The sequence below is a fragment of the Myxine glutinosa genome, chromosome 9 (assembly GCF_964187855.1).
Source record: "Myxine glutinosa chromosome 9, kmMyxGlut1.1, whole genome shotgun sequence".
NCBI lineage: Eukaryota > Metazoa > Chordata > Myxini > Myxiniformes > Myxinidae > Myxine > Myxine glutinosa.
Genome location: NC_136269.1, coordinates 58,570,953 through 58,859,310, shown reverse-complemented (window position 1 = coordinate 58,859,310; position 288,358 = coordinate 58,570,953). Strand labels below are relative to the sequence as shown.

At 46.2% G+C, this 288,358-nt stretch overlaps 4 protein-coding genes and 2 long non-coding RNA genes across 15 annotated transcripts in view; 2 read left to right on the top strand and 4 right to left on the bottom strand.

The window, feature by feature from the left end:
• Nucleotides 1–27,240, bottom strand: part of WARS1 (tryptophanyl-tRNA synthetase 1) — a 57,102-nt gene extending 29,862 nt beyond the window's left edge. Inside the window, exons 1-7 of one of the 3 annotated variants that reach the window (XM_078784387.1) lie at nt 27,063–27,202; nt 26,753–26,832; nt 26,143–26,350; nt 22,039–22,180; nt 21,310–21,418; nt 17,673–17,792; nt 10,806–10,988 (exon numbers count right to left, since the gene is read on the bottom strand). In XM_078784387.1, coding sequence (XP_078640513.1) covers nt 10,806–10,988; nt 17,673–17,792; nt 21,310–21,418; nt 22,039–22,180; nt 26,143–26,235 — 647 coding nt within the window. In that variant the 5' untranslated portion in view covers nt 26,236–26,350; nt 26,753–26,832; nt 27,063–27,202. Of the gene's footprint in view, nt 1–10,805; nt 10,989–17,672; nt 17,793–21,309; nt 21,419–22,038; nt 22,181–26,142; nt 26,351–26,752; nt 26,833–27,062 lie in introns of all 3 variants that reach the window. The other 2 variants (XM_068101526.2, XM_068101525.2) reach the window with 2 other exon arrangements.
• A 563-nt stretch (nt 27,241–27,803) lies between these two features.
• Nucleotides 27,804–44,620, top strand: LOC137415989 (uncharacterized). The gene is made up of 3 exons (XR_010982175.2): nt 27,804–27,857; nt 44,070–44,177; nt 44,346–44,620. It is a non-coding gene; the product is annotated as an uncharacterized LOC137415989 (long non-coding RNA).
• Nucleotides 44,621–46,515: 1,895 nt separating this feature from the next.
• On the bottom strand, nt 46,516–76,418 carry LOC137415997 (tight junction-associated protein 1). 3 transcript variants are annotated; one of them, XM_068101524.2, is made up of 9 exons: nt 76,193–76,391; nt 75,845–75,983; nt 73,076–73,198; nt 70,970–70,998; nt 51,168–51,329; nt 50,397–50,463; nt 49,742–49,849; nt 49,439–49,522; nt 46,516–49,335 (listed from the first exon to the last, which is right to left on the bottom strand). In XM_068101524.2, exons 3-9 carry the CDS (start codon nt 73,184–73,186, stop codon nt 47,695–47,697), a joined length of 2,202 nt encoding a protein of 733 aa, XP_067957625.2. In that variant the 5' UTR covers nt 73,187–73,198; nt 75,845–75,983; nt 76,193–76,391; the 3' UTR covers nt 46,516–47,694. The 3 variants fall into 3 exon arrangements, with proteins under 3 accessions (XP_067957625.2, XP_067957623.2, XP_067957622.2); XM_068101522.2 differs by having other exon boundaries at nt 75,838–75,983; nt 76,193–76,382; XM_068101521.2 differs by lacking the exon at nt 75,845–75,983 and having other exon boundaries at nt 76,193–76,418.
• LOC144893619 (uncharacterized) lies at nt 54,771–65,773 on the bottom strand. The gene is made up of 2 exons (XM_078784386.1): nt 65,529–65,773; nt 54,771–58,952 (listed from the first exon to the last, which is right to left on the bottom strand). The coding sequence occupies exon 2, from the start codon at nt 58,657–58,659 to the stop codon at nt 56,005–56,007; it is 2,655 nt and encodes an 884-aa protein (XP_078640512.1). The 5' UTR covers nt 58,660–58,952; nt 65,529–65,773; the 3' UTR covers nt 54,771–56,004.
• Nucleotides 76,419–106,434: 30,016 nt separating the features above from the next.
• LOC137415996 (uncharacterized) lies at nt 106,435–162,230 on the bottom strand. Of its 2 annotated transcripts, none has more exons than XR_013624533.1 (4): nt 162,112–162,230; nt 160,436–160,524; nt 108,163–108,383; nt 106,435–107,442 (listed from the first exon to the last, which is right to left on the bottom strand). It is a non-coding gene; the product is annotated as an uncharacterized LOC137415996 (long non-coding RNA). The 2 variants fall into 2 exon arrangements; XR_010982179.2 differs by having other exon boundaries at nt 106,436–106,913.
• LOC137415994 (uncharacterized) lies at nt 160,400–280,563 on the top strand. 5 transcript variants are annotated; one of them, XM_078784382.1, is made up of 14 exons: nt 160,400–160,527; nt 162,391–162,484; nt 167,076–167,241; nt 172,275–172,452; nt 188,550–188,646; nt 201,033–201,856; nt 202,291–202,814; nt 203,959–204,083; nt 228,134–228,194; nt 232,864–232,921; nt 243,020–243,083; nt 244,921–244,999; nt 247,139–247,196; nt 279,587–280,563. In XM_078784382.1, exons 2-14 carry the CDS (start codon nt 162,480–162,482, stop codon nt 279,622–279,624), a joined length of 2,277 nt encoding a protein of 758 aa, XP_078640508.1. In that variant the 5' UTR covers nt 160,400–160,527; nt 162,391–162,479; the 3' UTR covers nt 279,625–280,563. The 5 variants fall into 5 exon arrangements, with proteins under 5 accessions (XP_078640508.1, XP_078640510.1, XP_078640507.1 ...); XM_078784384.1 differs by having other exon boundaries at nt 160,518–160,677; XM_078784381.1 differs by having other exon boundaries at nt 160,522–160,766.
• The last annotated feature ends 7,795 nt before the right edge of the window (nt 280,564–288,358 follow it).

The following is a 288,358-nucleotide window of genomic DNA, read 5'->3' as shown; positions in this document are numbered from 1 at the left end:
AATTCCCGCAACCACATTGCCATTTTCCTCCTCCCTTTCTTCCCCGAAGTCCTGGGTTACTTCTAACCCCTCTATCTCTCCCACCGGCATCCCGTCGCCTTGGACAGCCATGGCGCGATTTCAAAATTCGGGCTTTTCCTTTAAAACAAAACAAATTTCGGTATTTTATAATTTTGAGCGCGTGAAGCGCGCTCCGGGTCGATCTCACTCCCCGACACCAATTGTTACTGATCGCGGTTAGGATGTTATAGACCGAGCGGTGGTTTAAAACCGCGACCTAACAAAACTCACCCGATTCCACCCGAACGTTGGTTGTATCGCACCCTAGCTGCTCAATGAGGGAAAAGACAAAAGCGACGCAATGCAAGAGGAAAACGGAGACAAAAAAAGGTTTGAAATACTACTACATTTATTCCTACTATTTACACACAAGCAAAAAGACAGATGTCACGTTTATTTACAAGCACAAGACGCAGGTGACACAGTGCAAATTTAGCTTACCTACAGACTTAACTTATATCCCAGGACAGAACAAACAGAACGCTGACTCACGCGGGGAATGCCAGGGATGGCAGAAGGTGGATGGCTGGAGGGAGAGGAAAGGTCCAAGGGGGGTCTTGCAGCTCAATCGTGCGTTTGGCAGCCGCCGTTCCTTTTTTGTTGGCCCTGCTCCAAACCGCCGTTCAGGCCCCCTTTGGCGGTTGCCGGGTGTCGCTGCTGCGGCGGCCTCCGTCCGCTGCGTTCCCAGGACTTGTCTCACTGGTCTGGTCCCTCAACCCTCAACCCTCAACTCTTTCTTGCTTCTCTCACTTCTCACCACCGACTCCTCTCTCTGGCAACCGACTGTGACCAACTCCTTGCAACCAACTCCTCCTCTCTTCACAACCCTTCTTTTTCCAACCCAGAGTGCATCTCTCTTTCTTCTTCTTTTTCTGTCACTTCCGGTTGCGCCCTTTTATAGCGCCCCCAGCGATCACGCCCCCGGCGCTTTGGACACGCCCATCGGGGCGCTCACCTCGGCCCTGGCTGGTCGCACGACCCTCGGGCTCCGCCCCGGACGACGACGGGCGGGCGCGCCCCTCCCCTCCTCTGACGAGGTGGAGACACGCCTTTCTTCCCTGACTCGAGCCTCGTGGTCAATGGCGGTTATTGGAGGGGAGGTGATTGGGAATCGAGGGCTCAGCAATGACGAGAGGGGATGTAATATGGCAATCGAGGGTCGGCAATCACGAAAGGGGGATGTGAAGGAAATGGGGATTTTTGGGGATGGGAATGAAAGGGGGTCTATTCTCTTTCACTGGTGCAATGGAGTACTTCAATTAATGGGAGACACAGCCTTATCCTAAAACGCAGAATAAGATATAACTGTCAAAAGAAAAGATATATCGTGTCCTGCATGTATGTTTTTTTATGGACTAACTACGGGAACGCCCTTTGACCTTTATACAACCACAACGGAGGGAGGAGGGGTGAGTTTTACAACAACCTTTTACAACAACCTTTTACAACATTTTACCACCACCACAAAATAAAAAAAACATTCTCATATTCACAACACTGCACCCTCCTCCCCTTAGGCACGTCCCGGGCCTATTATTTTTACCTTAGTGTGGCATGTAGGTGTAGTTCCCTCTACTTTTAACCTGACCCTGAGTGCGACAGTTTTAAAACATAAATAAATGTGTCCCGCTGCTCCATTGCACCCTGCCTAACAGACTTACGCCCACAGTTAACCGAATTGCGGAATGGTCTTCAAACTATACACTGACGGTGGGGAGCATTATTTACACTGACGCTAATTTTATTTACAAAACTAACCCAGGACCTGTAATTGTTCTTTCTGGGGGGAGGACAGTCTGCTCTGCATCAATGCACCATTAAAGCACCCAAAAACGCACCAATACACACCCAAGCACCAATCGGTGCAGTCACCATTGTTCAATGAATAAAATAAAACCAACAAACCCAACCCTGCAGGTGTCTCTTGCTCTTCGGCTCCCTCTGCTGGTTATTATTATTTCTTCCAGTTGTTGTCATTTTCATTTGCTTTGCTTACTGGCGGCCTATTTGCAATAAAGCTTGCCCAAACGTGTCCATTTTATTTATCTTTATTTATGGCCCACAGGGCCGACTACGTGTGGTTCACCTGTGGGGCATCGGTGCCCTGTGGCCAAGGTCCGCCAGCAAGATTTCGGGCCCTCATGGCCGGTTCCAGCAGAGGGGCCATGCCCCAACCCATGGGGTCCATAAGTGGTGCTCGGCCACTGACATGTGGTCCATAATGTGGTGCATCGATGCAGACAGCTGGTTCTGGGAATTTCGGGCGCACAATGGCCGACCCACGCACGCTCCCCTCGGCGCCCAACGGCGCTCAGGTCCTCATGTGGGAGACAAAAAGGGGGGACAAGACAGATGAGCGAGGGGTAAGGTCTCAAGGGTACACATCAAAAAGGCAATGCAAGGCGAAATGCGTACGGAGGGCGAAGTGAGAAAGCTCGTCCCTACCGTACGTCACCCCCCTGTTACCTAGCCCACCCTTGCCCTTACCCCATATGTACAAAACCTACACATTACCAATTCGTCACTACTGTCACGTCTTCCCCATATTTCCCCTATATCAAATTCGTCACCACAATCCCTCTACTTCAAAAATTTGCCATCATCAATTCATCATCAATCCTCATAAGGAGGCAGAGATGGAACATCAAAGCACAATGTCACACCCACGTCATGATGCGTCTCACATTCCAAACATTTGCACAATAAAAAATAATAAAACATGGCATGGTGTGGAGTTACCTGTCACCTCCGGTGAGTGGGTGCAGATGGTGCGAGGAGATCCTTCCTCCTAACTATCCTCTAAATGACTTTAACACACTTTACACTACCCGGGGTCTTTCTCCGGCCAAACCATTGGCCCTCTTACACTATGGGTTCTAAAAACCAATTCCCATTGGCCAAACTGTGGTGCTTTTCAATTTGGGGTCTCACTCCCCCGATTCATCTCCCGGTGCCCTCGCACAATTTCTGGGCTGTGGCGTGTACCTCTCCCAGTGGGTCTACCCACCTGCACACCTCCACCACTGCAGTTGCCTCCGAGCTTACCTGCTCCTCACCCTAACCTATCTAACTGGGGGCAGCCCCTCTCCTGGCTCTGTCACCCCATGGTGCCCTCTGGCACTGGGCTACCCGGGTCCGTCCTCCGGATCCTCGGGCCCCATCCACAACAACTACTACCGGCTCCCAGAGCCCACCTGCGGCCTCGCCTGGCCGACATCCTTACAGTGGTGGAGTGCCCAAACCAACTACACACACTAACAGGCTACACGCCCAGCCATTTCCACAACACTAATGCACCCATCCAAATACCATTCTTTCACCTCGCACCACAGATGCCAATATCCAACCACAATTTACCTATACCCTCTACCTAACACTTAAACTACCTTCCCCGGGTATCCGTGATGGGGGTCCACTCTTCCCCCATTCACTCCTTCGCACCATCCACTCCACTCCACAATTTCCACCATACCCACTCCACGACCATCCATTCCAATACTCCATACCATTTATTCCATACACCTGTCCTCCATTCACCTGTCGTTGCACACCTGTGCAATCTCACCTGGTGCCACCTGCACCCTCCTCCTCTTTCTGGACCAGTTGGTCCACGCAACACACATCACCATCACTCACTCATACACTGCTCCACACACCTGTTCAGTTGCACACCTGTGCAATCACACCTGTTCCATTCTCACCTGTTCAATCCTCACACGCACGGCATCATCTCAGCTAACTACTCCCCTCTGAAACTTGCGCTTCCCAGTCGTCCCTTTAAACTATTGCGCTCCCACGTCATTATCATCCACACTAAACTACCTGCGTCCCCACTACAGGTATCAATCACTAACTAAACTTAACGTTACCTAAGGTCATCTTCGCTAGATCCCTACAATATAACCTAACCCACCCGGGATAGTTTTCACTGCCATCACCCCATAAGCTATTGCTCCTTTGCCCCCACGTCTGTGAGGGATGGTGGATTTGCCATCCCACCACATCGGGGGTCTCTCACTATCAATTTTGCTCGTCCAAATCCACAATTCAAAAATTTTCCATTTACTGCCAATTCTATTCACTTTTCTAAATTTCGTTTCAAATCACTACCATCATCATCCGTCTACTTATTACATCCTCTCGGTGCGCCAATTCACATCTACAGCCCGGCTTCGTACAGCCGAGCAATGAACGCGAATTCTTTTGTGCTGGCGGCTGGATGCGTCCCGCATTCGGGGCATGGGCGGGGGCTTACCCGGGCCGAGATCCCACGCATCACCTCGGCGTGGGGCCATCCAATGTCCCGATCTCGACCTGCCGGCACGTCTCAACAAAACGTGGTCGCCATAACGACCCTTCCTATCCAGCTGCCCGCTCCGCCTAGTGGAGCCCGGCCGCGGCCGTTCCAAGCGAGGCATAGCGTGGATCGCGTACGGCGGTTCTTTCGAAACCGCCGTGGTTCGGATCCCCGCTGATCCTCGCGGCACGCGAAGCTGCCCGACGCGCACCGAGGGCCTGATTCGGCTATAAGTCGTTCTAAACTCTACCCCGTCTAACGTCGATGCTTCACCTGGACGCTTACACCCCGCAGCCCGTTCCTTGCTCACACATCCAGCTGTGCCCATGCTCCTCGTACCTTTCCTTACACACCCAGGTACACCCATTCCACTCACAGCCTTGGTCACACACCTGACCACCGAACACTTTGGCACACATTCGTTGCTCGCACACCTCACCAATACACCGCTTCGCACCCCCTCTCGGTCACCTCCTCTGTGACAATCACAGGTGTGCTCTCATTCGCACACCCAACCACGTGCCTCACTACCAACTCAAATGTGCCTTCCCACACACGCTCTACCATTCCAGGTGTGCATCCTTCCATCCCAGGTGTACATCCTCGCTCCCCTGTCATAACCAACTCACGCTCCGTTTCACTCTCACTACTCTCACCTCCACTCTCGGTCGCGCACTCACCCTTACTCTCGACCGCACACTCTTTCCTCATGCACCCGTCCGTTACACACCTTTCTCGCGCACACCCTCCCGTTACATCCTCTGTAACACTCACCACAGGTGTACACTCTCTCGTTACTTCCTCCGTAACACTCACCACAGGTGTACACTCTCTCGTTACTTCCTCCGTAACACTCACCACAGGTGTACACTCTCTCGTTACTTCCTCCGTAACACTCACCACACCGCGCTTCCATGTACCCCCTCGCACACGCGCTTCGACCGGCTCACTCCTGACGGCACACTCACTCCTCGGCGTGCACTTTTTCCTCACACACCCCATGGTCGGACATTCTCGCACACCTCTTTTTTCGCACACCTGTCCTGTCACACACTTCACCAACGGCCTTTCACGAACACCCGGATCCAAACCAATCCCCAAGCCGACTGAATCTCCCCTCACATCATGTACATTGCCACTCACCTCCGTACCTCGTCGCACCTCCTCTGCCACCTGCAAACTTTTTATTTGGTTAGTGAGCACCGCATCATGATTTGAACACAGACCTTGTACATATTCCATGACTTCCTCCTTTATCTCCCTCTTAGTTTCCCTCCGTCTCTTCTTAATTTCACTCACCCCTTCTTCCACTTCCTCTACTTTTTGTTTAACCTCTTTTATTTCTCGGTGCGTCTCCTCAAGTTCGTCCTCTAAGGCTACCTTAACCGTTTCGATGTGCGTTCTCACCTGCCGGTCCTTTGTCTCCATTATCTCTGTCACCTCCTCCACCCTCATTGTCAGTTCCTCCCGTACCATCTGACATTGCCTCTGTGTCGCTATCAAGTCATTTTTTATGTCCTTTTGTGTTGCTTTTAAACCCCCGATGATTGCTGTGTTCTTTTCCACTTGGTCCGCTAGTTCCTTTTGTCCGACTGTCAGCTGTTCTACTCCTTTCGTCAGATCTTCTATTCCCCCCTGTAACTTTGCCGTATTATTTCTCACCTCTTTCTCTATACGCTTTTTGCCTCGCTTTACCTCCTCGCGTAGCCCCGAGACCTCCTCACTCACCCCTCGTCGTATTTCCTCCATCTGGTTCCCCATCTGTTCGATTTCCCGGGCGGATTGTTCCCCTATTTCCCGCAATTTGTCCTCCATCCTATTTTCTAACCCCATTAACCCATTTTTCACCCCCTCTAACTGATTCTCCTGGGCAGCCATTCTATTTTCCACCCCCGTTAACCCATGTTTCACCCCTTCTATCCCATTGTCTAACCCCTCAAATTTCTTGTCTAACTCCTTAAAATTATTGTCTAACCCCTCAACGGTACCCCTCGCTTCGTCCCTCATTACCCCCATTTGGTTTCCCATTACCCCCATTTCGTTTCCCATTACCCCCAATTGCTTATTCTGAGCCTCCATCCGGTTCCCCATTACCCCCAATTGCTCACTCTGAGCATCCATCCGGTTCCCCATTACCCCCATTTGGCCCTCCAATCGCTCACTATTCTGGGCCATAAGGGCCTTCATTTGCATAAAAAACAAGTTCAAATCCATTGGCATCTCCGGTTCGACTACCGCGACCATGGGCGTGGCTAAATTTGGCGCCGCTGTAATCACGTGCGCTAGAGCGCCATTTTGTGCACCTGAAATTCCCGCAACCACATTGCCATTTTCCTCCTCCCTTTCTTCCCCGAAGTCCTGGGTTACTTCTAACCCCTCTATCTCTCCCACCGGCATCCCGTCGCCTTGGACAGCCATGGCGCGATTTCAAAATTCGGGCTTTTCCTTTAAAACAAAACAAATTTCGGTATTTTATAATTTTGAGCGCGTGAAGCGCGCTCCGGGTCGATCTCACTCCCCGACACCAATTGTTACTGATCGCGGTTAGGATGTTATAGACCGAGCGGTGGTTTAAAACCGCGACCTAACAAAACTCACCCGATTCCACCCGAACGTTGGTTGTATCGCACCCTAGCTGCTCAATGAGGGAAAAGACAAAAGCGACGCAATGCAAGAGGAAAACGGAGACAAAAAAAGGTTTGAAATACTACTACATTTATTCCTACTATTTACACACAAGCAAAAAGACAGATGTCACGTTTATTTACAAGCACAAGACGCAGGTGACACAGTGCAAATTTAGCTTACCTACAGACTTAACTTATATCCCAGGACAGAACAAACAGAACGCTGACTCACGCGGGGAATGCCAGGGATGGCAGAAGGTGGATGGCTGGAGGGAGAGGAAAGGTCCAAGGGGGGTCTTGCAGCTCAATCGTGCGTTTGGCAGCCGCCGTTCCTTTTTTGTTGGCCCTGCTCCAAACCGCCGTTCAGGCCCCCTTTGGCGGTTGCCGGGTGTCGCTGCTGCGGCGGCCTCCGTCCGCTGCGTTCCCAGGACTTGTCTCACTGGTCTGGTCCCTCAACCCTCAACCCTCAACTCTTTCTTGCTTCTCTCACTTCTCACCACCGACTCCTCTCTCTGGCAACCGACTGTGACCAACTCCTTGCAACCAACTCCTCCTCTCTTCACAACCCTTCTTTTTCCAACCCAGAGTGCATCTCTCTTTCTTCTTCTTTTTCTGTCACTTCCGGTTGCGCCCTTTTATAGCGCCCCCAGCGATCACGCCCCCGGCTTTGGACACGCCCATCGGGGCGCTCACCTCGGCCCTGGCTGGTCGCACGACCCTCGGGCTCCGCCCCGGACGACGACGGGCGGGCGCGCCCCTCCCCTCCTCTGACGAGGTGGAGACACGCCTTTCTTCCCTGACTCGAGCCTCGTGGTCAATGGCGGTTATTGAAGGGGAGGTGATTGGGAATCGAGGGCTCAGCAATGACGAGAGGGGATGTAATATGGCAATCGAGGGTCGGCAATCACGAAAGGGGGATGTGAAGGAAATGGGGATTTTTGGGGATGGGAATGAAAGGGGGTCTATTCTCTTTCACTGGTGCAATGGAGTACTTCAATTAATGGGAGACACAGCCTTATCCTAAAACGCAGAATAAGATATAACTGTCAAAAGAAAAGATATATCGTGTCCTGCATGTATGTTTTTTTATGGACTAACTACGGGAACGCCCTTTGACCTTTATACAACCACAACGGAGGGAGGAGGGGTGAGTTTTACAACAACCTTTTACAACAACCTTTTACAACATTTTACCACCACCACAAAATAAAAAAAACATTCTCATATTCACAACAATATTTTTGATACCAATATACTGGTATGAGCCCACCAATATATCAATATCAAGGGGGGGAAAAAAAACCAAAAAAAAAACGATAACAGAGCTGAGGTCCAGGTTTAATAAAACAATGGCGAGGGGATAAAATAAAACAATGGCAAGGAGACAAAATAAAACAATGGCGAGGGGACAAAATAAAACAATGGCGAGGGGACAAAACAAAACAATGGCGAGGAGATAAAACAAAACAATGGCGAGGGGACAAAATAAAACAATGGCGAGGGGACAAAATAAAACAATGGCGAGGGGACAAAACAAAACAATGGCGAGGGGGCGAAGCAAAACAATGGTGAGGGGACAAAACAAAACAATACAATGGCAAGGAGACAAAATAAAACAATGGCGAGGAAGACAAAACAAAACAATGGCGAGGGGACAAAATAAAACAATGGCGAGGGCACAAAATAAAACAATGGCGAGGGGACAAAATAAAACAATGAGGGGACAAAATAGAAATGGTGAGGAGACACAATAAAACAATGACAAAATAAAACAATGGTGATAGGACAAAATAAAAATGCTGAGACAAAATAAAACAATGATGAGCGAACAAAATAAAAGTGGCGAGGAGACAAAATAAAACAATGGTGAGGGGACAAAATATAAATGGTGAGGAGACAAAATAAAACAATGGCGAGGGGAAAAAAACAAAACAATGGCGAAGGGATAAAACAAAACAATGGTGAGGGGAAAAAACAAAACAATGGCGAAGGGATAAAATAAAACAATGGTGAGGGGAACAAATGCCCTTTCTGAATGGCATGAACTCCCCACTGGAATGATGCAACAGTGCACCTTCACAGCGAATTTATTAACCCTGGCCATGATGTCACGACTGCCAGTTCATTGGCTGCACTGTTGGCCAAGTGGTCTCTCCACAATGTCACTGCCCGATTCTCCACCTTCATTACCTCCAGCGTCATTACCTCTGACCACGAAGTGAGGCATTAAACAAGGAGGGTGGGAGGGGGGGGGGTAAAGTAACAGGGAAAGGACACAATGGCGAAAAGTACATGGAGGTCTGGTAGGAAGACAAAGGGGCTATCTACTAAACTATCTTGACAGCACTAATTGGCGTAATTACAGGACGAGTTATTCCTACATTAATTACAAACTAACTGATGAACACCTTTTATAACCCCCAAGGCATTTTAATTACATTATATACTTAGATCATGGAAATTCACGAAAGCATCTCCCTCTCCAAACTAAACATAATTACTACCGTATATGGTTCTATAATAAGTGCCACATCACACTGACAAAACAGCCTAGAAATCACTTGTATAGAACTTGTGACAAACGTGAATAATCTTATATATTGTGAACCATGGTGTAATTGGTGTATGGTATGTTTGTCTGTCTCCAGTTTATGGCAACCCCTTCCCGCAATGTGTTTTAAAAGCTCAACATTCATTTTTGAATTGATGGGAGAGCAGGCATGAATAATGTTGATTAATGTATATTTAAGCCTGGTGTTGGCTTAGCGGTTAGGGTGCTGGCTTGGGATCCTAGGATCCTGAGTTTGAATCCCGGTCGATCGCTGAATTAACGCCAGGGGGGTTGACTCAACCTGTCATCCTTCCGAGGTCGGCAAATTGAGTACCAGCTTGCTGGGATGAATGATCCCGGTGTGTACCCCGATTTAGAATAGGTACACCGTATACCTGCACATCGTAAGAGGCGACTTAGGGTTGGCATCAGGAAGGGCATCCGGCCATAAAAACATTGCCTCAAACAGGGAACCATGATTGTCATGGGGCCCGCAAGGCTAACCCCCACTCTAGAGGGGAAAAATGGCCTTAAAAAACGATCATTCATTCATTCAATGTATATTTAATACAGCTATTCATGGAGTTGGAATAACAATTAAAAATAGATATGTTTTGCCCTCTTTTTAAACAAATCCAACCTCCGCCTCCCGATGTTGCATCAACATTTAACGGTGGGTGGTATAAGCATCTCAGAGCTTTGGCTCTGAGTGAAACCAAGAGTGCAACACAATTACCCTTTTTTAAAGTCCACAAAATAGTTTAAACTTTTCCCATCACATCACTGGACTTTTGCTCGGAGTAAATAGTATGGTTTCCAATCAACTGGTGACAGTAACTAAATCTCTGACACCGAGTACCATATTATCCATTATTTTTAAATTCCAAAATTACTCGAAATAGTTTTGTTGCATTTTATTTACACCATTAATTATTTTTATCACCAGATGTTCTTATTCTTTGAATTGTCATACTGGGATCAGCTGATTGCGATTCCCTCTTCTTCATAATATGAAGAGAAACATATCAGTAAACAAATACTTCACCACAAAGAAAATGCATACCAAAAACATAATGAATAATTCATAATGAACAAAGGGCCTCACCTACCAAAGAACAACAAAGAAGGGCAACAATATGGGAAAACGTAATAAAGGAAGCAGGAATTGGAAGTATAGAAGTCGTGATAGTTATTTCAGAGATCTCATATTGGTCTTACATCATCACCTTTTGAAAAGAGAATGTCTTTACAAAGCACCTCGCCTGCTCACCCCATGTACTCAAAGTCAGAGAAGATGAAAGTGCTCTCAGGGTTGAAGCCACAAGCGATGATGTCTTTTGCATTTTCAAGTGCCAGGTGTTGGGTTTCCTCCACACTCAAGTCCTTCCACAAAAACTTTTCGTCATCAGTAAGCTGGATAACCAGTGGCACACAAAATATGTCCTGCAACCACCTAAGAGAGGCATATGAATGTGGAGGTAAGCTTTTCCACTGGATTAATTAGCATTTATGTGAGGAAAAGATAGAAAGATAGCCATGAAAAAACAGGAGCTAATGCATCCCTTAAAACACTCAAGTTAATACAGCCAAATTCAAATTAAAAAATGAAGCAAATATGCCAGTAGGAATTGAAAAAGATTTGCAATAATTCCACATGCTTGCACATGCAAAAAAACGAAACACAGTGGTCTCTCTGCAATTTGAGTAAATGCCAATTCAAATAGGACCTTATGCAGTGCACCTCTTCTCCAATTTGAATACCGCTCGGCCAATTCAAATAGGACCTTATGCAGTGCACCTCTTCTACAATTTGAATACTGCTCTGCCAATTCAAATAGGACCTTAAGGAGTGCACCTCTTCTCAAATTTGAATACTGCACTGCCAATTCAAATAGAACCTTGTATGTAGTGCACCTCTTCCCCAATTTTAATACTGTGCTGCCAATTCAAATAGGACCTTATATTGTACACCTCTTCTCCAATTTCAATACTGTGCTGCCAATTCAAATAGGACCTTATGTAGTACACCTCTTCTCCAATTTGACTACTGCGCTGCCAATTGGAAGAATGGTGAAGGTGATGGAAGGGAAGTGGTGTGAGAATGGTGAAGGGCAGGCAGGGACAGAAATACAAGTTTGTGTGGCAAGGGTGCCTGGAGGGCGTGAATGGTGTTGCTGTCCTGTTTTCTGAGGAGTTTGTAGACAGTGTGGTGAGTGACGAGAGTGAGTGATAGGTTGATGATGGTGAAAATGATGATTGGAAAGCTCTTGGTGAACGACATCTCGGGATATGCTCCGCAGGTTGGTCGGAGCGATGAAGAGAAGGACAAGTTCTGGTGTGCGATAGAGAAGCTGATGGAAAACATGAAAGATGAGGAAGTTGTTGTGGTAGGAGGAGACCTAAATGGACATGTGGGAAGGAGTATGGATGGTTTTGAGGGAGTTCATGGGGGTTACGGATATGGTGTGAGAAATGGAGAAGGTGAAATGATTTTGGAGTTTGCTGATGGAGCTGATTTGTTGATTTGTAATACTCAGTTCCAGAAAGAGGCTAATAAGCTTGTTACATACACGTCAGGTGGGTCGACGACAACCGTTGACTACCTGATGGTGCGTAGGCGAGATAGGGGGCACCTCCGGGACACAAAGGTGATCCCGGGGGAGGAGGCTGTTTCACAGCACCACTTGGTTGTCTGCGACAAAAGGATGAAAGGTGCGAGGAGAGCTCGGCGGGTGAAGTACCAACCGAGAATGAAGGTGTGGAGGTTGAAAGAGGTCACAGTAAGGGAGGCATTAAAAGAGAGACTGAGTAGGGTAGAGGATGATGTGATTGAACTTGAAAGTGGTTGGATGTCAATGAAAGCTAGTCTGTTGGGAGCCGTTGGTGAGGTATGTGGATGGACAAAAGGACCACCGAGGCACTCGGAAACATGGTGGTGGGATGATGAAGTTGGAAAGAGGATTGACGAGAAGAGGAAGAAGTTCAAGGAGTGGCAGAAGGCGAAGGGTACGGGAGCAGAAACAGCAGAGCATGAAAGTTATAAGGCAGCCAAGAAGGCTGCAAAGAAAGAGGTAGCAAAGGTGCAGGAGGCATGTAGGAAAATGTTTGGAGAACGCTTGGATTCGGAAGAGGGTCAGAGAGCGGTATTCAGGATTGCAAAGCAGATAGCGAAAGAGAGGTGTGATGTGATGGGGGTGAGTTGCTTGAAGGATGAAGTGGGACAAATCATTGTGGACCCAGATGGAATTAAAGGAAGATGGAAAAGATATATGGAAATGCTGTTGAATACAGAGAATGAATGGGATGGCAACATAGAGAGTAACCCAGTTTTAGGACCGGCAGAGAACATAACTGAGAAGGAAGTTGAGGAAGCGATAAAAGCAATGAAGAGTAGAAAAGCGGAAGGGCCGATGGGAGTTGTGAAAGATATGTTGAAGGCAGCAGGAAGTTGGGGTGTGAAGAGAATGACAGAGATCTGTAATCTGGCGGTGAAAGAAGGCCGCATTCCAGTGCATTGGGAACTGAGTACCCTCGTCCCTCTATACAAGGGGAAAGGTGACCCTCTAGAGTGTGGCTAGAACTGAGTGATAAAGTTATTGGACCATGGAATGAAGGTATTGGAAAGGGTGTTGGCAAGGAGGATAAGGAAGAAAGTGAAGATCGACGAAATGCAGTTTGGATTTATGCCAGGAAGAGGAATGACAGACGCGCTTTTTATTGTGAGGCAGTTGCAGGAGAAGTACATGGAGAAGAGGAAGAAGTTGTTTCTTGGGTTTGTTGATCTGGAGAAAGCATTCAATAGGGTTCCACGCAAAGTATTGACATGGGCAATGAGGAAGTTAGGAGTGGAGGAATGGTTGATCAGAGTAGTGATGGCAATGTACAAAAGAGCGCGCACAGCTGTAAGGACGAAGGACGGGAACAGTGGTGAGTTTGAGGTGAAGGTGGGAGTGCATCAGGGGTTGGTACTAAGTCCACTACTATTTGTAGCCGTGATGGAGGTGCTGGCTCAGAACGTAAAGGAGGGTTTACCGTGGGAGTTGTTGTATGCAGATGATCTGGTGTTGATTGCGGAAAGTATGGATGGACTGAAGGAAAAGATGAAGTGGAAGGAATGTATGGAGACAAAAGGTCTGAAGGTGAATATCGGAAAGACGAAGGTGATGGCAAGTGGTAAAGCATGTGGTGAGGTGGAAAGAACTGGGAAGTGGCCCTGTGCTGTGTGCATGAAGGGTGTCGGAGTGAACTCCATTCAATGTACAATGTGCACTGAGTGGGTTCATCAAAAATGTAGTGGTTTGAGAGGGTCATTAAACAGTGTGGCAGCTAAATTCAAATGTAAGGTGTGCACAGAGGGAGCTGCAGATGGAGGAAATGTTGAGTTGGATCTTGGAGACGGCGTGAAGCTGGAAGGTGTGAAAACATTTTGCTACCTCGGAGACATGCTGAATGGAGAAGGTGGATCAGACTCGGCAACGGTTGCTCGAGTGAGATGTGCATGGAATAAGTTTCAGGAACTGAGTGGCGGGCTGATGAGGAGGGGAGTGTCGTTGAAGCTGAAGGGAAAGGTGTATGCTGCATGTGTGAGAAGTGTTATGATTTATGGGAGCAAGACATGGGTAATGAATGTAGAGCAGCAACGAAGGTTGGAAAGGGTGGAAATGCGAATGGTTCGATGGATGTGCAGAGTATCGTTGAAGAGGGGAAGACAAATGATGAATTGCGAAAAATGATGGGAATAGAGCCTGTGATTGATGTTGTGAAGAGGAACAGGTTGAGATGGTTTGGTCATGTGTTGAGGAAGGATGAAAGTGACTGGTTGAGAAGAGTGATGGAAATGAATGTAGAAGGAAGTAGAGGACGGGGAAGACCGAGAAAGACTTGGCCAAAGATGGTGGAAGAAGAAATGCGGGCATGGGGTTGTTTTTTTTTGTATACTGAATCGAGGCTCGTGAAAGAGCTGACATTTACTTCACAAACAAATCAACCAGACAAACAAAATATATAAAAAGAGGGAGCAGAAGACAAGAGAATGGGAAGCACACAAACACTTGAGAGCACACAACATTTAAGAGCAGGAAGATGTGTGGGAGGGAGAGGGCTTGGGGGGAGTAGGCGTGGGAAGGGGGGGGGGGTGGGAGAAGTATAAAACACAAGGACACCAAGGACTTCCAGGACAGAAGTTGGTATTTTAAAAAGTGGAATTGGGGTGAAATTATCGGGGATAGAAAAGATCAAGGTTTTGGATGGGGGAAGATAAGAGATGGTGGTGAACAGCTATTTTAAAGACCTGGAGGGTGGAATGGGATTGAAGAGAGTGAGGGAGTTTGTTCCAGAGGTGGGAGAAAAGAGGAATGAAGGAGTGAAGGTGAGCAGAGAGTCTTGATTTTGGCAGTTTAACCATAAGAGGGTTGCAGGCAGATCTTGTGCGACCTGTAGGAATATTTGCGGGACAGAGCCCAGAGAGAGCTGGGGGGGCAAGGCCAGAGAGGAGACGGTAGAAGACGGAAAGACCACCAACCTGCCTGCGGTGAGTGAGTGAGAGGCCCTTGGAGTTAGCTTCATCGCGGGAGATTCCAATGATTCTGAATGCTTTGCTTTCAACAGCGTGAAGACGAGCTGGGTGTGAGGCAGGAGCACCAGCCCAGAGGGGAGAGCAGTATTCCATTGAGCTGCGGATGAAAGCCTTGTACGTGGTGAGGAGCTCAGGTGTGCCAAGGAAGGACTTCGCACGACGGAGGATGCCCAGTCGGCGACTGGCTTTGGAGGCCAGATTTGAAATGTGGTTTTCCCAGGAAAGATCATGGCAGATAGTGAGACCCAAAAGTTTGAGTGACAGAACTTCTTGGAGAGGATTATTCAGAAAGTAGATGGGAGGGTTGTCCAGTCGGTCTTTTCGGAGAGACATCGTAAGAGTGTGAGATTTGTCAGGATTGAAAGACATGTTCCACTTGTTTGCCCAGTCTGTGATTTTGTCCAGGTCTGCAGAGAGTGAGGAGGCTGCAGACTGCCGATCTGAGGGACGAAGAATGGAGCGACAGAGAGTAGAGTCATCAGCAAAGAGATAGAGAGGATTTTCAAGAGAGTCGGAGAGATCATTGATGAAGACCAGAAAAAGCACAGGGCCCAGAACACTGCCTTGGGGAACTCCAGCCTGAACAGGAAGAGGAGATGAGAGAAACCCATTCAGGGCCACACGTTGACTACGACTAGAGAGGAAGTCCGCCAACCATGCGTGGAGATTTCCATGGATACCAACAGAGGAGAGTTTGGTGAGCAGAGCGGGGTGCCAGACCGTATCGAAGGCACGTGATATGTCAAGGGAGACAGCTCTAATTTCCTATTTGGCATTGAGGACCTACATCCATTGCTGAGAAAGCAGTAGCAGCATGTCCAGAGTAGAGTGACCAGGTCTGAAACCAAATTGATGATCAGTTAACAAGGAGAGATGCAGAAAATAGGGCAAAATGGAGAAGATCGTCATGGGGACCGCAAGGCTAACCCCCGCTCCAGCAGGGAAAATGGCCTTAAAATGCATGTTGTTTGTTGTTGTTGCTGCCAATTCAAATAGGACCTTATGTCGTGCACCTCTTCTCTGATTTGACTACTGCGCTGCCAATTCAAATAGGACCTTATGTAGTGCACCTCTTCTCTGATTTGACTACTGTGCTGCCAATTCAAATAGGACCTAATGTTGTACACCTCCTCTCCAATTTGACTACTGCGCTGCAAATTCAAATGTCAACAATTTTGAATAGGTCGTGCGTTCTTTTGTTTTTTTTTGTTGAAGCTATCACTTATAGTGTATTGCATCTTGTAATTAAACCTGCATCCCGATTCCCTCATGATACTATATTTATTGTGCATTCAAATTGGCAAGTGTTAACTTGAGTAACTCACAGCTATGACATACACAAGGACACAAAAATGAACACAATAAGATGAAAAAAAATTGTTACTGACAAAACTATTCAAAACTTTCTCTAATGACCCAAGTTCACATTATTTCTTTGAACAGATTCCTAAGGGCTGCAGTCTGCAATAACGGGATGTGTTGAAAAAGTAAAAACCTAATCGACAATCTTGGTCAATGGATAAGAGCAAACTATGGTACAGGCCTCCATATTGGCTGTGAAAATCTATATCCATTGCCATCCTCCTACAAGGTTTATTTATTTTCTTTCGTTTTTTTTTTTTTTACAGAAGCGAGGCTAATCGAAGAGCAAGGTAGAACGAACTACAGTGGGACGTGGGACCAACATCAAATGAATGAATGAGCACGAAAAGAGGAGAGTGAGGAGGGGAGCAAACAAACTAGCAAGTAAAATGGTTGAGCTAGGAAAGGTTAATGGGGGTAATAAAGGTAATGAATCATTAGGAAAGGTTAATGGGGGTAATAAAGGTAATGAATCATAATTGGGAACGGTGGTGCACTGCTTGCTTGAAGTCTTGGAGGAAAGAGTCAGAACAGCTTCTGGAAGGTGGTTCCATAGAGAGTAGAAGTGAGGAATAAAAGAGTCGGTGTGCAATCAGCCTGGATTTTGGAAATTTAACCAGAAGGGGGTTTACTGGAAGAATATGTGCAACTTAGAGTTGCTGGGGAAGGTCGGAGGTCTGAGAAAACAGTCAGAGAGAGCAATTCTGAAGAACGGTGCGTTTAATAAAACAACAGAACGGTGGGTTGGGATGGGCCTTCCTTGCCCTTATACCACTCCAGCGTTCCTGCATAAATTTGTGAGACAAAAAAGCAGAGATCTAATTGGCATAAATCTGTCAAATTTGATCAACACATCTTCTTCTTTAACAGCCACAATTAATCCCACATTATTGTGGGGTTGGCCAGGAGAAGTGTGGCCCAAGTCTTTCACGAACCGGCTGGCCAGGCTTGATGTTTGATTAAGGTTAGGGCAGGAATTTGGGATTTGGCCAGGGTGACAGCGTGAGCTCGCCTGCACTTCAGGAAGCACACCATGGGATCTTTAACACATCCACCAACTGATGCCAGCAGACAGGACACCTGTTTAACGTCCACATTTGACAAACATGTAAAAAAGAATGTGTCAGATCCCCTACAATGGTGAGAAATTATAGTAAACAATAACCTGCACAACATAATGAAGGGGAACAAGTGCTGTACTTGGTAAAAATGAATGGTACAAGATGTCCAAGATGCATGGCCTCGGAGGAAGGACCACGTCCAGTGTAGAGATAGAATGGTCGTCCAGCCTCATGTGCATCCAAGATCTGCTCTAAATCCCTGCAATAATAAACATCAGACTCGGGGAGCAAAATCAGGTGCTCAAGTCAAAATCAGAAGGATTATCCAGAGGAGGCAAACCTGTAATGAAATTGTGTCCAAGTTAAACCCAGGTGCTATGCTGTCTCCAACCACTGAGGGGCTTCCATAAGAACTCAGACGGACATCGCTCCGATTCATTCCTGTGACATTTATTCTGTGTGGTAGTGCATACTCGAATGGTGCGTATTGCTAGATGTTCCAGGCTTGCTTTCACCAATTGCCAATCTATTATTACTTCTATGATTACGGTATACTGATATTATGCTTGTTGATTTTTTACAGGTGTTGCTAGAGATCGATACCGAATTAAACCTACTATTGGGACAATGTTGTAGATCTGATTTTTACAACAATTCCGGATGTTTCCGGATGTGCATTTAATGGTCTTACCAGCATTATGTGCAGAAGTTTTGCTAGGACACGATTTTCTCCGGCGACATGAGCGTTTGGAAATGGAATTTGGTGGTGCTGATACTCTTGCTGTGTGTGCTCTTGCAGGTATGGAAATTGAGCCACTGTCGCTGTTTCCCAATATGACTACTGACTGTACACCGGTTGCTGTTAAATTGCGACGCTACTCACGGGCTGACACACAATTCATTGCTGAAGAGACTGCACAGCTATTAAAGGAAGGTATTATAGAACCTAGTCGGTCGCCTTGGCGGGCCCGAGTTTTGGTGGTACGAACGGAATCGCACCGCAAATGCATGGTAATTGACTATTCGCAGACGATTAATCGGTTTACCAAATTGGACGCCTACCCACTCCCAGGAATGGATTCTCTGGTACGACAGGTGGCACAGTACTCGGTATATAGCACTCTCGATCTACGTAGCGCGTATCATCAGATTCCCATCTCCGAGGCAGATCGCATCTACACTGGGTTTGAATCCGGACAGAGGTTGTACCAGTTCACCCGGCTACCTTTCGGGGTCACGGATGGGGTTACTTGCTTCCAAAGGGCCATGGATGACCTCATTGCTAAGGAGAATTTAACCGATGTCTTTGTTTATCTGGATAATCTCACGGTTTGCGGGTACGACAAGGAACATCATGATGCCAACCTGAAGCACTTCCTAGAGGTTGCGCACAAGTATCGACTGACTATGAACGAGGCTAAATGTCGCTATTCTGCTCGAACGATAGATCTCCTGGGGTACACCGTGACCCACAGCTCTATCGCTCCGGATAAGGAGCGTCTGCATCCCTTGCTCGACATGGCCCCGCCCCACGATCGTGCTTCTTTGAAGCGCGCTCTAGGGCTGTTTGCTCATTATTCTAAGTGGGTTCAGATTTTTCCGAGAAACTTCGTCCCCTTGTGGATTGCAATGCGTTCCCCATGAGTCACGCTGCTAAGGCCGCTTTCCATGGCCTGAAGTCCGACATAGCTGGCGCCGCTGTGTCGACAATTGACGAAAACAAGCCCTTTGTTTTGGAAAGTGATGCGTTGGACCACGCGATAGCTGCTACACTCTCTCAAGGGGGGCGACCTGTGGCCTTCTTTTCAAGGACTCTCTCCTCCGCGGAACGAAGACACTCGTCTGTCGAAAAGGAGGCGTATGCCATTATTGAGTCGATTAGGCGTTGGCGTCCATATTTGCTTGGTCGATGTTTTCAAATCATCACAGATCAACAGAGTGTTGCCTTTATGTACGACACGCAACATGCTCAAAGCATTAAGAATGAGAAAATCACTCGCTGGTGGATTGAGCTAGCCGATTTCTGTTACAAAATCAAATATCGCCCAGGGCGGGATAACCTCGTTGCCGATGCTTTATCACGGCCTGCAGTGTGTGCGAGTCTCATCTCCTTTGAGGATCTGCACGTCCTTCATGCCAACTTGTGCCATCCCGGTGTGACGCGTTTCGCTCATTATGTGAGCAGTCGTAACTTGCCCTATTCCGTTGAGGATATTCAGCGGCTCTGTCGCACTTGTTCTGTTTGCGCTGAACTCAAACCTCGCTTCTACAACCAACCCTCCGATGGGTACGCTGGTCCAGGCCACTCGGCCGTGGGAGAGATTAGCAATAGACTTCAAAGGACCCCTGCCGGCTTCACCGGCGTCGAGTAATTCTCGTTATCTACTCACGATAGTTGATGAGTTCTCCAGATTCGCTTTTGCTTTCCCGTGCGGCGATATGTCTGCTGCTACGGTTAGCCGGTGTCTGCAGAACTTGTTTCTATGTTTGGGAATCCGGCCTATGTGCACACCGATCGAGGCACAGTGTTCTTGTCCCAGAATGTGAGGAACTTCTTGCTCCAGCATAATATCGCTTCTAGCTATACTACTCCGTATAGGCCACAGGTGAATGGACAGGTGGAACGCTTTAATGGCATTATATGGAGAGCCGTTACTCTGAGCCTTAAGTCCCGCGGACTAGGACTGGACCGATGGGCTTGGTCGCTACCCAGGGCGTTAAGCTCGATCAGGACTCTATTGTGCACCGCTGCAAATCAAACTCCCCACGACCGTATGTTTCGTTACCCGCGGCATTCGGGCAGTACCCGTCCTCTGCCGGGCTGGCTTGCTGAGCCCGGACCGGCTTTTCTCAAACGCGCGGTTCGCACGAGTAAATATGACCCGCTCGTAGACAAGGTGCGCATTCTCCAAGCAAATCCTGAGCACGCTCGTGTGCTGTTGCCCAATGGACGGGAGTCTACGGTCTCGGTGCGCCATCTGGCCCCATGCGGGGATATTGACGAGCCGGCTTACGGCACAGTTGACCCGACAATGGAGAATCTACCGGCTACCCCATTGCCACATGCACCCGATCCGGATGGCTTTGTGGGGGCCACTGCCGTCACCCGATTTAGGTGGGTATTCCGATGCGGGGGATTCTGGCCTCGGGGATGTGGCATCCGGTGCCTATCGGGCCCGCGCCGGGAGAGAAATTCGCTGCCCCGACCGCTATGGTTGGACTGACTGACATGGGCCGTTGCTATCTAATTACTCTGCTGCTATGCTTTGCTAGCTTGATTTCCGCCTCGGGGTGGTGTAGTTTTAATGGAGGGGAGAATGTAATGAAATTGTGTCTAAGTTGAACCCAAGTGCTATGCTGTCTCTGACCACTGAGGGGTTTCCATAACAACTCGGACGGACATCGCTCCGATTCATTCCTGTGACATTTATTCTGTGTGGTAGTGCATACTCGAATGGTGCGTATCGCTAGATGTTCCAGGCTTGCTTGTACCAATTGCCAATCTATTATTACTTCTATGATTACGGTATACTGATATTATGCTTGTTGATTTCTTACAGGTTTTGCTAGAGATCGATACCGAATTAAACCTACTATTGGGACAATGTTGTAGATCTGATTTTTACAACAAAACCAACATATTTGAAGAAGAAAAAAAGCTGCATAGACAAAGCCAAACTCCGAAAATGCGCAACTATAATGGCCATGAGATACAGGACATAATGCATACCTTACAACCAGCTGATGGGGGAAAACAAACAACCCCAAGCACCCACCTGTGAGAAAAGAATATTCCACGGCGAAGGAATGGATGCGCTTGTTGTCCTGTTACTCTCTCAACTCTTGCTATCAGCTCTGGAGTTATCTTTGTGCTACCAAAACGCACTGCATTGCAGGGTTTGGAAGAGAGGAGAAAAAGACTGGTGGAGGAGTGACAATTAACCACACATCATCTTAAATGGTGATAACTTGAAATGAAAATAATGACCAGATAGAGTCTCCAGCATCTCAAACATAAAATACTCAGGAGCTTCAGGGCTCAGTCCAGCTTAAGCATTCAATATTGTCACGTCAAATGCAGACCATTTAAGCCGCAGGTCTGATAAGAACTTTGCGAATGCCAAAACAATAAAATTTGCTATGTTCTTTTTTACCAATTTACAATCCCCTAAGCCCAAAGGATTGCTCAGATCAAAACCGAAACTGGCAGTTGTTAGTGTGCGGAAAGGCAAAAGGTGGGAAGACGTTTCTTAGCAAATAATAGCTTATTAGAAAAACAATACGCAGTATAAGAAAGACCAGGACAATCAATGAATACGGAACAGATGTGGCTGTGGACAGACAGACAGGGATAGAGGAAGGGTGGGGGTGGGTGGACAACACACACATGTATAAAAGAAGAATTATTTCCCACTATGACACCAAAATACCCGATTCAAACAAACAATGGGGATCACAGGCGAGAACTTTAGGAAGGCATAAGCTCGTCTCTGCTGTGCTACGACCTGTGGTCGTGAACGTTCTGCAGGCTGGTGATGGTGCCAGCAGGGTGAGGTGCGGCTCAGGGAGCGAAGGCGATGAGGCCAGGAGACGATGGAGGTCGCCAAGCAGAGATAAGAAGTCTTCTCCTCTTTCAACAATTGTAACCTGCCACGTGCATGCATGGACATGGCCTTTATCACTTCTGGGGTCAGCTTCCCAGCATGTAGCTGGTCCCATTAATTGGCCACCCACCGTCTGTGGGTGGCCCTATCTTCCGGGCTAGCAGGGCAGCCCCCTGGTGAAGGTGTTCCGCCCCTCTACAAGGCCTGATAACTCACTTCACCGCTGCGTCCTGCTGTCTCCTGGTCAAATGGCCCATAATGATTACTTTTAAAGCAGCGCAGCACATTCCCGTGCCTTTGTGCCAAAGTCCTTCACCTGGCCTCACCTGTACGGAAGGTTGAATACAAAACAACCTTACTTGAAACTCTTCTAGGATTACGATCACGGTCTTCTCAGTGCACATCTATCTATCTATAATTCCAGTAATCTCTGTGTGTCTGTGTGTCTGTGTGTTTGTTTGTTTGTCTGTGACCGCTGTTTCTCGACAACCACGGGTCCGATATACTTGAAACTTGCCAGGTATATTGCTGGGGACCCGAGGATGTGCCTTTTCAAGGTTTCATATTAATCGGAGAAGTAGTTACCGAGCTATGTCCAAAAAACGATTCAACCAATCAGAGAGCAGCGAGCTATCACGTGTGCCGAACGTGTCGAACAGACTCTGCCTCGGACGGCACATTTGAGAGCGTATTCATTTATTTCACGTTGGCAAACTATGTTGCCGCTATGTTGGCGTTAAACTATGTTTTAAAACTAATTAAAACTAATTTGCGATTCTTTCGCTTTCCTGCGCGTTTGTGCACGCTATGGCGATTTCTTTACCAAACTCCGCAAGCCGTTCGCTTTGGACCAAACCATTTCATGTAAATAGAGGGGGGGGATTGTCACCGTACTCGCAAGCCGTTCGCTTTGGACCAAACCATTTCATGTAAATAGAGGGGGGGGGGGGGGGGATTGTCACCGTACTCGCAAGCCGTTCGCTTTGGACCAAACCATTTCATGTAAATAGAGGGGGGGGATTGTCACCGTACTCGCAAGCCGTTCGCTTTGGCTTTGCGAATGGACCAAACCATTTCATGTAAATAGAGGGGGGGGGGGATATAATTTTAGATATATATATAGTACGGGCATGCCCTAGTATAAATAAAAGTGTGTGTGTGTGTGTGTGTGTGTGTGTGTGTGTGTGTGTGTGTGTGTGTGTGTGTGTGTTACCGATAGACCCCTAAACGGAGAGGCTCACGTGCTTGATATTTGGCATAGACATGGCCATTGAGCCTGGGAAGGACATGGCCTACCTAAAAATATTTGACGAGATCCATATTTTTTATTCATATTTATCTCAGCACATTTCAGCGAGGAACATTATACACGGAATCTCAGCCGGTGCCAGAGCAGCTCGCTGATTTGCTCAGAGCGGTCACGTGATGTTCCATCCTCGCTGCCAGACCACTGAACGGAAAATATATAGAATGACCATTGCCATTCACACCACATAGGTAGAGATGCAGCTACCGGGCACCATCTTGGTTGGCACTCGATGCTGGGCGATGGTGATTTCCGTCACGCGTTTGCACGTAATTCAGAGCGAAAAGCGATTGCGTTTTTTCACCTTTTGTGCGATCGTGTTTTGTGTCGATTTTGTGCGATATGAATTAAACGTCTTTGAAACAGCTGTAAAACGTCTTTCCACAACCCTTCCTTAACCGATTAGAGCAGTTTATTGCCGCACAAAATGGCATTTTAACAGTTGTCTGGCTTTTAAAATCTGGGACACGTTCAAAACAAACGACATCCGCAAAGCGAGTTGGTCAAGTCGTGCTAACCAAGATGGCGACACGGCGGCTACACTTTTCACGGAGTATGAGCGTTCTATATATTTTCAATTCAGTGCGGCAGATTCGCTCACATACTTGATTTGTGGCATAGACATGGCCATTGGGCCTTCACGGTGTAATTTGTGCGAGGCTTTTGTCCGAGTGAGCTTGAGTCGAGAGGGCGAATGTACGGGTTGGGAATGTAAGGGTCTCCCTTCCCCCGCCCGGCAACGCCGGTACTGGAGGGCGTCACAGGATCGGTGAGTCTCCAAAATCCGCTTCGTGCTGTTGTTGCGAAGCTGCAGGACGATGTCGCAATTGTTGTGCTGCTCTCCTCCCATGAGAACTGCAACGTCATTGTTGACTGGCCCTCCCCTTCCTCCCCTTTCCCTCCCCCCTCTACCTCCCCTCCCCTCTCCGCCCTCCCCTTCCTCCCCTTCCCCTCCCCCTCCATCCTACCCTCTCCCCCTCCCACTCCCCCTTCACCTCCGCTTCCCCCGCACACACCCTCCACACACCCATATCACACACCCCGTTCGGTTCGGGGTCGGGCAGGGTCGACCCCACACCCCATCACTCTCACTTTCTGTCTATCCTTTTGCTCGCATTCCTTTTCCTGGAATGATAGTGATGCCTGTGTTATTTGTGCTAAGTTAACTAACAGGCTTATTTCTATAGACAAGGCTTTTCTATTGCACAACTGCTCTACCTGCAAATACAGTATGTGCCTCTGTGAAATAATAATCCCTTCCAAACTGTTCGGTTGTCAGATTCCATTGGTTATATTTTAGTATGCTGCAGACAGGGAGTTCTCCCAAACCTTTCTGCTGACTAGTCAGTAGCCAGTCAGTCAGCGTCCAATGCGTTAGCATACGGTAAAGCCCAGCCATATACTTGAATCAATTACGCGTCGAGAAGCACTGTTCCACATCTGGGGTGTTTAATTTGTCGGGACGGTAAAGCGGGATTTGGACGCTGGAACGTCCCAGACGGTGTCTGTGGTTGCTTAGCAAGCCGCTGTACCACAGTGTTATCTGTGGGGCGGTGGCTTCAGGATTGCTATCTGAGAAGTTCATTGCAAGAGTTCCCCTTGAATTCTACCCTAAAGGTGAATCCATAACAATATATGTATATAAAACAAAAACACCAAAAACACCAAAAAAACACACACACACACACACACACACACACACACACACACACACACACACACACACACACACACACACACACACACACACACACACACACACACACAATTAAGAGTAACCAAAGATATATCAAGAAGGATAGACTAAAAAGAGCAGAAGCATCTCCATGAAAGAAATCAATTCATTTTAAAACTAGAACGGCACTCAGCAGAGAGCATACCTCCGCCTGGTTGGCCATATCACTCAATGGTGAAGAATCATTTTTAAAATTATACTAGCTGGATCCGGATCCAGATCTTCACCAAAATTGAATCGATTCTTCCTTGTCACACACACAACCTGTCCACCAAGTTTCGTCCAAATCCATCCATAACTTTGAAATATCCTGCTATGTATCGTTTTTGGCCCTATCTCCCACACACAGAGACACACAGTTTGGCCTTCACCATAAGGTGAAGAATCACTTAAAATTTTTATAATTCTCATATCCGAATCCATATTCAGATCTTCACCAAAATCCAATCGAACAGTCCTTGTCAGACACCCAATCTCTCCACCAAGTTTCGTCCACATCCGTCCACAACTTTTAAAGATATCCTGCTATGTATCGTTTTTAGCCATATCTCTCAATGGTGAAGAATCACTTTAAAAATTCTAATAGCCGGATCCGAATCCGGATCTTCACCAAAATCGAATCATTTTGTCCTCGTCACACCTGCTACATCTCTGCCAAATTTCGTCCGAATCCGTGCACAACATTTTAAGATATTTTGTTCACAAACAAACGGACAGACAAACAGACAGATATACAGGGGTGAAAACATAACCTCCATCCACCTTTGGTGGCGGAGGTAATAAACACGTCTCATGTTTAAGTGTCAACTTCGCCCCTTCTGTAACCTAAGTTACAAACCCAACCACTGGCATATAAATCAGCTTCCTCGGTCTTTATGTGAGAAATTTAAAGAAGAGACCTGAACATGTATACACAATGCAAGTATGACTTGAACTAGTGTGGATAAAATAAAAACAAACGAACCAATGAGTTTATCATAATCCACTCCTTTTGCACTCGATGTCTGTACCGTCCAGGGGTCGACAACGTCAACAGAATCATCGGGATCCACATCATTGGTTTCAGAATCCTGTTCTGCTGGAGGCTTGCCAGCCTGGTATGGCTGTCCTGTTAGTTGTTGGAACTCCAATTTGAGATGTAGTAATTTCTGCACAGCAGAGTCCAGCTCTGCCTAGGGCAGAAGAAAGCAAGGGAGGGTGCACACAGAACTGATCAAGGCAGAACTCCTGTGACTGCATTGACCTAATAAAAGCTGATCAGCCACAATTAACACATAGTTGTTAAGAGTATTGTTAAAATGTTTTCATAATTGGCATATTTATCATTTTTAATGAAAATGTGGAATCTTTAACATCTGAAAACTAATGCTAGCAGACACCTGGCTTAACATCCATGCAAGGGATGGTGCACCTTGCAATACAACCTCCTACCTGCGAAGTACCAACCGGCCAAATGATAGACAGGTGGGGGATTGAACCCATGGACTGACTACATTAGACGGTTCAAAGGTAAGTGCACCAACTCTGCCCCATTCTGTAATAGAGAATAGTTTTATTTAATTTATTGTTATTACCTTGTCAGCTTTTCTCGCCTTGAGTTCTCGCACATTCTCACCCTGCTCGGTCACCCTCGCATAAGCTTGTGCATTCATTTCTGCAGATACAAAGGGTTGCTCATTGCTTGACGGAGGCTCAACGAAAATAAAGGGGATGGAGCATTGACAAACAACCATATGTTGGTAACAGCGCAGGTTTCCATGGGCCTAATCACTTTCCTCATGCGTCGAAGTTCCTTGTAAGGAACACGTACCGTATGACAAATGAAGTGAAGCAACAAATGAAGAGACTCATGGCGTTAGGAAAATCTCTTATCCATATTCTTACCTAAAAAAACCAGTCTCGGTGAAGAGAAAGATATCACTGCAGAATGCAATAAAAAGTGAATGAAGGAACGTCCAAATGAATGACCGTGAGAACAGAAACACACAACATCCCGCCGTTGATGACATGACGTCACGTCCCGTACATCAGAGTTCAGACCCATTCAGACCTGAAGAGGAACATTCATTTTCACCGTCCTTAGTTATTCGTTATAGTTCTTACTTTCAAAACTAGTACTATTCACATGATATGTTTATATTTAAAATTTAATAAAGAGTTACTAGCAGAATAAAAAATAGGTAAGAAAGACGAAATACAGGAGGACCACCTGTGCTAACGATGCATCGCTATACACCACAAAGTGCTAAATGTGCAATACACTATTATACACCATAAATTTCGAAATAAGGTTATAATAAAGTGCTAAAATAATAATAGTATTATTATAATAAAATATAACTAAGTGCATTTCTGTCCGATTCTAAACAATCTGAATCTGCCACCACCTGGAGCCCCAGCCCCATTCGTACGTTTTCTGTGGAAGGAGCCCAAATCTATTATAAGCAAGAAAAATACGTAAAGCATCCCTCGACAATCTATACAATGTAGCAAAACTTACATTGTCATTCACTGATATTATTAATATTATTATTATGTATATCAACTTCGATAAATGTAAAATTTTGGAAGGCATTTAATTTTCACCTCAGAAACCGTCATTAATTCCGCCAAAGATGATGGATGCGCGGAGGTTATGTCTGTCTGTGAACACTGAACAGGGGGCATATGGACTAAGAGGTAAGAGCTCGGACGAATCTTGGTGGACAGGTTGGGGGTGTGACGAGGACGAATCGATTTTGGTGAGAGCTCGCCACGCCACGTGGCTAAAGCAAAAGCACTCAAGCGAGCACTGAATTCGAAACTGTTGGTAAGGAACGGCTGGCTCGGCAAGCGCTAGCAAGCTGATTGGTAACTGAACACCACGCACACATCACTACTGAGATCAGAATTCTTTCTTTGAGAGACGATCCTTTCAATTCATCCACCATATGACCCGACCTGCCGCAATTAGCCGGCGAAGCCAAAGCCTCTATTGAACTTTTCGCAATTGTTATGCATACTTCCGCATCCGCAAGATGGCGGCCTCCATGGAGCGATTTGGTGCGTCAAAGCTTCGAAATCCTCAAAGGATCCAGCAAAATCTGGCTTTTCAACATAATACGTACGCGTTCATTCACAACACCGGCTTTGCCGGCTACTAGTACCCGACTGCGAAGCCGCAATGAGCCGGCGAAGCCAAAGCCTCTTGCCACTATTTTACCCATCACTATGGCATCAGTAGGTTAGGTAGTTGTTGGTAGGTAGGTGTAGTAGGTACCGTACCTAGTTCAAAATGACACCATTTGCATTCTGGATGAGATTAAAATTTATAAAATTTCCTTCTTGATTAATTAGGTGAATTCCATCTCAACTTCAGATATTTCCGGCCGTGAAAAACTATCCCCTACAACCGCGAGATTTCTAAAAAATAATTCTTCGTCAATTTTAGAATATTTGACGCCGTTTTCAGCGTCCGAAATGTGGTAAAAAGCTTTTGAAATATTTTTTCAAATGCTCGAATCTCATTGGTTCCGGTAATTGGTGACGATTTTTGTTGAAGATAACCAGGGCCCTTGCAGGCCTTGGGAACGAGGTTGGTTTTAAAGTATTTTAATTACAAATTAGAGGTGCATAAGATTGTGAATCAAACAAAGACGGGTGAAACAAACTCCTATTGAACTTTTTCGCAATTTTTGTATGCATACTTCCGCATCCAGAAGATGGAGGCCTCCATGGAGCGATTTGGTTTTTGAAATATTTTTTCAAATGCTCGAATCTCATTGGTTCTGGTGTTTGGTGACGATTTTCGTTGAAGATAACCAGGCCCATGCCGGCCGAGGTTGGTCTTAAAGTATTTTAATTACAAATTAGAGGTGCATAAGATTGTGAATCAAAAAAGACCGGTGAAACAAACTCCTATTGAACTTTTTTCAATTTGTTATGCATACTTCCGCATCCGCAAGATGGCGGCCTCCATTGAGCGATTTGGTGCGTCAAAGCTTCGAAATTCTCAAGGGATCCAGCAAAATCAGGCTTTTCAACATAATACGTACGCGTTCATTCACAACACCAGCTTGGCCGGCTACTAGTAGCCGACTGCAAAGCCGCAATGAGCCGGCGAAGCCAAAGTGAGCATCCAGTTGTTTGAGCCTCATGATGTGAGCATTCTGTTTCCGAACCATTCCTATTTTTAGAAAATGATCACCTGACATTAAGGTCGTGTTTTGGTCAAGGGATTATGTCCGAGAGACGTGTGCACCTGAAGGTGAACCTTATAAACAGGAGACCAAGATCATTCCCACAAATGAGCAATTGACACACTCAATGAACATCCATATTTGATTTCATGAATGATTTCATTTCCAGGAGAATCCTGGTTGTGCAAACAAACATACCTGGCTCTGCTCCCTGATACTCGTGTTCCATGTATCGAGGAGGGAAAGTGAAGGTGTTTCCACCATCATTTGCTCAACCCCTCAGGCGAGCCACGGTACTTGGCAGGTCTTTGTCGAGCTCAATCCCACGAGGGATTGAAAAAACTTATCTTATCTCTTATCTTCCCCCATCCAAAACCTTGATCTTTTCTACCCCCGCTAATTTCACCCCAATTCCACTTTTTTGAAATACCAACTTCTGTCCAGGAAGTCCTTGGTGTCCTTGTGTTTTATACTTCTCCCTCCCCCCCCCCCCCCCTTCCCATGCCTCCTCCCCCCGGGCCCTCTCCCTTCCACACATCTCCCTGCTCTCGGATGTTGTGTTTGTGTGCTTCCCCTTCTCTCCCCATATTGTCTTCCGCTCCCTCTTTTTGGGTATTTTCTTTGTCTGGTTGATTTGTTTGTGAAGTAAATGTTAGCTCTTTCACGAGCCTCGATTCAGTATACAAGAAAAAAAAAAAGGAAAAAAAGCCCCTTGCCACTATTTTACCCATCACTATGGCATCAGTAGGTTAGGTAGTTGGTAGTAGGTAGGTGTAGTAGGTACCGTACCTAGTTCAAAATGACACCATTTGCATTCTGGATGAGATTAAAATTTATAAAATTTCCTTCTTGATTAATTCGGTGAATTCCGTCTCAACTTCGGATATTTCCGGCCGTGAAAAACTATCCCCTACGGCCGCGAGGTTTCTAAAAAATAATTCTTCGTCAATTTTAGAATATTTGATGCCGTTTTCAGCCTCCGAAAAGCGGTAATAAGCTTTTTTGAAATATTTTTTCAAATGCTCGAATCTCATTGGTTGTGGTGTTCGGTGACGATTTTCGTTGAAGATAACCAGACCCCATGCGGGCCCGGGGAACGAGGTTGGTCTTAAAGTATTTTAATTACAAATTAGAGGTGCATAATCAAACAAATCAAATTTGAATGTGAATTTGAAATTTGAAATTTTGAAATTTCAATGAAAATTTGAAAATGAATTTGAAATTTGAAATTTGAATTTGAATTTGAATCAAACAAATGTGAATCAAACAAAGACGGGTGAAACAAACTCCTATTGAACTTTTTCGCAATTTTTTATGCATACTTCCGCATCCGGAAGATGGCGGCCTCCATTGAGTGATTTGGTTTTTGAAATATTTTTTCAAATGTTCGAATTTCATTGGTTCCGGTGTTTGGTGACGATTTTCGTTGAAGATAACCAAGCCCCTGCGGGCCGAGGTTGGTCTTAAAGTATTTTAATTACAAATTAGAGGTGCATAAGATTGTGAATCAAAAAAGACCGGTGAAACAAACTCCTATTGAACTTTTTTCAATTTGTTATGCATACTTCCGCATCCGCAAGATGGCGGCCTCCATTGAGCGATTTGGTGCGTCAAAGCTTCGAAATTCTCAAGGGATCCAGCAAAATCTGGCTTTTCAACATAATACGTACGCGTTCATTCACAACACCGGCTTCGCCGGCTATTGTTCTCATCTCTGGACGTTAAACGTGCGTCCCCTCTATCACCATTCATTGGTGGACGTTAAAGATCCCATGGTCCCACAGTACCCCGCAACCTTGTTATGCATACGAATGAAGAAGAAGATTTTCATCCCTCTTCATTCCATTATTTTTAGCTCACCTGGAACGAAGTTCAGTGGTGCTTATGCGTTGGTGCGTTGTCCGTCCGTCCGCCCGTAAACACTTGAAACTTCTCCGAAACTGATGGTGGGATTGCCACCAAATTTGGCACAAATGATATTTGTTGTGTTGTGGCTCGTTTGTTCACAGCATTGAAAAAAAATCGGGGTCTAAGGGGGCTTACCTGAGGCGCGTGCGATTTGGTCTCTTCCGAAGACAGAAGCCTCTTCCGGAAGATTGCTTTGCGCCGAACAGGCAGGAGAGAAGCAAGATGGCGGCCAAACATGTATTACTCGCGCTCATGATGGAAGAATTAGACAAAGATGACATTACATCACAAGTTGATGCAAATATCTAGATTGTGTTTTCACTTGCAAGTTTCGCTGCGTAAGTATAACCAGCAGCGTTTCTCAGTGACTGAAATTATGGGTGAAAACGGCATATATATCACTCCCATATCACTCACTAATTACCAAGAAAACAACAAATAAGTAAAATAGAACTCGTGATTAAGTGAGTTAAGCCTGTTAAGCAAACTTGCCATACAGCTGTAATATCAACGTGTCATATATGACAAAGTTATTTCAAAGTAATCGGCGAGGCCATTTTGTTTTCGAAGAGCCAGCGCCTCTTCTGCTGGATAACGGGAAGAGGCAGAAGAGCTTCCGAGAAGAGAAGAGTCCCAATCGAACGACCGGAAGAGGGCTCTTCTTCTTCCAGAAGTGCAAATCGCACGTACCTCGGGGTCAAAGTGGATCCAGGTTTGACCCCCAAAATAGGAATTTGCTTTTTTCTCTGAAACTACACTATTTTGATGAAACTTAACCACAACCTTCATCACCCATGATGTACCAATGTTTGTTCACGGCATTAGAAAAATTGGGGTATGAGCAGGTATATGGGTTTGGGGGAGGGGGGTTGCTCCCCAAAATAGGTATTTTTTGTTTGTTTGTTTAAAGTATTATGATTGTGTTAGTATGATTCTACATGCTACCCTGTCTTCCAGCAACCATTGAAATTGGTTTAAAATACTCTTAGTCGGTGCAGTATACTGTTTATTCCACCAGGTGAGCGCCAGGGGTATTGCCCCTATGTTTACATCTTCTTGAAGCACAAGCCGCCCTCTGAGATCCCACTCAACAACTGCTCTTGGTTCTAGTTCATGCCTTCTGTAGGTCAGCGGTTCCAAAACCCAGGGTCGTGACCTGAACTTGGGTCGCGAGGGCCTTCCGATAGCTCGTGGATGACTTCCAAAGGTTTGGGTCACGAGGCGAATGTGATTTCAAATTTTGTGTCGTGGAGAAACAAGTTTAGGAGCCTATGCTCTCCGTAAACGAACACATGGCTTCCTTTTTTGTCAAGATTAGTTATGTTATACACTCGTTTGTGGCACTGAAATGGCTTTTGAGCTGATGACAGTTAAGATCATTTTTTGGATGGAAATTTGAATCAGTGTTCATCTCCCTATCCAAGTGCAGTGTTGCAGAGGGTTTGGTCTTGTAGAAAAGCCAGGCAATATCAAAAAGCTGTTTTAAAAAATCGAAATATTCCATCTCCTTCTACTGATTGGTAAATCCAGTTTGAGGTCAATGATGATGGTAATATGTAAATGAGCTATTTGAGAAAATACTCTTGTTATGTGGTGTCCAACATTATCCAGACATGGCCAAAAATCTGTCATGCTGATGATGCCTTAAGATAAGAGCAGCTCATCTGACCATGCACATCGACCCGAAGTACCAGGACACATGTGTATTCATGTGGAGATTTGTATAAAAATGTGTATTGTGGCGGTCACAAAAGCCCACTGGCGTGGTGACATCATTCCGCGCACCAAGTGGGCGGTGGCCACGCCCGAGGGGTAGGCGTGGCCTCATGATATACACCGGGCGCGCAGCCCGGAGCACGCCAGTGTTACAGTGAGCTCCTGAAATAAAGACGCTTATAAGTTACCGCTTGTCCGCTTCCTCCTTGCTCGCAAGCAGCGCGCGTAACGCCGCGCTTTACTGGTGACCCCCTCGACGTTGGATCTGCCGGAGCGATCCTTCCACACGCGACGCCATTGCCATGGCCAACTTCATCAAACTTCCCGAATTTTGGGAGGCTTAGGCCGAAGTCTGGTTCATCCAGGCCGAAGCCCAATTTCAGCTTCGGCGCCTCACCGGCGATGACACGCGCTATTGCCACGTCGTCGCCTCCCTCGGGCCCGGCACGGCCGCTCGAGTTGTGTCCGTCCTTCGCCACCCACCGGACGGCCACAAGTACGAGGCACTCAAGCGGCTACTCCTAGCCACGTTCGGCCTCACGGACGACGCACGGGCCGACCGCCTCCTGGATCTCCCCGAGCTCGGTGACATGCGTCCGTCGGTCCGAATGGACCATATGCTGTCACTGTTGGGTGACGAAGCCCCCGGTTCTCTATTCCGGGTGCTTTTCCGTCGCCAACTTCCAGCCCAGGTTCGCCTCGCGTTGGCCGGGACCGGGCTAACGGAACCCCGAGCATTGGCAGCCAAGGCGGACAGGTACTTCGCCGCTTCGGACACGCGGGCGAGAGTCGGCGTGGCCGTCACGGCCCTCGAGGCTGATGCTGCTGATGCTGCTGATGCTGCTGTTCCACAGCATCAGCTTATACAGCATACGCAGCATGCTGATACGCACCTCGTGACCGCCGCCACTCCCCGCCCACCGCCGCGGCGAAAACCGCCACCGCGGGGAAACCCGCCAACTCCACCGGCCTGGCGGAGCCAGCCGCGCTCCTCCAGCCCCACCACCTGGTGCTGGTTCCACGCCAAGTTCGGCCACGAAGCTCGGCAGTGTCATCCGCCATGCTCCTTCAACAGGTCGGGAAACGCCCGGGCCGGCGCTCAATAGTGGCGATGAGCGCCGGCCGTTCGAGCAGCCTGCTGTTCATAACGGACACCTTCTCCGGGCGCCGTTACCTGTGCGACACGGGAGCGCAGGTGAGTGTCGTTCCCGCCGGCACGTCAGACAAGCACGCCGCGGGTGGGGGCCCCGCGCTGCTTGCCGCGAACGGTACGCCCATCCGTACGTACGGAAAACGCTGCCTCTCTCTGCGGTTCGGAGGGCAGGTTTTCCGATGGACGTTCATCACCGCCGACGTGCCCATGGCACTGCTTGGCGCGGACTTCCTGTGCGCTAATGGGCTACTGGTCGACGTCAAGCGCAGACGTCTTGTCCAGGCCGAGATGTTCAGCTCGATCGCTTGTGCGTTGCCCAGCTCAACGAGCGGCTTGCCAAGCGGCTTGCCGAACGGTTCGGTTCCGGCCACGTTGGTCTGTACGCTTCCGGCAGTGGACGCATTCACCCGCCTCGCCGGCTTCCCGGCCCTCACGCGGCCCACCTTCTCGGCGGGGGCCGTCAAGCACGGGGTGGCCCATCACATCCCCACCGTCGGGCCACCGGTCTACGCCCGGGCACGCCGCCTCGAGCCGACGAAGCTGGCAGTGGCAAAAGCGGCGTTCGCTACCCTGGAGCGACTCGGCATCGTTCGGCACTCAGAGAGCGCATGGGCGTCGCCGCTGCACATCGTGCCGAAGCCCGGCGGGGGATGGCGACCGTGCGGGGACTATCGCCGTCTCAATGACGCCACGACTCCCGACCGCTACCCCGTCCCCCACATTCAGGACTTTTCCGCCCGTTTGGCGGGCAGGTCGTTCTTCTCGAAGGTGGACCTCATACGCGGCTACCATCAGGTCCCCGTCAGGCCGGAGGACGTCCCGAAGACGGCGGTCATCACGCCATTCGGACTCTTCGAGTTCCTGCGCATGCCCTTCGGTCTGAAGAATGCGGCTCAGGCGTTCCAGCGACTGATGGACAGCGTCCTGCGCGACTTGGATTTTGTCTACGTCTACCTGGACGATATCCTCATTGCCAGCGCGTCCCGCGAAGAGCACCTACGCCACCTCCGCACGCTCTTCGAACGCCTGGGCCAGCATGGCCTGATTGTGAACCCCACAAAGTGCCGGTTCGGCGCCGCCATAATCAATTTTCTGGGGCACCGTGTCACCAGGCACGGAGCCGTCCCCCTGCCGGCCAAGGTGGAGGCGGTGAAGGGGTTTCCGCGCCCCCGCACGATCAGAGGGCTGCAGGAGTTCCTGGGCATGGTGAACTTTTACCATCGGTTCCTGCCCCGTATCGCCCAGCTCCTGCGCCCCCTGCACGAAGCTCTCCGAGGTAAGCCGGGCAAAGGCGACGTTACCTGGACCGAGCAGATGGACACGGCGTTCACGGGTGCGAAGCTCGCCTTGGCTAACGCCACCATGCTCGCGCACCCGGCGCCCGATGCACCGATCGCCCTCACCACCGATGCCTCGGACTACACGGTGGGCGCGGTGCACGAGCAATGAGTGCGTGGAGCTTGGCAACCGCTGGCGTTCTTTAGCCGGCAGCTTCGCCCGCCCGAACGCCGTTACAGTACCTTCGACCGCGAGTTGCTCGGGCTTCACTTGGCGGTCAGGCACGTCCGCCATCTGCTCGAGGGCCGTGCGTTCACTGCCTTCATCGACCACAAGCCGCTGATCTTCGCGATGGGCAAGGTCACCGAGCCGTGGTCGGCCCGGCAGCAGCGTCACCTCTCGGCCGTGTCCGAGTACACGACGGACATCCAGCACGTCGCGGGGAAGGACAACCCGGTGGCGGATTGCCTTTCCCGGGCCGTCGCCCACGCAGTCCACCTCGGCATCGACTATGCCCGGATGGCAGCGGACCAGGCCGCTGACCCTGACGTCCAGGCCTTGCGGACCGCCGTCACGGGCCTCCGCGTCGACGAGGTGCCGTTCGACGGCGCGGGCATGGCCCTCTTGTGCGACGTCTCCCTCGGGCGTCCTCGCCCCATCGTGCCCGCGGGCTGGCAGCGCCAGGTGTTTGACGCCATCCACGGCCTGTCCCACCCGGGCGCGAGGGCCTCCCAAAGGCTGACCGCCGACAAGTTCGTCTGGCATGGCCTCCGGAAGGCCGTCCACGGCTGGGCCAGGACGTGCCTCGCGTGCCAGCGCGCCAAGGTGCACCGGCACACCCAGGCCCCGTTGGCCCCGTTCACGGTGCCGTAACGCCGGTTTGACCACGTCCACATGGACCTGGTGGGACCTCTGCCCCCTTCGCGGGGTTTCACCTACGTCCTCACCATGGTGGACCGCACCACCCCGTGGCCGGAGGCCGTGCCCTTGGCGTCGACAACGGCGGCCGATGTCGCGCAGGCTTTCATCGCCACCTGGGTCGCCCGGTTCGGCGCCCCCTCAGACATCTCGTCCGACCGCGGCCCCCAGTTCACCTCGGAGCTCTGGGGGGCGGTCGCACAGGGGCTCGGGGTCCGGCTGCACCGAACCACGGCCTACCACCCCCAGGCTAACGGCCTGTGTGAGCGATTTCACCGCTCATTGAAGGCCGCGCTCCGGGCCACCCTCCGCGACGGCGGCTGGGTCGACAGGCTCCCCTGGGTCCTGCTGGGCCTCCGGACGGCGCCCAAGGAGGACCTGCGCGCATCCGCGGCGGAGTTGGTCTTCGGGCAACTGCTGCGGGTGCCGGGCGAGTTCCTCCCCGACTCCACGGCACCATGGTCCGCGGCACAGCAGCGCTCCGCTCTGCAAGAGACCGCCCAGAGGTGCCCGGTGCCAACGGCATGCCACGGGCACCCACCGACGCACGTCGCCCCGGAGCTTCGCACGGCGGAGTACGTCTTCGTCCGCCACGATGCCCACCGGACACCACTGCGGCCCCCGTACGACGGGCCTTTCCACATGCTGGAGACCGGGGCGAAGCACTTCACCCTGGACATCGGCGGTACTCCTGACCGCGTTTCGGTAGACCGCCTCAAGCCGGTCCACCTCGACGTGGACCATCCACCGCCAGTGGCCCGACCCCCACGTCGGGGCCGCCCCCCTGCGGGCGGACCCCGGCACCGCCCAGCCCCGCCGCCACGCCGCCCCCCCGGTCCTGCACCCATCCCAGGGGCAGCCAGGGGCATCCCACCTGGCATCCCTGCACCCCGGACGCCGCCGATCGCCAGGGGGCGCTTCGGCCGGGTCATTCGTCTGCCCCACAAACTGGCCCTCCAGGTGCGTGGGAATTCTGGGGGGGGCACGTGTGGCGGACACAAAAGCCCACTGGCGTGGTGACATCATTCCGCGCACCAAGTGGGCGGTGGCCACGCCCGAGGGGTAGGCGTGGCCTCATGATATACACCGGGCGCGCAGCCCGGAGCGCGCCAGTGTTACAGTGAGCTCCTGAAATAAAGATGCTTATAAGTTACCGCTTGTCCGCTTCGTCCTTGCTCGCAAGCAGCGCGCGTAACGCCACGCTTTAGTATAAGCAAAGAAGCCGAATGATAGCTTAACAGCTCTGGTGGTTGGCTAAAGATCTTAGTCTTGCGTTTGAGCCACTATCTCATGAATTGAATTTAAAACCAGGTGGGTTGACTCAGCCTGTCATCCTTCCGAGGTTGGCAAAGTGAGTTTTGTTTTGTTTTGTTTTGTTTTGTTTTGTTTTGTATAGAAGATCGAGGCTCGTGAAAGAGCTAACATTAATCACACAAAAAGACAAACCGACACAAAACACAAAAAACAAGGGGAGCGGCAGACAAGATGGGGAGAGAGGGGGAAGGACACAAAAGAGAGGGGGAAGAGGGGGAAGGACACAAACACAACATTTGAGAGCAGGGACATCGGGAGGACTTGGGGGGAGGTGGGAGAGGATTAAAACATATGAACACTGCAAGGACTCTGGGGTGAATTACCGGGGGTAGAAAAGATCAAGGTTTTCGATGGGGGAAGATAAGAGATGGTGGTGAACAGCTGTTTTAAAGACCTGGAGGGAGGAGTGGGATTGAAGGGAGTGGGGGAGTTTGTTCCAGAGGCGGGAGAAAAGGGGAATGAAAGAGTGAAGGTGAGCAGAGAGCCTAGACTTTGGCAGTTTAACCATAAGAGGGTTGCAGGCAGATCTTGTGCGACCTGAAGGAATATTGGGGGGGACAGAGCACAGAGAGAGCTGGGGGAGCAAGGCCGGAGAGGAGTCGGTAGAAGACAGAAAGACCACCAACCTGCCTGCGGTGAGTGAGTGAAAGGCCCTCGGCGTTGACTACATCGCAGGAGATTCCAATGATTCTGAAAGCTTTGGCCTCAACAGCGTGAAGCCGAGCAAGGTGTGAGGCAGGAGCACCAGCCCAGAGGGGGGAACAGTATTCCATTGAGCTGCGGATGAAAGCCTTGTATGTGGAGAGGAGCTCAGGTGTGCCAAGGAAGGACTTCGCACGACGGAGGATGCCCAGTCGGCGACTGGCTTTGGAGGCCAGCTTGGAAATGTGGTTTTCCCAAGAAAGATCATGGCAGATAGTGAGACCCAAAAGCTTGAGCGACAGAACTTCTTGGAGAGGATTGTTGAGAAAGTAGATGGGAGGGTTGTCCAGTCGGTCCTTTCGGAGAGACATTGTAAGAGTGTGAGATTTGTCAAGATTGAAAGACATGTTCCACTTGTTTGACCAGTCTGTGATTTTGTCCAGGTCTGCAGAGAGTGAGGAGGCTGCAGACTGCCGATCTGAGGGATGAGGAATGGAGCGACAGAGAGTAGAGTCGTCAGCAAAGAGATAGAGAGGATTTTCAAGAGAGTCAGAGAGATCATTGATGAAGACCAGAAAAAGCACAGGGCCCAGAACACTACCTTGGGGAACTCCAGCCTGAACAGGAAGAGGAGATGAGAGAAACCCATTCAGGGCCACACGTTGACTACGACCAGAGAGGAAGTCCGCCAGCCATGCGTGGAGATTTCCATGGATACCAAAGGAGGAGAGTTTGGAGAGCAGAGCAGGGTGCCAGACCGTATCGAAGGCACGTGAAATGTCAAGGGAGACAGCTCTAATTTCCTGTTTGGCGTTGAGGACCTCCATCCATTGTTGAGAAAGCAGAAGCAGCATGTCCAGAGTAGAGTGACCAGGTCTGAAACCAAATTGATGATCAGAGATTAAGCCATTGGCGAAGAGGAAAGATTTAATATCTGAAGCAATGATGGATTCCATGACTTTGCTGATAATTGGGAGAAGGCTGATTGGTCTGTAGTTGCTGGGATCTGTTTTTGCACCTTTTTTGTGCAAAGCGGTGATGTTGGCTGATTTCCAAGCAGATGGCAGATGACCTTGAGCAAAAGAGAGGGTGAAGAGAACAGAAAGAGGGAGTGAAAGAGCAGAAGAACATGATTTTAGGACCCGTGGGCTGATGCCGTCAGGACCAGTTGCAGAATCAGAGTCGAGGGTTGACAGAAACTTTTCCACCTTGTCAGGAGGAAAGGACACAGAGTCCAGGAGCAGCTGGGTACGACTGGGTACGGTGGGTACAGAGAGGGATGGGTTTGGGACACAAGATTTAGAGGCAAACACAGAGTTGAGGCATTCAGCTTTTTCACGTGCGGAGTCAGCCGTTAAGCCGTTTGAGGTGAGGGAGGGGATGGAGGGGGAACAAACACCAGAAACAGATTTGACCAGACGCCACCAGGATTTGGAAGAGGGAGACAGATAAGAGAGTTCGGTCTTGAGAATGGTGAGATATTGTTTCCTGGCTCTCCTGAGGGTGGACACACACTTGTTTCGGGCTTTGTGAAAGGAAATGAGATTTCCTTCCGTTGGATTTGCTTTCCAGGAGACGAAAGCAAGTTGTTTCAGGGCAACAGCCTCACTACAAGATTCCGTGTACCATGGACGGGAGGAAGGGTATGACAACTGAAGACGAGATGGTATAAATCTGTGCATGAGAGAGCGCAATTTACTTTGAAAGAATTCCCAGGATGAGTTGATGTCAGAGGCGGTAGAGATGGGAGACCAGTCCAGATGATTGATGGCTGCTTGAAGACCGTGCCAGTTGGCCTGAGTGAAATGCCAGACTTGTCGACGCTGAGGAGGCTCTCTGAGAATGGTCAGAGAGATGTCCACTTTGACAAGCACATGATCAGATGAGCCGATTGGAGCAGAAGAAGAGCAGCAGACATTTTCAGGGAAGTTTGTCATAACCAAATCCAGAAGAGAAGATGCTCCGTTGACTGAGATCCGGGTCGGGAAATTGACAGATTGTGTCAGTCCCAGTGAGTCGCAGAAGTCCTTTGCTGAAGAGCCATGGCTGGTGAGAGAGGTACCCACACCCAGCCAACTGGCATGGTGACAATTGAAATCACCACATATGAGGAAGAGAGAGTTGGGATGAGTAGATAGAAGTTGGTCCATATCATCAGACAGCGAGATGTAGATGGAGTCATCGCTGATTGGTGGACGGTACAACACACATATGAACAAAAGGTGGGAGCGAAGGAGAAGCCGTAGCCAAAGGTATTCCTGGGGGTGAGGTGGAGAGAGGGCAGTGGAGGGCGAGTGAGGAAGAGAGTTTTTTATACAGCTTACTGGGATTAATGAGCCATTCGAGCATTTGTGTCAGTGGCGACACGTCCAGGATTGTGCTCAATAGCCGAGGAAACTGCTTCAGCAGCCATATGTATCTGAAGATACAAAAGGAGTGGTCTTCTTATTCTTCTTTAGGCTGAGGTACATATTCTTGGTTTTACATTTGGATGATTGTTCCCATTTTTTAAAGGGTTTCTCAGAGAAATGGAAGCTCTTTGTATAACCATGCATTTTTGCCAGAATGTACCAGTTATGCTTTGGTAGGCACTAACATGTACGTTGGTCTTCAGAAAAGTACACGAGTTTAGCTTTATCACAATATTTTGATTTATTGTATTGACCTCCATCCACCTTTGGTGTGTGTTTTCACCCCTATCTGTCTGTCCGGTTTTTTTTGGATTTTTTTAGTGATTTTTCACCATTGGGAGATTGGGCCAAAAAAGAATATCTCAAAAAGTAGTGGATGGATTTGGACGAAACTTGGTGGAGAGGCTGTGTGTGTGACAAGGAAGAATCTATTCGATTTTAGTGAAGATCTGAATATGGATTCGGATATGAGAATTACTTAATTTTGAAGTGATTCTTCACCATCGAGTACAACACAACAACAACAGGCATTTTAAGGCCATTTTCCCTGCTAGAGCGGGGGTTAGCCTTGCGGGCCCCATGACAATCTTCTCCATTTTGCCATATTTTCTGCATCTCCCCTTGTCCACATTTCTTCTTCCACCACCTTTAGCTAAGTCTTTCTCGGTCTTCCCCGTCCTCCACCTCCTACATTCATTTCCATCACTCTTCTCAACCAGTCACTTTCAATCTTCCTCAACACGTGACCAAACCATCTCAACCTGTTTCTCTTCACAGCATCCATCACAGACTCTATTCCCATCATCTTTCGCAATTCATCATTTGTCTTCCTCTCTCTCAACGATACTCCACACATCCACCGAACCATTCGCATTTCCACCCTTTCGAGCCTTCATTGCTGCTCTACGTTCATTACCCAGGTCTCGCTCCCATAAATCATAAGACTTCTCACACATGTGGCATACACCTTTCCCTTCAGCTTCAACGACACTCCTCTCCTCGTCAGCACGCCACTCAGATCCTGAAACTTCTTCCATGCACATCTCACTAACAACCGATGCCGAGTCTGATCCACCTTCTCCATTCAGCATGTCTCCTAGGTAGCAAAATGTTTTCACACCTTCCAGCTTCACGCCGTCTCCAAGATCCAACTCAACATTTCCTCCATCTGCAGCTCCCTCTGTGCACACCTTACACTTGAATGTAGCTGCCACACTGGTTAATGACCCTCTCAGACCACTACATTTTTGATGAACCCACTCAGCGCACATTGTACATTGAATGGAGTTCACTCCGACACGCTTCCTGCACACAGCACACGGCCACTTCCCAGTTCTTTCCACCTCACCACATGCTTTACCACTTGCTATCACCTTCGTTTTTCCGATATTCACCTTCAGACCTTTTGTCTCCATACATTCCTGCCACTTGTTCATCTTCTCCTTCAGTACATCCATACTTTCAACAATCAACACCATATCATCTGCATACAACTCCCACGGTAAACCCTCCTTTACATTCCGAGCCAGCACCTCCATCACAGCTACAAATAGTAGTGTACTTTGTACCGACCCCTGATGCACTCCCACCTTCACCTCAAACTCACCAATGTTCCCGTCCTTCGTCCTTACAGCTGTGCGCGCTCTCTCGTACATTGCCACCACTACTCTGATCAACCATTCCTCCACTCCTAACTTCCTCAATGCCCATGTCACTACTTCACGTGGAACCCTATCAAATGCTTTCTCCAGATCAACAAACCCAAGAAACAACTTCTTCCTCTTCTCCATGTACTTCTCCTGCCACTGCCTTGCAATAAGAAGCGCGTCTGTCGTTCCTCTTCCTGGCATAAATCCAAACTGCATTTCATCGATCTTCACTTTCTTCCTTATCCTCCTCTCCAACACCTTCATTCCATGCTCCAATAACTTTATCGAATACGAGCCACACTCCAGAGGGTCACCTTTCCCCTTGTATAGAGGAACGAGGGTACTCAGTTCCCAATCCACTGGAATGCGACCTTCTTTCACCACCAGCTTACAGATATCTGTCATTCTCTTCACACCCCAATTTCCCGCTGCCTTCAACATATCTCCCACAACTCCCGTCGGCCCTCCCTCTTTTCTACTCTTAATTGCTTTTATCGCTTCCTCAACTTCCTTCTCAGTTATCTTCTCTGCCGGGTTCTAAATATTATTAGTTATTAGTCTTAGTTCTTATTAGTCTAAGTTATTCTTCACCATTGAGTGATAGGGCTAAAACCAACATATAGCAGGATATCTCAAAATGTCAGATGGATTTGGATGAAACTTGTTAGACAGGTTGTGTGTGTGACAAGGAAGAATCGATTCAATTTTGGTGAAGATCTGAATATGGATTCGGATATGAGAATTATTTAAGTGATTCTTCACCATTGGGAGATAGGGCCAAAATGATACATAGCAGGATATCTCAAAAAGTTGTGGACGGATGATTTATGCGATTCTGCATTGTGATTTTCTGGTCTACTCGAGGATACAAAACGTAAACTGTTCACCTGGTGGAGGTATGCTCTCTACTGAGTGCCGTTATTATAATTATAAATAATTATATCCAAGTCTCCAATAATGACAAAATACTGAATTGCACAATTCCCCTTTATGTTTGTAACTTCCCCAATCCCCATCATGCCATGGGTATACCAAAGCATCAAGCCATTTGGCTTCTTGTTGGATAATATTGCTCACTTGGGTGCATCCAATATGCTTCGTGAGACGTTCAGCTCTTCGATAAATCAATGATGCAACTATTCCATTACACCCAAACCTGCTCTGATAGTAGCTCACCAAATTGGTTCCTCAATCAGTACATACAGTTAGTTATGGCCAAAAAATATTGGTAACCTTGCACTTTTTTCAAATAACTCACAATTTTGTCTAAAAATAAGTTGAAATTGACAAAAGTATTTGGTCTCCATAATTATTTTTCACTGTTAATATTACAGAACCTTTGTTTTTGATTCAGAACTTAATATATCCTTTTAAATCAGAAAATAAAAATTAACGGCATTGACAAAATTATTGACACCCGAGACTTAATATTTGGTAGCACAGCCTTTGGACAAAATAACTGCAGTAAAGCGCTTCCGATATCCATGAATGAGCTTCCTCACCTCTCTACTGGCAGTTTGGCCCACTCTTCTTGTGCAAACTGCTCCAGTTCTTCCAGATTTGAAGTTTGCTTTCTCACAACTGCTGTTTTCAGATCTCCCCACAGGTGTTCAATGGGATTTATATCTGGACTCATTGCTGGCCACTTCAGAACAGTCCAACGTTTTTGTCTTGAACCATTCCTGGGTCCTTTTTGAAGTGTGTTTGGGGTCATTGTGCTGCAGGACCCATGACCTTCAACGGAGATGCAGCTTTCTGACACTGGGTTGAACATTGTGCTCCAAAATGCCCTGGTAATCTCCTGATTTCATGATGCCATGCACACATTCAAGGTACCCAGTGCCAGAGGCAGCACAGCAACCCCAAAACATCACTGAACCTCCTCCATGTTTGACTGTCAGGAAGGTGTTCTTTTCTTTGAAGGCTTCATTTTGTTTTCTGTAAAGATAGAGTTGACGTGCTTCACTAAAAAGCTCTCATTTGGTTTCATCTGTCCACAGGACATTCTCCCAGAAGGATTTTGGCTTGTTCAGGTGTGTTTTGGCAAACTCCAGGCGGGCTTTCTTCGGTCTCTCTCTCAGCAGTGGGGTCCTCCTGGGTCTCCTACCACAGAACCCCCTTTTATTGAGTTGGCGACGGATGGCGCGAGTTGAAACTGTCATACCTTTTGTCTGAAGGTCAGCTTGAATCTGTTTGGCAGTTGATCGAGGTGCTTTCTCCACCATTTGAACAATCCCTCGCTGCAATCTTCGATCAACTTTTCTCTTGCGGCCACGTCCAGGGAGGTTGGCTACAGTGCCATGGGCCTTAAACTTCCTGTTAACATTGTGTACGGTGGACACAGGAACGTCAAGGTCTCTGGAGATGGACTTGTAGCCTTGACATTGTCCATGCTTGTCTACAATGTTGTGTCTGACCTCCTCAGACAATTCCGTTTTCTTTCTTTTCTCCATGCTCATTGCGGTACACACAGTGACACAAAACAGCAGAATGACTCCTTTTCTCTATTCAAACTTGTTGAATGAGTGATTTTTTTTATATTGCAGGTACCTGCAACTCACCACAGGTGAGTTCAATTCCAAAGTCAAGAAGAATCACCTGCTTGAAATCCAATTATTTCTAACAACTTCTAAAAGGTGCCAATAATATTGACCAGACCATTTTAGAATTTCTGTGTGGAATAAGCTAAGATTTAGTAATTTTTTCAGCTTTTTTTTGTTTTGTTCCACTGCAAACCAAAGAAATACATGTGGGGATACCAAAGGATTTTTACAATTTCAACAATTTTCTGGAAGAAATGGTGCATTATTTGAAAAAAGTACAAGGGTGCCAATATTTTTGGCCACGACTGCACATGTTTCAACCTGCTACACAACCTTTACAATGATTTTTGGTTCTGCTATTATACTGTCTGTGTATCTTGTGTTTGGACCAAATATTTAATCCGCTCTGTCCAGCATAAAGGCAAAGCACTGCATAAGGTCACAGGTCTTCAAGAGCTTTGTGCTGCTGTTGTAGTTGTTGCGCTTCTTGTTAAGGGTCGATATTTGAAATGTGCACCCATTGGTCAGGCAGCTGCCGGACCACACCAACATCTGTCACTTGACTCCACCCATCATAGCACCAAGCCAAAACATATATGGCCACCATCTTTTTTTCTGGTGGGTCTACCACATTAGGCATGTAGGCCTCTGCTGATTATACACTGCCCAGGTTTGTTGCATCAGATTTCCATTGGCTTTGTTTGGGTCGAGTGTTATTCACGATTAGGGATCCCAAAAAATCTAATCATATGTCGAATAATAGTAAGGTTTAATCCAGCCCGTCAGAATGCACGGTAATCAAACGTTACGTTACATAATCAAGCATGACATTGTTAACCATTGGATAAGAATTTTAACCACAGGATAGCTCTTATCCAGTGGTTAAGTGATCCGGTTTCTAGCAACTGGGCCCCAGGTCAAGAACAAGCTAGATGATTTGGGTGTGGTTTAATTGTGCCCATTTCCTAAGGGGCACAGTGTGGCCTTCACTGTGCCCCTTGTAGAGTCTCAATTACTGTATGGATGAAATGGCATGTAAGTCAAGAGGTTCCAAACCAAGAGGTTTCAACCATTAAGGTTCAAATTATTATTATTTTACAAATGAGGTTTGTATTATTTGCTTTTGGATTGTCAGGAATTTACTTTGATCAACCTGTCGCGTTCTGGTGTTGGCTTAGCGGCTAGGGTGCCAGCTTAGGATCCTAGGATCCTGGGTTTGAATCCCGGTCGATCGCTGAATTAACGCCAGGGGGGTTGACTCAGCCTGTCATCCTTCCGAGGTCGGCTAATTGAGTACCAGTTCACCGGTAATTCCCTGTTTGTCGTAAAAAAAAAAGAAAAGGCGACAAACAGGGTTGGCGGCAGGAAGGGCATCCGGCTGTAAAACATTGCTTCAAAAAAGGGGGACCAACAAAAACAACAACCACGGTGCCCGAAAAAGGCCAACCCCTGCTTTGCAGGGAAAAATGGCCTCTAAAGGTGGTTTTTTTTTTTTGGTTTTTTTTTTACCTGTCGCGTTCTGCAGTTTCATCAACTCGCAGGTGTGTGGGTGCCATGGATTCAAAGATTGTAACTCATCCGGTTTTTGTTTTTTTTGTCCAATTACATTGTGTTAAAAACAAAAACATTAATGTGAAGAAATAGGTTTATTCGAACTCACCCAAAGGGATGCAGAAGCACCAATACTTAAAACATTCTGCTGAGGTACTCTACTCGACTAAAAAGCCATTTTGCAATCTAAAAAAATATAGCGATTTGATATTACAAAGAAAATTATTCAGCTTTCTGCCCAAGTTATCAGAAGGCGACGTTTCAAAAAAGCACTATGGAGGAAAGAAAATAGCATTTCCCTAGCAATGACAGCATCAATGATGAGGTGGAATCCACTTCATCAGCCTTGCAGCATGGAATGCATATCCTTTTACACAAGTAACTGCATTCAGAAGAACGATAACTCACATGCCTATCATTCACCGATGAGCATGTAGCAAACTCTGCTTTGAGCTTGCATAACAAGTCCCAAGAGCGTCGACAGAGATTTCCATTCCATGAAGATAAACAAAACTAATAATAGTTTCAAGCACAGATTTTCAGAAAAAAACAAACCAATGTTGAAGCAACAGCCAAGGAAATGCTCCAAGGCGGAGGGTCATTTAACCATGACTATTTCATTCTACTTGTACTTGGCCAGGTGGCCTAGTGTTGGGGGAAAAAAGGTGGGTCTGACATTTTTAGGTGGCCTTTGACAAGCATATACCCACGAGAGTGATCCAGCACATTTGTATTAAAAAAAAAAAAAAAAAAAAAAAAAAAAAAAGGCAATATATTATAAGATTTATGAACAAGTTATTATGAAGAATCAGAAGAAAAAAAAAAACTTTGGAAACAATAGTAGTAGTAAATACAATAATACGATATAAATTCAAATCTTTGTTCGATAGCTTTGATTAGCACCGTTTGAGATTTTGGAAGCAGGCAAGATATGGAGAAAATGGAAATGCTATTCAGGAATACAAAAAAAGAAGAAATCAATACAATGGCTGGAGAGACACGTCGTAAACAATTGTTCAGCCAGAGGCACCCAGGTAATACCTCAGCAAAACATCTACTGTGCAAAGTTTCCATTCCAGTCCTTGGCTATCTTTCCCCATTTTTCTCATTAATCCTGAAATTTAGATTTCAAACATGAGGATTTCTGCAAATGACCTCTCTGTTAATCATTGCTTTCACTACATAGACATCCTCATATTTCAGGACTTCGGGTGCAGAGATGCAAAGAAATGAGTGAATATTGTGCGAGACAAGGTCAATCACTGAGGAAGTCTTTGTCAAGCAAAGGCAAAATGCTGCTTTCTTCCTGAGCACGATGTAGGCTGCGCCGTCTTTTGGCGTGGTGGACTCCCATTCGTTTCGGACTACGCACTTTCCGAACCTCACACTGAACTTGCTCACAATTTTGCCCTCCAGGAATGCATCGTGCTGTTTCGCCCTCACTGTATTCTTCTGTGGCTTGTTCTTCGCCTTGTATCCAATTCTCAGCTGGTGTTTCACTACCCTCACTCTCGATAAGCTTTGTAACACAGCATACGTCATCTTCTCGTTCACACTCAGCATCTCTCTCGTCATCAACTGTTTTTTCCTTGCATTGTTCTCTCCTGCTTTGCCTATTCACAATTGCTTTTTCTTGATTTTCGGTTTGTTCACTGCACCATTTTTCTTCTGTGATCGCACCGACACCTTTCACTTCATCTCCACTGTCATATATCTGGCAACTATTTACATGCTCATATTTAACGTCTGGCCCAATTGCCACATCTGATCTTCCTTCTTCACTCTCATCTTCCATTACTCCCTGACTTTTTGTCAAGTAGTCCAATGACGTACCATTTTCTTTTTCATGAAGATTCTCGGCCATCTCTGCTTTACCTGAAAAAATTTCCTTTCTATTCATACTGCATTCCCACCTCAGTAACTTCTCACCCGTATTCTTCAATTCACACTCGTTTGTGCGATTTTTAACTGCTTGGCTTTTCGGCCGAGAACTTTTCATCACCTGATCACTTCCAAAAGCAGTTCGCATATTCAAACATTCCGCTGCATCTGGAGACAGCTTTTCTACAAAGAGCCGTTTCCAGCTTCCCAAGGAATCGTCCATAACATTTGGAGAATCATCCCATATTACTCTTCTCTCTGTTGCTGCCTCATCAGTTTCAATATCATAATCTTGAGGGAACATTTTTTCAGGTGTACAGCTCCCAATTAGCCGTCCAGGAAACTCAGTTCCAGCGAACGCTCGAGTAGGAACAGGACTGGAAATTGAGGTAAATTTTGGGTCTTGGGTGGTCGTGCTTAGCAAAGCATGGCAAGATGGTGGAGAAGGATATGGAGTTCCAGGTGAACCATGTCTGGCTAAGCCAAGTGAGATTGCTTGACGTGTTGCATATGTACAGTTTGGCAGAGGTCCTTTCCCTGCGACTGCCACTTCACTTGGAAAGGAAAATAGTGCTTGGCGCTCAGATAAGAAGGTTGGAGATTGTGGGTTGCTGGGTGGTGTAGGATATGGTGTGAGGCGACCTGGTGAAGGAGAACCCTTTATGCCATCCCTGATACACAATCCATGATGAGCAGGTATTCCATTTGCCACTGGCGTCTTCATTGATGCCACGTCAGCTATCATTATTTCAAGCTGATCTGCTGTCTCCTCTATCGCAGATGTCATGTCTACACGCACAAAGGTATCGTGCCCGACAGGTGGTGGTGGTAAGCTACATGGTGTGTCTGACAGCAGCATTAGAGGCTCTGGTCGTTCATGAACAAGCACACCAGCACGGGCTGTCAACACTGACCCCAATCCAGTGTTTTTGTTAAATTCTGGCCCCGTTTCCACTTCGATCTTGGCCTCAGTGGATTGATACTTTTGTAAAACCTTCTGCATCTGCATTGGAAGCTGAGGGGTTAAAAAGGGACACAAAAATGGTGAAAAGTAAGAAGATGCAAATCGCAGGTTTCCTTCAGTAAGGCCAATGGTCTCAACTTTCGCTTCAAGTTACCTCGGCTAACTTGTGCGCACGGAAGTGAGACTTGTAACAGTGAAGGAGCTGAACGGCTAAACTGCAATCCTGTCTGTTTCGCTCCTGGAGAAAAGGGTAAAAAAAAATATCTATAAGATGATAAAACAACAATTCCAACAAAGCTGATGGGACAACAAAAACTGCATATCACATATATGGTGGCCGTGCAGTTTGTATCACAAAAATATCTGGTGAGTTTTGGGAGACTTGGGTAAAATCCTCACTTATGTAGATTATTCTACATTTCACAATGCTAAGCAAAAACCGATCAAGGAAACTTACATTTTCCTCCTCTAACCGATCAATTGTTGTCTGCGCCTCCACGAGTCTCTCTGTTAGTCCCACAATCTCCTCATTCATTGTCTGTCTCTCCACATCAAAATTATTCACCTAAAAGAGACTCAGGTTTGATATGATGGTATTTGACAGATTTTTACTTTTTTATTTGCCTACACTGATTATGGTTCCTACAGGAGCTGCATGCCAGAGGATACAAAGTCAACAAACTATTAATGGGTAAAGGGAACAAAGGGGACATGATATATGCAAACAACAAAGAATGTAGATGAAACTGCATGTAGACATGGGAGGGGCAGACTTATAATTTTCTTAAATTGCAAAAGGTAATATGGAAGGCAACAATGTAGTGATGGGCTGTAATTATATGTATCTGGAGAGAAAACAATCAGAACACAGGCTAAAGGAGCAATTCCACAGACAAAGGCAAGACAAACAAGTGGCGATGTTCATGAAGCAATTTACCCTTTGAAAGGATAAGATGTTGGATGCAGCCTCATTGGGCTTGAATGGGGAGAAAAGGTCAGATAACAGGCTAAAATCTGGTCAGATAAACTTCAGCTTGATACTTTTGTTTAGATCCTAAAATGCCATAAATTGTGCTTGTGAAAGCAGTTCACATCAACCTCCTGCCACATACCGTGTTGACAAGCTTCTCATCCAGTTCTTCATTATGCCGAAGCACTGTGGTGTAGTTGCACTGTAATCTGCAGATAAGGTTAAAATACTCAAGCTGAGACTCTTGACTCCAAAACACAAAATAAACATCGACGCAAATACTGTACCAGAGGGATACCTCACCGAGCCAAGCAAGCCGAAAAGTGGCCAGAATGCACACCTCAACTATTTTATTCCTCGCTTCTCCCATTTATGGAACCACCTTCCAGAGACTGTTCTGTCTCACTCTTCCCTCAAGGGCTGAAAGCAAGACGTTTACTGCCATCTCTTGTTATCCCCAATTCTCTCCCATGATTTCTATTACCCCTGCTATCCTTTCCTAACCCCAACTATCTTACTTGATAGTTTGTTTCCTCCCTTCCTCCCGTTCCTCTTATCCTGTTCGTTCATTCATTCATTCATTTACTTGACGTTTGTCCCATTGACAGATCTACCGTGCTCTTCCATGAGCCTCGCTCCTGCACAGAAAAAAAAAAAGGAATCAGAGTACTACAGGCCATGCAAATATGCACAAGATTATCATATACCAATAGCAATAATTCAGGCACACAAAGCCACATTCATAGATTTTGATCTTTGCGTTGGGCAGTGAATAAACACTTCATTATAATCAATCAACCACAGTAATCAGCAATCTATCTTCACACACGACTTTATGAATACTCAATTCCAGATTCATGAGACTGTTCATTTCAAACTTTCTTTTTGTAAACATCATGCTCAATTTCTTCACCCGTGCAACTCTTCGTTGAGCAAATGGGCCTCATGGCGGCTCGTCCTCAGCCCCTTCTCCATACGAGCCTGCACCATGGCCAGCTCATCCTGCACTTCTTGCAAGCGCTTCTCACCACAGCGTACCAGATCGTACAGCTCCCTGCGCTGCTCTCGCAGATACCTACATCAGATTCATCAATGTATAAGCTGCAGTCATCATGTCTTGGAAAAGGTGATGAAAAGAAAAATTGTAATTGGTATTATAAAGACAAAAAACGAATTCTCTACATTTCATAATACAAGAAAAATGTCAATGACCATTCACTCCCATTCTCAACTTCATGGTATTTGGGTAAGGGTTTAAACAAGTAGAAGTCTTTTCGTATGAGGTTGGGATAATTAAAGGGAGACAGTCCAAATCTACCATCAATAAGTCATAGTAGGAACAAGTGGAATGGGAGGAAGGAGGAACAGGGTGCAAGGCACAAGTGCCACACGTTTGCTGTGTGGCAGGTACGCATGCTTGTGTTGGGTCACACATGCAGACCTTCCACGTTTGTCCTTGCCCTATTTAATCCACTTACCCCCACTCATTTGCCCTTTATTTTTTATAAGGCCATATCTATGAATTCCAATATACTGTACTCACATTTCACATCATCATGATGCAATTGATGCATTCATAGGTGAAGCTCTGGGAAGGGAGTGATTCAAAATGTCATCCATATAGCCACAAATCAACATGGTGGCCTTTCTTGCATATCTGATTGCTTTGAAATGTTCAACTATAGGCAGCAAGTATCAATTTTGGATCTGAGGAGTGAAGATAACGTGGAAGCTGATGATTAAAGGGAACCTATAAGCCGAGGAGTCAGTTTGGATAAATAAAAAATTGAACCGCTGGTCATGTCATTGCAGCTGCTCGACAAAGAGGCAATCACCATCAACCAGTCTTTTGATCTCTCTTTAACGGCACCCAATCCTTGGCTTCACTTTTCTCTTTTGTCGTGACCGGCTCTTCCGTGTGGATGGAAGCACACTTTGCACCTCATCACCCTAAGAGAACTGAAGCTCGTTGAAAGTAAACAGCAGGCAAGCTGTTTGAATGCTCGTCAAATCGAAGAGCCCAATCAAATCCGCTGCTTGGAGGCGAGACATGAGCTTCAAAAGCTTTAAAAATAGCCGTTCCAAGGGCTGATACTTTGAGCTTAGTCATAATCAGCATAATTATGACAGGAACCTAGTGACATAGACCTTGGGTATGGGTTTCACACAGGAGGCTGCGAGACCTAAGTCCGGGGCAGATTCATGTCAAAAAAGTTAGACAAATTCCTCTGAGCAAGAACAATCTTGCTCCACGAACTTGACGCTTCACGTCAAAGCGTGATGTGTGAATTCCAATCGAACATGGAAACTACATAGAGCTGGACACGAATGTAGTTTTTAAACTGGCTCTTTGTGCAAAATTGTACTTTTCGAACAAAGACTATTTGTCTTCAGGTCCTTTTTATTTCTGATATTGCAGGAGGCGACAGCATTTTGGGGATTGTTTATGAGTGTAAGGAAGCATACATACATTTCTAATCCTACATGTCTGGGGCACCAGAGTTGGTAAATTTAGGTTCCAATTCCAATATGTTCGGTATTTAATCAATTGAGGCCATCTTAAATAGCCAGTTCGCCACCTGCACTGTTCACGCTTCAATCAATGAAAATCGCGATTCTTTTTTTATGCCTCCGGAGATGGCCGGAGGCATTATGTTTTCGGATTGTCCGTCCATCCATAAGGGCAAAACCTCGCTTTTCTCAGCAAGCACATGTCCAATTGAGATGAAACATTCAGCGTAGCAGTGCCACCCATGTAGAATGTTTTTATGATAATTGTGACATAGGCCACGTGGTATGGCAGCCATCTTGGATTAAACGCAAATAATTAAAATATATATTTCTTGGAAACCGATAAATGGAAAAATTTGAAACTTGGCACATAGTCAAGTACTGTCAAGTACATAGTTCCAATGGGGAACAAAAGCATGGAAATGATGATATCATCGGTGAAGTGGTATAAAATAAATAAAAACACCTTTAGAGGCCATTTTTCCCCGCAAGCAGGGGTTGGCCTTTTTCGGGGACCGTGGTTGTTGTTGTTTTTTTTTTGGTCCCCTTTTTGAAGCAATGTTTTACGGCCTGATGCCCTTCCTGCCGCCAACCCTTTTTTTGTCACCTTTTTACAACAAACAGGGAATTACCAGTGAACTGGTACTCAAGGTCAAGGCACTGAACTGGTACATCGGTGAAGTGGTATACCAGCCATAAATGTTTTAATCGAATGCCTTTTCCTAAAAATCTGAAATTGCATGCACATGATCAATAATGACCCATTTGTATTGAAATATTAAATTTATGACATCATAGGTCAAATTGTTTGGCAGCCATATTGGATTTAACCTAAAACCATCTTCTCCCAAACCACGACAGCGATCGACTCAAAACTTTGTGTGCGTCATCGACTAGGAATGGTGATTAAAAGGTGATCACGAAAACGTCAGTCACATGGTGTGAGCAGCCATTTTGGATTGAAGGAAAATATTAAATAATTATATCGCAAACCACTTAACCTAACGATAGGAAACTTTAGAACTGTCATCCAACACCATTGCTGCATATCGTTTGAAAATGATGCCATAGGTCACGTGGTTTGGCAGCCATTTTGGATAGAAAAACAAACCTCACCCGATCAACACGAAACTTCACAAACGTGATCCCCTACCCATACATATGCAGTGTGTACATTTTTGATGTCATATGTTACATCGTTTGGCAGCCATGTTAGGTTAAAAGCCGATATTAAAAAAAACAAAAAAAAAACCCCTTCCCCGAAACTACTTCATTGTTCGATATGAAACCTGTCATGTCTGGTAAAAAAATGCGATATTTGATTGAGAACAGCTGAAGGGATTTACATCAAACCTGTTTATTTTTAGGACAGTCAATGAGGGCATCTACCCATTGTCACAGGCAGGGACTACAGGCATATTGGTGACAGTCACATTGCTCTAGTTTCATTCCAATTCTATTTCCGGTCGCGTTGTCCGCAACCAATAAGTACTTGATTAATCGATAATAATTAAGTAACTAATCAATAAATTCATTAATCAAAAAACAAAAAAATGATGTTGCCAAAGCACTTGCTCACTATTGTGCCGAAATTTCACATTCCTCGCTCAAAGGATGGCTGAGATATCGCCCAGACAAGCAAACAAGAAAACAAACAAGAAAGAAAACAAGGAACCGGAGTGAAAACTGAGTACTCCCTTTCAGCGCGCGTCATTGCCGGATCCCCTTCGGTGCCCGGCAATGACGTCCTGCAGCGCCTGGAGATGGCATAGGAAAGGAGCGGTGTACAATATCGATGATTAGTAAATGACCTCAAAATTAGGTCATGGTCAAAAAAATTGTCAACTTCGCATACTTTATATTCGCATTATTACTGCAAAATTTTATTCCGAAAGTTCGTGCCGGCTCCAAGATATAGCTCGGAAATTGGCAGTGTTGAGAGGGCAGGAAGAAATGTATATGTCGGATTGAGACTTAGGACTTGGGACTCAGAAGAACTCAGAAGAAAGGAGCAACGGATATATTTATTGGAACTCGAGTACTCAAGCTTGAGGACAGCAAAGTTGCATTGAAACTCACAAGGAATGACCAACAGTACAACAAGATGCTCTGAAATAATTCAATTAACATTGCTTTATATAAAGGAAAGTCAGGGGTGGAGTTAGCTCACAAGACACAGAGACAGAATGGGCTCATTGGGTCCCCCACCATAGTCCCATCCTGTTGTTCAGTTAATTAAAGGAAGTTCATCCAAGGCCAGTCATGGGTTAGTTTCTGATAAGGAGATGGTCAGCATTATGTGACAACATGTTTACAACTTTCTGTATAGCAGCGGGCTTGGGAAAGTACAAAGGGGAGTGGTCACTCGTAAAACTGTCAACTTGCAAGATAATGGCAAAAACAGGAAAAAGGCAAAGAGAGATAAGGGCCTGGAAAGGGGAACTAGAGATTGCGCCCACGCAGGCCAGAGCACAAAGGCAGAGAACTCCTTATTAGGATATTACACATCCTCAATGCAGTAGAAAGAACTCAGTATCAAAAAGAGTACAGTAGCAAGTCAAAACAAAACATATAATTGGTTATACTTGGTAATTGGTAAAGCAGCAAGGATATACAAAGGGGGAGGGGCATTACAGCTCCCTACATACCGCCCTTTTGGATCTAAGATACAAAGTTATCTACGAGCCAATCAAAGGCCTTTATTTCAAACAAAAACAGAAAAATCATTCAACATATCACGCGAAGGCAGCCCCGTAAGAATGTCCCGTACCAAAGCACCACACAAACTCAGTAGGATGATTCGCGTCTGTATGTGAGTATGCAATGTAAGGCCGTAAAAGCAGAGTGATCAAATGGCACACAAAATCCACCAAAAGAGGTGGGAGAGAGAGAGAGTGTAACTAAACGTAACGTACCACACGAATGCAGCCCAGTGAGCATGTCCCGTACCCAGTACCGCACAACGAACCCAGCAGGCTGATCCGCGGGTGTGTGGGTGCAAGTGGGTGTAAGTGGATGTATGATGTAAGTCGGGTGTAGATGGGTGTATGAGGTGAGACCGTAGAGACATGAAGATCGAATAGCGCGCCAAATCCACAACGAAGACCTCTGGTTCCACCGGGGTCCACACCCAGGAAGATCTCCGACCCACCCTTGGACCACAGAGGTGCAGCCGGACTCCTCCCCAACTGGAGCTCGCCCAGGCTTCCCCAAGTGAAATCCTTGTCGATCTTCAGCGCTCAATCGATATTCATGTTCATGAGGTCTCTTACGTGCTGGTGATCTGGGGAAGACACAACATCGTCAGTATCAGGTGGCTCAAACCTATGGCCATAAAATAAAGCATAACGATCCAAAGGTGGGAGAGAAACTTCCTTTGGGTCAAAGTCGAGATCGTCCGAGGCGATGCTGCTTGCTTCGCTGTTATTCAAGGGCGAATCTCCAAAACAATCAGACTCGGAACTCAGAGTATTTTCACGATCGAGTTCCTCTCCATCCGGGCTTGGGTTCACAGCTGGGTCCAAATCCCGAACTGGGTCAGTGGCGTTTGACTCACTGTGGGCTTGTGAGACATAAAGGTGAGCTCGTGAAACATGGAGAGGCAGAGCCTGCATTGAAACATAAACATCAGCCGGGGACCCTCGCAAGTGGCCCACATCATCATTGGTAACATCATCAGTAACATTATTTTCAGGTGGCGTAGGCCTGCGGAGTGGACGGCCCATAGTCATAGCCACGGCATGGCATATCGTGAAGAAACGAGAGGAATCCTTCAGGAAATCGTCGATTTCTTCTTCCGACGTGTCGGGGCCCAGTTTAAACGGCCTTCTGGTAGCCTGAAATGCTTCGAGGTCCGCATAAGTGTACTCGACATCATTATCGGTAATATCAGCAATGGAAGAACAATCTTCGGAAGCGAAGATCTCATTGTCGCGGCCCAGGGACTCGTTCAGGTCGTCGTTCCAGGATCCGCGACTGGCAGTTGAGTTGACAGCTGGTGTGTCATCCGGACCCGCGATCCGCTGGTCGATCATCACCATGGCCTTTTCCGGTGTCGTCTTCAGTGTCCATCCTGTGGAAAACTTCCTCACACACGCAAGGACTAAAGCCTTGACTATCACACAACTAACCACGATTCCAAGGACTATTGCCAAAGCGGTTAGTACCCACTTTACAATTGTGCCTGTCCACCCTTTGAACCAGTCGGTAAGCCACTGGTGGGAGGCTTCCCGATCCAAGCGATCCCTTGTCAATGAGTGAGCGCTTTCCCTTAACGTTATAATAGCAGCACTGACACCCTGTGAGGGGTCAGGAATAAAAGTGCAACATTTACCCTCAATTATCCCACATACCCCTCCTCGTTCTGCCAATAGCATATCTAATGCAACCCTATTTTGCATAACCATTGTACGCAGATGGACAACTGTGTCCAACATTTCGTCGTGTGCTGTAGCGGTGGCGTTGGCCACAGTTTCTAAGATTAACGCAATTTTGTCAATGCGGTAACTGTTCATGACCGTCCCAGCCCATGGGAAGAAGAAGCTAACGGCTTTCTCCCAATCAGCGCCGTGTAAAGTAGTGGTGTCGTCGTCGTGCCAATAAGTGCTTCGTTGTGTCCTTATGAGTGCGGTGGTATTATGCAAGTGCTGTCGCATTTCCATCTCAGGGAAAACTGATCCTAAATAGCAAATTCCTCCCCAATTATCAGGTAAATACGGGTAAGCTTTATTCCCGCATACAAACATGGTCCCGTGCGGGGCCACTAAATGGGTGGTCATGCAAGTGAGAAGACCTGGGATAGTGTTTGTCCCGTTTTCCCCTTTCCATGCCAACTGGAGGTGTGTGAGGTTATGCAAGGGCGAGCTTGTAACGTTCACTAGGAGCGTGTGTTTCCCTTTTCTCGGGTCCGCGGGAAGGGTATCTCTACACACGGATTTGCCTACCATTACTTGGCCCTTTCCTTCTAAGCAGAGGGCCCCCCATGCCGGCTTGACCCAAACCGGCGCCGGACGTTCCTCAAAGTGTCGGGACAGGATGGGAGGGGAGTACTGGAAAACTCGTTTACACGCAGTTCCGTCAGAACCTTGGCTTGTCAGGGTTGTACTAATGCATTTGGTATCTAGTGGCTTCGAGCACAAATCATTGAGTGATAGGGGTAACACTACCATTGGTATGCCTGCTGTGCTGGTGCGGGGAAGGTGCATACACATCCAACACTGTGTCCTATTCTGTACTGTGGCCATATGCCGTGCGACCTTCCAGTATGTGTTCTCCTCTGGCTTCCTTCTTACTTCCTGGGCAGGAGGGGGTTTAATGACGTAGGCGGCACAACTAGGCCGGAATTGGTGTTGGGTCTCTCCCCTCTTTTTGTTCCTTCTAATCAGCGTGCGCGGGGGCCATATTCCACATTCAAGTATTATCGTGGTGTGTGGGCCGACGAGGGCATGCGACAGTAGGAGAGTAGTATTGTCGATGCCCGTGCCCCATTGATATCCTGCGGCGGCGTGACTATTCACGGTCCCAGTAAACCTTCCATTTTCCACCTGTCTAACTTTAGTTAAGACTATGCGTGGGGTTGTCATGCGTGCCTGTGGTGTCCCATTATGTACCACCATGGCTTCCATCCATCTTACAGATAACCACTTGAAATGTGTCTCCAACTCACAGCAATGTACTACTATCCCCTGTCCCCGGGGAGCCGTTATGTATTTGACGGAGTAAAGTTTAAATAACGTGTAGTTGTCGTGTCCTGGGTATTTGGGGAGATCCTCTCTCAGTGGGTTAAACTGCAGAAGCCTATCCTTGGCGGGGTTTGTTAGGCAGCTGCCCAGAATTCCCATCATCATGACCGTCATCGCCGCCCTTAGGAGACTGTGGTGCCCTAGACGGTGCATTGTCTTCAGCGGTGTGAGGTGTGGTGTCTGCAGCAATGTGAGGTGCGGTGTCTTGTGTGGCTTGTGGTGCGGGGATGGACAACTTACAATGGGTGGCGTGGATCCACGAAGGTTTACCCTCGCAGAAGACTGCCGTCGGTGTGACCAGTAGCACCTGGAATGGTCCCTTCCACCGTGGCTCCAAAGCAGCCTTGCGGGTGAAGTGCTTCACGAGCACCCAGTCGCCGGCCTGAAAGTTGTGGATGGCGTGGCCTATTGGTTCAGGCAGCGCCTCTCGTACTCGAGCATGGATGCTGCGTGCCACATTCGACAAGCCTATGCAAAATCTCAAAAGCATGTCATCCATTACTGGCAAAGCAAGGGTGGACATGTCTGTTGGTGCTGAAACGGGCAAGCTCATAGGTCGTCCCATTAATATTTCGTGGGGGGAAAGGCCCGTAGTGCGACCCGGGGTGGAACGAATGCTCATCAATGCAAGCGGAAGAGCCTCTGGCCACCTCAAGCCTGTGTCTGCGCAAAGTTTCGCTAGTTTATTCTTTAAAGTCTTGTTCGTTCGTTCCACAAGTCCTGAGGACTGTGGGTGGTAGACGCAATGGAAGGATTGTTTAACGCCCAACGCCTTCAGGATGCCCTTAACCACCTGCGCCGTGAAATGGCCTCCTTGATCTGACGAAATTATCTGGGGAATGCCAAATCTGCACATAAAATCCCGCACGAGGCGCTTCACTACTGTCGGAGCATCGGATTTGACGCATGGGTATGCTTCGACCCATTTGGTGAACGTATCTACGATTACCAACACATAGCGAAACGACATGCTTGGTTCCAATTCTGTAAAATCGAACTCAATAGTTGCGAACGGCCCACTAGGCGGGGGTCGTCCCCCATCATGTGCATGTCTCGGCGGCGCCCCTCTATTGTGTTGCTGGCAGACCACACACGATCGGCACACTTCGGATACAATCCGTGACAGTCCTGGCGCTGCCCAAGTGTAGTCTATCTGTCCCATCACCCCCCTCTGGCACACATGACCATTCTGATGAGCCATGCGTGCCAGCCAGGGCAGTAAAGCCTGGGGTGCTATAGGTTTTTCATCAAGGGTCCACATTTCCCCTGGCCCAGGGCGTATCGCTCCTCGTTTGAGCCAGACCTCGTGTTCGGCCGTCGGTGCAGCATTTTGCAAATTTATGATATCGTCCTTAGTTGGTGTGGCGGGTGGTCCCGCAGTCGGTATGTCAGCAATCTGTGCGGCTGTCTTCTGTGCTCGTGTCACCATCGGCATGTTGCGTTCTATCTGTTGGTTGGCGGCCTTTCCTGCCGCCTCGTCCGCCCTTGCGTTGCCCCGGGCAACGTCAGTGTCCGCCCTTTGGTGGCCACGACACTTAATTACCGCGATAGCGCGGGGAAGTAAAATGCTTCGGAGGAGCCCTTCTACCAACGCGCCATTCTTTATCACTGAACCAGCAGATGTGAGGAAACCTCTCATCTTCCAGATGGCTCCTTTATCGTGGACTACGCCGTGAGCGTAGGCCGAATCTGTGTAAATGTTGACGGCAAGGCCTTCCGCCAAGCTGCACGCTCTGGTCAAGGCGCACAGCTCCGCCTGCTGTGCGGAAAATGTAGGTGGAAGACGCCCGCTCTCTACCGTTTCGCTATCCGAGCACACGGCGTACCCGGACAACAGGGACCCGTCCCATGCGCGCCTAGCTGATCCATCGACATAATATGTACAGTCGGGATATTCTAAGGGATTGTCCTTTAAATCCGATCGCACCGTGGAGACTAGCTGCACAACGTCGGTGCACACATGAGGTTCGCCCTCCTCAGGAGTGGGCATCAGTGAGGCTGGGTTGAGCGTCGTGCAACGTTCGATCGTGATGTTGGCTGCAGTGATCAGTGCGGATTCGTATTGCATTAATCTAGTGTTAGACAAATGCTGTGTGCTTCGCTGTAACAGCAGCAAAGTGACGCAATGTGGTACCCGTAGCGTTACTGGGTGTCCCATAACAATGTCCGCTGTTCTTTCTACTGCGTACCTGGCCGCTGCCACGGCTTGCAAGCACACCGGAAACCCTTGTTCGACCGGGTCTAACTTTTTACTAAAGTAGGCCACCGGCCGCTCCTTATCCCCATGGGTCTGTGTCAAAACTGACTGGGCGAAACCTCCCACGGCGTGAGTGTAAAGGGTAAATGGTTTCGCATAATCCGGGAGTCCTAATGACGGTGCCGTAACCAGCGCCTGTTTCAGCCCGTCAAAACATCGCCTCAATTCATCCGTCCATATCAATAGGTCCGGGGCATTTGATTTGGTCGCCTCGTACAGTGGTTTAGCCAGCAGCGCAAAATCAAGTATCCAAGTGCGGCAATATCCCGTCATACCTAGGAAGCGCAGCATTTGCCGTTGCGAGCGAGGGCGAGGCAGCTCCGTGATAGCGGTCACTCGTCCAGCATCCAATTCTCGTTTTCCGTGCGAAATGGCGTGTCCCAAGTAAGTTACAACCTGCCGCACAAACTGAAGTTTTGGTCTGCCTACTTTGTGGCCTTTGGCCGCCAAGGCCTTTAATAGGGCCAAAGAATCCATTTCGCACGCCTCCTTTGAAGGGGAGCAAATCAACAAATCGTCAACGTATTGCAGCAACACTGACCCTCCCTTCAATTCCACATCCGCCAGGTCGCGGTGCAGCGCCCGGGAAAACAGAGTGGGGCTATCTGAAAACCCCTGAGGTAGTACTGTCCAAGTATACTGGCGCCCCCTATGGGTGAAAGCGAACAAGTATTGTGACTCAGGCGCGATGGGCACAGAGAAAAACGCAGAACAAAGGTCGATGACCGTGAAGTATGTTGCGTCCGGCGGAATTGACATCATGAGGGTTTCTCCGTTTGGAACTAGTGGGTGTATGCCCTGTATCACCTTGTTCACCTCCCTTAAATCCTGTACAAATCTCCATTTGTCCTTTGACGGCTTTTTAACTGGCAAAATTGGTGTATTACATGGGCTGTTAGTTTCTACGATAATCTTCTGTTCCACTAGGGATTGAATCACTGGTGCTATGCCTACGTCGGCCTCAGGTCGTAGCTTATACTGTTTTACGTTTGGCAAGCGCATCCCCGGCTGCACTGCTATCACTAGAGGTTTGGCGTCTCGCATCCGTCCAACCTCGCCGTCGCTTTTGGGCCATAAATTGTCTGGCACCTCCGCTAGGAGGTAATCCGACTCACCCGGGTCCGTCAGCACTGCCCTCATGGCATAGGTGCCTTTGGGGGGCAACTCTGCCTCTTCGAACTTTCCGTCCCTCCGTTCTGCCTTAATGTCAATTGAGAACCCTTCACCGTTTTCGAGCTGTTTCAAAGTCCAGCGGCCCCTCTTACACCGATAACCATGTAAGGGAACTTCTCGTAACCTCCCTACCATCCAACCTACACTTTCCGGCGGCCACCCTTTGGCAGTAGTGAGGGTAACATGGGCGACCGCTCCTTCGGGGTATTGGGTCAGCGCATGCTGACTCGGGGTTAGGACTACCTCAATTCCTATTCCCTCACGCCCGATCCATACCCGTGACAAGTGTAGAGGCATCCATTCGCCCAGCTTTTCCTTAACCCTTTCCCGGTAGTTCTCGTCCTCACCCGTTGCATCATAGTACGCAGTGCAATGGGGTGGATTATCCTTTAAGTCCTTTATCGAAATTTGGTGCTGTTGCATCCAATCTCGCAGCACTGAACTGTCCAAACACACATTATCTATGATATATGTCCAAGCAGACAAAGCCCCTGGATCCAAGCGCCACCAATACGCGGTGGGGCCGGGACGAGCCAGTGCCGTCATCAACAAGTCGCGTTTAGACTCCGCGACGTCTACGAAAACTCCCTCCTCGGTACATGAGATTTGACAGCCCAAACGGCACAATAAATCCCGTCCCAGCAAATTCGTCGGGGCGGTAGTGGTCATCAAGAAAGCATGTTTAGCCTCCAGCGGGCCGCATGTTACTCGCACTTCCTCCGAAATAGGAAGCGCTTGGGGTAAACCCGAAACACCCAGTATTTGAACGTTCCTGGCCGTAGGGCGCAAAGAGGGCAATTGCCCCTTGTTAATTGTGCTGCGAGTCGCGCCCGTATCTACGAGAAATTCTAATTGTCTTCCCTCCACGTCCAACATCATGGTTGGTTCCTCTGCCGGTGTCATGGTCAAGAGAGGACACTCCTTGGGCGACTCGCCAGCGTCCCGTCAATAGGCCCCTCTATTGTATTGGGGCTGAAACCCCTTACGAGCCTTTGGGCAATCACGTATCCAGTGTCCCATCTGCTTGCAATAATGGCACGGTTCCTGCGGAACCGGTGGTGCGGAGGGCATAGGTCGTCCCTCTACAGCTCCCCTTCCGCCCTGCCTACGTTCTGGCGGCCCCCAAAGTGACTGGTTCACTGGTTGCCACTGCGGCGGACCCCGAGGCGGGGCCCAGTTCCCCCTTGGTCCGTTCTGCATCCCACTATTGGGGGGTGGTCCGGGGTTTTGGAGAAGGGGTCTTGGTGGATACCAATTTTGGGGAGGGGGCCCTTGCACAGTCCAAGTTTGAGGGTTTTGAGGAGGAGGGGGAAGAGGGGGTGGTATTGTCCATTGTTGTTTCACCTCGTTCATATTAATTAGTCCAAAATCTTCCTCAGTACAACCGTCGCAGTTTTCATTTTCGCTGGGGATCCACTCTCCGTTGGGGAATTGGCCCTTATAGAAAAAAGGATAACAACTCCTCCTATGTTCCTCTGGACCTCGAACAGGTCCCCACTTCTGGCACTGTTCGTGTATGTAGTTCTGACTCTGATCCCCTTTTTTATTTTGGTTAAATTGAGCCCGTTTCTCCTGGACAAACATTTGCAATATTTCCTCCTTAATATCCTTCTTCTCCTCTAGGGAGGAACCCGGGCATTGTTCCAGTTTGTCGCATAATTCGTTGGTTGTCATTCCCTTCCAGCCGAAGAGGACGGTCTGTACCTGTTTCTTTAATACCGGCCGAAGCCCCTCGATTAGATATTGATTTACCAATGGTTGGGGTAGCCCTCCCAGCTGCATCGGACCCAGTCCTCCCCAGCGCGCAATGGCCTTTTCCAACCTTTCTCGGTACTCTCCAATTGGTTCTCCTGCCTTTTGTTTTATGGCCCCAATTTTTCCCCAATCCGGACCTCCTGCTGGCAACAGCGCATGCTCGATGGCACCCAGCAGCCGGAGCTTCAGTGCGTCCCATTGTACTAGTGTTATCCGGGGGATTGCACCCACCGCCCTTGGGTCGTCGTGCGGCCAGTGTGCTCTTTGTCTAGCCCTTTCCCATACTTTGGGTGGGAGCACGGATACTCCCATATGAGTTATGTCTCTATAGTCGCACTCGCCAGCCATAAACCAATTCGACATGGTCGGCACTATCTGCCGCGGATCCTCAATAAGCAAATGTTGAATCCTTTCCCGCATTACAGTTAAAGAGGATTCTTTCCATGGTACTCTTTCCCGAACCCCATGACCTGCTGCGTCAACCCCGATAACTTGTACAGGGCACAATGTTTTCCTTTCCTCTATTTCCTGACATTCCGATGGGGTAGTTTGTGAGGTCCTTTTCCCCTTACAACCTACCAGTGAGGGGTATAACCCATCCGGTCCTATCGGTGGCGGGAACCCTGCGATGTCGGTCCCGTCATCTATTCCGTTAGCCCCGAGTTGTGCCAACGGCCTTCCCTGGCTCGGGTGGTTCTGGGGTATCTGGGGCGCGATGGTAGCGGGGTTATAGGGAGGTGGTAGCGGGGGCGCAGAAAGGATAGGTGGTGCCTGAAACCCTGGGACAGAGCTTAGGACTGGGGCTGGGGAGGGTAGATTGGTCACTGCCTCCCCTCTCGCGGGGTCTGGTTTTTCAACGAGCGGCATCAGTCGCGCGTTGGCCTGCCTCTCTATTTCCTTAAGCGCTTCATCCTGCTCTTTATTCGCCTGTTTCCTCAGACCCTTGAGTTTTGTTACCTCACCGGCCAAGCTGGCCTGTTTCGACTTTGCGTGTCGCTTCATCGCTTCTTCCTTCCACCAGCCAAAAACTTTCCAATAGTCAGGCGGAAAGTGTTTCGTGGCCTGTTCGAACTTTTCTAATGTCTCATACAATACGTCCAATTTTTCCAGCGCAAAAGACCCTCCTTCGGGCCACGGTTCTCCTAAATCCTTCGTCAATGCAACCCATGACTTCCCTGGTCTCACAGCAGCATAGCCATACCTCTTAAACATAAAAAATGCTGGGGTATGTCTAAGCGGTTCACCTGCCTTTACTGTCTTATTACCCATACTGTTACCCATCCTAGGAAAATTTAGTTTACCGACGTAGCCTTGTACTCGTGAGGATCGCCCGCCTCGCGTTTACAGCCGTCTACCTAACTCTGAGAGGCTCGCAGCCTTGTACTCGTGAGGTTCGCCCGCCTCGCGTGGTACGGCCGCGCTACCTACTCTCCTGAGAGGCTCGCCCGCCTACACAGCCGTCTATCCTACCCTTACTGCACTTTCCTGGCGTCCTACGCCCGTATAATAGTTCTGATCTTACTTAAAATTCCAACGTCTCCCGGGTAGGCCTCGGTTCGGGACGCCGCCCTTATCCTTACCCTCACAACCCAGAGATCTATTACCCCTTAACCTCAGGCGCCCAACGTGGGGCACTTCTCCTTACGTAACGTTACCCTAACGAGTCCATAAACAATCAGTTGCTCCAGGACCCAAGCGGTCCGTAATTAAATTTAGGTTCGTGGAACAGGTATGAGCAGGGAACGGAACGTACGGCGACCGAGCAAGAGAGAGTGGGTTACAATTTGGACTGACCCCCGGGCTAAAAAGGAAAAAACAAAAGAAAACCACAGCTCACCTGACCCGGATCAATTGCCAGCTGGTCTCTCACCACTCCCTTGCCTGGGACCGCGTCCCGGACTGCCCAGACTGATCCCACCGCTGCCACCAGTTGTCGGATTGAGACTTAGGACTTGGGACTCAGAAGAACTCAGAAGAAAGGAGCAACGGATATATTTATTGGAACTCGAGTACTCAAGCTTGAGGACAGCAAAGTTGCATTGAAACTCACAAGGAATGACCAACAGTACAACAAGATGCTCTGAAATAATTCAATTAACATTGCTTTATATAAAGGAAAGTCAGGGGTGGAGTTAGCTCACAAGACACAGAGACAGAATGGGCTCATTGGGTCCCCCACCATAGTCCCATCCTGTTGTTCAGTTAATTAAAGGAAGTTCATCCAAGGCCAGTCATGGGTTAGTTTCTGATAAGGAGATGGTCAGCATTATGTGACAACATGTTTACAACTTTCTGTATAGCAGCGGGCTTGGGAAAGTACAAAGGGGAGTGGTCACTCGTAAAACTGTCAACTTGCAAGATAATGGCAAAAACAGGAAAAAGGCAAAGAGAGATAAGGGCCTGGAAAGGGGAACTAGAGATTGCGCCCACGCAGGCCAGAGCACAAAGGCAGAGAACTCCTTATTAGGATATTACACATCCTCAATGCAGTAGAAAGAACTCAGTATCAAAAAGAGTACAGTAGCAAGTCAAAACAAAACATATAATTGGTTATACTTGGTAATTGGTAAAGCAGCAAGGATATACAAAGGGGGAGGGGCATTACAGCTCCCTACATATATATATATATATATATATATATATATATGTATATATAATTTTTTTTAATGGTTATTTTGTATTCCTAGGGGTCTGAGAAACTCTACCATTAAAAGTTGGTGAACTAATTGTAGAAACAAACTGTAAAACAGCAATAAGCCTTCCCCTATGTCATTGGAGGGAGGTGGCTTAACTCGAGGTCAACATCCAAGAACTTGGCTGCTCATGAAGCATGACCTTGTATGATGGTAATCAAGTACAGTCTTATGAATTGTTGGCTTTGGATGGTCTCAAGCTTGTAGTTTGGAGTTTGGCTCAAAAATAAAAATTAAAACTGAGGGAGGTTAGGATGGAGAGATGAGGAATGACAAACGTGGCAGTGAGGACCAACTTGGAGAAATATGAATTATGTATCTTAAAGCAATATATCAGGCACTCGGCAGCCTGCACAGTTGCAGCCTGGATTCTGTGCGTTGAGAGCAAAATGGAATTCGGAGACTTGTAATTTTTGCACGTTGGGTCATAGATCAACTTTATGACTTGGAAAAGATTGAAATGGAATGCTGCTTTGAGGTTTCAAAGATTTTGATGCAACAATTTGAGAAAACTTCAGTGTTAAAGGACAGAGATTGACATTGATATAATGCATGCTTGATTGAAAAGAAAGGTTGCAATATTTATTACTGATGCTACGTTATTTGCAGTAAACAACTATAACGGCACTCGGTAGCACACACACCTCCGCCTGGTGAACAGTTTACGTTTTGTATCCCACCGATAGGCCGGATCTGGATTCGGACCTGAACCAAAATATATTCGGCTTGTTCTTGTCACGTAACCAACTCTTCCACCAAGTTTAGTCATAACTTGACCATACCTTTTTAAAATATCATGTTATATATCGTTTTTCGCCCGATCTCTCAATGGTGAAGAATCACTTAAAAGTTAAATAATTCCCACATCCGAATCCATATTCAGATCTTCACCAAAATCGAATTGATTAGTCCTCGTCACACACCCACCCTCTCCATCAAGTTTTGTCCAAATCCGTCCACAACGTTTTGAGATATTAGGCTTTACATCATTTTTGGCCCTATCTCCCAATGGTGAAGAATCCTTTGAAAATTCTACTTGCTCGTATCCGAATCCAGATCTTCACCAAAATCTAATTATTTCGTCCTTGTCGCATACACTACCTCTCTGCCAAATTTCGTTTGAATCCGTCCACAATCTTTTGAGATATTTTGTTCACAGACAACCAAACAAACAAACAGATGAAAAATCACTCGTAGAGCGACACTTGGCAGAACTAAACAAAGTAGAATGGCACTCAGTAGAGCATCCTTTTGACCTCAAAAATAATTCGTGTTTGAATTCAGTGACCTGATATGCAAATCGTCCTAAAAGTTTAAGTTAATCGGATGAAAATTGACAATTTTAGAAATTTGGCCTATGTTGACCACAAAAATAGTTCGTGGTTGAATTCATTTCACTGATATGTTAATCCGATTCAAATTTCAAGTCAATCGGATGAAAATTGACGATTTTAGAAATTCGGAAAAAAGTGGGTGACCTTTGGCCTATGTTGACCTCCAAAATAGTTGGTGGTTGAATTCAGTTAGCTGATATGTAAATCCTATTCAAATTTCCAGTCAATCGGATCGGAATTGGGTTTGGTTTAATGGGTGTAGAATAAAAATCATGGTTTTGGATGGGGGATGATCTGTGATTGTGGTAAACAGCTGACTTGAAGAATGAGATTTAAGAGAATATGGAAGTTGGTTCCATCGGTGGGGGGGGGGGGGGGGGGGAAGAGGAACAAATGAGTGGAGGTGAGCAGTGATTCTTTTTTAGGAGTTTCTTCTTCTTCTTCCATAAAGTGCAGAGACCTCCAAGGAGTTTTATTGCACTGAAGGTTTCCATGAATGCAAGCAGGAAGAAACAAATCTGTCCTATTGCTGGACTATGCACACCCAATTGATTTATTTGAAGACAGTCCTGTTGAATGTATCGTGATCTCACTGATATTGAAGACTCGCCACTACAAGTCACAAGGCCCAAACATGCTGGTTGAGCGGTCCCAGTTGTTTAGTTTGTTGCTGAGCACCGGTTTGGATCTGCAAGGGAGGGTGCGAGTTACCAGAGGAAGAGCGACGAAGAGTAGCAGCTGCGGAGTTGCACTGCCAGTGGCCATGGACTGTTTGATGATAGGTGCATTGCTGAGTTGAATCTCAGGTTTCCCCTTATTGTTCTCAGGAAAATTCTTTGGATCTCGCATTCCGTGTCTATTGCGGTCGAAATGTCGTGAACAAAAATGAAACCATTTGCTAATGGTTAGTTTGTCTACCATCCCATCTCGCCATCCAATCCTCCCCCTCTCTCCCCCTCCCCGACCCCAAATAACCTCAGTAGTTTCTTCCAGTGATGCAGTGAAGTCTGAACTCGTGGAAATTTCACCCACAAGACCACATCACACTTGCCATGAATGAATGTTTCCACTTTCTTTGCAGAATGTGAAGTGCATGCAGCAGATGCATATGAAAACACCATTTTGAGTATTTCCCAAAAATTGCTATGAAAGAAAACAACTTGAAACTAGCACAAGTAGACTCTCAAACGATTGAATATGTAACCAAAAACAAAACCAAGGTTCGATTCATCGATTAATCAAGTACTTAGTAGTGGCCAGATGGAATCCTCTCCTCAGTGAAAGACACATGAAAGCCCGCATGGAGTTTGGAAAAAAAGCACCTAAAGGACTCTCAGACTGTGAGAAACAAGATTCTGTGGGCTTTCACGTGTCTTTCACTGAGGAGAGGCTTCCGTCTGGCCACTCTGCCATAAAGCCCAGATCGGTGGAGTGTTGCAGTGATGGTTGTCCTTCTGGAAGTTTCTCCCATCTCCACACAGGATCTCTGGAGCTCAGCCAGTGACCATCGGGTTCTTCGTCACCTCTATTACCAAGGCCCTTCTCCCCCAATTGCTCAGTTAGGCCGGGCGGCCAGCTCTAAGAAGAGTCCTAGTTGTTCCAAACTTCTTCCATTTAAGAATGATGGAGGCCACTGTGCTCTTGGGAACCTTCAATGCAGCAGAATTTTTTTTGTAGGCTTCCCCAAATCTGTGCCTCGACCCAATCCTGTCTCTGAGCTCTGCAGGCAGTTCCTTCGACCTCATCGCTTGGTTTTTGCTCTGATATGCATCGTCAGCTGTGAGACCTTATATAGACAGGTGTGTGCCTTTCCAAATCATGTCCAATCAATTGAATGTACCACAGGTGGACTCCAATCAAGATGGAGAAACATCTCAAAAATGATCAAGAGAAATGGGAGGCACCTGAGCTACATTTCAAGTGTCATAGCAAAGGGTATGAATACTTATATGTCAATGTGATATTTCAGTTTTTTCTTTTTAATAAATTTGCAAAGCTTTCTGAAATCCTGTTTTCTCTTTGTCCTTATTGGGTATTGAGTGGAGATTGATGAGGGAAAAAATGAATTTAAACGATTTCAGCATAAGGCTGCAACATAACAAAATGTGAAAAAATGAAGGGGTCTGAATACTTTCTGAATGCACTGCATAGCACGACATTTCAAAATGTTGTGGATTGATTTTGACAAAACGTGGTGGATGAGTTGGGTAGGTGACAAGAACAAGCATATTAGATTCTGGTTAAGGTTCGGATGCAGATCTGGTCTATCAGTGGGATATAAAACGAAAACTCTTCAGCCTCACAAAGGTATGCGCTCTACTGAGTGCCGTTCTAGTTTAACAAGCATTTGATTGTCCACTTCCTTTGGCTGGCTCGAACTAGTCATTGCTTGAACCGATCTCCACCGAGTGGCAAGCTTGTTTGGACAGGAATAAGTGAGGCATGGGGAAAGACAAATTACAAGGAGGCACGACAGTTGAGAGAATTGGAGTCATATTCTCTCAACTGTTATTGGATCGCCATTATGAGAGCTCACCCTTAAGCTATTGTAAAGTCCTACCCAGAGATGGATGACAATATCTTGTACTAATTATCTATACACCATCTAGTTGCAATAATCATTTGCCTGTGACTCCTGCATGTGTACTGTATAGCTTTGGCATTTCCACACACATTTCCAACACTGACGATATCAAAAGATTGTTTTCGTCTCCACTTTTATAAAACATTTACACAATGATTCCAACCGCTCACATGACTATTTCAAACCCCTGTATCTCCCGACAAATATTTACAGACCTGTTCTAATGGAATCAGGAGATTCACCCAATGCTAGAGAAAATGTGTGATATTGGCTAAAACTACAAAAAGGATTAACATCTGCACAGTTTCACTGGTACAGGCCCATTCCTTCATGGTTGGTTGGAAGTTGGTTGACTCCACTTCCTGCATGAACATGTGTATACACAACCGGATGTAATAGACAAGCTTTCATCTATTTGACGAGACCATTTCCAAACAATAAAAATAAAAGGAAAAGAAGAATATAATGTAACAATACCCCACTTATTATTATTATTATTATTACAAGTACTTTTATCACAAGACAGTAGCACACCATGGATAAATGTGACAACAGACAGAGATAGACAATTGTGTCTTCCGCAGAGGCTGCACATTGTTCTACTTCACCGATGGGTTGAAGCATTCATGCAATACACAAACAAAAAGTTTTTAACTGAAACACTTACCTGATCCTCTCTGCATCTGGAATATCATCCTGTAAAAAGCAGAGCAAGTAAACATTATGCAAATAAAGCTCAGCAAGCATCAATAGTTTGATGAGAGCATGCCCAGTATTACACCAATACGTCTGCATCCACACCTGCACACGCATACCTTAATACTTTACTACTTTAAGTTGGGTGAACTTTAAGGTCCTCCCAACTACTTTAAGTTAGGTGAATTAGACTTCTTTGAATATTTCTACACAACATATGATCCTGACCATGCATAATCAAACATCCCATTCCAGCCATGCATATTAACCTACCAAGCAGCTGCCCTGTAGCGATCAAAACCAAATTTTTACGAGAATATCAGGATTTTTAAAGAACTTAAATATTAACTCGTACATCAAGAGAATCACGGATCTCACAAGATGATCATGAGTCTCCCACACAGCCTTCTCGGACAAATGTTGCAAATTGTTGTGAAATACAGGGATGTATAATTAATTTGTGTACAATATTTTTTTTTTTTTTTTTTTTACTTTGAATTTAGAAATGTTTGTTACCTCCGCGACCGAAGGTGGACCGAGGTTTTTTTTTTCACCCCTTTGTTTGCTTGTCTGTCTGTCTGTGAGCAGGGTATCGCAAAACGTTGTGGACGGATTCAGATGAAACTTGGTGGACAGATTGTGAGTATGACAAAGACGAATTGATTCGATTTTGGTGAAGATCTGGATATGACAATTCTTTTTAAATCACAGTGATTCTTCACCATAGAGAGATGGGGCCAAAAACGATACATAACTGAAGATTTCAAAACCTTGTGGGCAGATTATGACAAAAGGTGGTGGATGAGTCGACTACGTGACACGTGACAAGAACAAGCAGATTCGATTTTGGACTGGTTCAGGACCGGATGTATCAGTGCAATACAAAACAAACTATTCAGCCTGGTGGAGGTATGCGCTCTACCGAGTGCCGTTATAGTTCCCGTTGAAATGTTTTGCTGTGTTGTCTTGTGGTATTATTTTTTTCTATAAAAGTTATCATTCCATTTGGCCAAGCATTTTATATCCGACTATGAATCAATAGGCAACACAGGACATGTGTAGGCCTGAGAAGCAATTGGACCTAAACGAGGTCTTTAGAAAACTTATTGATTGGTTCCATTCGATGAAGATCCGCCAATAGAGGTGTAATAAGGATATCTTTTAAAGCTGAGACTTTCGTTGCAGAAAGCTGCTGATGCTTTTTTGGCAATGTGCTGGATGGAATGTGCTACAAGGCACAAGCAGCTCCTGGTCTAGCACCTGATTCAAATTCATCGTTATGGGTGGTGCTGATGACCGTACCTCAGTTACTGCATAGGCCAACCAATCAGATGCACTGGGGCCATGGCCAGCAAGTTGTGCATCGCCTCTCCTTTAGTCAAGAGCATTTACTGGTTGCAATGACGATAAAAACAGTATGATGGTGAAAATGTGAGATAAAACACGACACTGCAAAAACTGGTTCCTCCGTGACCTTACATCAAAAACAAGTGCCTTTCTAACCTCTATTTGGCCAATGTTGGAAAGGCAGTTTATCAGACAACTTTACAATTCCCACTTTGTCTAAGAATGTGTTGGTATTTTGTGTGTTTTGCATGTTGCAGGACATAAACCTGCACCGAGATTTCATTCAAATTTTCCTTTCTGTGAACCAAACGACTACAACCTCTGCATACAGGTAAAATATCACCTCTGTAAAACTCAGACCAACTGACATGCAACTGGGTGGTGATGACATCATGGTATCTGCTAGGGTGATCTGATAATTTATGTGTGCACCATTTATCATCGAGCATGCAGCACATTCATAATTTAATAAATCAAATCTTTTATTTATTTATTTTAAACTGGCTTTGTTCAGACTCCTGATCTGTACTCATTTGAGCAAACAAAAAAGGCTGATCACCATGCAGGTGTAAAAATTAATGATATTAATTTGCAAGAGGTCTTTCCGCCAGCCCCTCTTGTGATAGTCTCGCTTTGACTTGTCATTAGGACCACGTGGAGTTTTATCCTAGCCACGGCACGGTATGACAAAACTCTCCACAGATCTTATCAACTCATTCGATCAAATTACCTCGTCAGATTCAACATGCTCCAAAACTGTGCAGGTTCGGTGTGAAGAAATACGCTTCTCACGGTGTTCTGGGGGGGCACGCCTGTATGGCTTACCCCCAACACCACTCATGATCTTCAACACCTGTCATAAAGCACACACAAAAAGGATGAACAAGATAAGGTAAACACACGGAAGCATCCACAAAATGTCTGGTTACAGAGTTACACCAGCACCAACATTTTAAAAATCCACTCATCAAGAGGCGAAGGAGAGAGGTCTTTGCTCTCGAGAAGTTTTTTTTGAAAACAACAAAATTGTGAGCAATCTCCAAAAAAAACAAATTCCATCGACCATGTTGGAAAACTAGCATACAGATACATATTGTTAGTATTCATAAAATTGGGTACAACCGTTCAAGAGACATGTCAAAAGTTACTGTTAAACGATTAGAAAAGATCGAAAAACCTAACAGCGGCATAGGCGGCCTTGTTTGATACTTTAGTTGAAGAGGATAGTATGACCTGGGTGGGGATACCAGATACCAGTCAGCAAATAATGTAAGTACCGTATTAAAAAAAAATTTGAAGTACTCTAAGTCTCTAAGCTTTCTGTCACCATGGAAGTGGAGAGATTGCATTGAGACACTGGTTTATTCTGTGTTTTGAGTCAACAATTAACCAACCATACACCGCTTCAATCCAGTAACTTTGCAGTCAAGGCAAAGGGATTGCAGTGTTACGATTATATTTATGATATCATTATTATTATTACAAAAATATACTACTGTATCATGAAACCTGGACTAATTTGTCTGAAGCAGCCTGAAGGTGAGGCATGAACTATGAAGGCATGAAGCCTAAGGCCTATAGGCATGTAACACCTATGCTTTCGATATTTGATGGCAATTTCAATAATCTGTTTTTCACACTGAATAAAAAAACAAAGGTAGAGCATGGCAATTGTGATGTATGATATGTTTGGCCTGTACAGCATTTGAATCAAAATGGGGGCGTGTGGAGACAGCTGTCATACACCGTAATGACATCATTCCTGTAATAACATCACATCACCCCTGTTATGTGACTAGATCAACTCTGATTGGTGTACGCTTGTGAGGGACATACTACATTACATACATACATAGTTCTAGACGGATTTGCCCTATGGGCTACGCCATAAAAATCTCACCTGTGTCTGAAGGAAGCAGTTCAGTTTGGCATTTTTAATACGAAATAGGCAAAGCCTAGAAACGAATGAAACCCATTTGAATTACCCTTTAGAATTAAACATTAGAAAGGTTCGTCTTCTTCATTTTTGACAGACAGAAGGACACAGCCAAATATTGAAGCAGCTTCACTACTTAAAAATAAAAATGTTTTATTTTTTTTATAAATAGAGTCAAGACTTGTGGAAGAGCTAGAAGACAGAATGGATCAGGATGCTACAGAACAAAAGCAACAGGGGGGAGGAGGGAAAACACCAACAGCAGGGCCAAGGGACAAAATAGATGGAGAAGGACAAGGGATGCAGGAAAGGGAGGATTAGGAGATAATGTAGGAGATAATGCAGGGAGTGGACAAGATGGATAGGGATGCAAACTCAAGATGGAAAAACTGGAAATTTGGGAGGGTGAGGAGGGGGAGGGGGTGGTAAAAGATCATAATTTAGGATTGGGGATGATCTGATATGGTGGTGAACAGCTGTCTTGAACACCTGGAGGGAAGAATGACATTGACGAGAATGTGGAAGTTGGTTCCACAGACAAGAAAAAAAAGAGGAATGAATGGGTGGAGGTCAGCAGTGAATCTAGACTTGGTGACTTTCACGAGAAGGGGTTTTTTTGGATGATCGCATGCACCCTGCAGCATCCACCTCTAACCTTTGATGCCAAAATCGAATCAGTTTATCTTTTCCTCATAATATATACTTTTACTAAGTTTGGTTAAAATCTGATCAACTATAAAACAATGTTTTTTTGTGAAGGTGATTTATTTAAAAATGCAGTTTTCCGCATTACCGAGGACATTTCATATCCAAATCTAAGAAAGATGTATAACTATTCGGAAAAATATTTCAGAGAAAGGCCTCTCCTGAACCTAATTTGAGCTTAGTCATCGATATCGAAACATTTGTTAATCATTTTATGTGGCCTTGCATACATACACAATCTCATCAAGAGAAAGGGGGTGTAATTAGACTGAATAAGAATGTTCAATGCCATAAATATGACAAAAGGCCAAAGTTTCAAAAGGCAACTCAAGCACCAAAACATTTCCCAAACTCAGACCATGAACCTTGAACCTTTGTCATATCAGAATGAGAGTGGTACGTCATCGGGATCCTTGCGCAAAGTATTGCGGTGTCATCAATTATTCCTGAAAATGTGACGTGTCACGTCATTTGACACCTCCTACTTTGGATGCAAGTCACAGGTCATTTCAGGATCAACAATAGTCTGTAGTATTACCTGCACTCACTATACACACTTTTGTCCGCTATTACCTTTAAGCAACTACTATTGCTTCTTCAATGCCCCCCCCCCCCCCCCCCACCACTCCTCCTCTTACTCCCCAATTCTAGGTTCTTCAGTTCGAGCCCCTGCCGAGCCGTTGAATTAACACCAGGTGGGGGGACCCAGCCTGTCATCCTGAGGTCGGGGAAATGAGTACCAGCTTATTGGTAACAGGCATCAGCAGCCACAGATGTGCACACGAACCACCACCAGGGCAAAAGACCCGTGGCCGTTTCACGGCTTTGATTCGTCAAATAATGCTCGTCACCTGTCACCTGTCAGCTGCCACGTGCACCCCATCAAAACGTTTGGGTCCAATCAGCTTGAACTTGAACGAATATGTAGAGATTTTCGAGTGAACGGAAAGACACCGCAAACAGTATGTGGAATGTGCGAATCCTCGAGATGGGGAACCTGTGGTAAAGAGAGCGGACTCGCGCACACAAACACACTTTTACAAACTTTAACAACACGTCCAGCAAAGCTTTACATCAAGACCTCCACTATAGCCAAAGCCAAGGGAAGCTTGCTTGGTTTATTTTCCACCTCAACTCTCAAGTCACACCCACCTTCTTCATACGAGTTCATTAAACTATTGAAAGAACTCAGTTTTCGTATTTTACCTTCTCGTTCAGTGATGCACTGGGATACCGCTTCACCGCGCCCGCGATAGCCAGTCAGCGCTTCTCCTTCTGTCTGGATTCATCAAGCAAGCGGTCGACTTGTCTCCGCTAAATCAAGCGGGGACCGCAAACGCATGAACAGACAACACAACACACCGCTATTGATGTCTGTTTCCTCCACCCTTCCCTTACTTTGATTGCCCCTTTCATTCGAACCTTGGTCCCTACCTTATTATCAGTACACCGATGTTCGGGAAAAAAAAAAACACGAGGTTTTACAAAGAGACCATTTAAATACAGATGTTATATAACTGACAAATAAAAAAATAAAAAATATAGTCAATCCGTAAACGTGTCGACTATACCAACATGGCCATCATAACCCGTTTCAACGGAGAGAGAGAGAGAGAAACGAAAAGCCAAGACAGTAGAACATGTGGAAAGAACAAAATTATAATGCAATAACAATTATGAAGCAATACTATCGGGAAACATTAGCATTACAATTGTACAAATGATACGGAGTAGACTTACACGAAGCAGGTATCTCTGTCTCTGTCTGTGATGCCAAGTAAAATTAATTATTACATTCGTTTCTTGCCCGGGCTTTCAAAAAAGGCGTCGGGGCTCGGCGGCGCCTTACTAGTTGATATTTTCCAGAGTTTTTAGATTTTTTCCAGGATGGCCGCTACATAGTGATAGTGAAGTCGACCAGATCAAAAGAGCACTTTTTCTGCCGGCCTTGTGGATGCATTGCACCAATGCACCAATTGAAGACCATTTTTAAGACCTAGGTCTACTGTACTTCGTCAGGTGCTCAATTTAAGCTTCCGAGAACCTATTTATATGATTATTTTTAAGTGATTCTTCTCGATTGAAAAGGCTAAAAACGATATATATAGCATGATATCTCAATATGTTGTGGACAGATTATGATAAAACTAGGTGGATGAGTTGGGCAGGTGACAAGAACAATTGCTAATGATCATTGTTACTCGACAGTGATTCGGTTCAATTTTTATAGCAATCCTGCAGGAACGCAATGTATGTTTATGATGCAATTCCAAAATAAAAAATGAAACCACAAAAACGTCATGCAGAGCACGATACTTGCAAAATCCATCTGGCTAACTTTTTCACTTGATAACCTGGCTAACCTGATATTTTCAACTCTGCCCAACCTTTCTTCCAGATGTTCCATACTTGCCCATACCCTTCCCCCCCCCCCCCTTAAAAATCTATCCTTTCTCCCCCCCCCCTCCCCCCCCCTCCTCCCATAGTGCCCCACTCCCACTTCCATACTCCCCAACCTGCTTTACCTCGCTGATGATCCTCTCTACTCGTCCTTTCATCTTTTTTTATTTGATTATTCTCTCACGTCAATTTGGCCGAGCGAAGCTAGGTCAAGGCCATTTATTCCTGATACGTGAAACACCCTGCAACCCATGCCTACTGAAAACAGACTTTTTGTAACACTGGCCACATTCTCCCCCCCCCCCCCCCCCTCCCTTCCTCCCCCTAAAAACGAAAAAATAGCCATGGATAAATCTAATTGTACATCTCCTTAATATTAAAATTGATGATCTTAATCAAAGCTTGGGTCAACAAGATTAAAATTGATTATTCTTCAGATTAAATTTTATGATTTTAGAAGTTTGACCTTGAGTTGACCTTTGACCTTGAGTTGACCTCAAAAATAGTTGGTTTCACAATTCAGTGATGCACTATGCAATTGCTGTTTAATCTACAAGTTAATAGGATGAAAAGTGACGATTTTTCAGATGGAAATTTATGATTTTAGAACTTTGACCTCGAGTTGACCTTTGACCTTTTGACCATAAAATAGTTCAAAGAAGAATGATGAAGACATTAAAAGAAATACTTGACGAAGTGCAAGCTTGATTTCGCCCAAGAAGATCAACAGTTTATCAATAATTCACACAAAGACAAATAATAGAAAAATATCTGGAAATGAACAAGGATGTATATAGCTGTTATATCGACTTTGAAAACGCATTTGACTCTGTGAAGCAAGATGGCTTATGGAGGGCACTTAAATTATTTGGCCTCCCTATTGAAATCACCGAGCTACTTCAGGCACTCTACAGCAGGTCAAAGAGCACATAAACAGTGAATGGAGATTTTACTGATTGGTTCAGTACAACAGTTGGGGTCCGTCAGGGATATGTGATATCACCCCAGCTCTTCAACTTGCTGCTTGAACTTGTAATGCTGCACGCAATACATGATATGCTGCAAGGAGTTAACATCCACGAAAACTCGAAAAGGTTATATCAACCCTACGATTCACAGATGACATTGTCATTCTAACAGACTGCAGAAGACCAGAAAATCCTCGTAGATTGTGTTTACAGCAGCAGTAGTGATCTTGGCACAAAGATCAACATCACAAAAACAAAGACTTAAGTCATCAGCAGGCACCACCAAATCAAACTAATGAAGTGCGCGGTGCTACGCGCGTGACTTGCTACCAAGGAGGAAGCCGACAACGCGGTAAGTTTAATGTTCTTTATTAAAAGAGGTCACTGTAGCACTGGTGCGCTCCGGGCTGCGTGCCCGGTGTATACCCTGAGGCCACGCCTACCCCTCGGCGTGGCCGCCGCCCACTTGGTGCGCGGAATGATGTCACCACGCCAGTGAGCTTCCGTGTCTGCCACACGAGCCCCCCCAGAATTCCCGCGCACCTGGAGGGCCAGTTTGCAGGGCAAACGGATGACCCGGCCGAAGCGCCCTCTGGCGACCGGCGGCGTCCGGGGTGCAGGGATGCCAGGTGGAATGCCCCCGGCTGTACCCGGGATGGGTGCCGGACCGGGGGGCGGCATGCCTGCGGTGCTGGGCAGTGCCGGGGGTCTGCCCGCAGGAGGGCGGCCCCGACGCGGGGGCCGAGCCACCGGCGGTGGGTGGTTCACGTCGAGGTGGGCCGGCTTGAGGCGGTCTATGGAGACCCGGTCAGGAGTACCGCCGATGTCCAGGGTGAAATGTTTCACCCCGGTCTCCAGCACGCGGAACGGCCCGTCGTACAGGGGCCGCAGTGGTGTCCGGTGGGCGTCGTGCCGGACGAAGACGTACTCCGCGGTGCGAAGCTCCGGGGCGACGTGTGTAGGAGGGTGCCCGTGGTGCGCCGTCGGCACCAGGGTGAACCTCCGGGCGGTCTCCTGCAGTGCAGAACGCTCCTGCGCCGCGGACCATGGTGCCGTGGGGTCGGGGAGGAACTCGCCCGGCACCCGCAGTGGTTGTCCAAAAACCAACTCCGCCGCGGAGGCGCGCAGGTCGTCCTTGGGCGCCGTCCGGAGGCCCAGCAGGACCCAGGGGAGCCTGTCGACCCAGCCGCCGCCGCGGAGGGTGGCCCGGAGCGCGGCCTTCAAGGAGCGGTGGAAGCGCTCACACAGGCCGTTGGCCTGGGGGTGGTAGGCCGTGGTTCGGTGCAGCTGGACCCCGAGCACCCGCGCGACCGCCCCCCAGAGCTCCGAGGTGAACTGGGGGCCGCGGTTGGACGAGATGTCCGAGGGGGCGCCGAACCGGGCGACCCAGGTGGCGATGAACGCCTGTGCTACGTCCGCCGCCGTCGTAGCCGCCAAAGGCACGGCCTCCGGCCACCGGGTGGTGCGGTCCACCATGGTGAGGACATGGGTGAAACCCCGCGAGGGGGGCAGAGGTCCCACCAGGTCCACGTGAACGTGGTCGAACCGACGTTCCGGCACCGTAAACGGGGCCAAGTGGGCCTGGGTGTGTCGGTGCACCTTTGCGCCCTGGCACGTGAGGCACGTCCTGGTCCAGCCACGGACGGCCTTCCGGAGGCCATGCCAGACAAACTTGTTGGTGACCAACCTCTGGGAGGCCTTCGTGCCCGGGTGGGACAGGCCGTGGATGGCGTCAAAAACCTGGCGCTGCCAGCCTGTGGACACGATGGGGCGAAGCCGTCCGAGGCAGACGTCGCAAACGACGGCCGTGCCCGCGCCGTTGAAGGGCACCTCGGTGACGCGGAGGCCCGTGACGGCGGTCCGCAGGGCCTGGACCCCGGGGTCGGTGGCCTGGTCCGCCGCCATCCGGGCATAGTCGATGCCAAGGTGGACTGCGTGGGCGACGGCCCGGGAAAGGCAATCGGCCACCGGGTTGTCCTTTCCCGCGACGTGCCGGATATCCGTCGTGTACTCGGACACGGCCGCGAGGTGACGCTGTTGCCGGGCCTTCGGCTCGGCGACCTTGACCATCGCGAAAACCAGCGGCTTGTGGTCGACGAAGGCCGTGGCCGCACGGCCCTCGAGCAGATGGCGGAAGTGCCTGACCGCCAGGTGAAGCCCAAGCAACTCGCGGTAGAAGGTACTGTACCGGCGTTCGGGTGGGCGAAGCTGCCGGCTGAAGAATGCCAGCAGTTGCCAGGCACCACGCACGCATTGCTCGTACACCGTGCCCACCGCGTAGTCTGAGGCGTCGGAGGTGAGGGCAATCGGTGCATCGGGCGCCGGGTGCGCGAGCATGGTGGCGTTGGCCAAGGCGAGCTTCACGCCCGAGAATGCCGCGTCCATCTGCCCGGTCCAGGTAACGTCACCTTTGCCCGGCTTCCCTCGAAGGGCCTCGTGTAAGGGGCGCAGGAGCTGGGCGATGTGGGGCAGAAACCGATGGTAAAAGTTTACCATGCCCAGGAACTCCTGGAGCCCCTTGATCGTGCGGGGGCGTGGAAACCCCTTCACCACCTCCTCCTTGGCCGGTAGGGGGACGGCCCCGTGCCTGGTGACGCGGTGCCCCAAAAAGTCGATGCTGGTGACGCCGAACCGGCACTTGGCGGGGTTCACGATGAGGCCATGCTGGCCCAGGCGTTCGAAGAGCGTGCGGAGGTGATGAAGGTGCTCTTCGCGGGACGCACTGGCGACGAGGATGTCGTCCAGGTAGACGTACAAAAAATCCAAGCCGCGCAAGACGCTGTCCATTAGGCGCTGGAATGCCTGAGCCGCATTTTTCAAACCGAAGGGCATCCGAAGAAATTCGAAAAGCCCGAACGGCGTGATGACAGCCATCTTCGGGATGTCCTCCGGCATGACAGGGACCTGATGGTAGCCGCGCACGAGGTCCACCTTTGAAAAGAAGGACATGCCCGCCAACCGGGCGGAGAAGTCCTGTATGTGGGGGACGGGGTAGCGGTCGGGGGTGGTGGCGTCGTTGAGGCGCCGGTAGTCCCCGCATGGTCGCCATCCCCCGCCGGGCTTGGGCACGATGTGGAGCGGCGACGCCCACGCGCTCTCAGAGCACCGCACGATGCCGAGCCGCTCCAGCGTGGCGAATTCCACTTTCGCTACCGCGAGCTTCATCGGCTCGAGGCGGCGTGCCTGGGCGTAGACCGGTGGCCCGGCGGTGGGGATGTGGTGTTCCACCCCGTGCTTGACGGTCCCCGCCGAGAAGGTCGGCCGCGTGAGGGCCGGGAAACCCGCGAGGAGGCGGGTGAATTCGTCCGCTGCCGGAAGAGAACAGATGAGCCTGGCCGGAACAGAACCGCTCAGCAAGCCACTCGATGAGCCGCTCTGTGAGCTGCTCAACGAGCCGGGCAGCGCGCACGCGAGCGAGCTGAACGTCTCAGCCTGGACAAGCCTTCTGCGCTTTACATCGACCAGTAATCCATTCGCACATAAGAAGTCCGCGCCGAGCAGTGCCATGGGCACTTCGGCCGTAACGAACGACCAACGGAAACCCTGCCCTCTGAACCGCAGGGAGAGACAGCATTTTCCGTACATGCGTATAGACGTACCATTGGCCGCAAGCAACGCGGGACCTCGGCCCGCGGTTTGCTTGTCGGACGTACCGGCAGGAACGACACTCACCTGCACTCCCGTGTCGCACAGGTAACGGCGCCCGGACAAGGTGTCCGTTATGTACAGAAGGCTGTTTGAATTGCCGACGCTCACAGTTGCCACCGAGCGTCGGCTCGCCCATTTCCCGACCTGCCGAATGAGCACGGCGGGCGACACTGCCAAGCCTCGTAGCCGAACTTGGCGTGGAAGAAACACCAGGTGGGCGGCTGCGGCATCGGAGGCCGCGGTTTTCTTCGCGGCGGCGGCGGTGGTGGTGGGCGGGGCGTGGCGGTGGACACGAGGTGCGGTGCATCAGGGAAAGCCTCGGGAGCCTCGGGAGCGGCGACCGCGCCAAGACTCGCCTGCGTGTCCAAAGCCGCGTAGTATTTGTCGGCCTCGGCAGCGAGCGCACAGGGTTCCGTTAACGCGGAACCGGCCAAAGCGAGGCGGACTCGTGCTGGCAGCTGGCGTCGAAATAATGCCCGGAATAGAGCGTTCGGGGTTTCGTCGCCCATGAGCGCCAGCATATGATCCATACGGACTGACGGTCGCGTGTCCCCGATCTCGGGGAGGTCCAAGAGGCGATCGGCCCGTGCGTCCACCGTAAGGCCGAACGTGGCGAGGAGGAGACGCTTGACCGCCTCGTACTTGCCATCGGCAGGTGGATCCCTTAGGACCGATACGACGCGGGTGGCCGTGCCAGGCCCGAGGGCGGCGACCACGTGGCAGTACATGGTCTCGTCCACCGTGATGCCTCGAAGTCGGAACTGGGCTTCTGCCTGCAGGAACCAAACTTCGGCTTGTGACTCCCAGAATTCGGGGAGCTTGATGGAGACCACGTTGGTAGCCATTGTTGCGGCGGTTTCGGGTGGTCAGCGACGGCTGACTCGAATGTCGGAGGTCACCAATGAAGTGCGTGGTGCTACGCGCGCGACTTGCTACCAAGGAGGAAGCGGACAACGCGGTAAGTTTAATGTTCTTTATTAAAAGAGGTCACTGTAGCACTGGCGCACTCCAGGCTGCGCGCCCGGTGTATATCCTGAGGCCACGCCTACCCCTCGGCATGGCCGCCGCCCACTTGGTGCGCGGAATGATGTCACCACGCCAGTGAGCTTCCGTGTCCGCCACACAAACATCAATACTAGAGCGGCACTCAGTAAAGACCATACCACCATCTGGTTGGCTATATCACTCAATGGTGAAGAATCACTTAAAAGATTATACTAGCTGGATCCTGATCCAGAGCTTCACCAAAATAGAATCGATTCTTCCTTGTCACACACTCAACCTGTCCACCAAGTTTCGTCCAAATCCGTCCATAACTTTTTGAGATGTCCTGCTATATGTTGGTTCTAGCCCTATCACTCAATGGTGAAGAGAAGAATCACTTAAGAAATTAAACAAGCGTTACACCTAGGTCCCACGTCGGTGAAGTGATGTGAGTTGACAAAGTGGAAGACGCATGGCGGCCATCTTGGATTTTGACGTGGCCACCCAATTTTCAATAGCGTTCTTCCTTATGCGTAGATACACATCATACACCCACACACCAGATTAGAAGTTAGTAGTGAAGGAGCTGTGCTCCCACGTAGTCGGAAGAATGGACGCGACAAAAAGCTGGAATTCGTCCGAGTTTCTTTATTGTCACAAAACAACTCAGGTACTCTGAAAAGCCCGTTTATCGGGCAGCAATATATATACACACATTATCCCGGAGCGTTTGCCCGGGAAAGGCGAGAGGGGGCGTGGCCGGGCGTCCTGGCCGCGGCCTGGCAAGTCGAGGGCGGGCATGGCCGGGCGTCCTGGACGAGCCCGGCATGGTGATCGCTCCGCGTCCTTGATAGGTGCAAGGCGATTGTGTAAACCTAGCGGTAGCCGCTACACACGTCCCCCCAGATTCGACTTGCACCGGCAGGGTCAATTTGAGTGGGGTCCTGATGACCCGGCCGAAGCGACCCCTGGCGGATCGTGGGGGGGGGGTCCGGTGTGGTGGTGGGCGGTCGTGTGGGGGGCACTGTGGACGGGGGGCAGCCTCGCCGCGGCGGAAGGGCCAACCGTGGCGGTTGGTCGATGTCCACGTGCGCCGGCTTGAGGCGGTCCACCGCAATCCGGTCCGACCTGCCGCCGATGTCGATGACGAACGACTTGTCGTCCCGTCGCAGGACCCGGAAGGGCCTGTCGTATGGCGGCCGGAGTGGCCCTCGATGTTCGTCATGATGCACAAAAACGTACTCTGCTGTGCGAAGCGCTGGGGGGACGTAGGACTGGGGGTCATCGTGGTGGGATGTTGGCATGGGGGCAAACCGTCGGGCGGCCTCCTGGAGGTCCGAGCGCTGGTGAGCTGCGGACCAGGGACTGGTAGCGTCGGGCACGAATTCGCCCGGGACGCGTAGCGCCTGGCCGTAGACAAGCTCGGCGGTGGATGCCCGGAGGTCCTCCTTGGGGGCCATGCGGAGGCCCAAAAGGACCCACGGCAGCCGGTCGGCCCAACCGCCGTCTTGAAGGCCGGCCATGAACGTGGCCTTCATGGAGCGGTGGAATCGCTCGCACAACCCGTTGGCTTGGGGGTGGTAGGCCGTAGTACGGTGGAGCTTGACCCCCAGGTTGCGGGCGACCGCGCCCCACAGCTCGGAGGTGAACTGTGGTCCGCGGTCCGATGAGATGTCCGCCGGTGGGCCGAAGCGGGCGACCCAGGTGGCGATGAAAGCCTGCGCCACGTCGGCGGTGGAGGTGGAGACGAGGGGAACGGCCTCCGGCCACCTGGTGGTCCTGTCCACCATGGTGAGCAGGTGTGTGAACCCCCGTGATGGGGGGAGGGGGCCCACCAGATCCACATTGACGTGGTCGAAACGTCGTTCGGGCACGGTGAAAGGTGCCAGCGGGGCCTGGGTGTGTCAGTGGACCTTGGCCTGTTGGCAGGCTGTGCAGGTGCTGGTCCAATCACGGACGTCCCGTCGAAGGCCGTGCCAGACGAATCGCGCCGACACCAGCTTCTGGGAAGCTTTCCGGCCCGGGTGGGAAAGGCCGTGGAGGGAGGCGAAGATGCGGCGTTGCCAGGTAACGGGCACGATGGGGCGAGGCTGGCCTTGGGAGACGTCGCAGAGCAGGACAGTGTCCGCGAAGGGGATGTCGGCCAGGCGGAGGCCCATGTCCACCGCCCGGAGGGCTTGCACCGTGGTGTCGGTGGTTTAGTCCGCCGCCATAAGCGCGAAGTCCACGCCGAGGTGGACCGCGTTCGCGCTGGCCCGAGAAAGACAGTCGGCCACGGCGTTGTTTTTGCCGGTGACGCGCCGGATGTCCGTGGTAAACTCCGACACGGCGGAGAGGTGGCGCTGTTGGCGGTCCGACCACGGCTCCGTGACCTTAGCCATTGCGTAAACCAACGGCTTGTGGTCGACGAACGCCGTGAAGGGTCGGCCCTCCAGGAGGTGGCGGAAATGGCGAACGGCCAGGTGTAGACCGAGGAGCTCATGGTCAAACGTGCTATATTTGAGCTCGTTCGGCCGGAGCTGCCGGCTGAAAAAAGCGAGTGGCTGCCTAACCCCGTTCACCCATTGCTCATGTACGGCGCCCACCGCGTAGTCGGAGGCATCCGTGGTGAGGGCGATGGGAGCGTTGAGCACCGGGTGAGCGAGCAGTGTTGCGTCGGCGAGGGCCCGCTTTGAGCTTTGGAAGGCCGCGTCCATTGCTGCGGACCAGACGATGTCGTGCTTGGCCGGCTTGCCCCGGAGGGCTTCGTAGAGGGGCCGCATGAGTTGAGCAGTGCGGGGCATGAAGCGGTGATAGAAATTCAACATTCCCAGGAATTCCTGCAGGGCCTTTATGGAGCGGGGGCGCGGAAACGTGGTGATGGCCTCGACCTTGGTTGGCAGCGGCACGGCCCCGTTCTTGCTGATGTGGTGGCCCAAAAAATCAACGGCCGTCGTGCCGAAGTAGCATTTGGCCGGGTTGACGATGAGGCCGTGCTCGCTGAGGCGCCCGAACAGTGTTCGGAGGTGGAGGAGGTGCTCGGCCCGGGACGTGCTGGCGACGAGGATGTCGTCCAGGTAAACGAAGAGGAATGGCAGGTCACGCAGCACGCCGTCCATCAAGCGCTGGAACGCCTGAGCCGCGTTCTTGAGGCCAAACGGCATCCGTAGGAATTCGAATAAGCCGAACGGCGTGATTACAGCCGTTTTAGGGACGTCGGCCGCCCTGACAGGTACCTGGTGATATCCCCGTATGAGATCGATTTTTGAAAAAATGACCCGTCCTGCCAGACGGGCGGAGAAGTCTTGGATGTGCGGGATCGGATACCTGTCGGGGGTGGTAGCGTCGCTAAGGCGGCGGTAGTCGCCACATGGGCGCCAGCCGCCCCCTGGTTTTGGGACGATGTGTAGTGGCGAAGCCCACGCGCTATCGGAGCGCCGCACGATGCCGAGGTGTTCCAAAGCGTCGAACTCGGCTTTGGGCACGGCGAGCTTGGCTGGGTCGAGGCGGCGGGCTCTGGCGTAGACCGGCGGGCCCGTGGTTGGTATGTGGTGCTCGATCCCATGTCGTACTGCGACGGCCGAAACTCCGTGAGCAGGCGAGCAAACTCGTTCGCCGCCGGGAGGGCGCATGCCAGCTCGGTCGGAGCGGAGCTGCTCAATGTGCATACCAGTGAGCTGAAGGTCTCGGCGTTGATGAGGCGACGCCGTTGGACGTCCACCAGCAGTCCGTGTGCGCAGAGGAAGTCGGCGCCTAGCAGAGCCATGGGCACGTTTGCGGTTACAAACGTCCAAGTAAAGCGTTGGCCGCCGAAGCAGAGGGTGACGTTGCGCGGGCCGAAGGTGCGGATGGCCGATCCGTTGGCCGCAACCAAGGAGGGGCCGCAAACCGCGGACTGCCTGTCCTGATCGGAGGCGGGTATGACGCTCAGTTGGGCGCCGGTGTCGCACAGGAAGCGCCGTCCGGACGCTTTGTCCATGATGAAAAGTAAGTTGCCCGTGTGGCCGGCGCTCATGGCTGGTAATGAACGCCGGCCCGGCCGTTTCCCGGCCTGCCGAAGGTGCACGGGGGTCGGCATGTCCGTGCCTTCTGTCCGAACCTGGCATGATAGTAACACCACGCTTGGTCAGGTGGAGGCCCCGGTCGTCGTGCTGGAGGTGGTCGGCTCGGCGTTGCGGCTGCCAATTGCGTCGGCCGTTCGGTCGTCGACCGTGCCGGGTGCTCGGGCGCCATGGGCATTGCGTCGGACGGCGGTGGGCCCCAGGTCGCTGCTGCAATGCGTTGGCCTGCCGCGGAGATCTTGTCGGCTTCCCTGGCGAGGGCGCGGGGATCCGTGATCATCGTGCTCGCCAGGGCGAGGCGTACCGGGCTAGGCAGCTGACGGAGGAACAGCTCCCGGAACAGGAATTCCGGAGAGTGCTCGCCGAGCAGCGAAAGCATGTAGTCCATTCGCTCGGACGGGCGCGTGTCGCCGAGCTCGGGCAGGTCGAGCAGGCGCCGTGCGCGTTCCGCCGATGGGAGGGCGAAAGCGTCGAGGAGGAGCTTTTTAATTGCGCCGTATTTGTCAGCGGCTGGCGGGCTCTCGAGGAGGCTCAGGGCGCGGGCCGCGGTGGCTGAACCGAGCGCTGCTACCACATGGTGGAAGCGGGTGTCGTCGGCCGTTATGCCTCGCAGGGCGAACAGGGAGTCCGCCTGGGCGAACCAAACCGCCGCGTGAGCCTCCCAGAAGGTAGGCAGTTTAAGGGCAACTGCCGTGTCCATGTCGGTAGGTCACCAATGAAGGAGCTGTGCTCCCACGTAGTCGGAAGAATGGACGCGACAAAAAGCTGGAATTCGTCCGAGTTTCTTTATTGTCACAAAACAACTCGCGTACTCTGAAAAGCCCGTTTTTCGGGCAGCAATATATATACACACATTATCCCGGAGCGTTTGCCCGGGAAAGGCGAGAGGGGGCGTGGCCGGGCGTCCTGGCCGCGGCCTGGCAAGTCGAGGGCGGGCATGCCCGGTCATGCCCGGGCGTCCCGGACGCGGCCTGGCAAGTCGAGAGCGAGCGTGGCCGGGCGTGCCCGGGCATCCCGGCCGAGGCCTCGCAAGTTGAGCGCGGGCCTGCCCGGGCGTCCTTTCCGAGCCTGGCATGGTGATCGCTTCGCGTCCTTGGTAGGTGCAAGGCGATTGTGTAAACCCAGCGGTAGCCGCTACAGTAGTTAGTTTATTTTTCAAGATATTTCGGTCACAAGGTTCAGACATATATATGGTGGCGGCCATCTTGGATTTGGACGTGGTGACCCAATTTTCAATAGCGTTCTTCCGTATGCCTAGATACACCCACACACCAGATTAGGAGTTGGTACTTCGGTTATTTTTCCAAGATATTCAACTCACAAGGTTCAGACATACATGGCGGCGGCCATCTTAGATTTTGACGTGGCGACCCAATTTTCAATAGCGTTCTTCCTTATGCGTAGATACACCCACACAACAGATTAGAAGTTAGTAGTTCATTTATTTTTCAATATATTTCGCTCACAAGGCTCAGACATACATGGCGGCGGCCATCTTGGATTTTGACGTGGGTTGCACCCACACACCAAATTAGAATTCGGTCCTTTGCTTACGCACGCAAGCACACACGTACGCACGCACGCACGTCCGCACGCACGCACGCACGGACGCACGCACACACGGACGGCGAGGAAACCATAGTCCCCCTTTCGCTCCGCGGTGCGACGGGTGACAATAATTATCGTATCCGAATCCATATTCAGATCTTCACCAAAATAGAATAGATTCATCCTTGTCAGACACCCAACCGGTCCACCAAGTTTTGTCCAAATCCGTCCACAACTTTTTGAGATATCCTGCTATGTATCGTTTTTGGCCCAATCTACAAATGGTGAAGAATCACTTGAAAAATTAAACAATTCTCATATCCGAATCCATATTCAGATCTTCACCAAAATAGAATCGATTCATCCTTGTCAGACACCCAACCGGTCCACAAGTTTCGTCAAAATCCGTCCACAACTTTTTGAGATATTTTGTTCACAAGTGGACAGACAGGGGAGAAAACATAACCTCCATCCACCTTTGGTCGCCGAGGTAATAAACGGCATAGTTTTAAAACGAGCTTGGGAATTTACTTATCTGGAGGGTACCATATCACACTATCACAGGGTAGAACATGCACCGAAGACATCAAGCATATAATTGGGAAAACACTGGGAGCATTTCAGCGGCTACAAAGTATTTGGACGGCAAAAGACATCCAACGTGACACCAAAGTTGAACTGTTTAGAGTCCTGGTTCTCACAATCTTGATTTATGGGTCACAAACCTGGATATTAAAGCAAGAAAATGAACATCGATTCCTTGTTTTTTAAATGGTTTTCTCAGAAAAATCATTGGAGTAACTAGGCTCGACAAAATAAGGAATACTACAATAGGGGAAACTCTCGGAGTAAAAAACACAATAACACAAAGAAGGCGAACATTCTTTGAGCACATTCAAAGGATGCCCCAGAACAGACTTCCAAGAATTCTCATAGAAGGAAGAGTAAATGGTACCAGACCAATAGGAAGGTCGCCAAAAAGGTGGATGGACTGCATCAAGGTAGCTTGCAGGTCCAGACAAATAGCATCACTGGCGGAAGCACAAAAATTGGCTCAAGATCAAAGTTTGTGTCGACGGATCGTCATTATAGAACCGATGGCAGGACAGGGAGGGGCAGTCGCTGCACGTGTGTCGACGCCTGAATAAACTAACTAATATGGCGATATTTCCAACTTTACTCAACCTTCTTCCGGATGCTCCATACTTGACCATTCCCTTCCCTCCCCTTAAAAATCTATCCTTTCTCTCCCCCACCTCAAAGTGTCCCACTCCCACTCCCATACTCCCCAACCTAGTTTATCTCTCTAATGATCCTCTGTGTACTCTTCGTTTTATCTCCATAATTTATTATTCTCTCACGTTAATTCGGCTGAGCGAAGCGAGGTTAAGGCCGTTTATTCCTGATACGTGAAATACCCTGCAACCCATGCCTGCAGAAAGCAGACTTTTTGTATAACCGGCCACATTTTCCTTCCAATCATTGTGTCGGTAGGCGCTCATATAATTATTGATGGGTAGGCACTAATTTGCTGAAAGTATCTTGTCAACCCCTCAAGGGGTTGTGGAGAAAACGAATTTAAAAGCGAATAAAGGTGAAAAAAGGATGCCTCGTGGTCAGGGATGGTTGGACTTACTTACTTACTCATCCTCTTCGACCCAATGGGACATAAGGCTGCATACGCATTGCTACGTGGAACAAGCCCATGATGCCCTCTGGAGTAGATAATTGGAGCGACTAAAACCAACCAGGTGGGATTAACAGAAGTTCATTGGACCCGAAGCAGTATTTTAGAAGCTCACAGACATCTTTATTTATTCAAGCCATGACAGTTTACACAGGGAAGGGGTGTTTATCACTATTAACCACAATGCCAAGATAACCCACACACGATCTGGTCCCCAATCAACAATAGGGTAATCACAGCAAGGATGGTTGTGGACACCTATTACTAGTTTACCCCCGAGAAACAGATGCAGTAGCCCCAACCCATTCAGAAACCCCTAAAAGTAGAACCCTTTCAACCAGCATCTAAAAATAAAACTACAAATAAAGTACAATAACAAACCTTTACTGTGTTACGGATTCATCACTTCCGTTGTTGTGGTTTTCATCCACATGAAACATTTCTGGTTCCATGTATTATTATTATTGTTGTTTGAGGGAAGTAGCATTTATTATTGTCAAAAGGTAAAAAGGTTAATGCTTTAAATGAAACAGGAACCGGACGGCGACAAAGAGTAAGAGGGAGAAAGAAAGAGGGCGGAGCGAGTGAGTCGGACAAGAAGGAGCCGAGCTACTTGTGGTCTGGAGCGAACGTTGGCGAGCAAGAGTCACTAGCGAACTTTCGGGTTTCTGGGAAAGGGATTCCTGTGACAGAGTTGTCATCGCTGTGAATGATCAACCTGCGTGTCAGGTTTTTGGCGGTGGATTCCGAGGAGAATTATCGCCGGGCCGTTACGTCTCAAGAGTGGGTCGTCGGCCATTTTGACTCACGCAGGACATGTGCTTCGCTCGCGGTTTCGTCTCTTTTCGTCCATTTTCCCCGCATTCAGACGTCGATCTGGGGCATGTGTGTGATGTGGCTTTTTGAAGGTTAATTCGTCCATACCCGAGGGGGTGATCTCTCAGTCGCCTGTAGGGCGTCTTTGGATTCCCCAGTCGCCTTGAGGGCGCCTTTGTACAGCTTCGGCTGTGTGACTGTACTTGCCATCCGCACGGGATTCTGGTCTTGATGGGACATCGTTCTGGCGATCGCTGGAGCGAATCAACTTCGTCTTGAAGCCGGGAATAAGAGACATTGGGGAAGGTTCTTGTTTCACTCACTTGGAGCACAGTGAGTTATATATTACAAAACTGATGATACCATCATAGGACATATTGATTGTAGTTTTGAATACTATTGTTGTTGTACTGTTATTCTTGTGTGATCTTAATACAATATTTGTTTGTGAGTAACAATTGGGGTGGCTTCTCCATTGATCTTTGACACACAGAATAACACATTTTTCTGCCGTGACTCCTCTCGGGGCTCGGAGGTACACCGTGACCAGGGGGTCCGGGAGGAGCACGTAACAACTGCCCTGGTTGTGAAGCACAGGTATGACAGTTTATAGTGATTTCATTTCATAAACTCTCATAAGGGCAGTTCCATTCCACATAAGATGGCATTGAAAGTGAATCAGATGGAACGAGTGCAATTATAGCATATAACAGCCCAGAAATATAAACTTTTCGACACACTGATGCTTTATGATTATTCCTGATGACATACAGAGAAACTCCAATCATAATGAAGGTGACACATCCACAAGAAATGATAAAAGTAGTCATGGAAATGGATTTTTTTTTAATCAAGAACTATAGTAAAGACCAACCTGGAATGCACTGAAATGTTTGAAGTCAAGGTCGGATTACATCAGGGATCAGTTTGAAGTCCTCTACAGTTTTTAAGCGATGGAAGAATTGACACGGAATGAAAGGCTGTAATTCTCATGTGAGTTATTGTTCTTATTGAACGCTGATGACTTATTATTGAATTATGAATGTGAAAAAGCAGCTTAAATGATGTTTCAAAAATGGAAAAGTGCAATAGAGAAGAAACGTTTACACATCATCATTAGTAAAACATGTAAACGAAAAAACATGTTTTAGGGCTACACAAGTGGACAATGCCTATGTTCAATATGTGAAAAAAAGTTGGATGGAATTCAATTCAATGTAGGCAATTGTAGATGATGTCATACGAGGTACAGTTGCAGCACTGGAAATTCGGTAACAAAAGCTGGGATTTTCATATGTAAAAGATGCGAGGATCAATGATTTCAAGAAAAAGATGAAGAACAAAAAGAAATGCTCGTGAGCTCAGAATCAAATTTAGAAAAGGTCAAAAGTTTCTGTTACCTTGGAGACATGATAGCGGCATCAGGAGGAGCATAATAATTAGACGTGAGGTCAAGAATAATGTCAGCCCAGATAAGTGGAGACAACTAGCATATAATTGGTACCATGAATCAAAGAAACATTTCATTTGGAGCTTATAATAAAGTCTGTATCAGACTGCTATTCATGTTTGGAAATGAAACGTGGGCAATGCGGATTGAAGATGTAAAAATGATGGATAGAACAGAGATGAGAATGATACTACGGCGAATGGATTGCCTCTGAAAAAAATTATTATAAGCTCAGAAATCAGGAAGAGATTCAAAATCAATACTAGTGAAGAAGAACTTAGAAAGAGAAGATTGGTATGGTCATGTGCAGTGAAGGTCAGAAGATGAAGCTCTAAAAAAGTAATGAAGCTGGTGGTAGAAGGAAGAAAGACATGGATTGAAACTGTCAAGGAAGATAAGGAATGTTTAGGTTTGCACAAAGCCAGTTGGATGGATAGATTTGTATGGAGGAATGCCATCATTAACCCCCTGAAAAAAGGTGAAAATGGTCTTAAAACAAATGTTGTTGTTGTTGGCAGTGCCTTTGCTATTGGAATATTTATACAATTTCCTAACGGTTGTTCTTCATACACTGTCAACCTTTCACTGTTCTTGATACAAATATTAAGAAGGCAGGGCCATTCCAGTCGGCGGTGGAGGCTCAGGCTGATGAGAGCCAACATTTGTATGCGAATGATACTCCCCTAAACAAACAGTCTCTGAAATGCAAAGCTGCCCCAGTGAACCATAGAGGGCAGCAGCAAGCAGTGTCTGCATTGTCAACCTCTACCATAAAATCTGCAGATATTACAATATAAGAGCATTAAATGGAGTTTTCCAAAAAATACGACTTTTTTTATTTCTGCTGGTTTAAAAAAAAATTGTATTCAGAGTCAAGGCTCATGGAAGAGCTAGAACATTGAACGAATCAGGATGCAACATAACAAAAGGGACAGTATCGAGAGAGAAAGAGGGGAGACACCAACAGCAGAGTTGAAGGACAAAATAAAGGGAGATTTGGACAAATAATGGGTGTGGGGAGGAATGGGGGTGGGGGGCAGGGATGCATGGTGTGAACAAGATGGATATAGAAGCAAACTCTCAGGATGGAAAAAATGGAAATTTGGATGAAGGAAGGTTTGGGGTGGGGGGAATGAAGGGGTGTGGGAGAAGAGGGGGTGAAGTGGTTGATGGGGGGTTGAAAACATCACAGTTTTCGATGAAAATATCATCTACGATGGTGGTGAACAGCTGTCTTGAAGACTTGGAGGGAAGAATAAGATTGATGAGAATGTGGAATTGGTTCCACAGGAGGGGAAAAAGGAGGAACAAATGAGTGGAAGTGAGCAGTGATTCTGGATTTTGGGAGTTTCACCAGAAGTGGGTTGATGGCAGACCATGTGCACCTTGCAGAAACCAGGGAGGGGGTGGGGACAAAGCACGGAAAGAGCAGAAGGTGCAAGACCAGAAAGGAGATGGTAGAAGACACAGAGACTACCGACATATCTGCAATGGGAAAGTGAGAGACCCATCGACTCAGCTTCATCGCAGGAGATTCCAATCATCTTGAAGGCCTTGGTTTCCACTGCGTTATGCTAGCGTCAGGGTGTGAGGCAGGGGAGCTAGCTTAGAGGGAAGAGCATTACTCCTAACAAGCTGTGGATGAAGGCTTTATCGGTATGAATAGGAGTTCAGGTGTGCCAAGGACTGTGTATGACGCAGTATGCCCAGTCGGCGACTGCCTTTGGAGGCCAACTTTGAAATGTAATTTGCCAAATAAAGTTAATGGCTGAGAATGAGACCCAGGAGTGTCAGTTACAGAACTTCTTGAAGAGGCTTGTTACAACAGTAGATGGGAGGGTTTGCCATACAGGCCTTTCGGAGAGGAATTGTGAGAGTGTGAGATTTGTCAAGATTGAATGACATATTCCAAGTGTTTGATTAGCTTGTGATTTTTTTCAAGGTCTCCACTTATCTGCTGCCTGCCTATCTGAAGGATGATGGCTGCCACTGGAGAGGGTGGAGTCATCAACAAATAGATAATAGGAGATTTTCCAGACAGCCAGAGATTGGCGATGAAAAGTAGAAATAGGGCCGTGCCTATAATATTGCCTTGGGGGACTTCTGCCGTGACAAGGAGAGGAGATGAAAGGATTCCATTGAGAGATGTTGATGTTGAGAGTAGAGGAAGTCAGTAACCCAATAGTGGAGTTGGCCTTGGATGCCTTAGAAAGAGAGATTGGCGAGCAAGGCAGGATGCCAGACTGCATAGAAAGCTCGAGATTTGTCAAGACAGAAGGTCTGATCACATGTCTGACATTGAGGGCCTCCATCTATTGTTGAGAAAGTAGGAGCAGCATGTTCAAAGTGAAGTGACATGGTCTGAATCTGAATTGGTGAGCTGAGATGAGGCGGTTGGAAAAAAAGGAAGGATTTCATATCAACAGAGATAATTATGGATTCCATGACCTTGTTGATTAATGTACGGTAAGTAAGCTAAAAAGGTCTGTAGTTAAAGGAATTGGTTTTTTCACCTTTATATGTTATGCTGTGATGTTGGCTGATTTACAAGCAGATGGAAGATGAGCTTGGGCAAATGACAGAGAGCAAAGAGCAGATAGAGGGAGCATCATCCTGTAGGAGGAATGATTCTGTTAAACACATGATTTCTGGTTTATCGACAGCAGCCTGGATTGTGAGATCTGTCAGGTTGGAGTGGAGACCTCGATGTTTAAGGTCCACACAGTTAGGGACAGGGGAAGAGACATTGGGAGGTTGCACTAAGGTGTACACTAAGTAGTTGCTCAGCCACCCTAATTAAGATCAAATTAAGATAAGATGAGTGCACATCGAGGGCACGATAAAGCCAATTGGAAAGCCATGTGACTTGGGTAAATGGTTGTCAGACGGAGGACCCTGGGGTAACCTGGTTGACCAATTGGCACTTACACTTGATTAACAACCTGCCATGACACGAAGCTCGGTAGCCTCAAGAACGGTACGTCTAAGGGAAAATGAGGATCCCCTCGTAGTATACCCGAAACCTGTGGCTGTAATAATATTCAATGAAGATTCAGTTTGAAGATATTGAGAAAATCAGGAAAAATAATTTAGACCATGCAGAAGGAAATTAAAGTAGGATGAGATCATTGTGGAGTTGAAAAATAAAGTTGTTCTTTTATTTTCCTTTTTTGAAGTGAGGAGGGGAAACATGATGGCATTGAGGAGATAGAAGTGAAATGTTTTGGAAAAAGCAAGCAAAAGGGACACAGAGTTTTCACAGTGGCTATCCAAGGAGCGGCTAAAGTATATGCCTTGAGCAATACGAAAATAAATTTTCCAAATACATCAGAATTCGCAAATGTGTTAGTCGAACAACAAGGTACAATTTAATATAGAAAATTGGACGGAAACACAAACAGCAACATAGGGACAATGATATAACAGAAAACACGACGAATCCAGTTCAGGAAAACCTAGCTTTAATGACGTGGAAGCGGCACCTCCGGAGTCGACTAATATGTGTAAAAATCCCTGAACTGGAAGTCGATCAGGGATTTATTATAAATCTTTTCTGCTTTAATGATTACAATTGTACACAAAGTACCATAATGAAATCTTCAGCCAAGTCATATTTACGTCTTCAGCTAAGTCACCTGAGTACTTGCAAGCGATTCACTGTGATTGAGAAAGAAAAAGCCTCCTTGAGCCATAATAACTGCAGAAATATTCTTTAAATGTGTGGTTTTTGTTTGTTACGCCCACCATCGAAGGAAGACGGAGGTTTTGTTTTCACCCATTTTTGTCTGTGAACAGGATATCTTAAAACATTGTGGACGAATTGGGATGAAACTTGGTGGACAGGTTGGGCATGTGACAGGGAAGAATTGATTCAATTTTGGTGAAGATCCGATCTGGATCCGAGAATGTTTTTAAAAAAAGTGATTCTTCACCATTGAGAGATGGGGCCTATATATATATATATATATGTATATGTATATATATATATATATATATATATATATATATATATATATATATATATATATATATATATATATATATATATATATATATATATATATATATATATATATATATATATTGTTGCGGATATGGGATTTACATCCATCCATATCCGCTTGTAAATATTCCCCTATTTCCTCCATACTTCCCAACTATCCCCAATCCCCCATTCCCTAGTCCCATTTTCTGTAAACAACACTCTGTAGACCCGACCTCCCCCTATTTCCCCCATTAAATGTCGTGCCCAGGTTCACCGCATCTCATGTAAGACAACTATAGGACATCTTGCTAGTTATTCTTAGTCTATGTCAGTTAAGGACTCGTTTCCATTAATTCTGACCCTTCGTTGCACCAGAATGTGATTGTATGGCACCGTTAGGAAGTTTAGGACCTCCCAATACCACCCCGCAGCTCTTCCTCACGGTTCAGCAACAACAACAACAACAACGGCAACGGCGGCGGCGTGCACAGGGAGTGCGCGTCCTCACTCCAGCTTGGTTGGTAGGGGGGTGTTGGGAGGGCATGAGGCCTTCCCAACGAGCCGCCATCGAACATGTGCTCGACGGGGTTACCAAATAGGGGCTCCCTGTCAGCTCCTCGTCAAGGGCGGAGCCCGGTAACCCCTGCACCCAATGGAAGCGGCGGACCGGCCCCAGGGGGGCGGAGCCAATCAGCCGAGGGCGTGTCACTCCCCGCTGAGCATGCGCAGGAAGAGGGAGGTGAAGACAGATGCGCGCTGAGCTTGGAGCAAGCAAGACGTACCCTCCGAGCGCTGTGAGGCCTCCCCGCATCTCTGGACTGGACCGTGCTTTATCCTGTCCCCGAGCCAAGGTGCACCTTGTGCTATCGACTACCTGTCCCTTCCTGCCATCAATCCCTGTGTAAGTCAGCCTTGTTCCGTTTGTCTGTGGTCTGTCTGGTTAAGATAAGACGGTAATTAAGTGCCCATCTCTTCTGTGTCTTTTACCTCACTCTGCCGTGTAATCTACCCCCTTTTCTCCACCACTGTAATTATACCCTCCTCCATTTCCCCCATTAAATGTCGTGCCCAGGTTCACCGCATCTCATGTAAGCCAACTATAGGACATCTTGCTAGTTATTCTTAGTCTATGTCAGTTAAGGACTCGTTTCCATTAATTCTGACCCTTCGTTGCACCAGAATGTGATTGTATGGCACCGTTAGGAAGTTTAGGCAAATATGGTCTTGAGAACCACTTGAGAAATATAGGTCTTGAGAACTGTACCCTTGCGTCGTTTCATCTATCCCAGTCGTTGTGTCCTTTCCATCATTGATTTAGCATAGCGCGATTTGGTCAACGTCTGGGTGGAATCGGGGTCTAGTCGGGGAATAACTGTTCGGTCGCGGTCATACCAACCGCTCGGTCAAAAATAACATCCAAACCGCGTCCGTAACAATTGGTGTCAGGAGTTGGGATTCGAACCTGGGACTAAATTTATTTAGCCCAAATTTTGGACACCAATTGTGTTATTACCATAACAATTGGTGTCGAGGAGTGAGATTCGAGGCCCGAACCAAATTTTTTTTTTAAAACATCTAGGAAAAAATTTAGTCAAAATTATAAAGACACCGAAATTTGATTTTGTTTTACAAAAAACCCGAATTTTGAAAGTCGCGCTATGGCAGATCAAGACGGCTGGGTTCCGGTAGAAGAGAGTGGGGTAGAATCGACCCAGGACCCCAGGGAAGAAGTGGGGAAAATGGTGGAGGAGAGTAAAGAAGGTGTGGTTGAGGGGGTATCAGGTGCACAAAATGGCGCTCTCGCGCACGTGGTTACAGCGGCACCAAATTTTGCCGCGCCCGTGACCGTAGCAGCGGGCTTTGATGTGGGGGACTTCATGGCGCAATTCACCGAGATGCTGATAATAGAGGGGGAGAAATTGAGTAATAAAATGGAAGCAATAACGAACGGATTGGGAAACCAAATTGAAGCAATAACCAACAGAATGGGTGACCGCATGCAAAAATATGGGAGACCATGGATCGCATGGTGGGCGAAAGGGTCCCAGGGGTGCACAAGGAGGTAACGCGGGTCGAGAAGCGCTGGTTGAGCGAAGTGGAGGAAAGCACGGGTAACCGGACCGGGGTAGAAATCGCGACACGGGGTTTGGAAAAGCCGGCGACCGATGAGGTAGAGGGAATTTTATTAAAGCCAACGGTCGTCGAGGTGAGTAAAGAAAAAGTGGAAGTGGGCATTGAAATTGAAGAGACCGGGGACTTAGAAAACCACTCGCGGCGGGAGGAAAAGATGGAATATGTGCAAAGTCCCTGCTCACATCACGATGTTGTGCTTAACCCGAATGGAAGTTTGCAGGTTTTGGTGCAGGGAGGAAGAAGAACCCCGAAGGTGAGACGTGCTGTGTATTGTGCTGGGAGATTTTGTAAAAGGATGTTTAGCGACAAAAGAATTGTCGCGCGATTGGGATCGATATGGCACCCGGGCGTTGGTGAAGGGTCCCGTGTGAGTAAAAATGGCACGCGTGTGAGGAAAAAGTGTGCGTCGGCGAGTGGGTGTGTTATAAAGTGTGGGAGTGAAACCGAGTGCGAGCGAGAATGCACGTCGGTGTGTACGGGGTGTGACACAGGGAGTGAGAGCAATACGGAGTGTACGTGCGAGGGTGAGTGTGACACGGAGAGTAAGGTGGTGGTGGAACGTGTGCGAGAAAGCACACCTGAATTGGTGGTAGCGCGAGTGTGGGAGAGCCCATGTGAACGTGTTAGTGGGTGGATGCCAGAGTGCATGCCCATGGTGAGTGTTACGGAGGACGTAACGGAGGAGAGGTGTGGACCGAGGTGTGCGAGCGGCGAGTGTGCGCAAGAGTGTGCGCAAGAGGTGTGGTTTGTAACAGGGAGGGCGTTGGTGGAATGTACGGACGGCGTTGGAACGCCGGATTTGGTGAAGGTGAAAGGGGTAGCGTATGCGTGTGAGCATGCAGGTGAAGCATCGACGGTAACCAGGTTAGCGGTTAGGGCGACGGATAGCCGATGCGAGCACTCGGGGCGCGGCGTGCTTTGTTGGATGCAGGGCCCGGCGCGGATCGAAGCTGCGTCATTTCTCTTCGAAGCGTCGTTGCCGATTCGGGCTTGGCCCCGCCCTGCACGGTCGAGTCCGGGCCTTGGCGGGCGAGGCGACCGGTACGGTTCAAGGGCGAGTGGGAGGAAGTGGAACGGTGCCCCCTCGTGGGGACGGGGTTCCGACCGGGGGAGATTGAGCCATCGGGCCCGGGACCGCAAGGTGCCGCGCCGAAATGGTGCGTGGAACCTCGGCCCAACCAAACCACCTCCCTTGAACCGAAAGCCGGACGGATTCAACCTGCAGGCGACCAAACCACCCGAATTCATTGCTCGGCTTTACGAACCGAGTTTAATGATGTCATGACGCACCGAGGCTAGGATATAGCGGACTGTGATGATGATGGTAGTGATTTGATACGAAATTTATAATAGTGGGTAGAATTGGCAGTAAATGGAAAATTTTTGAATTGGTTGGAATTTGGACGAGCAAAATTGATAGTGGGACCTCCCCGATGTAGTGGGATGGGCAATCCACCATCCCTCACGGCGATGGGGGGCAAAGGAGCACTAGTTTTATGGGTTGATGGCAGTGAAAACTAGCCCGGGTGGGTTAGGATATTGTGTGTAGGGACCTACAAGATGACATTAGGTGACGTTAAGATTAGTTAGTGACAAGAATACCTGTAGTGGGGACGCAGGTAGGTTAGAGTGGATTATAATGACGAGGGAGCGCAATAGTTTAAAGGGACGACTGGGAAGCGCAAGTTTCAGAGGGGAGTAGTTAGATGAGATGATGCTGTGTGAGAACTGGACAGGTGTGTGGAGCAGTGTATGAGTAGTGAGTGTTGTGGATCAGCGCGAATGCGCTTGGGGGAGAGAAGGGTGCAGGCGGCACCAAGTATGAGAGCACAGGTGTGCAAGTACAGGTGTGTGGAATACATGGAGTATTGGAATGAGTGGTGTGGAGAGAGTTGGAGTAAGTGGTACGGAGTGGTGTGCATGGTGCGAAGGTGTGGATGGGGGAAGAGTGGACCCCTTTTCACGAGTACCCGGGGAGGGTAGTTTAAAGAATAGTTAGAAGGTATAGGTAAATTGTGGTTGGATATTGGCATTTGTGGTGCGGTTGCAGAATGGTATTGTGGATGGGTGCATTGGTGTGGTGAAATTGGCTGGTCGTGTGGCCTGTTAGTATGAGTGTGAATGGTTGGGCACTCCGCCGCACTCCGCCACTGTTAGATGTCGGCCAGGTGAGGCGCAGGTGGGCTCTGGGAGCCGTTAGTGTCAGTGGGTGCCTGAGGATCCCGGGTGTGGATCGGGCAGCCCGTGCCAGAGAGGGCACTGAGGGGGTGAGAGTGCGAGAGGGCCTTCCCCAGTTAGTTAGGTTAGGGTGAGGAGCAGGTGAGCTCGGTAGGCAACAACAGTGGTGGAGGTGTGCAGGTGGGCGGACCAGCTAGGAGCGTCACACGACCCAGCCACCAAAATTGTGCGGGGGCACCGAGTGATGAATCGGGGGAGTGAGACCCCACTTGAGAAGCACCACAGTTTGGTCAATGGGAATTGGTTTTTAGAACCCATAGTGTAAGTGGCCAATGGATTGGCAGGGAAAGACCCCGGGTAGTGTAAAGTGTGTTAAAGTCATTTAGAGGATAGCTAGGAAGAAGGATCTCCTCGCACCATCTGCATCCACTCACCTGAGGTGACAGGTACTACACACCATGCCATGTTTTGATTATTTTTTACTGTGCAAATGTTTGGATTGTGAGACGCATCATGACGTGGGTGTGACATTGTGCTTTGTTGTTCCATCTCTTCCTCCTTATGAGGATTGATGATGAATTGGGTGATGGCAAATTTTGGATAGAGGGATTGTGGTGACGAATTTGGTATAGAGGAAATATGGGGAGATGTGACAGTAGCGACGGATTGGTAATGTGTAGATTTTGTACATATGGGGTAAGGGCAAGGGTAGTGTAGGTGACAGGGGGGTGACGTACGGTAGGGACGAGCTTTCTCACTTCGCCCTCCGTACGCATTTCGCCTTGCATTGCCTTATTGATGTGTACCCTTGTGACCTTACCCCTCGCTCATTTGTCTCTTTTGTCTCCCACATGACCTGTGCGCCATTGGGCGCCGAGGGGAGCGTGCGTGAGTCGGCCATTGTGCGCCCGGCACTCTCAGAACCAGCTGTCTGCATCGATGCACCACATTATGGACCACATGTCTGTGGCCGAGCACCACTTATGGACCCCATGGGTTGGGGCATGGCCCTCTGCTGGAACCGGCCATGAGGGCCCGAAATCTTGCTGGCGGACCTTGGCCACAGGGCACCGATGCCCCACAGGTGAACCACACTAGTCGGCCCTGTGGGCCATAAATAAATAAAAATGGACACGTTGGGTGCATTTCATTTTATGCTCAAATAGGCCGCCAGTAAGAAAATGAAAGGAAATGACAACATCTGGAAGAAAGTAAATAGCCAGCAGAGGGAGCCGAAGAGCAAGAGACCACCTGCAGGGTTTGGGTTTGTTGGTTTTATTTTATTGATGAACAGTGATGACTGCACCAATTGGTGCTTGGGTGTGTATTGGTGCATTTTTGGGTGCTTTAATGGTGCATTGATGCAGAGCAGACTGTCTCCCCCCAGAAAGAACAATCGCAGGTCCTGGGTTAGTTTTGTAAATAAAGTAAATAATGCTCCCCACCGTCAATGTATAGTTTGAAGACCATTCCGCGATTCGGTTATCCTGTGGGTGTGTTTCTGTTAGGAGAAGGGTGCAACGTCGCAGGGGGACATATTTACTCATTTGTGAATATCTGTAAAACTGTCGCACTCAGGGTTGAGTTAATAGTAGAGGGAACTACATCTGAGTGCCACACGAAAGTTGGTAAAAATTTATCGGGTCGGGACGCCCCAAGGTAGAGAAGGGTGCAGTGTTGCGGATATGGGATTTACATCCATCCATATCCGCTTGTAAATATTCCCCTATTTCCTCAATGCTTCCCAACTATCCCCAATCCCCCATTCCCTAGTCCCATTTTCTGTAAACAACACTCTGTAGACCCGACCTCCCCCTATTTCCCCCATTAAATGTCATGCCCAGGTTCACCGCATCTCATGTAAGACAACTATAGGACATCTTGCTAGTTATTCTTAGTCTATGTCAGTTAAGGACTCGTTTCCATTAATTCTGACCCTTCGTTGCACCAGAATGTGATTGTATGGCACCGTTAGGAAGTTTAGGACCTCCCAATACCTCCCCGCAGCTCTTCCTCACGGTTCAGCAACAACAACAACAACAACAACGGCAACGGCGGCGGCATGCACAGGGAGTGCGCGTCCTCACTCCGGCTTGGTTGGTAGGGGGGTGTTGGGAGGGCAATGAGGCCTTCCCAACGAGCCGCCATCGAACATGTGCTCGACGGGGTTACCAAATAGGGGCTCCCTGTCAGCTCCTCGTCAAGGGCGGAGCCCGGTAACCCCCGCACCCAATGGAAGCGGCGGACCGGCCCCAGGGGGGCGGAGCCAACCAGCCGAGGGCGTGTCACTCCCCGCTGAGCATGCGCAGGAAGAGGAGGTGACGTCAGATGCGCGCTGAGCTTGGAGCAAGCAAGACGTACCCTCCGAGCGCTGTGAGGCCTCCCCGCATCTCTGACTGGACCGTGCTTTATCCTGTCCCCGAGCCAAGGTGCACCTTGTGCTATCGACTACCTGTCCCTTCCTGCCATCAATCCCTGTGTAAGTCAGCCTTGTTCGTTTGTCTGTGGTCTGTCTGGGTTAAGATAAGACGGTAATTAAGTGCCCATCTCTTCTGTGTCTTTTACCTCACTCTGCCGTGTAATCTACCCCCTTTTCTCCACCACTGTAATTATACCCTCCTCCGGAGGTCTTGAGAACTGTACCCTTGCGTCGTTTCATCTATCCCAGTCGTTGTGTCCTTTCCATCATTGATTTAGCATAGCGCGATTTGGTCAACGTCTGGGTGGAATCGGGTCTAGTCGGGGAATAACTGTTCGGTTCGCGGTCATACCAACCGCTCGGTCAAAAATAACATCCAACCGCGTCCGTAACAATATATATATATATATATATATATATATAGAGAGAGAGATATATATATATTGTTGCGGATCTCAGCGCCGGCCTTTCCCCTTACCAAGGGGGGATTAATCCCCTTGTCTTTTACTAGCCGACGTGATCCGGAGCTATTACGTTCCTTCCGGTCAGCGCTGAATAGGGTGGTAGGCCGAAGTATTCCTATTACCTAATTACCAGCGCCTCCAGGAAGCAAGGAAATAACCCCGCCCGAACCACGGTTTTAGGTGGAAACGCTGAGCGATAGCGAGCCGTGATCCGAGCTGTTAACAGGAACTAACCCGATTTGAACAGTGCCGAATCGTGCCACGCTTACCCAATGGAAGAAATCACTAATACCGTCGGATTAAGAAGAAAGGAAGAACAGATTGGTTTATTAACAATTTGTACAATGATGCGAAGAAGAAGAAACACAGTGCAGACTTAAAAACAGTCTTAACTTATCCCTGGACAAACGGGCCTGCACACACAGACACACTCACACGGGGATGTAGAAGGTTGGGGTTGATGGTCCAGGGATGATGTCCACAGCTCGTTCTCCGGGCCCCCGACTCGCCGTGAAGAAGATGGAAGGACGCAGGCGTTCCCCGCGTGTCATTGGCGCGGATCGGACAATTATCGGGGGGAAGGTACGCTAGGCTGGTGGTTACTTCGCGGCTCAGCTGCGTATGTAATAAACGAACCGGCACTATATGCGCTCCCAACAGTTCAAGGGGAGGAGAGGGGGGAGGGGGAGGGGGAGGGATGGGAGGGGGAGAGGAGTGGGAGGGTGGGGGGAGGGAGGAGGGGGAGGTGGAGGGGAGGTGGAGGGGGAGGGCAAGGGGGGTGGGGGAGGTGGAGGGGGAGGGGGAGGTGAAGGGCGAGGGGAGGGGGAGGGGGGAAAGGGAGGAGCATGGGGGAAAGGGAGGGGGAGGGGGATGGGGAAGGGGTAGGGCAGAAAGGAAGGGGTAGGGGGAAAGGGAGGGGCATGGGGGAAAGGAGGGGGAGGGGAGGGGAGGGGGAGAGGAGGGGAAAGGGGAGGGGGGAAGGGTAGGGTGGAGGGAGAAGGGAGGGGAAAGGGTAGGGGGAGGGGGGAAAGGGAGGGGAGCGGGAGGGAGGGGGAGGAGGGAAGGGGAGGGGGGAGGGGAGGGGAGGGGGAGGGGCAGGGGGAGGGGAGGAGGGGGGAGGGTGAGAGGGGGAGGGGAACGGAGGGGAGGAGAGGGTGGAGGGGGAGGGGAGGGGAGGGGAGGAGAGGGAGGGATGGGAGGGGGAGAGGAGTGGGAGGGTGGGGGGAGGGAGAGGGGGAGGGAAGGGGAGGGGAGGGGGAGGGATGGGAGGGGGAGAGGAGTGGGAGGGTGGGGGAGAGAGGAGGGGGAGGGGGAGGGCGAGGGGGGTGGAGAGGGGGAGGGGGGAGGGGAGGGGGAGGGGGGAGGTGGGAGGGGGGAGGGGAGGGGGAGGGGGGTGGGGAAGGGGAGGGGGGTGGGGAAGGGGTAGGACAGAAAGGAAGGGGTAGGGGGAAAGGGAGGAGCATGGGGGAATGGGAGGGGGAGGGGAGGAGAGGGGGAGGGGAGGGGAAAGGGGAGGGGGGAAGGGGAGAGGGTAGGGTGGAGGGAAAGGGTAGGGGGAGGGGGAGGGGGGAAAGGGAGGGGGAGGGAGGGGAGGAGGGAAAGGGAGGGGAGGGATATAGATGGTTACTGGCAATTGATCACATCCAGAAATGATGTAATCCACACAATTTATGTACTTTACATAACGTTAATAGGAATACATGGCCGTGTAGATGGGAAATACAGTTTGTTTGAAATAAATCACAAATATCAGATGAAAGTGAAAAAAAACCTATGTGGTGTGAATGGCAATGTTCCTCGCTGAAATGTGAAAAAAACTGAATTACGTGCGAACGCATAACTGTGAGATTATGGCGGCAAAGTTGGAACATCACGTGATCCTAGCAGAAGTACCCCGTACCCGGCATTGCCGGGTGGGGGAGCGGAGACCCGTACATTCCCAACCCGTACATTCGCCCTCTCGACTCAAGCTCGTAATCGATTCGTATTCGAAATCGAAAGGGGAAAGGGGAAATCCTTCGTATTCGAATTCGTAAACACAAAATATGAATTAAAATTTAATTCATATCGCACAAAATCGACACAAAACACGGTCGCATAAAGGTGAAAAAACGCAATCGCTTTTCGCCCTAAATCACGTGCAAACGTGTGACGTGTGACGGGATGGAACATCACGTGATCGCTCTGAGCGAATCAGCGAGCTGCTCGCACTGGCTGAGATTAGCGGGTACTTCGCTAAAAGGCGCTGAGGTAAATATGAATAAAAAATATGGATCTCGTCAAATATGGTCTCAGCCATGTTCATCCCAGGCTCAATGGCCATGTCTATGCCAAATATCAAGCACGTGAGCCTGTCCGTTTCGGAGTCTATCGGTAACATTACACACACACGCACACACACACACACACAAACTGTGTTTTATATAGAGTCCCTGTATATAGAGAGTTGTGTCAACTCAAATTTGGACGCCATTTTGTGTCTAAGTGTGTCGGATTAGATATACATGTACATTCGCGATATGGGGTGATATATTCTAAACCTGCTAAAAAAAAATTTACTACACATATTTCGTCTTATTATTACATACACGTGATATTTGTTTTGTCAAAAACTCAGCTATTGTCGTGAAAAAGAGCTGTGTGGTGATATTAAAAGTGGTATGGCAATGCATATTACAAGCCAACACTGCATATAAGAGCTAACATTATAAGTAAGACAAACCAATGCTGTCATTCTCTGAATTTTAATAACTTTTAGAAAGGAGTGTGGGCATATCCAATATTTTTTAAAGGGTGCCGAGAGCAATTCCGGTGTAGGACTTCCAGCCGACATATAGTCTAACACACTTAAAACAAATTCTGTACGTGGTATTGCCATATTTCTATAGTGTACAACTTTAGTTTTATCGACATTTATATTCAATTTCCATTGTAATGATTTAACAAGCTGCAAGTCAGCTTCTGTCTCTGACATAAGGAAAACGTCATCGGCATCTAATAAGATTGAAACGTTCATTTATTACTACACCCTTGCCCAGAACTCTGATGGATATTGCCTGATCGATTAATATGTTTCATAGCTGGCGATGGATTCCTCAATTGATCGTTCAGTTTTTTTTTCCTCCTCCAATCTCAGCAGCCGTTCTTCAATAGAATCACTAGTATCTTCGCCCTCTTGTGTATCAGTGTCCATAGGTTCACTCTCAGCTACAAAAGAGCACATATACAATTAATGGCCAACTGGAAAATTGGTATGTACAATTGCTCAGTATTCTGTAGATAAATGTTGTAATCGGGAAAGATAATTTTATACTTAACGTTAAATATAACACAATTTTTTTACAATTTAATTTTGCAAAATATTTAGAATAATGTAAAAAGAAAATGGCAACAGGAAGATAGTCATCATAATCTGAACGTACAATTAGAGTTCAAAGAGCTATACAAATATAGACAAGCACATGCCTGTCATTTTGTAATCGTTTAAAATATGTCATTGATTGAACATGTCGTGCCATGATTTTGTAATAATTAAAAACAATTCTTTCCTGGGAAAACCACATTTCAAATCTGGCCTCCAAAGCCAGTCGCCGACTGGGCATCCTCCGTCGTGCGAAGCCCTTCCTTGGCACACCTGAGCTCCTCACCACGTACAAGGCTTTCATCCGCAGCTCAATGGAATACTGCTCTCCCCTCTGGGCTGGTGCTCCTGCCTCACACCTAGCTCGTCTTCACGCTGTTGAAAGCAAAGCATTCAGAATCATTGGAATCTCCTGCGATGAAGCTAACTCCAAGGGCCTTTCACTCACTCACCGCAGGCAGGTTGGTGGTCTTTCCGTCTTCTACCGACTCCTCTCTGGCCTTGCCCCCCCAGCTCTCTCTGGGCTCTGTCCCGCAAATATTCCTACAGGTCGCACAAGATCTGCCTGCAACCCTCTTATGGTTAAACTGCCAAAATCAAGACTCTCTGCTCACCTTCGCTCCTTCATTCCTCTTTTCTCCCGCCTCTGGAACAAACTCCCTCACTCTCTTCAATCCCACTCCACCCTCCAGGTCTTTAAAACAGCTGTTCACCACCATCTCTTATCTTCCCCCATCCAAAACCTTGATCTTTTCTATCCCCGATAATTTCACCCCAATTCCACTTTTTGAAATACCAACTTCTGACCTGGAAGTCCTTGGTGTCCTTGTGTTTTATACTTCTCCCACCCCCCACCCCCTCCACCCCTTCCCACGCCTCCTCCCCCCGAGCCCTCTCCCTCCCACACATCTCCCTGCTCTCAAATGTTGTGTGCTCTCAAGTGTTTGTGTGCTTCCCATTCTCTTGTCTTCCGCTCCCTCTTTTTATATATTTTGTTTGTCTGGTTGATTTGTTTGTGAAGTAAATGTCAGCTCTTTCACGAGCCTCGATTCAGTATACAAAAAAAAAAAAAAAAAAAAAAAACACAATTCTTACATTGAGATTCATTTGAGGAGTCAATACGTTCATGAGTGGAGTAGGTGTGGTCGGACAAGTTTGGTAGATGTAGTCTCAGTTCTGGACGGTCCACGCTTCTTGGGGGAGTTGCGCAGCTTCACGGGTTTCCGGTAGCTAAATATTGTTGGAACTGCAGAGCACTTCAACCTCTTTTTGTCATCAGCTCGCCCCCTCTCAAACTGATTCACATCGAAATGTTCCTGCAATCATACAATGAGTGTCCTTGATGTATTTATTTATTGAAATTTTTATTCTAACACAACACAGTTTAATTTTAATGAGCTGTCATGTACTAGTACTTCCACAACAGAAAATCACATGGACAATCTTCCGGAAGATGGCCAGACAAATCGCTAGCTCTATCGACCACATGTATATTGATATCAAACAGGGATAACAGCTTTTGAAAGTTGAGCCAGTTTTAAATGTGGGTACACAAATACACCTGTTTTACTGCATTAATCACCTAGAAATATTGTATGTTTTGGGAACGATAGCTGTCACCAGGTTAAATATATAGGGATTGTCCAATGTGCAAAATCTTCCATCACTACAATTTGGCCATAAATCCCGGGGTGGGAAATATTTGAGCAAATATGCCACAAGACGCATGAGCACTGTACAAAGCAAACAATAACTCGTCAAATTTTGGACGTATGGATGGCTGCACAACCCGCAAAAAAATTGAGCAGGTCCCCCCCTAAAATTGCTTTTATGATTGCCGATTAGGCTAAAGATTTTAAACCAAAAAAATAACTTGCCTCGGAATAAGTTTTGAATGGACGGACAGACAACTGAAAACAAAACGGACCATGGGTTTCCCACCCCTATAAAATCAAAATTAATTCCCTCTGAAAAAGTACAGTGACATTGCCCGCAGACTACCCAACCGCAGACCAGGCAATGTCACTGTACCGGGACATTTCATCAATCAATGACAATATGCGGTCCGCTAGGACTACCCGAAAAAAATTGAGCAGGGTTCGTCCCACGGAAATGCATTTTTGGTCAGCTCCTTGAAGATTATAAACAAACACAAATCACTTCCCTTTAAAAGGGTTTTCAACGGACAGACAACCAAAAAAAAACCGAGCAGATAGAATTGCTTTTGAACATCGATCATCAAGCGGCGTGGGCCTACCTGGCAGAGTCTCGAGGAGTCGATCACTTTCCAGCTCTTTCGTCTGAATTTCGCTTCCCAAATTTGTCTTCTGACTTTATCACTTGGAAATCTATACATCTTATATTTCCCAGATTGGTTTGAACAACCAAAAGCAGAACAACCAGTCATTTTGTTTGGCAATAAACAACATTCCCGTACCAAGCTGACGTTCACGCACGGTGAAGTTAGACACAAAATGGCGCCACGAAATCACGTGACCAGAAATCTCGGGTCAGCGCATGGCGCAACTCTCTTTATACAGGGACTCTAGTTTTATATATACAGACTTGGCATTTAATATGGAATATTTTTTTTGTGGGGGTGAACTTACTTTTCAAGATGACTTAGAACCAAAAGTTCAGTGGAATTATGTTGAAATTATTCTAGATTTTGTTAATGTGACCTTTAAAAGAAACAAAAAACACATTTGACATTTCGAAGCAAATAAATTGATCCTTGAAAGTGATGTAAACTGATATCGAACTCAATTCATGGACAGTACTGTGTTAAACTTCTGTACGTTTTCCAGAAGTATCTCTTTATTTTGCACATTAGCCAAAAAAAAATTCAACAAAAAACAAAAGCTAAATTATGACTGGGATTACGGACAGTAAAATTACAGTTCAGTACTTCGTGTAACCCCCACGAGCATTCAGGAGAGCAGGTACACGTCGAGGCATGCTGTTCACGAGTTTGCCAAGGTTTGGACAGGAATTGCTTGCCATGCAGTGACAATAGTCTGCTGCAATTCATGCACAGAGGTCGGCTGCTGGTCCAAGTTGTCGATTTGACGCGTTAATTCTGCCCACAAGTTCTCCATCGGATTCATATCCGGAGACATGGCAGGCCACTCCATATGCTCTACACCACGGTCAGCAAGAAAGTGTTGGATCATGCGAGCACGATGAGGCCGTGCATTGTTATCTTGGAAGACAAAGTTTCCTCGAAAGGCTGCACGAGCAAATGGAAGCAATGTTTCTTCCAGAATGACCCTGTACTTGAACTGGTTTAGGTTTCCATTCAGAACAACTAGGGTCAGTTTTGCCCCCTGCATGAAAAGCAGCCCAACCGGTCACCCCACCACCTCCAGCTTGGACTCTTGGCACTATATAATCTTCGTTGTGGGCTTCATGCACTTGTCTGCGCACTCGGACGCGGCCATCTTGACGATAGACCAGAAGTCTAGACTCGTCACTGAAGGTCACGTGATTGCAGTGTCCTGGCTGCCATTGACGGTGCTCTCTGGCCCACTGCAATCGGCGCTGGCTCTGTTGTCTGGTCAGGTGTGGCTTTCTCAGGGGACGCCTGGAATGATAGCCTGCTTGAACCAGTCGTTGGTTGACTAGCCTTTTGGATACAGGCACATTTGTCAGTTGCTGCCACTCAGCCCTAAGCCGATTAGCTGACTTGGTACGGCCATTGCAGACGAACAGCTGGCGATCATCTCTCCTTGTGGTTCTGCGTGGACGTCCTGGCCACCCCTCTGACACCCCTCTGGAGTAGGGACACCCCTCTGAGCATTTCGTTTCAGGATATTTGACACCTGACCTTGAGTGATGCCATACTGCCGAGCAATAGCACGCTGTTTCATGCCAGAATATCGTAAAGCCACCACTCCATGACAAACAGCATTGTCAAGTTGACGGACCATCTCCAGAGGAAGCGGCAATAGCTTTTGTAGAAGTGCAGCAGTTGTTTTCCACTAATACAGAACACAACAACCCTGATATACCCGATTGTGAAGCCAATCGTCAAATGTACCTGTCCTTACATTTTGTCACACCACCTGTGATATAATCCTTTATTGACTTCTTGCTGCGAAAGGCAATCAGTGACATTGTTCTTTCAACAAAGACATCACCGAAGGGTAAAATAAACTCACCAGATTGATATACTGAGTTCAGAAAGTAAACCCAAGTCAAGAAAAAAAATATATTCCATATTAAATGCCAAGTATGTATATATATATATATATATATATATATATATATATATATATATATATATATATATATATATATATATATAGATATATATATATAGATATATATATATATATATATATATATAGATATAGATATATATATATATCTATATATATATATATATATATATATATATATATATACATACAGTCACGTGAAAAAGTAAGTACACCCCATGTAAAGTTTTGACTTTTTCAACATATTTCAACATACAGCTATTTGATCTTCATTTCAACAATATTGATAGATAAAGGTGATATAATATAACAAATATCATGAAACATTTACATTTTGTAGTCCATTGTATTATTTAAATAAACAAAAATGCAAATTTCGCATGTGGAAAAAGTAAGTACACCCTTGGCTCTAATAGGTGGTATTGCCCTCTTTGGCAGAAACAACCTCAAGTAGGCGTTTCTTATAACTGTCTACCAGTCTCTGACATCGACTGGGAGAAATTTTTGCCCACTCCTCCATGCAGAATTCTTTCAGCTGTGCGGTGTTTGAGGGGTTTCTTGCATGCACAGCTCGTTTCAAATCCCCCCACAACATCTCGATGGAATTTAGATCCGGGCTTTGACTTGGCTATTCCAGAACCCTCCATTTCTTTCTTTTCAGCCATTCCTTGGTGGATTTACTGGCATGTTTAGGGTCAGTGTCATGTTGCAAGGTCCACCTTCGGTTGAGCTTTTCTTTCCGACAGATGGCCTCACATTATCCTCAAGCACCCTCTGGTACAATGAAGAATTCATAGTGGATTCTATGATGGTGAGCTGCCCAGGCCCTGATGCAGCAAAGCTGCCCCAAACCATAATATTTCCACCACCATGCTTTACAGTTGGTATCAGGTTCTTGTGGTCAAATGCTCTTTGGTTTTCGCCAAACATGTCTTCTGGTACTGTGGCCAAATACCTCTACCTTTGACCCATCTGTCCAGAGCACATTGTTCCAGAAGTGCTTGTCTTTGCCAAGGTGTTCATTGGCAAACTTTAGTCTTGCCCTGATGTTCTTTCTGGACAGCAAAGGTTTCTTCCTGGCACACCTCCCATGTAGATCAAATTTTTGCACCCTCTTTCTAATGGTAGACTCGTGCACTTTGACATCAACAGTGGCAAGAGCTACCTGTAGGTCGCATGATGTCATTCTGGGGTTCTTAGAGACTTCATTCAGCATCTTGCGGTCTGCTCTTGGGCTGAACTTGCTGGGGTGGCCTGGCCTGAACAAGTTTGGCAGTTGTTTGGAATCTTCTCCACTTGTAGATATTCTTCCGGACAGTCGAATGATTGATTTCAAATTGTTTGGAGATCTTTTTAAATCCCTTCCCAGACTCGTAGGCATCTACAACCTTCCTTCTGAAGGCCTCAGAGAGCTCTTTTGATCTAGGCATGGTGACGCCGCACACTTCAATAACAAAGAGCAAACCAAACTAAATGTCTGAGGTTTAAATAAGACAGGTTCCTCCAAGATCCTCTCCGACGATGTTCTAATCATTTGCACCTGAGCTGGTTCACCTGATTCTAATTTTAGGTATTTGAAGTCGTGATAAATGTAGGGGTGTACTTACTTTTTCCACATGCGAAATTTGCATTTATGTTTATTTAAATTATACACTGGACAACAAAATGTAAATGTTTCATGATATTTGTTATACTAGGGCATGCCCGTACTATATCTATATCTAAAATTATATCCCCCCCTCTATTTACATGAAATGGTTTGGTTCATGAAATGTTTTGGTCCATTCGCAACGCCAAAGCGAACGGCGAACGCTTTACATGAAATGGTTTCGTCCATGAAATGTGTTGGTCCATTCGCAACGCCAAAGCGAACGGCGAACGGCTTGCGAGTACAGTGACAATCCCCCCCCCCCCCCCCCCCCTCTATTTAGATGAAATGGTTTTTATTAGTTTTAAAACATAGTTTAACGCCAACATAGCGGCAACATAGTTTGCAAACGTGAAATAAATGAATACGCTCTCAAATGTGCCATCCGAGGCAGAGTGTGTCCGCCACGTTCGGCACACGCGATAGTTCGCTGCTCTCTGATTGGTTGAATCGTTTTTTGGACATAGCTCGGTAAGTAATTGTCCGATTAATATGAAACCTTGAAAAGGCACATCCTCGGGTCCCCAGCAATATACCTGGCAAGTTAAAAGTATATCGGACCCGTGGTTGTCGAGAAACAGCGGTCACAGACAAACGTACAAACAGAGATTACTGGAATTATAGATAGATTATATCACCGTTATCTCTCAATATTGTTGAAATGAAGATCAAATAGCTGTATGTTGAAATATGTTGAAAAAGTCAAAACTTTACATGGGGTGTACTTACTTTTTCGCGTGACTGTATATACAGTATATATATATATTGTTGTGGTTTTGGAATAAAGGATAATCCCCCTCGTAGGTAGACGCATCACAACATGAAGCCACGCGATAGTTCAGTTATTTCTTAGTGAATGTAAGCGTAGTCCTTTCCTGTGTTAGTTTTGCGTTGAGCAGGCCCGTGATTAGGGCGGTCTTTTGGTGCAAGCATGCCACGTGTCAGGCCTGAACAAGTCTGGCGAGGCCGAAGGGAGGCACTGCAGGAGGGAGTGGCCGGTAAGCATGAGCCGCCAATCAGAGCTCGAGGGGAGTGGCTAACCACGGCAATGGGAGGTGGATTTTGGAACATTCGACTAGGGCCGGGGCGGAGCCATAAAACCCTGCTCCGAGCCCCCCACCTCAGTTGGAGTTGAGAGTTCGGAGTTCGCCTGAGTTTGAGTCGGAGTCAGAGTTGAGACGGAGCCCCTGTGAGAGTGAGTTGGAGTTCGGGTTGAGGCATTGATTGAGTCAGAGAGAGAGAACGCGCAAGAGAACAAGTCAATTGCATTGCCGGTTATCGAGATTGTACACGAACTTGCCCCGTGCACCGTGCCATGCGCTCTGCGCTGTATTAATCGCGTGCTCAAGAAGACCACCCATGCCGGGCCACAGACGCGCGATCTCCTCCTGCTTGCCTTCTCCTGCATACGTGCCGTGACCGCCAGAGAGCCACGCCGGGCGAGCTGCCCCGGAGCGACCGACGGCAAAGCGCGTTTGGCATGCGAACTTCTTCTCTTCTGCTCCCCGTGTGCATGAGTGGGCTCTGTGTCTGGGTATAAGTTAAATTGGTTGAGCTTCTGCTCTGCGTCCCCTTTCCTTCATCCTGATTATTGTACGTTGTAAATAAATTGTGTTATTCCTCTTATTTGACCGTTCCCGTCCCTTCCATTGATTGACCTCACATGGTACGACTAGAACCGCTCGAATCTGGTTCCATAAAAGTAACGGCACGAGTCACTTGATACGCATACTGCTTGGGCGTACTCGATTAAGCGTGGCTTGTGCGAGGTTCGGCCCCCGCTCTCGTGGCAGCGAGGGTTAAAGGTACGTGCGACGTTGACCCGATACCCTTTTTCACGCTTGCCCCGGAAGTGGCGATTCGGCCTCATGGACACGAAGACCCAGGGGGGGAAAAGGGGGTTTAATCCCCCCTTTGTAACGGGAACGGGCTTCGGGAGATCCGCAACAAATTGGTAGTCAGGAGTGGGATTTGAACGCTGAAAAAAATTTTGGACACCAATTTGTACAAATTGGCCACAACAAATTGGTGTCTAGGAGTGGGATAATTGGACCTAGAGTGCGCTTCATGCACTCAAAATTACGAGCGCACGATATTTCGTTTTAAAAACCAAATTAAATTCGTACCATGGCTGGCCAAGACGGTCAAATGCCGGTGGGGATAGTAGAGGAAGAATTAATGACCCAGGACCAACAGGGACAGTTGGTAGTGGAGGAAGTTGAAGTAGGTGCGGCAGTTGGCAAAGAAAATGGCGGCGCCTCGCACATCGCGGCGGAGGCCGGGTCCACTGCGCAAGTGGGGGTTATGGACGTGCAATCATTCATGACACAATTCATAGCATGCCTGAAAGAAGAGGGGGACAAAACAAGAAGGGTAATGAAAAAGATCAGTGAAAAAATGGACGCCGAAATAAGCAAATCCAGGTGCAACCGGGACACAATGGGGGAGGACATTGGGCGCAGGTTGAGCGAGGAAGTAGCAGTGGTACGCGATGAGGTGACATGGTGTGGAGAACGCGTGGGGAGCGAGCTTGAGCGAAGGACAGCCAAGTTGACTGGGGCCATGGGAGTAGCGACGCGGGGTGTAGAGGGGCCGGTGATCGCAAATTGGAAAATAAAATTTTGGGGGCGCCGGCGAAGGCTGAGTTCGAAAAAGAAATTTTATGGGCGCCGACGATCGTTGAGTTGGAGGAGACAACCCGGGTAGAAAAAGAAATAATTGGGGCCGAAGAGACGGGAGAGCCAGGGAATAAATCATGGGAGAAGGAAGAAATGGAGTGTGAACATAGTCTGTATTTGCACCGTGATGCCGGGCTTGCTGACAAAATAAAAAGTTTGCAGGTGCTGGCGGAGAAGGCGGGCCCTGCGGTGAGTAGCGAAAATGGCGCGAATGTGTTTGGCGCGAGCGGGTGTTCGGCGCGCTTGGGACAGAGGCGAGACCCAGGCGTTCGCCGAAGGCCCATTGTGCAGTGTATGAGAGAGTGTGTTATGAAGTACGAGAGAGAGTGTGCGCCGGAGCGTGAATGGGAGTGTGCTCCAGGGGGGGTGGATAAAGAGTGTGCGATGGCCGAGTGTGTTACAGAGTGTGTAACGGGAGAGTGCGCACCTGGGGGTGTGGACAAAGAGTGTGCGATGGCCGAGTGTGTTACAGAGTAGGAGGGAGAATGCACACCGAACTGTGAGCAGGAAGAGTGTGTAACGGAGTGTGTGGAAGGCACGTGGGCGCCAGGGTGTGCGAGTGCGGAGTGGGTCGCGAGGTGTGAGGACGCGGCTCAAGCATCGACACCGACCGGGGTAGCGTGTAGTGGGACTGGTAGCGTATGTGAGCCCCCGGTGAGTTGTGTGCTGCAGGGACCGTAGGGAATCCGTGCTGTGTCGGTCTCACAAGGACCGGCATGCACGATTCGTACTGGCCACCGCACTGTGTGGTTGGTGCCGTGCCGTGGCGGCAAGGCCGATCGGCGAGGTTCAAGGGGAGGTCGGAGTTTTCGGAGCCGCGCACCCTTTCGGGTGCGATGCTCCGACCGTGACCGGTTGGGTGCCCGTGCGTGGGACCACGAGGCCTCGCGCAGGGATGGAGCCCTGCACCTCGGCCCATCCATCCCTCCCCCCCTGGATCGAAAATGCCGGACGGACACCACATACAGGCGACCAACCACCCGGATGGATCGCTCGGCCCATCGAGGCCGGGCCGTGACAATGTACATCCACTTGCAGAGGCTCAGAGTGTAGAGGACTGTGAAGAGTAGTGTACCCCACGTCCAAATGGTAGTTTCACCATTCCTCACATAGGGGGGCCCAGGAGCATTTGTTTAGGGGGATGGCAGTGATAGGCCCATGGAGGTGCCAGCAATGGTTACCTTCATGGGGCACCGAAGCTAGCCGAGGGAGGGCTAGGATAATGTTAGGGAACTAGAAGACCTTAGGGACATAATAATTAAGTAGTGACACCTGTACTGTAGTGGGGACATAGGTAGCTTAGGTGGTTGATAAAGAAAAGGGAGTGCATAGTGTAAAGGGACGACGGGGAAGCACAAGTTTTAGGGGAAATCAGTTAGGTAGATGATGCTGTGTGTGTTTGAGGAATTGTGTTGAAGTGTAAAAGGAATTGTGTTGAGGTGTGTGAGAAAAATGGTGTGCAAGACATTTGGAGTGAGAACAAAAGGTGTGTGCAAGATATATGGTGTGCGAGATAAGAGGTGTGGAATGCTTGGTGTGGAATAAAAGTTGTGGAATGCATTGTGCGAAGGAGTGAATGGGGGGAGTGGAACCCATTCGTGAAAGCCGGGGGGGGGGGGGGGTTGTGTAAAGCCAGGTAAAGGGCATAGGTAAATTGTATGGATATTGACACCTATGGTGCGGGTAGTGGAAAGTAGTGCTTTGTAGGGTGCGTGAGTCTGTGGAATGGCTGGGCGTGTGGCTTACTTAGTGCGTATGGTTATTGGGGCACTCCGCCACTGGTAGTTTGGCGGCCAGGTGAGGCCGCAGGTAAGCTCTGGGAACCTGTTATTTGTATTAGTGAGTTGGGCCCGAGGATCCCATCAGAGGACCCGGGTTGCCCGATACCAAGGTGGGCACAGAGGGGGTATAAGTGCCAGGGAGGGCCTTCCCCAGTTAGGTAGTCGCGAGGAGCAGGTAAGCTCGGGTGGCGGCTTCAGTGGCGGAGGTGCGCAGGTAGGTAGACCTGCTAGTGGAGTCACATGACCCAGCCCCGAAATTGTGCGAGGGCACAGATTGAAAATTTGTTGGGGGTGAGACCCAAATTCAGAGGGCACCACAGTGTGGGCAATGGGAATTCGGGTTCTTAGAACCACATCGTTTAAAGAGGCCGATTGGCAGGGTACGACCCCAGGTAGGTTAAAAGTAAATGTCAGTAGTGTAGTTAGGATGAAAGAAATCCCTTCGCACCATCCACAGCCAGTCACCGAGGAGGATGAGCTCCACACCAAGGCTCTGTGAACGATTGGAAAGTAAGATGCGTCAGGACGTAATGAGACATTGTGTTTGTTCCATCCCTTCCTTCCTGGGAGGGATTGGGTGACGAATTTGGAGTTAGAGGGGGATATGGGAGACAAGACGTAGTGATGGATTGTAAATACAAGGGGGGCTAGGGTAGGGTAGCCAACGGTGGGGGGTACAGACGGTTAGGGACAAGTCTGCTCTGCTCGCTCTTCCACGTCCCTCGCGCCGCACCACCTTGTTTTTCTGTGTGCCATTGCGTCTTTTCCCCTTGCTTGTTGTGCCTTGTCTCTCCCCCTGCCCCAGGACCATTATGGTGGCCGAACTGTGCAGCGCCATCGACCTGTGCAGCATCCCTTCTGCACATTGCTGCCATGTCATTGTCGCACCTGTGCAGCTGAACTGTGCAGCACATTTATGCCAATCCTTTTGCTGCACCCTTGTTGCAACTGTGCAGCTGACCTGTGCAGCACTTTGCTGCCAAACCACCTTTTGCTGCATATTGTTACACTCATGGACCACAAGCCTTGTGGCCTTGCACCTTTGCTGTGCAGCATCTTGCTGCAAAATCATCTTGCACTTCGGACCACTTGGTTGAGTGGCATTGATGCCACACAGTTGGACCACGTGAGAACGGCCCTACGTGGCGATGAAAAAAAAAAGAAAAAAAAAGAAGCATTTTTGTGCATTTTATTATTGTGTGCTAGGGATAACGAAGTTCTGCAAGTTTAGATGGCCCTGATGCTTCAAATGGCCTGTATTGCGGTCAGGGGGCCAGCTGGTTTGATAGACGCACACGGAAGAAGCAAGAAGCAAGATGCAAGCAGCAAGTGCCATTTATGAGAGTGTTTTGTTGTGTTTCTCTCCCCTCCAATCTTCTCTTCCAAAAAGAACAGATTCTGGGTCATAGAATTGTAAATATACGTGCTTGTAAATATAAGAATGTGCCCACCGGCGATGTGTTTAGTTTGAAAATTCCGGAAATTTTCGGGTAGTTGTGGGCGTGAAACTGTTAGATAGCTGCCCAACACAATGGGAGGGACATATCTAGTGCTAAAACTGTCGCACACATGGGTCAGAGTAAATGCTAGGGGGAACCACACCTATGTGTCACATTTAAAAGTAAGGTTAATTTTGCATGTCAGGCTCTACCGGTCGTTCCATTGTTGGGATCGACTCGGGCCGAGTCTGGGGAGAGAGGGGTGTAGTGTTGTGGTTTTGGAATAAAGGATAATCCCCCTCGTAGGTAGACGCACCACAACATGAAGCCTCGCGATAGTTCAGTTATTTCTCAGTGAATGTAAGCGTAGTCCTTTCCTGTGTTAGTTTTGCATTGAGCAGGCCCGTGAGTAGGGCAGTCTTTTGGCGGTAGCATGCCACGTGTCAGGCCTGAACAAGTCTGGCGAGGCCGAAGGGAGGCACTGCAGAAGGGAGTGGCCGGTAAGCACGAGCTGCCAATCAGAGCTCGAGGGGAGTGGGAACCACGGAAACGGGAGGTGGAGTTTGGAACATTCAAGTAGGGCCGGGGCAGAGCCATAAAACCCTGCTCCGTAAGCATTTTTTATAGCCATAAAGCCATAAAACCCCATAAAACAACCTCAGTTGTAGTTGAGAGTTCGGCGTTCGCCTGAGTTTGAGTCAGAGTCAGAGTCAGAGTTGAGTCGGAGCCCCTGTGAGAGTGAGTTGGAGTTCGGGTTGAGGCATTGATTGAGTCAGAGAGAGAGAACGTGCAAGAGAACGAGTCAATTGCATTGCCTGTTATCGAGATTGTACACGAACGTGCCCCGTGCCCCGTGCCCTGCGCTCTGCGCTGTATTAATCGCGTGCTCGAGAAGACGACCCGTGCCGGGCCACAGACGCACGATCTCCTCCTGCCTGCCTTCTCCTGCATACGTGCCGTGACCGCCAGAGAGCCACGCCGGGCGAGCTGCCCCGGAGCGACCGACGGCAAAGCGCGTTTGGCGCGCGAACTTCTTCTCTTCTTGTCTCCGTGTGCGTGAGTGGGCCCTGTGTCTGGGCTTAAGTTAAATTGGTTAAGCTTCTGCTCTTTGTCCCCTTTCCTTCATCCTGATTATTGTACGTTGTAAATAAATTGTGTTATTCCTCTTATTTGACCGTTCCCGTCCCTTCCATTGATTGGCCTCTCATGGTACGACTAGAACCGCTCGAATCGGGTTCCATAAAAGTAACGGCACGAGTCACTTGATACGCATACCGCTCAGGCATATTCGATTAAGCGTCGCTTGTGCGAGGTTCGGTCCCCGCTCTCGTGGTAGCGTGGGTTAAAGGTATGTGCGACGTTGACCTGATACCCTTTTTCATGCTTGCTCCGGAAGTGGTGATTCAGCCTCGTGGAGACGAAGACCCAGGGGGGGGGAAAAGGGGTTTAATCCCCCCTTTGTTACGGGAACGGGCTTCAGGAGATCCGCAACAATATATATATCTATATTATAATAGCCGTAGATGATTCTGTCTGTCTGTCTGTCTATCTGTTGGGTGTCTGTCCGGGGTGTGGCTTACTCGGTTTGCAGAGTAGCTCCACCCATAGCTCCACCCATTCTGGGAGTGGCTATAAACAAATATCCACCATTTTATTAACTCGCATAGCTTTGAGTCCTGTTTTGTAGGCCCGTGGTGTCTTGCTCTCCCCCAGTTTTATTTCAAATCAAATTCGATAAATTATTTCATTTTTCACAGTCGCTAACATAGTTTTAGACTCGGTTGAAAAAAAACGGGAAGAAAATCCGATGAAAGTTGCCGTTTATAGAACGAAATGAATTCTCAAAGGCCTGTAACTTCAAGGCCATTGAGTCTCTCTCACGCCTTTATCTCCAATCTAACTCACCATATGATTTCATTTTTATCGATGGTTTTACTTTTAGACTCGGTGTCAGCAATAATTGAGAACAATCCACACACGCGGGAAAATGCAGAGATATATTTTTTAAAATCGCGTCATGGTGTATCATACACCGCCCAACATGACACCGCCGGCAATGTGTCGATATATATTAAAAATTCGCTTTTGCTTTTCCGTTATGATATATTACTATTTCGTTTGATGATAGTCGTCACAAAAACGTCAACAATGATGCCGACATATATTTCTTCGTTTTTATTTCATTCAACATATTAGCCGGAAGTAAAATATGTTTCAGGAAATTACCGAGAGATATTTCTTCGTTTTTTTTATTAGTTATGTGCGCATACACTTTAAATAGGTTTATGTGAAATCTTTAATTTTCCACAAACATTCCACACACGCGGGAAAATGCAGAGATATATTTTTTAAAATCGCGTCATGGTGTATCATACACCGCCCAACATGACACCGACGGCAATGTGTCGATATCTATTTTAAATTCGATATATCATTTCATTTTTCACAGTCGCTAACATAGTTTTAGACTCGGTTGAAAAAAAACGAGAAGAAAATCCGATGAAAGTTGCCGTTTATAGAACGAAATGAATTCTCAAATGCCTGTAACTTCAAGGCCATTGAGTCTCTCTCACGCCTTTATCTCCAATCTAACTCACAATATGATTTCATTTTTATCGATGGTTTTAGAGTCGGTGTCAGCAATAATTGAGAACATTCCACACACGCGGGAAAATGCAGATATATTTTTTAAAATCGCGTCATGGTGTATCATACACCGCCTAACATGACACCGACGGCAACGTGTCGATACATATTAAAAATTCGATATATCATTTCATTTTTCACAGTCGCTAACATAGTTTTCGACTCGGTTGAAAAAAAACGGGAAGGAAATCCAATGAAAGTTGCCGTTTATAGAACGAAATGAATTCTCAAACGCCTGTAACTTCAACTTCAAGGCCATTGAGTCTCTCTCACACCTTTATCTCCAATCTAACTCACCATATGATTTCATTTTTATCGATGGTTTTGGACTCGGTGTCAGCAATAATTGAGAACATTCCACACACGCGGGAAAATGCAGAGATATATTTTTAAAAATCGCGTCATGGTGTATCATACACCGCCCAACATGACACCGACGGCAACGTGTATTATTAAATATATATTAAAAATATATTATATTAATTTCGGCGTGTATAAAAAAATATATTAAAAATTCGCTTTTGCTTTTCCGTTAAGATATATTACTTTTTCGTTTGATGACAGTCGTCACAAAAACGTCAACAATGATGCCGACATATATTTCTTCGTTTTTATTTAATTCAACATTATTAGCCGGAAGTAAAATATGTTTCAGGAAATTACCGAGAGATATTTCTTCGTTTTTTAAAATTAGTTATGTGCGAATACACTTTAAATAGGTTTATTTGAAATCTTTAATTTTCCACAATATAATTTACTTGCCATTTATCATTTGATGATTACGAGACAAATTCCTCTTGAGGATCGTGACAATTCATGCGCTGCGTGGAAACTTCTATTTCCAAAATGAATGAGACGATCGATGAAGAACGCAGACTTGAACAGGATGCAGCAAGAAAACGAATGAGACGGGCGAACGAGTCCATCGACGAACGTCAATGCAAACTTGCGGGGTCACCCGTGGGAATCCCACGGGCATGGATGTGTGTGACATTTCGACATATTGAGTTAGATGCTGCACATTCATTTTTACAAAATGGTTACTGGCAAGTCATCAGATCCAGAAATGGTGTAAAAACCACCGTTTAGAGGCCATTTTTCCCCGCAAAGCGGGGGTTGGCCTTTTCGGGGACCGTGGTAGTTGTTGTTTTTTTGTCCCCTTTTTGAAGCAATGTTTTACGGCCGGATGCCCTTCCTGACGCCAACCCTTTTTGCCGCCTTCAACGACAAACAGGGAATTACCAGTGAACTGGTACTCAATTAGCCGACCTCGGAAGGATGACAGGCTGAGTCAACCCCCCTGGCATTAATTCGGCGATCGACCGAGATTCGAACCCAGGATCCTAAGCCGGCACCCTAGCCGCTAGCCCAACACCAGAAATGGTGTCATGAACACAATTTATTCCCGCGCAAGCACAAAAGCAAGACGGGCCGATTTCCGATTCCGACGGGCCGACGGGCGAGACGGGCCGATTTCCGATTCCGACGGGCCGATTTGGAGCAAGAAAAAGAACGAGACGGGAGAAAAAGGAGAGAAACGAGACGGGGAAAGCCGATTGGAGAGGCGAGTGAGGCGCGATTGGAGAGGAGTGTGAGGCGCGATTGGAGAGGAGTGTGAGGCACGATTGGAGAGGAGTGTGAGGCGTGATTGGAGAGGAGTGTGAGGCACGATTGGAGAGGAGTGATTGGAGGGGAGTGTGAGGCACGATTGGAGAGGAGTGTGAGGCACGATTGGAGAGGAGTGTGAGGCGCGATTGGAGAGGAGTGTGAGGCGCGATTGGAGAGGAGTGTGAGGCGCGATTGGAGAGGCGTGTGAAGGATTGCAGAGGAGAGGAGTGTGAGGGATTGGAGAGGTGAGGGATTGGAAAGGAGAGGGATGTGAGGGTTTGGAGAGGAGAGGAGTGCTAGGTGGAGAGAGGAGAGTGTCAGGTGGAGACAGGAGAGTGTCAGGTGGAGACAGGAGAGTGTCAGGTGGAGAGGAGTGAGGGGTCACATATTATGTGAAATAACTAAATTCACACCATTTCTGGATCTGATGACTTGCCAGTAACCATTTTGTAAAAATGAATGTGCAGCATATAACTCAATATGTCGAAATGTCACACACATCCATGCCCGTGGGATTCCCACGGGTGACCCCGCTAGTATATATATATATATATATATATATATATATATATATATATATATATATATATATATATATATATATATATATATTGTTGCGGATATGAGGACTGTATTTTTTTTTGATTGTGTTGTATTGTGGTAAATTGGTGATGAATAGTGCTTGAGTCTGCGCCTCCTGCCTCCGGAGCTGTGTAAAGGTCAAAAGGGCGTCCCATAATTAGTCCACAAGCATACACGTCAGCCAATAATAGAATACCCCTGTTCGATAGTTATATCTTATTCTGTGTTTTAGGGTAAGGCTGTGTCTCCCATTAATTGAAATACTCCATTGCACCAGTGAAAGAGATAGATTCCCTTCATTCCCATTCCCAAAACCTCCATTCCCCCTTTTCGTCGATTCGCAATTACCTCCCCTCCAATAACCGCCATTGACCACGAGGCAGGGTCGGAGAAGAAAGGCGTGTCTCCACCTCGTCATAGAGGGGAGGAGTGAGCCAGCCCCACTCGACCAACCATGAGCCAGGGGTTTGGCTAGGGAGGGCGGAGGAAGAGCTATCGGGGATGTTCGCAAAGGTTGAGGGGCAGGGCCTATATAACCCACGGCAGGGCGTTTCCCAAGGCAGATGAGCTTTTACAGGCAGACGAGAGGGAGTCCAAGCCGTTGAGACGAGAGGAGGTCCAAGGCAGATGAGCTGAGAAGAGAGAGGGTCCAAGAAAGAGCTGAGTTGTGAGGTCCAACAAGCAGAGATCATTCAAGGAAGCACCAAGCCTGCTATTTGTCACCTTGCTCGCGAGCGGCAGCGTCTACAGTAGCAGCAGCAACAACGCTCGCCAACCGCTTAGGGACCTGGACGGCAGTTCGGAGCAGGGCCGCGAAGGAACGGCGGCTGCCCAACGTGCGGATCGTGCTGCCGGACTCAGTGGACTTTCCTCTCCTTCCAGCCAATTCCTGTCATCATTCCCCGTGTGAGTCGTCTTCGTTTGTTCTGTCCTGGGTAGGTAATTAAGTCTGTATAAGCTAAAGATTGCACTGTGTCACCTGCGTCTTATGTGTTGTAAATAAACGTGACTGCTTGCTTCCTACTTATATGTGTAAATAATAAATCCAATTACTCTTCTGTCCGTCTTCTCGTCTTATTCCTTTTCCTCTTTGCATTCGGTCGTTTTAGAGTTTTCCAGATTGGGCAGCTGCGGTGCGATACGGCCAAAGTTTGGGGTGAATCGGGTGAGTTGGGGAAGAATCGGGGGAACTGTTAGGTCGCGGTAATACACCACCGCTCGGTCAAAATAACATCTTGTCCGCGACCCGCGACAATATATATATATATATATATATATATATATATATATATATATATATATATTATATATATATATATATTGTTGCGAATATGGAATTTGGCCTCCATATCCGCTTGTAAATATTCCCCTATTTTCCCCAATACTCCCCAACTATCCCCAATCCCCCATTCCCTAGTCCCATTGTCTGTAAACAACAATCAGTAGAGCCGACCTTCCCCTTATTCCCCCATTAAATGTCGTGCCCAGGTCCACCGCACCACACGTAGACAACTTTCGGACATCTTGCTAGTTATTCTTAGTCTATGTCAGTTAAGGCCTCGTTTCCATTAATTATGACTCTTCGTTGCACCAGAATGTGATTATATGGCATCAGTAGTGAGTTTAGGACCTTTCCCATACCTCCTTCCATCTTCCATACCTCCTTCCATCTTCTTCCACAACTATAACTACAACAACAGAGGAGATGGGGGCGGCGCGGCGGCGCGGGGGAGGATGCGTCCTCACACCGGCTCGGCGCTCCACGGGGTTACCAGAGGGGCTGGCTGTCAGCTCCTCGTCAAGGGCGGAGCCTGGTAACCCCCCCGCACCCAATCAGAAGGGCGGACCGATTCCATCTGGGGCGGAGCTAACGAGCCGAGGGCGTGTCACTCCCCGCCGGATATACGTGGCGACTTAGCGGACGTGACGAGAGATGCGCCCCCAGCTGAAGAGAAAGAAGGACCTGCGAGCGCTGAGAGAGATGCGCCCCGCCTGAGAAAGAACGTTACCCCCGAGCGCTGTGACCTCCCCGCATCTTTGGACCGGACTGTACCCTGCCTTGAGCCAAGAGTGCACCTTGAGCCATCGATACCCGCTTTCCTAGCCATCAATCCCCGTGTGAGTCAGCCGTTGTCCCGTTTACCTGTCGTCTGTCCGGGGTTAAGATAAGCCTGTGTCTAAGTGCCCATCTTTTCTGTGCTTTACCTCTAGCCCCTGTAATCTAACCTTTTCCGTACGAATATAATTGAGAATCGAAACATTGGTGTCTGTCATTATAATCCAGCCGGGTGTCTTCTTTTCCTTTATTGATCCAGCGTAGCGCGGCTCCGTCAACGTTCGAGTACAATCGGGTAATTTGTGCGGACACGACGGCCATTCCGCTCGGCCCACCTTAACATCAAAGTCGTGTCTGTAACAATTGGTGTCGAGGAGTGAGATTCGGACCCGGGACTAAATTAGTTAGGCCCAAATTTTGGGAGGGAAAATCGAGCCGGAGCGCGTACTGCGCTCGACAAAATCGATCCGGAGCGCGGTCCCGCGGTTACTGCGCTCGACGAAATTATAACAGCAAAATTTGGATTTGTGTTACGAAACTCGAATTTTGAAAGTCGCGCTATGGCGGATCAAGACGGCTGGGGTCCGGTAGGGGAGAGTGAAGCAGGGTCGGTCCAGGACCAAATTGAGACACGTGAGGAGAGCGAAACAGCGGGGGTAGCAGACGCGCGAAATGGCGCCTCGCTGGTTACCGCGCCCGCGACCGTGGTAGCGCCGCCGATGGATTGGGGCCTATTTATGGAACAAATAAAGGCCTTTATGGTTAAGTCGGGTGAAGAAATGAAGGACGAGATGAGGGCTAATAGTCAGCAATTGGGAAACCAAATTGTGGGATTGAGGGCTGATAGTGAGCGATTAGAGGGCCAAATGGGGGTAATGAGGGACGAAGCGAGGGGTACCGGTGAGGGGTTAGACAACGGGATAAAAGAAGTGAAAAATGGGTTAATGGGGGTAGAAAATAGAATGGCTGCCCAGGAGAATCAGATAGAGGGAGTGAAAAATGGGTTAGAGGGGTTAGAAAACAGTATGGAAGGCAAATTGAGGGACATGAGGGACCAAGCGGAAAGGGAAGTTAAACAAATGGAGCAGCAGATAGAGGGGGTCAGAATGGGGGTAGAAACCAAACTGGATGCTCACAGGGAGGAAATGGAGCAGATGAGGGTGGCATCTGGGCAGGAGATGCAAGTGATGGGAGAGGAGATCAGGAGAGGAGTGAGTGAGGAGGTCGGAGGAGTGCGCGAGGAGGTGAGGCACTGTAAGGAGCACATGGAGAAGGAGGTGAGAAAGGGGACTGTAAAGTTACAGGGGGGCATAGAGGTCCTGACGCAGGAGGTGGAACAGCTGACGGAGGGACAAAAAGGACTAACGGAGCAGGTTCAAAGGAACACTGTGGTATTAGGAGGTTTAAAAGCGACACAAAACGACATAAAAAACGACTTAATAGCGACAAAGAGGGAATGTCAGATGGTACGTGAGGGACTGACAACGAGGTTGGACGAGGTGATAGAGGTAATGGAGACGAAGGACCGGCAGGTGAGGACGCACCTGGAAACGGTCAAGGTAGCCTTAGAGGATGAGCTTGAGGAGACGTACCGGGGAATAGAAGAGGTGAAGCACAAATTAGAAGAAGTGGAAGAAGGGATGAGCGAAATTAAGAAGCGACGGAGAGGGGATAAGAAAGAGATAAAAGAGGAGATAAAAGAATTGGTCCAAAGTCTGTGTTTGGATCGTGATGATGTGCTCATTAACCGGATGAGGGATTCGCAGGTGATGGAGGAGAAGCGAAGAGGAAGAGGACCCGGTGTAAGTGGTGACCAATATGGTCGTGCGTATGATGCGCCAGGGGATTTAAGAAGCTTGGGGGTCGAGATGGACCCGGGTGTTCGTGAGAGGCCACTGGTGAAGTGTGCGAAAGGTCTGGTGTGCGAAAAAGGGGGTGTGCGAGAAAGTCCGACTCTGGGGTGTGTGAGGAAAAAGTGCGTGCCAAGGAGTGAGGGTGCTGGCGAGAGTGAGTCGGTCGTAGCGCGTGTGCGAGGGGGCACATGGAAGCGCGGGGTGGTGAGTGTTACAGAGGGTGTGACGGGAGAGTGTGCGCAAGAGTGTGCACGAGAAAGGTGTGTGACGGACAGGTGCATGGGGAAAGAGTGCGCTGTCAGAAGTAAGGAAGAGTGTCCACCTGTGGTGAGTGTTACAGAGGGTGTAACGGGAGAGTGTGCGCGAGAAAGGTGTGTGACAGACAGGTGCATGAGGAAAGAGTGCGCTGTCAGAAGTAAGGAAGAGTGTCCACCTGTGGTGAGTGTTACAGAGGGTGTAACGGGAGAGTGTGCGCGAGAAAGGTGTGTGACGGACAGGTGCATGAGGAAAGAGTGCGCTGTCAGAAGTAAGGAAGAGTGTCCACCTGTGGTGAGTGTTACAGAGGGTGTAACGGGAGAGTGTGCGCGAGAAAGGTGTGTGACGGACAGGTGCACGAGGAAAGAGTGCGCTGTCAAGAGTAAGGGTGAGTGCGTTGTCAAGAGTGGTGGTGAGAGTATTGAGAGTGACAAGGAGAGTGAGTTAGTTGTGACAGGTGAGCGAGGATGTACACCTGGGATGGAAGGATGCACACCTGGAATGGTAGAGCGTGAGTGGGAATGCACGCTGGAATTAGTGGTGAGGCACGTGGTTGGGTGTGCGAATGAGAGCACACCTGTGATTGTCACAGAGGAGGTGACCGAGGAGGGGGCGCGAAGAGGTGTGTTGGTGAGGTGTGCTACCAACGAATGTGTGCCAAAGTGTTCGGTGGTCAGGTGTGTGACCAAGGCTGTGAGTGGAATGAGGGTACCTGGGTGTGTAAGGAAAGGTACGAGGAGCATGGGAGCGGCTGGATGTGTGAGCAAGGAACGGGCTGCGGGGTGTAAGCGTCCAGGTGAAGCATCGACGTTAGACGGGGTAGAGTTTAGAACGACTTATAGCCGAATCGGGCCCTCGGTGCGTGCTGGGCCTCGCTTTGAACGGCCGCGTCCGTGCTCCACTAGGCGGAGCGGGCAGCCCGATAGAAAGGGTCGTCATGGCGACCACTTTTTGGTGAGACGTGCCGGCAGGTCTAGATCGGGGCATTGGATGGCTCCACGCCGAGGTGGTGCGTGGGATCTCGGCACGGGTAAGCCCCCGTCCCTGCACCGAGTGCCGGACGCATCCTGCCGCCGGCACAAAACAACTAGCATTCATGGCTTGGCTTTACGAAGCCGGGCTTTGGATAGGAATTGGCGCACCGAGAGGCAGTAGTGAGTAGACTGGGTGATGAGGTTAGTGTTTTGGCCCCGAAATGAGAAAAACAAAATTTGGTGATTGGCAAGGGATTGGCAGTAGTGATTGGCAGATGATGGGTAGTGATTGGCAAATTTTTAATTTGTTGAAATTTGACGTGCCAAATTGGTAGTGAGAGACCCCCAATGTGGTGGGATGGCAAATCCATCATCCCTCGCATGTGGGGCAAATGCGCAATAGCTTATGGGGTGTATGGCAGTGAAAACTAGCCCGGGTGGGTTAGGTTATATTGATAGGGCCCTAGAAGATGACAGTAGGTAACGTTAAGTTTAGTTAGTGACTGATACCTGTAGTGGGGACGCAGGTAGATTAGTGTGGATGATAATGACGAGGGAGCGCAATAGTTTAAAGGGACGACTGGGAAGCGCAAGTTTCAGAAGGGAGTAGTTAGCTGAGGTGATGCCGTGTTTGTGAGAATTGAACAGGTGTGATTGCACAGGTGTGCAACTGGACAGGTGTGTGGAGCAGTGTATGAGTAGTGAGTGTTGTGGATCAGCGCGAATGCGCTTGGGGATAGAAGGGTGCAGGTGGCACCAGGTGTGAGAGCACAGGTGTGCAAGTACAGGTGTGTGGAGAGAGTTGGAGTAAGTGGTACGGAGTGGTGTGCATGGTGCGAAGGTGTGAATGGGGGAAGAGTGGACCCCCATCACGGATACCCGGGGCGGGTAGTGTAAGTGTTAGGTAGAGGGTACAGGTAAATTGTGGTTGGATATTGGCATCTGTGGTGCGGTTGCAGAATGGTACTTGGATGGGTGCATTAGTGTTGTGGAAATGGCTGGGCGTGTAGCCTGTTAGTGTGTGTAGTTGGTTGGGCACTCCACCACTGTGAGGATGTCGGCCAGGTGAGGCCGCAGGTGGGCTCTGGGAGCCGGTAGTTGTGAGTGGGTGCCTGAGGATCCCGGGTGTGGATCGGGCAGCCCAGTGCCAGAGAGGGCACGGAGTGGGGAGAGCGCCAGAGGGCCTTCCCCAGGTAGATAGGTTAGGGTAAGGAGCAGGTAAGCTCGGAGGCAACTACAGTGGTGGAGGTGTGCAGGTGGGTAGACCCGCTGGGAGAGGTACACGCCACAGCCCAGAAATTGTGCGAGGGCACCGGGAGATGAATCGGGGGAGTGAGACCCCAAATTGAAGAGCACCACAGTTTGGCCAATGGGAATTGGTTTTTAGAACCCATAGTGTAAGAGGGCCAATGGTTTGGCCGGAGAAAGACCCCGGGTAGTGTAAAGTTGTTAAAGTCATTTAGGAGATAGTTAGGATTGATGAACCTGTCGCACCATACGCAGCCACTTACCTGTGGTGATGATGATGACTCCACACCTGTGTTTTCTTTGTTTTGTTGCAGGAGATGAATCGCTGTGTGGATTGTGAGACGCATCACGACGTGGATGAGACATTGGGGTGATTCCATCTCTCCCTCCCTAGGAGGGACTGATGATGAATTGGTAATGGCAAATTATGATGTTGAATTGGTGATGGCAAATTATGATGTTGAGTTGGAGATGGCAAATTTTGATGAAAGTTGAAAATGGCAAATTTGATTGGTTAGGAGGGAGAGAAGACGAATTTGGTTTATGGGAGGAACGGGGAAGACAGTAGGGATGTTTGTTGATTTGTAAAGTAGATGTTTATGGGTAGTGTTGTGTTGTGTGGATACAGTAAGGGGTAAGGGAGGGGCCATGTAGGTTACCTGGTGGGGGGGGGGGGAGCGTACGATAGGAACGTACCTGTCTCACCTGGTTCCCATGTGCCCCCAGTGTGCATCACCTTACATTGCGTGCACTTTTGCGCCCTTACCACCTTACTCACTTGTCTGCTTCTTTTGTCTCCCACCTCCGAGGATCTGGCTTTGGGGTAGAGAGAGAGGAGAGAGAGGTGCTGGCTGCGCAGTTGTGGGCCTGCACTTTCGCTGTTTGCTGCCGGGATCGATACACCATATGGACCGCAATGTTTGTGGCCACCCACAATGGACCGCAGTTCGTTTGCGGCCAAGCACCACCCGGGGATGGACCTATGGGTCAACGTGGCACCTATGCCATACAGGTGAACCACTTTTAGTTAACACCAAGTGCACCACAAGAAGAGCAAGAGACACCTGCAGGGTTAGGGGTTGTCGAATTTATTTTTATTCCAATGAACAATGGTGACTGCACCGATTGGTGGTGGGGTGGTGCTTTTGATGCTCGGGAAGGGTGCTCTGCACGTTATTAAAGGCCGTCGGCCACAGAGCACTCGTGGGTTGGTGTATCGATGCTGGCAAGCGTGCTCTCTCTATGCATAACATCTGCATGTGTTCCTCCAAAAACAGGTCCTGGATCGTAGTGTAAATAGCAGCGTAGTCGTGTAAATAATGCTCCCTACCGGCTGTATGTTTAGTTTGCGAATTCTTTCCGGATTCGGTTATCCTGTGGGTGTGTTTCTGTGAGGAGAAGGGTGCAACGTCGCAGGGGGACATATTTACTCATTTGTGAATATCTGTAAAACTGTCGCACTCAGGGTAGAGTTAATAGTAGAGGGAACTACATTGCGTGCCACACTAAAGTAGGTAAAAATTTATCGGGTCGGGACGCCCCGAGGGTAGAGAAGGGTGCAATGTTGCGAATATGGAATTTGGCCTCCATATCCGCTTGTAAATATTCCCCTATTTTCCCCAATACTCCCCAACTATCCCCAATCCCCCATTCCCTAGTCCCATTGTCTGTAAACAACAATCAGTAGAGCCGACCTTCCCCTTATTCCCCCATTAAATGTCGTGCCCAGGTCCACCGCACCACACGTAGACAACTTTCGGACATCTTGCTAGTTATTCTTAGTCTATGTCAGTTAAGGCCTCGTTTCCATTAATTATGACTCTTCGTTGCACCAGAATGTGATTGTATGGCACCAGTAGTGAGTTTAGGACCTCCCCACAACCTCATCTCCGCATCCTCCCATCATCTCATGGAACAACAACAACTACAACCACAGCGGGGGCGGCGCGGCCGCGGTGCGGGGAATGGGCGTCCTCACTCCGGCTCGGTTAGCCGCCATGGCCCATGTGCTCCAGGTTACCTCCAGGTTACGGGGTTACCACGAAGGGGCTGGCTGTCAGCTCCTCTTCAAGGGCGGAGCCCGGTAACCCCCCCGCACCCAATGAGAAGCGGCGGGCCGATTCCATCTGGGGCGGAGCTAACGAGCCGAGGGCGTGTCACTCCCCGCCGGATATACGCAGCGACTTACCGGACGTGACGTGAGATGCGCCCCGAGCTTGAAGAAGAACCAGTCGCGACCTCCGAGCGCTGAGAGACCTCCCTGCATCTTTCGGACCGTGTGGATCCTGTCCCTGCGCCAAGGTGCACCTTGAGCCTCGACTACCTGCCCTTCCTTGCCATCAATCCCGGTGTGAGTCAGTTTTGTCCTGTTTATCTGTCGTCTGTCGGGGTTACTATAAGACCGTATTTAAGTGCCTACCTTTCTATGCTGTCTCTCTTGTCCTTGTAATCTAACGTTCCGAAGTATTATAACCTCCTCCGGAGGTCTTGAGAACTGTACCCCTGGTGTCGTGTCATTTTAACCCAGCCGCTGTGTCCTTTCCTCAATTGATTTAGCGTAGCGCGACTCGGCCAACGTTCGAGTATAATCGGGTAAACTGTGCAGACGCGGTCATACCAAACTGCTCGGTAAACCAACATCCACAACCGCGTCTGTAACAATATATACAGTGCGTAGCAAAAAATAGGTAATCCAAATTCAAGGGGTTAATATGCAAAGGTTATTAATTTTGACAACTGACATGTGGCTTACTAATTAAGAGGAGATCCTCGAGTACATGTTCATTGAAAATGACAAGTTCAAATCACATTTTTACAAGTTTGGCTAATCGATGCACATCAGGATAATTGGTGCAAAATGAACGTCAGATGTGAACCTTTCTCAGGAATGATTGGCCTTTATGCACGCACACCTTCAACCTGTCCACCTCCCCTTTCAACACAAAGCTCACAGCGGCGGAGCATGCCCTGAACTGCTTGTCTCACCATAGCCGGGTCATTGCGCAAAGCATCCACTTCATGTCGAATACGGCCCTGCAATTCGTCAAGATCACGGGGAGGAGTTACGAACACCTTGTTCTTTAAATGTCCCCAAAGGAAATAATCACATGGTGTGAGGTCAGGTGATCTTGGTGGCCATTCCACTGCATGGTTGAGGGCGATGACTCAGTCTCCAAAGAGTTCCCTCAGTCGATCTCGGACAGCGATAAGACGATGTGCTGGGGCGCCGTCTTGGGCCCACCAGAGATATCTGAAGACACCATGAACCTGTCGCTCAAAGTTCTCCTCCAGCTGCGGTAAAACTTCATCATTGATCATCTGCAGATACCTGTTACCATTGACATTCCTTTGAAAGAAAAATGGTCCAATCACCTGACCACTTCCACAACGTCCCAACCAAACAGTCCACTTTTGTCGATTCATGTTGGTGTCAAAATTAAATTCCGGGGGTTGTCCTGTCGGTGCATATTCAAGAACATTATGGGTATTGACCTTGCCGTCCATGGCGAAAGCAGCTTCGTCGCCGATAACGAGATACTGCAGGAAATTGACATCTGCTTCGCAACATGCTATCAACCATCTGGCAAGCACCAGCCTCCTGGCAAAATTCCTGGCGTGTTTTTTTTTTTTTGTTTTTTTGTATACAGAGTCGAGGCTCGTGAAAGAGCTAACATTTATCAAACAAAAAATCAAACAAACAAGCAAACAAAGTATATAAAAAGGGGAGCGGTCGACAAGATGGGGAGAGAAGGGGAGGAAGCACACAAACACAACATTTGAGAGCGGGGACATCGGGAAATGTTTTTGGAGGGAGAGGGCATGGGGGGAGGCAGGATAGGTATAAAACGCAAGGACACCAAGGACTTCCAGGAAAGAAGTCAAAAGTCACCTCAAAAAAGTGGATTTGGGGTGAAATTAGCAGGGGTAGAAAAGATCAAGGTTTTGGATTGGGGAAGATAAGAGATGGTGGTGAACAGCCGTTTTAAAGACCTGGAGGGAGGAGTGGGATTGAAGAGAGTGAGGGAGCTTGTTCCAGAGGCGGGAGAAAAGAGGCATGAAGGAGTGAAGGTGAGCAGAGAGTCTTGATTTTGGCAGTTTAACCATAAGAGGGTTGCAGGCAGATCTTGTGCGACCTGCAGGAATATTTGGGGGACAGAGCCCAGAGAGAGCTGGGGGAGCAAGGCCGGAGAGGAGTCGGTAGAAGACGGAAAGGCCACCAACCTGCCTGCGGTGATTAAGTGAAAGGCCCTCGGAGATAGCGTCATCGCGGGAGATTCCAATGATTCTGAACGCTTTGGTTTCAACAGCGTGAAGACGAGCTAGGTGTGAGGCAGGAGCACCAGCCCAGAGGGGAGAGCAGAACTCCATTGAGCTGTGGATGAAAGCCTTGTATGTGGTGAGGAGCTCAGGTGTGCCAAGGAAGGACTTCGCACGACGGAGGATGCCCAGTCGGTGACTGGCTTTGGAGGCCAGCTTGGAAATGTCGTTTTCCCAGGAAAGATCATGGCAGATAGTGAGACCCAAAAGCTTGCGTGACAGAACTTCTTGGAGAGGATTATTCAGAAAGTAGATGGGAGGGTTGTCCAGTCGGTCTTTTCGGAGAGACATCGTAAGAGTGTGAGATTTGTCAGGATTGAAAGACATGTTCCACTTGTTTGCCCAGTCTGTGATTTTGTCCAGGTCTGCAGAGAGTGAGGAGGCTGCAGACTGCCGATCTGAGGGATGAAGAATGGAGCGACAGAGAGTAGAGTCATCAGCAAAGAGATAGAGAGGATTTTCAAGAGAGTCAGAGAGATCATTGATGAAGTCCAGAAAAAGCACAGGGCCCAGAACACTGCCTTGTGGAACTCCAGCCTGAACAGGAAGAGGAGATGAGAGAAACCCATTCAGGGCCACACGTTGACTACGACTAGAGAGGAAGTCCGCCAGCCATGCGTGGAGATTTCCATGGATACCAAAAAGAGGAGAGTTTGGTGAGCAGAGCGGGGTGCCAGACCGTATCGAAGGCACGTGATATGTCGAGGGAGACTGCTCTAATTTCCTGTTTGGCATTGAGGACCTCCATCCATTGTTGAGAAAGCAGAAGCAGCATGTCCAGAGTAGAGTGTCCAGGTCTGAAACCAAATTGATGATCAGAGATCAAGCCATTGGAGAAGAGGAAAGATTTCATATCTGAAGCAATGATGGATTCCATGACTTTGCTGATAATTGGGGGAAGGCTGATTGGTCTGTCGTTGCTGGGATCTGTTTTTGCACCTTTTTTGTGCAAAGCGGTGATGTTGGCAGATTTCCAAGCAGATGGAAGATGACCTTGAGCAAAAGAGAGGGTGAAGAGAACAGAGAGAGAGGGAGTGAAAGAGCGGAAGAACAGGATTTTAGGACCCGTGGGCTGATGCCGTCAGGTCCAGTTGCAGAATCCGAGTCGAGGGTTGACAGAAACTTTTCCACCTTGTCAGGAGGAAAGGCCACAGAGTCCAGGAGCAGCTGGGTACGACTGGGTATGGTGGGTACAGAGAGGGATGGGTTTGGGACACAAGATTTAGAGGCAAACACAGAATTGAGGCATTCAGCTTTTTCACGTGCGGAGTCAGCCGTGTGGCCATTTGAGGTGAGGGAGGGGATGGAGGGGGAACAAACACCAGAAACAGATTTGACCAGACGCCACCAGGATTTGGAAGAGGGAGACAGATAAGAGAGTTCGGTCCTGAGAACGGAGAGATATTGTTTCCTGGCTCTCCTGAGGGTGGACACACACTTGTTTCGGGCTTTGTGAAAGGAAATGAGATTTCCTTCCATTGGATTTGCTTTCCAGGAGACGAAAGCAAGTTGTTTCTGGGCAATAGCCTCACCACAAGATTCCGTGTACCATGGACGGGAGGAAGGGTATGACAACAGAAGACGAGATGGGATAAATCTGTGCATGAGAGAGAGCAGTTTGCTTTGGAAGAATTCCCAGGAAGAATTTATGTCAGAGGCAGTAGAGATGGGAGACCAGTCCAGATGATTGATGGCTGCTTGAAGACCGTGCCAGTTGGCCTGAGTGAAATGCCAGACTCGTCGACGCTGACCAGGCTCTCTGAGAATGGTCAGAGAGATGTCCACTTTAACTAGCACATGATCAGAAGAGCCGATTGGAGCAGAAGAAGAGCAGCAGACATTTTCAGGGAAGTTAGTCATAACCAAGTCCAGAAGAGAAGATGCTCCGTTGACTGAAATCCGGGTCGGGAAATTGACAGATTGTGTCAGTCCCAGTGAGTCACAGAAGTCCTTTGCTGAAGAGCCATGGCTGGTGAGAGAGGTACCCACACCCAGCCAACTGGCATGGTGACAATTGAAATCACCACATATGAGGAAGAGAGAGTTGGGATGGGTAGATAGAAGTTGGTCCATATTCTCAGACAGCGAGATGTAGATGGAGTCATCACTGTTTGGTGGACGGTACAACACACATATGAACAAAAGGTGGGAGCGAAGGGGAAGCTGTAGCCAAAGGTATTCCTGGGGGTGAGGTGGAGAGAGGGCAGTGCAGGCGAGTGAGGAAGAGAGTTTTTTTATAAAGATAGCAACCCCACCTCCAGGACGAGGCTCAGGTCTATCATACCGGAGGAGGGAGTAACCTGGGAGAGATACCAAGGAATCAGAGACATCATGAAGGAGGAAAGTTTCTGTTAAGCAGATCACGTCTGGTTTGTCAGAAGCAACCTGTATGGACAGATCAGACAAGTTTGAGCGAAGGCCCCGGATGTTTGAGGTCCATACTGTTAATGAAGAGGAAGGGGGAGCATCGGATACAGAACAGTGGGGGGAGCGGTCGGGTAAGATGTGGAAGAGGAGGAAGAGGTAGGGAGAGCTGTTGAAGGTGTGTCGGAGATTACAGAATAGCTTGGAGAAAGGGAAGAATGGGGCAGACAAATGGTTTGATGGTGATTGGGAGAGGCGCAGTGAGGTGTTATTTGACGAGGGGGAAGAGCGAGGCAGAAGGTTGAGGGAGATGAAGGTGAAAGTTGGAAGGGGGAAGAAGCGGGGAGGACGCTTTGAGGGGGATGGGGTGAGAGGGGAGTCTAGGAGGGGAGGAGCGAGGGAGAGTCTCGGAGGGGAGGGGTGTGGGGGGAGATTTGAAAGGAATGGGTGATTGGGAAGATTTGGAGGGGAGGGGCAAGGGGGAAGATTTGAAAGAGATGGGTGATGGTGATGATTTGGAGGGGAGGGGCAAGGGGGTAGATTTAGAGGGGAGGGGTGATGGGAAATGGGATTTTGGGGTGATGGGATTTTGAAAAATGTACGATTAATGGGAAACGAACATTTATTGCAAAATGAGTTTCTTGAGACATTTGAGTCAAAAATACGTTTGAGGATGCTGGAGGGAGGATGGAGTGCTGGAGAGTTTAGGGAATGAATGAAAGATGCACTATAAGAGATGGAATTTTTTTTTGGAATGAATGGATTTGGTGAGCAAGTCGAAAGCATCCTTTTATAGAAGAAGAAGAAAAAGGTGTTATAGAATATGACAGAATACAGGTCTTCAGGGTTCAGATGAGACATTTTTTAACAACGTGATCACAAACAACGTGGTCGAAGAACGAACGAACAAATAAGAACGAATAAACGAATAAGAACAGAAGGAAATGTTTTTTTTTTGTTTGTTTGTTTTTTGAGATTTTAAAACAAGGAAGTATGGGATGAAAAGACCGTGAAAAACAGAGACCGGAAAATAATTGCAGCGCGATCGGAGAACCGCTGAGACAAAAACAAAGCCTCAAGCCAAGGTCGGACACGGTAGCCTAGTACTACACTTAGGCCTCAGAATACGCGATAAGAAAGACCGACGATTCTGTACACAGGTATGAAAAACCAACGCCAAGAATACTATTAAAGACACCCCAATAGGTACATACAAGACCAGTTTCAACAAAAACACAATTGTGAAAAGTTACTTAACTTCGAAAGCGAGCGCGCATGGACAGCTTTGAAGAGACGAGACCTCCAATCTTGCGCATGCGCACCATTTTGATGAAATGAGGCATTGCGTATGGAAGTTCTTGGTAGTGCTGGTGAAATGAGGAATTGGAGCGTGGTAAAATTTGAGCGCATGAGGCAATGCTCGTGAAAGATGTGTGTGTGTGTGTGTGTGTGTGTGTGTGTGTGTGTGTGTGTGTATGTGTGTGTGTGTGTGTGTGTGTGTGTGTGTGTGTGTGTGTGTGTAGAAGTGTATGAATGGAGTATTGCGGATGTGTGTCATTGTGTATTGAGTGATTGCCTTGCCTTGCACGCAAGTGAATAGATGGTCTGGAATAAATGGTCTGGAATGAATGCTGTGGAGTAAATGGAGTGTGGAATGAGTGGAGTGGAGTGTATGGTGCAAAGGAGTGGAAGGGGGAAGGATGGACCCCTTCACGAGTACCCGGGGAGGGTAGTTTAAAAGTAGGTAGAGGGAGTAGGTAAATTGTGGTTGGATGTTGACATCTGTGGTGCGGAAAGTAGCAGAGTACTGCTTGGATGGGTGCATAAGTGTGTGGAATGGCTGGGCGTGTGGCCTGTTGGTGCGTATGGTTAGTTGAGCACTCCGCCACTGGTAATCTGTCGGCCAGGTGAAGCCGCAGGTAGGCTCTGGGAGCCAGGTTAGAGTTCAGTAGAGTTCAGTGGGGCCCGAGGATCCCAGGAGAGGTCCCCGGGTAGCCCAATGCCAGAGGGGGCATCGAGGGGGTAAGTGCCAGGGAGGGCCTTCCCCAGGTTAGGGTAGTGTGAAGGAGCTAGGCAAGCTCGGGTGGTGACGTTCAGTGGTGGAGATGCGCAGGTAAGTAGGACCTGCTAGGAGAGCCCCACGATCCAGCCCCGAAATTGTGCGAGGGCACAGTACAGAAAAATCGAGGGAGTGAGACCCCAAAATTGGTAGAGCGCCACAGTATGGTCAATGGGAATTGGTTGTTAGAACCGAATAGTGTAAAGTGGCCAATGGATTGGCAGGGCAAGACCCCGGGTAGTTTAACGAGTTAATGTCATTTAGAAGTGTAGCTAGGATGAAAGTCTCTTCGCACCATCCGCATCCACTCACCGAGGTGATAGAACTCCACACCAGGTTTTGGCAGATGGTTTCGAATGTAAGATGCATCTTGACGTGGGTGAGACATTGTGGTTATTCCATCTCTTCCTCCTTAGGAGGGATTGATGACGAATTTGGATTAGGGGAGATATGGGGGACGAGACATAGAGACGAATTGTAAATTGTGTAAATACGGGGAAGGGCAAGGGTAGGGTAGGTGACATGGGGGGTGACATACGGCTAGGGACGAGCTTTCTCGGCTCGCTCTCCCACGCCCCTCATCTTGCATTGCCTTGTATTTATGTGTACCCTTGCGCCCTTGCCCCCCGCTAACTCTGCTTGTCTTCCTTCCCCACTCATGGACCATGTTCCTTTGTGTCCGAGGGGAGTGTGCAGGTGTCCGCAATTGTGCGCCCGCACCCTTGCTGCCCCCTGCCTGCACTGATGCACCATATGGACCACACATTCTGTGGCCTGGCACCACTTATGGACCACACGTCCTGTGGCCTGGCACCACTTATGGACCACACGTTCTGTGGCCTGGCCCCTCTGCTGGGACCGACCATTGTTGCCAGTGGTATCTGGCTTGCGGACCACCGTTTTAAGTGGCATCTATGCCCAGCAGTGGACCACCTGAGTTGGCCCTGCTGGCCACAAATAAAAAAAAGCGGACGCGGTGTGTGCCCTTTTTATTTATAACAACAGCAAGTAAGAAGAAGATCCATCAGATCAAGGCAAGATACATCGGCCCAGCAGAGAAGAAGAAGACACCATTTATTATTTTGAAATGTTTTTTTTTGTGCATTTTCATTATGGTGCTTTTATGGTGCTTTTCGTGCATTTTTTTTATTATGGCGCATATTGGTACATATGGGTATGTTGTATCGGTGCAGTGCATTGCAATGGCATTTCCTCTTTTCAAAAGTTCTTCTTTTCCCACAAAAGACAGGTCCTGGGTTACAGTGTAAATAATTAGTAGAGTCTTGTAAATAATGCTCCCCACCGGCTAAATGTTTAGTTTGCAGACCCTTCCGTAATTCGGTTAATTGTGGGCGTGAGTCAGTTAGGTAGGATGCAATGCAGCAGGTGGGACATATTTAGTGTTAAAACTGTCGCACTCAGGGTGAGGTTAAAAGTAGAGGGTAACCACACCTAAGTGTCACATTAATTTAAAAGATAGCCCTTTTGTTTCGGCTCGGGGCGAGCCTGGAAAAAGGGGGGGGGGGGTGCAGTGTTGCGGTTTTAGAACCCACACTTGTGTAAATATGACATTATTAAAAGGTTAAAGGTAGCACCCCTAGTTAGTCCACAAGCAACACGTAGGCCACCACTTTCTTTTAATTATACTTCAGTTATTTCTGCGTTTCTGCGAATTTAACTTCAGTTATTTCATTAGTATGTGTTTTAGATAAGGCCGTGTTTCCAATAGTTGAATCTGCGACTGCGTTGTGTCAATTAAATAAGGAGTAGGCCCCATTCCGTCCATTTTGAAACCTCCCTCTCCAAGCGATGCCATTACGCGCCCCAACAGTCGGTGCCCTATGCTCTCCCAATTTACTTTGCGCCTTTGTTAGCAGCGTTCGCTGCCTTAGCGCTCGCCCAGATGCCGCCATAAGCGGCACAGGTGGCGTGGCAAAATGTACGGACAGGTGCATTTAACGATTGGCTTCACAGTCGGGTATACAAGGGTTGTTGCGTTCTGTATTAGTGGAAAACAACTACTGCACGTCTCCAAAAGTTATTGCCGCTTCCTCTGGAGATGGTCCGTCAACTCGACAATGCTGTTTGTCATGGAGTGGTGGCTTTACGAATTTACAGCATGAAAGAGCGTGCTATTGCTCGGCAGTATGGCATCACTCAAGGTCAGGTGTCAAAGATCCTGAAACGAAATGCTCAGAGGGGTGTCCCTACTCCAATACCGAGGCCAGGACGTCCCCGCAGAACCACAAGGAGGGATGATCGCCAGCTGCACCGGTTAGTCCGCAATGGCCGTACCAAGTCAGCTAATCGGCTTAGGGCTGAGTGGCAGCAACTGACAAATGTGCCTGTATCCAGAAGGCGAGTCAACCAACGACTGGTTCAAGCAGGCTATCGTGCCAGGCGTCCCCTGAGAAAGCAACGCCTGACCAGACAACACTGCCAGCGCCGATTGCAGTGGGCCAGAGAGCACCGTCAATGGCAGCCGGACACTGGAATCATGTGATCTTCAGTGACGAGTCTATATTTCTGGTCTATCGTCAATATGGCCGCGTCCGAGTGCGCAGACAAGTGCATGAAGCCTACAACAAAGATTGTATAGTGCCAAGAGTCCAAGCTGGAGGTGGTGGGGTGACCGTTTGGGCTGCTTTTCATGCAGGGGGAAAAACTGATCTGGTTGTTCTGAATGGAAACCTGAACCAGTTCAAGTGCAGGGCCATTCTGGAAGAAACATTGCTTCCATTTGCTCGTGCAGCCTTTCGAGGAAAATTTGTCTTCCAAGATGACAATGCACGGCCTCATCGTGCTCACATGATCCAACACTTTCTTGCTGACCGTGGTGTAGAGCATATGGAGTGGCCTGCCATGTCCCTGGATATGAATCCGATAGAGAACTTGTGGGCAGAATTAACGCGTCAAATCGACAACTTGGACCAGCAGCCCACCTCTGTGCATGAATTGCAGCAGGCTATTGTCACTGCATGGCAAGCGATTCCTGTCCAAATCTTGGCAAATCTCGTGAACAGCATGCCTCAACGTGTACGTGCTCTCCTGAATGCTCGTGGGGGTTACACGAAGTACTGAACTGTAATTTTACTGTCCGTAATCCCAGTCGTAATTTAACTTTTGTTTTTGTTTAAAAAAAATTTGGCTAATGTGCAAAATAAAGAGATACTTCTGGAAAACGTACAGAAGTTTAACACAGTACCGTCCGTGAATTGAGTTCGATATCAGTTCACATCACTTTCAAGGATCAATTTATTTGCTTCGAAATGTCAAATGTGGTTTTTGTTTCTTTTAAAGGTCACATTAACAAAATCTAGAATAATTTCAACATAATTCCAATGAACTTTTGGTTCTAAGACATCTTGAAAAGTAAGTTCACCCCCACAAAAAAAATATTCCATATTAAATGCCAAGTCTGTACATTTTGGATCTGCAGGTCTGGAAAATCGCGTAATATACCAGGCCTGCGTCAAAGCAATCCGGCCCTCCTTAGGAACTTGGCAGTTGAGGAAGTCGCATAATTTCTTGCCTACAGAATACCCCTTCCAACCTAACTGGAAAGCCTATTATCATATACTTATTCCAAAGAAAACTGCCGGCCTGTCGTGGAGGTTGGCACATTGGATATTACCCACCAATAAGCTCTTCCATGTTTTTTCTCCTGAAATATCTGACAATTGTCCCTTCTGTGGTACTCTTGAGACCTTGTCAAATGCTTATGTTGAATGTGCACGCTTGAGTCCTTTATTTGTTTTGCTTCATGAAATGTGCACGAAGCTTTCTTTAAACTTTACCTTGAATTCTTTTATTTTTGGCTTTGTCTCCAACACACACCCAATAGAAGTGGTCCTAGCGAACTTTATTATTGCCACGGCAAAGAAATCAATATATCGCACGAGAAAAATGCAAATTGAAAATCCTTTAAGATGTGCAGATAACCTTCCGGCCTGTTTTAAAGGATTTGTATTTGCCCGTATTAAAATGGAATTTTGTTTCTATACATCTATGGATAAAGTACTGATCTTTAAAAGTATATGGGCATTAAATAATGCACTTTGCTCTGTGCAAAATGGTGTGTTGATCACAGATTGATCACTCCTCGAACATGACATGAATTTTTGTGAGGAACAAAACACTTTATTATTTTCTTTTTTCTTTTCTTGATGTATTAATGGTTTTCATGTAAATGTTCCCTTTAAAATGGTTTTGCTTGTTGTTTACATTTGATTTGTGAAATGATTTGTGAAATGGTTTTATTTATACTTAAAAAAATATACTTTTTGATATTTTTGTAATAAAAGGATGTAAAAGTCAAAGTCTCTCTCTTTCTCTTTCTTTTTCTTTTTCTCTCTCTCTCTCCCTCTCTCTCTCTCTCTCTCTCTCTCTCTCTCTCTCTCTCTCTCTCTCTCTCTTTCCCTCTATTTTATTCAATAAATAACTATAAAGGTTAAATATTGTTACGGACGCGGTTAGGATGTTATTTACCGAGCGGTGGTATTGCCGCGACCTAACAGTTCCCCCGATTCTTCCCCAACTCACCCGATTCCACCCAAACATTGACCAAATCGCGCTATGCTAAATCAATGATGGAAAGGACACAACGACTGGGATAGATGAAATGACGCAAGGGGTACAGTTCTCAAGACCTCCGGAGGAGGGTATAATTACAGTGGTGGAGAAAAGGGGGTAGATTACACTGCAGAGTGAGGTAAAAGACACAGAAGAGATGGGCACTTAATTACAGTCTTATCTTATCCCAGACAGAGCACAGACAAACGGAACAAGGCTGACTTACACAGGGATTGATGGCAGGAAGGGACAGGTAGTCGATAGCACAAGGTGCACCTTGGCTCGGGGACAGGATAAAGCACGGTCCAGTCCAGAGATGCGGGGAGGCCTCACAGTGCTCGGAGGGTACGTCTTGCTTGCTCCAAGCTCAGCGCGCATCTGACGTCACCTCCCTCTTCCTGCGCATGCTCAGCGGGGAGTGACACGCCCTCGGCTGGTTGGCTCCGCCCCCCTGGGGCCGGTCCGCCGCTTCCATTGGGTGCGGGGGTTACCGGGCTCCGCCCTTGACGAGGAGCTGACAGGGAGCCCCTATTTGGTAACCCCGTCGAGCACATGTTCGATGGCGGCTCGTTGGGAAGGCCTCATGCCCTCCCAACACCCCCTACCAACCAAGCCGGAGTGAGGACGCGCACTCCCTGTGCACGCCGCCGCCGTTGCTGTTGTTGTTGTTGTTGTTGTTGTTGTTGCTGAACCGTGAGGAAGAGCTGCGGGGAGGTATTGGGAGGTCCTAAACTTCCTAACGGTGCCATACAATCACATTCTGGTTCAACGAAGGGTCAGAATTAATGGAAACGAGTCCTTAACTGACATAGACTAAGAATAACGAGCAAGATGTCCTATAGTTGTCTTACATGAGATGCGGTGAACCTGGGCACGACATTTAATGGGGGAAATAGAGGGAGGTCGGGTCTACAGAGTGTTGTTTACAGAAAATGGGACTAGGGAATGGGGGATTGGGGATAGTTGGGAAGTATTGAGGAAATAGGGGAATATTTACAAGCGGATATGGATGGATGCAAATCCCATATCCGCAACATTGCACCCTTCTCTACCTCGGGGCGTCCCGACCCGATAAATTTTTACCTACTTTAGTGTGGCACTCAGATGTAGTTCCCTCTACTATTAACTCAACCCTGAGTGCGACAGTTTTACAGATGTTCACAAATGAGTAAATATGTCCCCCTGCGACGTTGCACCCTTCTCCTAACAGAAACACACCCACAGGATAACCGAATCGCGGAAAGCATCCTCAAACTAAACATACAGCCAGTAGGGAGCATCATTTATACAAGACTACACTGATATTTACACTACGATCCAGGACCTGTTCTTTGAGGAACACATGCAGATGTTATGCATAGGGAGAGCACGCATGCCAGCATCGATACACCAACCCACGAGTGCCCTGTGGCCCTACGGCCTTTAATAATGTGCAGAGCACCCCATCCAAGCACCAAAAGCACCACCCCATTACGCACAGTCAGCACCATCCGGTGCACCAATAAAGTGTTCATTAAAATGCACAATTAAGTGTCCATGGTCACCGGTGGTGTCGCAGCCGGCCGATGTTCTGCCGCTGGTCTTGCCTTCATGGAGTGCACTTGGCCTTCTGGCTTCTTTAGAAATAAAGAAAGGCGCCAACCGCGTCCATTTCTTAATTGTGGCCGTCAGGGGGCCAACTAAAAGTGGTTCACCTGTATGGCATAGGTGCCACGTTGACCCAGAGGTCCATCCACGGGTGGTGCTTGACCGCAAAAGAACTGCGGTCCATTGTGGGTGGCCACAAAAATTGCAGTCCATATGGTGTATCGATCCAGGCAGCAAGCAGCGGAAGTACAGGCCCACAACTGCAGAGCCAGCACCTCTCTCTCCTCTCTCTCTGCCCCAAAGCCAGATCCTCGGAGGTGGGAGACAAAAGAAGACAAGTGAGTAAGGTGGTAAGGGCGCAAAAGTGCACGCAATTCAAGGTAATGCACACTGGGGGCACATGGGAACCAGGTGAGACAGGTACGTTCCTACCGTACGCCCCCCCCCCCCCACCAGGTAACCTACATTGCCCCTCCCTTACCCCTTACTTTATCCACAAAACACAACACTACCCATAAACATCTACTTTACACATCAACAAACGTCCCTACTGTCTTCCCCGTTCCTCCCATAAACCAAATTCATCTTCTCTCCCTCCTAACCAATCAAATTTGCCATTTCCAACTCTCATCAAAATTTGCCATCTCCAATTCATCATCAGTCCCTCCTAAGGAGGGAGAGATGGAATCACCCCAATGTCTCATCCACGTCGTGATGCGTCTCACAAATCCACACAGCAATTCTCCTTTCCTGCAACACAGAACAAAGGAACACAGGTGTGGAGTCATCATCACCACCTCACGTAAGTGGCTCCGTATGGTGCGACAGGTTCATCAATCCTAACTATTTCCTAAATGACTTTAACAACTTTACATTACCCGGGGTCTTTCCCTGCCAATCCATTGGCCAACTTACACTAAGGGTTCTAAAAACCAATTCCCATTGACCAAACTGTGGTGCTTCTCAATTTGGGGTCTCACTCCCCCGATTCAACACTCGGTGCCCCCGCACAATTTCGGTGGCTGGGTCGTGTGACGCTCCCAGCTGGTCCGCCCACCTGCACACCTCCACCACTGTTGTTGCCTACCGAGCTCACCTGCTCCTCACCCTAACCTAACTAACTGGGGAAGGCCCTCTCGCACTCTCACCCCCTCAGTGCCCTCTCTGGCACGGGCTGCCCGATCCACACCCGGGATCCTCAGGCACCCACTGACACTAACGGCTCCCAGAGCCCACCTGCGGCCTCACCTGGCCGACATCTAACAGTGGCGGAGTGCCCAACCATTCACACTCATACTAACAGGCCACACGACCAGCCAATTTCACCACACCAATGCACCCATCCACAATACTGTTACAGACACGACTTTGATGTTATGGTGGGCCGAGCGGAATGGCCGCCGTGTCCGCACAAGTTACCCGATTATACTCGAACGTTTGCCGAGTCGCGCTACGCTAAATCAATTGAGGAAAAGGACACAACGGCTGGGATTCAAATGACACGACACCAAGGGTTCAGTTCTCAAGACCTCCGGAGGAGGTTATATTAGGGCGGAAGGTCAGATTACAACGACAAGAGGGACAGCATAGAAAGGCAGGCACTTAGACACACTCTTATAATAGCCCCGACAGACGACAGATAAACAGGACAAAACTGACTCACACGGGGATTGATGGCAAGGAAAGCGGGCAGTCGATGGCTCAAGGTGCACCGTTCTCGGAGGGGGTGCACCGTTCTCGGAGGTACTGCAATACCGGGTCAATGCGTGGAGCTCGCTCAGCGCTTGGAGGTGGTGACTGGCTCTTCTTCAAGCTCGGGGCGCATCTCTCGTCACGTCCGGTAAGTGGCCGCGTATATCCGGCGGGGAGTGACACGCCCTCGGCTCGTTAGCTCCGCCCCAGATGGAATCGGCCCGTTGCTTCTCATTGGGTGCGTGCGGGGGGGTTACCGGCTCCGCCCTTGATGAGGGGCTGACAAGGAGCCCCTTCGTGGTAACCCCGTCGGAGCGCATGGTCAATGGCGGCTAACCGAGCCGGTGTGAGGACGCACACTCCCCCGCGCCGCGCCGTTGTTGTAGTTGTTGTTGTAGTTGTTGTTGTAGTTGTTGTTTGGGGAAGAAGATGGGAGGAGGTATGGGAAGGTCCTAAACTCACTACTGGTGCCATATAATCACATTCTGGTGCAACGAAGAGTCAGAATTAATGGAAACGAGTCCTTAACTGACATAGACTAAGAATAACTAGCAAGATGTCCGAAAGTTGTCTACGTGAGATGCGGTGGACCTGGGCACGACATTTAATGGGGGAAAAAGGGGAAGGTCGGTTCTACAGAGTGTTATTTACAGGCAATGGGACTAGGGAATGGGGGATTGGGGATAGTTGGGGAGTATTGGGGAAATAGGGGAGTATTTACAAGCGGATATTGAGGCCAAGTCCCATATCCGCAACAATACCATTCTGCAACCGCACCACAAATGCTAATATCCAACCACAATTTACCTATACCTTCTAACTATTCTTTAAACTACCCTCCCCGGGTACTCGTGAAAAGGGGTCCACTCTTCCCCCATCCACACCTTCGCACCATGCACACCACTCCGTACCACTTACTCCAACTCTCTCCACACCCCTCATTCTCTGCTCCATATATTCCACACACCTGTACTTGCACACCTGTGCTCTCATACTTGGTGCCGCCTGCACCCTTCTCTCCCCCAAGCGCATTCGCGCTGATCCACAACACTCACTACTCATACACTGCTCCACACACCTGTCCAGTTCTCACACAGCATCATCTCATCTAACTACTCCCCTCTGAAACTTGCGCTTCCCAGTCGTCCCTTTAAACTATTGCGCTCCCTCGTCATTATCATCCACTCTAATCTACCTGCATCCCCTCTACAGGTATCCTTGTCACTAACTAACCTTAACGTTACCTAATGTCATCTCTAGATCCCTACACACGATATATCCTAACCCTCCCGGGCTAGTTTTCACTGCCATACACCCCATAATCTATAGCGCATTTGCCCCCCTATCATGGGAAGGGTGGCAGGGATGCCACCCTTACCCACCATCATACGGCGCGAGTGGGACCTTGTGGGACCACCTCGTATGTGAGTCGTTGCCCGCCTGCCGGACCCCGTGCGTCGCCCCTTGCGGGGTCAGCGCGGGGCCGAACCGGCCGGGCCCCCACAGTACATTACCCCCAAGGGGCTCCCGTGCCTCCCCTGTCCCTCTAAAAACTACCCCTGTTGGTGTCGATGCATGCGTCACACTTCCGCAACCCGCTACCCATTCCATACCACCACAACCTTGCTCACTCACACCTCGCACCTCTCCCATCACCGGACCCTCTCACTCGCACCCTCGTTCCATACCCTCTGGACCAGCCATACACCTCACTCTTGGCCTCTCACGAACATCCGGGTCCATCTCGACCCCCAAGCTTATTAAATCACCTGGCGCATCATACGCACGACCATATTGGTCACCACTTACACCGGGTCCTCTTTCTCTTCGCTTCTCCTTCATCACCTGCGAATCCCTCATCCGGTTAATGAGCACATCATCACGATCCGAACACAGACTTTGGACCAATTCTTTTACTTCCTCCTTTATCTCTTTCTTATCCTCTCTCCGTCGCTTCTTAATTTCGCTCACCCCTTCTTCCACTTCTTCTAATTTCTGCTTCACCTCCTTCATCTCCTCGTGCGCCCCCTTAAGTTCTTCCTCTAACTCCACCTTATTTTTTTATATGTGCTCCCGCACCTCCCGCTCTTTAACCTCCATCACCTCTACCACCTTGTTCATTTTCCTCGTCAGGTCCTCATGTACCGTCTGACACTCTTTTTTAATTACCCCTACGTCCTTTTTCATCTCCTTCTGTGTCGATTTTAAACCCTCTATTACCGCTGTGTTCTTCTTTACCTGGTCCCCCAACTCCTTTTGTCCCACTGTCAGCTGTTCTACTCCCAGCGTCAACTCCTCTATACCACCTTGCAATTTTACAGTCCCCTTTCTCACCTCCTTCTCCATGCACTCCTTACAGTGCCTCACCTCCTCGCGCACTCCTCCGACCTCCTCACTCACACCTCTTCTGATCTCTTCTCCCATCACTTGCATCTCCTGCCCAGATGCCACCCTCATCTGCTCCATTTCCTCCCTGTGAGCATCCAATTTAGTTTCTACCCCCATTCTGACCCCCTCTATCTGCTGCCCCATTTTTTAACTTCCCTTTCCGCTTGGTCCCTCATGTCCCTCAATTTGCCTTCCATACTGTTTTCTAACCCCTCTAACCCCTTTTTCATCCCTTCCATTTGATTCTCTTGAGCGGCCATTCTGTTTTCTACCCCCGCTAACCCATGTTTCACCCCTTCTATTTGATTCTCTTGAGCGGCCATTCTGTTTTCTACCCCCGTTAACCCATGTTTCACCCCTTCTATCCCATTGTCTAACCCCTCTAATTTAGCTTCTAGCCGTTCCCCCATTTCTCCCATTTTGCCCCCCATTCTGCCCCCCAATCGCTCACTATCAGCCCTCATTTGCTCACTCTGAGCATCCATCCGGTTCCCCATTACCCCCATCATTCTGCTTTCCATTTCTTCGCTATTCTTGTCCATAAGGGCCTTCATTTGTATAAAAAAAAGGTTCAAATCCACCAACGGCGCTGCTACGGTCGCGGGCGCGGTCGCCGTAACCATGTGCGAGGCGCCATTTTGCGCGCCCGTAACCTCGTGCGCGAGGACGCCATTTTGCGAACCTGCTGCCCTCACTGCTTCGCTCTCCTCATGTCCCTCAATTTGGTCCTGGATCGACCCTGCCTCACTCTCCTCTACCGGAACCCAGCCGTCTTGATCTCCCATAGCGCGACTTTCAAAATTCGGGTTTTTTTGTAAAACAAAATCAAATTTCGGTACTTTATAATTTTGACCAAATTTTTTCCTAGATGTTTTTTAAAAATTTGGTTCGGGCCTCGAATCTCACTCCTCGACACCAATTGTTACGGACGCGGTTTGGATGTTATTTTTTACCGAGCGGTTGGTATGACCGCGACCGAACAGTTATTCCACGACTAGACCCCAACTCACCCGATTCCACCCAAACGTTGACCAAATCGCTCTATGCTAAATCAATGATGGAAAGGACACAACGACTGGGATAGATGAAACGACGCAAGGGGTACAGTTCTCAAGACCCCCGGAGGAGGGTATAATTACAGTGGTGGAGAAAAGGGGGTAGATTACACGGCAGAGTGAGGTAAAAGACACAGAAGAGATGGGCACTTAATTACCGTCTTATCTTAACCCAGACAGACCACAGACAAACGGAACAAGGCTGACTTACACAGGGATTGATGGCAGGAAGGGACAGGTAGTCGATAGCACAAGGTGCACCTTGGCTCGGGGACAGGATAAAGCACGGTCCAGTCCAGAGATGCGGGGAGGCCTCACAGCGCTCGGAGGGTACGTCTTGCTTGCTCCAAGCTCAGCGCGCATCTGACGTCACCTCCCTCTTCCTGCGCATGCTCAGCGGGGAGTGACACGCCCTCGGCTGGTTGGCTCCGCCCCCCTGGGGCCGGTCCGCCGCTTCCATTGGGTGCGGGGGTTACCGGGCTCCGCCCTTGACGAGGAGCTGACAGGGAGCCCCTATTTGGTAACCCCGTCGAGCACATGTTCGATGGCGGCTCGTTGGGAAGGCCTCATGCCCTCCCAACACCCCCTACCAACCAAGCCGGAGTGAGGACGCGCACTCCCTGTGCACGCCGCCGCCGTTGCTGTTGTTGTTGTTGTTGTTGTTGCTGAACAGTGAGGAAGAGCTGCGGGGAGGTATTGGGAGGTCCTAAACTTCCTAACGGTGCCATACAATCACATTCTGGTGCAACGAAGGGTTAGAATTAATGGAAACGAGTCCTTAACTGACATAGACTAAGAATAACTAGCAAGATGTCCTATAGTTGTCTTACATGAGATGCGGTGAACCTGGGCACGACATTTAATGGGGGAAATAGGGGGAGGTCGGGTCTACAGAGTGTTGTTTACAGAAAATGGGACTAGGGAATGGGGGATTGGGGATAGTTGGGAAGTATTGAGGAAATAGGGGAATATTTACAAGCGGATATGGATGGATGCAAATCCCATATCCGCAACAATATTTAGTGTGTGTGTGTGTGTGTGTGTGTGTGTGTGTGTGTGTGTGTGTGTGTGTGTGTGTGTGTGTGTGTGTGTATTTTGGAGGATTATGTGCATTACCTGAAGTTTACTGTTGATCTTACACAATAGCAAGGCTGTAAACAATTAATTATATGTATACAGAATTGCATTAACAAAGTCCCATGCCTTTAAACTAAAACACATAATAACAGATGGACAACACAATGAATGGAAGTGACACACATTTTTCAGCTTCAGCTTTCGAGAGCGAAGGTTTCTTAATTTGTTGTAGGCCCAGCTGCACACAGACGTCCAGATAGGATGAAAGGAAACAAGGTGAAGGGGAGAAAAGTTCACTCTCTCAGTTTTGGTATTAAAGATGGGGGCCAAACTCACTTAGAACTACAGGTCAGTACATGCACAGGCCTTCAGAAATTAATACTGCCCCCTCCATAACCCAAGGATCATGTGCAATTATTTGAAAAGCCTGATCATTCCAACTCAGTTTCCTGGCTAACACTTCTGGCCACGATCACCATTGGGATTCCTCTGCAATGTCTTCCAGCTGCATAAGCGCGACACCTCAGCTCCTCGACACACACACACCACCACCACCACCACCACCACCAACAACAACAACGACAGGCATTTTAAGGCCATTTTCCCTGCTAGAGCAGGGGTTAAATGCTGCCTGCATTTCTTCTTCCACCACCTTTAGCCAAGTCTTTCTCAGTCTTCCCCGTCCTCTACTTCCTTCTACTGTAGCGGTTACCGCTGGATGCACACAATCGCCTTGCACCGGCCAGAACACGGCCAGACGCGCCTCTCCCGGGCATGCCCGGACTCACTGTTCCCGGGCACGCCCGGTCTCGTCTTTCCCGGGCATGCCCGCTCTCGCCTTTCCAGGGCTCGCCCAGAGCGTCCGGGCATGCCCGCTATCGCCTTTCCAGGGCTCGCCCAGAGCGTCCGGGCATGCCCGCTATCGCCTTTCCAGGGCTCGCCCAGAGCGTCCGGGCATGCCCGCTATCGCCTTTCCAGGGCTCGCCCAGAGCGTCCGGGCATGCCCGCTCTCGCCTTTCCAGTGCTCGTCCAGAGCGCCCGGGCACGCCCAGCCTCGACTTGCCAGGCCGCAGCCAAAAACGCCCGGGCAGGTCCAGACTCGCCTTTCCAAGGCTCGCCCTTGACACCCGGGCATGCCCGGTATAGCTTTTGCCGGGCAAACTTCCCGACATAAATGTGTATATATATTGCTGCCCGATAAACGGGCTTTTGTCAGAATACCTGAGCTGTTTTGTTTCAATAAAGCAACTCGGACGAATTTCGTCTTTGGTCGCGTCAATTCTTTTGACTCGCGTTGGAGCGCAGCTCCTTCACTACATTCATTTCCATCACTCTTCTGAACCAGTCACTTTCATCCTTCCTCAACACATGACCAAACCATCTCAACCTGTTTCTCTTCACAGCATCCATCACAGGCTCTATTCCCATCATCTTTTGCAATTCATCATTTGTCTTCCTCTCTCTCAACGATACTCCACACATCCACCGAACCATTCGCATTTCCACCCTTTCCAGCCTTCGTTGCTGCTCTACGTTCATTACCCATGTCTCGCTCCCATAAATCATAACACTTCTCACAAATGCAGCAAACACCTTTCCCTTCAGCTTCAACGACACTCCCCTCCTCATCAGCAAGCCACTCAGTTCCCGAAACTTCTTCCATGCACGTCTCACTCTAGCAACCGTTGCTGAGTCTGATCCACCTTCTCCATTCAGCATGTCTCCGAGGTAGCAAAATGTTTTCACACCTTCCAGCTTCACGCCCTCTCCAAGATCCAACTCAACATTTCCTCCATCTGCAGCTCCCTCTGTGCACACCTCACACTTGAATGTAGCTGCCACACTGGTTAATGACCCTCTCAGACCACTACATTTTTGATGAACCCACTCAGCGCACATTGTACATTGAATGGAGTATACTCCGACACCCTTCCTGCACACAACACACGGCCACTTCCCAGTTATTTCCACCTCACCACATGCTTTACCACTTGCCATCACCTTCGTCTTTCCGATATTCACCTTCAGACCTTTCGCCTCCATACATTCCTTCCACTTGTTCATCTTCTCCTTCAGTCCATCCATACTCTCCCCAATCAACACCAGATCATCTGCATACAACAACTCCCATGGTACACCCTCCTTTACGTTCTGAGCCAGCACGTCCATCACAGCTACAAATAGTAGTGGACTTAGTACCGACCCCTGATGCACTCCCACCTTCACCTCAAACTCACCACTGTTCCCATCCTTCATCCTTTCAGCTGTGCGGGCTCTCTCGTACATTGCCATCACTATTCTGATCAACCATTCCTCCACTCCGAACTTCCTCAATGACCATGTCACTACTTCGCGTGGAACCCCATAGAATACTTTCTCCAGATCAACAAACCCAAGAAACAACTTCTTCCTCTTCTCCATGTACTTCTCCTGCAACTGCCTTACAATAAAAAGCACATCTGTCATTCCTCTTCCTGGCATAAATCCAAACTGCATTTCGTCGATCTTCACTTTCTTTCTCATCCTCCTCTCCAAAACTCTTTCCAATACCTTCATTCCATGCTCCAATAACTTTATCGTATTTTTTTTTTTTGTATACAATATCGAGGCTCGTGAAAGAGCTAACATTTATCACACAAAAAAGTCAAACAGACACACAAAACATAATAAGGGTAGCGGTAGACAAGATGGGGAGAAAAGGGGAAGCACAAACACAACATTTGAGAGCAGGGACATCGGGAGATCTGTGGGAGGGGGCGGGTTTGGGGGGGGGGGTGGCATGGTAAGGGAGGGGGGTGGGAGAAGTATAAAACACAAGGCCACTGCAAGGACTTCCAGGAAAAAATTGGCATTTCAAAAAAGAAGATCTGCGGTGAAATTAGCGTGGGTAGAAAAGATCAAGGTTTTGGATGGGGGAAGATAAGAGATGGTGGTGAACAGCTGTTTTAAAGACCTGGATGGAGGAGTGGGATTGAAGAGAGTGAGGGAGTTTGTTCCAGAGGCGGGAGAAAAGAGGAATGAAGGAGTGAAGGTGAGCAGAGAGTCTTGATTTTGGCAGTTTAACCACAAGATGGTTGCAGGCAGATCTTGTGCGACCTGCAGGAATATTTGGGGGACAGAACCCAGAGAGAGCTGGGGGAGCAAGGCCGGAAAGGAGTCGGTAGAGACAGAAAAACCAACAACCTGCCTGCGGTGAGTAAGTGAAAGGCCCTCAGAGTTAGCTTCATCGCGGGAGATTCCAATGATTCTGAAAGCTTTGGTTTCAACTGCGTGAAGCCGAGCTAGGTTTGAGGCAGGAGCACTGGCCCAGATGGGAGAACAGTATTCCAATTGAGCTGCGGATGAAAGCCTTGTATGTGGTGAGAAGCTCAGGTGTGCCAAGGAAGGACTTCGCACGACGGAGGATGCCCAGTCGGCGACTGGCTTTTAAGGCCAGATGGGAAATGTGGTTTCCCAGGAAAGATCATGGCAGATAGTGAGACCCAAAAGCTTGAGTGGCAGAACTTCTTGGAGAGGATTGTTCAGAAAGTAGATGGGAGGGTCGACCAGTCGGTCTTTTCGGAGAGACAAAGTAAGAGTGTGAGATTTGTCAGGATTGAAAGACATGTTCCACTTGTTTGACAAGTCTGTGATTTTGTCCAGGTCTGCAGAAACTCTTCGCGAACACCCTTTCCAATACCTTAATTCCATGCTCTAATAACTTTATCGCTCTATACGAGCCACAGTCCAGAGGGTCACCTTTCCCCTTGTATAGAGGAACAAGGGTACCCAGTTCCCAATCCACTGGAATGCGGCCTACTTTGACCACCAGATTACAGATCTCTGTCATTCTCTTCACACCCCAACTTCCCGCTGCCTTCAACATATCTCCCACAACTCCTGCCGGCACTCCCGCTTTTCTACTCTTCATTGCTTTTATCGCTTCCTCAACTTCCTCCTCAGTTATCTTTTCTGCCGGTCCTAAAACTGGGTTACTCTCTAGGTTGCCATCCCATTCATTCTCTGCATTCAACAGCATTTCCATATATCTATCTCATCAAGCAACTCACCCCCATCACATCACACCTCTCTTTCGCTATCTGCTTTGCAATCCTGAATACCGCTCTCTGACCCTCTTTCACATCAAGCGTTCTCTGAACATTTTCCTCCATGCCACCTGCGCCTTTGCTACCTCTTTCTTTGCAGCCTTCTTGGCTGCCTGATAACTTTCATGCTCTGCCTCTTCTGCTCCCGTACCCTTCACCTTCTGCCACTCCTTGAACTTCTTCCTCTTCTCGTCAATCCTCTTTCCAACTTCATCATCCCACCACCATGTTTCCAAGTGCCTCAGTGGTCCTTTTGTCCATCCACATACCTCACCAACGGCTCCCAACAGACTAGCTTTCATTGACAGCCAACCACGTTCAAGCTCAACCACATCATCCTCTACCCTACTCAGCCTCTCTTTTAATGCCTCCCTCACTGTCACCTCTTTCAACCTCCACACCTTCATTCTCGGTTGGTACTTCACCCACTGATCTCTCCTCGCATCTTTCACCCTTATGTCACAGACAACCAAGTGGTGCTGTGAAACAGCCTCCTCCCCCGGGATCACCTTTGTGTCCCGGAGGTGCCCTCTCTCTCGCCTACGCACCAGCAGGTAGTCAACGGTTGTTGTCGTCCCACCTGACGTGTATGTAACAAGCTTATTGTCCAGTTTCTGGAACTGAGTGTTACAAATCAACAAACCAGCTCCATCAGCAAACTCCAAAATCCTTTCACCTTCTCCATTCCTCACACCATATCCGTAACCCCCATGAACTCCCTAAAAACCGTCCACACTCCTTCCCACATGTCCATTTAGGTCTCCTCCTACGACAACAACTTTGTCATCTTTCACGTTTTCCATCAGCCTCTCTATCGCACACCAGAACTTTTCCTTCTCTTCATCGCTCCGACCAACCTGCGGAGCATATCCCGAGATGATGTTCACCAAGAGCTTTCAAATCATCATTTTCACCATCATCAACCTATCACTCACTCTAGTCACACTCACCACACTGGCTACAAACTCCTCAGAAAACAGGACACCAACACCATTCACGCCCTCCGGGCACCCTTGCCATACAAACTTGTATTTCTGTCCATGCCTACCCTTCACCATTCTCACACCACTTCCCTTCCATCCCGTCTCCTGCACACAACATATGTCCACTCTTCTTCTGACCAATACTTCCACCACTTCTCCTGATCTCCCTGTCATTGTCCCTACATTCCATGTTCCAAACCGCAGAAACCGATCTCCACGTGGGGCATCAGACGTTTCGTCGTCATAAATGGAGTGATTTCCACCCTTGCTTCGATCGGGTTCCCCACCTTGATTTTTGACGAGAGGGAGTGAGTACCCCCACGGGGTACTTCAGGCTGTACCCTGCCCATATGTAGTTGTAATTGTCATGGTTCTCTTTTTGTTTGTTGGTTTTATGGCCGGATGCCCTTCCTGACGTCAACCCTTTTAGTCGCCTTTTACGACAGGCAGGGATACGGTGTACCTATTCTACACCGGGGTACACACCGGGAACACACACACACAAACAAACACAAACAAACATAAACATACACAAACATACACACAAACAGACAAACACACTCATATACAAACAAACACACACACACACACAAACAAACATTAGATAGACCACGATGATCACAATATGGATATAAACAAATACCATGCATTGAGAAAGAAAGTATAATGCATAAGGGGAATAAATAAGGAGGGTTGTTTGGGGATCATTTCAAAATACTAGCGAAGAAGTGAAGAACGCATACTGTGGTTTCCAGACGGTTTCCAACATCCTCCCTCCACCCAGACCTGGTGCTTTCGTGTACCTGTAATACCCCCTCCCACCAGAGTGGCGCTTTGGCATATGCAATACATGAAGATAATTGTTGGGGTCTTCACACTCTTTAAAAAAATTACAGCCAAAACACCGAGTACAACAATCCAGCGGTTTAGCAATTCATGTATTGATAAAGTCAAAAACACACACACAATAAAGTCAAACACACACACACACACACACACACACACACACACACACACACACACACACACACACACACACACAAACACAGACAGACAGACAGACACACTGACACAGATACAGACACTTCGAATTATATACCGTTGTAGCGGTTACCGCTGGGTATACACAATCGCCTTGCACCTACCGAGGACGCGGCCAGGGAGTGATCACCATGCCGGGCTCGTCCAGGCCGCCCGGACAGGCCCGGACTCGCCGTTCCCGGGCTCGCCCGAGCTGCCTGGGCACGCCCGGTCTCGTCTTTCCTGGGCATGCCCAGACTCGCCTTTCCAGGGCACGCCCAGGACGCCCGGGCATGCCCGCTCTCGCCTTTCCAGGGCTCGCCCAGGACGCCTGGGCACGCCCCGCCTCGCCTTTCCAGGGCTCGCCCAGGACGCCCGGGCATGCCCGCTCTCGCCTTTCCAGGGCTCGCCCAGGACGCCCAGGCATGTCCAGACTCGCCTTTCCAGGACGCCTGGGCATGCCCAGCCTCGCCTTTCCAGGGCTCGCCTAGGACGTCCGGGCATGCCCGCTCTTGCCTTTCCAGGGCTCGTCCAGGACGCCCGGGCATGTCCAGACTCGCCTTTGCAGGACTCGCCCGGCCACGCCCAGCCTCGCCTTTCCAGGGCTCGCCTAGGACATCCGGGCATGCCCGCTCTCGCCTTTCCAGGGCTCGCCCAGGACGCCCAGGCAAGCCCGGTCTCGCCTTTCCCGGGCAAACGCTCCGGCATGATGTGTATATATATTGCTGCCCGATAAACGGGCTTGACAGAGTGTGCCGGGTTCTGTACGAATAAACATGCTTTGAACTCAACCAAATGGCCTCGTTCTCTCACCGTCCACGACTCCTAAACTGGTGACCTCGACTACCCCCGAACGGATTCGGGGGCTGCACGACTCCTAAACTGGTGACCCCTAACCAGGTGACCTCGTCTACCCCCGAACGGATGCGGGGGCTGCAAACGAACATGGCGGTTTCGATCGCGCTGCCGGAGTTTTGGAACCGGCGAGCGGCCATGTGGGTCGCGCACTGCGCTCGGCTCCTCCTCTATGACCGGAGGGGTGACCCCGCCCGAGGACCCTCCGAAGGAACGCAGTTACGTGATGTGGGTGGCACTGCTGCTCATCTCTTGCGCGCGCTGTGACGTTCGCGGCACGGCTGCTTCGTTACCTTCGCGCGTACTGCTGTTCGTCACCTTCGCACAAACTTCACTCTACAACAACATCCGCAACTACGTCTCTGACCCTGCATCCTCGAGAGGCCCGCGAGGAACCTCGGCAGCCTCCCCCGAGGCCTTGACCAGCCCCTCGGTTGGCTCAACCGCTTTTCGCGTGCACCAACGCCGAGCACTACTCGAGCCTTCTCGGCACTGCACCCGCGACCTGCAACCTCGGGAGGCCCGCGAGGCACCTCGGCAGCCTCCCCCGAGGACTTGACCAGCAGCCCCTCGGTTGGCTCAACCACTTTTCGTGTGCACCGACGCCGAGCACTGCTCGAGCCTCTCGGCACTGCACCCACGAACTGCAACCTCGGGAGGCCCGCGAGGAACCTCGGCAGCCTCCCCGAGGACTTGATCAGCCCCTCGGTCGGCTCAACCCCGGTCCTACGTCCCCCCAGCGCTTCGCACAGCGGAGTACGTCGCGGCGAGGCCGCCCCCCGTCCACAGTTCCCCCCGCTCGACCACCCACCACCACACCGGACCCCCCCCCCCCACGACCCTCCAGGGGTCGCTTCGGCCGGGTCATCAGGACCCCCCTTAAATTGACCATGCCGGTGCAAGTCGATTCTGGAGGGGCGTGTGTAGCGGTTACCGCTGGGTATACACAATCGCCTTGCACCTACTGAGGACGCGGCCAGGGAGCGATCACCATGCCGGCCTCGTCCAGGCCGCCCGGACAGGCCCAGACGCGCCTCTCCCGGGCATGCCCGGACTCGCTGTTCCCGGGCTCGCCCGAGCCACCCGGGCACGCCCGGTCTCATCTTTCCCGGGCATGCTCAGACTCGCCTTTCCAGGGCTCGCCCAGGATGCCCGGGCATGCCTGCTCTCGCCTTTCCAGGGCTCGCCCAGGACGCCCGGGCACGCCCAGCCTCGCCTTCCCGGGCAAACGCTCCGGCATGATGTGTATATATATTGCTGCCCGATAAACGGGCTTGACAGAGTGTGCCGGGTTCTGTACGAATAAACATGCTTTGAACTCAACCAAATGGCCTCGTTCTCTCGCCGTCCACGACTCCGAAACCGTATTATGGGCCTGAGGAGCTGTTATGGATATAAACAAATACCATGCATTGAGAAAGAAAGTATAATGCATAAGGGGAATAAATAAGGAGGGTTGTTTGGGGATCATTTCAAAATACTAGCGAAGAAGTGAAGAACGCATACTGTGGTTTCCAGACTGTTTCCAACACCCTCCCTCCACCCAGACCTGGTGCTTTCGTGTACCTGTAATACCCCCTCCCACAAGAGTGGCGCTTTGGCATATGCAATACATGAAGATAATTGTTGGGGTCTTCACACTCTTTAAAAAAATTACAGCCAAAACACCGAGTACAACAATCCAGCGGTTTAGCAATTCATGTATTGATAAAGTCAAACACACACACACACACACACACACACACACACACACACACACACACACACACACACACACACACACACACACACACACACACACACACACACACACACACACACAAACACACACACACATACAAATACAGACAGACAGACACACTGACACAGATACAGACACTTCGAATTATATACCGTATTATGGGCCCGAGGAGCTGTTATGGATATAAACAAATACCATGCATTGAGAAAGAAAGTATAATACCTAAGGGAAATAAACAAAAAGGGTTGTTTGGGGATTATTGTAAATAAAATAATGTATGGACGGAAATATAAAACAGGCTTAGTATAAAAAGAATAAAATATAGTGAGAAATACGAGGGATGTTAAAGGTAAACATTCGTAAAGTTCACTAAAAAAAAAGAAGCTGCGAGACAGAGACATTTTGACACTTCATTGAGACCGAAACCATCATTTATTTAATACATTAAAACATGAAGAAGAAGAGTCCCTCAGTTAACCCGTCAGAGATCGTATGAACGTATTCTTTGTGTTGAGAGGCGCTGAGTACTTTCTGTCCGCGAGGCGAAGGAATTATGTGAAATAATAAATAGTGTACCGTACTTACCGGTATATCTAAGTTATTTTTGTGAGTGAGTATACGGTTGCGAAACGTCCATCGTGAGCGAGTTGTTTCGTCGATCCTCGATTCCTTACCTGGTAGGATTAAAAACGAGGGGAAAAAGGTTTATAGGGAAAGGGACACGTAACAGAGGAGGGGGGGAGTGCGAGGATGAAAGAAAGTGAGAGGCTGGAAATGGTGGAGATGGGGAGAAGAACATTGGAGGAGACGAGTGAAAGCTAATGAGGGTGAGAGGATGAGAGGCTGAGGGAGAGTATAATGACTAATGAGGTTACGCTCGGGTGAGGCGTTACAAGAATGAGGTTGCGAGGCTGACGTGAGTACTGTATTTCTAAGTGAGGTCGTGAGTATTTGTGAGAGTGAGTTGAGGGATTGAGAGTGAGGAGTACCGAGGTATTATGAGAGTGTGGAGTACCGAGGGATTATGAGAGTGAGCGGTGCCGAGGGATTGAGAGTGAGGAGTACCGAGGGATTGTGACAATGAGCAGTACCGAGGGATTGAGAGGGTGAGGAATTGAGGGATTGTGAGAGTGAGCGGTACAGAGGGATTGTGAGAGTGAGCGGTACCGAGGGATTGTGAGAGTGAGGAGTACTGAGGGATTGTGAGGGTGAGGGATTGTGAGAGTGAGGAGTACCGAGGCATTGTGAGAGTGAGGAGTACCGAGGGATTGTGAGAGTGAGAAGTACCGAGGGATTGTGAGTGAGGAGTACCGAGGGATTGAGAGGGTGAGGGATTGTGAGAGTGAGCGGTACCGAGGGATTGTGAGGGTGAGGAATTGAGGGCTTGTGAGAGTGAGGAGTACCGAGGCATTGTGAGAGTGAGGAGTACCGAGGGATTGTGAGAGTGAGAAGTACCGAGGGATTGTGAGAGTGAGAAGTACCGAGGGATTGTGAGAGTGTGGAGTACCAAGGGATTGTGAGAGTGAGGAGTACAGAGGGATTGTGAGAGTGTGGAGTACCAAGGGATTGTGAGAGTGAGGAGTACAGAGGGATTGTGAGAGTGAGGAGTACAGAGGGATTGTGAGAGTGTGGAGTAGCGAGGGATTGTGAGAGTGAGCGGTACTGAGGGATTGAGATAGTGCGGTGTTGAGGGATTGTGAGAGAGAGCAGTACCGAGGGATTGAGAGTGAGGAGTACAGCGGGATTGTGAGTGAGGAGTTGAGAGAGTGAGGAGTTGAGAGAGGTTGTGAGAGTTGAGGAGTTGTGAGAGTGAGGAGTTGAGAGAGGGAGGAGTTGAGAGTGAGGAGTTTTGAGGGGTTACAGCGAGAGGGAGGAGTTGAGAGTGAGGAGTTTTGAGGGGTTACAGCGAGAGTGAGGAGTTGTGTGTGAGGAGTTGCTAGGGGTTACAGCGAGTGAGGAGTTGTGTGTGAGGAGGTTGCGGGGAGTTAGAGTGAGGAGTTGTGAGTAAGGAGTTAGAGCGAGAGTGATGAGTTATGAGTGAGGGGTTGTGAGGGGTTACAGCGAGAGTGAGGGGTTATGAGTGCGGGGTTATGAGTGAGGAGTTATGAGTGAGGAGTTATGAGTGAGGAGTTGTGAGTGAGGAGTTAGAGCGAGAGTTATGAGTGAGGAGTTGAGAGTGAGGGGTTGTGAGGGGTTACAGCGAGAGTGAGGAGTTGTGAGGATGAAGAATAGCGAGGGGTTGTGAGAGAGGTGAGAAGTACCGGAAGTGGGTGGTGCCGATGAAGATGGCGATATAGCGGGCTCGGCTCGTGTGTATCTTCGTCCTGTTCTCCGCTCCCAGGTCGCGATCACCGCGGACGGGAATAATACAAGATTCTCGTCCTGATTGTGGCTTGCTACATTAATGTCGGTAATTTATTTCTCTTCATTTCGGATTAACCTCTTTTGGCTGCACCTGGAAGCGGAGGACGGGCAGCGGCGGAGCCTGCTTTGTGTTTTTTAATTTTTATTTATTTTTTTACTCTTGAACGCTGAACCAGGAGGAGGAAGGAAAATCGTCGTCATCTTCGACAATCTTTTGGCGTTTTTACACTTCATCGCATTCCACTGTTCGCCCACTGCCGGCATCATGAGGTGAGCCCAGCTGCAGCGATGACATGATGAAAGGATTGGATTAGACGAAGAGGTAGATGCTTAATACAGGGACAAAGTGTATTTTACATGCAAATAGTGTCGTTGGTCTGTTACATTTCTTGATTGCTTCAATGAGATTCGTACTAGCTTTCCATTTTGTGGTGAATGGATGATGTGAATGGATGAAGACAGTGCAATGACATCTTTTCCAAGCATCATGATTCACTGTGAATAGATGTGTCGCTGTATCTTGCTTGTTAAATTCTTACAACTCGAGGTGGAGGGTGATATTTGGGGAGATGGCCGCACAACTTGTCCTCATGTTGGTTTGAAGCTAGCTGCGTTGCAAAGCAAGAAAGAAGGACACGTAGACATACTCGGGCGGGCGGATGGATGAACAGAATAACGGTGACACGCACACACAGACACGGGCAAACACACGGACGCTAAAACGGTGACGCGCAGAGGTACACAGGCAGACAGATGGACACAGGCAGGCAGATGGACACAGGCAGGCAGATGGACACAGGCAGACAGATGGACACAGGCAGACAGATGGACATAGGCAGACAGATGGACATAGGCAGACAGATGGACATAGGCAGACAGATGGACACAGGCAGAGAGAGATGTGGAAATGTCAAACAGTCAAACAGACAGGCAAAGAACAAACGGACACAGGCAGAGAGACAGATGCGGAAATGTCAAACAGTCAAACAGACAGGCAAAGCACAAACGGACACAGGCAGACAGATGGACATAGGCAGACAGATGGACATAGGCAGACAGATGGACATAGGCAGACAGATGGACACAGGCAGAGAGAGATGTGGAAATGTCAAACAGTCAAACAGACAGGCAAAGAACAAACGGACACAGGCAGAGAGACAGATGCGGAAATGTCAAACAGTCAAACAGACAGGCAAAGCACAAACGGACACAGGCAGACAGATGGACACAGGCAGAGAGACAGATGTGGAAATGTCAAACAGTCAAACAGACAGGCAAAGCACAAATGGGCACAGTCAGACAGATGGACACAGGCAGACAGATGGACATAGGCACACAGATGGACATAAGCAGACAGATGGACATAGGCAGACAGATGGACACAGGCAGAGAGACAGATGCGGAAATGTCAAACAGTCAAACAGACAGGTAAAGCACAAACGGACACAGGCAGACAGATGGACACAGGCAGACAGATGGACACAGGCACAGACAGATGCGGAAATGTCAAACAGTCAAACAGACAGGTAAAGCACAAACGGATACAGGCAGACAGACATAGTGCAAACGGACACCGGCAGACAGATGGACGTATTCGGCGGACCAACAGAAGGACGGGCAAACTGACATAAGAAGAAAGACGGATGAGCAAACGGACACAGACAGACAGATGGGCGTATTCAGCGGGCCAACAGAAGGACGGGCAAACTGACATTAGGAAAAAAGACGGATGAGCAAACGGACACAGGCAAATAGACTAACACACACAGGAAGATGGTTGCGCAAGTAGACACACGAACGTGGACGGACACGCAAGTAGTCCCGTGGACCGGACAGACGCGCAAGTAGGCATGGGGATGTGGACGGACGGGCAAGTAGACACGGGGACGAGGACGGACGTGCAAGTAGGCACGGGGATGCGGACAGACGCGCAAGGAGGCACGGGGATGTGGACGAATGCGCAAGTGGGCACATGCACGTGGATGGACGCGCAAGTCGGCACGGGGACGCGGACGGACGCGCAAGTGGGCACATGCACGTGGACGGCCGCGCAAGTAGGTACGGGGATGCGGACGAACACGCAAGTAGGCACGGGGAAGTGGACGGACGCGCTAGTGGGCACTAGCACATGGACGGATGAGCAAGTAGGCACAGGGACGCGCAAGTAGGCACAGGGCTGTGGACGGACGTGCAAGTAGGCACGGGGACGCGGACAGACACGCAATTAGGCACGGGGATGTGGACGGATGCGCCAGTGGGCACATGCACGTGGACGGATGCGCAAGTAGGCACGGGAACGTGGACGGACGCGCAAGTAGGCACGGGGATGCGGCGGACGCGCAAGTAGGGACGTGGACGGACGCGCAAGTAGGCACGGGGGTGCGGACGGACGCGCAAGTAGGCACGGGGACGCGGACGGACGCGCAAGTAGGCACACGGACCGGACAGACATGCAAGTAGTCCCGTGGACTGGACAGACGCGCTAGTAGGCTTGGGGATGTGGCGGACGTGCAAGTAGGCACGGGGACGCGGACGGACACGCAAGTAGGCACAGGGTCACGGACGGACGTGCAAGTAGGCACTGGGACGCGGACAGACGTGCAAGCAGGTACGGGGATGCGGACGGACGCGCAAGTAGGCACATGGTCGCGGACGGGCATGCAAGTAGGTACGGGGGATGCGAACGGACGCGTAAGTAGGTACGGGGATGCGGACGGACGCGCAAGTAAGCACAGGGTCGCGGACAGGCGTGCAAGTAGGCACTGGGACGCGGACAGACGTGCAAGTAGGCACGGGGATGTGGACGGACGCACTAGTTGGCACCAGCACATGGACGGATGAGCAAGTAGGCACGGGGACGCGGACGGACGCGCAAGTATGCACACTAACATGGACGGATACGATATGCAAGTGCAAAATTGTTTGAGTACAGGTACTAAATTGTTTGATCTAATATCCAAAAGTCATATGGCATTTTTAATAATATGCTGCTGTGAATGGACATTTTCGATGAAGTCACAGATTTGCCTGCATTGCACTGTGAAGTGTTAATTGTACATTTTTCTTTCAGTGGCGCAAGGTCTCGTACAAATCTCACTGAATGCATTTGGCACCAGGGAATACTCGAACGCGTTCTTGCTTGTCATATTCATTTTCGTTTTTCTTTTTGCACAATTGCGTGTGATGCATCCATTTCTGTAAAACGAAGATAAACCTGTTTTGCTGCTTGTGATACATTTGCTCACACATGGCATTGTGATATCGGGTTATCCATAGCGTTGGTTCCTGGCTTTGATCCACGCACAAATACAAGCCAATACAGTCTATCATTTTCTTATGAATGTCTGGCGTATCTATTATGATTATTTTTGTTTACCAATCACATGCTTTGAATTGATGCAAACTTATTACATGTACTTACAAAAAGGTTTTCTGTCAGTGAAACTTGTGTCGATTGTGGTTTCGGTTTTTAAAAATCGTATTATCTTTGTCTACTTTCACTGCCCATTGCCAGTTATACAGAAAGCCATGGGAGAATCAAAATTATTTGTGGTTTGAAATTACAAGATATGAATTAATTTCTTAAGCAAGTGATTTTGGAATTGGATGCAATTCTCTCGCTGCATGAAGTATTAGCAATCATCGCCAGACTTTAACTTCAAAGTTGTACGAGTAAGGACACCTACATTGCAGGTGTTTTGTAAATATTTAGTTTGCTCATAGTGTACTTTGTTACCTTTGCTGGAGGGGAGGGTATTGCATTTCGGTGTGTTTTGTTTTGTTTGTCTGTCTGTCTATCTTTCTGTGTGCACATAGTGCTCACATAGGCCAAAAATGCTGTCTGGTGGTGGTTTTACATGTTATCTTTTTTCAACCGTGTACCTTGATACGAATGTGAGTACATCTGTAAATTATGTAGAATTGAAATGCATGTGTATAAAGGATGTACGGTACTATTAAGAATGGGAGTACACCTATAAAGTACATACTAACAATACGTGTGTCTATTAAATATGTATTTATGTCCATAAAATACATACGATTAGAGCGTGAATCTATACATTCAAATCGAAAAGGTCTTTTTGTCCACTGTATGAACATAAACCAATGTCATTGTCCACACACCAGCATAGAAACACCACGCAAAACAAGTCCTGCTGAAGGTTTGCAATCCCTGATTTCTCTTTCTAGTTGGTGGTTGGTTTTGGGATTTCTCTCCTGGCTAACTAAAGTCACAACTGCACAACGCTTATATCCACAAATACCAACGCAGCAGAGTGGCTATTTAAATCGGGGCCCTCTCGGAATGTCTGTTCTATTTATTTTTTCTTCTTTGCTCTGGTCCAGCTAACATGGGGATGTGACGAACTGTGAATTACTGTGATGGGGTTGGCATGTTTCTAGGAGGGGGTGAGCTCGGCTGCCAGATAAATGATGTGTGTTCAAGTAGTTCCCCGGTCTCGTGATTCCTTGGAGATCATGATGGTGCAAAGACGACAGGATGGAAACTGTAGTATAATTAGTGTTGACCTAATTTTGCCGTGCATTGACCATAGGTCTTTAATGCTATGGCACAGGATCATCGACATGCTGATGATAACAGGAAGAATTTGTTTAACCAATATAGCAACAGACTGTTCAGTCATCACAGACTTGGGCGAAAAACTTATCTCTGGCTAACCCCCACAATAACGTGGGAATAATTGTGGCTGTTGAAGAAAGGAGAAAAAGAAGACTGTTCAGTCATTGCTGCAGGTTTTAAAATTATCATTGTGCTGTTGTACATTGTCATCATTGTTTTATTTAACTTTTTTGTGAGTAAAGCTGAGTAACTACTTTAACTGTGCCTGTGTTTACTCAGCGAGCAAAGTATCTGCCAGGCGAGAGCCTCTGTCATGATGTATGATGACAGTAACAAGAAATGGGTTCCAAGCGGTGGTTCTTTGGGCTTCAGCCGTGTGCACATTTACCACCACACGGGGCACAACGCCTTTCGTGTAGTTGGACGCAAGATCCAAGACCATCAGGTGAATTAAACAATTTCCGTACATTCTGCATTTTTTTACCGAAATTAAGCTAGAATTGGTGGTGATTTTTCTTGGCAAATTAATCTGCGGCACATGTGTTAATGTTATTTTGCCTTTTAAAGGTTGTTAGTGTTCATAGAAATGCAATTGATATGGAAGGGCAGTGTAAAGTAAGAGGGGAGGAGGGGAGGGGTGAAGGGATGGTCATTGGTGGTTTGTAGTGGGGGAAAAGAAGGGTGGAATTAACATGTATTAAACTTGCTTGGCCAATTTTGGTCAGTTGCTAATATGGAAGGAATTCCACCTCCCACCCTTCTTTATAAACTCGGCCAACTCTTCATAACCAGCACATTTGCTTCCCCAAATAACTTTAACACCTTGGCAGACAAATCTGGTATAAAATATTTTAGATCAAGAGGCGGTGGTATCGAAGGGGGAATGATATGTTGTATTATTGTAATGAGTTGGTGATGTCATCTGCTGTTGGCAGTGAATAGCTGACAGCATGGTGCCTACATAGCCTTGTTTGGTGTATATATATATATATATATATATATCTATATATATATATATATATATATATATATATATATATATATATATATATATTTTCATTGTGCATGAGTCATTGAATCATGTTGTTTTCAACAACTTTCAATTTAACTCTTACTGACGTGAAAAGGATGTGAGTGAGCGATGAGTTGGTAGAAAAAGGTCAGGTGTTTTCTTTTGCCTGTGCAGTGTCAGCAAAGTAATTATTTTGGTGTGAAGGTGGTAGGATGGTAGGCTTGTTGTTCTCATTTGACAAAGTTTTAATTGAAACAATTTATTTGTAATGGAGGGCTGCACTTAATAATAATTTATTTTCAAGACAATCTTTTTGTAACCAGTTTGTTGTGGATCTTTAAAATTGGCTTTTACCACCTTGCATGGAAGAAAAACCACAACGTTTGAGAAAATTAACGACAGTTGTTTTTGACATTGAGAGCACATGGCGTAATGATGTATTCACGTGTGTTAGGTGCTATTTATTATCCTCCTCCTTCCTTGTTAATGGTATATTTTGGTAGCTTTGGTGACCAATTGCACATTTTTAAGAGAACGTCAAATAGCTTTCTTGTGCCAGATCATCATATTGGAATATCTCGGACACATTTCTGTCAACACTAACGTAAGTTGGCTGGCATCTTACTGTGATTAAAATTGTGTTCAAGGGAACGTCTGCTGGGCAGTTTAAAGTGTTACTTCTATTCAATTGCTGCCAATAACAAAAGACGTTTTAAAAATTACAGAAACAGTAAGGATTCCTGCTGGTACATGTTTGCCTATTACCTTGGCATCATAAACCTGATTTCTAAATAACAGTCACAAAATTTCCTCCAGGGGTTTGGGTTCGTGATATTGTTGGTGGTGTTTGTGGTGCGGAAATACTTACAGAGAACAGTATTTGGTGGTGATGCTTGTGCATGAATAACAAACTGTTTCTTTCAAACATGTATAAAATTGAAAGGTGTACATTATTTGTATTCCACCTTTATGTACAATGTGAATTATTTTACTTCTTGACTTAATCATTTTGTTCATCTGATTTTCCTACAATATATAGATTTTTTGTATACAAGATCGAGGCTCGTGTAAGAGCTAACATTAATCACAAAAAACATAAACGGACACATAAAACATATAATAAACGGAGCGGGAGACAAGATGGGGAGAGAGAGTGAAGCACACAAGTACAACAGTAGAGAACAGGGACATCGGGAGATCTGTGGGATGGAGAGGGCTTGGGAGGAGAGGGAAGGGGGGGGGGGGGGGGGAGGTGTGGGAGAGGTAAAAACAAATGGACACTGGGTGAATGGACTGATAGGAATTCCAGGAAGAAGTCGGTATTTCAAAAAAGTGGATCTGGGGTGAATTAACGGGGGTAGAAAATAATAAGGTTTTGGATGGGGGAAGATAAGAGATGGTGGTGAATGGCTGTTTTAAAGATCTGGAGGGAGGTGTGGGATTGAAGAGAGTGAGGAAGTTTATTCCAGAGGTGGGAGAAAAGAGGAATGAAGGAGTGAAGGTGAGCAGAGATTCTTGATTTTCGCAGTTTCACCAGAAGAGGGTTGCAGGCAGATCTTGTGCGACCTGTAGGAATATTTGGGGGACAGAGCACAGACAGAGCTGGGGGAGCTAGGTGGGAGAGGGGTCTGGAGAAGACAGAAAGACCATCAACCTGCCTGTGGTGAGCGAGTGAGATGCCTTCAGAGTCAGCTTCATCGTGGGAGATTCCAATGATTCTGAAAGCTTTGGTTTCAACAGCGTGAGGCCGAGCTAGGTGTGAGGCAGGAACACCAGCCCAGAGGGGAGAGCAGTATACCATGACCTGCAGATGAAAGCCTTGTATGTGGTGAGGAGCTCAGGTGTGCTAAGGAAGGACTTCGCATGACAGAGGATGCCCAGTCGGCAACTGGCTTTGGAGGCCAGCTTGAAAATGTGGTTTTCCCAAGAAAAATCATGGCAGATAGTGAGACCCAAAAGCTTGAGTGAGGTAGCTTTGATGACCATACTATAGATGTTAAAATTTTAACATACTATCGATGTGAAATAAAAAATTGTATGTATTTTCAATATTGTATGTGGTATTCCAGTCATAATTGTTTGAATTGAAATCCTTATAAGAAAATTCTGAAACTTCATATGTCTGATCTACAACCCAATGTGAGTGAAGAATTAAATTTATGATATAATCGGTCACGTAGTCTGGTGGCCATATTGAATTGAAAATGAAAACGTTAAAAAATCTGCCGCTTCACAGATCGAAGCTAAACTTCATAATAATGATCGACTAGCCATGGGAGAATATAATTTGAAATGTATTTGATGCAATTTAGCCTTGATGTGCACAAAGTGGTTGTTAAATATCTTGAGCAATAGTCAATCGCACACAGACCAATAAATCATCGCATACTATGGACATACTGCAAACTTCTCGCATCCAACAACCACTGGCACACGGGTAGAATGAGAGAAGCTATGGAGATGCATTTACATCACACTGTTCCGATGCATTTACATCACATATGCAATTCTGATGAAACTTGACCACAACCTTCATCACCTGTGTTGTACCAAAGTTTGTTCCTTGCTTTAAAGAAAATCAGGGTCTAAGGTGGTCTATGGGGGGCCTTTCCCCCCAAAATAGGTATTTGCTTTTTTCTCAGAACCTACACACACAATTTTGATGAAACGTCACCACAACCTTCATCATCCGTGTTGTCCCAATGTTTGTTCAAGGCATTGGAAAAATTGGAGTCTGAGGTGGGAGGGAGGGGGTTGCCCCCCAAAATAGGTATTTTTTTGTTTGTTTAAAGTCTTATGATAATGTTAGTATGATTCTACATGCTGCCCTGCCTTCTAGCAAACATTGAAATTGGTTTAAAATACCTTTAGTCAGTGCAGTATACTGTTTATTCTTCCAGGTGAGCACCAGGGGTATTGCCCCTATGTTTTTTTTTTCTTTTGCTTTGCAGTTATTTTTAAAGTATAAAGAATATAAATAGCTCTTTTGAGAGCCAACATGTGGTGCAAACCATAAACCTTTTATTTTATTGTATATACATATACATGTATGTATGCATAAAAAAAAATCAAAGAAAACTCGAATGGCACTTGCATAGCGCATAGTTTCGCCTCATACGCTCATTATGAACAAAAATACCATCATTAAATGAACACGCTACTATTATGACCCACTGCTATTATTGCGCATATTGCCAGCCGTATCATCCTTGCTCACTATTATGTCACGTACATTGCCATTATCCATAGCTTTTTTGATGATTGATTGATTATTAGGATATTTAACAACCACTTTTGTGCACATCAAGGCTAAATTGCTTCATTGAAGGTGAATATGAAATACATTTCAATCTCTATTCCCTTATGGCTAGTTGATCGCATGTATGAAGTTTTGTATCGATGAGTTAAACGGTTCTGGAGAAGATTTTTTTAAATAACGTTTCTTTTTTAAATTCATTATGGCCAACAGACCACGTGACAAATGTTATCATAAATTCAATTCTTCACTCACATCAGGTCGTAGATCAAATATATGAAGTTTCAGAATTTTCGGATAAGGATTTTGATTCAACTAATTATGACTGGAATACCACTTCACCGATGACATCATCATTGTCACCTTATATACTCCATGTTGATGATGACATATGCCAAGTTTCAATTTTTTTTCGTTGAGCGGTTTCGGAGAAGATACCCAATTGTTTTCCCTTTAATCCGATATGGTTGACATACCTGTAACCTGTGACGTCAAAGTTATCAATAATTCCTCATGGGGAGTCCCTCCTATGTTTAAAGTTTTGCATCGATCGGACAAACGGTTGCATAGAAATACATTTTTAAAGCAAATATATTGGCGCAGTCACACACGCAGATTGACACACACACGCACAGGCAGGAGCATTGCAACATTCTTGCATCCCCTTCGGGGCGAGACTAAAAACAGGGATGTGCAGACCCCCACCAAATTTTGCATACGTTGGTAGTACATGGGATCTGGTCATGGGCACAAATGCTTCTCCCCCTCCCCCCCCCCCGCCCCCCCCACTTCGTCTCTTCTCCTCCTCTTTTCACCTAAAATGTAAACATGCTTTTTTGTGTTTGTGTAATTTAGGAAAAAAACGAATATTCGCTCAAACATCCGTAGCATCTTTGTATTGCTGTTTACATTGTATTACTGTGCAACCATCCATAGTTGCATAATTGTTAGAGCATCTACTTTGAGTCGAGGAGGTCGGCGATTTGAATCCGACTCGGCCAAGTCATATGAAAGACTTTTAAAAATGGTGCGAGATGCTTCCTTGCTTGATGCTCAGCATTTAAAAGGATAGAGCATGGACAAACAACCACAAGTTGGCAATGACAGTGCATGCTTTGATGGGCATAATGGCCTCCTCCTGCATTGAAGTTCCTTGTAAGGGAACTCAAATTATTTATTATTATTTATTATTATTATTATTATTTTCCAGGTAGTTATCAACTGTGCCATTGTCCGGGGACTCAAGTACAACCAGGCAACGCCAACCTTCCATCAGTGGCGGGATGCACGACAGGTCTATGGTCTTAACTTCGGAAGCAAGGAAGATGCAAACGTGTTTGCAGCTGCAATGAACAATGCACTTGATGTGCTGAACTCACAGGAACCAGGTGCACCTCCACCACCCACCCCTTCCCCTCCTCGCTCTTTCTCTATCTAGGTCTCAGTCTCTCTCTTTATGACCCTCTCTCCCTCTCTCTGACACTCCCTTTATCTTTCTCTCTCTGACTCAAATTATATATATATAATTATATAGATATAACATAGATATAATATAGATATATATATATATATATATATATATATATATATATATATATATATATATATATATATCTATATATATATATATATCTGTGAGAAATAGTAGAAACTCCACAGTACGAACAGGGCGTCTCATTTGCATTAAATAAATAATCGGGAGATTAAATCAGACGCGGACGTAGCTTCAGGACGGTCGATCTTTAATTTTTGACAACCTTTCGACCAACAAAGGTCTTCTTCTTAGAAGAAGAGTGGTGAGGACGCGCAAGTACATGTATGATACAATTGTTGTGAGCAATTACTTACTTTTTCCACATGCGAAATTTGCATTTATGTTTATTTAAATTATACAATGGACTGAATGAATGAATGAATAAATGATCGTTTTAAGGCCATTTTCCCCGCTAGAGCGGGGGTTGGCCTTGCGGGCCCCATGACAATCATGGCTCCCTGTTTGAGGCAATGTTTTTATGGCCGGATGCCCTTCCTGACGCCAACCCTTAGTCGCCTCTTACGATGCGCAGGGATACGGTGTTCCTATTCTAAACCGGGGTACACACCGGGATCATTCATCCCAGCAAGCTGGTACTCAATTTGCCGACCTCGGAAGGATGACAGGCTGAGTCAACCCCCCTGGTGTTAATTCAGCGATCGACCGGGATTCGAACCCAGGATCCTAGGATCCCACACCGGCACCCTAACCGCTAAGCCAACACCAGGCTGAAATTATGTGTTTGTGTAATTTATACAATGGACTACATTCAAATGTAGTCAAATTATATAATATTGTATCTATATAATAATAGCGTAAGGACTCGACTTTGTTATCCCTTTTACGCCGCACCCAGTGACCCGATGCCCACGGCACGAATGGATTTACGATCTACGAACCGCGCTCTTTGTTTATCATCTACAGCCATACTCGAAAAATCTGAATTAGCCGACGTTGGGGCCCAAAAGCATCCGATTAACTGCCGATACGACGCCATCTTACGACGCCATCGTATTGGCGTCTGCTGGGCGAAGGCGAAGCAAGCCGTCCGCTGATTGGACAATCCAGAGCATGCATTTGTGCCGGTGTCGGCGATCGTTGTTCATATACGCACTCTTCATTCTCACCTTTCTACCTAACTCTTACTCGGACAAGCAAATCCCCTATGCCATCCATAATGGTACACTCTATCCATACACCACATCCTCCCTTCCGTGGATGTTCCACGGGTTTCGGCTAGTAATATAATATTATTGTATAATAATATTGTATAACATTGTATAATATTATCCATCAAATTATACAATGGACTACAAAATGTAAATGTTTCATGATATTTGTTATGTTATATCACCTTTATCTATCAATATTGTTGAAATGAAGATCAAATAGCTGTATGTTGAAATATGTTGAAAACGTCAAAACTTTACATGGGGTGTTATAACTTTTTCACGTGACTGTATGTAGGGCGCCCCTGACACAACACACCAAGCAAACTGATTGCTAACACAACACACCAAGCAAGCTAACTGTGAACAGACCACATAGAGCAAGCTGCTTGCTAACGGAACACATCACGCATGCTGCTTGCTAACAGAACACGCGCCACATGCTGATTGCTAATGGAACACACCAAGCATGCTGAATGCGAATGGAACACACCAAGCACACTGATTGTTAAGAGGAACACACCAAGCATGCTGATTGCAAACAGAACACACCAAGCAAGCTGCTTGCTAACAGAACACACCAAGCATGCTGATTGCTAATGGAACACACCAAGCACGCTGATTGCTAATGGAACACACCAAGGACGCTGATTGCAAACGGAACACACCAAGCATGCTGATTGCTAACGGAACGCACGAAGCACGCTGATTGCTAACGGAACGCACCAAGCACGCTGATTGCTAACGGAACGCACCAAGCACGCTGATTGCTAACGGAACGCACCAAGCACGCTGATTGCTAACGGAACGCACCAAGCATGCTGATTGCTAACGGAACGCACCAAGCACGCTGATTGCTAAAGGAATGCACCAAGCACGCTGATTGCTAACGGAACGCACCAAGCACGCTGATTGCTAATGGAACGCACCAAGCACGCTGATTGCTAACTGAACGCACCAAGCATGTTGATTGCTAACGGAACGCATCAAGCACGCTGATTGCTGACTGAACGCACCGAGCACGCTGATTGCTAACGGAATGCATCAAGCATGCTGATTGCTAACATAACACACCAAGCAAGCTGAATGCTAACACAACACACCAAGCACGCTGATTGCTAACAGAACACATCAAGCACGCTGATTGCTAAAGAAACACACCAAGCACGCTGATTGCTAACGGAACACGCCAAGCACGCTGATTGCTAACGGAACACGCCAAGCACGCTGATTGCTAACAGAACGCGCCAAGCACGCTGATTGCTAACGGAACACGCCAAGCATGCTGATTGCTAACGGAACACGCCAAGCACGCTGATTGCTAACGGAACACGCCAAGCACGCTGATTGCTAACAGAACACGCCAAGCACGCTGATTGCTAACGGAACACGCCAAGCACGCTGCTTGCTAACAGAACACGCCACACATGCTGATTGCTAATGGAACACACCAAGCATGCTGATTGCAAACAGAACGCACCAAGCACGCTGATTGCTAACGGAACGCACCAAGCACGCTGATTGCTAAGGTAACGCACCAAGCACGCTGATTGCTAAGGGAACGCACCAAGCACGCTGATTGCTAAGGGAACGCACCAAGCACGCTGATTGCTAATGGAACGCACCAAGCACGCTGATTGCTAAGGGAACGTACCAAGCACGCTGATTGCTCATGGAACGCACCAAGCACGCTGATTGCTGACGGAACGCACCAAGCACGCTGATTGCTAACGGAACACACCAAGCATGCTGATTGCTAATGGAACGCATCGAGCACGCTGATTGCTGACTGAACGCACCGAGCATGCTGATTGCTAACGGAACGCACCAAGCACGCTGATTGCTAACGGAATGCACCAAGCACGCTGATTGCTAACGGAACGCACCAAGCATGCTGATTGCTAACGGAATGCACCAAGCACGCTGATTGCTAACGGAACACACCAAGCATGCTGATTGCTAAAGAAACACAGCAAGCACGCTGATTGCTAACAGAACACACCAAGCACGCTGATTGCTATCAGAACACACCAAGCAAGCTGATTGCTATCAGAACACACCAAGCAAGCTGATTGCTAATGGAACGCACCAAGCACGCCGATTGCTAATGGAACGCACCAAGCACGCCGATTGCTAATGGAATGCACCAAGCACGCTGATTGCTTACGGAACACACCAAGCACACTGATTGCTAATGGAACGCACCAAGCACGCTGATTGCTATCATAACACACCAAGCACGCTGATTGCTATCAGAACACACCAAGCACGCTGATTGCTATCAGAACACACCAAGCACGCTGATTGCTATCAGAACACACCAAGCACGCTGATTGCTATCAGAACACACCAAGCACGCTGATTGCTATCAGAACACACCAAGCACGCTGATTGCTATCAGAACACACCAAGCACGCTGATTGCTATCAGAACACACCAAGCACGCTGATTGCTATCAGAACACACCAAGCACGCTGATTGCTATCAGAACACACCAAGTTCGCTGATTGCTAACGGAATGCACCAAGCATGCTGATTGCTATCAGAACACACCAAGCACGCTGATTGCTATCAGAACACACCAAGCTCGCTGGTTGCTAACGGAATGCACCAAGCTCGCTGGTTGCTAACGGAATGCACCAAGCCCGCTGATTGCTCATGGAATGTGTGTAATTTGCATATTGGGTCACATAAAAGGGTTCACCAATCGAAAGCTAGAAACTGATAATTTTTTAGATCTAAAGATGAAAGGTCAAGGCTGCACACAATCATCAATTTAAATTTTGTATTTAAAAAAAAACAAACTTGTACACCGCTCCTTTCCTATGCCATCTCCAGGCGCTGCATGACGTCATTGACGGGCACCGAATGGGGCTCGGCAATGACGCGAGCTGAAAGGGAGTACTCAATTTTCACTCCGGTTTCCTTCTTTCTTTATTGTACACCGCTCCTTTCCTGTGCCATCTCCAGGCGCTGCATAACGTCATTGCCGGGCACTGAAGGGGGCTCGGCAATGACGCGCACTGAAAGGTAGTACACGGTTTTCACACCGGTTGTTTGTTTGTTTTCTTGTTTTCTTTCTTGTTTGTTTGTCCGGGCGATATATCAGCCATCGATATCTCAGCCATTTTTTGGATTAATGACTTATTTAATTAATTTGGAAAAAGTTATAGCTTTGAATGAAGAACTGGTGGTTTAGGTATGCCATTAGCCAATTGATTAAGAAAATATTTTATGGCAATTGTTTATTGATTTTAATTTTGCAATTAATCCATGAATTATTGTACACCTCTCCCACCCAATTCAGTCTCTATGAGCTGCACGGCGGTATTGCCAGGTGCCGAAGGCTGAGATAAATATTTGGAGGATATTAATTTATTTGGCATGGGGGCGGTGTACTTTGAATGTATCTGTTGTTCGTTTTCTTGTTTGTGTTTGTCCGTGCAATATCTCAGCCATCCTTTGAGCTAGGAAGCTGACATTTTGGCACAATAGTGAGCAAGTGCTTTGGCCAAAACTGTGTTTTTGTTTTTTGATTCATCACTTAATTGATTAGTTACTTAATTATTATTGATTAAGTACTTATTTATTTTCTTTCTCTTCTGGGCATTATCTCAGGCACCTCTTGAGCTAGGAAGCTTATATTTGGACACCGCAATGACCAAGTGATTTGTCTGTAAGGGCTATTTTTGATTTATTGATTAATTAATTAATCGATTAATTATTTAATTATTCGATTGATGATTAATTGATTAATCTTTTTTAAGTTACAGATTCGGATGGAAACGGTGGTGGTTTCGGTATTCTATTCGCCAACTGATTAATTATTTCATTATTTTATGATTATTATTTATTTATTTTCATTATTAATCATTGATTTATTTTCTTTCTCATCTGGGCAATATCTCAGGCACCTTTTGAGCTAGGATGCTGATATTTGGACATGACAATGACCAAGTGATGTGGCAATAAAGGATATTTTTGATTGATTGATTAATCAATTTATTGATTTATTATTTATTGATTGATCAATTAATTATGTAATTTTTTCAATTAATGACATTTAATTAATTTTCAAAAAGTTACAGCTTTGCATGAAGCACTGGTGGTTTAGGTATGCTATTAGCCAATTGATTAAGAAAATATTTTATGATTATTATAAATTGATTTTAATTATGCAATTAATCAATCAATTATTGTACACCTCTCCCTCCCAATACAGTCTATGAGCTGTATGGCGGTATTGCTGGGTGCCAGAGGCGCCCTGGCAATGCTGCGCTGGAGGATATTTATTTATTTAGCATGGGGGCGGTGTACTTTGAATGAATCTGTATTTATTTTCATTTTTTTGAGGAGGCAGAAGAGGAAGAGGACGACGTCTGAATACAAACCGATGCAGACGGGCTTTGCATTTTCAGATGCTTTCTAGTTTGACATGTTTACCAGCTACCACCCATATTACTATTAGCATATCAATAAAGTATTGAATAAAAAAGAAGTAGAGTACTTTATGAATCGTGTCTCCCCGGTGATACACATACATAAACATTGTCTTAATATAAATACTGTTCTCACCTTAATTACTGAAGTAGGTATAATCGTTTTTCCCTTTGGTTAGCGTAAATGTCCACATTGTCCTCTGGAATCTGCTTCACAGTTAAATCGCCTTCTATGTGAAGAAGAGTCAGTGAAGAAAGTCCCTCCTTAGCTATGGTTGAGTACAAACAGTTTCGAATCCGTCTCATTGCAGAAAAACTTCATTCCGAAGTGGCTTCATTTGTGAAAATCCTTTATTTGCGAAAAATCACAAATTTCAAAGTTGTTAATCTGATTTGAAAAAAGGATGCAGCCAATATACTTATGTCTGAATACTTATGTCAATATGACATTTCAGTTTTTTCTTTTTAATAAATTTGCAAAACTTTATAAAATCCTGTTTTCTCTTTGTCATTATGGGGTAGTGAGTGCAGATTGATGAGGGAATAAATGAATTTAAACGATTTCAGCATAAGGCTACAACATAATAAAATGTGAAAAAAGTGAAGGGGTCTGAATACTTTCTGAATCCACTGTATATATATATATATATATATATATATATATATATATATATATATATATATATATATATATATATATATATATATATATATATATATATATATATATATATATATATATAAACACAGTCACGTGAAAAAGTAAGTACACCCCATGTAAAGTTTTGACTTTTTCAACATATTTCAACATACATCTATTTGATCTTCATTTCAACAATATTGATAGATAAAGGTGATATAATGTAACAAGTATCATGAAACATTTACATTTTGTAGTCCATTGTACAATTTAAATAAACATAAATGCAAATTTCGCATGTGGAAAAAGTAAGTACACCCTTAATAATAATAATAATAATACATTTATTTTATATAGCGCTTTTCAAGAAGCCCAAAGACGCTTTGACAGAGTACAAAAAAACAAGTGCAAAAAGACAAAAATCAACAGGTAAATAATCAAAGCAAAAGGAAGGAGAAGAGATAGTCAGGGGTTAAATGCTGTGGGTTAAATGTTGAATGCAGTGTTGAACAGGTGGGTCTTGAGTGATGTTTTGAATGTGGTGAGTGAGGAGGAGTCTCTGATGGTGTGAGGTAGTGAGTTCCAGAGGGTGGGAGCAGCGATGGAGAAGGCCCTGTCCCCCCAGGATCTGAATTTGGTCCGCATGGGGGGGGGGGGGGGGGGGTCAGGAGGTTGGTACCAGCAGAGCAGAGGTTGCGGGTGGGAGTGTGTCTGGAGAGGAGGTCAGTCAGGTAGGATGGGGCCAGGTTATGGAGGGCTTTGTAGGTCAAGAGGAGGATTTTGTACTGGATTCTCTGGGGGATGGGGAGCCAGTGAAGCTTGTAAAGGACGGGGGTGATGTGGTCACGGGTCCGGGAATGGGTGAGTAGACGGGCAGCGGAGTTCTGAATGTATTGGAGTTTATTGATGATTATTGAGGGTGAACCAAAGAGGAGGCTGTTGCAGTAGTCCAGACCGGAGGTGATGAAGGCGTGGATGAGGGTTTCTGCAGCCGTGGAGGAGAGGGATGGACGGAGACGGGCGATGTTTTTCAGGTGAAAGAAGGCTGTCTTTGTGATCTGTTTCGTGTATTTGTCGAAGGAGAGGGGTTTGGTCAAAGATGATGCCAAGATTCCGGATGTGAGGGGAGGTGGATACTGGGAAACAGTCGATGTTGAGGGCAACGTTATGGGTGGATTTGGTGAGCGTTTTTGGGCCAATGATGATTATTTCAGATTTATCATAGTTAAGTTTGAGGAAGTTGATTTGAAGCCAGGATTTTATTTCAGTGATGCAGTTTGTCAGGATAGAGTGGGTGGCGGTGGAGATGAAAAGCTGGATGTCATCGGCAAAGCAGTGGAATTGGAGACCATGACGGCGGATTAAGTGACCAAGGGGGGACAGGTACAGGATGAAGAGGAGGGGGCCAAGAACTGAACCTTGGGAGACACCTTGGGGGAGGGGAGCAGTGGGGGATTTGCAGTTATTGATGGAGATGAACTGGCGTCTGTCGGAGAGGTATAATTTGATCCAAGAGAGGGCAGAGCCGGTAATGTTAAAGGTGGTTTCAAGTCTGGTGAGGAGGATGGTGAGATTGATGGTGTCAAAGGCGGCGCTGAGGTCGAGGAGGATGAGAATGTTGAGGTTGCCAGCGTCAGAGGAGAGGAGAAGGTCGTTGGTGATTTTGAGGAGAGCAGTTTCAGTACTGTGGTTGGAGCGGAATCTGGATTGGAATGTTTCATACAGGTTATTGGCAGAGAGGTGATGTTTAAGTTGAGTGGCTACAGCACGTTCCAAAACTTTTGACAGAAAGGGTAGGTTGGAGATGGGTCTGAAGTTGTTTAGGATGTCAGGGTTGAGTCCAGGTTTTTACAGAATGGGGGTAACAGCAGCAATTTTGAGGGATGGTGGGACGATGCCTGTAGACAGGGAGGAGTTTATTGTTGCAGTGATAAGTGGAGAGAGAGCAGTAAGGGAGGCCTCGACAAAGCTGGATGGGATGGGGTCAAGAGTGCAGGTGGCAGTTTTCATTCCTATGAGGAGTTCAGAGATGTCAGTAGGGGAGACTGGGGAGAACTGAGACAGGGGTTGGCAGGATAAGGGGGGGCAGGTGGTTTGAGGGGGAGCAGGTGCGGTGGTGGTTAAGCTGCTGTCGATGTTGTCCATTTTGCTTTGGAAGAATGAAAGGAAGGAGATGCAGTTGTCTACTGTGAATGACTGGGTGGTGGTGTCCAGGGGGCTGAGGAGTTTGTTTATTGTAGAGAAGAGTGCTTTTGGGTTTCCAGAGCCAGAGTGGATAATTTGAGAGTAGTAGGCGGAGCGGGCACGGGAGAGGGCATCTTTGTAGTGTTGTAGGTGGTCCTTGTAGGCTTGGGAGTGAATTGTGAGACCTGTTTTATTGCGGAGTCTTTCAAGTTGGCGAGCACGAGTTTTCATCAGGCGGAGTTCAGGGGTAAACCAGGGAGCAGAATGGGTGAAAGAAACTGTTTTGGTTTTCACGGGCGCAAGCTGGTCAAGGCAGGAGGAGAGAGTGTGGTTGTAGTAGTCAGTGAGGTCAGAAGGGGTGTGGAGGTCAACGAAGGGAGAAGTGGACATTTTTTCAGAGAGGGTGGATGAGAATGAGGTAGGTGAAAGAGCGTTTAGCTTACAGAAATTGATAGTGCGATAATGCCTTTGTGCTGGGGTGGGGATGTTGATGGTCATAGTGATGGCTAAGTGGTCAGAGAGGGTGAGGTCGGAGCCAGAGAGATGGTGCAAAATTAATCCAGTCGAGCAGACAAGGTCCAGAATGTGCCCACGGTTATGGGTAGGAAAGTTGACATGTTGAGTTTTTTTGTCTTGTGTTGAGTTGACTTGAGTTGAGTTGAGTTAAAGCAGGTTTTTTTTTTTTTTTTTTTTTTTTTTTTTTGTATACAAGATCGAGGCTCGTGCAAGAGCGAACATTAATCACACAGAAAGACAAACCGACACATAAAACATATAACATCGGGAGCGGTAGACAAGATGGGGAGAGAGGGGGAAGGACACAAACACAACATTTGAGAGCAGGGACCGAGAGACATGGAGACATGGAGACATGGAGACATCGAGAGATCTGAGAGAGGGCGAGGGCTTTGGGGGGGGGCATGGGAAGGGGGCGGTGGGAGAGGTATAAAACATATGGACACTGCCAGGACTTCCAGGACTTCCAGGAAAGAAGTTGGAATTTCAAACAAGGTGGATCTGCGGTGAATTAGCGGGGGTAGAAAAGATCAAGGTTTTGGATGGGGGAAGATAAGAGATGGTGGTGAACAGCTGTTTTAAAGACCTGGAGGGAGGAGTGGGATTGAAGGGAGTGAGGGAGTTTGTTCCAGAGGTGGGAGAAAAGAGGAATGAAAGAGTGAAGGTGAGCAGAGAGCTGAGATTTCGGCAGTTTAACCATCAGAGGGTTGCTGGCAGATCTTGTGCGACCTGTAGGAATATTTGGGGGACAGAGCACAGAGAGAGCTGGGGGTGCAAGGCCGGAGAGGAGTCGGTAGAAGACAGAAAGACCACCTACCTGCCTGCGATGAGTGAGTGAAAGGCCCTCAGAGATAGCTTCATCGCGGGAGATTCCAATAATTCTGAAAGCTTTGGTTTCAACAGCGTGAAGCCGAGCTAGGTGTGAGGCAGGAGCACCGGCCCATAGGGGAGAACAGTATTCCATTGAGCTGCGGATGAAAGCCTTGTATGTGGTGAGGAGCTCAGGTGTGCCGAGGAAGGACTTCGCACGACGGAGGATGCCCAGTCGGCGACTGGCTTTGGAGGCCAGCTTGGAAATGTGGTTTTCCCAAGAAAGATCATGGCAGATAGTGAGACCCAAAAGCTTGAGCGACAGAACTTCTTGGAGAGGATTGTTGAGAAAGTAGATGGGAGGGTTGTCCAGTCGATCTTTTCGGAGAGACATAGTAAGAGTGTGAGATTTGTCAGGATTGAAAGACATGTTTCACTTGTTTGACCAGTCTGTGATTTTGTCTAAGTCTTCAGAGAGTGAGGAGGCTGCAGACTGCCGATCTGAGGGAAGAGGAATGGAGCGGCAGAGAGTGGAGTCATCAGCAAAGAGATGGAGAGGATTTTCAAGAGAGTCAGAGAGATCATTGATGAAGACCAGAAAAAGCACGGGGCCCAGAACACTGCCTTGGGGAACTCCAGCCTGAACAGGAAGAGGAGATGAGAGAAACCCATTCAGGGCCACATGTTGACGACGACTAGAGAGGAGGTCCGCCAGCCATGCGTGGAGATTTCCATGGATACCAAAGGAGGAGAGTTTGGTGAGCAGAGCGGGGTGCCAGACCGTGTCGAAGGCACATGATATGTCGAGGGAGACAGCTCTAATTTCCTGTTTGGCATTGAGGACCTCCATCCATCGTTGAGACAGCAGAAGCAGCATGTCCAGAGTAGAGTGACCTGGTCTGAAACCAAATTGATGATCAGAGATCAAGCCATTGGAGAAGAGGAAAGATTTCATATCCGAAGCAATGATGGATTCCATGACTTTGCTGATAATTGGGAGAAGGCTGATTGGTCTGTAGTTGCTAGGATCTGTTTTTGCACCTTTTTTGTGCAAAGCGGTGATGTTGGCTGATTTCCAAGCAGATGGCAGTTGACCTTGAGCAAAAGAGAGGGTGAAGAGAACAGAGAGAGGGTGAGATAGAGCGGCAGAGCAGGATTTTAGGACCCGTGGGCTGATGCCGTCGGGTCCAGTTGCAGAATCAGAGTCGAGGGTTGACAGAAACTTTTCCACCTTGTCAGGAGGAAAGGACACGGAGTCCAGGAGCAGCAGGGTACGACTAGGTATGGTGGGTACAGAGAGGGATGGGTTTGGGACACAAGATTTAGAGGCAAACACAGAGTTGAGGCATTCAGCTTTTTCACGTGCGGAGTCAGCTGTGTAGCCGTTTGAGGTAAGGGAGGGGATGGAGGGGGAACAAACACCAGAAACGGATTTGACCAGACGCCACCAGGATTTGGAAGAGGGAGACAGATAAGAGAGTTCGGTCTTGAGAACGGAGAGATATTGTTTCCTGGCTCTCCTGAGGGTGGACACACACTTGTTTCGGGCTTTGTGAAAGGAAATGAGATTTCCTTCCGTTGGATTTGCTTTCCAGGAGACGAAGGCAAGTTGTTTCTGGGCAACAGCCTCACCACAAGATTCCGTGTACCATGGACGGGAGGAAGGGTATGACAACTGAAGACGAGATGGGATAAATCTGTGCATGAGAGAGAGCAATTTACTTTGGAAGAATTCCCAGGATGAGTTGATGTCTGAGGTGGTAGAGATGGGAGACCAGTCCAGATGATTGATGGCTGCTTGAAGATCGTGCCAGTTGGCCTGAGTGAAATGCCAGACTCGTCGACGCTGAGCAGGCTCCCTGAGGATGGTCAGAGAGATGTCCACTTTAACAAGGACATGATCAGATGATCCGATTGGAGCAGAAGAAGAGCAGCAGACATTTTCAGGGAAGTTAGTCATAACCAAGTCCAGAAGAGAAGATGGTCCGTTGACTGAGATCCGGGTCGGGAAATTGACAGATTGTGTCAGTCCCAGTGAGTCGCAGAAGTCCTTTGCTGAGGAGCCATGGCTGGTGAGAGAGGTACCCACACCCAGCCAACTGGCATGATGACAGTTGAAATCACCACATATGAGGAAGAGAGAGTTGGGATGAGTAGATAGAAGTTGGTCCATATTATCAGACAGCGAGATGTAGATGGAGTCATCACTGTTTGGTGGACGGTACAACACACATATGAACAAGAGGTGGGAGCGAAGGGGAAGCCGTAGCCAGAGGTATTCCTGGGGGTGAGGTGGAGAGAGTGCAGTGCAGGGCGAGTGAGGAAGAGAGTTTTTGATAAAGATAGCAACCCCACCTCCAGGACGAGGCTCAGGTCTATCATACCGGAGGAGGGAGTAGCCTGGGAGAGATACTAAGGAATCAGAGACATCATAAAGGAGGAAAGTTTCTGTTAAGCAGATCACGTCTGGTTTGACAGAAGCAACCTGTATGGAGAGATCAGTTAAGTTTGAACGAAGGCCCCGGATGTTTGAGGTCCATACCGTTAATGAAGAGGAAGGGGGAGCATCAAATACAGAACAGGGGGGAGGAGGGGTAGGGTAAGATGTGGAAGAGGTGGAAGAGGTAGGGAGAGCTGTTGTAGGTGTGTCAGAGATTTCAGAATAGCTCGGAGAAAGGGAAGGATGGGGCGGACAAAAGGTTTGATGGTGATTGGGTGAGGCACAATGAGGTGTTATTTGAGGAGGGGGAAGAGCGAGGCAGAAGGTTGGGGGAGATGGAGGTGAGAGTTGGAAGGGGGAAGAAGCGGGGAGGACGCTTTGAGGAGGGGGAGTGAGAGGGGGGAAATTGAGAAGCAATGAGGGTGGGGAGATTTGAAGGGAAGGGGGGGGGGGCGAGGGGGGAGTTTTGGAGGGAAGGGACAAGGGGAGGGATTTGAAAGGGATGGGATATGGGGGAGATTTGGAGGGGAGGGGTGAGGGAGGAGTCTAGGAGGGGAGGGGCGAGGGGGCGTCTTGGCGGGGAGGGGTGAGGGGTAGTTTAGGAGGGAGGGGGCAAGGGGGGAGATTTGAAAGGGATGGGTGATGGGGAAGATTTGGAGGGGAGGGGTGATGGGGAAGATTTGGAGGGGAGGGGTTATGGGGAAGATTTGGAGGGGAGGGGTGAGATTGGATTTTAGAAAGTGTACGATTTATGGGAAACGAACATTTATTGCAAAATGAGTTTCTTGTGACCTTCGAGTTAAAAATACGTTTAAGGACGCTGGATGGAGGATGGAGTGCAGGAGAGTTTAGGGAATGTAGAAAAAAGGCACTATAGGAGATGGATATTTTTTTTGGGATGAATTGATTTGGTGAGCAAGTCGAAAGCAGCCTTTTAAAGAAGAAGAAGAAAAAGGTGTTATAATATATGACGGAATACATAACTTGAGGGGAAAGTGTAAACATTGAAGGTTAATAACACTGAAAACTATCTGGGGAAATGGGGGAGAAACACATGGTCGAAGAACGAACGAACGAATAAGAATGAATAAACGAATGAGAACAGAGAAGGAAATGTTTTTTCTTTTTATTTTATTTTATTTTATTTATTTATTTTTTTTGAGTTGAGATTTACACAAGGAAGTAGGCTATGGGTGAAAAGACTGGGAATACAGAGAACGAAAGTTATTGGATCACAAACGACGGACCGCTGAGAGAAAAACAAAGCCTCAAGGTTGTACAGTGTACACTGTACAAGGCCTCAAGACATGAATTAACACGATTTTCAATACAGGTATGAAAGATTTGCACCGAAAAATCTTCGTCGGGACACAATATACGTACAACACCATAAATAAATACAGTTTTAACGAAAATACAAATGGGAACAATCACTTAACTTCGATTTCAAATCGTTCGCGACGCTTCAAAGGCCTTTCTCGCGACGCGGCAAACAGACGATCAATTTATGAAAGATAAACACCGAGAAACAACCAAAGTTGCACACAATAACTTCACACACCGAAAGATAAATACAGTTTCGACAAAATACAATTGTGAACAGACTTAACTTCGAAAAACGTGGAGACCGTGTGGAGCTTCGAAAATCCCTGCCACCGTCTCCGAGATCTCGCGAGATCCCCAAAGTCAGTGGTTATTGTGGTGAAGGTGAAGGTGGTTATATTGTGGTGGTTATATCAGTGAAGTCAGTGGTTATTGTGGAGTCAGTGGAGTCCATGTGGATATTGAAATCACCGAGGAGGAGGATTGAGGGGGAGAGGGAACAGAGCTGGGTCAGAAAGTAGGAGAAGTCAGACAGGAATGATGGGTGTGGTTTGGGAGGATGGGTGTGGTAGACGACAGCCTGACTGTCTGTCTGACAGACACACTGTGTGTGACCAGAGAGTTTAAAAGCCAGGTGTTCAAATGATGGAGCAGATGAGATAGATGGAGATGAGGCTGGTCTTGATGTCCTGTCGGTGAATTACGTCAATTCCATTGGCTTTAATAGGTGGTATTGCCCCCTTTGGCAGAAACAACCTCAAGTAGGCGTTTCTTATAACTGTCTACCAGTCTCTGACATTGACTGGGAGAAATTTTTGCCCACTCCTCCATGCAGAATTCTTTCAGCTGTGCGATGTTTGAGGGGTTTCTTGCATGCACAGCTCGTTTCAATTCCCCCCACAACATCTCGATGGGATTTAGATCCGGGCTTTGACTTGGCCATTCCAGAACCCTCCATTTATTTCTTTTCAGCCATTTCTTGGTGGATTTACTGGTATGTTTAGGGTCATTGTCATGTTGCAAGGTCCACCTTCGGTTGAGCTTCAACTTTCTGACAGATGGCCTCACATTATCCTCAAGCACCCTCTGGTACAATGAAGAATTCATCGTGGATTCTATGATGGTGAGCTGCCCAGGCCCTGATGCAGAAAAGCTGCCTCAAACCAAAATATTTCCACCACCATGCTTTACAGTTGGTATCAGGTTCTTGTGGTCAAACGCTGTCTTTGGTTTTCGCCAAACATGTCTTCTGGTACTGTGGCCAAATAGCTCTACCTTTGACTCATCTGTCCAGAGCACATTGTTCCAGAAGTGCTGGTCTTTGCCTTGGTGTTCATTGGCAAACTTTAGTCTTGCCCTGATGTTCTTTCTGGACAGCAAAGGTTTCCTCCTGGCACACCTCCCATGTAGATCAAATTTGTGCAGCCTCTTTCTAATGGTAGACTCGTGCACTTTGACATCAATAGTGGCAAGAGCTGCCTGTGGGGCCCGTGATGACATTCTGGGGTTCTTAGAGACTTCTTTCAGCATCTTGCGGTCTGCTCTCGGGCTGAACTTGCTGGTGTGGCCTGGCCGGAACAAGTTGGCAGTTGATTGGAATCTTCTCCACTTGTAGATGATCTTCCGGACAGTCGAATGATTGATTTCAAATTGTTTGGAGATCTTTTAAAATCCCTTCCCAGACTCGTAGGCATCTATAACCTTCTTTCTGAAGGCCTCAGAGAGCTCTTTTGATCTAGGCATGGTGACGCCGCACACTTCAACAACAAAGAGCAAACCAAAGTAAATGTCTGAGGTTTAAATAAGACAGGTTCCTCCAAGATCCGCTCTAACGATGTTCTAATCATTTGCACCTGAGCTGGTGCACCTGATTCTAATTTTAGGTATTTGAAGTAGTGATAAATGTAGGGGTAGGGTGTACTTACTTTTTCCACATGCGAAATTTGCATTTATGGTTATTTAAATTATACAATGGACTACAAAATGTAAATGTTTCATGATATTTGTTATATTATATCACCTTTATCTCTCAATATTGTTGAAATGAAGATCAAATAGCTGTATGTTGAAATATGTTGAAAAAGTCAAAACTTTACCTGGGGTGTACTTACTTTTTCACGTGACTGTATATGCATGTTTCCTTAACTTTTCTCTGTTGATTTCATATTTTTGTGTGAGTTTCAACTTCCAATAGTCAACAAAAATAACGCATATTTGGACAAAACAAAACTTTTTTCTGATTCAAGCCTGCTTGTTATTCGAAATGTGTTTTTGCAACAACCTCGACAAATTAAGCTCCATAATCTCTGGCAAAGCAGACACAATGACACCTTGATGAAATGACACCATACCGCCATATTAGCATCTCTAGTTACATGGATACAGACAATTGATTAACCCTTCCCTTCCTGTCACTCTCTCATTGAGCAGTGCAGACGCTGAGCAGACAAGGTTCTCGCTTATTGCACCACCAACAACAGCAGTTGCACAACGGGCCTCTTGTTGCTGAGCTGGAGCTCCAGAGGAGGTGCTGCACACTACTTAAAAACACCTTTGTGACATATTCTTTAATTTGACTTCATGAATGCTCTAAAGTGTTTCTTCATTTTTGCTTATTTCAAAAAATGACTTTTTGAGACTTAATTGTCAAAGCTATTTTGTTTGTTTTCTTCTTTTGATGTAATATGACTTGGTTGTTTTATGCAACTATTTATTTGCAGTAACATATCTGTATCTATATACATGTTGTAAATCAAAACTCAGAGCTCTTTCAAGTAATGAAGATTTATTGAGCTATATCTCCACTCATCCTACAACACAAAATGAAGCACAATCATTAGCACTACAAAGGAAGCAATCAAACAAACATCACCTCCAAGCCCCCCGGCAAGCAAGCAATTACGTACCTGTTAATCCCGATAGTCTCTTGGCACTAAGGTAACAGAACTACCACAAAACCAAGCGCTGAGCAGTCCGGTCTTATATAAGCTCCCTCAAGGACGGCCCTCCGACCGAACTTTCTCTTCCAGCTCGAGACATTACATCATATTTCACCATAATACATAAGAACAAGGTGTGTGTTTTTGGTTGTCATCTCCATTTGTGGTTTCAGCAGGTGGACAGAGTCCTCCCAGGACTCAAGGTATCCACCTCCACTTCAGTGAGGGATCACAGTTAATGGACCAAGCTGTTCAACTTTTTCTGAGTTTTGTTCCAAAGGCTCTTTTCATTTGTGGTAATATTCCCGAGGATGTTTTGTAAAATCTCAGTGAGGTTCTTCTTTATCATTCCTGTTGCTCCAATTATCACTGGTACCATTTAGATGCTCTTCAGCTTCCAAAATCTCTTGACCTCATTTTTTTAGGTCCTTGTATTTGACCATTTTCTTGATTTCTGTGTTGTTTAGGTCAAAATCGCTGGGTACTGATCTCGATCATCAATGCTGTCTTTTCCTTTGTGTTCCTGCGTACATTGTCCGGACGCAATGCTTTGTTTTATGTGTTCACTCTCGATGGAATCAGGTCGTACGAGAATATGACGTCCTCATTTTCAAAGATTGCCCTTGATTCGTGTTTCCATGAGTTTTCTGGAACTGGGATGTTAAAATTTTTGCAGATATGCCAATGGATCACTTTGCATACTTTGTTGTGCCGTTGTGTGTAAAGTTGTTCTGATAATAGTTTTTTACATCCTGAGAGCAGGTGACTCGTACTTTCTGTTTGTCTTCCAGAATCTACACTTGTCCGCCTGGCTCAGTCCCACCATCTTTTGAAATCCATTGGTGTAGTGTCCTTGATCTTGAGCATTTATTATGATTCGTTTGTCATCCCAGTTGAGCTGACCTCTTCTTAGCCATTCCAATGAGCCTTCTTTGTCCATCCACACTCTGTCCCATTCTTTTTTTGTATTTTCCTCCTATTTTGTCATTCTCCCAGTTGTTGGCGTATATTTCTTGATATTTCTTTTTATATATTTATTTTCTTTTTTTTTTGCAATTGTTGGGGCTGTAATTGTTGCTGTTTCATTTCCCTGTGCAGCATCTTATATTCACACTTGTTTTTGGAAATTATTTGCAAGGTGAGTTAGGGATACTTTTTCAGGTTTATTGTGTTTATATTTTTTCATAAATTGCATCTGATAGTCTGAGCATTTTACATACTCAGCTAGTCCTGCACTCATCGCTCTGTGCACCTGGATGAGTTCCATCAGGCCGCTCTCTCCTCTCTTTTCGGCAGGTACATTCTCAGAATGTACTGGTTTTTGTAAAACATTTTTTGGATGGTAAGGAGTTTTCTTGTTTTGATGTCTAACTTGTGGATTTCTGATTGGGGGCAGTTTATTATTCTGTAGCTATATTGGAACACAGGTACTGCGAGCCCTGGTTTATGGCTTTGGTTTTGTTTCTTGGGGTGAGATATGTTTTCAGGATGAGCTTTGTTCTACGTAGGTATTCTTTGGCGATTGTTTTGCGGATTTGTTTGGCCAGACGGAAGCCTCTCCTCAGTAAAAAACACATGAAAGCCCGCTTGGAGTTTGCAAAAAAGCACCTAAAGGACTCTCAGACTGTGAGAAACAAGATTCTGTGGTCTGATGAAACCAAGATTGAACTGTTTGGCTTCCGTCTGGCCACTCTGCCATATAGCCCAGATCGGTGGAGTGTTGCAGTGATGGTTGTCCTTCTGGAAGTTTCACCCATCTCCACACAGGATCTCTGGAGCTCAGCCAGTGACCGTCGGGTTCTTGGTCACCTCTCTTACCAAGGCCCTTCTCCCCCGATTGCTCAGTTTGGCCGGGCGGCAAGCTCGAGGAAGAGTCCTGGTTGTTCCAAACTTCTTCCATTTAAGAATTATGGAGGCCACTGTGCTCTTGGGAACCTTGAATGCAGCAGAATTTTTTTTGTAGGCTTCCCCAGATCTGTACCTCGACCCAATCCTGTCTCTGAGCTCTGCAGGCAGTTCCTTCGACCTCATGGCTTGGTTTTTGCTCTGATATGCATTGTCAGCTGTGAGACCTTATATAGACAGGTTGTGCCTTTCCAAATCATGTCCAATCAATTGAATTTACCACAGGTGGACTCCAATCAAGGTGTAGAAACATCTCAAAGATGATCAAGAGAAATGGGAGGCACCTGAGCTAAATTTCAAGTGTCGTAGCAAAGGGTATGAATACTTATGTCAATGTGATATTTCAGTTTTTTCTTTTTAATAAATTTGCAAAACTTTCTAAAATCCTGTTTTCTCTTTGTCATTATGGGGTATTGAGTGTAGATTGATGAGGGAAAAATGAATTTAAACGATTTCAGCATAAGGCTGCAACATAACAAAATGTGAAAAAAGTGAAGGGGTCTGAATGCACTGTATAATGTATGTATGTATATATATATATATATATATATATATATATATATATATATATATATATATATATATATATTGTTATGGATCCGCTGCCGGCCTTCTCCCCTTACCAAGGGGGGATTAGTCCCCTTGTCTTTGACTGGCCTGGCGGGACCCGAGACCTATGACGTCCCTTCCGGACAGCGCGAAATAGGGTATTAGGACCAAATTCGCTATTGCCTAAATACTCGCGCTGCCCTGAAGCGAGGAGATAAGCCCCGCACGAACCACGTGTGTTGATACGCCGAGCGGTTTTGCGTACACGCGATCTGCGCCGTTATCACTTACTAGACCCCGATTCAAGCGGTTCTTATTCGTACCACGCTTAGTCAATGGCGAAATCACAAAGGCGATCGAATTGGAAAAAGGAAGAACAGAATTTATTTACACTATACAATGGTAGAAGAAGCAGAGACACAGGGCAATCCTTACACAGTCTTACTTAATACCCAAAAGACTATGGGCCCGTTTCACTCACACTCACACAGGGATTGCAGCTGCAGGATGATGGTCTGCGCATCCAGGGATGGCTTTGGTGCAGCTCTCTCCGGGCTCCGGCTCGTCCCGTGCAGATGGATCCAGGAGAAGGCAGGAGCTCGTAGCGCGCCATTTAGACGCACAGGGTTATTACGGGGCGAACTTTAGGGGGGTGGGCTCTGGTGCGGTTGGCGGTTAATCACTGGCAGCTATGGCCGCGTTTACTCGCGTGGCTGGAATATTCGCTATTCGCCACCGGCGCGTTTGGCTGTGGCCGCGTACTTGTACCGCCAATGCCTCTTCTTCTTCCCCTCTGGCGCGTACGTAATATGGCGAGTTACAGTTCAAAGCCTCATGGCGAGCGAGTCCTCAAATCCTCAAAGTGCTCTCAATATGCGCTCGCTGTAAAAGTCCTCTCCCAGCAAGTCCTGCTTGTAAGTCCTCTTGAGGGCTTTGCGCACCGACTTAAATAGGCACGCACCGCGAACCTTCTCGAACTCACCAGACGCGCCTCTCCACGCCCTCTCACGCCATGCCGCTAGAGCCCTGATTGGCTGATGGCTCTTACCGTCATCGCCTCTGACGCTCTGCCTCGACTCCGCCCCGACTTCAACGCCGGCCCCACCCTTTTTAGGCCTACCTCGTGTTACTCGACTAGTGGGCAGCCAATGCTTGACAAACTGGATTGAACAGCCAATGCTTAACAAACTGAGCGGGCAGCCAAATGGGGCGCGGGATGGATTCCGCCCATCGAGGTGGAATTGGAGGGTGGACGCAAAATGAATGGGACCTAATCTCATGTCTTTACACAACGCAGATATTAATAGGGGAAATGGCCTATACTTACACATACTATGACATAACTAATACTACAAGTGGGCCTACGTGTTGCTCGTGGAACTAACTATGAGGGGCAATCCTTTAGCATTTATTGAAGTTATATGTACAATCTCAAAACCGCAACAATATATATATATACAACAACAACACAACATGCATTTTGAGGCCATTTTCCCTGCTAGAGCGGGGGTTACCCTTGTGGTCCCCATGACAATCTTCTCCATTTTGCCCTATTTTCTGCATCTCTCCTTGTTAACCCCCTTGCCCGCATTTCTTCTTCCACCATCTTTAGCCAAGTCTTTCTCGGTCTTCCCTGTCATCTACTTCCTTCTACATTCATTTCCATCACTCTTCTCAACCAGTCACTTTCATCCTTCCTCAACACATGACCAAACCATCTCAACGTGTTCCTCTTCACAGCATCAACCACAGGCTCTATTCCCATCATCTTTCGTAATTCATCATTTGTCTTCCTCTCTCTCAACGATACTCCGCACATCCACCGAACCATTCGCATTTCCACCCTTTCCAGCCTTCGTTGCTGCTCTGCATTCATGACCCATGTCTCGCTCCCATAAATCATAACACTTCTCACACATGCAGCATACACCTTTCCCTTCAGCTTCAGCGACACTCCCCTCCTCATCAGCACGCCACTCAGTTCCCGAAAGTTCTTCCATGCACATCTCACTCTTGCAACCATTGCCGAGCCTGATCCACCTTCTCCATTCAGCATGTCTCCGAGGTAGCAAAATGTTTTCACGTCTTCCAGCTTCATGCCGTCTCCAAGATCCAACTCAACATTTCCTCCATCTGCAGCTCCCTCTGTGCACACCTTACATTTGAATGTAGCTGCCACTGGTTAATGACCCTCTCAAACCACTACATTTTTGATGAACCCACTCAGCGCACATTGTACATTGAATGGAGTTCACTCCGACACCCTTTAGTCAGGTTCACTATGTCAATAAATTATATTTTGTTCAAAATCATGGTAGATTAGCAAACCTATACACTTTTGGAAAGGTTATAGCATAAGGAAACTAAAAATCAATGTTTACATTTGGAGAGATACCTGTATGGCGGCCATTTTGGATTTTCAAAATGGCCACTGTAAAATACATATTTTGTTCTATTTCTGCCTCTAATTACCCTAAAAACTTTTTAAAATATACTAAACCTATATTTTCAGGGACAAGGAATCCAATGAAAATATCAAATTAGTGCTATGGGGAATGGTAAGACACGAATCAAAGGTTTTGAATTGCAAAATACTGTCTTTATATTCGCGATAAGTTGCATAATCAAATACATGTTATCATTTTGTAAGGCAGTTAATAACATCAAAATGTGTCACAATAATTCATATCACCAAACATACACAGGCAGTCAGCAAAATCATATATACACATGCAGTCAGTATAACTTCACATCTACACAGGCAGTCAATGACAAAATATACACAGGCAGTCAATGGCATCAAACATACACGATTACAGAATATGCCATTTAGAGTTCGTCATCACTGTCCTGTGTGTCGTATCCGACAATATAGTCCGCATCGTTTTCACAGTCCGTTCCACACAAGCAAAGGTCGGTCAAATTGATTGGCAAATCGAATTGGTCGAATGGTCGATCGAATCGAATTCGATGAATTGAATCGAATCGATCGAATTGGTCGAATGGTCGAATGGTCGATCGAAGCGATTGGTCGAATGGTCGACTTGTTCGAATGGAATTGGTCGAATCGAATTGGTCGGAATTGGCAAATGTAAACATTGATTTTCAGATTTTCCATGTAATAACGTTTCCAAAAATGTATAGGTTTGCTAATCTACCATGATTTTGAACGAAAAAACAAAGTGAACCTGACTACTTCCTGCACACAGCACATGGCCACTTCCCAGTTCTTTCCACCTCACCCATGCTTTACCACTTGCCATCACCTTCGTCTTTCCGATATTCACCTTCTGACCTTTTGTCTCCATACATTCCTTCCACTTGTTCATCTTTTCCTTCAGTCCATCCATACTTTCCGCAATCAACACCAGATCATCTGCATACAACAACTCACACGGTAAACCCTCCTTTACGTTCTGAGCCAGCACCTCCATCACAGCTACAAATAGTGGTGGACTTAGTACCGATCCCTGATGCACTCCCACCTTCACCTCAAACTCACCACTGTTTCCGTCCTTCGTCCTTACAGCTGTGCGCGCTCTTTTGTACATTGCGATCACTACTCTGATCAACCATTCCTCCACTTCTAGCTTCCTCAATACCCATGTCAATACTTCACGTGGAACCCTATCGAATGCTTTCTCCGGATCAACAAACCCAAGAAACAACTTCTTCCTCTTCTCCATGTACTTCTCCTGCAACTGCCTCACAATAAAGAGCGCGTTTGTCGTTCCTCTTCCTGGCATAAATCCAAACTGCATTTCGTCGATCTTCACCTTCTTCCTTATCCTCCTCTCCAACACCCTTTCCAATACCTTCATTCCATGCTCCAATAACTTTATCGCTCGGTACGAGCCACACTGTGTATGTATGTATATATATATATGTATGTATATATGTATGTATATATATACAGACTTGGCATTTAATATGGAATATATTTTTTTTCTTTACTTGGGTTTACTTTCTGAACTCAGTATATCAATCTGGTGAGTTTCTTTTACCCTTCGGTGATGTCTTTGTTGAAAGAACCATGTCACTGGTTGTCTTTCGCAGCAAGAAGTCAATAACAGGATTATATCACAAACAACAACATGCATTTTAAAGGCCATTTTCCCTGCTAGAGCGGGGGTTAGGCACGCACCTTTACTTACTTTTGTACTTACTTTTGGTGTACTTACTTCTACTTACTTTTTCAAGTGACTGTGTGTGTGTATATATATATATATATATATATATATATCTATCTATAATTCCAGTAATCTCTGTCTGTCTGTCTGTACGTTTGTTTGTTTGTCTGTGACCGCTGTTTCTCGACAACTACCGGTCCGATATACTTGAAACTTGCCAGGTATATTGCTGGGGACCCGAGGATGTGCCTTTTCAAGGTTTCATATTAATCGGACAATTACTTACCGAGCTATGTCCAAAAAACGATTCAACCAATCAGAGAGCAGCGAACGATCGCGTGTGCCGAACGTGGAGGACACACTCTGCCTCGGATGGCACATTTGAGAGCGTATTCATTTATTTCACGTTTGCAAACTATGTTGGCGTTAAACTATGTTTTAAAACTAATAAAACCGAATTTGCGATTCATTCGCTTTCCTGCGCGTTTGTGCACGCGATGGCGATTTCTTTACCAAACTCCGGAAGCCGTTCGCTTTGGACCAAACCATTGCATGTAAATAGAGGGGGGGGATTGTCACCGTACTCGCAAGCCGTTCGCTTTGGACCAAACCATTTCATGTAAATAGAGGGGGGGGATATAATTTTAGATATAGATATAGTACGGGCAATGCCCTAGTCTATCTATAATTCCAGTAATCTCTGTCTGTCTGTCTGTCTGTACGTTTGTTTGTCTGTGACCGCTGTTTCTCGACAACCACGGGTCCGATATACTTTTAACTTGCCAGGTATATTGCTGGGGACCCGAGGATGTGCCTTTTCAAGGTTTCATATTAATCGGACAATTACTTACCGAGCTATGTCCAAAAAACGATTCAACCAATCAGAGAGCAGCGAACGATCGCGTGTGCCGAACGTGGCGGGCACACTCTGCCTCGGATGGCACATTTGAGAGCGTATTCATTTATTTCACGTTTGCAAACTATGTTGGCGTTAAACTATGTTTTACAACTAATAAAAACGAATTTGCGATTCATTCGCTTTCCTGCGCGTTTGTGCACGCGATGGCGATTTCTTTACCAAACTCCGGAAGCCGTTCGCTTTGGACCAAACCATTGCATGTAAATAGAGGGGGGGGATTGTCACCACTCGCAAGCCGTTCGCTTTGGACCAAACCATTTCATGTAAATAGAGGGGGGGGATATAATTTTAGATATAGATATAGTACGGGCATGCCCTAGTATACACACACAGCAATACCCCGTTTTACGCCATTTCGACCTACGTCAAATCCGACTTTACGCTACTCTTCTGGAGTACATTTCAGTTCAGCGAACGTCATTATGTGCGACTTTACGTCACTCCTACATCATAATAGGATGTGAAAACAATTAATTTTTCCTTTAAAATATATTTAAAATAAATATAATAGTACATAAAAATTAACAATAAAAGAAGCTAAAAAAACAATTTAAAATACAGTAAAAAGCACATTAAAAATATTTAAAATGTATGTGCAGTGTACGTACACGTAGCTGCTGGTTCTCATTCAAAACAAAGGCGACGCCATATGCATTTTGTCCTGTGCTGCGGTCGTGTGCTTGCTTTGCCTTTCGCTGTTATTTTTGTCATTATTCCTTTACTGTGTCTGTGTTAGCCATGGGTCCTAAGAAGGATAGTGCTCGTGTTTCCAAGCGTAATGTGGTTACGATGGAAGACAAGTTGAATCTGATTAAAAGGTATGAAAAAAGGTGAAAAAGTGTCGGTGATAGCGCATGCCTTAGGGCTGCCACGGTCGACGGTATCGACCATCATTCATGATAGGGAACGTATTCTCGCATACGTCACTGAAAAAGCGCCGTCGGCGAAGACTGCTGTCATGAATGTGAAGAGGGGTCAGATTTTCGACGAGATGGAGAGACTCCTTTCGTTGTGGATCGAACGCCAGACCCATGAACGCATACCAACGAGCCAGCTGCTGATACAGGAGAAGGCGAAGTCTTTGTTCCAGGATCTTCTGAAGAAGTACCCGGAGGATAAGGACACAACCTTCGTTGCAAGCTCTGGATGGTTTGCACGCTTTAAACGGCGCTTCAGCTTGCACAACGTCAAGATTCAGGGCGAAGCCGCAGCTGCCGACACCGTAGCCGCCGAGGAATTTCCTGCCACATTGAAGAAGATCATTGAGGACGAGGGATTCTTGCCTGAGCATATCTTCAACGTCGACGAAACGGGCCTTTTTTGGAAGAGGATGCCTGACAGATCCTTTATCTTGAAGGAGGAGAAGACCATGCCAGGCTACAAAGTCGCGAAGGAGCGGCTAACGCTAATGCTTCAGGGTAATTGCACCGGCGACTTCAAGCTGAAGCCGCTCTTGGTGTATCATGCGGCGAACCCCCGTGCACTTAAGAACATCCCGAAGGCGTCTCTTCCCGTCATTTGGGTGAATAATATGAAGGCATGGGTAACCGTCATAATTTTTGAATTATGATTCATCAATCATTTCATCCCGGCTGTCAAGAGCTATTGTCGAGAGAAGAAAATTCAATTTAAATTGCTTCTGATTTTGGACAATGCACCTGGCCATCCCACTAACCTCGGTGATTTCGACCCCAATGTGAAGGTGGTGTACTTGCCACCCAACACCACATTGCTCATCCAGCCTATGGACCAGGGTGTGATAGCACTTTTTAAGCGCTACTATCTCTGCCGCACTCTTCGTCAGGCTGTCGATGCAACGTCGGAGGAGGAAGGCATCAACATCCGGCAGTTTTGGAAAAACTATAACATCTACCAGGCAGTGCCTAACATCAATGCTGCATGGTTGGAGGTTACGCAGTCGGCGATGAATGGGGTGTGGAAGCGTTTGTGTCCCCACCTTGTTAATGATTTCACGGGGTTTGATGCGCCAGTCAAGGCTGTATCTAAAAACTTGGTTTCCCTCAGCGCTGACCTGGAGATGGAGTTGGAGGAGGAGGATTTCGATGGTTTGATCGAGGCAGACAAGCAGCCTTTAACTAATGAGGACTTAATGGCGTTGAAGGAAGAGCGCCGCGAAGAGGATGAGCTTCCAAAACCAGAGCCAAGGAAATTCACCGTAGCCGAAATGCAGAAAGGTTTTTATCACCTCTCCAAGTGTCTTGCAATATTTGAGGCACAAGACCCAAACGCCGAGCATTTCGCAAAAATGATAAATGGCACCAGCGTCCTTTTTCTCCCGTATAGGACCATCTTAACTGAGAAGAAGAAGCGCACAATTCAAGGGACTTTGGATCAGTTCCTAATTAATGTCGAGAAACGCAAGGCCTCTACTAGTTTTGATGAGTCGCCAAAGAAGCCCCGCATATAGTGTTCATTACTCTTTAAAAAATATGGCTAAAATGTGTTTTTTGTGTTCAGAAGAGACGCCAAGTTTAAGGTGAATAACATAATTTTATTCATTTTATTTATTATTCTTTACAAATTCATTCATTAATTGTGTTCATTACTCATTAAATAATATGACTAAAATGTGTTTTTAGTGTTCTTTAAGGTTTAGCGATAGTTATATACTTTCGCGAGTTATTTACTCTAGTTTTATGGTCTTTGTCTTCATTTTAAGGCATTTTTAAGGCATTACGCCCTGTTTACGTCAAAAACCGAGTTACGTCACGGCCTATGGAACCAATTAATGACGTAGGCCGGGGTATTGCTGTGTGTGTGTATATATATATATATATATATATATATATATATATATATATATATATATATATATATATATGTATGTATGTATGTGTGTGTATGTGTATATGTATGTATGTGTATATGTATGTATGTGTATATGTATGTATGTGTATATGTATGTATGTGTATATGTATGTATGTGTATATGTATGTATGTGTATATGTATGTATGTGTATATGTATGTATATATATAATATATATGAACACCCTTGTTTGTTGCACGTGAGCCCTCGCATACGGTTGATCCCTTTTAGCATACATAAAAGACAGTTTACAGAGGATACAACGTGAAATAGAGGTGAAGGATAATCGCGAGGTGATTAGAAACAACATTGTGGGGGAGGAAGATCTGCTTTCTGCATGATTATCGAAGAATATTCCTATTTGTTTATTTTACCATGCATGCGCTCATGCATTAATTAAAGGAAATAACTATTCTCATCTATGCAATATTAGCCCCTACGAGTCATTTTCGCAACAATGTATTTGTATTTGGAAAGTACCTACTTGTGTCTATACTCTGGGGCTCTATTTTTGGTCTGATTCTCTACAGTTTTTATATAAAGGCACTGTTCCCTCTATCTCTGCTTGCAATGTTTTGCACCTTTTAACGCTTTGTCATTTGGGAAGTCTGGTATAAAATGTGTTCCCCGTTTTTGAATAAGAGTACGGTATCGAAAGATTCAAATGTTTGTTACCTATCCTTGAGGCCTCAACATTCAAATCTTACATCGTGATTATTTGTGAATTGTCTTTTTCCTTCTTGAAATGGAAATATAAGCTTTTCTCTTCCACAATGTGAATAAATGCACCTTCATATGTTTGATTAAAACGTTCTTTTGTTTGCTGATATGCTTTAATATTCGTTAAACTTGCTGTTTCAACCTGCTTTAATGAAGTGTCAGCTGTTATTTATTACATCTTTATTTTTTGGAGGACCTTTTTGAAAAAAAAAATTTATTGGCTTGTTTATTTGCTATTATTTACCTCTTTTTAAATAAATGCCAGCAAAATTGTGATTATAAACTTTTAAATTTGTCATTTGTTTTTCCATCATGAGTTGTACACTCTGTATATTTACTTATTATTTTAAATTTTTGATGTTTGCTGTATGATCAATGAGCAATTTTATAAAATAGGTTTTTAAATGAAATTTTATAATATAAAGCTTTTTTGTTTATTTACATGGTTTGTTTTTCTTCAAGACTCGCCTCTTGGTTGTCTTGCTTGGGTTTGAATCTCAGCACAGCTATAAACTGTCAACCTGATGCCTTGGTGCACCATCAGCTAAAAGGCATTTAGAGCGAGGCATCAATGTGTGTGCCAACCCTCGGATGGATGTTGAACTGGGCACCACATCTGCTGTAATTAGGTTGTAGACGTTAAAGATCCCACAGTGTCCTTTGCAAAAAGTCAGAAAGCTATGGTCGGCACCCTGGCCAAAGTCTAAATTCCTTCTCAAAGCTACTTAATTGAACATCAGTTAGGCTAGCCTGCTCATGAAAGCCTTGGGCCAAAACCTTTCCCTGGCCAATCCCATGAGCAGGCTGAGTAATTGTGGCCATGAAAAAAAAAAAAACTATTTTCATCAGGAATCATGTTTATGGAATATAGTTAAATACTTTCTTGTCTTCTCATGGGTGTTTTTCTTTTTTTCCTCTGCAGGCAAATTCAAGAGAGGCAAATGCAAGCAGAACATGAGAGGCTAGAGCGAGAAAGGGTAGAGAGGCTGGAAAGGGAAAGGGCAGAGAGGTTAGAGAGAGAAAGGTTGGAACGGGAGCGCCTAGAAAGAGCAGAGCGAGAAAGAGAGAGGTTAGAGAGAGAAAAGGCAGAACGGGAGAGAGAGCGTGCAGAGTGGGAGCGAGCAGAACGAGAGAGAATGGAGAGAGAACGCTTGGAGCATGAAAGAGTTGAAAGGGAACGCTTGGAGAGGGAAAAGGCAGAAAGGGATCGCCAAGAACGAGAAAGATTAGAGTGTTTAGAAAGAGAGATGCAGGAAAGGGATCGAGCAGAGAGAGAACAGCAGGAGAGAGAGAGACTTGAACGTGAGCAATTGGAAAGGGAGAAGGCGGAGAGAGAACGTTTGTCAAGAGAAAGGGCTGAGAGAGAGCATCAAGAAAGAATAGAAAGAGAGAATCAGGAAAAGGAAAGAGCAGATAGAGAACGTTTAGAAAGGGAAAAGGCAGAAAGAGAGCTTCTGGAGAGAGAGAAGGCAGAGATACTTGCGTGGGAGAGAATTGAATATGAGCGAATAGAAAGGGAAAAGCTTGAGCAAGATAATGAAAGGATGGAGAGGGAACGTACAGAAAAAATGCAACAAGCACTGCTGGAGCGTGTAGAAAAGGAGCAAGCTCAGCAAGATGATGATGAAGAGGGGGATGATGATGATTGGGAAAGAGTGACGATGAGTTGGGAGCGACGTGGAATGGATGCTGAAGGGACACAGAATGAGAGAGTCGAAAGTCTTCGTGAAGACACCACTGATGAAGGTGAGGAAAGTGGAGTAATAGCTTGATTAGAGTCCAAACTCTTATTAAAAATTAGTCCAAATATATATATATATTTTAAATGAAATGATCTAATGTCACAAATGGTTGTTAAATTTTGTTGAATTATGATGAGGTTGAGATGCGTCTGCATGGTTATCTGACAGCATTTACCATGGCCCATTTTTCTTGACTTGACTTGACTTGCATGTTTGAAAAATTACAAGAGTTAAAAATTGTGACTGTAAAAAACGTTTCCAATATTGTCATCCGGAATGGGTTATATGTGATATTTTATGAAAATTTGCTGTGAGAATTAAAAACTTGAAATACTTTGTATGGAGAAGGAGGCATTTGACTAATTACTTGGGCTAATGAAATATGTTGCTCAAGTTGAAGAAACCAAATTTTAATGTTTTTTTTTGTGTTTCCTCCAGTCAGTCTAGTGGCGGCCATGCTGTCTCCGTCAATATCAAGATCTGCCATGCCACAAGCACCAACAGCTCCACCTCCTCCCCCACCACCACCTGGTCCTCCTCCAAAGCTTTCGAGCTGTACCATGCCTCCCACTCCTCTACCACCACCTCCACTACCTCTCCCACCCGGTCCTCCTCCATGCTTATCTCCAATCTCTGTTCCTCCACCTCCACCTGGACCACCACCAAACTTAAGTGGTCCGTCAACTCCTCTCGGTCTCCCATCTCCCCTTGGTCTCCCAAACCCTCTCGGTCCTCTAACCCCCTTTGGTCCCCCAACCCCCCTCGGTCCCCAAACCCCCCTTGGTCCCCCAACTCCCCTTGGTCCCCAAACCCCCCTTTGTACCCCAACTCCACTCGGTCCGCCAACTCCATCCTGCTACCCGCCACCTCCACCACCCCTTCCACCAGGTTCTGCAGAGGGGCCACCACTTGTTGGCCTTGCTGCTGCACTTGGATCTGCTCGACTTCGCAAGATCACAAGGGTGGGTGCTGATGTGAATGAGGGGGAGATAAAAGGTCATTAGGGGACTACTGCATGTTTGAATTCGATTCTTGCCTTTTCACTTATGACTATAATATTCGCATCTTCTTGCATCTCTGTGGATGGTTTATTATATTACTTGCAACTGCCTCAAACATTTTTTGTCTGTGATTAAATGCAGATCTAGTACTGATGTAGAGTACAAATTTTTAAAACTCGATAATTTACTTTCAGTGGCTGTTTGGGCTGATGGGATGGGCAGAGAAATTACACTTGTTTTTGAGTTATCTGGGCTTGATTCCCGAGCCTACCATAAAATTGTCACCATGGTGTTTTGCAGGCAAGGCCTCACCATGAGTAGGCTTCATTTGGAAGGGCTGTCCCACAAACTAGATTTCACTGGTGGAGGTTGATACCATGGTGTCTTTTGAAGATTAGGTCATTGCATCTGTATCCTGGTCAAATTCCAAATTGCTGCCCTATTTATTGGTACTACATCAATGCCACAGCTACACCTCAGTAATATTACAACCGACAGACCAAATTTATATTTTATCCCAGTCGAATAAGCATTTGATGGATATATAGTGGCTCTTTAAAGTTCACATTTTGTAACAGACTATTTAATCATTTTGTATCTGATAGATGCTGAAAATTGTTGTCTCGGTGTGACAGTTTATTAAAGGCTTCTTTTACTCTAACTCTCTGGAAGGGTACTTGGTCATTGATGAAGTACACACGGCTTGCATAGACCCTGACAAAACATGCACGCCCTGTATAAATCCTGCTGAAGTGCACACTCCCTGCATCGACCCTGACAAAGTACACACGGTCTGCATAGTTAGGCCCTGACAAAAGCACACACTGCCTGCATAGGCCCCGATGAATCCCATAAGGCCTACATAGACTGTTGCTGAAACGTTGAATTTTATGAGCTTCCTTGACCCCCCTCCCCAACCTCCTCCTCTCCTGTCCATTTCATATTGACATTTTACGTACTTGTTTATACATTCATAGCATTGTATTTCTTGCATTATTTGTGATTATGTATTGTTAAAGTGCTGAATGTTGTCTGATGACATCGGTGATTTTATTTGATTGTGATCAGGCAAGATTATGCAGTTTTACAAATGTCTTTATTTCAGTCTGACGAGGCTGCCGTGGCGATGAGTGGATCGGCTCGAGCTGAAGGAAGTCGTGGCCCAGGCATGGTTCATTTAGCCAGCAGTGGTGGCCTTATGGAGGAGATGAGTGCCCTCCTTGCCCGCAGGTCAGGAGGAAAGACCTGTGCAAGCACAATCAACATTTGTTTTTTTATTATTATTCATCTTCATGGTATTTCTTCAACAATCATATGCTTCAAGTTACCAGTAGTTAAGTGGTCCGATATTGCTAATTGGTCAATTGCTAGATGGGTCAGCCTTGGGTGGTTAATTGCTATTGGCCGATAGCTAGATGGGTCAGCAGCAAGTTTCCCTGGCTTAAGGATGGCAATGACTTTAACCTCTCCCCAGGTTGATGGTATTACTCTAGTTGCATGGATGCTAGTGAAAAGAGAAGCCAACCAGTTATGTCCATGAGGTCCCAAGTTCTTCAATAATTCAGGATAGCTGCCAGAAATTCCTGCTGCTTTGCTTGCTTTGGTGAAGGAAAGGTCAGTGGTCAATGTCAGTTCTGGGGTAAGGCAAAGAAAGCAGTGATCTAGGAGGAGATGATGAAATGGTCTTGGAGAGTACCTTATGGACTTCACGGTGAACCTTCTTAATGGAGGCAAATTCAGAGTTGAGGAGTAGCCTGGAAGCAACAGCATTACCCAATACTTTTGGAGGTTTATGTTGAGCAGGTGAGGCAATTCCAAGATGCCTTGGTAGGTTCCATGCCTATCTACTTCAATGAGTGAAATCAAGTTCCTCAACAGTCTCCTGCCATCTTTATCATCTGGCCATGTCCAGAGATTCCAAGAGCTCAGATGCAACATCTGGATTCTCAGAAGCTTCAAACTGTTGGAGGAGTTGGAAAAAAGAAAAGAAAAAAAGAAAGGTTTCTACCAACCAAAAAGGTGTGTTGCATTTGCGAAAACCACATGGGATGACATTTTTGGCTACCGGTACAGTATCAAGATTTTGCAGAAGCTGCTATAGCTCTTTGGGATATGGTTTAGGCTGGTCATCTGCTCCTCACCTTCTGTTGTGAAAGCCTCCTGGTTGGCTTTCCGAAAATTCCAGTGGGCCTTAAGTTTGGATATGATCAAGGGAACCTCTATTCCAATGTGTATTAATGCTGGTCAGTGTTGGCTGTGTGGAAAGTGTGGAAGGATCTTACAGTCGTGGCCAAAATTATTGGCACCCTTGCACTTTTTTCAAATAACTCACAATTTTCTCGAAAAATCAGTTGCAATTGACAAAACTATTTGGTCTCCACAATTCTTTATTTCACTGTTAATATTACAGAACCTTTGTTTTTGATTCAGAACTTAATATATCCGTTTAAATCAGTAAACAAAAAGAAATAGCATTGAAAAATTATTGACACCCTCGACTTAATATTTGGTAGCACAGCCATTGGACAAAAGAACTGCAGTCAAGCGCTTCCTCTAATCATGAATGACCTTCCCACCTCTACTGGCAGTTTGGCCCACTCATCTTGTGCAAACTGCTCCAGTTCTCCCAGATTTGAAGGGTGCCTTCTCCCAACTGCTGTTTTCAGATCTCCCCACAGGTGTTCCATGAGACTTAGATCTGGACTCATTGCTGGCCCCTTCAGAACAGTCCAGCGTTTTGTCTTGAACCATTCCTGGGTGATTTTTGAAGTGTGTTTGGGGTCATTGTCCTGCTGTAAGACCCATGACCTTCGACCGAGACCCAGCTTTCTGACAAGGGGTTGAACATTGCGCTCCAAAATGCCTTGATAATCTCCTGATTTCATGATGCCCATGCACACATTCAAGGCACCCAGTGCCAGAGGCAGCACAGCAACCCCAAAACATCACCTCCTCCATGTTTTACTGTAGGGAAGGTGTTCTTTTCTTTGAAGGCTTGATTTTGTTTTCTGTGAACATAGAGATGATGTGCTTTACCAAAAAGAAATAATTTTGTCTCATCTGTCCATAGGACATTCTCCCAGAAGGATTTTGGCTTGTTCCGGTGTGTTTTGGCAAATGCCAGTCGGGCTTTCTCAGTAGTGGGGTCCTCCTGGGTCTCCTACCATAGAACCCCCTTTCATTGAGTTGGTGATGGATGGTGTGAGTTGAAACTATCGTACCTTGTGTCTGAAGGTCAGATTGAATCTGTTTGGCAGTTGATCGAGGTGCTTTCTCCACCATTCGAACAATCCTTCGCTGCAATCTTTGATCAAGTTTTCTCTTGCAGCTACAGTGCCATGGGCCTTTAACTTCCTGATAACATTGCGTAAGGTGGACACAGGAACATCAAGATCTCTGGAGATGGACTTGTAGCCTTGAGATTGTCTGTCCATGCTTTGCCACAATCTTCTGTCTGACATCCTGAGACAATTATCTGGTTTTCTTTCTTTTCTCCATGCTCATTGCGGTACACACAGTGACACAAAACAGCAGAATGACTCCTTTTCTCTATTCAAACTGGTTGAATGAGTTATTTTTATATTGCAGGCACCTGCAACTCACCACAGGTGAGTTCAATTCCAGAGTAAAGGAGAATCACCTGCTTGAAATACACTTATTTCTTACAACTTCTCAAAGGTGCCAATAATATTGTCTTGGCCATTTTAGGATTTCTGCCTGGAATAAGCTAAGATTTAGTATTTTATCAGCTTTTTTTGTTTTGTGCCATTACAAACCAAAGAAATACATATGTGGATACCCAAAAAAAAAATTATTTCAACAATTTTTTGGAAGAAATGGTGCATTATTTGAACAAAGTGCAAGGGTGCCAATATTTTTGGCCATGACTCTATGAGATGCGTGAAGTGGTTGTTCATTACTGTTCCTGGAACCAAAACGGAGGTCTGCATTGTAATCCTTCCTCCATTTACGTGAATGGAAAGTGCATGGTTGCTTGGCATCGTGCAGGCGATAGCGATAACCAGTGGACACAGAAGCCACCAGCTGTTCATCTGCCTCATCATCTGAAGTATATCCCCATGAGGTGTGATGGATGTTGAAGTCACCAGCATGACGATTTTAAGATGATTGGCCCTGAAAAGGGCCGTTTGGAAGATCGTTGTGCTGCATTTATTGATGTGATGACATTAGTTAACTAGAGTTCATAGAACATGAATACCCCATGCAGTGTTCAAATATATACTCCAATTTTAATAAAATAATGATTTTAAGGATCGTTTAAAAAAAAATCTGGATGTTTAGCACTATTGAAGCAGTCTTGTATACCACCCATGTACACCACCCTGTAGAACATGTCCAAGTACTGCAAAAATGGAGGTTCCTCAAAGTATTATGAATGTGATTTATGTTCTAAAGTGTTCCAAGTATATAATTCAATTTAAATAGAGGCTTAAGGATTTTTTAACGCGTATATATAAATTAATTTCATGTTTTACCGCCATTTTACCCAGTGTCTATTACATCACCCTGTCTAGCATGGTACATTAGTTATTTGTGCCTGTTGTTTGTGTCCTTTATAATGCCCTCAAAAACAGTAAGTTTCCTCTTTTGGAATGATTTTTAATATTATATAACTGCCAGGCAGACAGAGTTTAAATATTATCTCACTCCTCTGCACATGTACAATCAGAACAAATTCAGAGACAAAGTACTGTTCAACGTCAGATTTGTCTTCCCAGTCATGTTCCGATTTGTGTTCAAAATATAACATTATATTTATACAAGCTGTTCTGCTATCATAGACTGAAACGACGGACATGAACCAATTACTTAACCCTGCTTTCGGCTTCACATGTACAGGGTAATAACTGGGTGGGCCATGGGAAGGTTGTCATCTCCTGCCCCTTTCTTGGTGATGAGTCAACAATTGTTCGATTTTATTACAATTTTTTACAATGTGAATTTAATCCTCATTGCCAAAGATTGACCCAGCATGTGTTTCTTTATGTGGGAATTAATGCTAAAATCATGTTAATGGATTTTGGAAATAGCCAAAAACACTCTTTGCACAACAAATTGGTGTCTATTTTGTGACAGTAGAACATGGACAAAATCGGGCTTTCGGAAGTAATTAAGCATGCATTTTATGATCGAGACTTTTACAATACCCTTGTATCCACCGTGCAATAGGTTTACTGGATTTACTATATACCAGAGGCTGAGACATGAGCCATTCCTTATTTGTCCCTTGTTACTATTCCAAAAACGCTTTGATAAGGGCTGTACTTCAGTGGATGGTCAGCCCATTGTGTCTCCAGTGTGTACTTGAACTGGTTAATTGTAGTTGCATTGGCAACGTATCCTGGTAGTGTATTTCAGTTTATGACACTCCTGACAGAGAAATTGGTTTGTTTTAGCTTAGATATACGGCGCTGTTTCCTTGTCTTCATGTTGTGCCCCTGGTTCTCAAGCTCTCTTCCGCCACAAAGAATTGCGGAACATCGATTCAGTCAATTCCCGGATTTTGAGGATCTGAATAAGTTCAGCCTATTGTCTCCTGTACACTATTGTAAGCAACTGTAATGCTTTCAATCTTTACAAATATAAGTGTTAGGATGTTGAAGGCTCCAGTCACAGACTATATAGTCCTTAGCGAGGCCAGGCCTTAAATAAAAGAGCTTCATTGATAGAAAAGTCCCACTCCCACTACAAAAATGACCAACATCTTCCACTACAAAACCCTTGCTGCTCACTGCTACGGTTATTGTTTTCCAAATGCTGTACCAACCTCTTACTGACAATCTTCTCCATTATCTTACACCCCAATAAGGTCAAACTAATATGTCTGTGGTTTGTCAGGTTGCTCTTCTTTCCCTTCTTGTAGATAGGTAAAACAATGGCTGCTTTCACAACTGTTGCACACACTTCCCGCCTTCAGAAGTTTGGTGCAAATAAGTTTGATTGACTTACAGGTTTCTTTACAAGTTTCTCTCGATACTCTCGAATATGTACCATCTGGGCCAGCTGATTTGTTAATATGAAGTTTAACCAGGAGGCTGTCCACCTCATGAACTGTAAAACCCATCTCAGTTAGAATAGATTCCACAATACTCTTTTTTTTAATGTCGGCATTGTTGTTTTATCCTCAACTGTGAATACACGCCCGAAAAAGTATTGAGAGTATCTGCCTTCTCCTGGTCATTCTTTGCCCAGGTACCATCTGATTTCTGCAAGTCTGGAATACCCATTTTAATCTTCATTTGGCTTTTCACATACACTTCATGACCAAAAGTATGCAGATATCCCTTCTAATTAGTGGATTTGGCTATTTCAGCGACACCCATTGCTGACGGGTATATATAATCAAGCACACAGCCATGCAATCTCCATAGACAAAAATTGGCAGTAGAATGGGCTGTACTGAAGAGCTCAGTGACTTTCAACAGTGGCACCATCATAGGATGCCACCTTTCCAACAAGTCAGTTCGTCAAATTTCTGCCCTGCAAGAGCTGCCCCGGGCAACTGTAAGTGCTGTTATTGTGAAGTGTAAACGTCTAGGAGCAACAACAGCTCAGTCGCGAAGTGGTAGGCCACACAAGCTCACAGAACGAGACCGCCCAGTGCTGAAGCGCGTAGCACGTAAAAATCATCTGTCCTCGGTTGCAACACTCACAACCGAGTTCCAAACTGCCTCTGGAAGCAACGTCAGCACAACAACTGTTCGTCGGGAGCTTCATGAAATGGGTTTCCATGGCTGAGCAGCCACACACCAGCCTAAGATCACCATGCGCAATGCCAAGCGTCACCTGGAGTGGTGTAAAGCTCGCCGCCATTGGACTCTGGAGCAGTGGAAATGCGTTCTCTGGAGTGATGAATCACGCTTCACCATCTGGCAGTCCGACAGTTGAATCTGGGTTTGGCGGATGCCAGGAGAACGCTACCTGCCTGAATGCATAGTGCCAACTGTAAAGTTGGTGTTGGAGGAATAATGGTCTGGGGCTGTTTTTCATGGTTTGGGCTCGGCCCCTTAGTTCCAGTGAAGGGAAATCTTCACGCTACAGCATACAATGACATTCTAGATGATTGTGTGCTTCCCACTTTGTGGCAACAGTTTGGGGAAGGCTCTTTCCTGTTTCACCATGACAATGCCCCCGTGCACAAAGCGAGATCCATACAGAAATGGTTTGTCGAGATCAGTGTTGAAGAACTTGACTGGCCTGCACAGAGCCCTGACCTCAACCCCATCGAACACCTTTGGGATTAATTGGAACGCCCACTGTGAGCCAGGCCTAATCACCCAACATCAGTGCCCGACCTCACTAATGCTCTTGTGGCTGAATGGAAGCAAATCCCCGCAGCAATGTTCCAACATCTAGTGGAAAGCCTTCCCAGAAGAGTGCAGACTTGTAGCAACAAAGGGGGAGGGGGGGGAGGAGGGAAACCAACTCAATATTAATGCCCATGATTTTGGAATGAGATGTGTGATGTTCGAGTGTCCACATACTTTTGGTCATGTAGTGTATCTCCAAAACCTTTTTGGATTATATTTGACCTCCTGCTATCTTGTTCTCAAAGTCAGCTTTTGCTCTCTTTACTTCAAATGTTTCATTGTTTCTTGTCATGACATGAACTTTCTCGTCAGCTTCCCACCTACCCTTTTTGAATCTACTCCAAGTTCTGTGTTTCAGTTTAACAGTCTCCAAATCATCTCTATTTATCCACTGAGGCCTTTTCACCATCTTGTTTCCTCTTCATGAGGACACATTCGTCTATTCATCTTTTCATTGTATTTTCAATGAAGTTGCTCCTTGAGTGGCTGCTTAATCAACAAAGTGGATGTGCCTGTCTTGGCGTTGCCTTAAACTCATTGGTGTTGCCTGGCTCAAGCTTTGAACCGGCTCAAAGCGATGCCGTCTCAGCCTCACCATGACCTCAGCAAAGCAATGTCCAACTTCATGAATAACTCTCCAAGATGCCACTTAGGGCGGTCCGTGGTCCGGTGATCTGTGGTGTGGCATTTTCCTCATCCAACGTCTGCACGTTTGATCCAAACAATATATCGTGAACAGGCACGGCTGAGGTGAATAGAGAAGTGCAGGAAGCGAACAGCAGAGGGAACTTCTTCTTAGATGTGTTTTAGGTGGTAAAAAAAAAACTTAATAGTCCTGTGGGTTCAAAGAATACACCAATTGTATGTAAATGTGCATTGTTGAGCACCGCCTATCATTGAGATTTGGCATACCTAACCCTAATGACTAACCTTAACCCTAACAACCCTAACCCGGCATACCCTCTTGGCGAATAATTTGGTACAATCGGTACAGGTTTTTCAGATTATTTAGAGTTCGTGTGAAAAATGTACAGATTGAGTGAGGAAAAGAGGAATTGGGCAGCCAACGCAAATGGCAAAAAACATCGAGATCAAAACGGACATTTTTATCATGCGTGCATGCTGTTTAAACGCTGTGGACGTCATTATTGTGTCATGTGATTGACATTTGCTTGTCGAGCAGTCTGAATACCCTGGTTTTTCTTCCTTTCCGGTGCATGTGTTATCAACTTGTAGTATAAACTTGCTTGCTATATTTAGTTCCCGTCTTGTGTTTTGCACTTGCAAACAAGCTGCACACTTGTTTCCTTTACTGGTACACAGTGCGTGCTCGTCTTATGAATACACCCGTTGTGCTTTATTGCATGCTGTGAATTAATCACGTCTAGTTTCCTGCAGTCAACGTACTGTGCTTATGTCGTTTAACAGATGCCTAATTGGAAATAAAAAGGGGTCAGGGTGTATGCAAATCAAATTCAGAAGGGGCACTTCTAAGTGGGATGGGTATTTACCATGAGTCGGAGTCAGAGTGGGTGGGGTAGAGGGAGTGCTCCTCTGATTCATTTTAGCTCGGAGTCTGTATATTCCAATGAATGTCTTGTGCATGTTGTTTCAAGGTGAAAGATAGTATGATATGAAAAGGACAAGTGGGATAAAAGTGGTGAAACAGGGATAGATGAGCTACATTTGTGTAATAGGAAACGTAATAGTACCCACTACCTAGTTATTCTCTTCTTATAGTAAGAAAGATACCATATTTTTTCAGCAATAAAATCCTCTTGTAATGCTTTTGTTCGTGAACACAATGGTTTCACCTTCTGTCAGAACTTGGAAGGGATCAAACGTGTGCCATCATGCATAAGCTTACAATGGGCCTTGCACTTGATCTAATCACTGGGTAATCCATTTAACAACAATAACTGTTTTTTTTTAGCATAATTCAGTATTGAAGATTGTTATTACCTCCGCCACTGAAGGTGGATGGAGGTTATGTTTTCACCCCTGTCTGTCTGTCTGTCTGTCTGTCTGTCTGTCTGTCAAGGGATCAAACGGTCTGTTTGTGAACAGGGTATCTGAAGAAGTTGTGGACGGGTTCGGACGAAACTTGGTGGAGAGATTGCATATGTGACAAGGAAGAATTGATTCAATTTTGATGAAGATTTGAATCCGGATCCGGATCAGATAATTTTTTAAGTGATTCTTCATCATTAAGTGATGGGGCTAAAACCAATATATAGCACAATATCTCAAAAGGTTATTGACGAATTTGGATGAAACTTGGTGAGCAGGTTGGGTATGTGACAATGAAGAATTGATTCGATTTTGGTGAAGATCTGAATATGGATTCAAATACGAGAATTTTTTTTTTTAAAGTGATTCTTCACCATTGAGAGATCGGTTTAAAAGTTATATGTATATATATATATATATATATATATATATATGTATGTATGTATGTATGTATATATATATATATATATATATATATATATATATATATATATATATATATATATATATATATATATATATATATATATATGTATGTATGTATGTATGTATATATATATATATATATATATATATATATATATATATATATATATATATATATATATATTGTTGCGGATATGAGGATTGCATTTTTTTGATTGTGTTGTATTGGAAATTGTTATGAATTATTCCTTGAGTCTGGCCCCTCCTGCCTCCAGTGTTGTGTAAAGGTCAAAGGGCGTCCCGGTAGTTAATTCCATAAAAGCACACATTGAAGGACACGATAAAACCCTTGTTCAGTAGTTTATATCCTTATTATGTGTTTTAGATTAAGGCCTTGTCTTCCATTAAAATGACACTCCATTGCACCAAGTGAAATAGATAGATTCCCTTCATTCCCATTCCCAAAACCTCCATTTCCCCTTTCGTCATGGCCAAGCCTCAATTTGCAATTACATCCCATCCAAAGCCGCCATTGAACATGTGCTCGGGTTGGGGAAGAAAGGCGTGCCCGCCCGTCGTCATCAAGGGCGGAGCCAGAGGGTCGCGCGACCAACCAGGGCCGAGGTGAGCACACCGATGGGTGTGTCCTGAAGGCCGGCGGCTTAATCGCCGGAGGCGATAAAAAAGCGCGCGCGCAAGAGTGACCAGGGCTGAGCTGCGTGGTGAGGTCCATGAAAAGAGCTGAGCTGCGTGGTGAGGTCCATGAAAAGAGCTGAGTCGTCAGAGGAAAGCGGAGTTGTAAGGTCCAAGAGAGAGCTGCGTAGTGAGGTCCCTGACAAAGAGAGGTCCGTAACAAGAGTGGCGGTTGCCTCCACAGCAGCTTGAGCCACCGAAACTGCATCTACAGCAGCTCGAGCCACCGAAACTGCAGCCACAGCAGCGTGGGGCCTGGACGGCAGTTTGGAGCAGGGCCGCGAAGGAACGGCGGCTGCCCAACGAGCCGATCGTGCTGCAGGACCAGTTGGACCTCCCTATCCCGCCAGCCATCCACCTGCCATCCCTATCATCATTCCCTGTGTAAGTGTGTTCATAGTCTGTCTTTTGTCTTGTCCCTGGGAATAAGTTAAGCCTGTTAGGTAAGCTAGTAATTTTCACTGTGTCACCTGCTTTTTCATGTCCCCTACACCAAACCGTGACTCCTCCCTTTTGCTTGTGTGTGTAAATAATAAATCCCGTTACTCTTCTGTACGTCTTCTTCTTCCTCTTTGCATTCGGTCGCTTTAGAGTTTTCCATATTGAATATCTGTGGCGCGATACGGCCAACGTTCGAGTGAATCGGGTGAATCGGGGAAACTGTTAGGTTGCGGGGCCTCCGCTCGGCAAACATACCATCCTTAACCGCGAACCGTAACAATATATATATATATATATATATATATATATATATATATATATATATATATATATATATATATATATATATATATATATATATATATACTACTGTGTTCAAAAAGTATCCGACCTTTATTTTTCGTGCGTAAAAAAAAAAGAAGCTAGGGAGGCGTTGATTGGTGCACGTATGTAGGCGATCCTAATGCGCACGCGTGAATTTTTTCCCACCTGCAGAAGCTGTCATTCGACGGCAGACCGCCGATGAGTGAGGACATGTAAGTGAGCGCCGTCGGATTTTCGTTTTTGACAAAATGATGGAAAAACATGAACAACGCTACTGCATCAAATTTTGTGTAAAGCTTGGCGATTCCCAAGTGGAAACGATCCGCAAGATTCAACACCGTTCATTCCATTAGGAAGGAGGATTTGGGCTTCAGGAGAATCTCAGCGAAGTTCGTACCAAAGCTGCTAACGATTGAGCAGAAGCAACTCCGTTTGGAGATCGCACAGGACATGCTGGAGACTGTGAACAGCGATCCCAGCTTCCTCAACACAGTGATCACTGGCGATGAGTCCTGGGTTTATGGGTACGACCCAGAAACCAAGTTGCAGTTATCACAATGGAAGCATCCAACATCCCCGAGGCCAAAAAACACAAAATTTGATGCAGTAGCGTTGTTCAAGTTTTTCCGTCATTTTGTCAAAAACGAAAATCCGACGGCGCTCGCTTACATGTCCTCGCTCATCGGCGGTCTGCCGTCGAATGACAGCTTCTGCAGGTGGGAAAAAATTCACGCGTGCGCATTAGGATCGCCTACATACGTGCACCATTCAACGCCTCCCTAGCTTCTTTTTTTTTCGCACGAAAAATAAAGGTCGGATACTTTTTGAACACACTACGTATATATATATATATATATATATATATATATATATATATATATATATATATATATATATATATATATATATATATATATATGACGAGAATAGAACCATGTTCCACACCTTGAGTTCAAGAGATAACAAGATTTAATGATGAACCAATATCACAGCGCTGTGGAGGGTGTAAGAGTCATACCATTCACAAATGAACAGCATGGCCACATACACTCCTGAGTTCCTTACAGAAAGAACTTCCTTATATACTTGCAGAGTGTGATAAAAATCTCCGCTAATTTTGGCAAGTTTCAGCAGTATAATACACAATGGGGGAAACGTTGACCAGTACCCCCACCCTTGTCCTATCTTATTTGGCATGAGCAAAGGGCAAGATGCGGGAGGGAGAAAGAGCACCGTGACATTCTCAAAACTTATCTTCCATGTTGGCTTTTGGTCAAGGACAGACAGACGCGTTTTCACTAGGGGGTCTAACGGAGCAAGCGGTTTCACTATCTTTCTACATTTTTTGGCACAGTTGGACAATAAAACATAGTTCAAAACAAGAGGGAACATAGTAAGCTTAATCCTTTTCACAAAGCAACCATTATTAAATGCAAACCACAATTACATAAGGCACAATAAAAGGCATGATCTCGACATTCCCCCATTTGGTCTCTACGAGACTACGTATCACAGAGACCAGGCCACATCGGCTTTATTTGCAAAGCAAAAGAGTATAGTGTTATATGTGGCCACATCGGGCTTTATTGAGTGTTGTATGTGTGTCCTCCAAGGGCATGCCACGCACATAAAGTACCTTGCATGCATGTTTGAAAGGTGTCATGTTGTGCGTGTTTGGAACATGAAGGCTCAGAACATGAAAGTCCATTAACGTTTCGGATCCACAACGAAGGCGTCTGGTCCAGATGAGGTTCTGCTCCGCCAGGGGGCCAACAACCTCCCCTGCGGAACTTGCTCCCCCCACCCTTTGCAGATGCGGTCCTTGCAGATCTTCGAAGTTAATCAACGATCATGCCCATGAGATCTCTCACGTGCTGCTGTTCTGGGGAATACATAATGTTGTCAGTATCTTGTGTCTCATGTTCCTGGTCAGGGTACAGAGCGTTAAAATCCGAATCACTTGAAGCAAAGAGATCCGAAACATTTGAAGCAAAGAGAGGGACTTCCTTTATGTCTAAGTCTCCCATGGACGCCTGGTCGGCTTGCGGGTCTAGGATATCCATGTCGGGTCCCTCGACTGCCAGACCCAGCGTCGCAATCAGATCCATAGTTGGGTCGGAAGGGGGTGTACAGCTGTGAGCTTGTAATACATGAGGCGTTAGCCAGTACACGCAAGGGGTTTACCACACAAGTATCACAGCCATCACAAACATCAATACAATCTTCTGAAGCGCCGGTCACATCTGCCTTGTTGTAGGACCCATTCAGGTCGACGGCCTCTGTGGTCAAGATCATGGTCTTCCGACGGCGGTTTCTTCATCGTCCATCCTGAAAAATACTTTCTTACACACACCATGATCAAATTCCTAGCCCCCCGTCCCACCAATTGGCATTTATTTACCTTATCTCTCAGATGGTTGGCTTATTCATAGCCGCATTTCCTGTGTCGTGTCTGGAAATTCAAATGCCATATTTACTTTCACCAATTTCCGAAAATACCTTCCTTTTAATCATCTTCCCTACATCTAATAATACATGATTTACCAACCATTTCCCCCCCAACCATAATCGGTCAATGGAAATAATCGGTATTCTCCCCTTCAAAATTTCACTGTTATCCTATCAATACCTGGACATTTTTTTTTCCTTCTTTCCTAGATACGCGAATTTCACACCAGTATATACCCACTGGAAAAATTATCTGAAAAATAACGAAATCGTCTCCAAGTTCTCTAGCTAATCTCCATCCGCAATCACCAACTTTACCCTCCTATGCATTTTGCCTTAGGTTTTAGAACCTAGAGTCTACCAAAACAACAACAACTAGCCTCCCAAAGCCATTTCCCTGCAAGAGCGGGGGTTAGCCTTGCGGTCCCCATGACAATCTTCTTCATTTTGCTCTATCACGTCCCTTTGAGCAATAATTCAATTGATGTGATTCCCACATACCTGGTGGAGTTTGTTCACCTGGTCTGCAGAGCCGTGATCCAATCTTCACCAGCCCCCAATCACCTCCTCGATTGGGGTCATTCTGCATGTAGCAATCTAACGCAACATTATTAAACGAAATTCACAACTTTACATTCATTGGTCCCCCCCAGTGCAAGCCAACCCCTTGTATCACCTTCTTATCTCAAAAACAACAGTCCATAACTAACCACTTTCCTTTATTTCCTGTCTTTTCCATTAACATTTTACAACCTTTTCCTCTACTTCCTCAACAATTCCTAACAAAGTCACCTGTCATTGACAAATAATCCATCTGAGTCGACTTTCCAATCCAATCATCTTTGCACTTTCTACGACCTTCTTCACACTTCCTCCCAAACCTTTCCTTCAGACACAACCCACATGAGTTATGAATACAATTTCCCCTTTCAGGCGCGTGTCTAGCCACTCACAAAGTGTCCACAAGACAATGTCACCATATTTCACACCTCGGACCAGCCTGGGGTCCATCGAGAGATGCATCCTCAGGTTAAAATCACCTCAGCTCTTGAGAGCTCAATTTTGTTCCATGGCCTATTCTGACCCATCTTGGCCCACCACGGCCCACCACCACCTCTACCTTCTGCCAAGCAAGAGGCAGGAGCATTTTGCTGCACAACACTCCTTCTTCCCTCTGCCCACCATAATTGGCAGACAGACAATGGCGAGCCACAAGCCCCAACCCTACAAGGCTCCAGCTCCCATCCAAAGGACACAAACTCCCTCAGACTGGCATAATCTCTTTGCCAGCTTATGTACGAACCAAGATTGCAAACAAATAGTTTTCCAAACAAAACTCAGTTGTCACCCTATTGCACCATATTGGCAGAATTCACTTCAGCTCTCTACCACTCTTGTGTCGAGTGGTGCCCAAAATGACATTGCACGAACCCTTTCAATACCTGTTTAAACCTACTGCCATTTAACGATGCTTCCCAGACGACGGTTCCCCATACACTATTCTGGCACAAAATTGTTGCATCCCACAGATGCCACGATTATTTGAACAAACTCATTTTCCTAATCCACCTTTTCAATTTTCATTTCAATTTAAAGTTAATCCAATGTCCTCTAATACCTCTCTTAGCATCCCATGCACCTGTTGCAGACACCTGTTTTAGCCTCTGGCCCAATAGCTGCCCAATAAACAAATAATAAAAAGAAAATAACCTGATCTATTTATTGAAATAGACCTAATTCTCATGTTGGTCAATTTTTTCACCCACTGTGACTCTCGCGTCAATCCTGCCATTCCCAACCACATTTCCAGCGAGGATGACGTCACTATTTCACACCTTTCCTCCCTTGAACAGCGGGAGTCCTCCATGAGATGCATTCCGATGTAAATCACTTCAAAGTACCCGAATAGCCCTCCCTGGAATCGCACCTTTAACATTACCGGCACCGCCCTTTCTTGGTTCAAATCCTACCTCTGACAGACACAAATCCACTGCTCAACTCTATCCTGACGGACTGCATCACTGAAATAAATCCTGGCTTCAAATCAACTTTCTCAAACTTAACTATGATAAATCTGAAATAATCGCATCATCTTCCTTCGAACTCAGAGCACACCGACCAGTATACATCAAACATTGGATTCATATTTCCACAGACCTCCACCACTCTGTTAAATCCTAAACATGCCCAATGGGCAATCCCCTCTGCTCAGGGCTGCAAAATGCTGGATTCTAACCTTCCCAAACACAGCTCTTGTCCGCCAGGCTGTAAATTCAAAGCATTTTCAGTCCCCCTTTTTCCCATACACTAGCCAGTGTAAGTCAGCCAAACATAAACAAAGAGGTTCCAGCGAGCTGTGACCTCCATAACTCTAAACAACTCCACTGGCACTTTTTAAAACAAACTTTCCCAGTCACTTACTAAAATAAAGTGCAGCTCTTGTCCGTAGATATACGTTAACCAAGGTTACATGAGACTTGACAACAATAGTACTGCCCCGTGGAGCAAGGCATCAGAGACGACTCCCCTCCACCTTGACTTACCCCAGGTAGAATTTGGCTACCTACAGAGAAAGTACCTGCACAACACATTTACAAACCAATTCGTCCCCTCGTATTAGGGGACATCACAAATGTTCCACCACAATTCACAGCAGGTGACCACCCACCTGCCTTCTGTCGAAGTCCAGTTCAATTTTCTGAGTTTCCATTCACAGACAGACAGACAGACGAACCCCCAACGTACTAACAGGATGGGCTCACAGAGGCCATTCCATTCAAATCTGTAGGCTGCCACGATTCTTCCCGCCAGGACACACCATCATAGTCACCATAGTCACACGACATGTCAGCAGACACAGTGAATGACATTCGACACCATAACAGATACCGCAGACACTGCTTCTCCTTGATCCATATCTGCAGACGCAGTCAGACACACCCAGTCGGACAGACAGACTGGCTCCTCATTACAACTGCAAACATCCGAAATGACAACAGCTAACACCAAATATTTATTGTCCCCCTTTCAGGGAAGTCAAATCAACCACCATTAAAGCACAAAACAGAAAACGACCATATACTCAGAGTATATACCATATACTCAGAGTGAGACCCGAAAATCAAGCAGACAGACCGACAATCGAACCTGTCTTTCGACACTGCCGAACGACAAGTCTGCAGACACTGAGGGAGTGACTTTCGACCCCCAGTAAACACCGCGGACACCGCTTTGGTCCGCACCTGCAACTCCATCACGCGCCTCCAACTTCTTTTTCGGCGCATCGATCAACACAAATGTACCGACGCATCTTATATTCTACACATTGCTATCCAACCTTTCGCCACAGTCCCATCACAAACAATGTATCTCTCGCGGCATGCATGGCAGGAATCACACTCGCATTGCACCAACATGGAATTCAAGCACATTCCATAACTGCGAAAATATTGTGCTGGACAAGACATTATTATCATTGACTTGCGCTTTCACACGCATGGCAAAGTCCACGGATGTACAAAGTCGAAGTGCCCTCTCCCTTAATTGATCCACACTGCACCTCGGCACACATCCTCAGATAATTAAATACATGTTTTAATCCAAGCGTGCATCCTCGCACCCGCTCCACCAGTCATGTACACTCAGCACCTATAAATGGCACACGCCAGCATCACATGTCATTCTTGCCTTCATTCAACGCATTCTGCCATCCCAAGTCGGCCAAATACAAGCCCCGGCCAGGCCGTTGAATAAACACCCAGTCGGTTGACAGCCTATCATTTTTGACTTTTACTCCCATTCTCCCTTGCTACATCTGGAGAGCCGTTAATGTGGGGATGTAATTGAACACTTGTTTTAAAGCCCTGTCTACACATGCTCTCCATAACATACTCATTATTCCCTGCCAATTTTCCCCAGCAGACTGAGTCCCACATGGCATCTCAAAATCTAAACTGATACCTTTTATTTCTTCCTAAATGTACTCAATTAATTTTTCACCTCCACAACATATAAATAATGTCATTCCAAAGTACTCATCCGGATTGCCCAACGCCTGCAGGCAATTTGGGGAACCCCTTGTCAATCAATGACACACATCAATGACACACACACAATAAACACAAATACACGCTGCAATGACAGATCATTCATTCCCTTATACACACATACCATGTGACTGACCCTTCATTCTCCATACAATACAGTATAAATTCATGCACACTCATGCACACTCCAATCCTACCTACCTGTGAACTTACCTGGCCCCTTGCTGTGATGTGAGCCTATAACATACATGTGCTCACTCCAACACATCACTTCAAGCTACCTCATCACTCGCATTGTTCACACACACGAATGCGTCCCCTGCTTGTGCACAGCATGGTCCGCATTCCTGTCTCGATTCTGTCCCACCTCGCTGTTCCCCGCGAGGCAGCTACTCCGTTGCCCCGGCAACCTGCCTGCATGTCTCGGCTCGCGTGTTCACAGCTGGATTCCACACACCTCGTACATTATAATCCTCTCTGTTTTATTTCTCCAGATCTAACCTCATCTCTTGTCCAGAAAGAGCTAATACTTGACCTACCTATAGCATATTGTCAGAACTCCTTCCTTTGGGTAAAAACTGCACCGGATGTGCATGCCTTAAATCCTGAGACAGGACAAAGAAGGCCTTGAGGGGGGGGGGGGGGGGTTTATCAGATACACACATCCAGTGCGTAGCTTACCTTAAAATACTCATCGTCCTACCTTCCTTGGGCTAGTCCCTCCAGCGGGTCGAAGATCGGGCCGCCCCCCGATCTGTAATACCCTTCTCTTATCACAGTACTCACGCCGGAGTATTCTTAACACCAATATCTATTACCCATTCTTATCCTTATTCTTCCATATCCTTATAAAGGTGCAACCCCCCGATGTGGCTGGTTGCATCATTTTCTTACCTGGCTCATTTTAATCCTTTATTCGCCTGACTCGGCCACCCGAATGCGTCGAATACACGCACTCCGTCTCCAGAACTCAAATCATTCTAGTTTACTTCAGATTGAGTATTACTCCGACATACCTTAATCTCCCTTAAGATATTTAATTAACGTGCACGGAACATTTTCCCGTCCATGCGCCCAGGCGATCGCTCCCAGCGCACGGCAGCACGACCCCCATTTGCAAGAAGCAGCTCGTGATGCGTACAAGGCGCAAGGAAGCGCCCCGAGGCCATCCACCGAAAAATCCTGCCTTTTAGTTTACCGCGCCGATATTTCCCTCATCCGGTCCTCCCGCGGCGCTAACTCGCGGTCAATGCTTGTATAGCGCTTCTAACTTGTCTAACTTATCACCCATGCCAGGGCTTTCCTAAAGGGGTTCTCCCTTCTTAACTTAGCTTAACACTTATCCTGGCCATCCTCCTTGGGTCCCCTCCGTTAGTCCGCAGCCAATACTTTCTCTGGTTACTATCAACCCCATCAACTCCATCTTGTCTCTAGACTGCCCTGCCTGGGAAGTTCTTGGCTTTATCAAGAAGTCCCCCCTTTTTGCTAACTGACCCCCATTTCTTGGTTCATCAATAGACAACTTGTTACCCGAGCCAAATAGGCCTGTACTTACACACCAGATTCCAATTTGTTCGTGATCCAAGCACGGAACGACGAAATGGAAGACAGACAGCCTGAGTGAGTGAACGGAGCTCAATTTGGAAAGACCCCTCAGTATGAAAACTCACGTTAATCGAATCAGTGCTGGCCAGCCTCTCCGCTGAGTCCCCACAGGGTCTGCCTCCCAAATATCGCTCAGAGTCGGATCCCACTTCTGACACCAAAATGACGAGAATAGAACCATGTTCCACACCTTGAGTTCAAGAGATAACAAGATTTAATGATGAACCAATATCACAGCGCTGTGGAGGGTGTAAGAGTCATACCATTCACAAATGAACAGCATGGCCACATACACTCCTGAGTTCCTTACAGAAAGAACTTCCTTATATACTTGCAGAGTGTGATAAAAATCTCCGCTAATTTTGGCAAGTTTCAGCAGTATAATACACAATGGGGGAAACGTTGACCAGTACCCCCACCCTTGTCCTATCTTCTTTGGCATGAGCAAAGGGCAAGATGAGGGAGGGAGAAAGAGCACCGTGACATTCTCAAAACTTATCTTCCATGTTGGCTTTTGGTCAAGGACAGACAGACGCGTTTTCACTAGGGGGTCTAACGGAGCAAGCGGTTTCACTATCTTTCTACATTTTTTGGCACAGTTGGACAATAAAACATAGTTCAAAACAAGAGGGAACATAGTAAGCTTAATCCTTTTCACAAAGCAACCATTATTAAATGCAAACCACAATTACATAAGGCACAATAAAAGGCATGATCTCGACATATATATATATATATACACACACACACAGACTTGTCATTTAATATGGAATATTTTTTTTGTGGGGGTGAACTTACTTTTCAAGATGACTTTGAACCAAAAGTTCATTGGAATTATGTTGAAATTATTCTAGATTTTCTTAATGTGACCTTTAAAAGAAACAAAAACCACATTTGACATTTCGAAGCAAATAAATTGATCCTCGAAAGTGATGTAAACTGATATCGAACTCAATTCATGGACAGTACTGTGTTAAACTTCTGTACGTTTTCCAGAAGTATCTCTTTATTTTGCACATTAGCCAAAAAAATTTCAATAAAAACAAAAGCTAAATTATGACTGGGATTACGGACAGTAAAATTACAGTTCAGTACTTCGTGTAACCCCAACGAGCATTCAGGAGAGCACGTACACGTCGAGGCATGCTGTTCACGAGATTTGCCAAGGTTTGGACAGGAATCGCTTGCCATGCAGTGACAATAGTCTGCTGCAATTCACGCACAGAGGTCGGCTGCTGGTCCAAGTTGTCGATTTGACGCGTTAATTCTGCCCACAAGTTCTCGATCGGATTCATACCCGGGACATGGCAGGCCACTCCATATGCTCTACACCACGGTCAGCAAGAAAGTGTTGGATCATGCGAGCACGATGAGGCCGTGCATTGTCATCTTGGAAGACAAAGTTTCCTCGAAAGGCTGCACGAGCAAATGGAAGCAATGTTTCTTCCAGAATGACCCTGTACTTGAACTGGTTCAGGTTTCCATTCAGAACAACCAGGTCAGTTTTGCCCCCTGTATGAAAAGCAGCCCAAAGGGTCACCCCACCACCTCCAGCTTGGACTCTTGGCACTATACAATCTTCGTTGTAGGCTTCATGCACTTGTCTGTGCACTCGGACGCGGCCATCTTGATGATAGACCAGAAATCTAGACTCGTCACTGAAGGTCACGTGATTCCAGTGTCCTGGCTGCCATTGATGGTGCTCTCTGGCCCACTGCAATCGGCGCTGGCTGTGTTGTCTGGTCAGGCATGGCTTTCTCAGGGGACGCCTGGCATGATAGCCTGCTTGAACCAGTCGTTGGTTGACTAGCCTTCTGGATACAGGCACATTTGTCAGTTGCTGCCACTCAGCCCTAAGCTGATTAGCTGACTTGGTACGGCCATTGCAGACTAACCGGTGCAGCCTCCGATCATCTCTCCTTGTGGTTCTGCGTGGACGTCCTGGCCTCGGTATTGGAGAAGGGACACCCCTCTGAGCATTTAGTTTCAGGATCTTTGACACCTGACCTTGAGTATGCCATACTGCTGAGCAATAGCACGCTGTTTCATGCCAGAATTTCGTAAAGCCACCACTCCATGACAAACAGCATTGTCAAGTTGACAGACCATCTCCAGAGGAAGCGTCAATAACTTTTGTAGGTGTGCAGCAGTTGTTTTCCACTAATACAGAACGCAACAACCCTTATATACCCGATTGTGAAGCCAATTGTCAAATGTACCTGTCCTTACATTTTGTCACACCACCTGTGTGAATGGTGTTGGTGTTGGTGTCCTGTTTTCTGAGGAGTTTGTAGACAGTGTGGTGAGTGTGACTAGAGTGAGTGATAGGTTGATGATGGTGAAAATGATGATTGGAAAGCTCTTGGTGAACGTCATCTCGGCATATGCTCCGCAGGTTGGTCGAAGCGATGAAGAGAAGGACAAGTTCTGGTGTGCGATAGAGAAGCTGATGGAAAACGTGAAAGATGAGGAAGTTGTTGTGGTAGGAGGAGACCTAAATGGACATGTGGGAAGGAGTATGGATGGTTTTGACGGAGTTCATGGGGGTTACGGATATGGTGTGAGAAATGGAGATGGTGAAAGGATTTTGGAGTTTGCTGATGGAGCTGATTTGTTGATTTGTAATACTCAGTTCCAGAAAGAGGATAATAAGCTTGTTACATACACGTCAGGTGGGTCGACGATAACCGTTGACTACCTGATGGTGCGTAGGCGAGATAGGGGGCACCTCCGAGACACAAAGGTGATCCCGGGGGGGGAGGCTGTTTCACAGCACCACTTGGTTGTCTGCGACGTAAGGGTGATAGGTGCGAGGAGAGCTCGGCGGGTGAAGTACCAACCGAGAATGAAGGTGTGGAGGTTGAAAGAGGTGACAGTAAGGGAGGCATTAAAAGAGAGGCTGAGTAGGGTCGAGGATGATGTGGTTGAGCTTGAAAGTGGTTGGATGTCAATGAAAGCTAGTCTGTTGGGAGCCGTTGGTGAGGTATGTGGATGGACAAAAGGACCACCGAGGCCCTTCGGAAACATGGTGGTGGGATGATGAAGTTGGAAAGAGGATTGACGAGAAGAGGAAGAAGTTCAAGGAGTGGCAGAAGGCGAAGGGTAAGGGAGCAGCAACAGCAGAGCATGAAAGTTATAAGGCAGCCAGGAAGGCTGCAAAGAAAGAGATAGCAAAGGCGCAGGAGGCATGTAGGAAAATGTTTGGAGAACGCTTGGATTTGGAAGAGGGTCAGAAAGCAGTATTCAGGATTGCAAAGCAGATAGCGAAAGAGAGGTGTGATGTGATGGGGGTGAGCTGCTTGAAGGATGAAGTGGGACAAATCGTTGTCGACCCAGATGGAATTAAAGGAAGATGGAAAAGATATATGGAAATGCTGTTGAATACAGAGAATGAATGGGATGGCAACATCGAGAGTAACCCAGTTTTAGGACCGGCAGAGAAGATAACTGAGAAGGAAGTTGAGGAAGCGATAAAAGCAATGAAGGGTAGAAAAGCGGGAGGGCCGACGGGAGTTGTGGGAGATATGTTGAAGGCAGCAGGAAGTTGGGGTGTGAAGAGAATGACAGAGATCTGTAATCTGGTGGTGAAAGAAGGCCGCATTCCAGTGGATTGGGAACTGAGTACCCTCGTCCCTCTTTACAAGGGGAAAGGTGACCCTCTGGAGTGTGGCTCGTACCGAGCGATAAAGTTATTGGAGCATGGAATGAAGGTATTGGAAAGGGTGTTGGAGAGGAGGATAAGGAAGAAAGTGAAGATCGACGAAATGCAGTTTGGATTTATGCCAGGAAGAGGAACGACAGATGTGCTTTTCATTGTGAGGCAGTTGCAGGAGAAGTACATGGAGAAGAGGAAGAAGTTGTTTCTTGGGTTTGTTGATCTGGAGAAAGCATTCGATCGGGTTCCACGCAAAGTATTGACATGGGCATTGAGGAAGTTAGGAGTGGAGGAATGGTTGATCAGAGTAGTGATGGCAATGTACAAAAGAGCGCGCACAGCTGTCAGGACGAAGGACGGGAACAGTGGTGAGTTTTAGGTGAAGGTGGGAGTGCATCAGGGGTCGGTACTAAGTCCACTAATATTTGTAGCTGTGATGGAGGTGCTGGCTCAGAACGTAAAGGAGGGTTTACCGTGGGAGTTGTTGTATGCAGATGATCTGGTGTTGATTGCGGAAAGTATGGATGGACTGAACGAAAAGATGAACACGTGGAAGGAATGTATGGAGACAAAAGGTCTGAAGGTGAATATCGGAAAGACGAAGGTGATGGCAAGTGGTAAAGCATGTGGTGAGGTGGAAAGAACTGGGAAGTGACCCTGTGCTGTGTGTAGGAAGGGTGTCGGAGTGAACTCCATTCAGTGTACAATGTGCGCTGAGTGGGTTCATCAAAAATGTCGTGGTCTGAGAGGGTCATTAACCAGTGTGGCAGCTACATTCAAATGTAAGGTGTGCACAGAGGGAGCTGCAGATGGAGGAAATGTTGAGTTCGATCTTGGAGACGGCGTGAAGCTGGAAGGTGTGAAAACATTTTGCTACCTCGGAGACATGCTGAATGGAGAAGGTGGATCAGACTCGGCAACGGTTGCTCGAGTGAGATGTGCATGGAAGAAGTTTCGGGAGTGGAGTGGCGTGCTGATGATGAGGGGAGTGTCGTTGAAACTGAAGGGAAAGGTGTATGCTGCATGTGCGAGAAGTGTTATGATTTATGGGAGCGAGGCATGGGTAATGAACGGAGAGCAGCAACGAAGGTTGGAAAGGGTGGAAATGCGAATGGTTCGACGGATGTGCGGAGTATCGTTGAGAGAGAGGAAGACAAATGATGAATTGCGAAAGATGATGGGAATAGAGCCTGTGATTGATGCTGTGAAGAGGAACAGGTTGAGATGGTTTGGTCATGTGTTGAGGAAGGATGAAAGTGACTGGTTGAGAAGAGTGATGGAAATGAATGTAGAAGGAAGTAGAAGACGGGGTAGACCGAGAAAGACTTGGCTAAAGATGGTGGAAGAAGAAATGCGGGCAAGGGGGTTAACAAGGAGAGATGCAGAAAATAGGGCAAAATGGAGAAGATTGTCATGGGGACCGCAAGGCTAACCCCCGCTCTCGCAGGGAAAATGGCCTTTAAAATGCATGTTGTTGTTTGTGATATAATCCTGTTATTGACTTCTTGCTGCGAAAGACAATCAGTGACATGGTTCTTTCAACAAAGACATCACCGAAGGGTAAAAGAAACTCACCAGATTGATATACTGAGTTCAGAAAGTAAACCCAAGTCAAGAAGAAAAAAAAATTCCATATTAAATGCCAAGTCTGTATATATATATATATATATATATATATATATATATATATATATATATATATATATATATATATATATATATATATATATATATATATATATATATAGAACATGATATTTCAAAACGTTGTGGACAAGTTATTACTAAATTTGGTGGACGAGTTGGTAAGGTGACAAGAACAAGCTGATTAGATTTTGGTTCAGGTCTGAATCCAGATCCTGCCTATCAGTGAGATACAAAACATAGACTGTTCAGCCTGGCAGAGGTATGCTCTACCGAGTAACGTTCTATTTCCTATATTGTTTTCATTATTATATTGTTGACATAATGGAAATTTCATTACAAAGATTAATTCCCATTTATAAATGCAGTGATCAGTGCTCTGCTTTGCTTTCTCATTGGATGCATGATCATCTCTTCTCAAATATCCACAAATGATTATCCATGAAATGCTGCATTGTTTTTTTGTAGCAATACTGTCACTTTGATGAAGTTGACGATATTTTTTTTATTGCAAGGTCAGAATGATTTAATGCGTGTGAACTGTGCAGTTTAAAAAAACAAAAAATAAAAACTGTGATGCTTGTAAAAAAATTTTTATATATATTTAAGCTCTGACTGTTAGGTTTGGTATGTGACAGCATGTCACTTGTTTTGCAGGAGAAGATTAGCAGAACCAGGCACCTCGGAGGACAAACCAGAGCCAAAGGAGGAAAAGGCAGTAAGTTTAGGTTTCCTACTGATGTTGGGTGTAAATGTAGATTGGTGTGTGGAATTATGTTGGTAAACCCCTGAATGACAAGTTCAATGATGTGCACATAGCAGGGGAAATCGATGGAAGCAAATTTGGGTTAAGGATGAACAGTGGTTCTCATTGGACACTAAATCTGGGTTCATACGGATAATCTTAAGTAACTAGTCCATACTAATTCCCAAGATTAAGTATTGGCATTCACATGAAAATGTTTATTACGAACTGGATGGCATTTTGCAAAATATTTGGCATGAGGATGTGTGGCGGTGGATCATGCTATTACGGTGTCCGCAAAAGCTTACTCAGAGAGAGAGTTATGCCAGACCAAATATTTGTGCCATGTTCATACACACTTCCTCAGAACTATTAATCCATGGTTCCGGTTGGATTAACAAGTCCGAGACCTATTAACTTACACACATACACACACACACACCTCTTAAAAACACTGGATTAACCTTTCTGTGTGAACAGACCTTGAGTTGTTTATGGAATAAGTAACGAGCAGAGAAATGGTGAGCAGCATCATATTTGTGGTACAGAAAGCTTTTCTTATTCCCGCAAGAAGTGTTGATGATGTATATTTGCTGCCCTGACACTTCCAGAGAGAAAGAAACATTTGCTAGATGTTAAAGTAAAACTGGAAATGAACTGATATTTAAACACACAATGGTGAGTGCATGCTGTAAAGTAATCACGTCCAGTTTCCTGCAGTCAACGTACTGCGTGCGCTTGGCCCGTATCATGGTTCACACAAATTAATTGATTAATGTGGAGTCAATGCAAAGCAATGTGCCAGCCTAAAAAGATGGCATTTTCCGGGCAGAATTGCAAGTAGTTTAGCACCATACAGTATTGTTTTGCCCACATAGAACTACACATCCCTCAAAGTCTCCCTCTATTTGTCCCTCAATCCTCCTGTTGGTGTGTTTCATCCCACCTTTCTGTTGTTCTTTTCGTCTTGATCCATTCTGTGCTCTAACTCTTCTATTAACCTTGACACTGTATTCAAAAACAAGTTTTGTGTATACAAAACGTTTTTAGGGTACTATTTTTTGTGTACATGTTCAAGACTCGTGGAAGAGCTAGAGCAGAATGGAAGGGAACACAAGTCAGGAGACGACAATGGTTCACGAGTGAGCGGTATTCATTGACAAAGGATGGACTGTGACCGAAACAGCCCGGACAGGCCAGGCCCGGAAATGTCAAAACGAAGGTTACTGACCTTGAAATGAGATAGAAAATAATGTATAATCAGTTATGAGGTTAGTTAGCTACACAATACCGAAAATTCGGTGAAAAATGAAATGAAAAAAATAAAAATAAAATAATAATAATAAATAAATAAAAAAGAAAAAAAAATGAAAAATCGAGCTCCGTGGGGCTAGACACATGACATTGGCCTAACCAAATATCGAAACCCCTGTCAGATTCCACCAAAAACCCTCGGAGAAGATGTAGCTAGAACTCTTACCCCCTAAAAAGACATCTTTTTTGGGCGTGGCTCCGCCCACAATGGGCGCAATACGCCCACTCTAGGCAGGACACAACTAGATCATGATATGAACCTCCCACCCAAGTTTCATCAAGATCGGATGATATCATCGGGTAGTTATGCTGCGGACAGACAGACACACAGACACACACAGACAGACGCACACACATGACGAATATAGTGGTCACTTAATAACTCGTGTACCAAAAATGGAAAGGGGGAAACACCAACAGCAGATGATGATAAGCTGTTCTCGGTTTCTGCCAGGCGTAGCGCTTTGCATTTAGGCCAGAGTTCAATTTTCGTTTCTTCAGACCACAGAATATTTTTGCCTCTTGCTCTCAGTCTTTCATGTGTCCTTTTTCAAACTCCAGGCATGCTGTCATGTGCTTTTTTTCTTAGGAATGGCTTCTGTCTGGCCAAAGCATAGATTTGTGAAGTGCTGCAGAGACTTGTTGTCCTTCTGGCAGGTTCTCTCATCTCAGACAAGGAACTCTGTAGTTCTGCCAGAGCGGACATTGGGTTCTTGGTCACCTCCCTGACCAAGGTCCTTTTTCCAGTTTGGTCAGACGGCCAGCTCTAGGAAGGGTCTGGATATTTACATATTCTTTCCATTTCCAAATGATGGAGCTCACTGTGCTTTTGGGAACTTTGAATACTCTAGAAATTGTTTTATCCCCTTCCCCAGATCTATGCCTCATCACAATTTTATCGTGGAGTTCTACAGACAGTTCCTTGAACTTCGTGGTAGAGTTTCTGCTCTGACATGCCCTGTCAACTGTGGGACCTTGTATAGAAATGCGTGTTTCTTTCTAAATCATGTCCAATCAATTGAATTGGCCACATGTGGACTTCAATCAAGTTGTAGAGACATCTCAAGGATGCTCAAAGGAAATTGGATGCACCTGAGCTCAATTTGGAGTGTCAGAGCAAAGGTGTTGAGTACTTATTGACTCGAGACCTTTCAGCTTTTCATTTTTCAGTATCCGATCATCGGATGGACGTTAAGACGGGTGTCCTGTCTGACAGCATTAGTTGATGGATGTTGAAGATCCCAAAGTGTCTTTCACTGTGGAGTGGGTGAGATTTCACCGCCTCGCTAAACCAATTCAAATTTGTGCCCTAAATTAGCACTCCTGCTGGAGAGTACTAGGGACGGCCAGAAAAAGGATTTGACAAAACTGAATGATGACACATCATGTTACTAGAGGAGGCAATGCCCTTCAGGCCATGCTATATATATGATGATGCATTTGTAAGGCACTGGCTATGTGTTTGAGTGGTTAAAGACTTGTTTATTTATCTGCTGGCTGGTGTGTTTTTATTCCAATGGTTGCTCACTCTTCACCAAACCACAATTGATAAGTGTGGCAAGTAGCCAAAACACCACGCAACACAAGTTAAGAAAGGCCTTCTTCCTGCAAAGGACTGAAATAAGCTCCTTTATGGATTTCTTTTCAATTTACGAAGGAAATGTTTTTTAAATTACCAGTTATAAAGGGTGTCCACAAGGTGTTCCGGTTTGGTTGTCATTAAAAGTAAAAACTGCAACAACACTTTGTGGACACCCTGTATACACAGTACAGTCTTTGTATTTAGAGAAGTTAAAATAGTTGGTGTTTCAGATTATTTTGAGGAATCTCATCCCGATAACCTTTAAAACACCCCAATAGCTGTTATACTTTAACATTCCAATTATACAAAACATGTCCTGTGATGTACCAGACGTCATTGTCATGTGATGTACCAGACCATATGAGGATTCAAGGTTATTCTATATTGATAATATGAAAAGCTGATTGGCAATATGACTAGGAATTCTACCAATAGGATATGTCATCTGAGAATTGAATCTGGATGAATATCTCTGTGGTATTACATGTGTAGGGGAAATTGTGAGCTCACTGGGGTACGAGAGCAGTTTAAAATTATTCGCACAGAAAGAAACTGCGAGCATGGTCTGGAGCCTTTATTTGACGAAGATTGCTGTAGTGGCTGCAAGTTACTGCAGTATATACAATACCCTCACCACTCTGACTGTGGCCACACTGCCCTCACAAATCTGGGCAGCAGAGAAGAGTGGGGACGATTTGGCCCCGTTTTGTATTGGCGGGTACAACCACTGCGAAGAGGCACACCTCCGATAGATTCATCCCGTTCCTGGCATCCCCATGAAGAGGCATCTCCATTCTTGTCCGCAAAGTGCCATCCCGATACTCGACGATACCACTGACAACACCTACAACCTCTGCCAAAGGCTGCCCCACACACTAAAAATAATTATGGAAGACTGTGGCCCTGGCTTCCACGAAGGCAATGGCCAACATTTTCGATGTTTTAGACGAATACGTGATCTAAGATGTCGGCTATCTCCGTGCAGCGAGCCTGTTCAAGAAATCTGAGTAGGGCTAATCAACAACAACTCCCTAAGCACTTTACCTCTCCTGCATTGTACTATTGTTGTACCAATAAGCACCTATTAAAGCACAAAGTATGATGTGATTGTGGGTGTGGGTTCCCATCTGGGGTCATGGCTCACACTGCTGAGACACGAGGTTAAAATCCCATCTGCTATATTGATTTGTCCATCGTCCAATAATGTCTTTGTAATTGTGTAAAAATATACTGCTGTACATAAATACTCCAAACTCCAAACGTATATATACTTCAAACTCCATTGTGAACTTGTATATCACATTTACACAGAACAGTGTATTAAAAAAGGTGTAAACACTTGTAATCACAATTAATTTTGGAATTTGCAAAAAAAAAAATCATTGATTTTGTTTTTGTTCTCCTTTTCCCTTTATAAGGGGTGAGGTATATATTGTACTTATTTAAAATGAAGGCTAAAAAGAGAGACCACTGCCTCTGTTGTAACACCAAAGTTGCAAATCTTGTAGAGATGTGATGTGTTGCTCATTTCCATTTTCTTTGAAGGGAAAGGATTATAGGAGTTGATCAATTGACTTGTGAAATATATGCATTTATGATATTGTACAGTATTCAATGTAAATCTGCTCAAATGGCACCTTTCATCAGTGATCAGTTCTGTACATATGAGTACCTCATTCAATACCATAATATATCCCTTGCCTCTTTGTTCTCTACTTTTTTTTCTTTGTACCACTTATTTGCCAGGAAGAAACAGAATGTTCTGCAACTCCAGTCAGAAGCTCCACCCCTGTTAATGTACCAGGTGAGTCTATATGGACAATGAGGTGATGTAATTAATGATTCGTTGTGAGGGGATAGGCAACATTTGGTTTATCCCACCATATTACGACTCCATCATTTTAACCAGAGTGTTTGGAAGGTATTGCATCTTTTCATAACCGGCCAAGTTGAATGCATTCAATTCTATCGGTTCACGGAAGCTAAGCAAAGTATTATGATTTATGATTGGAAACCTTCAAAGAAGGCCCAGTGCAGTAGGTTGATGGAAGACTGCTGGCCCATTTGGGACCATGCCTGCCTCTGAACAATCTGATCATGGACTTGTTCAGCTGTAGAGTTGAACCCAATTATATGAAATAAAAAAAGATTCCCGTTGTTGGTACGGTGCTGGCATGGATGCTGCATCTTGAACACACCGGCATTATAATGGTTTTATACATTATATTATAATTATAATTATATTATAATATAGTATAATGACATAATTTTCCAAATTTTTCAGTTTTTCCAAACACGATGGAATAATATTTACTGATATGAGCAGTGATGTGGCTTTTATTGAAATTCTACAAATACAGTTTAGATTTTGATGAGAATTATGAACCTGCCGTGAATGCGGAAGTGAACAGATGACGGCAATGAGCGGGTTTGATAATATCCCAATACAACCGTCATTTAAAACAGTATTTTGTTAAAGTATCAATTGATGATTGGAATTGAGTGAATACAATTACGATTTTGAATTCGTAATTGTATTCACTGAACCGTACGGAACTTCACATCAGGATTTAAATATTTGTTTGTCACGAATATTGGTAAAGGTTTCTTTTTTTATATTAATGCTATTTAATTTGTGATTGGAGTTATGCTGTTTGGAATGAAAAAAGAGATATCGAGTTAAAGTGAATGACGAAATGCCGTGATGGTTTCTACTTTATGAATGTGAAATTCGCGGATCGCCATATGCAGATTCGCCACGGTCCCACGATTGATGTTTCTATACGTGAACGTACCCGTTTGTTTGCGAACGGGTACGTTTTTCATGGAAGTCCTTCACGAACTTGCTGTCCATGTCTGATGTGCGACTGAAGGTGCTACAGGAATGTGGAATTTATTGGTTTCATGCTTTAGCATTCACCGTTTCTGCATTGTCTGTTTGTTTTTGGCATCCCACCCGTGCGTAGCACGGGTATCTCACTAGTTATAATGGTATGAGAAGGCAACTGTGTCCTATCTGCATTGATGTTGTGGACATGAAAGATTCTTATGGTACCTCTCAAAAAAGTAGGCTATTGTGTGCTAGTCTGCTGGCCAAATTCCCTGCCCAGAGATCAAATGTGCCATCGAAATTTATTTTAAATAATGGGTTTTGATCTGAAGTTTGTGTGGTTAATGATATGGGGGTTGTATATACGTAGAAGATGCATAAATTGATGGATCAAGTTAATGGGGGCGATGGTCCAAATTGCTGCCTCCTGTCTGACATTTCCTTGTATTTGTTCAAATTGTCACAAGTTTAGAATTTATCGAATGCCATTGTCTTGTGCTGGATAGCAATGCCAATATCTGTCTCGTACGTGCACATTATCAGGATGGCTATCAAAGTGAGGTGCATGGTTCCAAATGTGCATTGCTGATGTTCCCTGATTAGCTGGCAGTGTGGGTAGAGTATTGCTGATGTGCCAAGCCTAGGCTAACCTGGGTGACACAGAGGGAGTTCATGAATGTCTATTTCATTCAGCTGGCAAACCTCATTTAAAACTTACAGCAGTTTGAAATCTATGCTCTTTGGGTTACAAGCACTATTAATTAATGGGTCAATCTTGTTGTGGTTCAGTAATAAAACAGGTATGATGACTAAATAGAAAAATGATAAAAAGTTCAAAAAGTTTATTGATAATTTATCCAGTAGAAACAAAAAGTTGTCTTTCAGTATTTGTATTTTACCTGAGAGTTATTTTTTTAAGGCAAAGTCTAGGCTCATAGAGGAGTTAGAACATACAACAAATCAGGATGTTAAATAACAAAAGGAATAGTGGAAAGCGAGGTGGGGTGTGAGGGGAGGGGAAGGGGGAGACACCAACAGCAACGTTGAGGGATGGAACAGAGGGAAGACTTTGACAAACGAGGGACGTGGGAAACAATGAGGGTTCGGGTAAGGGAGGACAAATGGTGTGGACAATATGGGAACAGAGGCAAACACAGGAAGGAAAAACTGGAAATTTGGAAAGTGGGCCGGCAAGGGATAATGGGAGTAGAATTTTTTTTTGGATGGGGGGTGATCTTCGATGGTGGTGAACAATTGTCTTGAAGACGCGAGGGAAGAATAAGATTGAAAAGAATGTGGAAGTTGGTGCCACAGTTGGGGGAAAAAGAGCGAACTAGAACGGCACTCATTGGAGCACATACATCCACCAGGCTGAACAGCTTATATTTTGTATCCTACTCTGGTAGGCTGGATTTGAGCCAAAATCTAATCAGCTTGTTCTTGTTACCTAACCAACTCATCCACCAACCTTTGTCGTAACTCATGTGTAACTTTTTGAAATATTGTGCTATACTGTATATATATTTTTTGGACCAATCTCTGAATGGTGAAGAATCACTTTAATTATCCTCAGATTCGGAACTTCACCAAAATCGAATCAATTCTTCCTTGTCGCACACCCACCCAAGTTTAGTCCGAATCCGTCCACAACTTTTTGAAATATCCTGTTCACAGATAGACAAACATCACAGACGGGTAAAAACAAGCTCCATCCACCTATGGCAGATGTAATGAGTGTCGGTGAACAGTTATTTTTGTTTTGGGAGTATCACCGGAAGGGAGTTACTAGTGTGACCGCATGCGCCTTACATAAATGTGGGTGGATGGGAGATGTGGGACAAGACACAGAAAGAACAGAGGGTATGAGACCAGAAAAACGCGATATAAGACAGAGACCGCCGACCTGTCTGAGATGTGAAAGTGATTGACCCATAGACTTGGCTTCATCGCAAGAGTTTGCAATGATACTGAAGACCTTGGTTTCCACTTTGTCAATCTGAGCAAGGTGTGAGGCAGGGATGCCTGCCCACAGGGGAGAGCAGTACTATATCAAGCTTCAAATGAAGGCCCTATAGGTGGATAAGTTTTCAAGTGTGCCAAGATAGAACTTTGCATGATGCCCAGTCAGTGACTGCTGTTGGAGGCCAACTTAAAAGTGTAGTTTGTCGAAGAAAGATCATGGGTGATATTGAGTCCCAAAAGTTTGAGTGGCTGAACTTCAAGAGGATTGTCAAGAAAGTGGATGAGAAGATCCTCTCAGAAAAAAATCAGAATCAGAACGAAAGACGAAAGACGAGAGAGTCAGAAGAGGAAAGAAAGTTGATGAGAGTAGAGCATACGGTCGTCTCCGAGAGAGTGTGAGATTTGTCAGGATTAAAAGACAGACTGGCTTGTGATTCTATCAAGGTCTGCAGAGAGTTGAGAGGCTGCTGCCTGCCTATCTGAAGGATGAGGAATCTCACAGCAGAGCATGGAGTCATCCGCTAAGACGTCAAGAGGATGTTCCAGATAGGGCGGGAGTGGGTGGTGTGGGGGAGGCTGAGAAGGTGCCAGATAGAGGGGGTGAGGGAACCTGGGGGTGTTTGGGATGGGGAGTTGGGAGGGTGCAGGACTGGGTGAAGCTAGGAGGGTTTGGAACAGAGGGAATCTAGGAGGGTGACGGACAGGCAAAATCTGGGAGGGTTTAGGATGGGGGAAGTCTGTCTGGAAGAGTGTCGGACAGGGGGAAGCTGAGAGGGTGTGTGACGAGGGGGAAGCTGAGATGGTATGGAATGAGGGGAGGAACTGGGAGGTTGCGGGATGAATGGGAGGGTGTGGGACGAGGGGGAGGTTGGGAAGGGGCGGGACAAGGGTGAAGCTGAGAGTGGGTGGGGTGAAGGGGAAGCTGAGAGCGGGTGGAGGAAGCGAGGGATGCAGAAAGAGGTGTCGTGGAAGAGGATGATACATAGAAGGGGTGTGGTTGGAAGGACACCGGCATGTAGGAGATGTGAGAGACGGTACTGACACTTAGGGGTTTGACACTGTTAAATGGAATGAAGGGGAATTGATTGTTGTGAGCAGGCAACCCCTGCAAACCTGACTTCTCAAGATTCCCAAACTGATTGATGTGAGAGAAACAGGCTTTGTGCTTCAGACTCATCAGAAGAGATGCTAATAATGTTGAGAGCCTTCGTTTGCATAGATTCCAGGAGAGACATATGTGATGCAGGAATGAAAGCCCATATATTATGGAAATAATCTGTTGCAATGAACATACCATTATCATCATGCATCTTGCATGCCAAAGTTTTCTGCATGATACAATAAAATGCATGTAACATTGTTGTTTCTTTTCATAAGACCAACTGAAATTTGTGACAATGTTATAGCCAGTTGCATAACTTGAGCCAAGTAGCAGTACTGCACAAACTTAGCATATATAGTCGTGGCCGAAAATATTGGCACCCTTGCAGTTTTTCAAATAACTCACAATTTTCTCGAAAAATAAGTTGAAATTGACAAAAGTATTTGGTCTCCACAATTCTTTATTTCACTGTTAATATTACAGAACCTTTGTTTTTTATTCAGAACTTAATATATTGTCGCGCGAACCCTTCCGGTTAATACCAGGGCTCGCGGAGGACCGACCGGCTTTAATTGAGGCGACGACCAAATACGGATTTTGCTATCACAGCACGGGAGAAAGAATGAAGAAGAAGAAGAAGCAGAAGCGCTTATCTGGAGAGGGAACGAACTCAAACAGGAATCGGGTTTAAAAGGAAATGGAAAATAATACAAGGATTTATTTACAAGGATAGCGGGACAGGAAAATACGCGATGATAAATAAAATGTCCTAATCGGGACGTCCCCACTCGCACTTTGGATACAGCACAGGGGAAATTAATTAATAAAAATAAGACGTCGTGTAATGTTCTGTGGGGTGCGGCCTTATCTGTCAGTCGTCAAGGAATAGTCGCTCCAAGCGCGCAAGCCCGCTACAGCTTTGATGTCGGTGGGAAACAGGCCTCGACGCATGCCTGTTCGCTCGCTGGCAGGCCTAACCGAGCGCCTCGCTGCAAGCCCCTCGCCAGTCGCACCCGAGTTCCCGTCCACTCGCAGCACCGAAAGCACCAAAAAGCACCGAGCACCGCGACAAACCCAACAGCACCAAACCAAAGGTCCAACGCAGGGCTAGTGATCGCCACACGAAGCCGATCCAGCGCGGAGAGAGTCCGAATAACGCTAGGAACGCACAGAGAGGGAACTGGCCAAGACAAGAAGAAGCCAAGAGAGCCAAGAGACCCAAGAGACAAAATGTCGTCCAGCGCGTCCTCTGGTCACCTCGCGTCTCCCGTCAGCTCTCGCGCGCCTCCCAATCAGCCTAGTCTCTCGACCTCTCGAATGTTCTGTTTCACTGGTGCCCTGTCATTGGCCGAGTGCCTCCCGCACTGTGGTGTTGCTCGCCCCTCCCCCTGGCCAATCAACAGTCCTCCTGGGCGTGGCACCCAGCCTGCCACGAGGCTGGTTGCTAGGCCAGCTGGTGGTGTGGCTGGCTGCAGCCCCATCGGCGGTGCCCCGGCCTGGCTTACTGCCTGTTTTCCAAAGTCGTTGTGGTAAGGGAGGGGAATTATTTAATGTTGCACTAAGGACCTATCTAAGTGTTTATATGAGTGCGTTGCCATAAGGGACACAGGTTTGACGACAGAGGGGACGACGAACAAAGGAATCTTATCCATAATCCCTGCACTATTTAGCACGCCCTGCTCCCTCATAGCGGGGACATCAATATGGCTTGTACTGACAAACCGGACTAAACATAGAACTTATTACAGGTAGATTCCCTATCACGACAGTCGGATACCTACCGATACAGATCTATCTGGCTCTAGATATTGCTCTACCCAAATTCATAACAATATCCTTTCAAAATCAAAAAATAAAAATAAAAATGGATTGACAAAATTATTGACACCCTCGACTCAATATTTGGTATCACAGCCTTTGGACAAAATAACTGCAGTCAAGCGCTTCCTATAGCCATGAATGAGCTTCCTTCACCTCTCCACTGGCAGTTTGGCCCTCTCTTCTTGTGCAAACTGCTCCAGTTCTCCCAGATTTGAAGGGTGCCTTCTCCCAACTGTTGTTTTCAGATCTCCCTCCAGGTGTTCAATGGGATTTAGATCTGGACTCATTGCTGACCACTTCAGAACAGTCCAGTGTTTTGTCTTGAACCATTCGTGGGTGCTTTTTGAAGTGTGTTGGGGGTCATTGTCCTGCTGCAAGACCCGTGACCTTTGATGAAGACCCAGCTTTCTGACACAGGGTTGAACATTGCACTCCAAAATGCCTTGGTAATCTCCTGATTTCATGATGCCATGCACACATTCAAGGCACCCAGTGCCAGAGTCAGCACAGCAACCCCAAAACATCACTGAACCTCCATATTTGACTGTAAGGAAGGTGTTCTTTTCTTTGAAGGCTTCACTTTGTTTTCTGTAAACATCGAGATGATGTGCTTTACCAAAAAGCTCTAATTTGGTCTCATCTGTCCACAGGACATTCTCCCAGAATGATTTTGGCTTGTTCAGGTGTGTTTTGGAAAACTCCACTCGGGCTTTCTTATGTCTCTCTCTCAGCAGTGGGGACCTCCTGGATCTCCTACCATAGAACTCCCTTTCTTTGAGTTGGCGACGGATGGTGCAAGTTGAAACTGTCTTACCTTGTATCTGAAGGTCAGCTTGAATCTGTTTGGTAGTTGATCGAGGTGCTTTCTCCACCATTGGGACAATCCTTCGCTGCAATCTTTGATCAAGTTTTCGCTTGCGGCCACTTCCAGGGAGGTTGGCTACAGTGCCATGGGCCTTAAACGTCCTGATAACATTGCATTCGGTGGACACAGGAACATCAAGGTCTCAAGAGAACAGCAGAATGACTCCTTTTCTCCATTCAAACTGGTTGAATGAGTTTTTAAAATATATATATTGCAGGCACCTGCAACTCATAGTAAGGGCATTTTATGAGATATTTCACAAATCTGTTAACTAAATTGTTACCAAAAAATTTCTTCACCAATATGTTTGTAAAGGTGTGTAATAACATGTGTTAAAATGTTGAAGTTCAACTCCCGTGGGAAACCCAGAAAAAAAGGTGTTGAATTCGGGTACCGAAAAATTATTTTCGAGATTTTTTTTTTTTTTTAATCGCCCCTTAAGTAACTTATGAGGGGTCAAATAAGGGTTTTTCATGATTCTGAGTTGATTGTTAACATTTATATTTACACTTTTACATTTACACACAAAGTAGCTTTTATTTCACATACATATATAATACTCAAGAGTTATTTCTCATTCACAATGTCAGAAGTTTCAACAGTCATTGTCTATGTCTTCTTCAGACTCAACAACATCATGACTGCAGTTTCTGCATGTAATGCCATTACAGACTCCACAGGCCGAGATGCACGTGACCCCATTCTTCTTGCAGCTGCATCGCCGGTTGCTGCAATCTCCATGACAATTACAGCTCGTGAACTGCAATAGCTCCTCAGGAGCCATGGGGTCCAGTGTTGGAACTGGCTCATACCCATGCACACCTATTGTCCATCCATAGTCACTGGGGTTCAGAGACATGCTCTGTAGAAGGATCCAGTCCCGGGTCTGCAGGTAGGCACGGAGTGAATGTTGTGCAGCTGCACCCTCTGTTGGAGGTAGAGTCTCTGGTTTGATCACTCCTGACTTCACTCCTGCAAAGGTGGTGCCGGAGAGGTGACTTCGATCCAACCCATTGAGTGAAAGGGAGTGTTTCCGTGAATAGAGACAATGTTTAAATCTATATTGTCTCCAACAAACTGAGTGACTGCATTGTTTGTTTCCCCAACCTCCATAAAGACCACCTGATCATTACTTGACAATTCACTTTCACTGGCTGGCACTTTGGCTGTCATCACTGATTGATCCTCAAGCGCAGCATCAACCGCAACCTCATCATTGATCTGTTCATCGGTTTCCTCCACAATGGTGTCAAGAGTGCCAGAAGTATCTGGAACATCATCTCCACTCCTACTATTAAGGAAGCAGTATTTGTAGTTTTGTGTCTCCGTGTAAGACTCAGTGTATCCCAGCCGGTGGAACTTGTTGAGCATCCATTTTGACCCAAATCTATGATCAAGTTGTATGGCAAGCCCCATTTGGTGTGGCAATACTCCAGACCGAGGTCGACAGGCCTTAATGAAATTCTGCCCCCAAACGGCAACTCTTTCGTCTGTCTTGACAATCGGTCTCAAGAACATCTGAAGGCTTGCAGGAACAAGTGTCAGCTGACTATCGATGTCAGTCATACTGTGTGTGGTGGGGTATGACTTTGGACCTAAATCAATCAAGGCAATATCATTGGATATGAACTTGAGTGCCGTCTTTATGATCTGAGTCTTCTCATCTCCATGGTCAAGATTAGCATGATGCCCTCACAGAATATTGTCGGTGCCATCTTTGAGACAGAGTACATCTGCCCTTCTTTCCTGTGTTGTGAAATACAAGGTGTCTTCGTATTTCTCTAGAAGTTTTATCTTTAGCCAATGCTTTGAATAAGAAAGGCTCTTCTCTGGTGACTGATCAAACTCCTGCAGCTTTTCATGGGCTTGGTCCATGTTCATTACCCCATGCTCTAATTCTGAGTCTAACCATTCGCAGAATTCAATAAAAACTGCCTCTCGCTCCTCATCAATACTCCTCTGTCCTCTCTTCCTTTTTCCTTCCTCATCAGTCTTGGACAAACTGTCACCTCTCGCAAACATAAGTTTGCATCGCAAATGGTACAGTGTTTCTTCTGCTACCAAGTCGTTGATCCCTTCCAGGCGTCCAATGACTTCAGTGCCCCAGTCATCCCCGCGACTCCGTGCTGTCTTCAGCAAGCTTGCCTTCAGTGTATCTGCAGTCAAATTATCTGGCACTCTGTATTTCTTTCTAGCTTGTGCTGGATTATTTTTGTAGAGCTGGGCTGGTTGGTTGCAAAGAATGCATACATCCTTGTACAGGAGGTCAACTGACTGTGATCTTCTAGAACTGCAGCCAGTTGATGAACTGAACTCACAAGTAGTGCGTCTTCTCTTCAACTTTGATGACACTTTCTCTGCCTTTGATGCTTGAGCTGACTTCTTGGTGGTTGCAACAAAGTTGTTGTACAGATCATTTTTACACTTCTGGTGGTACCTCAGTTTTCCTTCCTTTTGAGCCTCCTTCATACGTTCCACAACAGTAACATTTTCGACAGTTTCTGCTTGTTTCAATAAAGTTGAGTATCCCTTTGGAGTTGCCTGTATGAGCCTTTTCAGCTGGTGTATCCGAGCGTGCACAGATGAAGCAATTGAGCACAGATGGAGTAACGTCTTCATCCATATTGCTGGACTCCATGTCCTGCAAAGTAGAAAATGAGATATATTTAGAAATTATTTTTCCACAAAGGAGTCTGTGGTGAAATATAAATGTTAACAATCAACTCAGAATCATGAAAAACCCTTATTTGACCCCTCATAAGTTACTTAAGGGCCGATTTAAAAAAAATAAAAATTCTCGAAAATAATTTTTCGGTACCCGAATTCAACAGCTTTTTTTCTGGGTTTCCCACGGGAGTTGACCTTCAACATTTTAACACATGTTATTACACACCTTTACAAACATATTGGTGAAGAAATTTTTTGGTAACAATTTAGTTAACAGATTTTCATATGTTTCCCTTACTATCACCATAGATGAGTTTTTTGAATTCCAAAGTAAAGGAGAATCACCTGCTTGCAATCGAATTATTTCTAACAAATTCTAAAAGGTGCCAATAATATTGTCCGGGCCATTTTAGGATTTCTGTGTGGAATAAGCTAAGATTTAGTAATTTTTCAGCTTTTTTTGTTTTGTTCCACTGCAAACAAAAGAAATACATAATATGTGGATACCAAAAGATTGTTTAATCTCAACAATTTTCTGGAAGAAATTGTGCATTATTTGAAAAAAGTGCAAGGGTGCCAATATTTTTGGCCACGGCTGTACCCAGCACAACAAATCAATAAAATTGTCTGTGTGTGTGTGCGTACGTGTGCGCAGAAATAGGTCGCAGGACGCGGGAGAGGTCGAACCCTGCTGGCAGCAAATCACCTGTTATTTCACGGTACAATTGTGAGGTGGACGTGTGATTGTCAGAGAATAATTCTTGTTATTATTATTAATATTATAGATATTTTTTTTGCTTTACTTCATTTGGCTGGTGTGTGGTTGTGATATACAGTGCCCTCCATAAGTATTGGAACAGTGAAGTCAAATTTGTTATTGTTGCTATATACTTGAGAGATTTGAATTTGAGATCAAAAGATGAATGGGATGCACGAGTCAAGAAGGTCAGTTTTTACTTCTTGGTACTTTGATGCATACTGCATATGTTTTGCCATTGTAGAATAATAGCATTTTTTGATGTCCAGTCCCCCAATGTTAGGTAAGCATTAGTATTGGAATGAATGACAGGCAGGTATTTCTTGTTGCTCAGGTGTCTCTTGTTGCATTGATTGTTCACATGTAAAAGGGCTGTGAATGTCTCGTCTTGGTTTTAGCCTTTGCTTTTGTCTTGAGAGTCTACAACCACCAAAGCTGGGCCTACAACCACCAAATTTCACACACAGACCAAGTCAGAACCGGGGATTGTCCTGAGGGTATTTTCATCCACCACTTCAGCCTTTAAAGACCCCAAAGACCCATACTATCCTTTTTTAAATGCTTGAGAGATTAGATTACATACTAGAGAGAGAACGTTTTACATGCTTGACCTTTTAAACAACTTAGTTAGTCCTTTTAGACAACTTAGATCCTTTGACCTTATGGACCACTTAGACCCCTTGACCCTTTATCCCTTTTAGACTTGAGTTCCCCCTAAGACCTTGTAGACCCTATAGACCCTGTTATAACCCTTGGAGCCCCTAAAACACCACAAACCCTGTTGGACCCTTTAGAACCCTTAGACCCTTTATAACCCTGAGAACCCTTAGAACCTTAAGACCATGTAGACCTCATTAGAACCCATAGACCCTTTAGAACCCTTAGACCCCTTGGACCCCGCAGAGCCGTATGACTCTGTAAACCCCATTAGAACCCTACGACCCCATTAGGCCCTTTAGGACCTAAAACCCTGTAGCCCACATTAGACCGTTTAGAATCCTTAGACCCTGAAGGTCTTATAAACCCTGTTACACCCTTTAGACCTGTATCTACTGTTGGAACATACCTTTTCGACCCTTTGAACCTTTTACGACCACTTAGACACCCTTAGACCCGAGAGACCTCTTAGATCTCTTGACCTTTTCGACCGATTAGACCCATTTCGACACTTTATAACCTTTTAGACCTTTAAAGACCCTTTATACCCCTCAGACTGCTGAAGACATTTCCATCCTTTAAACCGCTTTGAAGGCTTGTCCCTTAGACCTTTAGACCCTAACTACTATTCGAAAAGACCATTGTTGACCATTATATAACCTTGGGACCACTTCGACCCTTTAGACATTTACATTCATATATAGACACCTTAGACGTGTATACCCATTAGACCCCTTGAGTCGAATAACATACAAACATCTACAGAATCTTCTTGCAATATACAGACAACTTTTTTAGCAGGTAATGTGTAATCTCCACCCACCTTGAGGCAGGGTACTTTACAAGGTGGAACAGAATTTGCATATTGGGTCACTGAATTGGCTCACCAATCAAAACATGGAAGCATGTTGTTTATTTGGATTTCTCAAGTACCGTGCTATGCATGACATCTTTCGTGTTTGTTTGTTTTTTGGTTGTGTGTTTGCAACTTTGTGTGTGTGCCGAGCATATTATTGTTGTGATGAGGAACATCAAAATGCAAGATCCATTGTTGTACAGCTTCCAGCATGTTGTGAAATTCAAAACAAATCAGTTTTGCAATAAGTTTCAAAACTCATTGTGATTGATCTTACCTTTCTCAGGAACAAGCTCATATCTAACAATGGAGGCTCATTCAATGGGGGGCATGGAGATGGAAATGCAAATGAACGTCTGAAACAGGTACAGACAGCTTCCAGCATTGGTTCATTTGTCTTGGAATAGGTTATGAGGGATTTACAACTCCTGTACATAGAGAAACGGGAAAACAAGAAGAAGTTTTAACTTTCATACGTCCACCACCTAAGGATGACGAAGGTTATGGTTTCACCCCTGTTTGTTTGTCTGTCTGTCTGTCTGTCTATGAGCAGAATATCTCAAAAATTAATGGACGGATTCAGACGAAACTTCGTGGACAAGTTGGGTGTGTGACGAGGACTAATTGATTCGATTTTAGTGCAGATCCAGATACAATATTTTTTATTTTACAAGTGATTTTTCACAATTCAGAGATAGGGCCATATAGTACAGTGGATAAGCTCTCATATTTTAAAAAATTGTGCATTTTTTGAGAAAAGCATGAAATTTCTAGCATAGTTAGTATATACCATAAGGTTTATTTTCAGATGTGGAGGGAAGTCAGATTTGACCTCTGAGGACCGTGAGAGGTCAAATCCAAAATGGCCACCAGTCCACTGGGTCTAATGTTCAAACGTGCTTATAGGTGTCATTTCCAACTAAATTGGGGATGCCCATTCATTTGGTGATACTTTTGAGATCGCCAGAACTCAAGGACATGCATTTAGGTCATGGTAAAGGTCAAATTACGTTAAATATCTATTTTTATGATACTGCAGTTGGAACTGCTATTGGAAAAAGTTCATTTGAACTTTTAAAACTTAATTTTTTCAGGTACAGGGGTAGATAGGTACAGAACACCCAAAGACCAGAAATGATTTTTTTAAAAAGTGTTTACACTGCAAGGAATGATGCAATAACCTCTGAAAAAATAACTGTAGTTAACCAAGTATGTCCACCAAAGCTTACATTAAATCAAGTGCAATGATGAAAATTGGTAATGATCAAAATCTAACAGTCTCCAGAACAGAAGCACAGTGCAGTGCACTTGAATGCAGCTTTGGCACACTTGCAGCGTCCAGTGCACCCTTTCTTGCAGCCACAGTCGATCAATTCATGGCACGATTTTGATGCTTCAGGAAGAGTGGTCCAAAGAGGCTGCCACCCAGTTGTCTCCTTTGTCCAGCCCCAGTCAGATGGGTCTGGCATCTCTGGATCCATGACCAATGCCTGGTTACAACAGTTGGCGTGGTAGCAAGTGTGCTTGATGTGCTGCTTGAGTGTTGCCTGGGTTGGAGGAATGTTCTCTTGAGTTCTACACTTCTGTGTGAAGAGCTGTTTCCTGGCATCATTCACTTCCGTGCTCTCACTGGTTCTATCGTACATCAGCACCACAAATCGCTCTAGCAGTAACATTGAGCCTTCACTGACCTCACTTGGCATGCCTAGGAGTTCATTGAAAGCATCATTCACCTCTGGGCATCCCCAATTTAGTTGGAAATGACACCTATAATGTTTTTCTACACTATTTGGTTCCAAAATTAAGTGCGTTTGAACATTAGACTCGGTGGACTGGCGGCCATTTTGGATTTGACCTCTCACGGTTCTCAGAGGTCAAATCTGACTTCCCTCCACATCTGAAAATAAACCTTATGGTATGCACTATGTTAAAAATTTCATGCTTTTCTCATAAAATGCACAATTTTTGTGTTTATCTGCTGCACTAATAAACGATGTGCAGCACGATATTTCAAAACGTTGTTGAATGATTCAGAAGAAACTTGGTGGATGCGTTGGGTCGGTGAAAGAACAGGTGATTACATTTTGGTTAAAGTCTGGATGCAGATCCGGCCTATCAGTTGGATGCAAAATTTGTACTGTTCTGCCTGGCGGAGGTATGCATTCTACCAAGTGCCATTCTAGTTTCTCAATATAATCTCCCTTCCTGAATACATTTAGCCCATTTTTTTGACTGTATTTACTATATGATAAGCACTTGGGATTTGGTTGGATGTGTGACGTGATACAATTTATACAATTTACTAGATGATACAATTTACTGTGATACCATTTACTATATGATAAGCACTTGGGATTTGAACGTGTCATTTCTGGGTGTAAGATGAGCATTCATCTCGAGTCTCTACAGGAGACTAATAGATATGTGCAGAGGCTCCATCTATTTGTGGAACTGTTTAAAAGGAAATTTTCCATTTGACAAAACCAGTGTGTTTATTCTTTCAGGAGATTATGGATGAGATGAGAAAGGAGCTGCAGAAGCTAAAGGAGGAAATAATTGGTGGTAAGGCTGGATTGGATATAATGCAATGGAGAACTATTGTTGCAGTTATATTTTTATGTGGGTTATCTTGAAAATGTATTTTTAGCCCATCCCCACCCACAGCTGGAGATTTATGTGTGTGTGTGTGTGTGTGTGTGTGTGTGTGTGTGTGTGTGTGTGTGTGTGTGTGTGTGTGTGTGTGTGTGTGTGTGTGTGTGTGTGTGTGTGTGTGTGTGTGTGCGCGCGCCGCGGCTTTTTTTCAACAAACCCGAAGATGTGAAGACTAATTAATAATTGGGTCAAAATGTCAAAGGGCAAAATCACAAAGTACAAGTAGGCCTTTTTAGGCCATCCACAAGACGCCAGATTTTACACCAGTAATCGTTTCCGTGTTTCTTTTTTACCCTCGCCAGAGGAGAGGGTATTGCATTTGAGTCCGTTTGTTACTTGCCGGAAAAAATTCCGGCAAGTATGTTGGTTGGTTGGTTTGTCTGTCTGTCTATCTGTCTGTCTGTTTGTGCGCAGTACTACGTCTACATCATTGTACATAGCATCGTCATACTTTACACACATATTTGCCTTGCCCTGGAATAGACTGTGCCCAATTTTTAATTCTCTAGGCCCAAGGCCTCCATTATGACGTCATAATTCGACAAGTACAAAACTTCATCCAATCAAGATGAAATTTCTGGAGCACCATGTCGGCATAAACTGGTGGAGAAAAAACAATGATGACGTCATCGGTCATGTGGTTCGGCCGCCATCTTGGAAAAACAGAAAAACTTTGCACCTCTATATTTCCGAAAGTGCTGAATAGAAAGAATTGAGACATGGCTCATTGTAAAGAACTCTCCATGGGGAATAAAATATGTTAATGATGTCATAGGTGCCTCCATTATGACGTCATAATTCGACAAGTACAAAACTTCATCCGATCAAGATGAAATTTCCTGAACATAATCTAGGAATAAATTAGCTTCGAAAACAAATAATGATGATGTCATCGGTCACGTGGTTCGGCCGCCATCTTGTAAAAACCGAAAAACTTTTCGGAATACATTCCGGCAAGTCCTCGGTGTCTGACCGATTTTTCATTTGTTTGTCTGTCTGTCTGTCTCTTTCTCTGCACAGAATAAATGTGATTTTCTCTGCAACCGTTGGTCCAATTGACAGGAAATTTTCACCATAGGTGCACCTCCACCTGTAGAATTTTTTTTAATGATAATTATGACGTTGTAGGTCACCTGGTATAGGCGCCATCTTGGAAAAATCGAAAACCTTTGCACCTCTGTATCTCCGAAAGCTCTGAATATAAAAAATTGAGACATGGCTCATTGTAAAGAACTCTCCATGTGGAATAACATATGTTAATGATGATGTCATAGGTGCCTCCATTATGAGGTCATAATTCGACAAGCACAAAACTTCATCCGATCAAGATGAAATTTATTGAGCATCATCTTGGGATAATTGGTCGAGAAAAAAATATGATGATGTCATCGGTCACGTGGTTCCGTCGCCATATTTGTTTTAACACAAAAGCCTTAAAAACCACTGAAAACACATCCTGGTGAGGGTCTGCAATCTCTGATTGCTCTTTCTAGTTTGCCATTGAGCTGCAGTGTCTGATCAGGCCATAACCTTTTTACCATTTGCCATCACATTTTTAAGAAACCTTTATTATGAAAATATGGATAACACCGGTTTATAAATTTCTATCTTTTTTTCCTTTTTTTTTGTCTTCACTTTTGTTTTCATCATGGTTAGTTGGAGTACAAAACGGACGTGGATTTTGGGATGCTTTCTAAAAAGAATTAAACATGATTTAAGGCACGTAAGTGCAGTTGCCCCTCACACACACACACACACACACACACACACACACACACACACACACACACACACACACACACACACACACACACACACACACACACACACACACACACATACACACACACACACACACGAACCTACCTGATACAACACAAAACTGTTAGATGACACGAACACAGCCACTAAGCTTGGGGGAAGTGCTGTCACTTCCCGGGGTACTCAATTATCACCGCACTCAGCAAGGCATTCCCGAAGGAGGAATTGCCTCCTCCCCTTGGAGGCACACCTATGGGGATTGTTTGTGCTCTTAACTTTTTTTAATGCTGAGCTTTGAGCAAGAAAGCAGCACATACCATTTTTAACGTCTTTGGTATGACTCGGCCCGGATTTGAACCGCCACACTCCTAAACTCGAAGTGGACATGAGGTTTAGGCATGGCTCCAATCCCCATGAAGAGTACGAGTACGGGTGAGGCAGCAAAGCAAATGCGGGCCATGCTGCGGTATCGGAATTTACCGCAAAGTTGAAGAAGATAGTTGAGGGAGGGGAGAGGGGGGACCGAAGGGGAGGGGAGGGTACTCAACGAAACAAGTGTACAAAATTGCCGAAACTAAATTATTTTGGAAACGATTATCAGCGCACTCACCACTCCCGTTTGAGTTGTTGTTTCGTATGCAGCCTGTGGCTGCTGGTTGCATCATTTTTTTGGAAGCGTGTTTGTGCCGCTGATGCAGTGCCGCAATTACCAGTGAGCTAGTACTCAATTTGCTGACCTCGGAAGGATGACAGACTGAGTCAACATCCCTGGTGTTAATTCAATGATCGACCGGGATTCAAACTCAGGACCCTAGGATCCTTAAGCCAGCATCTTAACTGTTAAGCCAACACAAGGCTCCCGCTTGAGTACGAAGCATGTACTCAAACGGGAGTATCATTTATGAGAAAATGCATTGCACGAGAAGAGAAGACTGTCCCTCGGTTTAAAGCAGCCGAGGACAGGTTGACCTTGTTACTTGGCGGAAACGCAGAAGTGCATGTAAAACTGAAGTCACTTCTTGTTTACCATGCTGAAAAACCATGAGTGCTAAGGGGCTTCCTGAAGCCACAACTCCCTGTAATATGGCAGTCAAATCCAAAGGCTTGCATAATTGAGACGTTGACCCAGGATTACATGATCAATTACTTCAGCAACCACCTTGAGAAGTGCTCCATTGAGAACAACCTCAACAGCAAATATTTGCTGCTTGTAGGCAATGACCCTGCGCATCCTCAGCATGTATAAGACTGGTGTGAAAACGTGCAGGTAGTATTTTTGCCACCCAATACGACCTCACTTTTACATCCCATGGATCAGGGATTTATTTCTGCTTTTAAAGCCGATTGTGTTGTGCATACCATGCAGTAGATCATCAAGGAAACTGATGGCGAGGATAAGCCATCAATCAAGGAGTTTTGGCGAGCATACAACATAAAAAAGGCTTTGAGAAACATTAAGGATTTGTGGGTGAAGGTGAGTGCATCTACAATGAACGCTGTATGGAAGAAGGTGTGGCCTGAGTCTGTCCACAATTCCTTCCATGGAGTTTGCTGATGTTCCGTCGATTACAGGTCAAATTGTCGACCTGGCGAAGCAGGCTGGTTTTGATGAGGTTGACGAAGAGTACGTGGAGTACTTACAAGAGTCTCGTGCAAAACCCCGGATCAACGAGGATCTCGAGTAGTTGGAACAGCAACGGGCTGAAGAAGAAGAAGCTGTGACGCCTCGATTCAAGCAGCTCACCATGAAAAACCTCAGCCAAATTCTAGGCACGTTTGAGGAGGCCATGTAATTTGTTATCGAGCAAGATCCAAATGTTGAAAGGAGCACTGATTTTAGCCTTGCTGTTAATGACGCCTTTCTTTGCTACAAGGAACTTTTTGCAGCAAGGAAAAAGAATGCCACCCAGCCCACTCGCCACTCATTTTTCAAGCTGAAAGATGCATCACCAACTACAACCACCAGCCAAGATGCTCCTTCCACCAGCCGCACCATTCCCACTGTCGAGGATTTTAACTTTCATTTTAGATCAACATTAGGTCAACATAAAGTATAGTGGAAATAATTATAAGTCCTCTCCATGGTTTTACAATGAAGAGTTTAATGCTCGGGAGAAATAAGGCTTTTGATACATACATCAGGTACATAACTCAAATACAAATAATTGACAGCACTCGTATGACAAAAACCAATGACCACCAGCGTATTTCTCACTCGACACTCCAGTCGAGCTCATTTTTATACTCTGCACACGGCCGATTACATCATTTCGAGGCCACAGGCAGATACAATGTTTTGGATTATGTCAGAGTAGGTCAGAGGTTGTACCACGTACACGATAGGAGGAATGTAGACTGTTTGGCACCAATCGCATCTTGACCTTTGTAGGGAAATGCATATATTCAGTGTTAAAACCATTTTATTAACCACAATGCAATTACTAATTTGCACCTTCTTCATTTAAATCCGCGTCCATTAAAAATGGTATACTATTTCCTTAACATTCAAGATGTAGCATATAAACCTCAAATTAATAATAAAGCAAATGTTTCCTTTTGCGAGATTGAGTACAAAAGTGTTTGCATTTATCAATTTAAAACAGAGGCCACGGTGATTCTGAGCTCCACACGTCTCCCACAAACACTGCACTCGGGGTTGGCTGGCCTTCACCCCACCCCGCCATCTCACCAGGGCTCCTCCCGACACACCACACTCAGAGCAGAATTCTCATTAACAAAACATCGTCTCCAATAATCAATCACCTATATAATTATCCATTTAAAATACATTCCACCTTGTAACATCCTCGTACTCAGTAAATAAATATCATTGTGTGTGTGTGCATGTCTGAATGTGGATGTTGAATAAATAAAATCTTCTAAAACTCCCCTCCTCTTGTCCTTTTCGAGGAAGAATTAATTCATTGTCGTGTGACTGCTCTCAGTTAACACCGGGAGAGTCACGGAAGGCAAATCGAGCGTTACTCAGAGGCGATGATCAAATGTGGATTTTATATATGCGGGGGAAGAAAGGGGAGGAGAAGATGAAGCTTACCTGTCGCGATCGCCGGCAGTCCCAAAGCCTGCAAAGAATAACTCAAACAAACACGGATTTAGAAATGTACAGAAAATAATCAAGGGTTTATTAAACGGAATGCCGGGACAAAGAAAAGCGCGACGATAACTAAAGACCTAAATGGAGCGCTCCCTCACCAGACTTAGAAACACAGACGAAGGGAAGGATAACCTGGAAAATAAAAACGTGGTTATTTGCGCTTAGCTCAATCGGCTTGAACCTCGTCAGGGTCTGCGAACGGGTCCAGGGCACTGGTAGCCATGCGTCGTTTCTGCCTGGTAAAACTGAAGCTCTTTGTCTGCGGCGCTTCCTCCTCACATCAGACGAACAAGGGAACGAGGATACGATGCCGGCCCACAACCGCCTCCGCCAGAACCGAGGTCCAGAACGTCAAGACAGGGGGGGAGAATTGTCAGTGCTCAACCGACTTTCACCAGAGTCCGATATCAAGGGGCCCAAGATGTCGGTCAGCGCGTTGTTTTATCGGCCGTCTTGTGACGTCATCTGTGACTCTCCACCAATCAGCCCACAGGACACCACTGCAATCACTGCATGCTCAGCTCTCCAGCAGTCAGCGAGCCGCTTCTTGCTCACCCTTCTTTCACCAATTAGTGAGTGCCTTCTTGCTCCGCCCTGGCCAATCAGCGAGTCCCTTCTTACCCCGGCCTTCCTGTTGGTCAACTCCCACCCAATCACTGTCCTTCTGGGCATGGCTCTCGGCCTGCCTGAGCGATGTGTGCCTGCCAGGTGGGATTGTTAGCCCTAGTGCTTGATGCCTGGCTTCCGGTTTGTTTTATTGTTATTTATTGTAATGTGCTTTTAATGGACACTTCCTGCGCTGGTGTCGATTGTGGGGCCATAAGGGACAATGGATAAATCACCAAGGGTAAGACGTACCAAGGGATAATTTATCCTTATTCCCTAAGCTAGTTAACATGCGCCGCCCCCTCGTGATGGGGACAGATATACAACTTATCTGACATCCGGGTTAAACGGGTCCTCTACTTATTACATGGTGGTGGTTCTTCTTCTTCAAGACAGTCGGAGCATGATACCTACACAACTCTACCTGGTCTAAAGTATCTCTACCCCACCGACATAACATTATTTATTATTATTATTATTTTAATTAACTTTATCTTTTCAATTTACTCGAGGCATACAATACACCATTCTCATGGATATATTTTTGATGGGCAGACGTCCTCTGGGTGCGTAGCAGTGACATGTCTTTACCTCATAGGCTGCCTCTCCGTTGAGGTCTTGCTGTCATCAGATAATTGTAGTGCTCTTTCATCTGAAGGATCTGGCACCTGGTAAAGCCGCTGAATGAGGTCATACTCCCCACTGTCGAAACAGCTGGTAGAGCCAGGGTGCCAATGGAGCTGAAAAGCAGGTCTACCACCACATTGTCCTGCCTAGGTGTGTGAACTGGAGCTGAAAACTGCTCCGGCAGGGAAGCTCGGACCACTGGCGCAGTCAGTCCTGTGCAGAACCTCTCGTGCATGTCCTGGAATGGACGTGGGTTGTACCGGAGATAGCCAGCAGAACTGTGAGGGCTTTATGTGGAGGGTAAATGCATGATTATACAAATAAAGTCTTACCCCAGTCCATTCCCAGGACTCGTCCTTTCCGTGCAGCTGCTAGAGCAGTACCGTCATTGTGGAACATTAGAAACCGCAGCAGGCCATGTCAGCTGGAAGAAGCAACCTGGGTTACTGATGTAGGATCCAGGGCATGGTAGATGGCCTTGATGTTGGACTGAAGCACGGAGATGCCGTTAGCCCAATTACTCTGTGCAGGTGATCACTGTGGATGAATACGACAGGCCCATGCACAACAAATAATACGAAACGAAGTATGGGATATTGCACTATTTTTGTTTGTTTAGGCTGGAGTTCCTCAAGGCATTGTTCTGGGCCCTGTCCTTTTTTTGGCTTTCATCAATGATCTTTCCGACTCTGGAAAATCCTCTCCACTCTCTGCCGCTCCATATTTCAACCCACAGATTGGCAGGCAGCAGCCTCCTCACTCTCCGCAGACCTGGACAAAATCACAAACTGGTCAAACAAGTGGAACATGTCTTTCAATCCTGACAAATCTCACACTCTCACTATGTCTCTCCGAAAAGACCGTCTGGAAAACCCTCCCATCTACTTTCTCAACAATCCTCTCCAAGAAGTTCCGACACTCAAGCTTTTGGGTCTCACGATCAGCCATGATCTTTCCTGGGAAAACCACATTTCCAAGCTGGCCTCCAAAGCCAGTCGCCGACTAGGCATCCTACCATCGTGCGAAATCCTTCCTTGGCACACCTGAGCTCCTCACCACATACAAGGCTTTCATCTGCAGCTTGATGGAATACTGCTCTCCCCTCTGGGCTGGTGCTCCTGCCTCACACCTAGCTCGGCTTCAAGCTGTAAAAACCAAAGCTTTCAGGATCATTGGCATCTCCCGTGATGTAGCTGATTCTGAGGGCCTTTCACTCTCTCACTGCAGGCCGGTTGGTGGTCTTTCTGTCTTATACCGACTCCTTTCTGGCCCAGCTCCCCCAGCTCTTTCTGTGCTGTGTCCCCCAAATATTCCTACAGGACGCACAAGAACTGCCAGCAACCCTCTTCTGGTGAAACTTCCAAAATCAAGACCCTCTGCTCACCTTCACTCTTTCATTCATCTTTTTTTTCCCGCCTCTGGAACAAACTCCCTCACTCTCTTCAATCCCAATCCTCGCTCCAGGTCTTTAAAACAGCTGTTCACCACCATCTCTTATCTTCCCCCATCCAAACCAAAACCTTGATCTTTCTACCTCCGTTAATACATGCCAAATCCATATCTTTCAATCTCCGTCTTCATTCCTGAAATTCCTTGTTGTGTCAATTTCTTTTATTCCGTGTACTCCTTCCCTCCCCCACCCTTCTCCCTTCAAACAGATCTCCTGATGTCCCTGTTCTCTACTGTTGTGCTTGTGTGCTTCCCTCTCTCTCCCTATCTTGTCTCCCTCTCCCTTTATTGTTTTATGTCCATTTATGTTTTTGTGTTTTATGTGCTAATATGTGTTTAATGTGCCAGCTCTTAAACGAGCCTCAATCTTGTATACAAAAAAATAAAATAACAAGTACACATACATTCAAAGTACACCGCCCCTTGCCAAATAATTAAATATCCTACAGCGCGGCATTGCCGGGGCGCCTTAGGCGCCCGGCAATACCGCAGTGCAGCTCAGAGAGGCTGCTTTGGGAGGGAGAGGTGTACGCTAATTCATTGATTAATTGTATAATTAAAATCAATAAAAGATTATCACAAATTATTTTCATAATCAATTGGCTAATAGCATAACTAAACCACTCGTGCTTCATCCGAAGATGTATCTTTTAGAAATTTTATTAAATAAGTCATTAATAAAAAATTAAATAATTAATTGATTCACCAATAAATAAATTAATCGATTAAATGATTAATCAATAAATCAAAAATATCCTTGATAGCCACATCACTTGGTCACTGCCATGTCCATATATTAGCTTCCCAGCTCAAAAGGTGCCTGAGATATTGGCCAAATGAGAAAGAAAATAAATAAATGATTAATAATGAAAATAAATAAATAATAATCATGAAAAAATTAAATTATTAATCAATTCGCTCACAGAACATATAAACCACGACCATTTCATCAGAATCTGTAACTGAAAAAAAAAAAATTTTTTTTTTAGTACTTCATCGAATAATTAAATAATTAATCGATTAATTGATTAATCAATAAATCAAAAATATTCTTGATAGCCACATCACTTGGTCACTCATGTCCAAATATTAGCTTCCGAGCTCAAAAGATGCCTGAGATATTGGCCAAATGAGAAAGAAAATAAATAAATGATTAATAATGAAAATAAATAAATAATAATCATTAGAAAATTAAATTATTAATCAATTCGGTCAGAGAACACATGAACCACCACCATTTCGTCAGAATCTGTAACTGAAAAAAACAAAAACATTTTAGTCATTAATCGAATAATTAAATAATTAATCGATTAATTGATTAATTAATAAATCAAAAATAGCCTTTGCAGCCAAATCACCTGGTCATTGGCATGTCCAAATATCAGCTTCCTAACTCAAAAGGTGCCTGAGTTAATGGTCAGAAGAGAAAGGAAATTTGATTAATTAAATAAGTACTTAATTAATCGCTAATAATTAAATAACTCCTCAATTTATTGATTAATCAAAAAACAAAAAATACTGTTTTTGACAAAGGACTTGCTCACTATTGTGCCGAAATTTCAGCTTCCTAGCTCAAAGGATGGCTGAGATATCGTCCGGACAAACAAACAAACAAACAAACAAGTACACATACATTCAAAGTACACCGCCCCCATGCCAAATAATTAAATATCCTACAGCGTGGCATTGCCGGGGCGCCTCCGGCGCCCGGCAATACCGCAGTGCAGCTCATAGAGGCTGCATTGGGAGGGAGAGATGTACATCTAATTGATTGATTAATTGTATAATTAAAATCAATAAAAGATTATCACAAAATATTTTCTTAATCAATTGGCTAATACCATAACGAAACCACTCGTGCTTCATCCGAAGATGTATCTTTTAGAAATTTAATCAAATAAGTCATTAATAAAAAATTAAATAATTAATTGATTAATCAATAAGTAATTCATCGATTAATCAATAAATAATGAATCGATGAAATGATTAATCAATTAATCAAAAATATCCTTGATAGCCACATCACTTGGTCACTCATGTCCAAATATTAGCTTCCCAGCTCAAAAGGTGCCTGAGATATTGGCCAAATGAGAAAGAAAATAAATAAATGATTAATAATGAAAATAAATAAATAATAATCATTAAAAAATTAAATTATCAATCAATTCGGTCACAGAACACATAAACCACCACCATTTCATCAGAATCTGTAACTGGGGGAAAGAATTTTTTTTTAGTAATTAATCGAATAATTAAATAATTAATCGATACATTGATTAATTGATTAATCAATAAATCAAAAATATCCTTGATAGCCACATCACCTGGTCACTCATGTCCAAATATTAGCTTCTGAGCTCAAAAGGTGCCTGAGATATTGGCCAAATGAGAAAGAAGATAAATAAATGATTAATAATGAAAATAAATAAATAATAATCATAAAAAAATTAAATTATTAATCAATTTGGTCAGAGAACACATAAACCACCACCATTTCATCAGAATCTGTAACTGTAAAAAAAAAAATTTTTTTGTCATTAATCAAATAATTAAATAATAAATCGATTAATTGATTAATTGATTAATTAATAAATCAAAAATAGCCTTTGCAGCCAAATCACCTGGTCATTGGCATGTCCAAATATCAGCTTCCTAACTCAAAAGGTGCCTGAGTTAATGGTCAGAAGAGAAATGAAATTTAATTAATTAAATAAGTACTTCATTAATCGCTAATAATTAAATAACTCATCAATTAATTGATTAATCAAAAAACAAAAAATACCGTTTTTGACAAAGGACTTGCTCACTATTGTGCCGAAATTTCAGCTTCCTAGCTCAAAGGATGGCTGAGATATCGCCCGGACAAACAAACAAACAAACAAACAAGTACACATACATTCAAAGTACACCGCCCCATGCCAAATAATTAAATATGCTGCAGCGCGGCATTGCCGTGGCGCCTCCGGCGCCCGGCAATACCGCACTGCAGCTCATTGAGGCTGCATTGGGAGGGAGAGGTGTCCACTAATTGACTGATTAATTGTATAATTAAAATCAATAAAAGATTATCACAAAATATTTTCATAATCAATTGGCTAATCGCATAACTAAACCACTAGTGCTTCATCCGAAGATGTATCTTTTAGAAATGTAATTAAACAAGTACACATACATTCAAAGTACACCGCCCCATGCCAAATAATTAAATATGCTGCAGCGCGGCATTGCCGGGGCGCCTCCGGCGCCCGGCAATACCGCAGTGCAGCTCATTGAGGCTGCATTGGGAGGGAGAGGTGTACACTAATTGATTGATTAATTGTATAATTAAAATCAATAAAAGATTATCACAAAATATTTTCATAATCAATTGGCTAATCGCATAACTAAACCAGTAGTGCTTCATCCGAAGATGTATCTTTTAGAAATTTAATTAAATAAGTCATTTATAAAAAATTAAATAATTAATTGATTACTCAATAAATAATTAATCGATTAATCAATAAATACTTAATAGATGAAATGATTAATCAATAAATCAAAAATATCCTTGATAGCCACATCACTTGGTCACTCATGTCCAAATATTAGCTTCCCAGCTCAAAAGGTGCCTGAGATATTGGCCAAATGAGAAAGAAAATAAATAAATGATTAATAATGAAAATAAATAAATAATAATCATAAAAAAATTAAATTATTAATCAATTTGGTCAGAGAACACATAAACTACCACTATTTCATCAGAATCTGTAACTTAAAAAAAAAAATTTTTTTTGTCATTAATCGAATAATTAAATAATTAATCGATTAATTGATTAATTAATAAATCAAAAATATCCTTTGCAGCCAAATCACCTGGTCATTGGCATGTCCAAATATCAGCTTCCTAACTCAAAAGGTGCCTGAGTTAATAATGGTCAGAAGATAAATGAAATTTAATTAATTAAATAAGTACTTAATTAAACGCTAATAATTAAATAACTCCTCAATTAATTGATTATTCAAAAAACAAAAAATACCGTATTTGACAAAGGACTTGCTCACTACTGTGCCGAAATTTCAGCTTCCTAGCTCAAAGGATGGCTGAGATATCGTCCGGACAACCAAGAAAGCAAGAAAACAAGAAAACAACCAGAGTGAAAACTGAGTACTCTCTTTCAGCGTGCGTCACTGCCGAGCCCCCTTCGGTGCCCAGCAATGACGATTTGCAATGCCTGGAGATGGCATAGGAAAGGTGCGGTGTACAATAAGTCATTTATAAAAAATTAAATAATTAATTGATTACTCAATAAATAATTAATCGATTAATCAATAAATAATTAATAGATGAAATGATTAATCAATAAATCAAAAATATCCTTGATAGCCACATCACTTGGTCACTCATGTCCAAATATTAGCTTCCCAGCTCAAAAGGTGCCTGAGATATTGGCCAAATGAGAAAGAAAATAAATAAATGATTACTAATGAAAATAAATAATAATCATAAAAGAATTAAATTATTAATCATTTTGGTCAGAGAACACATAAACTACCACTATTTCATCAGAATCTGTAACTTTAAAAAAAAATTTTTTTTGTCATTAATCGAATAATTAAATAATTAATCGATTCATTGATTAATTAATAAATCAAAAATATCCTTTGCAGCCAAATCACCTGGTCATTGGCATGTCCAAATATCAGCTTCCTAACTCAAAAGGTGCCTGAGTTAATGGTCAGAAGAGAAAGGAAATTTGATTAATTAAAGAAGTACTTAATTAATCGCTAATAATTAAATAACTCCTCAATTTATTGATTAATCAAAAAAAAAAATACCGTTTTTGACAAAGGACTTGCTCACTATTGTGCCGAAATTTCAGCTTCCTAGCTCAAAGGATGGCTGAGATATCGTCCGGACAACCAATAAACAAACAAACAAACAAACAAGAAAGAAAGCAAGAAAACAAACAACCAGAGTGAAAACTGAGTACTCTCTTTCAGCGTGCGTCACTGCCGAGCCCCCTTCGGTGCCCAGCAATGACGATTTGCAATGCCTGGAGATGGCATAGGAAAGGAGCGGTGTACAACAACCAGAGTGAAAACTGAGTACTCTCTTTCAGTGTGCGTCACTGCCGAGCCCCCTTTGGTGCCCAGCAATGACGATTTGCAATGCCTGGAGATGGCATAGGAAAGGAGCGGTGTACAACAAGAAAGAAAGAAAGCAAGAAAACAAACAACCAGAGTGAAAACTGAGTACTCTCTTTCAGCGTGCGTCACTGCCGAGCCCCCTTCGGTGCCCAGCAATGACGATTTGCAATGCCTGGAGATGGCATAGGAAAGGTGCGGTGTACAACAAAAAGCAAGAAAACAAACAATGAGAGTGAAAACTGAGTACTCTCTTTCAGCGTGCGTCACTGCCGAGCCCCCTTCGGTGCCCGGCAATGACGATTTGCAATGCCTGGAGACGGCATAGGAAAGGTGCGGTGTACAATAATCATTAAAAAATTAAATTATTAATCAATTCGGTCACAGAACACATAAACCACCACCATTTCATCAGAATCTGTAACTGAAAAAAAAAAAAAAATTTTTTTTTTTACTTAATCGAATAATTAAATAATTAATCGATTAATTGATTAATCAATAAATCAAAAATATTCTTGATAGCCACATCACTTGGTCACTCATGTCCAAATATTAGCTTCCGAGCTCAAAAGGTGCCTGAGATATTGGCCAAATGAGAAAGAAAATAAATAAATGATTAATAATGAAAATAAATAAATAATAATCATTAGAAAATTAAATTATTAATCAATTCGGTCAGAGAACACATGAACCACCACCATTTCATCAGAATCTGTAACTGAAAAAAAACAAAACATTTTAGTCATTAATCGAATAATTAAATAATTAATCGATTAATTGATTAATTAATAAATCAAAAATAGCCTTTGCAGCCAAATCACCTGGTCATTGGCATGTCCAAATATCAGCTTCCTAACTCAAAAGGTGCCTGAGTTAATGGTCAGAAGAGAAAGGAAATTTGATTAATTAAATAAGTACTTAATTAATCGCTAAGAATTAAATAACTCCTCAATTTATTGATTAATCAAAAAACAAAAAATACCGTTTTTGAAAAAGGACTTGCTCACTATTGTGCCGAAATTTCAGCTTCCTTGCTCAAAGGATGGCTGAGATATCGTCCGGACAAACAAACAAACAAACAAGTACACATACATTCAAAGTACACCGCCCCATGCCAAATAATTAAATATGCTGCAGCGCGGCATTGCCGGGGCGCCTCAGGCGCCCGGCAATACCGCAGTGCAGCTCATTGAGGCTGCATTGGGAGGGAGAGGTGTACACTAATTGATTGATTAATTGTATAATTAAAATCAATAAAAGATTATCACAAAATATTTTCATAATCAATTGGCTAATCGCATAACTAAACCACTAGTGCTTCATCCGAAGATGTATCTTTTAGAAATGTAATTAAATAAGTCATTTATAAAAAATTAAATAATTAATTGATTACTCAATAAATAATTAATCGATTAATAAATAAATAATTAATAGATGAAATGATTAATCAATAAATCAAAAATATCCTTGATAGCCACATCACTTGGTCACTCATGTCCAAATATTAGCTTCCCAGCTCAAAAGGTGCCTGAGATATTGGCCAAATGAGAAAGAAAATAAATAAATGATTAATAATGAAAATAAATAAATAATAATCATAAAAAAATTAAATTATTAATCAATTTGGTCAGAGAACACATAAACTACCACTATTTCATCAGAATCTGTAACTTAAAAAAAAAAAATTTTTTTGTCATTAATCGAATAATTAAATAATTAATCGATTAATTGATTAATTAATAAATCAAAAATATCCTTTGCAGCCAAATCACCTGGTCATTGGCATGTCCAAATATCAGCTTCCTAACTCAAAAGGTGCCTGAGTTAATAATGGTCAGAAGAGAAATGAAATTTAATTAATTAAATAAGTACTTAATTAAACGCTAATAATTAAATAACTCCTCAATTAATTGATTAATCAAAAAACAAAAAATACCGTTTTTGACAAAGGACTTGCTCACTATTGTGCCGAAATTTCAGCTTCCTAGCTCAAAGGATGGCTGAGATATCGTCCGGACAACCAAGGAAACAAGAAAACAAACAAACAAGAAACCAGAGTGAAAACTGAGTACTCTCTTTCAGCGTGCGTCACTGCCAAGCCCCCTTCGGTGCCCGGCAATGACGATTTGCAATGCCTGGAGGTGGCATAGGAAAGGAGCGGTGTACAACAAACAAGAAAGCAAGAAAACAAACAAACAACCAGAGTGAAAACTGAGTACTCTCTTTCAGCGTGCGTCACTGCCGAGCCCCCTTCGGTGCCCGGCAATGACGATTTGCAATGCCTGGAGACGGCATAGGAAAGGTGCGGTGTACAATATGGCAGTAATGTTTTTTTTGTTTGTTTGTTTTTTCCCCAATTGAGACATAGTTCCTTTACTTCTCACTGTAATTCATATTAAATCCATTCACAAAGGCATTATCAGCACATTGTCGACGAATGAAGCCCCAGCGTCGAGTTTAGTTTTTAAAAAATCCACAACAGCCTCCTAATTAATACCCGAACAACAGTACGTCCATTGCCTCCTCACCTCCAAATTCAACATATCAACCTTCAATACCATTACGTCGGAAAATCAAGCCTTCTACTCAAGACAAAGATATATGCAACTAGAACGTTACTCGGTAGAGCATACCTCCGCCAGGCTGAACAGCTTATGTTTTGTATCCACTGATAGGTCGGATCTGGATTCGGACCTGAACCAAAATCGAATCGGCTTGTTTTGGTCACCTAACCAACTCGTCCACCAAGTATAGTCATAAGTCATAACTCACCCATAACTTTTTTTTTTGAGATATCTTGTTCACAAACAGACAAACAGGTGAAAACATATCCTCCGTTCACCCCTGGTGGCAGAAGTAATAACACTTAGTATTAACAATTCAGTGCCTCACCAGGGTATATAGATTACAGTAGATCTGGGAACAACAATGGACTCACTCTGATTGACTGACTATGCCGACCTGTCCATGTGCATAAAGGTAAAAAAAAAGAAAAGAATTTTAATTCCTCAGTAGTCCAGTGTGTAAAATGCAGGCGAGTGAGGCTGGGCTCTTATGGGGGATCTGAAGGTCACAGCGTTTGGGCCTTTTTGGCCTGTGCATGGGGAGAGGAATGCAGCTGATAAGGCTTTGATTCTCGCAGCCTGGCAGACAAAGCTGTGTTTAAGCTAAAGGTTTGAGTTCTACTTGTACAAGATGAAGGGGAGGGGCTCTGGAAAGCTATAGTTCTGGGAAAACTATGTGTCATATAATTATTTACTCAAATGTGAAGGTAAACAGAAATGCAAAAACTCAAAACCCAGGGGATTACTAATATTATCATCAGCTAATTCACCATGGATTATATCCGATTTTTTTTTTTTGAAAGTTGTACCCCCACCTTTTAGCTCCTGTTCGAAAAGGATGAAGAAAAGTCATAACCTTGAGGTTTCTTACGGTTAATGTCACCATAGTTGAAATGCTATTGCGTCATTGGTCCTAATCATACGCAATTGGACAATATTAGTTTCGTCCCAAGCATTCATCATCAAATGCATTCTATTTTTCTGCAAAAGTGTTACAATTTCGACACTTTCCCTGAAATCGGGCAAATAAATTGCATCATGGTCCAATTTGCCATCCCAGAAAGATAACAAACATAAACAATTACTGTATTTAATGCTTATGTCAATATTACGCTTCTGCTGGCTCCTGTTTGGTTACCTCCATGAAATCCCCATTGATCTAATAGCAGGTTGACGAGCTATCGGTGGCATTCTAATGGTCTCAAATAACTGCAATGATTACATGGCAATATTACATTCGCTTAACATTGCAGACATTTTAAATTCTGACACAGATTTTTTGCTTTCTTATCGAGAAACTTTCAACTTTCTTTTCTTATTTTGCTTTCTTATTCCTGACAAAATCTCACACTCTTACGATGTCTCTCCGAAAAGACCGAAAGGACAACCCTCCCATCCACTTTCTGAATAATCCTCTCCAAGAAGTTCTGTCACTCAAGCTTTTGGGTCTCACTATCTGCCATGATCTTTCCTGGGAAAACCACATTTCAAATCTGGCCTCCAAAGCCAGTCGCCGACTGGGCATCCTCCGTCGTGCGAAGTCCTTCCTTGGCACACCTGAGCTCCTCACCACATACAAGGCTTTCATCCGCAGCTCAATGGAATACTGCTCTCCCCTCTGGGCTGGTGCTCCTGCCTCGCACCTAGCTCGTCTTCACGCTGTTGAAACCAAAGCGTTCAGAATCATTGGAATCTCCCGCGATGAAGCTAACTCCAAGGGCCTTTCAGTCACTCACCGCAGGCAGGTTGGTGGTCTTTCCGTCTTCTACCGACTCCTCTCTGGCCTTGCCCCCCCCAGCTCTCTCTGGGCTATGTCCCCCAAATATTCCTACAGGTCGCACAAGATCTGCCTGCAACCCTCTTATGGTTAAACTGCCAAAATCAAGACTCTCTGCTCACCTTCACTCCTTCATTCCTCTTTTCTCCCGCCTCTGGAACAAACTCCCTCACTCTCTTCAATCCCACTCCACCCTCCAGGTCTTTAAAACAGCTGTTCACCACCATCTCTTATCTTCCCCCATCCAAAACCTTGATCTTTTCTACCCCCGCTAATTTCACCCCAAATCCACTTTTTTGAAATACCAACTTCTGTCCTGGAAGTCCTTGGTGTCCTTGTGTTTTATACTCCTCCCACCCCCCCCCCCTTCCCACGCCTCCTCCCTCCCACACATCTCCCTGCTCTCAAATGTTGTGTTTGTGTGCTTCCCCTTCTCTCCCCATCTTGTCTTCCGCTCCCTCTTTTTATATATTTTGTTTGTCTTTGATTTGTTTGTGAAATAAATGTTAGCTCTTTCACGAGCCTCGATTCAGTATACAAAAAAAAAACAACGTAGTTAAAGAAACTACAAGGCCCGATAAAGTTTACCTAAATCACCAATACCATCCAGCCCTGCCCAGACATCTCTTGAGTTCTTGTTTACCTTTAAATGCTATCAAGCTAATCAATTGCCTCTAACCCGTTTTATTTTTAAAACAACGAAAACTACCAACTGGCTTATGTTCCAGGACACAGAGGTGAAGTCATTTCACTGCCACTGCGTGTAATGATGTCATTCTCGAGCATATTTTTCACCTCCTTTTTAGGATTACCAAGTTATGAATAAAGTCTAAGACTTCACCTTACTGTTAGCGTGTCAAATTATCCCATTTCTGATCTACCTGGAATACTAACACATCCGTGTTAGTCACCCTCGGACAGACAATCTCCCCAACTTCAAGTTTTACTGTCGTTACGCATGTCAGTATTTGTTTTTTTGCATTTACCAAAGCTTTTTCTCCCAGACCGACTGCACTTTAAATGTTTTCATCCCATCGGAATGTTTACAAGCTTTCACAGCCTCTCGAGCTGAGGAAGCCAGCCAGCTCCGAGCTAGGCCAGCAAATGCCATACATTTTCATCCATATACATTATACATGCCATACATGAGGGCAAAAATTTACAATGGCTCTTAATTCAGATATCGCTATGGCCGCACCTCGTCACCCTCCCTCCCCCATTCCTTCTCAAGCAGCAGGGCTCTTGCTGCTTTCAAAGGTTATGGGGTGGGTAATCGTTATCATTCCCCTCATAATCATAACACAGCTGTTCTCAAAAAACACTGGATCTAGCAGAATTAATTAATTTTTTAACACTTTATAACTGTCAACACGTGTTGTTGGTGGATGAGACGAAGGATCCACTCGCTCTTAAAACCACTCTTCCTACCACAATTCACAACAAGCACACCAGAACCTGCACACACCAAAAACTCACTCTAAAATTTAATTTTGGTTCCTCCTTAGAAGACTCTGCAATCCAACATCTGCTCTTCTCCAGCAACCCCTGGCGGCTCCCAGGACTCTTTCCTGGGCCGAACCCAACTCAGACGTACCTCCCGCACCCACAACTTGCACACTTTCAGGAGCGAATATATTTACACTCCTTTTTAAGGATCAGAGCCTATTACCTCAGCCTGCGACTCCCCCTGTGGGAGCATGTATCTCTACTCTAGCAACCTTGTACAACAGGTGCGACTACCTGAATTCCATACTCCAAATCAAAAATGGCTTTGGTTCACCTCCTTAAACCACTTTTCTGTTTCTCTCTCCATTCCAGTTTTTTTTTCAAAGGCTAACCCCCGCTCTTGCAGGGAAAATGGCCTTAAAATGCATGTTGTGTGTGTGTGTGTGTTGTATTTATCTTTTCAAAACATCATCAGCAACAAATCAAGTGCTGTCTTAACAAACATTATTTTCCTAGACATTGGGCAGCACTGCAACAACAACAACAACAACATGCATTTTAAGGCCATTTTCCCTGCTAGAGCGGGGGTTAGCCTTGCGGTCCCCATGACAATCTTCTCCATTTTGCCCTATTTTCTGCATCTCTCCTTGTTAACCCCCTTGCCCACATTTCTTCTTCCACCATCTTTAGTCAAGTCTTTCTCGGTCTTCCCCGTCCTCTACTTCCTTCTACATTAATTTCCATCACTCTTCTCAACCAGTCACTTTCATCCTTCCTCAACACATGACCAAACCATCTCAACCTGTTCCTCTTCACAGCATCAATCACAGGCAATATTCCCATCATCTTTCGCAATTCATCATTTGTCTTCCTCTCTCTCAACGATACTCTGCACATCCATCGAACCATTCGCATTTCCACCCTTTCCAGCCTTCGTTGCTGCTCTATGTTCATTACCCATGTCTCACTCCCATAAATCATAACACTTCTCACACATGCAGCATACACCTTTCCCTTCAGCTTCAGCGACACTCTCCTCCTCATCAGCACGCCACTCAGTTCCCGAAACTTCTTCCATGCACATCTCACTCGAGCAACCGTTGCCGAGTCTGAGCCACCTTCTCCATTCAGCATGTCTCCGAGGTAGCAAAATGTTTTCACACCTTCCAGCTTCACGCCGTCTCCAAGATCCAACTCAACATTTCCTCCATCTGCAGCTCCCTCTGTGCACACCTTACATTTGAATGTAGCTGCCACACTGGTAAATGACCCTCTCAGACCACTACATTTTTGATGAACCCACTCAGCGCACATAGTACATTGAATGGAGTTCACTCCGACACCCTTCCTGCACACAGCACACGGCCACTTCCCAGTTCTTTCCACCTCACCACATGCTTTACCACTTGCCATCACCTTCGTCTTTCCGATATTCACCTTCAGACCTTTTGTCTCCATACATTCCTTCCACTTGTTCATCTTTTCCTTCAGTCCATCCATACTTTCCGCAATGAACACCAGATCATCTTGTTACGTGGTCCCCTCGGTGACTACCTGGTCTCGGTGACCCCCGGACCGTGAGAGGACCTTCGCCAGAAAGTAGTATTATATATGCGCTTTCGCCACGCAATCCATATGAATTCCACCCAAGAGAAAACTGATGTTCAAGGATATATTTCAATGGTAATGATACCATACAATTTCAATGATACAACCACGGAGATTTTCCCCGAGCAATCAACAACAAACAACCATCAACAATTCCCAATCCACAATCAATTCCCTATCTGATTAAGATGGCCATCTTATATATGTGTTATTGTGTGTCCCCTTTTGGTACTCACGACCCCCTTTTGGTCTCTGCCCCTCACAATGTCTCTGGGCCCCTCCGGACCAAGATGATGGTCGGCGTCGCCGCACTCGGGCGGTTGAACGAACCCCGGGTGGACGTGTTTCCACCGGGCAGGTATCGTATCAGGCACCCCGGCTGCAGCCCCTCGTGGCCACGCGAAGCGGGTACGGTAAAGCAAGCCCAAAAGCCCCACGCCGCTTGCAACGCGTGTTAGGCCCCAACGTGCGACCCGTACGCGTCTTTTTAGACGGTGCCGCGAACGGTGCCAGACGCGGGGTCGATGCACGGCCCCACGTCAACTTGACGTCTCCACCGGGTAGGTACACGTCCCGGTAACTCCTCTCGCCAGACGGGCTTCGGAACGCCGCTTTTCCACGCGGCGCAAGGTCGATCCCACCTTTCGTCGGAGCGGGGCGAGGAAGAAGAATACTCGTCGCTTTTCTTCCTCGTGTCTTTTCCTCTTCCGTTTCCGGTCACTTCCGTTTCCGGACACTTTTCAGAAGGGCTCCTGACCCTCCAACCACAACAACCCTTAATCTATTACACATGGATAAGCAAAGACCTGAATGGTAATTCACATACATTCACATAAATATGTAACAATCTGCATACAACAACTCCCACGGTAAACCCTCCTTTACGTTCTGAGCCAGCACCTCCATCACAGCCACAAATAGTAGTGGACTTAGTACCGACCCCTGATGCACTCCCACCTTCACCTCAAACTCACCACTGTTCCCGTCCTTCGTCCTTACAGCTGTGCGCGCTCTTTTGTACATTGCCATCACTACTCTGATCAACCATTCCTCCACTCCTAACTTCCTCAATGCCCATGTCAATACTTTGCGTGGAACCCTATCGGGCAGCACTGCAAAGTAACATTTTACCAAAAGGCGATTTTTTATTTGGCTATTATGATGTTGCAAGTGTTCAGGATAAGTGGTTTCATAAAAAGCCTGATTATGGTATTCAAATTTGCAAGTACTGTCATGCCCAATAATATTGGCACCTTTGCACTTTTTTCAAATAATGCACCGTTTATTCCAGCAAATTGTTGAAATTAAAAAATCTTTTGGTATCCGTATATGTATTTATTTGGTTTGCAGTGGAAAAAAACAAAAAAGCTGAAAGAATTACTAAATCTTAGCTTATTCCACACAGAAATTCTAAAATGGCCCGGACAATATATTGGCACCTTTTAGAAGTTTTTTTTTTTTTTTTTTTTTTTTTGTATACTGAATCGAGGCTCGTGAAAGAGCTAACATTTACTTCACAAACAAATCAACCAGACAAACAAAATATATAAAAAGAGGGAGCGTAAGACAAGATGGGGAGAAAAGGGGAAGCCCACAAACACAACATTTGAGAGCAGGGAGATGTGTGGGAGGGAGAGGGCTTGGGGGGAGGAGGCGTGGGAAGGGAGGGGGGGGGGGGGCGGTGGGAGAAGTATAAAACACAAGGACACCAAGGACTTCCAGGACAGAAGTTGGTATTTCAAAAAAGTGGAATTGGGGTGAAATTAGCAGGGGTAGAAAAGATCAAGGTTTTGGATGGGGGAAGATAAGAGATGGTGGTGAACAGCTGTTTTAAAGACCTGGAGTGTGGAGTGGGATTGAAGAGAGTGAGGGAGTTTGTTCCAGAGGCGGGAGAAAGGAGGAGTGAAGGTGAGCAGAGAGTCTTGATTTTACCAGTTTAACCATAAGAGGGTTGCAGGCAGATCTTGTGCGACCTGTAGGAATATTTGCGGGACAGAGCCCAGAGAGAGCTGGGGGGGGCAAGGCCAGAGAGAGCTGGGGGAGCAAGGCCAGAGAGGAGTCGGTAGAAGACGGAAAGACCACCAACCTGCCTGCGGTGAGTGAGTGAGAGGCCCTTGGAGTTAGCTTCATCGCGGGAGATTCCAATGATTCTGAATGCTTTGGTTTCAACAGCGTGAAGACGAGCTAGGTGTGAGGCAGGAGCACCAGCCCAGAGGGGAGAGCAGTATTCCATTGAGCTGCGGATGAAAGCCTTGTATGTGGTGAGGAGCTCAGGTGTGCCAAGGAAGGACTTAGCACGACGGAGGATGCCCAGTCGGCGACTGGCTTTGGAGGCCAGATTTGAAATGTGGTTTTCCCAGGAAAGATCATGGCAAATAGCGAGACCCAAAAGCTTGAGTGACAGAACTTCTTGGAGAGGATTATTCAGAAAGTGGATGGGAGGGTTGTCCAGTTGGTCTTTTCGGAGAGACATCGTAAGAGTGTGAGATTTGTCAGGATTGAAAGACATGTTCCACTTGTTTGCCCAGTCTGTAATTTTGTCCAGGTCTGCAGAGAGTGAGGAGGCTGCAGACTGCCGATCTGAGGGATGAAGAATGGAGCGACAGAGAGTAGAGTCATCAGCAAAGAGATAGAGAGGATTTTCAAGAGAGTCAGAGAGATCATTGATGAAGACCAGAAAAAGCACAGGGCCCAGAACACTGCCTTTGGGAACTCCAGCCTGAACAGGAAGAGGAGATGGGAGAAACCCATTCAGAGCCACACGTTGACTACGACTAGAGAGGAAGTCCGCCAGCCATGCGTGGAGATTTCCATGGATACCAAAAGAGGAGAGTTTGGTGAGCAGAGTGGGGTGCCAGACCGTATCGAAGGCACGTGATATGTCAAGGGAGACGGCTCTAATTTCCTGTTTGGCATTGAGGACCTCCATCCATTGTTGAGAAAGCAGAAGTAGCATGTCCAGAGTAGAGTGACCAGGTCTGAAACCAAATTGATGATCAGAGATCAAGCCATTGGACAAGAGGAAAGATTTCATATCTGAAGCAATGATGGATTCCATGACTTTGCTGATAATTGGGAGAAGGCTGGTTGGTCTGTAGTTGCTGGGATCTGTTTTTGCACCTTTTTTGTGCAAAGCGGTGATGTTGGCAGATTTCCAAGCAGATGGCAGATGACCTTGAGCAAAAGAGAGGGTGAAGAGAACAGAGAGAGAGAGTGAAAGAGCGGAAGAACAGGATTTTAGGACCCGTGGGCTGATGCCGTCAGGTCCAGGTGCAGAATCAGAGTCGAGGGTTGACAGAAACTTTTCCACCTTGTCAGGAGGAAAGGACACAGAGTCCAGGAGCAGCTGGGTATGACTGGGTACGGTGGGTACAGAGAGGGATGGGTTTGGGACACAAGATTTAGAGGCAAACACAGAGTTGAGGCATTCAGCTTTTTCACATGCGGAGTCAGCCGTGTGGCCATTTGAGGTGAGGGAGGGGATGGAGGGGGAACAAACACCAGAAACAGATTTGACCAGACGCCACCAGGATTTGGAAGAGGGAGACAGATAAGAGAGTTCGGTCCTGAGAACGGAGAGATATTGTTTCCTGGCTCTCCTGAGGGTGGACACACACTTGTTTCGGGCTTTGTGAAAGGAAATGAGATTTCCTTCCGTTGGATTTGCTTTCCAGGAGACGAAAGCAAGTTGTTTCTGGGCAATAGCCTCACCACAAGATTCCGTGTACCATGGACGGGAGGAAGGGTATGACAACTGAAGACGAGATGGGATAAATAGAGTTGTTAGACAGTTGTTAGTTGTTGTTAGTTGTTGTTCTTCAAGTTGTTAGACATAATTAGATTTCAAGCAGGTGATTCTCCTTTACTTTGGAATTGAACTCACCTGTGGTGAGTTGCAGGTGCCTGTAATATAAAAATCACTCATTCAACCAGTTTGAATGGAGAAAAAGAGTCATTCTGCTGTTTTGTGTTCCTGTGTGTATCGCAATGAGCATGGAGAAAAGAAAGAAAAACAGTCAATTATCTGAGGAGGTCAGACACAAGATTGTAGCCAATCATGGACAATCTCAAGGCTACAAGTCCATCTCCAGAGACCTTCATGTTCCTGTGTCCACCGTACGCAATGTTATCAGGAAGTTTAAGGCCCATGGCACTGTAGCCAACCTCCCTGGACGTGGCCGCAAGAGAAAACTTGATCGAAGATTGCAGCGAAGGATTGTTCGAATGGTGGAGAAAGCACGTCGATGAACTGCCAAGCAGATTCAAGCTGACCTTCAGACACAAGGTACGACAGTTTCAACTCGCACCATCTGTCGCCAACTAAATGAAAGGTAGTTCTATGGTAGGAGACCCAGGAGGATAGAGACATAAGAAGCCTGACTGGAGTTTAAAAAAAATACTTGAACAAGCCAAAATCCTTCTGGGAGAATGTCCTGTGGACAGATGAGACCAAATTAGAGTTTTTTGGTAAAGCACATCGTCTCTATGTTTACAGAAAACAAAATGAAGCCTTCAAAGAAAAGAACACCTTCCCTACAGTCAAACATGGAGGAGGTTCAGTGATGTTTTGGGGTTGCTGTGCTGCCTCTGGCACTGGGTGCCTTGAATGTGTGCATGGCATCATGAAATCAGGAGATTATCAAGGCATTTTGGAGCGCAATGTTCAACCCATTGTCAGAAAGCTGGGTCTCGGTCGAAGGTCATGGGTTTTACAGCAGGACAATGACCTCAAGCACACTTTAAAAATCACTCAGGAATGGTTCAAGACAAAACGCTAGACTGTTCTGAAGTGGCCAGCAATGAGTTCAGATCTAAATCCCATTGAACACCTGTGTGGAGTTCTGAAAACAGCAGTTGGGAGAAGGCACACTTCAAATCTGGGAGAACTGGAGCAGTTTGCACAAGAAGAGTGGGCCAAACTGCCAGTAGAGCAGTGTAGGAAGCTCATTCATGGCTATAGGAAGTGCTTGACTGCAGTTGTTTTGTCCAAAGGCCATGCTACCAAATATTAAGTCTAGGGTGTCAATAATTTTGTCAATGCCATTTCTTTTTATTTACTGATTTTAAGGGATATATTAAGTTCTGAATGAAAAATAAAGGTTCTGTAATATTAACAGTGAAATAAAGAATTGTGGAGACCAAATACCAAATACAACTTATTTTTAGAGAAAATTGTGAGTTATTTGCAAAAAGTGCAAGGGTGCCAATATTTTTGGCCGCGACTGTACAAGCATCTTTAATTTCGATAATATAATTTATTTGGCAACAAGTAGAACTGGGGAATGAGTGTGGACGATGACGACAGATGATTGTTTGGATGTTATAAAATAAAAATAAGTAATCCAGCCAGTGTATGTTTACTTTGTGATTAACAGTCCCCTTCCCATGCGATTAAAATAAGACGAACAATGGAGCCGAGGCACGCAGCGTCGGAGAGTAATAGGGCTGCAGATTATTGTCAAAAAGTGCCTTAAAATGGCGGAACTGGCAACTGGCCTCCTACCAGCTACTTTTGGTATTTTTTATAAAGGAGGGGCTTTGACAAGTTCATAAACCAAAAATACCCAGAATACCTCTGGGGGAACATGCTTAAATGACGTCATCAAAATGGCTGCCAAAATTGTAAAGTTTGGCATTGTGTCGAGGTGCTGACGTGATACCCAACCGTTTATATAGTAGTTTTACTGTCGAGAGAAAAAAACATCAACCTTTTCCTGGGATGAACACTTTCATTTGTGGAGAACCAGAGAATAAAAAGTAAGGAATAAAACTTACAGCAGCGAATATGAAGCCAGCAGAAGTTCGTGAGAATGTGCTTACAACAATGGTTCTGATTACAAAAATGATTCACAAATACTTCACCGTGCAGTCAGTATTATTCGCAGAGACATAGAAAAATTACAACCAACAACTGAATACCCTAATACCCAAGAAATTGATCTTAATACATCAGCTGCGTTTAATTTAAATATTATATAAATATTATTTAAATATTTAAATGAAAATTATTAAATTAATTTAAATGCATTGCATGCATGCATTTGCAATGCATGCATTTAAGTTAATTTATTATTTAAATGTTATTTAAATATTATTAAATATAATTAATAATATTATTTTTAAATATTATTAAATATTAATATTATTAAATAGAATATTTAAATCAGATGGTAGTATCATTTTATTACAGATCAGGACACAGGGACCCTCAATGTAAAAATAAAATACAAAAACTTAATAAAAATGGAGGCCATATTGATGACGTCACTTGTACATGTTCCCCCAAGGGGATTCTGGGTATTTTTGGTGTGTGAAGTAGTCAGGGCCCATACTTTCTTTAAAATATCAAAATTAGTTGGTAGGAAGCGAGTTGCGACTTCACCCTCATTTTCCTGCTCAATCTGCAGCCCTATAAGCATTACCGGTAAAGAAAAGTTTAATGCATGAAACGACACCATCTTGAATTAACTCCGGGCCTCACCATCTTAAAACTCATCACACATATATTTCGAACACGTACCTCGTTCAGGCAAACAGCACAGCACCGAGCCCATGGTGCAACTCGATTTACATTTACAAATACATCTCCCAATGACAATTACAACCCAAGAACCACAAGGTACAAGGAAACACCAAATACACATTGTTACGTGCTCCTCCCCAAACCCCCTGGTCACGGTGTACCTCCGAGCCCCGAGAGGAGTCACGGCAGAAAGATGTGTTATTCGGTGTCAAAGATTAATGGTGAAACCACACCAATTGTTACCAACAAACAAATATTGTATTACGGTCACACAAGAATAACAACACAAAAACAATAGTAATCAATTGTACAACCAATATATATTTCCTATGATGGTACCAAAAGGTTCGTACAATAAAACTCACTGTGCTCCAAGTGAGCGAAAATAAGAACATTCCCAATGTCTCTATTCCCGCATCAAGCCAAAGTCGTATTCCGGCATCAAGCCAAAGTCGATCCACTCCAGTGATCGTCCGTACGATGTCGTATCGAGACCAGAATCCCGTTGGGTTGACAGTTACACTGCCAAAGATGGACGAAGGTGTCCTCGAGAAGCGACGGGGAAATCACACCTTTAGGTATGGACGTCTGATGGCTCTCAATCGGCGAACCGCAGATTTCCCACTCCAAAAGCCACGTTACACACACACACACCAGATTAATGAATGAATGTGGTGAAAATGGTTGAAGCGGTGAAAAACCTTGAGCGAAGCGCAAAGCGCGCGAGTCAAAATGGCCGACGGCCCGTTCTCGAGGCGTAACGGCAATCCAACGATTCACTTCGGAATTGACCGCAAAACCTGTCACACAGGTTTATCTGTCACAGCGATGAAAACTCTGTCGCAGGAATCTCTTTCCTGCGAAACCCAAAGTTCACTCGTGACCCTCATTCGCTAATCGTTCGCTCCAGACCTCGAAGCAGCTCGGCTTTCTTGTCGAACTCACTCGCTCCGCCTTTTTCCTCCTCTTCCTCTTCCTCGTCGTCCGGTTCCGGTTTCATTAAAAACATTAATTTTTTTACCTTTTGAAAATAGTAATATCTATTTACCTTAAACGACAACAATAATAGTACATGGAATCAAAAATGTTTACAGTGGATGAAAACCACAACAACGGAAGTGACGAATCCGTAACACACATGTTCTTCGACTTCCAGTCAATAACAATTAAAACAACTTCCGTGCGTGTCTGAATGTGGATGTTGAATAAATAAAATCTTCTACACCGCTAATGAAGAAAGTGACAGCACAGTGTCGAGTGAAGAGGCAGAGAGATTCTGCCCCTCCGCAAGTGTGACTTGTTATTTGTTTGTTATCTATTTATTGTTTCTTGTTTGGTATCTATTTATTTGTGTATATGAAAAACCACCCCAACATTCCCAGCCAAAAATGCATCCCCCATTTAATACATGGGTTTCTATGGGAAAATATATTTCGTTTAACGCAGTTTCGCTTATCACAAGATTTTGTGGGAACGCAACCCTTGCGATAAGCGAGGACTTACTGTCCTACTTGTGAATGTCTGCAGCTGTAGAGGAACTGGTGTGGAGTTTGAAACAGCAAAGGGTAGCTTTGTTATGAAATGTTATCAGTATGTGGTGGTTGTTTTTGTCCGAATTGGTCATGCTTTCATGTCAAAACTATGCGTTTACCTTTGTTGATACAGACACGAAGGAAGGGAAGGGCATCCGGCCATAAAAACATTGCCTCAAAAAGAGAACCATGACAATTACAACTACATGTGGGCAGGGTACAGCCCGAAGTGGAGATCGGTTTCTGAGGTTTGGGACATGGAATGTAGGGACAATGACAGGGAGATCAGGAGAAGTGGTGGAAGTATTGGTCAGAAGAAGAGTGGACATATGTTGTGTGCAAGAGACGAGATGGAAGGGAAGTGGTGTGAGAATGGTGAAGGGTAGGCAGGGACAGAAATACAAGTTTGTGTGGCAAGGGTGCCTGGAGGGCGTGAATGGTGTTGGTGTCCTGTTTTCTGAGGAGTTTGTAGACAGTGTGGTGAGTGTGACTAGAGTGAGTGATAGGTTGATGATGGTGAAAATGATAATTGGAAAGCTCTTGGTGAACGTCATCTCGGGATATGCTCCGCAGGTTGGTCGAAGCGATGAAGAGAAGGACAAGTTCTGGTGTGCGATAGAGAAGCTGATGGAAAACGTGAAAGATGAGGAAGTTGTTGTGGTAGGAGGAGACCTAAATGGACATGTGGGAAGGAGTATGGATGGTTTTGATGGAGTTCATGGGGGTTACGGATATGGTGTGAGAAATGGAGAAGGTGAAAGGATTTTGGAGTTTGCTGATGGAGCTGATTTGTTGATTTGTAATACTCAAGTCCAGAAAGAGGATAATAAGCTTGTTACATACACGTCAGGTGGGTCGCCGACAACCGTTGACTACCTGATGGTGCGTAGGCGAGAAAGGGGGCACCTCCGGGACACAAAGGTGATCCCGGGGGAGGAGGCTGTTTCACAGCACCACTTGGTTGTCTGCGACGTAAGGGTGAAAGGTGCGAGGAGAGCTCGGCGGGTGAAGTACCAACCGAGAATGAAGGTGTGGAGGTTGAAAGAGGTGACAGTAAGGGAGGCATTAAAAGAGAGGCTGAGTAGGGTCGAGGATGATGTGGTTGAGCTTGAAAGTGGTTGGATGTCAATGAAAGCTAGTCTGTTGGGAGCCGTTGGTGAGGTATGTGGATGGACAAAAGGACCACCGAGGCACTCGGAAACATGGTGGTGGGATGATGAAGTTGGAAAGAGGATTGACGAGAAGAGGAAGAAGTTCAAGGAGTGGCAGAAGGCGAAGGGTATGGGAGCAGAAACAGCAGAGCATGAAAGTTATAAGGCAGCCAGGAAGGCTGCAAAGAAAGAGGTAGCAAAGGCGCAGGAGGCATGTAGGAAAATGTTCGGAGAACGCTTGGATTCGGAAGAGGGTCAGAAAGCAGTATTCAGGATTGCAAAGCAGATAGCGAAAGAGAGGTGTGATGTGATGGGGGTGAGTTGCTTGAAGGATGAAGTGGGACAAATCGTTGTCGATCCAGATGGAATTAAAGGAAGATGGAAAAGATATATGGAAATGCTGTTGAATACAGAGAATGAATGGGATGGCAACATAGAGAGTAACCCAGTTTTAGGACCGGCAGAGAAGATAACTGAGAAGGAAGTTGAGGAAGCGATAAAAGCAATGAAGGATAGAAAAGCGGGAGGGCCGACTGGAGTTGTGGGAGATATGTTGAAGGCAGCAGGAAGTTGGGTTGTGAAGAGAATAATAATAATAATAATAATTCATTTATTTTGTATAGCGCTTTTCATGAAGCCCAAAGGCGCTTTGACAGAGTGCAAAACATAATGCATAACAAAACATGAAAACAACAATTGCAAAAAGACAAGAATCAATAGGGAAATATTTAAAGCAAAAGGAGGGAGAAGGAGAAGTGATAGTCAGGGGTTAAATGCTGTGGGTTGAATGTTGAATGCAGTGCTGAACAGGTGGGTCTTGAGTGATGTTTTGAATGTGGTGAGTGAGGAGGAGAATGACAGATCTGTAATCTGGTGGTGAAAGAAGGCCGCATTCCAGTGGATTGGGAACTGAGTACCCTCGTCCCTCTATACAAGGGGAAAGGTGACCCTCTGGAGTGTGGCTCGTACCGAGCGATAAAGTTATTGGAGCATGGAATGAAGGTATTGGAAAGGGTGTTGGAGAGGAGGATAAGGAAGAAAGTGAAGATCAACGAAATGCAGTTTGGATTCATGCCAGGAAGAGGAACGACAGACACGCTTTTCATTGTGAGGCAGTTGCAGGAGAAGTTCATGGAGAAGAGGAAGAAGTTGTTTCTTGGGTTTGTTGATCTGGAGAAAGCATTCGACTGGGTTCCACGCAAAGTATTGACATGGGCATTGAGGAAGCTAGGAGTGGAGGAATGGTTGATCAGAGTAGTGATGGCAATGTACAAAAGAGCATGCACAGCTGTAAGGACGAAGGACGGGAACAGTGGTGAGTTTGAGGTGAAGGTGGGAGTGCATCAGGGGTCGGTACTAAGTCCACTACTATTTGTAGCTGTGATGGAGGTGCTGGCTCAGAACGTAAAGGAGGGTTTACCATGGGAGTTGTTGTATGCAGAGTATCTGGTGTTGATTTTGGAAAGTATGGATGGACTGAAGGAAAAGATGAACACGTGGAAGGAATGTATGGAGACAAAATGTCTGAAGGTGAATATCGGAAAGACGAAGGTGATGGCAAGTGGTAAAGCATATGGTGAGGTGGAAAGAACTGGGAAGTGGCCCTGTGCTGTGTGTAGGAAGGGTGTCGGAGTGAACTCCATTCAGTGTACAATGTGCGCTGAATGGGTTCATCAAAAATGTAGTGGTCTGAGAGGGTCATTAACCAGTGTGGCAGCTACATTCAAATGTAAGGTGTGCACAGAGGGAGCTGCAGATGGAGGAAATGTTGAGTTCGATCTTGGAGACGGCGTGAAGCTGGAAGGTGTGAAAACATTTTGCTACCTCGGAGACATGCTGAATGGAGAAGGTGGATCAGACTCGGCAACGGTTGCTCGAGTGAGATGTGCATGGAAGAAGTTTCGGGAATTGAGTGGCGTGCTGATGATGAGGGGAGTGTCGTTGAAGCTGAAGGGAAAGGTGTATGCTGCATGTGTGAGAGGTGTTATGATTTATGGGAGCGAGACATGGGTAATGAATGTAGAGCAGCAACGAAGGTTGGAAAGGGTGGAAATGCGAATGGTTCGACGGATGTGCGGAGTATCGTTGAGAGAGGAAGACAAATGATGAATTGCGAAAGATGATGGGAATAGAGCCTGTGATTGATGCTGTGAAGAGGAACAGGTTGAGATGGTTTGGTCATGTGTTGAGGAAGGATGAAAGTGACTGGTTGAGAAGAGTGATGGAAATGAATGTAGAAGGAAGTATAAGGCGGGGAAGACCGAGAAAGACTTGGCTAAAGATGGTGGAAGAAGAAATGCGGGCAAGGGGGTTAACAAGGAGAGATGCAGAAAATAGGGCAAAATGGAGAAGATTGTCATGGGGACCGCAAGGCTAACCCCCACTCTAGCAGGGAAAATGGCCTTTAAAATGCATGTTGTGTTGTGATACAGACACGTGTTCTATAGATGTAAGGACTCTGATTCAGGATGTAAATATTCCAGCTCGGACTCAGATTGCCAGAATTCGACCACATCACTGTGTGTTCAGTAGTGATGGATGTAATTGTTAACATAGGTATGCTTCTTCGTATGCAGGTAGCATAATTTCCTAGGGGACACAGCTATGCCGCTGATGCAGTGCCCCCTGTAAATTAGAGCAGGAATTTGTCATTTGGCAAGATTGCAGGCGATATCTCACCTACTCCACAATGGACACCGTGGTATCCTTAAATTCCATCAACGAATGCCGGCAGATGGTACGTCCAGTTTAACATCCATCCGATCCACATTGATGAATGGTGCTGCCTGTGAAACACCAGGATGACAGTTTAGAGCTGGGCCTTGATTTGAACCCAGGCAAGACAGCCTAGAGGTGTGTGTGTATCCTGCCAGCCCAATACGCATGCTAAGATTTATAAACTTCAGCATTATGGTGCGGGGCATGAAAGGCATCAGACTAAAACTTTGAAATGGCAAAATGAATTTGAGGTTGTTACGACATCGAAGGAAACGATTCTACACTTGTGTTTCTTGCAGTCATTCGGGAAGAGTTTGAACGACTCGGCACATGTTGACCGGCAGCGATTTCCTGCACCACTTTGTGCCAAACTTCCCTTTATGGACACGCACAGAACCCACACAGTTACCAGCCCAAGCCTTGGCAGCAAAAGTGTGAAAACCAAGACTTGTCGGCAGGTAGCTGGAGGGTTACACCGCTCATATCGGCGAATCTCCCCTTCTGTTCCCCTGTCCCCCTTCCCCTCCTTTCAGCTTATCCCACATGTCTTTGTCTTGCCTTCGATTTGGACTTAGGTGGTCAACGCATCCATATATGGATGTTTTTCTTCCATCGCCTGTAGAACCAAGAGCCCAGCCGCCCTTAACCTTTACAGACTTTGTTGATTTTAGTATCGAACTACCAATAGATGTTGCCTACTTTTAATCTGTTTTGGTGTAACTGCTTTTACTGATTTGGATTATGGAGTGAATAAATTAAAGGGATGATGAGCAACTGCATGAGTTGTTTAATGCATAAATGAGACTGCTGTGGTTGTTCTGGCAACTCCTGGCCACATGTAGAGCAGATATTTTGCTATAATCTCTTATAGGTTGATACATTTGGTAGATAATTTCTTATTTTTCTTAAAGTTCATGCTAACTTATCACTATTCATATGCTCCTTTTTACCCCTAACCCGTACCAAGACAGACCAGAATGCTGGTATTGTCTCTATTTAAATTTTGTAATGCGCTGCAGGAAGCTTACCTCACTCTCTTGACAGAGCTGTCGTGGGTGAGTGCACTGATCTGATGTTATTGTATTGGTGCTGGGGTGAGTGTCATAGGTTTTAGCCAATGCTTTGAATGATTGGGTTCTGAGTGAGGAAGGGGTGGGAGTGGGGACGGGGGTTCATAAACGGGAAGATTAGCTCTGCATGGCTTCTTATGTTTGGTTTCATTTTTGTTTCACAGAGTTAATATTGATTAATAAAGGTTTCTTGATTTGCGTAGCTATATCACTTTGTTGCAAATGATTATTTATTCATACTTTTTATTTGCTTTACATAAGGTATCCTTCATCTTACTATAATTCACCAAATATCCGTCCGTCTGTCTGTCCGTCTGTTCGAAGGTACCGCAAAAACGGCTGAACCGATTGCAACGATATTTTGGGTGGGTAATCCTAGGATCTCCAGGAGTAAAATGGCAATATTGTTTTTCCAATTTCAACTTTGGCCTCCAGCATTTTCAGGTTTGGACTCCCACATAACGTTATTTTCCCGGGTGCCGCACAAATGGCTGCACCGATCGGCTGCACGGCTGCACCGATCTGACTCGGTGACCTCGGACAAAGACCTTTTATAAGGACATGGGTTGAATCCCTGCTTGAGAGAATGCCAACCCCCTCCCCGCCATCACGGTCGTCTCTCCAACTCACAATCCCACGAGATATGCGGAAAGGACGACCCAAAACCAATTATCTTCTTTTTGATTCATATATACACAAAGAATTAAGTTAAGCACCCCCCCTGTTTTTTTACAACCTCGCACATTACAAGTTTGTTGTCGTCAAAACAGTGTAATATACCCATGATATTGCTATATTTTCTGGAGAAGTGATATTATGGTCACATAAAAACATAACAATCATGCCGTTTTCAATATTTTATTCTGAATAATTTAAGGTGAAATTTTTTGGGAATTTTAGGCATATTTTCACCTCAATTTAAGTATGGAGCTATAGGTCCATCACGGACAGTGTGGATGACGTTTATGTTTTCTAACGTACAGTCATTGTTCTGAGAAGACCTCTAGCGATCTTTGCGTCAATAACGTGTGTAGGACCCACGTGATCGGATCACTGACTCAACCCTACGTCTCATAGACCCTGTAAGCCGTCGTATGCGTTGCTGTGGCAGGTTGAACCCCCTCGAGCACGTTTGGGACATGTTGGGACGACAAATTGCGAAGATGGTCCCTCCAATAGCCAATCTGGATGAATTGGAACGTGCATTACATCGGGAATGGAACAACCTGCCACAGCAACGCATACGACGGCTTACAGGGTCTATGAGACGTAGGGTTGAGTCAGTGATCCGATCACGTGGGTCCTACACACGCTATTGACGCAAAGATCGCTAGAGGTCTTCTCAGAACAATGACTGTACGTTAGAAAACATAAACGTCATCCACACTGTCCGTGATGGACCTATAGCTCCATACTTAAATTGAGGTGAAAATATGCCTAAAATTCCCAAAAAATTTCACCTTAAATTATTCAGAATAAAATATTGAAAACGGCATGATTGTTATGTTTTTATGTGACCATAATATCACTTCTCCAGAAAATATAGCAATATCATGGGTATATTACACTGTTTTGACGACAACAAACTTGTAATGTGCGAGGTTGTAAAAAAACGGGGGGGGGGGGGGGGGTGCTTAACTTAATTCTTTGTGTATATAAACATCATTAAAAGTAAATAATGACCTCGGCCAAAGTTCAAACGACGTGGGTTTAATCTCTACATGAGAGAATTCCACATAGCTATTTGGCGGTGTATAAGCTAACAGATCGTTGTCTCCATCGATCTTGCCAAGGCCGTAACACCTATCGGCTCAAAATCCTTTTAACTGTTGATTTGGTAGTTTTTACAATGAAGAAAACATTAACAATGTTGTTAAAAGTTTATTTTGTGATTGGAGATATGTTGTTTGGAATTAAAAAAGAGATATCGAGTTCAAGTGAATGACGACATGCCTTGATGGTTTCTACTTTCTGAACGTGAACTTCGTGGATCGCCATATGCAGATTCGCCATGGACCCACGATCGATGTTTCTATACGTAAACGTAACCGTTTGTTTGCAAACGGGTACGTTTTTCATGTAAGTCCTTTACGAACTTGCTGTCCATGTCTGACATGCGACTGAAGGTGCTACAGGAATGTGAATTTATTTGTTTCATGCTTTAGCATTCGCCGTATCTGCATTGCCTGTTTGCTTCTGGCCTCCCACCCGTGCGTAGCTCGGGTACCTCACTTGTGTTGTTTAATTTCACAAAGAGAAAAAGCAGAAATAAAACTTTGAGCACACAGTAATCTTCATTAAAATACAATTAGATATTGGACGCCATATGTAACGGAAAATCGTTAATTAATTTGGAGTCTCTTTTATTGAAGCACAAACTTTTATAATTCCTCAAAGTAATCCCCAGTTTGTTGAACTTTTTAAAATTTATACACAAAGTCGAGGCTAATGGAAGAATGAGGTGACCAGAAGGTAAGACGTTGACAATGGGGCAGTAGGACAACGCGCGCTGCACAGACGAGGAAATGAATGAATGAAGAGAGAGGGAAGAGGGAAAAACATAACCTGCAACTAGATAGGGAGAGGTACGTGGGTGTTGAGTTAATGAGGATAGAAAAGGATCATGGATTGGGATGGATGATGATGTAAGGTTAGTGTTTGGAGAAAAAAGTGGGATCAAACAGACCGAGGAAGAATGTTGCACAAACCGAAGAAAAGAAAGTGAGTGGAGGTGAGCAGTGAGCCTGCATATTGGGAGTTGCTCAAGGAGTCGGTAGATGGAAGAAATATATATATATTTTTTTGGATCCAAGATCGAGGCTCGTGTAAGAGCTAATATTGATCACAAAAAGAGAAACTGACACATAAAACATATAATAAAGGGAGTGGGAGACAAAATGGAGAGCAGGGACATCGGGAGATCTGTGGGAGGGAGAGGGCTTGTGGGGGGAGGAGGCATTGGAAAGGGGGTGGGGTGGGAGAGGTAAAAAAAACAAAAACACATGGACACTACTAGGACGTCCAGGAAAGAAGTCGGTATTTCAAAAAAGTGGATCTGGGGTGAGTTAACGGGGGTAGAAAAGATCAAGGTTTTGGATGGGGGAAGATAAGAGATGGTGGTGAACAGCTGTTACGAAATACCTGGAGGGAGGAGTGGGATTGAAGAGAGTGAGGGAGTTTGTTCCAGAGGCGGGAGAAAAGAGGAATGAAAGAGTGAAGGTGAATAGAGAGTTAATTTTGGCAGGTTAACCATAAGAGGGTTGCTGGCAGATCTTGTGCGACCTGTAGGAATATTTGGAGGACAGAGCCCAGAGAGAGCTGGGGTAGCAAGGCCAGAGAGGAGTCGGTAGAAGACAGAAAGACCACCAACGGTGGGATTGATTGTGGGATTTAGGGTTGAGAATACATGTGACCTGGTGAGATTGAGGGTTGAGGTAGAAAAATAGGCCTGCAATCTAACTGCATTGAGAAAGCAGCAGACTCTGCCCGTCTGATTTTTTTTTTTTTGTGTGGAAGTGGCCCATGATGTTGAGAGATGTGGATTCCATGGCATCCAGCAGTGACTGGTGTGAAACAAGGGTGCCAGCCCATATGGAAGAACTGAATTTCATCGAGCTAAGGATAAAGGTTGTAAAAAGTTCAGATTTACCAAGGAGGAGTGACTGCAATGGAGGATGCTGGTATAAATAATCTCACGCAACTACGTTTCTGAAGCTGACACGGCAAACAGGGAGTTAAGACGTTCAGCCTTGTTTTTTTGAGCAAATCGGCTACGACGCCATACTGTTGAAAGTTTGAGAATGCCATTTGTGTAACTGTATGCTTTTGGCCATGTTCGCCTCATCCATTCTCTGACATCACATTCCTCTCTGGTGCCCTTTGTTTCATTTAGGTCTCAGACGAGGCTAAACTTCTAAATCGCTGTTTGCTTTCTCTACCGTTGAGTGATACCCAGGATGCGGCTGCCTTTGGTGGCCAGTTTTTGATTTCTGATCTACCCAGGAGAAATCGTAGCTGATCGTGTTGCTGAGAACTTCAAGAGAATGATCTTCTTTCAGTCGTTGATTGTGGAAAGAGGTGGGTTATTTCAAAGATCCTTCTGTGGAGACAGTATGAGCATAAAAGATTTGTCTGGACTGAAAGACATGTTTCAAGTATCGGACTATAATCTGGTCCAAGGCAGCAGAGAATGAAGCTGCTGCTGTCGGTGGAGTGTGAAATTGTACTGTGTAATGGGGAGTCGTCTGCAAAGAAAAGGGCAGCGGAGACGTCGATGTATACTCGGAATGGGATTGGGGTCAGGTCCCTGCTTTGGGGCATTTCACCCTCTAATGGGAGAGGAGTTTCGAGTATTCTGTCGAGAGCTGTATAATGACTGCAAAATCGAGGCAATCAGCAAGCCAAGAAAGGTGTCTGTCTGTGAACAAGATCTCTCAAAAAGTTGTGGATGTGTTGTGAATAAACTTGGTGGATGAGTTGGTTAGGTGACAAGAACAAGCCGATTCGATTTTGGTTCAGGTCCGAATCCAGATCCGGCCTATCAGTGGATGCAAAACATAAACTGTTCAGCCTGGTGGAGGTCTGCTCTACTGAGTAACGTTCTAGTTGAGGATGAGTTTTCACAAATAACCTGCTACAGCAAACATTTGTGGTCATACTTAAATGTGATGAACATAGCTTCGAGTTTGCGTCGATTGTCGGCCTCCGGTAAGGTTGACAATTTGCGTTATTGCTCTGCTTCTGAATGCTGTAACTCATCCTGCAACTGACTTGTTGCAGGGCACACACTCTCTCCAAGCTCTTTGTGACTTTTCCTTGCGTCATGGTTTTGTGACATTCGTTTCTTGACATGCATGCTATTCTCATTTACTGAATTCCATCATTGGATACAATAAGCCACTGTTCATGTTACTTGAAACTTGAAACAGATTTTGAAGTATGGCCTTCAAATATGAATTGGCAAACAAACTCTGAAAATTACAAATTCGCTGAGCTACTTTTCAAATGACCATTAAGTCTGGTTGCACTGCATCCTGAACATCCTGAACAAGTTCCTGCAACCTACAGTCAAATGTCATGCTAGGCCTGCCAGTTCGCAAAAGACATGAGCCAAAAGTGTTCCTTGGCCGAGCCAACAAGGTGGGAATAATTGGAGCCCTAAAGGTTGTAGTAGTCAACTTTTTTAATGACCTTCCTAATGAGTGCTGAAAAATAAGTATTTGTGCTCCTTTAAAGAAAGTTCGACTTATCTTACTATACTTCAGCAAATGTCCGTCCGTCTGTCTGTCCGTCCATTTGAAGGTACCGCAAAAACGGCTGAACCGATCGCAACGATATTTTGGGTGGGTAATCCTGGGATCTCCTGGAGTAAAATAGGCTATTTTGTTTTTCCAATTTCAGGTTTGGCCTCCAGCATTTTCAGGTTTGGACTCCCGCATAATGTTGTTTTCCCGGGTGCCGCACAAACGGCTGCACCGATCGGCTGCACGGCTGCACCGATCTGACTCGATGACCTCGGACAAAGACCTTTTATAAGGACATGGGTTGAATCCCTGCTTGAGAGAATGATAACCCACTCCCCGCCATCACGGCCGTCTCTCCAACTCACAATCCCACGAGATATGCGGAAAGGACGACCCAAAACCAATTATCTTTTTGATTCGTATATATAAACATCATTAAAAGTAAATAATGACCTCGACCAAAGTTCAAACGATGTGGGTTTAATCTCTGCATGAGAGAATTCCACATAGCTATTTGGGTGGTGTATAAGCCAACAGATCGCTGTCTCCATCGATCTTGCCAAGGCTGTAACACCTATCGGCCCAAAATCCTTTTAACTGTTGACTTGGTAGTTTTTACAATGAAGGAAACATTAACAATGTTGTTAAAAGTTTATTTTGTGATTAATTTGTGATTGGAGTTATGTTGTTTGGAATGAAAAAGAGATCGAGTTCAAGTGAATGACGACATGCCGTGATGGTTTCTACTTTCTGAACGTGAACTTCGCGGATCGCCATATGCAGATTCGCCACGGACCCACGATCGATGTTTCTATACGTGAACGTACCCATTTGTTTGCGAATGGGTACGTTTTTCATGGAAGTCCTTCACGAACTTGCTGTCCATGTCTGTTGTGCGACTGAAGGTGCTACAGGAATAGCACTGAAGGTGCTACATTAATGAGGAATTTATTGGTTTCAAGCTTTGGCATTCGCCGTATCTGCATTGCCTGTTTGATTCTGGCCTCCCACCGGTGCGTAGCACGGGTATCTCACTAGTTTTGGAAATTATACGTTCATAAAAATTGATCCGTCCGGATTTTTATGCCTCCCCTGCCAAAGGTAATATGTTTTTGGTCCATGATCAATTTTTGTTGCCGCAATAACTTGAACAACTGAAGGGATTTTTAAACAAACTTTGTACAAAGGTGTATTATGATACAAAGATTAACTGATTCGATTTTGGGTTCAAAGGGTCAAAGGTCATGTGACCTCTATCTGAAAGTAGCAGATTTTAGTGACCATGATAACTTGTAAAAGGCTAAAGGTATTTTAACCAAACCGAGTACATACCTGTACCATGATGCAAATATGAACTTATAAGATTTTGGTGACAAGGTCAAAAGTCAAAGGTCATGTGACCTTTAGTTGAAAGTAGTAGATGTTTGTTACCATGATAGCTTGTGAACTGCTGAAGGGATTTTGACCAAACTTGGGAAAACTATGGACTGTAATACAAAGATGAACTGAATAAATTTTGGGTTCAAAAGGTCAAAGGCCTAAGGTCAAGTGTCCTTTAATTGAAAATTTGTGTTACTGCACTGACTTGTGAACCACTCAAGATTTCAACCATATTTGACATATGGACTGTAATACAAAAATCAACTGATTTAATTTTAGATTGAACAGGTCAAAGGTCATGTGCCCTTTGAAAATCATTTTTCAGACCATAACTGGAGTCAGAAGCATCTGATGTTGTCTCTCTTCTACTCATCTCTATCTATCTATCTATTTCTCTCTCTCTCTCTCGACTTAATTTGAGATCAAACATAACAGTGGGTTGACATCTTATGTGGGCGGACGCATATTCATTGACGTATTTGTGTCAAATTTGACTTACAAGTTCATTTTCTTTTCCTATCACTACAGCAAATGGGGCTGCATATTCATGGGCACATAATTATTGTCTTGTTGACAGAAAGCTGCTGACAGGATGCAACCACACCGATGCAGTTATCATGCTGAAGTCCAGACTTCATAGACGACCTAACTACCCGTTTTTCACAACCGGTTTATCTCTCACCTGTTATTCAGCAGGACCTATTCCCGTTATAAAACAGGATTACAATAAATTTAACCCTCCAGAGATCCCAAATGAACCTGATCATTGGCATAACAAAATGGTGGCAACATGAGGCAAGTCGTTCCTTACAAGATAAATAAATAAATTATTACACAAGACAAAACCCTACCTCCCCCATGGGTACCACAGACGCACTCATACAAGAACCGGGGAAGAGCAGGAAAGGCAGATGGTGCAGAACAGCTGTCACCAAGGCAAGAGAGGGAGCCAGACAGCAGTCAGGGCGAGGTGGTGACTAGAGACAGCGGCGGTCAGGTAAAATGCCAGCAGGTGCAAACCACAGAGAGCAAGCTGGTCCAGCAAAGCATCAGACTGAGATGGACTCGTCCAAGTGTGTGGCGGAGGACAGAGAAGAGACGTCCTTGGTTAGGGTTAGCTCTGACCTTAACCCCAACCCACCTTCCCCTTGCCATCTTAAGTCTTGCCCCCCAAAGGCTCAACAATAATGGGACAACAGAAATTCTAGAAATTAAAGAGGATCAAAATGTTGGGCATGTACAGAAACACAACAAGAAACCCAACACAAGAAAGCCTATTTCACCCATCGAACACTGCATCCCAACTCAACATGACAACACAGATCACATGGGTAGCACCTTCAGACATAGCTGGATGTGGGTCCGTTGGCGGACTCTT

Bases quoted from the DNA above. Each gene is read 5' to 3' on its own strand.
- LOC144893619 (XM_078784386.1), bottom strand. From the start codon at position 58,659: ATGCACCGTCTAGGGCACCACAGTCTCCTAAGGGCGGCGATGACGGTC.
- LOC137415997 (XM_068101521.2), bottom strand. From the start codon at position 73,186: ATGAGTGGTGTTGGGGGTAAGCCATACAGGCGTGCCCCCCCAGAACAC. The intron at 70,999-73,075 runs GTAATTTGATCG...TGCTTTTTACAG, and splicing joins AGCATGTTGAATCTGACGAG to GATGATATTCCAGATGCAGA. The intron at 49,523-49,741 runs GTAAGTTTCCTT...CCTTTTCTCCAG, and splicing joins ATCGGTTAGAGGAGGAAAAT to GAGCGAAACAGACAGGATTG.
- LOC137415994 (XM_078784382.1), top strand. The intron at 188,647-201,032 runs GTGCTGCACACT...TTTCCTCTGCAG, and splicing joins GAGCTGGAGCTCCAGAGGAG to GCAAATTCAAGAGAGGCAAA. The intron at 232,922-243,019 runs GTGAGTCTATAT...ACGTGTGCGCAG, and splicing joins CACCCCTGTTAATGTACCAG to AAATAGGTCGCAGGACGCGG.